We start from the raw sequence: 234,561 nt of genomic DNA, 5'->3' as shown, positions 1-234,561 counted from the left end.
ATGTAATGACCAAAGCCATATTTCTGGCATAACCATCAGATGGTATTAGGCCTCTAGAAATAAAATAGATCCTTCTGTTTCTGTCTAGCTAGCATCTACTGCTGACATGTAACACCAGCTTGTAATGTTCCCAGACGGTCAAAATGAAGGGTGGGGGAAATGGGGAGTTAAGTAACTTTTCCATTTATCAACAAAAACACAGTCAGATAAATGTAGCTGTTGGACTCTTAATGTGTGTAACTGGGTGCTTTGTGGTTGTGTCTGCATAGTAGAGTATTTATGATTTATAAAACACACACACAACATATGGAGGACATAAAGGTCTTTGCAAATAGTTAAAAAGAAATATTTAATTGGAAAAGCATCAAGGAGACTTAATAGATCAAGTAATCTTACAGCAAATACATGAAATTAAAAATTGATTCACAAATAAATTAAAATAATAAAAAGTCTTACCATTTGAGCTTCAGAAATGTCTGAGAGAAATATTATGTAATATTATGTTTTTCCTATTGAGTGAGTAGAATTTATGATTTCCAGCATCTTTAGGATGCATGGTAATGTTTCTTGAATACACTTTAAATAAACTACCAAGGTATATAGAAATGAAGTCCTCCAAGCTACATGACAAAATGGGTCAGTTGTCATTGATTTCCAATATAACCCAAGTGTTAGCAGTGCCTGGTGCAAAAGTGTTGTTTTGTTCAGTAAATTAATATTTAAGAACATTTTTTTCATGTTTGAGCTGAGCCCTCTTATGTTTCCAAAGGGGAAAGATACATCCAGCACTTCTTCTTCCTACAGGTGGATGATGTATGTGCAGAGTTTATAACTACAATTTTATAGTTTATAACTGAAAATCCGATTTAAGGGGCGGCCCATGAGCATGATTTGTGACATCACAAATAGTTTGGAAGCCAATATGCAGCTTATACAAGTGTGATGTGGAAACTTGAAGCCTCCAGTGCTCATACACTGAGAATGGACTTTACAGTGAGGTAGGAGACGTCTTGTGTCCAACAGTTCAACTTCTGAAATGAAGTATATCTGCATATTCATAGATTCTGGAATTTTAAATGAGGGAGCAGTAAATGTAAATGTCATTTTAAGGATTTTAACATAATAAAGCAGAGTATTTTCATATGTGTTAGTACATGTCAAAAGGGCATCTTTAAGTACAATTTTAAGTAAGAGTATTAGTTCTTTACTTTAGTATTTTAATTAGATTATTACTTTGACTATACTCTTTCAAAAGGGAAATATAGCTTCTTTTTTTTTACTACCATACATTTGTCCAATGTTACATATTTTCAAATGAAGAGGTTATTAGTACGGATTCTTCCGTGTCAATAGTGTGTTTATTGTTGATACAGAACTGGAATATGATCCAACTAAAACATGTTTCCTTCTTTTGTTAACTAGAATGAAATGTGTCAGTTTCTTGAGGATAGTTTTCAGTTACAGTAACCACGTCACATAAACCTGTTTAACCATCTGCTGTATTTTGAATTAAATGAACAATTTACTAGCAAATGGAAAAAAAAGATATTTATTCAACTAATAAGAACACAAAAAAACGTTTCTACTTTCCACTTAGATGAAAGATGCATATTGTGGAACCGATGCTAAAGATGGACATGGAGCAGCTGCATGTTTGTTATGGCTGCAGCTGTAGGTGTGATGGTGTTATTGACATGTGTGTGTGTGTGTGTGTTTGCAAAGGAGAGAGAGAGAGACACACACACAGAGGGACTGAGCAGCATCACCAGATGAGGATGCAGGTCACATTCTGCCACACGGTTTTGTTGTAAATCTGGTTACACAACACTTGTGAGCTTCGACCTCTGGATGATAACCTGCTGTATCCTCCCTTCACCTCGCCGTGCCGTCAGTGCTCTCCACCACGATCAGGACATCTTTTGACACATTCTACTTCCATCTTCTTCCTTCCTGTCTGTCCCTCTCTCCTTTCCTCACTGCATCTGTCTTTCAACTTGCAATGTTTTGCAAAAATGTTTGATTTCTCTGTCGCTCTTTCTAACGTATTTATAGAATTGTGCGCACCAATTCAACACAGAAATGAGATCTCCAGTAAGCATGTAAATACAGTCAGTGAGCTGTGACCTTCAATCTCCCTCTCATTTCCCAGGAGTCCGCTGTGTTGTTAGTATTTATCCTGTTTGCAGTAGCAGATAGGAGGGTTTTGATGCATGATTGATTAAATAATTTAAAAATGACATTCATCAGCCACATAGTGATGCTAAAGCAAACCATAACAAAGGATGCAGAGAGTCTTCAACCCATATGTGTCTCACTGTATGCAAACCACACACACACACACACACACACACACACCTGAATTTTATTTATTTATTTATTTTAATTTATTCTTTCCAAAGGAACACACACACAGATAAATTATAACAAATTACAGCAAACAAACAATGAAGGAAACATCATTGACTGAAAAGGTGGCTGAAAAAAAACAATACAAAACAATAATCCCAAAACAAACATTTCATTCATCATTATGTTCATGCCTCAGTTTTATATTTGTTAACTATGTTATTTTTCAATATTTTTTAAATTCACAAAGTGTACTACACATTTTTAATTCCTGTCACAGTTATTCTATAAATTAACCCCTTTAACAGTTATACATCTATTCTTTATATTTGTCGTATCCCTTGTTATTCTTTTAAACATACATATTCCCCTGAATCCATTCTGACTCTCTCTGATGTTAAACACGTCTTGTAGACAGTTAGGAAGTTATTTTATACTTTGTACATTATTTGTGCAGTTTTAAAGTCAACCACATCACTGAATTTTAAAGCATGAGAGTTGATAAACAGTGCTTTAGTTGGTTCATAATAATCCATAATTCTCTTAACTCTCTTCTGTATGATGAAAATTGTATTTGTGTTGGTTTTATATGTTTCCATACCTCCACACAGTGAGTAATGTATGGAACTATAAGAGAACAATACGGTGTATATAGTGAGTCCTGGTTCAAGAGATCTTCAGTTTTATATAATAATGTAAAGGATTTAGACAGTTTTGATCTATTATTACTCCCAAGAATTTGTTCTCATACACTCTTTCAATTTCAACATCATTGATCATGATTTTAACAGTAGAATTGTTTCATGTTTTTTCCAGAGCAAAATATATTAATAATCATAATGATAATAACTTTATTTAAATAGCACTTTTCAAAACACTTACAAAGTGCTTTACAATAAAAAAAGAACACATTTAAAATGCAAAGAGAGTAAATCAAACTAAAAGCAATAAAAACAAATCACATTATATAAACACAAATAGAGTCAAATGAACTAAAATGCCATGAAATATGATGAAATCACTGTCAAGATTTTAACAAATAATTTTCTAATATTTCAGAGAACTGAGGAAGCAGAGAAACCGGTTTATCCCCATTTTTATTAATAGGAATTAACTTGGCTGTTTTCATTTTGTGGGAAAAATGCCTGTCTGGAAAAACAGATTAACAATTCATTCAATTATATCCTTCATAAGTATCATAAAGAATCACTTTTGTATTTATTTACTATCTTAATGACGTCATTTTCATGAACTCCTGTAAGGAACATTGAATTTTTATTTTCAAAGCTCATATCTCCCCAACCAGCCTTATAGCTTGTGACATTTGTTAGTATTGGAACAACATCACAAAGTAATCATTTAATTCATCAACAAGATCTTTTATATTGTCTATGATATCATTATTGTTCTTAATGGAATAATAATTATTACAATAATATTCTGCTATGCTGTTGAGCGCTCTCCATGTTCTTTGGCCTCTAGTCATTTCCTAGAATAATCTTTCTTTTGAGATCTAATTAAGCATATCAATTTATATTTTATGTCTTATACTTAATTCCTTTTTCTTGCCTGCATTTTGTTGCCCTTAGTGATCCATGGCTTGTCCAGATATTTTTGTTTCCCACTGCACTTTATTAATGGAGTGTTTATCATATAGATGTGTTAATGTTGTCAGAAATGCATCGTAAGCTCTATCAGGATCATCACTATAATCCTCTTTCCAATTTTCTTTCATCAGGTCGATCTTAAAAGCAGCAATTTTCTTTGATGTTCTGTGTCGAATCATCTGACAAACAGTTTTGCTCTTAAGATACTTTGGGAAAATTGCCAAAACAGGTAGACGGTCACTTATATTATTTATGAGCAATCCACCATCCACTGAGTTTTTTTCAATTTGTAAATATGTCGTCAATTAATGTTGTACTCTCTTTTGTAATTCTACTTGGTGTTGTAATCATGCAATAGAGACTGTACATGGTGTCCTTGTATGTTCATGTAAATTTAACAAATCAATATTAAAATCACCACATACAAAAACTACTTTATTACTTAATTTACCATATAATCCAGCTATCATATCCTTGAACTGGTCAATACATGTTCCTGCTGTTCTCTATACACAGCTTTTAAGTATATTTCTAGATTTTCCATCTCAATTTCAATAGTTAAGCATTCCATCACATTGTTTATAGTAGTCGTCATATTATCTACAGTCTTACATTTGAGAGCTGTATCCACATACAAGGCCACTCCTCCTCCCTCATTTCCCTCCAGTTAAACATCCACATCTTTATCATCACTTAACCAAGTCTCTGATATCACAATAACACTGAAACTCTGGTGGAACTGACTCAAGTGATCTTTGATTTAAAGAAAAAAAAGTGACTGTAGAGGCTTCTACTATTAAAGTATATTAATGACAGTCCTTCTATTATTGTTGAACTGGTCTTCTGTATGGTACTTACAGTTTATATTGATGTTGTTGTAGAATTTGTTTACTTGGTTAGTGCAGTTCTCAGTTCTGTATATTCAAAAGTCTTAAATTTCCAGTTTTAACTTCTCTGGAAATTGTCGTCTCCACTTCAGTTAATTTAATGTCTACTTCCTCATCCTCAACATCACAATACACATCATGATAATCTCACCTCTCATTTGTGCGTCTGAATGTCCCCTTAATCATAACATCTGCACTGCTATAAAGACATTAAGATGCAGACAGACATCTTAATTTAAGTGTAAAATAAATAATTAAGCAATCCATCGTCACTTTCCTGTGAAAATTAGACGAAATGATGTGTATTTTGTTGAATGAAGACGTGTTGTTCTTTTTTACGACCCACCTTCACTCCTGCACTCACTCTTCTTCTTCCATTTCAATTTTTCATGATTCTCCAGTTCTCTGTCACTTTCTTCTCCGCCGGACTCCTCTTCTCCCTCCTCTCCTCTTTCTCTCCCCACTAGATTCCCTCTTTCCTCCCTCCTCTCCCCTCTTTGCAGTTCTGCAGCACCCTCCCCTCCCCTCCTCTCCCCAAACCCCATCCCCCATCTCTCCCCCCCTTCCCCCCGCCACCCCCCCACCCTATCATCTTTTTATGAGGATTAACTGTACTGTTCTGTACAGTGGGGTAAATTCCAGGAATACGGTCACCGTTAATAACCTACTATCTGTGTGGGAAAAAGCCTCAGGAGCACCAATCTGCAGAGATTTGAAGTCAAACTAACCAGACGTGGGTCAGATAGTTTTGGATTAGTCTGCTTTTCCTTACCAAACAGGTGGGACCCTACAGTAAAAAAACAAGCTGCTTGGCAAGTTGGCAATTATAGGAAAGCAACTGAAAGCCTGTAATCAAAAGTTCAAACTATGATGTTTTTGTAATAGTTATTATATTTGAATTGTTATGATTGCAGTTGAACTCCATCATCTGATAGGCTGAACCACACTAAGACTGAATTATTTACATACCAGGTCAGAGAGGCGGAGCAGCAGTTAAAGCTGCAAGTATTTTTATAGGCCCGTCGTATTCCTCGGTGAGGCCGTAAGACTCTTGTGATTTGTGAACCTTAAACTTACATGAAATTATTTTTTGGCCAGTTACAGGCAGGAAAAACAAGCTTTAAACACAACAATGACAGATCAACATCTTAGTTGATCTGGCTAACGTGTTAGCAAACAGTTGCCTGATTACACATCCGGCCGACACAGAGCAACATTAGCATTCATTCAGAGTCGTGTTTCTGACCACCTCATGAATATAAGTCTAACATTCAAATGTTCTTTGTTTGACCCCTTTCACATTACACATTGCCATTTTTTCCATTGCTCGTATAAAAATATTGATCATAGCAGCTTTAAAAAAAAAAAAGCTCCAGTCTAATGGTCAGACCGGCTGCTCCATCCTTCATTGATTAGTTTTCGGCTAGTAGCCCAGATCCTGGACAGCAGACTATAAGTAGCGTAGCCACAGTAGCTCTTTCTCGTATCCTCCTTCACTTGGTGAATCCCAAGCCTGGGCTCTGAAGCCAGCTGGTATATATGTCATAGCGTACCCTCATATGCCCTTATCACAGTCGGATGTACCAGGAATTACCTCCACAAGGAAGCTCCTTGGAGGTATCCTGATCTGATGCCCGAATGACTCCAAGCGGCTTCTTAGATGCTTCCAGATATCTGAGCTCCTCACCCTTTCCCACAGGGTGAGACCAGGTGCTATTTTCAACCACTTGCATCTGCGATATACTCTTTTCGGACACTAACCCAAGCACACGCTACAGGCGAGGGCCGCAAGACAGATTACCTTGTAGGCAGAATCAAGAGGCTCAGCTCCCTGTTCATTCAGATGGTAGCATGTCTGAATTATTTCACCTTCCCTCGGGGCAGCAAGTCACTTACAGAGGATGAACCACCTTTGTTTGACAAAGGATCGTCAATGTGTCAGACATGGAGGTGGTGATCTTCATCCCAAAGCTGCAAATTACAGTCACGCTGATTCATCACGTACATGTAATAAAATGTAATAGAGTAGATACGTTCCACAAATTCTGTTCACAAAAATCACAAACAGTAAAGGTGACAAAGGACGTCCTTGTTGGATTCCAGCACTCAGTGTGAATAACCTGAGGTGTAAGACTCTGGTTATTAACAGGCTGTTGTGTAACACAGATTCAATTTCTATAACAGCTGAGGGGCGTCAAAAAAAAACTGCTCTGTTCTCTCTGAATGACAACGTCAGCTAAATGGACATAAATGTCACCACCGCTGAACGACTCTGCTAAATAACATGGAATGAATTAGATTTACAGTCTAGAGGAAATGACTGAGAGTGTGAATGTATGTGTGTGTGTGTGTGTGTGTGTGTGTGTGTGTGTGTGTGTGTGTGTGTGTGTGTGTGTGTGTGAAGGACTGGTGTGTCTTTGAGATGTCAAGGTTACATAAGCTCAGGCTGCTGGTTGGAGGCCGATGTCTCCTCTGTGAGCAGCATCCTGCATCCATTAATACAGTAAAAGGGGTCACATGTGGCAGACTTCACACACACACACACACATACACATGTACTGAGGCACGCCTAAACACAGCCACACACACACACACACACACACATTCAGTCAATATAGGCGTGTAAAACATACACTGTTGTTACAGCAAACACAGGTTAGGCACAGGGTGTGTTTGATGTTTTGATCATGTGATTACCAGGATCCTATCAGCTCTCAGCTCACACATGTACACCCACCCACCACACACACACACACACACACACAGCAGCAGCAGCAGCAGGAGCAGTGTAATGTCACACAGCAGTCCTCGTCCTTCTCAGAGGAAGGAGAATGTAAACAATGAAAAAAATGACAGTGATCCGTCACTGCATATATATACATATATATATATATATATATGTATGTATGTATGTATGTATCCGCCATTTCAATGAGTTCAGTTCATTCGTTTCAGGGTGTTGGAGTATTATTCTTATTATTTCTTCTCATTATCGATCAGATGATTTATTACCAATTTAAAGCAAAATGTAGATTTTGAATGCTGATGATGAGGATCAAATTATGCAATGACCAAAAGACAGTGACTGAGGTGTTATTACTTTTTTTTTTACTGACTGGAATGACAGTTCTGCTTCTGTTAGAAAGTGCCTTCAGTATGAGATGGGATTCAGACCTCCAGTGAGAGTCACCTCCTCTCAGGTACATGGCAGCTCCTCAGGCTCTCTGAGTGTCAGAGATCAGAGCGGGCTGTTTGATTTGGTGTGTCTAACTGGAAGGTGCTGCGTGACACACAGGCGGTGGCAAAGATGGCGACACTATGAGAGAAACAGCATTTTGGTGTGAGAGGGCAACCATGCCAGCCAAGGACACATACCCAAACAGGTCTTGTATACACACACACACACACACACACACACACACAATAAAGAGGATGGTCTTGATTCTGACCTCTCAGGAGGCTTTGAGGCAACTCAGCAGATGATATAACAGTGTAACACTGCGGCAGGTCATGGATGTGTAAGCGTAAAAAAAAGGTAACACTTCTAATTTATTTGAAACTCTAAACAGAAATAGATAAGTCCTCTAGATTGCACTGCATTAAATTCCCCCAGTCTCTAGAAATACTGCTGGCATGGGAACATATCCAACCACAGACCTTCTCTGCTGCACTTTATCAGCTCTGTTCTTCTCCTACTGTGATGGAAAGTAAATCTATTTTATTAGCAGAGAGGACTGTCTTTAAAACAGGGGGGGAAAACACCAGAAATTAAAATGTAGTACCTGAAAAAGAAGGTTTTGTCCTGTACTTTTCTAGTGATGGGTGTTTTACCAATATTAAATTGAACAATCGAAGAATCCATTTATTTCTCAGCAGCAGTAGGCATTAAAACCTTTGCTTCTCACCTCAGTGATCCAGTTGTTTTGTTTCCCCCTCTGAGCACATCACATCCTTTCCAAGAAAATACTGCATCTGCTATGTTTGCAAACACTGACCTCCGTCCCTGCAGTGTCATGTGTCCATGTGAAACATACCTGAATTTATAAAGCACCAGTCAAAATTTTGGACCCACTTTCCCATTCCCTTGAATGAGAGAGTGTGTCCAAACTTTTGACTGGTGTTGTATGTTCTTGAGCCATATGTTGGGACCATTGGTGAGCACATCTGCTAAATGCTCCACTGTGTTCACCTGCTTCTTGCTTTCTTTGTTTGCCTGTGGTTTGGTGCTGGGCAGGTAGTCTATCAGTGAGTCTATCAAAGAGCGATGACAGTCAACCAGAACTGTCAAACCAAAACAATGAGCTGAAAGAGGCTGAGACTGCAGCCACACTAATACCTTTTCATTTTTAAAAGGCATACCTTACGCCTGGCGTCCACACTACTTCAGCGTTTTCAAACCCCTAAAACAGAGATGGCTGCTGGACCTGCTTTAGTTTGACGTAACAAGCCCGCTTCTACGAGGGTGCACAAGCATGCATTGCACCCTCAGTTTCATATTTTGCACCCTCAGTTGAAATTTGAATAATAAATGTGCAGCGTGGTAGATCTTAGGCTCACGGACTGTACTGCACCTGCTATTTTGGTTCATGTGTGTGCAGCAGCGCAATGTGCAAAAGGGCTGAGTGAAGGTAACACTCTGTAGAGCTGAGGAAAATGACAAAGTTCATACATTTTTAATTACTTCTGGATATTATAGATTTTGAAGTTATAAAGTGAATGTTTCTTTGGGAGGTAAACCTTTTACTTACAATGATCATTTAAAATCCACACTTCATGTAAATTGATTGCTGTCTTAGTCTTGTCTTAATTTGGAAAATGTGTTATTAGTTGGTGGTGAACCAACAACAAAACACCCCTGACCTCTACATATATCTACATTGGTTTATTCTGATCACTTCAGCTTCAGCTTTTGTGGCACCACCTGTTTTCTTAACTGTGGAACTAAAAGATGTGTGACTCATCTGTCTATCCGACAGAAGGTTCACATTCCATAGTTACTCACCAAAAAATAATCTTTTCATCTTTTGCTGTTAAGTGTCCCTGTTGGAACAGAACATTCAGAGGTGTCTCCTGAAGTACTTCTTGTATCTCAATTCCCAGCACAAATGTGCATAATTTACAAAGACAGATACTAACGCCACAATAATATAGTAAAGAATTATAAATAATCTATTGTAAGTCCTGTATTTTATTATTTCTTTAAAGCAGATGCTCTCTGTCTCTTGTTATGTCTCTTTACATGTTGGTTAACACAACTGACGGAAATGCATATACTTTTTAAAATAAGATGTATCGTCAATTATAGTTTACTATTTAATTTTGGCAAACGCTGCAGATCAGATAAAGAACTTCCTGTAAGTGGGTAGTTCCGCGGTAAAACCGAAACTTTTAGCAATCTTCCTGGCTGTGGTCCATCAGCATGTTGACACACATAGTGCTGCTTGAGGAGGAAACAAACCAGGTCAAAACAGATAAGTATGATCTGCCTACACTGTTTTGGCGAATTCTTCCTTATTGTGTGCACCGTTTAGACATGTGTGACCAATTCTGAAACGCTGAAACTCTGTTAAAACATACAGTAACAGAAAATAGTTTGGACACACTTTGACATTTAAGTGAATGAGAATAAAGCATGTAAAGACAAAAATGTCAAAGTCCATTGCAATATTTCACAAAACAAAAGACATTCTCAGTCTAAATTCATTACATATATTGTACCATTCTTCTATACTTCCATACATTACCTACTGTGTGGAGGTTTGTGGAAACACATACAAAACAATCACAAATCCAATTTTGTCAAAGAGAGCTGTAAGAATTATAAACAGAGCTGATTATCATGAACCAACCAACATGTTACTTATAAACTCACATGTTCTCAAATATAGAGATTTGGTGGACTTAAAAACTGCACAATTAATGTATAAAGTAAAAACTACCATGCTTCCAGACTACATGCAAAAGTTGTTTCAAATGAAAGCGAGCCAGTATGAACTTGAATTTGCAAGTTTGCAAAAACAAAGACAAAACAAAAGATAAAAAACAAAACAAAGATTTTTAACAGTCAAAGGAGTTCATTCATGGAATAGTTTTGAAAAGGAAGTGAAAATGTGTAATTTACTCAAAAATATTTAAAATTAAAATGATTAACAAATATAAAATTGAGGTATGATGAACACTAGTGTGTATATGAATTTTGCTTGGGACATTTGAGTATACATAACACACATATATAAAAAAATATATATAAAATATATATACAGATATAAAATAGTCTTTCTGGCTGTGCTCAGAGGTGCAACAGACCTGAACCATTTCAGAGAGCAGTGAAACAGCACTTTTCAGTCTGGCATTAAATTGCTCTTTAAATAATAACCAAATGTGCACAAGTACAGTGTAGGTTTAGAACATTTGACAAGACAATGTCACTGCAAGGTCCATTTAGCAGCTGTTCAGGAGCTTTTATTCACAGGCTTCATCAGCAGATTGAATTTATCCAGTTGTCATGGAATTTTCTTTTCCATTAACTTTCTTTTCTTTTCTTTTCTTTTAAATCCCTTTAAAGACTTCTTGTCCATGTTGGCTTCTCAACCTTGGAAACAGAAGTTAACATCTCAGGGTCCATTAAGTAGCTCTTCTGGAGCTTTCTGCCCCACCACATAATCGTCCTCAGCAGATTGAAGAGACAAAATTTAAATTGATAAGATGTAAGATGATTTAAATTGAGGGTTTAGGTTTTGTGTTTTTTTTTTAAACTATACTTGCTTTTTTAATCTTATCAAGTAATCTAGATTACATGTGTGCTATGTCAATTCCACTGCCACAAGTCCAAAATACTAAGTAAATGTTTTAACTAAGGGTTTATCTTATGTTATATGATGAAAAGCTGGTGTTATAACGACAACTGACAGTGCGCTACTTCTACACCTCTCTTTGAAATGTGCAGTGTTAACATCCTTGTGGAGCTGTAGATGCTCCGTCTTCAAGAATTATATGAGTTTACATGGTCGTTTGAAGCTCTTGCAGACATTGCATGATAACTTAAACAATGTGAGGCGGCAAGAGAACAGAGACAACATTAAACCCCTTTTGATGCAAAAACAATAACTTTGAAGATTCCATAATGGAGGGAGAATATGTTAGAATGTACAGTTGTCATTTAAAAAGGCTTAGTTGTGTTATTTTCATGGAAGAGACGGTCACAGCCAGGAGGAAGTATGTAAGTTATTGTACAAGCGGGGTCAAGAGACTTAGACGGGACCAGTATGGAATTCATAATGTAAATCCGTGGAGCGACCGACCCTCTGATGGCACTTTATTAAAACAAAAAAGGACCCCTCGCAGCACAAAAGGTACGACTTAATTCTACAGTCTTCTGAAGTTGTGTTTGTTCAGCTGAAGTTGCTGTTTGCTCTGCTCTCGTTCTCCACGTGTTTTTTTGTATGTTTCTGTTCAGGTGCTGTATTTCCTTCAGGTGCATGACTTGGCACAATGTGAAAAAGATTAATGAGGATGGAGACCAGAGAACAACGTATACCACAGTATTCATGTTTTGTTGTTATGTTGACAGTGCATTTCCCAGAGATCACACATCGATCAAAACTGTGCAGGCATGACTGTCTGTCTGTTCTTTGTCTATTTCAGTCATGGTGGCCAGCTCTTCTTTTGTTTATTCCAAAACATAGCACATGAAACACATCACTTCCTCTTTGGTGGAGGATTTAACCCGAACACCGAGCGTACAGATAACAGAGGAGCTTTCATGAACTGGATACAAAGTAAACAAACAACAGAGAACGTACTCAGAAATGTAGAAACCCATGATCAAATTAAGGCTCCAAGAGAGTGAGGAGGCTTTTCAGCATCCTCTCCTGTTGGTGCAGTATTGCTTCGTCACCATGCCTCATTATCCACAGTGGTGTGTACAGTAAACACTGGTGTAAGTGATAGTGGTTTATGCAAACGTGAATGAGCGTGAGCTGAAACCGACCGCCGGCGCATGTTCAGTTTATTCTCATTTGCTTTAAAAGTGTTGGTGCAGAAGAAGTTAGTGGTGTGCAGCAACAATTTTATTTAATTTAAACCTTTATTTAAAGAAGTAGTCTCATTGAGATCTTTTTCAAGAGAGACTTGTGTACAAGAATTACAAGTATGACTGCAAGTTCATAAGTAGCCTTTTCAAATCTTCAAGTGACATGAGAGAGTGTAGAGTGTTTTGCATTCCATTTGTACGCAGCAGAGTATCTGAAATCACTTTTTCCAGGTTAGTGTGAACAGGAAGTAAAGCTAATGTCACGATATCCTGTGACCTTACATTATCAGTACCGTGTTTATATGTAACCAGATAGCAGAGGGAATGAGGCGGTTTTTGCATTAGAGCCTTACAAATAAACAACATACAGTGCTGCTCCCCTCTGTTTGTTAAGAGAGACCATCCCACCCTTTCGTATGAGATGAAATAGTGAGTGAGGAATTTATCACTTGTGATGAAGCGCAGCGCACTGTGAACACAGAGTTAAGTAGCTTTAAGGTGGAGAAACAAGCACAATATCAACATAATCAAGCGCAGACAGAACTGTAGATTGTACAAAGATCTTCCAACTAGCACAAGAGAAACACCATTTGTTTCTATACAAAAATCCAGTTTTGACCTTCAGGTTGCTTAACATGTGCTCCACCTGAGTCTGGTATCCAGCCAGATTCCAAAGCGTTTATAACATTCAACAATTTCAATTTCAGAACCCTGAAGCGTGTGGATTATGACAGTAGGCTAGATAATCTTAGGTGACCTAGACAATAGCGTACATTTAGCTTTGCCAGAATTTAAAACAAGCTTATGTTTGATGAGACTGATCTGAAATGTATTAAAAGTGGACTGTAGATTTTTTTTATTTTTTATTTGGTAGATAATGAATTAAAGGACCAGTCAGTGTATTTTTGTATCCTTTCGCAGACTGTACCTTTGCACAATACAAACTTTAAACAGGAAGCCAGGTTTATTACTACAATCCTTCATCATAAAAGCCTGCCCCAAAGTATCCTAGCAACATTAAGTTAATTGGCGATCAATTACAGAAACACAATATATGTCAATTTCACATTTTTAGGCATGTTAAATGCATAAAGCCAGGAAATGTTACATGATCACGTTGTAGTCCCCAGGTATTTTCACGTGGCAGGTAAATATTTGACCTGAACCAGACCAGTGAGTTTAACCACTGCAGGATGTAAACAATAGACGGAAATAAACGCTATTAGCCAGATGCTGCTTAGAAACTGAAACACAGAAGAGCTCTGCCCTTGAATAAACTGGCACCACAAAAGTGAACAATACTGTTGGTGATAATGACATGAAAAAATATCCAGACAAACCAGACATTGGAACTTCATCTAGCTGAGCTGGTCTGTCTACTGCCAGTAAGATAGAAATGTGAGATAAGTGTCTGAAGAAGATGACACAAAATCAAAGCAGACAAAAAGGTTTCTGATTGTGAACTTTGATGAACCCCATGAGAAGACAGAACTAGCCACAACCGACCAAGTGTGGAATGCACTTTTCCTCCCCATGTCGGGTGTAACTGTACACTAACTGCTGTCTCATCTGCATTTTTAAATGTTATGTGATGTCTCCATTATGTCATTTCTTTATGTATAAAATGACTGGAGCCATTTCTGATCAACATCGGAGGTATTTCCTTGAGTAAGTGTCAAAAACAATAATTCCAAGTTCCTGTTGAGCATTCTTTGTGTCTTGTTGTAACCACACAAACAATCCATTGAGGGGGTGTATTAGATTTTCAAATGTGTATTCATATCAATGTCATGATGAAATGTGCTTTTGGCACAGCTTAGCTTGGAGCTAAATGGGAACAGTCTTTTTTGAATGCTGCACAGGATGATTTTGAACTGAATGAAAAGACAGTTTGTTAATGGTATAAAGCGCATTCAGTAATGATAATAAGTGGTCGGAAGGGTTAAAACGCTGGGCAAAAAGTTAATCTTTCATTAAAATACCATTCTCTTCAATCTGACTTATTCTGCAAATACGGTTATGTATACAAAGGAATGCTTAAACCCGTGAGCTTCTGAGTATTTGCAGCATTTTATCTGGAGGCCTGTTTGGGTGCAAACTGTGGAGTTTCACACACTTTGCTCATCGTACAGAGTGGGAGTTATTATTTTCATTAAATGAGATCATCTCCATTGATAAAAATTATAACGTGCAGTGATACACGTTGAAATGTGACACAAATAATGGAAAGTGAGACACCATCACATGGCTCATTGCATCACAACTGAACACTTTTTAGTCATGGCTACAGCAGAGGGTTAATCCCACTGATATGAATGAGTGCAGAGCTTTATTGTAACCTGAAGGAGAGAATTAAAACACCTCACACTATCAAATGTGTCTTCCAGGCTTCTTTTTATTGACTTTGTAAGACAATTCACTCATCAAGGTTTCAGGCAGCAGGGTCAGTCCCCAGATCAGTGTTATGCAACATTAAGACACAGAAACGCAGCACAGATGAACCTAATAGAAGAAATGTTTGCAATCGAATCACATCTTCTGAGGCACCAGCAGCTCTGAGGAAACACTTATTATAAGTTGAGACAAGAAAAGTAAATAATCTTTTGGCTGTATCAATAAAGAGAGCTGTCAATCAATGGGGGTTTAATTAGTGTCATATTCCATCTCACTGTACAAGTGAAGATTACATAAAAACATATGGACCAGACGGCTTTACTGTTGTTGCAGCCATGTGACTGTTGGTGTTTTAAGACCTCTACACAAAAAGCCACAAAGCTCAGAGACAAAGTAAATCAAGTTCTCAGAGGACGAGAGTACTTTGAACAAAATGTCCCTGAAGGCAAAGCCTACACACTGCTCATTCATAAAATGTATCATAGTATGAGTTCATTGTTCAAATAAAGAAATATTGCCATTTGCAGCAGATTGTCAAATTCAACATCCACATGAAGAACTGCTGTTTACCACAACTTTGAAAACTGCTGGCGTTACCTAAAAGCGAGCTGACAGTCTTCATTCCTTATTGGAAATAAGTAGAAGTAATACAGTGCAACTAAACCGGATACAGAATTTTTGCATTTTCTTGCATGAATTTCTCTTTCTATTACATTTACAGTCTACAAATTATATCAAACTTCACCTGCTTTTGGTTAGTAACCAGGAAAAGTGTACACTAGGGTTTGGGATAACTGACACAGGTGAACACACATCAGTCTCTGGCCCAAAATAAAGTAGTTTTCATCCACTGGTTTAGAGGTCTGGGTGGAGACGGGTGAATCATGTAGTTTCCCATCTTGATGACTCTCTGTTAGATCCTCAAACTTGGCTCTCCTGTACTGTCTGTTACATAACTGTGCCACAGAGCTCCTCACAGCCTGGTAACCCAGCTCTGTGTTCTCACCCCCCCAGAGACTCAAAACTGTCTCAGCACTTTGGCCCACTGCCTTGCTTAAAATCCATTAAAAGTCAATTTTGAATACAGCCACAGCAATACTGAGCTATGAGGAAGTCTGGAACACATCTTTGTATCTTTTTGTACAACGGGGACGCAAAGGTAATTGTTTATAATGTCATGGTTACAGATCTATGTGAGCTAGCCTGGTCTGCACTTCCTGTGAGAACGTCAGCAGGTGTTGGTGTTGGAACTGATCATTTTTATGTTTTTTTTTCCCTCATTGCAACATAACTGCATGGGCAGACATGCTGGAACACACACTCAAAGTTGGATATTCAAGTTCTGTCCTGTGCCACACAGAACAGAACGCTACCCATCATTTGGCAACTGTTGGCAACAGTTTGGTATTTAGCTGCAAACTGTTGTTTCACTTTTTCACTCAGATCTCAGACATGGTTTGGTTAAATGTGATGGTAACTAAGGCAACACAGGTAAAGCTCCCAAACACAAGGTATGTGATGTCACTGTTACGTAACAAAACCAAAAGAGTAACAAAGCCTGAACATTTTGGATATTTTGCACAACTTTCTTAAACATTATTCAGTGTATCAGCATGTTTCAGCAACTTTCATTAATATTTTATTACCAATTAGCCAAGATAGGCAATTAAAACCAATGAACAATAAAAAAAAAAAAAAGATTTGACATTAAGCTATTAGACCTGACTCCATTAGGACCTTGTATATGCTTAAAATACTGCTTATGCATTACATTACATACAAGCTAATGAAGAGTGTGACTTATACAGTATATGGCAATTATTGTGTGTGTTGTCAAATGATCATAACTGAGAAATAAATTAGTTTTACTTGTGTGTTCATGATTGTAAACAAACCTTTTACATGAAAAACACTGATAACTTGGACTTTGTTGCTGTCTAGTATTAGACAGTGTATTTAAAGACTCGGTACCCGGTTGGAGAAATGATAGCAGCTTACAATCCTGTGCTATGACTTCTTGTGTGGTGACGCTTTTGTTTATATTTGGACCACAAACACAATCTGGTTTCAGTCTGTACACTGCACGAGTAGTTTTCCACACAGCAGTGGAGCACAATAAAGTTGGTTACCTTAGTGAGAAAGGTTGTGCCTCATTTAACAGGTCATATTTAAATGTTTTGTACTTTATTCCTGTGATTGGTTCACAGTATAGAGTGGCATTGGGAGAAGGAACAGTGAGGCTGATATCGATGAGATAAAATTACAAACAGTAAAGCTCAATTACATGCATGCCTCGTTTCCTGTGAATTTCTTTTATGTGGGAAGGTAATTTGAATCCAGCCTGGGAGTGGCGGACTGTGCCACCAACATTGACAATGACTATTGAAAGAGATGATTACAGAATGTAAATACATCGAATGGCTATTGCTGAAAAATGGTGACTGTAAATAAGATAAAAAGTGAGATTTGATTTAACAAAATTAATTTGTAACTGTGAAGCACATTTTACTGCAAATACCTGTTATTTTAATTGATGTAATTAATGTAGGTAGTAGTTGTTTGTTTCTTCTTCCAGTTCTGTGCACAATTCAGACGTTTTCTAAAAGCAACTCATAAGGACATTTCTATAACTCTCTTAAAAAAAGTCCCATAAATGAATATTTCTGCTCTTTTATTCTGTTATTATTATCTATATAGAGGAAAAGTATTTGCATAAATTAGCCCACAGGCAAAGTCACAGACTCATCGGCTGGGAACAACACCAACAAAGGAGGTATTGTTTGATATTGCATACAATACATCTACAGTTGTTGGGTTCACTTAAAGAAAAGTGGGCTATCATCTTGACTTCTAGTGTGTAGGAGGGTATAAGCATGTGTAGTATGTTCACACCTTACTGAAATCAGGTCAGATCAGGCCAGAAATGATGAATGAACACTGAGGATATACATTCATCAAGTATATACATTCTGAGGTCTTTTTAATTGAACTGGTTTGCCCTACTTGAATAAAAAATCTGCTTTTTATTTTTCAAAAATGTGAATGGTTATCCTAAAGATCATCTTTTATTTTTGACTATAGTTTCTCAGTGATCACCTGTGGTACTGTTACATAATATCCTTAAAATTTCCTGTTTTTTTTGTTGTTGCTGTTGTTTAACCAAAGAAGCTCTCGCTAACAGTAATGCTACGAGTTTTCCCTCTGTTTAGGTTTAGTTTTTCCTGTGGTTGTGTTCATTGTGGGAAGTCAAATTTCTTACCTCTGTGCATTAGAGCTACCGCCTTTGTCTTTTGTCTCTGTTTAGCTGCATATGAGCACCAGAGCCTGTAATTGCAGGTTTAAACAGCTAGCATTACTTTAGCAGATGGATTTAAAAAGATGCCTCGCTAAAAATATATATATTTATAAGTGTCTTAAGAAGCATGTGATCTGATAAAAGTAGTGTTAGATAGCTGTTGTGGGCGGCTATGTTCATTTGATGTCACTTAATGAACTGGATTTGGAAAAACACACCCGACCTCCCAAGTTGAACTAAAAGGATTGTCAAAAATGGGGAGTTCCAACCTTGGAAATGTAGCGCATCACTGCAGAGTGCACTTGCTCTGTACTTGACCCTCGAATTCAAGCCTGATCCTTTCTAGTTTTGTGTGGAAAACATTGCATAACACAACATAATTCCAGTGCCCAGTTAAACTACTGTGTCTCTGGTCAGTCAACATAACCGACCTGCAGATGGAAGAGCGCAGGTTAGCATACACACTAGAAATCAATCAGTCATATGTAGCCTACTGTGTCTCACCGCTCCGCCAAATGCCTGCACTCACAGTAACACACATGCACAACAAACCCTGTTGACTTGCCACAGTTGTAAAGTCATTTCCAAGAATAGCTCTGGCAGACTAAAAAGATCTATATGTGGTCCTTCAAAACTGCTTTGTGTTTGTGGCAGAAGGTCAGTCACGGTTGAAGGTTATTTACCTTTTTAAACTGAAACACTTGTTTGCTTTCAATGTTTTGCTGGTGCTGAAACTTCTGTGTATACAGAATATAACTTTTTCTTGAAAGGACATATATGAATAAATGCTATATATGAAGCTAGAGCCAGGAGACGGTTATCTAAGCTTAATTTAAAAACTGAAAGCAAGGGGGAACAGCTAGCTTGGCTCTGTCCAAAGATTGGAAAAACAAAGAAAGAAAGAGTACAGATACAGTAGTTACAGCACATAGCACGTAACATAACATTACACTTTGATTTTTGTGCATATTAAAAACAGTAAGATAATAATTCATGAGATTTAGAGTGCTAGTAAACAACCTGCTTCTAGTCGTAATGCTAAGTTAAGCTAACCGCCTCCTTACTCTAGCTTCGTATTTTGCATAAAAATATGAAAACATGGCAAAAAAAATGGGCGTGCCTCCCAAAATGTCGAACTATTTCTTTAACAAGCAAATTATTGATGCAATGCATGTTGTCAAGGTATTAGTCTGGATTTACTCATTTATTGTATCACCTCATTGTCTTGAACTCGTTCACCTCTGACTCGGACTTGACTGTTTCGATGTGAAACTGTTAAGTCACTGATTTCTTGTGACCTTTCAATAACCCTCTACTCACCTTTGCAGCAGTTGCCTTTGCAAGGTATTACTCTTAGTGGGCTGAGGGAGTAGGACTTGCTGTCAAATCCTATTTATGTTCATGTTGAATTAGCCACTTTTGTAATATGCTCCTTGTCTCACTTAGTAGGTGGGAAAAAAAGTGATAACAGGTTGCTCATACAGAGAAAAAAAACAATTCCTGACATTCTCCAGTAGAAAGAGCAACACATCTTAGCGAAATATGGGCTGCACATATTTTTTTTACATTATGATTAGTGAATTTTTCGAGAGCATTGTCTTACTGTGGGTGGCACGTGGCTGCATAGCACCGCCTCTTCCCGGCATTAGGACCCTTTTTGCGTCCTCTTCACCTCCAGTTGCAGAGAGGAAACTGTAACACCAAAGGCATTTCATTACACTTCCTGTGTTGAAGAGACATTACCATACTAAGGCTGCAGAGACAAACAGACTAGACAGGAACTCAGAGGTTATCATGAGCTAACCACGCTTTGTTTCTCACTCACCAGTCATTTGAAAAATGTATCTCCAAACTGTAATTCCAAGCCATGAAAATTAAGACAGCAATATCTTATATTCATCACATGACTTACAGTTATACTATGCAGGATTTTCCTAAAAAACAACACATACATACAAAAATAATCCCTCTCAATCATCACTTATGACCCACTAGAGGTGTGTCGCAGTGTAATTATCTACAGACTCTGCCCTGTGCCTGTATTTTCTTATTTTCTTATTATTTTGCTGTGTTCGGGATGTTTCTGGGCGTAAACGTTTGGGCAGTGGCTGTGTAGCCCCCAGCCAATAACAACACGCAGGGTGTGAGGTTGGGACTCATAGTGTAATGACCAGGTTATATCGCTGTCTCTGTTTCTCTCCTCTGCTCCACTCTGCTCTCCATCTCTGTGTTATGGATGTATAAGGAGCTGCAGGTCTGTGTCTCTTTGCCTGAGCTGAGCTACCAACCCGGTATCATTCCAAAGCGTGTAATACACCAGCTGGTCCACCTTGTCAGTGTCACGTTTTCCTCTTCGTCTTCATGGCAACAGTAAACACCATGACAACGGGAGTTATGTTTTTTTAAAACGTGACACTCACAGTTCGAAGTGGGAAACAAACAGCAATCTCCTGCAGCTAAGTCCACTTTTTGTCATCTAGCTATCTAGCCATCCACCCAACCCGCCTCCTCCTAATGTGGACATTTGTTAACTTGTATAGACGTCATCTGAACTGCGTCACTTCGCCAGGTCATAATTACTATGGCCGCTAGATGACTTTTCACGCTTTGGTGAGGCAAAACGTGACACTCACATGGTGGACTGGCGAGTGTATTACACGCTTTGGCGTGATACTGGGCTGGAGTTACACACACACACAGAGCAGAGAGGCCACAGCGGACAGGATGAAGCTCTGCATTCACACAAAATCTGGCAATGCGGCACCTACCTGCAGGGTTGTGTGCAGGTGTGCAGAGGTGTGGGCGTTGTTATTTTTAAGCTTTGGAACGTAACCGCCATGACACAATCAGAAAATAACATTTTATCTATCTGATTCACAGCGCTGCTCGCTCTCTTCATTCACTCTCTAACTCGCTTGACCATCACTGCTCTCTCTCTCTTTCTCTCTCTCTCTATCCACCTATCTATCTCTCTATCTCTCTCGCTCTGGTGCCGAGCCGGGGAGGAGGGGTCAACTTTGAATGCTGTGTGTTTACAAACACCAACCACCAAATCCTGCATAGTATACCTTTAACACTGGTTTAAGTAGATCTGGTTAGTAGGTTTGAGGTGGGCTAAGCCCTGTGTTTCACTTTCTTTAAAAAAAAAAAAAAAAGCAAGAATGCCAATACAATTAATGTTTTCTTCTGACCCATCTATTGACTGAAAATTTCTCAAAACAATTTAACAGTTGTTAAATTAAAGCTGTATAGGACACATCAATGCAAAAGAGCCAAACAGTGACTTGATATTTGTCCAATAGCTCAAGATTCAGAGTTGCGTACTGTGACTGAAAAAAAAAACAGTAGCAAGGGGCTTCGTCAGTTACTGACAGTGGGTCAGTCATGTTACATTCTGGCATAAATACGAGCACACAGCTAAAAAAAATCAGATATGAGAAGGCCTGTAGGCTAAATGAAGGCAAATGACAGTCACGAGGTTGTATGTCATTAGTGTGACACATGGGGTGTGTGTGTGTGTGTGTGTTTCTTTGTGTCTGCTGCCTAACAGACTAATGTCAGTGTTTTTCTCAGGAACGACCCTCACTCAGGAGTGAAGTTGTATACTGTGTGTCTAGTTGTGTTGATCTGTGTGTGTGTGTGCGCGCGCACGCGTTGATATCCTCCTAATCCTCTCAGTCACTGCAGCTCCACTAATTCCTGTGCCGCAGCAGTGCCCTAACTTTACCCTGCACTATGAACCAAATTACCTCCATCTGCCCTTTTTGCAGTTTTTTTCCCCCCGCTGGTTGTGTGAGACGTTCAGACTCGATTCATGTTTAAAGAGCTACACCATCATGCACAAATACACAAACACACATACACTGCCCCACAAAGCCAAACAGCTGGAGCTGTGTGAGTAGTGAAACTGAGATAACTGACTTCACAGTTTTACCTCATGTCAAGCCAAAAGTACTCATGATGCTGCAGTGAATAACCAGGAATCAGTTATAATATAAACACAAAAAACATGTCAGTGTATTGGGTCACATTACCTAAAAAACAACATGTTCTGGCTAAAGTGAAGCTCGACTTTTGGAAATGTATTTAATGGAAAAGGAGAATAGTGTCTTATTTTTCTTAATTACTAAGCTGAACTAAATTGTCAGGTTTTCATTGTTGGTGTCTTTAATTCAGTTAATTTAGACCTCAACCACGTTCTTTGGAAATATAAAAACACACAGCTCCTACTGTGATACTGTTGTGCTAGCTACTACAACCCACAAGCTAACGGTAAAGTGCAGTTTTATATGATATGCAGGGTCAGCTATTGTTGCCCAAAATCCTATTGCAATGTATAAATTTAAGTATGTGCTCCGAGTTCAAGATGAGTCGTGGAAAAATGTGAATTTTTTACAGAGAGAGAAAAGAGGGGGATTTTGATTTTTTTTTTAAACCCTCTCTTTTTTTACATTTGCCATTTAAGTAGAAATAAATTAACAATTAGGGATCAGGGAGAATGGATTATAACTAGAAAAGGATATTTTTATTTCACTGTGTCTCAAAGTAAAGCATTAACAAAAAATAGCACATTAGCTAAAGCTAATCAGGATACCTACTGAGTATTTTTGAATAACATCGCTAAATTCTAATTGCAATACGTTCACTAATGAAATAGTTGGCATGGAAAGTAACCTAAAATGTGGACACCATTGTATACTTCTCCTGAAATGAAATTTAAACCAATTTTCAACCCTTGACCTCTAAAAACATGTTAACTGTACTGAACCAGTGATTAACTGCTAGTGAAATGCTACAAGCCAAGTAAAGAAATAAGTTTGATGGTTAGCATAGTTGTGATGTGACCTCTGACACATTTCTCTACCCTCTATCTGTCTGTGTTTCATTCTCCACCTCTCATTGTAAAAATGCACACATCCCACAGCAGCCTGGCGGAGGCGAACAGGGAGTCAGCGGGTTCACAGGCCTGACTGAGGGCCATCCTGGGTGGAAAGTTTTTGGAGAGCGAGACGAGCGGCCTCCCCTCCCCTCTGGGGCCCCTAAGGCTAACGTGATCCCCCCATTTGTGCTCCTGTCATAAAGAATGCGCCCGCTAAACCACTTTCCCACCACTAAGAGGATTACTAAGGTAATGCTCATGAATCAAGGGATGCTCCGGCACATCTAGACATAGGGAAGCTGAATTTAATAACTCATGTAGAAAGCTGGAGTGAGATTTTACCCTGTGGGTCAGCCGGGCGCCTTACCTGGACGTTTGGTTTGAAGATGCTAGCTTGGCATCTAAGCAGGTTTTGAATCAAAGCAGGGGAGAGAAACATCTTACCTGAAATTTGCAGTGATTCCAGCCTTGAAATCAGCCTTTACATTCTCTAACCATGTTGATATGGCTGTGGTCATTGTTACTGCTAACTTGTTGTCCTGGGGAGAGTGTAGAAAGACGTGTATCTCTTCCGATATGCATGGAGACATCAGCCATTTCTTTTCATCTGGTAGCAAGATTTGGCTTCCCACCTGCAAACACCACTAGTTGTGTTTGTTGGAATGCACAGAAGCAGAAAGAGGTAGCTACCTAAGGAGGTAGGCCAACAAGTCCACCAAATTAAATGACAAAATTTGTCTTTTGTCCATGATCTCTAATATGACACATAAATGTTTTCTGATCTGACACCTCTATTGACAGGACATTGTTTATCAGTACTTTCCAAAATGTTACAAATCACTGTTCAAAAAATAAATCTTTTATGATTTTAGGTTTGTTAGGTTTAGGCACAAAGCAACTTGGTGGGGTTTAGGGAAACACTATGGTTTGGGTTAAAATCTATATTTTTCTAATGCTACATGACTTTCAACATGTTGGGGAATGTTAAAAGAAACCAACAAACAGTAGTCTCCCTTGTTAAAGTCCTGCGTTTTATTGACTCAACCAACTGACCCCAACCTTAGACTTTGTGGCTCTATAAGGCTGCGTTCACACCAACATTAATTCTGTGTGAAAACAAGTAGCCCTCTCATTCATTTAAATAGAGCAGTGCGTTGACGCATCCGGGTTGCCAATGAAAAGGTCTCAGCGAAACAATGTATGGTGGTCCCGCAAAAAAGTCGAACCAGGCTCAACTTTTGCCGCAGTGCAACATAATATCCTCCAGTAAGGCACAGTGTGGGCCAATCACAAACATGTAAGCGCACATTCCTGGTGGATTACTTTGTAATGTGAATGCTGTATTCAATTGTTAACCTTGCAATCGTCGCGAGAAAAGAGCCGGGTTTCAACTTTTTTACAGCCGTGATAACTTTCGACAATTATAAAATCCTGTCTGCAAGTGTTGCAAACCACTGTGTGGTGTTTTGGCATCTGATAAATTGCATTTCAGTGTCTCACCAGTACATAAAACAACACCCCCCACCAACTTTTTAACAAAGGGCTGATTTCTGTCTGATTGCAGCCTAACAATGTCACACTACTACCAATGGAAAAGAGTCATAATTACAAGAAGGCTTTGTCACTTGAATGTAAACGTATTATTTGGGGGATTTGCTAAAACGACTGATCACATTGTTTTCTTTGGGAGGGCAGTCTCAGTAGGCGATAGTTTTGTAAAAGCAGTTTGTCAGATACCTTTGTCACCAACTTTCAATTCCTCTTGTTACATGGTGGATAGTTTAAAAGTAAAAACAATGAATCAGAAAGAAAAATGAGGAATGAGGAAGTGTATTTTCAGCCCACTTTTGCTGTGTGAGCCTTTCTCTCTAGGAACCTTTTCAGGAACTCAGGTACTTTATTTGAGTTTTGACAGAGCATTGATCTAATTTTAGGTTATAGGCTGTAATTCCTACTCCCAGGGTAGTGCTTTCAGATTGCCCAGAAACTATGAGGATGGAATTTGTGGTACCAAATGTTGGTGACACAGGATTCACTCAACATTGAAGGCAAGTACTTCATGGTTCTTCAGAAACACAAACAGGATTGCATAAGCAAAAGTTTTTGTTGCAGATTTAGTTTCTGTTGAAGTCAGTCAAAAGTTTGGCAGGACATTAAAACTACTAATGGCAGGCCAGTTTTATTGAGCTAATGAGCTTTGTATGTATGACCCAAGACGATAATCAACTTGGGTAGAAAATGTTGGCGTATTGCTTAATGGAGTGTAAAACACCCTAGTGCATTAATTTTATTTCAATTAAGTAAATGTGCTTTACGTGCACTTATATTCAAGCTAACATTGGATGCATGTCAAATCTACAAGAGCTAAGTCGAAACTGTGCAAAGAATCCCGTGATGGTTGTCAAACTCTATGGGTTTTCCCACTATGTTAGTCTTGTTTAGCTAAGGAGTGTTTACGTAGTGACCCTGATTCTATCACAGGCCTCACGTCCGATCAGGATCAACTATGGCTCTGTATGTGTGTGTGTGTGTGTGAGAGAGAGAGAGAGAGAGAGCGACATGACAAGGTTTCCAAAAGATAACTCACTTCCTCTTTGGCGACATGTTTGCTTTTCAGTCTGATGGCCACTAGCCCCCTTTGTGTCACCAGCGTCAAATGGCGGATGGCGGTTGCATTCATACACCCAATGCCCATCAAAAAAAGAAATGCACACAAACATATATATATATATATATATATATACATATATGTAAAACACTTCTAAGATGAAGATAACTATATAAATGAAAGTACATTTTCATAATTATCTGTATAAGAAAAAAAATCAATAGTACCGGGGTGGAAAATGTACTAGTTTGCCAAAATTGAATGCAAATGTTTTTGGTTTTTTTCATATCAGTAAAATCACTCCTGGAAAAAGACCAAAGCGTCCCTAATTGTTGACGCCACAAGAACAAACATAATTTCTTCCCTGGTTGCTCATGAACCAGGAGATGTCTCCATCTCAGCTCATCCCGTTCTCTTCTAACCCAGTTACTGTACCCTTCACAGTGTTTGACCCCTGCAGATCTCTGCATGACCTTTTAGTTCACACCTAGAGCCAAGGGAGAAAAACCCAACGACCTTTATTTTCCTAATAAAGCAGGCAGATCATGAGATCTCCGCCTTGGAAAAAAAAGTTGTCCGTCTATATTGTAATAAAGATCCTCCTTAGAGGTTAACTGTTCCAAGAACACTCACAGTGGGGACGGGGTGAGTAAGGTTGAAGAGCAAGAAAATCCCCAGTCTAAAGTCAGGGAAAATGAAAAGTTAATAAGTCTAGGCTGGGGGGAGGGGGGCAGGTGGGGAGCGGTGGTGTTAGTGATCTGGCTTGGACGCAGGAGGGGGGCTTGGTGGGAGACTGGCACAGTTAAATGTGATGTCCTGAGAGGTATTTATCTGGTCAGTGGGCAATGCACTTACATAAGAAAATGGACAGCTGCATAAGAGGTGATTAGCTTTGGGGTTGGCAATCAATGGAGGTGAAGGTCAAATACAATGAGACAAGTGACAGAGGTGCAGGATTAATATATGCAATTTTTTACTGTATCCAAAAGATTTCAGAAATTTATAAATTCTACTGGCACTCCTATTTTTGTGCCTGAAAATAATGTACGAAAAATAAAAAGGTTACTGCTCATAAGTGTGGTCTCATCTGAAAGGCAGCTCTCTTAATTTTACAACCAAAAAACTCAGAATGAGTATAAGTGATCCCAAACCAGAGTTACAGAGGCTAAAGGCATGCTGTTGTCTCTTAACACATCCAGCAGCATTCATTTGGAGTCATGTTTCTGGCCACATGATAAATGTATGGGAAGTCCCATATTCATAATCATTTTAGCTCTGGTTTGGTCTCCACCAACCCCTGAGGGAAATATCTGTTTATCTGCTAAATGCTCCACTATGTTCACCAGCTAGTTGCTAACTTTATCTGTCCGCTGATTGATGCAGGGCAGGTAGTGAACAGTGAGTTTAGCTGAGCTTTTTCACTGAAAAACAACTGCCTGCCACTGCTGGAAACAAAGTTGATAGGAGCAGTGAGAGTTAACCAAAACATTAACATTGTGGGCCATAAAAACAAAACAATGAGCTGAAAGACACCAAAACGCTCCATATAGAGCGGACAGAAAACTGCAAAGTGCTGATTCACTTTGACATATTTGAAAATAGGGAAATATGGAAAATGTAACATTAGAGTACAGTAAGGATATATTATATGTGATGAAACGTGTGATATTTTCACTTATGGCTGAGGTTGAAGGTGGGCATGGTTATGCTGGGAATTACATGTCACCAAACTCAACATGCCAATAAAAACAACATAGATGTTAGTTTTCCTGCCTTAACTGGTGCAACAAAACAGGAGAGTCACAGAGATGTCCATCAGTTAGTTTGTACACACCCACACAGTCCTAAAGGCAGCAGGGGCCTGTTTTAGAAAGCAAGTTTAGTGAGTTTAGTTTGTTCACCCTGAGATGAGGGAAACTCTCCCATCTCGGGGTTCATCAACTCAGAGTTCAGGGTTTGACTCAGAGTTTGTTGAACCTGCTTTCTGAAACAGGCCCCTGATCAGGAAACAAGTGAGAACACCTGTGTGACTGGACCATCACTATGTGGGAGCTTTACATAAGCAAAATAAAAAATGGAAATAACCAAATAGTGCAGCACCCAATACTGGGAACAGTTGCTACGGGCAAATTTGTGCATTGTGGATGATCTGAAAATATGCTTCTAAGAAAAGAAATTATACTCCCTACATAAACATGCAGAGAAAAATGTGTGTTGTAGCGGTTGTAAGATAGAGAAAATAAACTCCAACCACAACCAGAAACCACAGCAAACTAGGTTCTCCAAACAAACAAAGTCATTCATCCTATTAGTGCAAACAGCCAGTGATATGGTTGATCCTGTTATGGGACACCTGCTTTCCTCTTGAGCATTCTAGATGTGAATGTTTGCACAATGTGTACAGTTAGCTTTTTTTGCTATAAATATTATGAAACAGTTTACTTGTACATTTACTTGTACAGTTTACTTACTTACTTACTTGTACATGTTTAAAATGTTATTTTAAACCTGCAGTGCATAACTTTTCCATATAAATGAATGTCTAAGCCCTTGTCAAACGAGTTCACACAATGCTGATTAAACCTATCACCACCAGATAAATCTCTGTATTTCACAGTTTACAGTGTTTTTAAATCTGGTGTCTGTGACAACTTTCCTGTGCTGGCCAGATGAATGAATACTGCATATGCACAACTGGCAGAGCATGAGCACTGGCTGAACTACGGGTTATCTGTCTACTAACATGAATGGGGATAAAATAATTTAATCGTGCAGCTCTTCTCCATTTTCCAAATGTCATCGTACTGAGTGGATCAAATTCTGATAGTGAAACAAGTTGTTCTGCAGGGGTTGTATGATGTTCAAAACAATTTATCCACCGTTTCACAGCCGCAACAGTAGAGACAGAGTAGGCTACAACAGAGCTTATGACATAAGCACGTGTAGACAGTGTTTTTGTAATTACTCTCACTGCCAGAGGGGGCAGACAAAAGTCCCGCACTCCAGCTTTAATATCACACTTCCTGAATACAAGCAAGTGAAGACTTAGTAATATTTCCACATTTTAGGAAACTTTTTTGACAAGTGTTAGATGAGAAGATTGATACCACTCTTATATCTATACTTTAATTATGAAGCTACCATGAGGAAACAATTAGCTTAGCAAAAAGACTGGTAGAAACAGCTAGCCTGGTTAAATAATATCCACCGACCATCACCTCTAAAGCTCACTAATTAACACGTTATATCTCAGTAGTTTCATCCATACAAAAACCAAAACATAAAAACATCACATGGAGTTAGCTAGCTGTTTACTCCTGGTTCCAGTCTTTATTTTTTTCCTAGGCTATGCTTATCACCTCCTGGTGCTAGCTCTGTATTTAAGGTAAAAAAAAAAAATGCAGATACATGTATTTCCCCAAATCCCCTTTTAAAACGAATCCTTTAAAACAAAAGTCACAAGAATTCACAAATGAGTCATTGTTTGAGTAGAGTTGTCGAGCATCATTTCCTTTTGGGCTCAGCACCCCAAGCATGAGGACCTACTCACTGTTATCTGTCTCTTCACTGTGACCAACCTGTTTTGCTTTGTGTTTTTTCCTGAATTTTGTACACGTGACCTTTCTCTCTTCTTCTGAAAGTGCACAACACTTCTGGTGTTGTGCACTTTCAGAATGCAAAAATGTTTCTATCTTCCTGTTTCTTATGAAAGTCATGTGGTTTCCTTTTTTGATAGTGGCACAGGAAGTCTATGCTTTAATGCCTTTTCCTTCTAAATACAAAGTGCTACCCACAGCTACAACACAAAAGTGTGCCTGAGAAAGGTCAGAAATCTACACTTACTGTATTATCCTCTGCAAACAAATTCTGCCAAATTACACACACACACGCACATGCACAAACCCATACAAGTATGCTGAGCAGCATTGTTGTGGGTTTGTAGACAGATGCTACAGAGCTTCAGTGCAGTCCTTCAGATCCAGACGGTGTTACAGTGAAAGCCTTGTTTCTTAAACTTCTCAGAATCGGCTCTCGATGTACTGGTGAGCGGCCACATGACAAAGTCAGCATTATTAGAAGCTGCAGCAGCTCTGGTAGCAGAATTAGTAGCAGGGGGTCAGTCAAATAGAGACTGCAGAGTTGTAATAATGAAAGTACTAAACAGGACTAGCATGTTAGCACTTGTGGGAGGAGTACTTTCCGTAGTAGCCAGCCTGTTTCATCTTCCATTCGCTTTTCTCCACCTCTCATTCCACCTTTGTTGACCTGTCTGACCCTGGACCCACCTTCTCTCACCTGTGGACTCAGGAGCAGTTTTCTATCTGCCAGGTTAACCCACATCACATCAGAGTGTGTGTGTGTGTGTTTCTGTCTATGTGTGGATGGGGGTAACAGGGCACTGGTATTCAGACCACGTCCCCTCCTGCACCCCTTGCCCCCGCTCCAGTTTCCTGATCCGTCTTAGATCTGCTGGGTCGAGCTAAAGCCCCAAACAAAGGCTCGTACACAGAGAGCCACACACAAACGTACTCATGTGTGACTGAGGGCAGAGGAATGCACAATGTGTGTGTGTGTGTGTGTGTGTGTGTGTCGGAGAGATTATGAGGAATAGTGAGTGAGAGAATCAACAGAAGTGTCCTTTCACTCGCAAATGTGTCGCCTTTTGAATGATTCATTTTGTTACCCAGAGTGCGTGGATATGTGTGTGTGTGTGTGTTTGTGAACGTGTGTTTGCGAATGCAGTGAGACACAATGTAACTTTAAATAGATCATTTTTTAAGTGTTGAACAAATTAAAGTATCTTCTGTGAAGTCCATCATATTCCTCCACATGGGCGCTACACAAACTGAGTGCCATGACTTTTTTTTTTGCAGAACACTGTTAATTCTCCTTTATTACCGGTTCAAACTCACCAAGAGAAACAATCATTTCCTATTAGATTTTGTGTCTTCCTCAGTCTTTGTGATTTGAACGCGTGTCACAAGATCACAAAGCCAAAATGAATGTGAGGCAATGAACGTTTTGTAGAGCTTTTCAGGGCGTAAAGACATAATGACGTTGCATAATGTGTCAGAGAAGAAAGATTTCTTTATTTCCAGCATGTCACCTCTGACTGAGGCTGATTCAAAACAATGACTTCATGAACTGCGCTGCTGGTCCTTTGTTATCCTTTAATAATCATTATGAGCAGCTTTTTATTTTTAGTCTTTCTTTGGCTGAATCACTCGTGAGTCAGTAGCTGATCTCTGACCTCTGACCCCCTTCTGATTTCATTCAAAATATGGAATGAGTGAACAATGAAGTCAATTGCAGGGATCACTGCACTACATTATTACATAATTACCACAGATGATTAGTGATGACAGCAGCAGTAGTAGTAGTAGTAATATTGAGAAGATTTGCAGTAGTAGTAGTAGGTGGTAGTAGTAGTAAAACTGGTACCAGTAGTGGTTTACATGTTTTAGCAGTTGTATATACTATAAACTGTGGTGGTAAAGATAGTTGCAGTAATGTATCATTATCAATAGTGCTGGAAATAAAGGTAAACCAGGATTAAACAAAAATAGCACATTCCAAGCAACAGTCAGTTGCAAGAAGTGCAGTTACTTTTAACAGTGCTGTCATATGTCAACCAGTATAAGTATTAAGGTTTTATTTTGGATGAGCATCTCACTTTTAAGGAGGGTATTAGAGTTTTAGTGAATTCAGCGGGTAGGACACTGCGATCAGTGCTGAGCAAAGTCAAAATATGTAAAGATCTGCGATTTTGTACTTATACTCATTTGTATAAGTCCTGTTTCAGATTATGCGTCTGGCATTTGGGGTTTCTGTGAACATGTGAACTGTAACACCAAACTTTACACAGCTATATTATCGTTTTTGGGAGTTCATAAACTTACATCAGTGCGGGCCATTAGTGGTGATATGGGATGAGAACCATCAAATGTCAGACACAAATGTGAGATGATTTGACTCACTAGAAAGGTTTTAAATGGGGACGTTTTACATGGACATCTCTGGATTAGTGAGGTGAAGTTGTTATTTTGTATGATAAAACAGATTACAGTGTTCTATTCACAATGCCCAGCACAAACTGTTCCTGATGTACAAAGAAAGATGGTCTGTTGATGTTTGGTACAAACCTAAATTAAGAACACATTGTCTGATGAAAAACAACTACAATGTGGAGCCTTATGTGAGGCAGAATTTATCCAAAAGATCTCTGTGTACAGAGTTACATTCAGGTACATTATTATTAGAAACAGGCAGGTTTACTGCTCTACCTTAAGAGAAAAGACTGTTTTCTATGTAAAATGTCCTTAATTTCTGATGATTTTTTCTGTATGAAAGATTATTTAAAAAAAAGTGAGCTGTTTTCCAAGAAGGGAACCTTTTGTGTGGCTGATTTTATTTCATGCAGAAGACAAAGTTCTTTGTCTGCAGTGTAATATAAGATGTTTCATTCTTGTCTGTGTTTCACGAATGTTTCACCACTGCAACTGTATTTGGTGTCTTATGAGTCAAGGTGGGCCGGACCTTTTATCTGCATGACAATAGATGACTAATTTCCTCTAAAGTTTGTATAGTAGCAGTAATAAGTTGCAGCATACGAATGTAGGGAGTGTTCTATCACCCAGAGTCAAAGGTCAATCATAGACCAACCTGATAGTTCACAGACTGTACAGTTCTCAGTCTCCTCAGCAATTAATAATAAACTGGAAATCAAAGCTGTGGAAGGTTTACACACACACACACCTGACCTGGCGAGGAGAGGTAACTGTGTGAATGAGGATCAGGATGGACGCTGTCACATGGCAGCATTTGTGTGTAATCTCCTTCAGACAGGGAGGTCTGCTTTGAAGCTCCATTCACTCACTGATCTGGACTGACACACATCAAGGCCGCTTTGGGTCCATTTCACCTTCAAAAAGTGTCTGATCTATCTGTGGAATTCAACCAGGGAACGTTAACCTCATTCTGGGTTTTATTTAAAAAAAAAAAAAAATAGATGAATAAATACACATAACACAAATCTGTAACTTCCAGTAGGATTATTACAGTCATGTCATAACTAGTAGAAGCCCCGTAAACAGTCTCTATAGTGAGTTCATAGCAGCCGTACTGTATTGTAATACCTCTGTATAAAATACAATTATCATAAGGTGACTTCTGATATTGATCACAGAATCTTGTGACTGTGGTAACCATATCTCTATTAATTTTCTTAGTAATCTTCTGTGTGTTATTCCCGGATATTGTAAGGTGTACTACAGGCTTCCTGTGGTTTTCCAGGAGAGAGTCTCTGGGTCATTGTGTGCTCTGTTTGTATACAAACCCCACGTCACTGCTGAGAGTAAAAAGCCTCCTCCTCCACCACGACTCAAGCCTCTGCTCCACCCCTCGCTGCTCTCTCTCTCTCTCTCTTTCTCTCCTCCCCCCCTCCTCTCTCCCTCTCAGCTTCGGGCTGATGCAATGCTCATCTTTATAAAGGGTGAGTCCCCACCCCTCCTCCAGCAGAACAGGCTCTTCTTCTGTCCGAGCGCATCGCATCTCTGGGAATTTCGGTTGAATTAGAAATAAATCTAAATTCCTTACTTTTACGCATCGGTCGGTTTAATTCTAAGAGTATCTTCTTTTAATACTTGAACTGTCTAAGATAGTGTTTTGAATCAGATCCTGTCTGATAACAGGCCTATCCATTGATTGTTTTTTAAAAATATATTGTTCATATATATTTCCTGAAGGATCAGTCAGCTTTTGGAGTCGTTTTTGTCACTCAAATCGTCCGGACATCTGACTAGAAAGGATTTTACAGGCATCCTGCCACATCTTCAAAAGGTAAGAATGCCGGCAGCTTATCATTTACTCGAAAATTACCGGATGTAGGCGACACAGGCTTTGAAAGATAAGTCTGCGCTTTTAGGTGGCAAGATTTCACCTTTTCTGGTTTCATCTTTACATAAATACCTCATTATCTGTCTTAAATTTGTATTTTGAGTCTCATTCAATTAGAATTAGCTGGGTTACCTGTTCTTATGGTCTAATCAGCCATTTAAATTTAAATATTTAAATATGTGAAGCTCTTGCAATGGAGCCAGAAATGTCCTTTCTTTCTGTTCTGAAAGGCCCGAGGCGTCATTTTCTTACCAGGTCAGCCTTAGTCCAAATAAATAAATAATAAGACAGTGTGACAGTGATGCTGCAGTGCTGGGCTGATGTCTGGAGGTGGCACGGGACTGTCACTGCCACACAGACAACTAAACACAGCCTAAATGTAAAAGGAAGTCATTTTAAAAAGCGGCTCTGTGTCTGTGTAATTTCAAAAAGCCTCTAATCATAACCCGTCTATGAATGAGAGCGCGAGCCTCTGCGCAAAATGGAGAGCCATGCCCATAAACGGGCAACACGTGCCATTGTTTCCATTGGAGCCGGCTGTGGAAATAATGCCATTAAAATGATCTGGGGTCCGTTTTTCTTGGCTGTTTGGATCTACATGTGCGCACTGTTCAGCCAAAAAGATGAATATTATATTTAGGATGTCATATTTGGAATATGCACGTGAATTGAAGCTTTTCCTCAGTGTCATCTCATTCTCTTTTAGTAAAGTCTTTAAAAATGTTGTGTGTGAGGAAAAAGACGCTGTCACACCCTGTTTTGATTTGGCTTTTCGAGTGATTTCGGAGGGAAATCTGCGCAAAGTCAGCAGCGCGTACTGCGGTTTTTTGTCATTCAGCGTCTATAGCGAGGCTGAGGTGATGTCGGGTGGACGCGGATGCCGGTCTGGTATTTTTCCACTGCCGGTGCGTCACCCAGCAACCCCCCCCCCCCCCTCCCCCCTCCCTTCCTCCCCCCTCCCTTCACTGAAAAGTCACATGATGCAAGAAGGGCTGCGGCGGGCACTGCTCACTATAATATTGATTATTCTAAAGGGCGTGAACGCGCGCTGCTACAAATAATAATAATAATAAAAAAAAAACAGCTTAGGCGGGATGGATGTGACGCAGGGAGCAGAAATACGACAAAATAAATAAATCACACCTCAGAAAAATTACATCTGCTCTTTTTTTCTTCTTCTTCTGCTCTGAAATATACAGCATGAAACAGGCCACTGCCAAAACTGAGATGAACCGTTTGAACGTCTCTCATGAGGACGACAGCAGCAGCACCAACAGCAATGAATACCCTTACCCCAAGAAGCTCCCACTGAACGGGTGAGGCTGGTTTCAAAATATGTCTGAACACACAAAAATGTTTTAAAAAATTTTTTTCTGAAAGACTAACTGCACACCCTACACGCTTAAATACATTTCTCTAAATTCTTCTTCTCTCTTTTTCATTTTCTTTTAAAGCCAATACTCTGATATAGATGCCGAGAGTCAAAACTTCCTCCCTGAACACAACCTGGGCAAGAAGAAGTATGAGACTGAATATGTAAGAGCTTATCTTGTCCTCCAACACATTTGTATTCAAACAGCTGTATCAGTTTTTCCTCATTCCTTAACTGTGCATACCTTATTTTCTCTTCAGCACCAGGGCAATGCTTCCTTTGGCATGTCCGTCTTCAACCTGGGCAACGCCATCATGGGCAGTGGCATCCTGGGTCTGTCCTACGCCATGGCAAACACTGGCATCGCCCTGTTTGTGTAAGTATTTATCTATTCTACCCTACATAAAGCGTTGATTGGGTTCCGTTCCCATTTTACGTGCCGCATATAGAAGCAAAAACAACTGCAAAGCGCCTTTAAACAGAAGAGAAATGCTCAGAAGTAACAATGCAGATACATTTCAAACCACCATCAGACACAAGCATGCTTTTGTTTTTCTAATGCGGGTGCAGCTGAGGCAGGTGTGGTTGTGTCTGTTGCAGCAAGGTTGCAGGCCATGATGTGCTGTAGCTCTGCAGGAGTTTTCCCGCCAGTAGTGTGTGTGTGTGTGTGTGTTCGCTCTGCAGCCGCTCGACCCTGGGCTGCAGATTACGCCGGGGTCAAAAGTTTACAAATGCTCGACGTAGTTTTAAGTACTCGCTATCATGTTTGCTGTAGATAAAAACAGTGGAAAGAGTGTCCATTCTTAGTGGGAAAAGTGGAAAAAAACGAAAAGTCTTTAATTGTGTTGATTATTAGATTCCATGAGAGCTCCCCCTATTGGTTATTTAGTACAATTTGAGATCACAATATGATAAGTTGTCGTTGGTGTCCTGTATAACACCACTTTTCCTTAGATCACACACAAATACCATCTAAAGAGGCCAAAGGTTTTACTACCACACTAGCAGCACCTTGCAGCACTGAGCCCCAATCAGCTTACTGTCTCTGAGATCCACTCATGAGCCTGACGCCAGCTGAAGAAACACCAGGAGAATGCTTTTTTTAAACAACGATAAGGTGTTTTTTTTCTCCGTAACACCGTCAGAATATGAATATATTTGCTTGTAGTTTGCTACAAGTCACTTTGGGTACCTCACTCCACCTGATTGGCAATTTTATGTCAATTTACAAACACAGGGAGAGTCAGGAGAAGCAGCTTAGCCGAGCTAATCCTGCCGCATTTGGGCCAGAGTTATGTAAACGGAGAGTTAAAGTACACTCACAGGAGATCATGAATGGAGCAGAGAGCTGTTCACTGTCAGCCAGCGGCAGACCAATTTGAGCGCTCTTTTATCTGCCGGAAGTGGGGAATTGCAAAATAAAGCCTAACTGAAATGTATTTCTAGCAGTTTTCTGTCACTGATTGATGGAATGTGGCTGTGATTCAACCTACAGTATGTTAAGTTTTTGCATTTCGAAACACCACCTGGTGCTCATCTCGTCGGCATTTCCAACGCACATCTCTTGCAGTACAATCAGATTTTTCATAAAAGGTTATCCAAAGCATATATTTGTTGAATGGCAGCGTATGACGTGATAAGATATGAAAGATTAGGCGGGGAGGCGAGCGGATAGAGGCTTAGAGCGGCTGGACGGTCGCACGACAGGAGGAAGCACAGGCCTCGAATGACCTGCAGATTAATTTTCACCTGTACTATTAATACCCCCGGCATACGGTGCTGGCTCTGCAGCGTACCCGGGGCGTTAAGAGGATCCCATGCTGGGGAACTTTTCGTCCTTTGCAACCCTGCTGATGTTGCTTTTAACTCACAGAACCTGCAGACCGTCACTGCCTTCAAGGTCTTTGCTGATCCAGGCTGCAAAATGTTAGAAAATGCAGGTTTTTCCGCTACAGCAGATGCTTTTCCTACTTAGAGGAAATCTGCAGACTCGTGAGTCTTAAAGGCAACACAGGAAAGCACCTCTGATTGTTGACACTTTTTAGTTTGGTCAAGTTAGCTACTCTTTGGGGGGGTTTATTAAAATGAGTATTGAAACTGAAATTTCTCTACAGATGCATCTGTCTGACCTTAACCTTAGCTAAATGTCAATGTGTTTGTTTACTACAGTCATGAAATTTGTCATCGAATCGCCCTTTATAGACCTATGTTCAGTAGGAGTGTTCATTCTGTAGATTAGCACGTGTAACATCAAGGACCAGTTTCCCCTCTTCATTTCTGTGTTGTTTGCAAGTCAACGCACAGCTAAAGATCGCTCTCGTCTGTTTACAGGATTCTCCTCGTGGCCGTCGCCATCTTCTCCTTGTATTCTGTCCACTTGCTGCTGAAGACAGCCAATGAAGGAGGTGAGTCTGTTAGACAGTAGTCATGCATCCAAACTTCAAAATTGCTTCTGGAATTCATTGTTGAATCCTAACTCTTCCTTTCTTTGTGTATTTCCTCTTCAAAGGCGCGCTTGTGTACGAGCAGCTCGGTTACAAAGCCTTCGGCATGCCAGGGAAACTCGCCGCTTCCTGCTCCATCACCATGCAGAACATCGGAGGTGAGAGGCTTTTGCATTTTAACAGCCAATAAAAGGCGTAATTTCTTTTTTTAAGTATTACGTAACTACAATTGAACTACCTTCCCCTGTTTTCTATATTTATCCACCATGTGTTTATTCCGAAAGTTAAAACTCCGTCCCTGTGTCTGAACTGAGTGTATGGAAAAAAAAAAGGAAGGAAAACAGAAATCTTGGCTGATGGAAACCAGCATGTGTTTTCGGAATGTAGCCTAGCTTCCAGTAAAAACTTGACTCATTCTACAAGCACGCAACTTTTTTTCTTTCTATGGAACAACTCAACCCCTCACCAAATATTAGACATCACTATTTCTGTAATAGAATTCCCTCATGGACATGACATGCCTTTTTTTGTTCAGATGAAAATATACTAACTGTAGTTGTTTTTGTCTTTTCAGCCATGTCAAGCTACCTCTACATTGTCAAGTACGAGCTGCCCATCGTCATTCAAGCCTTTACGGGATCCAGCAATGGGTGAGTGTTCAGACATTTTTTTTTGCTTCTGAACAGCAAATACGTTTTGGATCTCCTCCAGATCTGTAGAAGTAGATGTTTGTACACATTTCCAACAGTCAGAGTGCCTTTAAGGTGATATGGCTGTTTGATTTGACTGTTTTTAAAGGTACCCTGTGGAGCTTTTCTTGTAAACAAACAGTTATGTTTGCATTTAGTGTAAGGGACCAAAAGGCACTGTGTGTTTTCTCGTGGCTTAATAAAGGCGTCCTCATACTCGTGCACCGTACAAACAAAATGTGGAGCCACTTGTAAAAACATTGCTCTGTAGAGATACTAGTGGTCAAAAACTCCGAAGGGGGTCTCTTTAATTATCAGCATCCTAATAGGAAGTGTCATTTAAAGCTTCACAGTGATCAATGCAGGGTGTTTCTTTGGTTTACAAAAACTTATCATGACTAATTTATAGTATCACATTAGCCTTGAACTCTCCCAACAGTGACTACATTTCTAAGGAATTGGGTGGGCAGCTCATCAGTACTGGCTTCGGACAAAGTGACAAAGACAATTGATTCAGATCTGCCCTGTAAAGTAGTTTTGAAATCAACCAAATGTCAATAGAGACTAGTTTACACACCTAAAGGGAGTGTTTGCATGAGAGCTGAAGAGCTGTATATCCATTGAAAGAATCAAAATCTTTAATTAGGTGTTGTAAAAGAAAGCCGGAACGCCTGGCAGAGACACTTCTAGGTGAAGTGGCGTGTCAAGCAAAATGGCTGCTGGTTGTTTTTCAAGTGTGTCTGAGAAGGTGAAGCAGCGTCTTTGTCCTTGTGTCGGAGGAGAGCAGGGATGGAGGGGAGCGGGTGTTGCGTGGGGATGAAGGGAGGGGGGAGGATTCTGGACGTTTTCAAGGGACGGACAGTGCTCAGTCTCTCTGAGCGGCTCTTCAAAGAGCCCTTTTAGAAGACGGCAGCCGGTGCCGCATCGAGACGGAGCACAGGATGAGCTCACTGCGGCCGTGCTTCATGTTTAAAAAATTGATGTGGTTGGGCTCTTCTCAGTGCCGCTTTGTTAAATCTATTTCTGTGAGCGATGCAGTCATTCTGCACAGGCCACTTTGTGTCAGCTGACACGCAGATGTTGACAAGATCTGCCAGAACAGCAGCTGAGAAGTTTGATCAGGCCTGAAGCTGCAGATAATCATAGGATGTAGAAGAAAAGTGGATTTAATGGGATGTTTACTGCACAGAATTGTCAGTTTTAGAGCCAGTTAGTTTACTGTTGATGCTGGTTACTCAAGCAGTCTTTGGCTCGGAGAAAGATGAAGGTATATGTGATCAAAGCTACTGTAAGCTGAACTACAACTGAAACAAATGCAAAATCTTAAGTTGTAAACAGGAAGCTCTTATCTCATCAAATCTTTTTATCAGAAGGCCACAGAATAACTGTTTTTATGGGCTGAATAATTCTCTCTGTGACAAGTAAGCTGAACTTGATGTGTAAAATTGATGGAGTGCCCCTTTAATATGAAGTTGCATAGAGTGATGATGAATGGTGAATCGATGATCGTCAATTAAAGGAAATTACACAGAGACCAGTAATCAATAGTTCATTGATGACTCAGTTTGACTGACGTTTTGTCCTGTCTTCCTGTGTTTCAGAGAATGGTACACTAACGGAGACTACCTGGTGTTATTGGTGTCATTCACCATTATCCTGCCCCTCTCACTGCTCAGGAACTTGGGTAAGCAGTGTGTGTGTGTGTGTGTGTGTGTGTGTGTGTGTGTGTGTGTGTCGTAAAATCAGATGCATTGGCCCATGCTTCCGCAGGGTTGCGTTTAAAGTCAGTGACGCACTTGCACATGTTCAGACCTCAAACGTTAAGTCTTTAAATGTTCACAGCTCGCTGATAAAAACAGTAGCTCATGTTTGTGTTTTGCTCCTCTTCCCCTCAGGTTACCTTGGTTACACCAGTGGTCTGTCCCTGCTCTGCATGGTGTTCTTTCTGATTGTGGTGAGTAAAATCTACCTCATTTCCTCACACACACATTAATGTGTTTCCTACACACCTCCTTTGGCACAAGTTTGCGTGTTGTTGCCAGATGAGTCTTAGTCAGAGAACACATTTCAGTGTTTCCATGAAATCTGTGGTTTCCTGCACATAAAACACTAGAACACAAACAATTGTAATTGTGAAACTCAAAATTTGGCTGCAGCTGTGGTGTTTTATATCACTGGATTTGGGAAAGTGTTTTTAAAGCAACCTTTCACAGTAGTCTGGTTACAGTGAGGTTTTTGTTTTCAATGACGATCTAAATGGTGAAAAAGGCTTTTCCACCAAGAACAAATTAAAATATCTACTGGATGTCAGCCCAAAATATCAGCTTTAAAATACCTTTAAAATGTCAGTGCAGCCCCTCAAAGACTCCGCAGTCCAACCATTTTTGAATATGACATCACAAAATCAGATCATAATCAAAAAAAATGTCCTCTGGTCCTCCAGGTGATCATCAAGAAGTTCCAGATCCCATGCCCTCTGCCTATGGACGTCAACGCTCTGAACGAGACAATGAGCAAAGTGCTGAACATGACCTTGGCCCCCCCCAACACCACCGCCGTAGACTACAGCGAGGACGCCTGCACGCCCAAATACTTTGTCTTTAACTCTCAGGTAAACCTCATCCACATGCTAAATTAAATTTTGCACTAAAACTAATAACTCTTCTGTGATGTTTGGGTGTAAAACTTACAGTTTGATCTGTTTTTTTTCTGCAGACTGTCTATGCTGTTCCCATCCTGACCTTTGCCTTCGTGTGCCACCCGGCCATCCTGCCCATGTACGAGGAGCTCAAAGAGTAAGTGCTTTCATTTCATCGTGTTCATCCGCACTACAAACCGCAGCTGTTTTCTTATCAGCATTTTCACATTTTTAAACTCAAGAGTTTAATCTCAGGGTTACAAAAAACAACAAAGATTACTGCGTCCTGGTGTCTAAATGAAACATTCCCTCCCTTTTCGCCCAAACAGCCGTTCCCGCAGAAAGATGCAGGGTGTTGCCAACGTGTCTTTCCTGGCCATGTTCATCATGTACCTGCTGGCCGCCCTCTTTGGATATCTGACCTTTAACGGTGAGTCTCTTTAACAGGGAAATATTTTCACTGAAAGTATGGTGGCAGACATCGGTTTCATTTTAAAGCTGATACCAAAATCCAGCTGGAATTCACTTTGAATGAGAGAATTTATCTAATTTCCTCAAAATAATTCTAAAATGGTTACTCAAGGGAGTTAGCTTCTTCTTTGTACATTTTTAAAGAGTTTTGGCACATTTTTGATGCCGTATAAACATCCAAGACAGATACCTAGCAAGGCAACAAAGAATCAATCTTGCCAGTGTGGGTTTACAAGCGGTCATTATCCTTGAATACTGAATGTCAGAATGGATCAAACAACCAAAGTTTGGGGGAAATAACTTCAAAGTCCAAGTTAAATAGTGAGTATCCCATGTGGAACAAAATGCTCAGGACACAACTGCAGGCCTGTTATGTAAGACTGTGAAACACCCCACCTGATACAGCTGACCAACATGCCAGCATGTTTGTGTTCCTGTTTGTCATGGCATTGACACCAGCGCAAATGTACAGAAAATTTCCAGGAACTTCAAACCAGTTTATACAAGAGCATGATAGTAAGCAAAGCCTCCTCAACTGTCATGACAAAGCAGAACCTGGTGCGTAGTTAGTGCGTAGAGTCAGGGCATGTAGGGATTACAAAACAACTGTGACGTTTGTTCTAACCTGCTTGGTGGAGATTGCCACCTTTAGAACACACGGTATGTGCCAGAAGGTATAAGCAATCTCAGGAAGGTCAGTTTTAAATCTATATGCATGAGGTAGAGTAGGTATTGCTCGCTTTGAGTGGTTGGAAGACTAGAAAGGTGCTAAATAGAGGCAGCAAATCTAATAAAAATGCTCCAAAAATAGTGACATGTTTGGGCAACACATTTTGTTTCCATAGTAGACACAATAAAACTGTTTAAAGTGTCATGGATCCATTTTCAGTCATCTAACCCCACTATCTCCAAATCTGGCAGATAAGAAGCCTACTACCCATCTACTGTTTTTACATATCACCTGTTCTGTTCAAAACCTTATGAGGGTCTATTTAGGTCTAAATGGTTTCTTCTGTCTTTCCACACAGTGCATGTGGAGGATGAGCTGCTGCACACCTACTCCAAGTTCTACAAGTTTGACGTGCTGCTGCTGATCGTCCGTCTGGCCGTGCTGACCGCCGTCACCCTCACCGTCCCCGTGGTGCTCTTCCCTGTAAGTGTCAAAGACGTCGAGCTTGGATCTATCTTTTTGTCAGTAGAATTTACTGAGTCATGAAGGATAACCTGTCTTTGTGTCTCTCTGTGTAGATTCGTACCTCTGTCAACCAGCTCCTGTGCGCCACTAAGGAATTCAGCTGGGTGCGCCACACCATCATCACAGTGGTCCTGCTGGCCAGCACCAACGCCCTGGTCATCTTTGTCCCAGCCATCAAGGACATCTTCGGCTTCATTGGTGAGTGTCTGTGTTTAATATGTGTGATAATGTCATTAAAAAGCATCTCAAATAGAAATTCTTGTGACTAAAATGGCTAATTTCGTCCCTCACCAGGTTCATCTGCTGCTGCCATGCTCATCTTCATCCTACCCTCCGCTTTCTACATCAAACTGGTCAAGAAGGAGTCCATGAAGTCTGTGCAAAAGATTGGGGTAAGGGCTTTGTTGTTATACCTATAGCCATATTGTGGAGAATTAGCGAATGTACTTGCTTTAAAATCACTAGAAAGCCGTCTGTAGAAGCCTTTAAGATTTTATTTTTAAAGTCAGTTTTAAGCAATACTTCGATAATTGTTTTTTGGGATATACAGTGTTTTGCTTTCTTGCTCAGAGTTAGGTAAGAAGATCAATACTCATGTCTGTGCAGAGAATGGTATTGATTTTCTCATCTAACTCTCAGCAAGAAGGTGAATATCACAAGTCACTCAGGGTGAACACATTGGCTAAATATGAAATTGTTTCCCTCTCTAGGCTACTATTTTCCTGCTGTGCGGCTTCATGGTCATGATCGGCTGCATGAGCCTCATCGTCCTGAACTGGATCCACACCGCCTCTGCCAGCCCAGCGGGACATGACAACGGACACTAAACGCCACCTCTTCTGTCGCAGCCTGCCTGAAGTGGGGACTTCTCAGTGCTGGACTGCTACGAACGCGCAACCAACGAAGATCGAAACCTATTGTAAAAGAAGAAAAACACAAGAACTCACTTGATGCTCGGCTTTTACTTCCTGAGCAATAGACCATGCCATTCCAAGAGAATGTATCCGAACTTTGTACAGTATGCTGTTATAGGCCACAAAGATGGTGTTTTACTTGTTTTTTCTCTTTTTATTATAACTTTTTTCATTGTCATTTTTTGCTCGTTTTTACCCTTAATGTCTTTTTTTTTTTTTTTTGTAGTTATGGTACAGCTGAAAACAAATATTCGAAGGTGCCTCAAATCAAAGATGACATAGTCGTAGAGTTCAAAATGCAGCTTACACTCAGGTTACGGTTTTATGTGTGTGCAAGTGTGGCTGTGACCTCAGAGCTCAGCAACAATAAATCCTGCTGAGAAAAGTACGTGAACCTCCCGAAGATTGACAAGAGGCAACAGACTTGAAAGTTTTATCCTCAAGGACAATTAAGTTCCTTCCATTAGTTTTTTTTTTCCTTTTTTACTTTGCCAAAAATGTATTTGTAAAGCATCTTTGTATATTGAAAAGCACTTACTGTTCAGCACACTTGTGAAAAACCCCCCCCAGACATTTCAGTTTTCACAGGCTACTACACCGCCTATTCAGTATTTGTACCAAGGCTTTGTGACCTTGCTTATAGCGTCAGCTTTCCTTGTAAAACATAGTGTAAGTCAACAGAACCTGCCTTTTCAAACCCAACACTGGGAGCTGCAGAGTATCTCACAAGAGGACTCTTTCGAAACTGTATTTACTCTTTATAACCTGCTGAAGATCTTGTTGGAATAGTGTGTGCAGCAACGACACTACTGCTTCGAGACCTGGAGGCCGCCAAGCCCCCAGTTCCACCACCCCACGCAGGGGCGGGGGAAACTTAAATTTTTTTCTTTATGGGAGAATACTTTGAATTTGACCACATGCAGTGGTTGTAATATACCTGTTAAACTTGCAAAAAAACCCTAAAATGTCAGGTGTGTTCTTAACCACCTACAACCAAACATGTCAAGAGAGCCTCTGTTACAATATCTTGAGTGTTTTTGCGTATGGTTGCGCAGTTTTCTGCTTTCGAAATGTTTCACAATGAAGAACTTGAGAGCTTGATGCGGACTTCTTTCCCGTCAGGTTGTGAGCCTGTCATCTGACGGTGCACTGTGCTTCCAACACTAACTTAACACATCACCAAACTGTTATTGTCCAACATCTATTTATGGAAGACCGTGAAATCAATGTAATTTAATCTATTTTACTATATTTATATAATATTGTATGTATATATATATGTATATATATCTATTGAGTTCAACTGTATATATGCTTTGTTTTGTTTGGACTTTTTTTTTTTTTACAATAATGCATTGGAGCTGTAAAACAAAAATGAAAAAACCCCAAGCTGGTGAATTTGTAATATTGAATTTCCTCAGACAATTAGGAGCTTCAACTGTTCATCGGCGTTAAGACTGACTGTATTATCCTACTGTGTTGATTCTGTGAAAACAATTTTACTTGTGGAAGCCACTGATACAGCAGCAGCAGTCTTGTGTCCTTTTTGACCCCTGAACACACACCCAGATCAGCAAAATGTTCTTACGCACATCTTGGTTGGAGAGTACGTCAGCCATCTCTTGACCTCAGGAGCAAAGAGGGCTTTGCCCGCCAGTGTTACACTCTTGTTTCAATGAAACACTATGTATATCCTGTAATTAGTGTCCAATTAAAATCAAAAGAGAATCTATGACATGGCCTTGTTGGTGTTTTTGTGTCCTGTGTCAGCTTCTTTTCATGTGAGCAGAGTTGATGATTGTGGTTTATGAGGACCCAGAGTTCAAACTGGTCTGCTGGATTTGTGTGAGTTTCTGGAGACAGTGTAGTGCAAGGGAACATTTGACATGTGGGGAAAATCTAATTTGGGTAAAGACCTAAGACAGCAGAAGCCCTGCATTATGAAGCTAACAGGGACGTTCACACATCTGGTCATATGTCTGTCTGAATGATAATCAACCTCAGCAGAGGCCACTAGGGGGCCCTATGGTTTGGGGGGTGGATGATTTTAAATTTCTCCTTTGGAGAACATAAGAAAGAGAAAAATAACAAATCCTTCCTATTTTTCATTGCCGCCTCAATCTAGTTTACAGTTTCTGCCAGAAGACATACAACTTAAGGCCTTTAATATAGCTTTGAGCTCCTAGTATTAAACTGATACATTAGTGGGTTGTTTTTTTAAATAAAATATAGGATCCTTTTCTGAACTATCTTGGACCAAAGAAATCAGACACAATAGTTGAAGGACTGTCTGGACCCATGGTCTGGACTTGCCTGGAGAGCCATGAAGGACGAAATTGACATATCTACATGAATTTGAATAAGTACAGTTGCATAAAGACATGTGAAATGTATCACTTATATATCATGTAGCTGACTGTTGATTTATTTAGTTGTTGTATTTATTTTCAAAGTCATTATATGATGCAATTGAGTTTAATTTTTTTTTTAATTTATGTTTAGTTTTTAATTTTTCTTTCTTGTGTTTGATGCTGGACTTAAGTGCTCTCTGGTTTTCCTGGACAGTATTGATATATTGATGTAAAAGTTATTAGAACAAATAAATTAAAAATATATAAATACATTACTGTTGTAACACATATATAGTTAAAGATACTAATGACAAGCTGAATAAACTGTATAAGTAGTGACTATAGAGGTAAATAAATGACTTGTGTTAAAGCGAAACAGCATTTTTTATCCTCTTTACTTTTCCTCTTTCAGAGGAAAATATTCACATTCTGAATATTTCTGAGTATATAAAACTAACATTTTTTGTAGTTACTCTGAGCCTTGCACATAGAAAAAAGTCATAATTTGGGTTAATAATTATTCTCCAAGAGCAGATTAACAGAGAATCTCAACAAGCATGACTGGTGTGTTGGACTAAAATGAAACAGTTTCCTCTGGGTTGAACATCACTTTTCTTTTGACAAGGCTGCTCCCTGGTGGTCAATAGAGGACATGCCACAGCACAAGACGTTTTTATCATGATGTCTTCATCTCATCAGTCTTCATTGCCAGGCTCATTAGTCTACTGAAGTTTAATATGTTTGCAGAAGATGATGCCAGGAAGATACACCGGTTAGCTTCTTCATTGGTGGAAAGTAACAAAATATTGTTAATCAAACACTGTACTTAAGTACAAGTTTGAGGCACTTGTATTTGTACTTATTCGATGCTTCTTTATACTTCAGCTCCACATTTCAGAGAGAACTATTGTTTGTTCACTACACTACATATACCTGACAGCTAAAGTTACTTTGATGATCAAGACTCTACGTAAACACATCTCATAAACTTTTAAAATACAATACATTGTTAAAGATTTAAGCAGAGGTTCCCAACCTTTTTGGCTTGTCTCTCTTTATGAAAAAGCAGCACAGTTGGCACGCCTTGACACATTTCAGATGTCTAGAGCTGCTAGCAGCTCCATCAAAGAGACATTTTCCCCTTAAACTCGTGACATGGTTTCATTTAATTAACTGTACACGGCCCAAAAGAGTTAAAGAGTGTTTAACTTTTCTTTCAAAAGAGAAGATCAGCGGAAAGCCCAAGAAATTAATACAACTTTGTGTGGCACAACTTTTTTCTTTTAACATTATACATTAAAAGTTATGCAACCTACTGTACATCCAGCAAATGGAAACTTTTACATTTGCTATTGTAAACAGTTGGTTTTCTTGGAAAAAGAAAAGGGGAGCCATCGTGGTGCAACTGGCAACCAAAGACGGATAGACACTGTAACTGCATCAGCTCAGCAGAAACCCCAACGGACAAACTCATTACAGTACCACCCATTGTTTGAAAAGTGATGAAGATGAAAGGCCTCCAGGAAGTGCAGAGCAGAAACATCACAACAAAGATGGAGACTACATTAAAATGTACCCCCAGAGGAAGTAAATTCCTCCATGTTTAAAGTCTAACATGGAGGAGTTTCCTTCCTCCATGAGAAACCTTAGACAAACACACAGCAGATCAGGAAGCAGCTAATTTATTTCACTACTCTCTGGATACTTTGCACAGTTCATGTTCACGCATTGACATTTATTACACATTCAGGCAGGGTATGGGGTTCATTTCACCTGATCTGTCCCCCTGGGACCTGCGCCTTACATTACACACTCACTGCTGATTGGCTGTCCCACTTTGCATCTTCTCAACCAATCAGGGCCCTGATTACAATCACAAGCATCATTGGGCCACTGAGATTAATAAAGGCAATGCACTGTTTTTTTAAACTAGGCTTTCATCTGAAATATTATATAATATTTAAAAAAAGAACATTGACAATATTCAATTAATAAGCAATGCGATCAGGATGCCATATAGGAGAAATTCCTCGTACCAGCAGGCAACCTGGGAGAGTCTCTCCTCTACATGAGCAAACGCTGTTTACTGAGCGCCGCGTTTAGTATCAACCGTCCACCCCCCCCCCACGCTACCCTGCACTCCTTACAGTAGTTCCCCAAGTCACATGATCTATGCAAAATAAAGGGCTCTTGCATTACAATTTCTGATTGGGTCATTCTTTTTCTAACAAAATATGAAAATCTATAAAAAAAAATCTTCATCATTCAAGAAAAGGTAGAGATATCAAAAAAGAAAGTATTGGCTCCCTGTCGTCTTTCAGTTTGGAGGCCAAATTCCAGCTAGAAGAAATTGCACTTGAGCAGCTGAATGGGTCTGTGAGGGCATCGCCACGCCAGCAACAGAGCAGGATTTTATTTCTTGCGGGCATGTTTGTATTTGTCCACGTAGGCCTTCACCAGGTTGGCCACCTTACTGGAGTTCACCTCACCGCTCTTGCTGTGACACACCTGGAAAAACAAAAAAAAAAAAAAAAAAAAAAAAAAAAAAAACCACAGTAAGGATCAAACAAACACTTTCAGATTTACTGCAAATATGAGCTGCCAGCTGGGGAAAATCCTCATGACTTCCTCCTGGTGGTTATTACAGGATACACATGGGATTTTTGTGATGAGAAGCCTGCTTTTGTTAAAAAATTTAGTAGACAAGAATTTCAAGAGGAGAATCTGACACTTATTATTGTAAACCATTACTGAAACGAAAAGCTTCACAGGTGTAGCAACAGTAACTGAGGATGGCGGGGCTTAGCGAACAGTCATTGTGTCAGAAATTGTGTACCTTCTCTACAGCTTTGCGGACAATCTCCTTGTACTCCTCCTTTGTGATTTCCTTCTTTTGGTAAAAGGGTTTGATGGCTGTTTTCACTTCATTTATAGCTTTTTCTTGGATCTGTTGTTTCTAGAGCAAGAGGAAGAGATCAGATTGTGTCAAAGACATTGATAGAGAAACAATAAAACGCTTTTCTTGAGAGATGGTTTGTGATGGAGTGACAGGTATAGTGGCAGCAGGTTACCTTTTCTTTTTTGGAGCTGTCAGCTTGAGCCCTGTTATGCTGAGCGGGCTGAGTTGTAGAGGATGGTAGCACCTGGCTGGCTGCCTGCTGGCCCTGGGTCGCCACAGCAACCCCAGCTTTGGTTGGGGTGGGAAGCAGGGCGGGTTTTCCGTAACCCACCATGGTGCTCGCCATCTGGGGCAAACCAGAGAATGTTCATGAGGATTGTGAGAAAGCTATACGTTCTACAGCAGGTTTGACTGAACTGCTGCAAGTTTGTATGTCGTTGTTTTCAACTTCTTTATTCTAGTGACAGTACAGAATTTAGTATCTTCACATCCTAATGCACCATACCTGTGTTGTATGGCCATCAGGCTGAGCTGCCGCTGTCTGGCTGCCCTGCTGCATGGGTGGAGGTGGTGGGGGAGGGGGTGGGAGGCCCTGAGCGCCGACAGCGGGCACCTGAAGCAGTGGCACAGCAGGGTGGAGGTGCACGGGGACCTGAGGAGGCATGGCGTATGGTGCTGCAGGCTGCAAGCTGACTGGCAGGGCTCCTCGAGGGCCCTGCATGGGGTAGTGATGATGAAGAACATTCAGCTGAGGAGGATGAGGAGGCATCATGTTCATCACAGGCACCGGAGCGTTACCCGGGACGGCCTGAGGAGGAGGCTCGCTTTTAGGGGGATCTGGAGAATAAGGAAAACACAATAGTAGAATCAAACATGTAGCCTTTTATTAAAAAAAAAACTGAAGCTGTGTAAGTTCAACATTTGTGAGACTTTCAAGAGGAATTAATTAACGTCAAAGAAAACAGTTTCATCTTAAAATCTAATGCAGCACAGTTGCCTGGGGTACTACATACTTCTAGCCTCAAAGAGACCAATAAACTGAAAACATGACTATTCTGTGTATCTTAGAGGGAAATCTGGTTGATTTATTGCTTGCTTTTTTAACATCTCTATATTGTCAAGCAGTAGCAGTGGTGTTTTTGCAGTGCTGATAAATAACTACACAGAAAAGCCTCATTTTCACAGCTGTTGTGTGAGAGTTGGTAGGATTTTGACCTGCTGCTGCTTGCTCCTCCTCTGGTCGGTTCCAGCCTCCTGGTCCTCCTCTCTCCCTCTTGGAGTAATAATCCTGAACGTCTGCAGGTAGTGTCTTCCTGACGGCCCAGCTGGATGCCGATGACCAGCCTGACCGGTCGAGCATAGAGTCACCTGCCTCCGACTCTTTCCTCCGGCCACCACCGCGGTTCTCGTTGAAGCGGCTGTACGCATCGTTCCCTGAATTGTTGCCTGTACCTGAGAAGTTGTTTCTGGGCTGCCAGCGGTTATCGGCCGTTTCCTCCTGCTGGTTGTAGAAGCTACGGTTGCCACCTCCCCGTCCTGCGCCCCGGCCGCGTTCAAACCCTCCACGGCCCCCGCGGCCCCTTGACTCTCCCCTGTTCCCGCGGTCTTCCCAGCGCGAGCTGCCACTAAAGCCAAAGTCCCGGTTCCTGCTCTCACCTTCACTACGAGTCTTTTCTGTAACCCAGTCGGGGTTATCCGACCAGCCCTGGCGATCCGGTGATGTTTCTGCAGGGACACCATTTTCAAAGCGGCCAGCGCCTCCATGATACCTCCGTCCCTCACCGCCAGACCCACTGCCCTGCCCCGACTTCCACCCGCTCCTACGCTCCTTTCTCTGAGGAGACTGCTCTCTGGAGGCTGGCCGTTCAGGGCTGGGCCCTCGTCTGTAGGATCTTGTTCTGGATCGAGACCTAGACCGAGACCGGGACCTGGATCTAGATCTAGATCTGGAGCGGCTCCTGGATCGCCGCCTCCTCCTCTCACGGCTACGGTCTCTCCTAGAATAGTCTCTCTCACCATCCCGGTCCCTGTCTCTTTCTCTGCTCCGAGCGCGGGAAGAACGGCTGGAGGGCGGGCTGCCATCACGCTCTCTAGACCGCGAGCGCGAACGTCTCGATGGATCTCGTCTGGAGTCCCTCTTAGGTGACCAGGTGGAGGTTGGGGAGTGGAAGCGAGATCGCCGCTGCCGGCCATTCTTCCGCTCTTGACTCCTCTCTCTCTCCCGTTGGTCCTTGGTGCTCTCGTCCTTGGTGACTTGGCTTGCAGAAGACGGAGGTTCTGCAGCAGCTGGGTCAGCGCTCTCTTTCGATAGTTCCAAAATAGGATCGTTGTCATGCTCACTCATGGGTGAACTGCAGTCCATAGGGACAACATTATTGTCATCCTTGGACGAACTGTCATCCTTGATACCTTCCCCAGAACTGTCAACTACTGAAGGCTCTTCTGATCCAAGCATTTTTGTATCACTGTCCTCAGAAGCTTCTGGTTCTTCTTGTCCAGCAGGGGGAGAACCAGGCTGTGGAGAGTTCTCACATGATTCAGTCTTCACATCCTTTGGAGATTCTTCATTGTTGCCTTCTTCTGACCCTGCACATATCTCCATTTCATCATCCTGCTCAGTCTGCTCATCACAGTGTGGTGACATGAGGTTCTCCAACAATGCGTTGTGAGAGTCGGAGGGTGACGGTGACCTCTTCTCAGACTCCTTATCTTCGGAGGAAATGGGGCTGGCTTGCTGCTCCTCCTCCCTTGTGCTCTGGTCACCCTCAGATGAAGCGGGGCTGTTAGGAGCAGAGTCTGGGGGACAAGACAGGTAGTCATCTCCCTCATCTGGTTTCTGTTCCTGTTCATGTTCATTAGATTGTTCCTCATCACTGCCCTGTCCCACGTCATTGCTTAAAGGTCCGGCATCTCTTTGCTCATCAGCTGAGTTGAAACCATCTTGGTCTGCATTGAGGCTTCCTTCAGCATCAGACTGCTGCTGCTCTGAGTTATTCATCTCCTGCTCCACTTCAGTTTTGTCTTCTTCCTCCTCCTTCTCAGTATTGTCACCTCCATCACCCTCTTCTTCTTCACTTACTGCTGGGCTGCTAACCACTTCAGGGGAGCGCTTTTTTCTTGTTGTGGCTTTCCGTTTCCCACTGGCCTTTCGGTTTGTTACCTGTCTACCCTTCCTCTTGGCTGGCACCTGAGAAGCCCTGCCTGGCTTGGTGGGCTGGCTGTTGGACGAGTCAGAGTCTGACGAACTGGACTGTGGTGGTGATGATGGGTCAGACGCGGGAGTCTCTTCCTGGGTTTTACTGTTGCGTCCAGATCGTCTGGATGGTCGTGACTCAGCTTCTTTGGTGGGAGCTTTGGAGGTTGAGGCTCGGCCACCTCTCTTCTCTCCTCCTTTTGGACAAGTGATGGCGCACACTACACCCTGAAACACTGTAGAAGACAAACTATATGAGATATACAAGACCTCAATTGTTTTTTAAGACACAATCAACAATTTTCTGAAAGTCATGATGAAATATACACTTTGTGTCACAGTAGTATCACTGCAGTGTGTGTGGGAGCTGTGATGACTAAAGAGCTGTTGAAATAACATGAATGAAAAGTAACGTCTAGTGGGAATCACTGCCATCGTAAGCAAGCTGAGCTAACTAGCTTTCACTTTCCGAGTGGAACACAAACTTAACGGCACGATGGGTCCTTCCAAATGTAGAGGGTAGGTTATACAGGGTTATGCTCGTTTCCAAAAATGTCTTTATCGTCTTTTGAAAAATGGAAAAATACGTCAAAGCAGCAGTAATATTAAGAGTTTATATTCCCTTATACAAAAAGAGAGAAGAGTTCAAAGATCAGTTTCGACTTAAAAATCTTATTAAACATTTGCCCTTGAAGAGACCTACTTGCAGATGGGATATAGATTTTTGGAAATGACTTGCGGGTATTTTACTCGTGTTTTGTAAGACACATAAATGTGAACAAAATGTCAAACTGTTTAAATACTTCTTTTTACCATTTGTTTGTTTACACACGAAACCACAAAGTGTTTTTTTTTAATCTGCCACTATCATATTAACAAAATTAAAACAATTAATTCAAAAGGATGTTGACATAAAAATCTGTCAGACATGACTCACCAAAATGACCAGGGCCAAACAGTGAACTGGAGGTAAAGGGAGATGAGCACAGTCCAAATGGATACGGGCTGTGGTTCCAATTAGTGGGATGGAAACTCTGCCTGTAATATCAACAAAAAGGTAAAGGCTTTGTCAGATTTTAGCTCGGTGACTGAATTAGTAATACTTCTTATTCATTCTTTTGTAATTTCATTACAACTTTACATTGTGTTTGATCACTGTGACAATTAAACATATCTGGGCAAGTACGGTGTATCCAGTGTCCAGTTTGGATGGATGCTGATTACCGTACGTGACAACTGGACACCATGATCGACACAAAAATAAGCATGTATAAGACTTAAATTGCAGGTGTCACTAACAAAACTACAGACTGCTTTAGTCTGAACCAAAGTACTACAGTCTCTGTGGCGCAGTGTTTCCCTACAATTAGTGCAACTCATGTTCAAATGTTCTATGAACTGGACTGTAGAAAAGAGGACAGAGACAGAAAAAACTGCTTCCAACTTGTTTGGTATGAACATTGGCCTTGGAAGGGTTATTCACATAGAACAGGAGCAACAGGAGTGAACAAAGCCATATTAGTGGTCAGTTGGTATTTCATTACCTTGAGGTGCCATTAGCAGTGATGGGAGCAGCAGGAGAAAGCCACGGATTATCTTGTGCCTGGGGTTTGCACTGTTTGAACCCAGTGTCGTAGGGTATGTCCTCTGTCACCCACACAGGCTCTGAACTGCATGAGGATGAAAACAACATAGGAGTTATTTATGAAGGACTCCCCAAGTGTTAAAACTTACATTTAAGCTGTAAAAATATAATCCAGTTAGTTTAATCATCAAATGTTACATCCCTCCTAAACAAGATGCTGCAGATTTAGTCTGTTGATTACATTTAATTATGTCAATCTTGGACACTAATAGGAAATATACATGCAGCTGGTAGAGTGCACCATTTGAAGTAATGTGCCTTGCACTCCAGCAGGGGGCTTTCTTAGAACGCACTGTCCCCGCACTGTAAACAAAACTGTTGTGTTCTCTTTGATAAGATAAAAAGCTGGAAACTAGCAAGACTAGCAACTAGTGCGGAACAGATAACCATCATACCAAACCATCTTATTTCAGATACACCAACAGTGTGTTTCTGTATTTATCATAATTAATCATAATACAATTATTAATCAAGAGAGGTGTGACTTACATGTCCTGTGTCGATGTGGTCGTTAATGAGACACAGGGAGACGGTGACCAAGCACAGCACTCTGTTCCTCTCACCTGGACAAAATATGTCAAACAGTGATGAGATTTAACACTGAAAACATGGCATGAAACTAAAACATGTGGCACTAGAACTGATGTACATGGGAAAATGGAAAAGGAAATCAAAAACACACCTTTTTTCTGCTCAGTGAAGAAGGGTCGTCATTGTTACCTGGAAGGACATTTAGAGACTATTAGACACTGCAGAAAAATGCTTGTTGGTCACACATACTTAAAAAGTTTTTAACTTACATTTCCTCACAAGTCCTTTTGTTTTGGAATCGGCTGCCGTCTCCACCTTTTGCCGCCTCAGTCTTCTCCCAGGCTTTCTTCTGGAGAAGAAAATAACATCTAAATTGTTCTCAAATTGGAATCCAAAGAAGTTGCTTTCATAGTCAAACAGTTTATTAGGTTATCATCTTCTGTCTCTGTAAAGTCTTCTGAGACTGGCTTAAGTAAAAAACTGACACTCACTTGAGACAGACTTTTTGTTCAGGGTTTCTACAGCAGCAACTCTCAGCTTCAGGTTCAGTCGCTAGCTTCCTGACAGGAACCTTGAAACAACATGGATAGAAGCACATTTAGTTTGGGTGTCAAAACATGTTTTTAATTCATTTATAGTGATATTTAACCAATAAGCATCCGGCATGCCCTATAGGTATAAAAGGTGGCTGCTAAAAGTTTGTAGTTTGCTTCTTCATGGCGAACAAATGCTGTCCTCAGGTTGAATGACCAAAGCCTTGGATAACCTTTGGGTCAGACAAGGGTTTGTGTGCTTTACTGACAGCTGATGTGTGTCTGACATCTTTGACAGACAGATGACAAACTTTCATGTCAAGGTTACAAGTTATACGAGGTTGTATTGCGGTTGCAGGGCTGAAATGAGTCGATTAATCAACTGATGGAAGATCAATCTGCAACTATTTTGATAATTGAATAATCAAAAAAAAGTAATTTGTCAAGAAATAAATGCCAAATATTCCTTAGATACTAGGGCTCTCACTTTTTCAAAAAGTCAAGTTCCAATGAATTCGAATTTTTTGATGCCTCCGCTGCCTCGTTGGTGAGTCCTCACTTTTGTTATCGCTGTAGAGAAAGGCAACTGCTCTTTACAAAGTTGGCAAACAGCCTTATCTTTGCTGGTAATTTTGCCACCTATGGTGTCACCCCTAAAATACTTCCACACACTGCTTCTCAGATGCTTCGGTGTCGTGATTATCCAATCAGCACGGCTTTGCTTGCTTGTGTCCTGTCCATTTTATTTATTAGCTTAGTGTACTAATAGGTTTACGAGCATTCAATAGGTCAAGCTCATAGTGAATTTTAAGGACAACCCCGACTGGATAAAGACAAACTACTTCAAACAGTCTGTTGCATTTATAGTCTTCTTGAATTCAAAGAGGTCATTACAGTTTGAATATTTAATTTTTTCCCCTATGTTTAATGAGAGTTAGAATTTCGAATAAAAAGTGACAGCCCTATTAGATACAGCTTCTCAATTATGGAGCATTTGCTGCTTTTTTTCTCCTCTGTTTAAAATGAAATGCAAAGTTTTCTGTCTACAGAGACAGCTGACAAACCACATGCTGACTGGTATATGCACACAGGAGAGCGCCTTAATCTTTTTTTTTTTTTTGCATTTTGCCTTTATTTGATGACAGTGAAAGTCAAGAGGTGGACCAGAAACACGGGGAGAGAGATGGGACTAAGGACGGCCTCAGTGATAATAACTTTTTCATTGCAAGAGGAGAACATATAATTAACAGTTGAACTTTAAAATTAAGCTTTTGGTTTAGTGTGATGGATTGCCTCTCTGTACTCTTTATTATACTGGACATGAATGAACAGCAGCGATGGCAAATGGCTTCTTCTGGAGACTGACCTGCACACAGCTGAGATTCCCATCCCATCTGTAAACATTACTGAAAGGTCTTCTATCCACCGGGCACGAAGGAACCATCTGCAACTTTGGTAAAGAAAACAAGCAAAACATCATTAACATACCACAGTAACAGGCACACATCAATTCATGCTGGTCTAACCGCTTTAGTCTTTTCCACATTGACATTAATTACATTCTGGGGGAAGATACTAAATGATATTTTGGCATGGAAATGATCAAATTTAATTAAGTTTATTGGCAAAAGGCCGAAATCAGTAATGGCCCTTAAACCACACTAGTTGAATTTTAAACAAAAGCTTTCAAATATATGTATGTGAGATGTAAGAAAAACATACAATTTATGTTTTTTTGTGTCAGTGTAGAAATTCCATGTTTCAACCATTTTTATAAGCCACCAACACACAATAGAGATCTATAAAACTGTTGTAAACATAATTACACCCCGAGATAATGCTCTTAAATCCAAATTGGCTAAAAACCAACTCCCTACTTCTGTATCACTACCTCACACAGACGTAATCACATCGTTAATGGAATTATAAATTTAATACAACGGCATTGACTGTCACCTCTGCCCATGTGAGGAGGCATCTGAGGCAGAAGACATGGCAGCAGCTGTCAGGCATGGCAAGCTCGCCACCAGCCAGAACGCCCAGGCAGATGGGACACCTCTCCGCCTCCTCAGCATCCGTCCCATCAGGAGGGCCCTGGCCGCCTTAAGACCCAAGACAATAAACACGCACAAAGTTTTTATTCATGACTGATCTGGTAAGTAAGAAGTAGGAATGTGTGAGTATATTACAGAAGTGCACGCTGATGGGGGGGACATTGTTCATGCGATATGTGTCTGAACATGTAGCAGATGACCAGTTTACTGTAGAAAACATGACACCTAAAACATAACTGTAATGAGTTAAGTCTCACCACTTCCAGCTCCAGTCATGTCCAGGCCCGGGCTGTCCTGATCACCACTACAACACAGAAGAGATGGTTGGAAAAATTAAATGTTGGTGTTGTTAATACAAAAGAAAAGAGGACAGCTTATTAGGGGAACTATGTTAGGTATTTCCTTCTAAAGTTGCATAATCAGCAGCAGAAAAAAATATGATAAAATTGTTTTTTTCTCATAAAATGCTATTTGTCCAAACATCAAGTCACCAAATAATCTATGCAATACAGCAGGATAAAAAAAAGTAGGTGAAACAAAGCGTAAAACTTTTAAGATTGTCGTGTTTACTTTTCCAAGACGCAGGGCCTTAAAAAGGTATACCGGTATTGATTCAGGTGAAGGCACATATTTTTGCAATACCATCTTCAAACAGTATTTCGTAATTACACAATTCAACTTGCTAAATTTTTTAAAAGTAACTATATGACAGAATTAGCGATCTAAACTTAACATATTTCCAAAGAAAGTAACACAATTTCATTATTGTCTTATTTAAATCCTTGGATAACACGATGATGGAGAACCCTCATTTACAATGGTGCCGAGGTACAGATATACAATAAGAGCAGACACAACTTAAATCACCAAAGAAAGCTAGGAGGTAGCAATTGGGGAAGAATACATGGTGCATCAATCAAAATCAAGGTAAAATTTACAATGCTAAAAAGGTAAGAGGGCAGGCATTGACAATGAGACAAATAAATAAATAAAACAATGAGAACAATTAAAAGATTAAAAGCACTAACAATTACAATCAATAAAATTAGCAATTAAACATTGGAATTGACTCAGCAGTATTAATGAGGTCAACTGTTTTTTAAGCATATTCCAAGTATGTGGGGCACAGTAACAGAAAGCAGATCTTCATGACTGTATGAATTGTTGGCATCTGCAGGGTGAGCCATGTGTGTGAGCGGGTACATCAATCCCAGAAAGCAGGGCTGAGAGATAAGGGGGGTGGGAGGGCTTCTGTAAAATAGCTTTGTAAATAAATAGGAGCAGATGCTGATCCCTCCTCGCTGACAGAGCAGGCAAGCCAGTTTTTTGATATAGTAGGTGATGGTGTGTCCCATAACTATCTCCTGTAATGAATCTTAATGTGGAGTGATATAGTGCATCTAAAGGTTTGAGAGTGGAACTGCCCACTCGCCCATAAATAACATCCCCGTAGTCCAATACAGAGAGGAAAACTGCTTCAACAATTCTTTTTTTTGTAAATAAAGGAAAACAAGATTTATTTCTAAAAAGAAAGCCCGATTTCAATCTCAGCTTTGATTACAAAATGTCAATATGGACTTTAAAGTTTTTCATCAACTCAAATACCTGGATATTTATAGTATTGCACTCTCTCTACTATGGTGTTATTAACAGAACAAATTTCAAAACTACCATAGTAGAGTGGTGGCATGAATAGAATCTGCACAGAAATAAAGGACTGTGTCATCTGCGTATAGATGAAATTTGCAATCGTACAATGAAGAGGTAATATTGTATATATAAACACTGAATAAGACTGGTCCGAGAACAGAACCTTAAGGAACTCCCTTTGTAATGGGGAGAAAAGAGGACTGGATATTACCTATCACACTGGGACCTGTCAGAGAGATCATTCTGAAACCACAGGCAGCTAGCTTGTCAAAACCCAAAGAAGAAAGCCGGAGTAAAAGCAGAGAGTGGTCAACTGTGTCAAAATTTTCAATTAAATCAATAAAAATAGCAGTACAGTGTTTTTGGTTATCGAATGCTGAGACTATGTTGTTGCTAACTAAAGAAGCAGCAGAATTAGTGCTATGCTTAGGCCTTAAGCCAGACTGAAATGGAGTTAGTATGGAATGTGTGGATAAAAATGATTTCAACTGTTCATTAACAAGTGACAAGTATTTTTGCATGACAAGATAGTTTCGAGATTGGGCAATAATTATTAAATTCAGATTTGCTACCGCCTTTGTGGAGAGGAAGAACATAGGCAGTCTTCAAATGTGTAGGAATGATGCCAGAGGTAATGCTAAGATTGAAAATATGAGTTATATATTTAGAAATTAGCTGTGCTGAGAATTTCAAAGCAAATGGTTCCAGTTTGTCGTCACCCGTTGATTTTCATGAATATTGCATAAGACGTCAGCTACCATCCCACTGGAGACAGGAGACAAAATAAAGGAGTGGTTTACCTCAGCAGTAGTATTATGGAAGCATGACCTATGTTCTTCCACACAACTGTTGGGACCAGCACTAACTCGAATAACTGACAAGATGCAGCAAAATGATTGTTAAAAGCAGTGAAAATTGCATGGCTATCAATTATCTGACATTAACAACATAGGCAGGTAGAGGAGTGCTAGAATTGTTTGCAGTAGATTTGACCATTTTTGAGAATTTACTGGGGTTATAAGAGGAATTAGTAAAGGAGTGCAGATCATGGTCAGTTTGGGCTTTTCTGACAGCAACTGTGCACTTATTCCTCAACTGTCTAAAGGCAAGCCAATGACAAGGGTCTGGTGTGCCTAGCCAGAGCCCATGCTTTGTTTCTGGAATAAAATAAGGTAGAAAGCTCAGCAGTGAACCAGGGAGAGGAGCTACATTTTGTTCTTGTCTTTTTTTTTTTTTTTTTTAAAAAGTGCATGCTTAACTAAGACTGAATTTAAAACATTGGTTAAATAACTTAAAGTTATTTCAGGATCAGGGATTTTGAGAGTGTCAGTGATTGGACTAAAGTAAAGGTCATGTAGAAAGGCCTGGTAATTAAAATTTTTATGAGTTTCTTCTGACCACTATGTGTGAATGAGTCTTCCTCTGTCTCACATCTCTAAGGCAACAGTCAGGCAGTGATCACTAACAACAAGGTCAAAAACACCACAGGCAGGATATTTCGCTTGTCTGTTTGTTAATATTATAAGCCAGTCCACATTGAGATCACCAAGGATCATCACCTCATGATCAATCAGTAGTGCAATTCAGCCAATTTTTCCTGGGCTTTTGAAGGAGCAGAAGGAGCTCTGTAGACACCGATTACTATTACTGAATGATTATGCCCCAGATCAGTTTTCAAGGAAAAAAATTCAAAATATTTAGAAATCGAGACTGAAGTCAGCTAAAGTACAGAGAGAGATGATTTTATATATACGGCCACGCCACCTTCTCTACCAGCTCTATCTGCTCTGACAATATTAAAGCCTCTAAAAGAAACAGTTTGATTATCAATCAATCAATCAGCCAAGTCTCCGTTAAAATCATAACATCCAGATGAGTTTAAGATAAGAGGATACTTAAATGATCATATTTGTTATGACTTAGCAAAATATTATATTTACATGTAAGAAACCAAAACCACTTCTAGTCTTAAAAACCCGTGGATCAAAGTTTAAAGTAGCGTCTTAAGTGACGAGTGCAACAGAAGACGCCGATTTTAGAGCTGAAAGAGCTGGCTTCAGGTAATTTTGAGGTTGAACATTTACAATGATTAGTTTCCTGGGACGTGCACCAGATTGTTTGACTACAAATCTCATAGGGCATCTATAAGTGATTATCACAGGGATGTGAAAATGTCTTTGTCTGGTCCAAGCCCGATAGAAAAGTTGCCGGTGTTAGATGTGGAATCAAACAAATAGGGACTGGTACCAGAGGGACATCAGTCTCTAACAGACCGGTCATTTCCAGTCACGAAAGTTGCGGGGTGGCATGGTTGGTTTCTGTGAGGAGCACATAAGCCGAGGACACCATATGATAAATTGGCAAATAGCATCTGACCTCCAACTTTGTTCGGGTACTTTTTAATCCGATTAAAAAGTAAAAATAAAAAGGCAACATGATGTAGCAAAGCACGTCATTCATGTACGGCAGCTGTTTGAGTTCATGTTGTTATGTGATAAGGTTAGCTACCTTAAACATGACGCAGTTTGAGGCAGGTACCTGCACGGGAACCCCTGAGGATTTCATTCCAAAAATGGTGCCTCATCAGTGTTATGGAGATGATTCGGCTTAAAAGAAAATAACGGACACTGCACAGAAGAATATACTTTGCAAGATTTGCAAATGATGCGTAAAAGCATAGGGTGGCAACACAAGTAACCTGTTTGCACATTTGAAAGCTAGCCATGTGAATGACTATGGCAACTGCATGAAAGTACAGGTCTCAGCAACTCTAGCTCCAGGTGCATTACCAAAATCTACATCCAGAGTAACACAACAATATACTAAGTACCTCATAGCCTTAGAGAGTTCACAATGTTCACGTTGGTGTCACACAGATAATTATTTAGTCATTAAATCAAAACATGCTTGCAACCACTGCCTGTTTTGAAGAATTACAAGATAACTCTAGCGTGTGCCCGCTAGAGACTGTCCAGGCACTGCACTGCCCACGCAGTTGAGTTCTGCCTTTTTCGTTCTGTCAACGTCACATGCCAGAATTTTCAACAAAGGTGGCAGGGCGGCCAGTAATACAAGGTTGAGTTAGATAGGCAGGGAAAACCCTGGGTTTAGTGCCAGTTGTGACGTTGATCATTCCTATTGGTTGGTTAGTAGACATAGGTCGTAGCAGCAGTCACACTGTGAGATGGTTATCCTAAATTTGTAGGGCTGTAATCAACCAAAAAAAAATCTTTGTCAACTGAAATCGAACATAATCTTCAACTAACCGATTAGTCGCTGACAGGGGGGCTGGATGTAACAGGACAGAGTGCACAGTGAACTCAGCAGTCACACATTTCTCCGTTCTCTATTTCTGTTTTGCGTCTTCTGGTTAGGCTAACCCATTGTTGCTAACGTTGGAGCTAACCCCCTTCACCTTTTGCAGCACTTGGGGAAACAACAAATGTTACACTGTAGTCTGTACTGTACATTTACTGCCAGACTGACAATTTACTGCTATCCTTTTCCTCTGCTCCGCTCACATCCACTGTCACTTTCCTGCGGCTCACTCTTTCCCACTCGCTACACAAACATACTACGCAATGCCCTATTCCTTACCGGTGTTACGCTACCAATAGTTTCCCAGGCAACGACACAGAGGATGACTCACGTAACGGAACATCGCTGCAAAAGACTAAGCTATTGATTTCCAAATGAATGGATATTTGGCGTTATTTGTGACATTAAAAAAAATGGTTTCAGGCCTGGCGGGAGTTCTTGTTGTTATAATTATAGGAGAAACACTGGTTCAGTAAACGCTCAGTAAATGTTGAGTACAGTCTCCATTAGGCTGGGCGAGTTCAAAGTTGTGAAAACAACAGGGGTGTTTTGAATGAAAAATGCCACTGCAACATGTGGAACTTTGCACCGTGCATTATGAACACTGCATAGTATCCTACAAAACATGCAACAACTCACTAAATAAAAGTTAAACAACATTTCTTGAAAACAATATTCAACATAACAAAAGTCGAAATGTGCCTGTTTAGTACAACGACACTTTCATTGGGGTGAACGCAATCACATAGCAAATACAGTAAAAAATAATAATCAGTCATCAGAAAACTAACAATAATAGGCCTACAAAAAATAACAATTAGGCCTACTGATCCATGTGACATTAGATTAACAGTTTTATTAGGTATTCAACAACGTGGTAGTCTTAGATCCCACAGTTAACCAGCATTAACATTAGTAACGGATGCTCGTTTTTTTTTTTTTTTATAAAGCAACATTTGACTAGGAAGACATTTCAGTGCAAATTGTGTCAATATGTAATTTAAACGTGGACATTAATAAAACAATAAGTTTAACCAACTAGTGTTTTCTGGTGCCGACTAGCGGGGGTAATACATATCCCTAGTACTACTGACTACTGACCAAACAGGTAGAGCAATTTGTGGCTCAATCAAAACAACTAGAACAGTCACACAAATTCAGAAATGTTTCTCACTTAAACATAAGAACTGGAAAACAAAAATGAGCTACATCACAACACTGTGATAACGAAAATGTCAGATGATCTAGTCTTATGTCACATTATTGACTCTATTGCCCAGCTCTAGTGTCCACGTTCTCTACAAACAACAGCTCTTAATGCCACATTCCCACATATCAGAAATAACATCTGATTCAATCACAGAAGCCGATAGAAATATTACAAGATCAGTTTTCAAAAAAATCAATAGAGCATGGAAGCTGAAAGGTGCAGTAATCACAGGAGAGAGAGAGATCTGCTCATGTTATAAGGCTAAACCACATTTATGGACTGGAGCTGTCAGCAGACAGTATTTCAGACATTTTCTGTGCACTAATGTTCGTCAATTTGACCATTTTTATTAACACAAATTGTCAGAATTCAGCCTTACTCCTCGGATTGTATTCTTGTCAGGGCGGATAAGGATAAGAAAACTGTTCTGTTGCGGCACACACCACCATATAAAAGCTTACATCCACGTTTCACTCTAGACCAACATCAGCCCGTAGCTGACTCATGACAATCCCACTCTCTCTCGATGGCTGCTGTAAGTGTTATTAATGCTGTCTGTAGTTTACACATAAATAAATCCCTGCACTTACTTCACAATAAATTGTGAAAAGACTAAATTGAGAATCAAAGACAACATTTTTTGTGGCGAAACAACTGGATGATTAATCGGTTGGTCAACAGAAAAAAGCAACCTACAAGGATGTTAATTCATGATTAATCTTTTCAGCCATATATCAAAGACAAATGGCAAACATTCACTGATTCCAGCTTCTTAACTGTAAGGATGTGCTGCTCTTCTCTTGATGAAAACATTGCAAATAAAATCTCTGTGGATATGAGACTCAAGAACAAGAACACAAAACAAGCAGAGTGAACTGTTGATGATGCTGAATTTTAATTATTATTCATTTATATTAATATTAATATTTGAAATCACAGCTGATTTTTAAATAATCTAATATAAAAAAGCCATTATTAACTTTTTACAGGAAAATTTTAAAGAACTGTGACAGAGGTACTGAGTAGGATAGTTAAGGTTGAAACTTGTCTGTGCTCTCTGCTGGACAAACGATACGGCCATACTGTTTATGAATCATCTCTAATGTATCTATGGTGTTTCTGCACTGCAATTTCTTCTTACATTTCAGCTGACATATATGGTGATATGGTATGTCTACAACTTCTGGTATCTATTGTTGACCAGAAGTGAAAGTGAAATATTTTCCAATTGAAACTTTGAATCACTTTATCTAGCAAAAGTAACAAACGGTGGTGTAAAACCAATTCAAAGATGCTGTTGATAAGATCAGTAATCAGGTGAACTTTGACAACTTTTTTTTTTTTTTTATAATCCCTACTTCTTGAGTGTTATCTTAACAGTCATGGTGGACAACTATAACTACAGCATGCCATCAAGACTTCTATGACAGTGAACAGGAAGCCGCCTGCCTCCGATACCTGATCCAGAGCGAGCTTTGATCACTTTAATAATGACGATCATAAACATTTAGCAAAGTGAAACTCGGCCCAGAGCTTTGGTGTTGGGGGGAAACCGCTAGATATCTAAATACTTAAAATAAACCAAAACAACACCGACAATTAATCTCAATCCTTATGCTCCAACTGTCACGTCAACTGTGTTTTCCGTTTACTCACAGACACCCATTTAACCAACACTACCGGCTAACTTATATGCCTGGAAGCCTCAAATGAGATAACAACACCATGTTACATTAAATGGCGTGATTGTAGGGTTAACTTAATCGCATTTGCGTTGGCAGATAGATAACGCTACTTGTGAAAGCACGGCCTGGCTCCTGAAGACAGAAATTAGCACCAACTTGATCAACCAGTGCCAACACGACGGTGACAACACGGTTGTTGTTGGTTAGCCAGGCAGCTACTGCTAGCTAAAAACACAGCTACCTAAGAGCTAGCTGGCTGTTGTTAGCACGGCAGCAAACATGGCTAAATAGTGTCTAATATTAGCCTCGAAGATTGCACTGAAGGTCATAAGTTAGCCAGCTAGCTAGCTCGAATTTAGCTCAAAGCTAACTAGCCGCTTTGAACAACAGCACCTGCTTACGTCGCTTTAGCCCGCTAGTACTTAGCTCTAACGTTAGTTAGCGAGCGGCAACTGTCGTTACTCACCTTGTAAAGTGCTGCTGTGGCTGGTTTACACCTCCGAAACTGTTTTTAGTGCCCAAACTCTTGCTGTGAAATGCTGACGAATCGCACTCTCCGGTACTTGTTTATGGCTAAAAGCGGAGCGGAGCTTTCAGAAAGTCCCAGCCACATGTCTCGCGGTCTGGCTGAGAGTTGGTACAACTGGCGCCCCCTGCTGGAACCGCCGAGCATTACAGAGAGGACATAACCATTTACATTAAAAGACATAACAGCCATATGTGGTGCAGCAGTAAAATTGTACTTACATATATGTACTGTCACTTTAGAAACAAATACTATAATAGAGGTAAATGTCGTCATCAAAATAACAACCTAAAAGTATAAAAGTGGTGGAGAAAACTTTGAGTAGTCGAGATTTTTGTCACATATGCGTACAAGTACTTATAGTGAAATGTTGTTGTGTCAAACTCCCAGGCAGTGCATAATACAAGAAATTATAAAAGCTAAGCTAATATTTACAAAATCTCTGTCTATATCTATCAATGGAAGAGCCAACAATCAACAACAAAAGTCAAGTCAACAAAAGTGTGAACATGGTTGTAAAGTGAACAGTAGATAAACTGACAACAGTATTTAAATAGCAGTTGTGCAAAATATACAAAATATAGAACTACTGATAAGAGCATAAGAGCATAAGAATGGTAGAGGAGTAAACATGGTTATAAAGTGAACAGTACAGATAAGGTGGCCACAATATTTTATTAGTATTTAATTAGTGAGCAACTTCATGAAGTAATAAACTGCAGCACACTGCTGTCTAGTTACCACTTCTTCTTGATGCTTGATACTGTTGATTTGGCAAATGAATGAACAAATCAAATGTGTATGGACTATTAACTATTATGTCAAAAAGGTGAATATAAATATTGCTAGCATGTTACAATGTCCTTATGCTTTAATAATTCTAGCAACAAGTTAGCACACCTTAAATGTTAAATATCAATGAGCTGAACTGAACATTATGGGGTGTATTAAGAGATGATGCTAAGACCCCATCAAAGATACACATGGGTCAAGAGTTCCACATCCAGGTACATCTGTCTACAGTGTGATCTGACAAATGATCATGCACAATATAGACCAACATTTGAATAACCTAATAATAACACACAAGACATCTACATAGGTTCAAGGGTACATCAATAGACTCATGTAGGCTAATTGGGTAATGACGTGACATGTCATGACAAAAATAACAAACAAAATATGTTCACTTCTTCGCTTTTACTTACAGTCCCCCTCCACTCAAAAACATCTTTTTCTTCTTGTTCCTACAGTTGGATGTTTCACTGTGCAGAATGATGTATGTGCAGTGTTTGTTTTCATATTCATCTGCTGAAAGTGCAGGGTTTCTCTGTCCTCATTTTCTCTGAGCACAGAGAAATAAATAGTTTGGAAACCAATCCTTGTCCAATAATTAACTTACACAAGTGTGATGTGGAAATCTGAAGCCTCCAGTGCAGAAACACTGAGAATGAACTTCACAGTGAAATAGGAGACATCTTGTGTGCAGCAGTTTAACTTTTGGAATGAAATATATTTTCATGTTAATAGATTCTGAAATTTTTAATGGGGGAGAAGGAGTAGATGTCATTTTAAGGATTTTAACAAGATAATTTAACTTTTTTGTTGAAAAAGTATATAAGACACAAATTATTATCCAAAGTAGAGTATTTTACATACATCTTAAAACATGTCTGGAGAGGATCTTTAAATTTTTAATATCTATGAGCTAACAGGACATTATTGGGTGTAATAGAGATGGTTTTAAGTCCCCATCAAAGACACCCTTGGTTCAGGGTCAACAGTACCACAACCAGGCACATCTGTCTGTCAGGCCAAGATGTGAATAACCTAATAATAACACACAAGACATCCTCATAGATTCAGGGGTACATCAATTGACTCATTAGGGATGTGCAGAGAGCCCAGTATTTGTATCTGTATTTGTTGAGGCAGCAAAATTATTTGTATTTGTATTCATATTTGTATTCAAATAAAAGTGGAACAAGGCTTAAAAATCCTGTTTTTGTTTTTATTACGCTTTTAATTTTAGAAAATTTAAGTGTTACAATAAGTGTTCATGAATAAATTACCTTACAAAGGTGGTCCCCACACTGGGCCTCAAACTGGAGTCTCCCAGATCATAGACGACTGCTATAGTCGACTGATAGACAGAGCTAAAACTTTACTCATCGCCTCATTGCAGACAGACCTCTACCTATTTATACACCCGTAACACAGAGACAGCAAAGCATGTAACATGTAGGGAAGAACTTCAAAGGCGATTAATGCTTTGCACTTTTCATTTATTGCCTATTTTTTACAACCCAACTTTGTGGAAAGGAGAAAGGGAACAACAGGTTATGGAGAGTCCCCTGAGAGCACATCGCTTGTGTCAGTAGCTCAGCTTTATCTCTGGGGAACACCCCCAACTCAAGGAGTGATGTCCAAAATAGGAAATGTGCATCATGTAGCAGGTGGATGTGACTTCCCTCGTTGAGACCTGCTAATAGACGTAACAGCGGAGCAGAGGAGAGAGACTGAGATAGCGATGTGACCAACCTGCACACTGGCATTTGACTTTTTTTCTTCCCAAAAACAAATCATTTAAAAAAAAAAATTGTATGAAACAAATATTCCTAAAAAACACATTATTTGTGCTTTGCCAAATAACGTATTTGTATGCAGGCACACTCCTATGACCCATGTAGGCTAATTAGGTAGTGACGTGACGTTTCATGACGAACTGAATATTTAATAGATATGTTCACGTCTTGGCTTTTACTTAAGTAAGATCATCTTTGATGAAATGTTGTCAGTTGTGTCCACATAAAATCAGCTAGGACAGCTAGTGTCAGCATGGTGCTGCCAGACGAGCACAAACATAAAGCCAGGGAGGTTTTACGTCATCTAAATGTGAGTGTTCACTGCCCTCCAGTGGCTACAGCAAGGAACTGCAACACTAACGCAACAAAAATGCGTGGCTAACATATATTGTTTTGTTTGTACCATTTTTATGGATATAAATATGTACATGTAATTATTTGTGTGATTATAAAAAATAACGAGTAACACCAATATTAGTACAAAAATATTACTCACTTGTAATAGTGGTCACATTTAGGAACTACAAGGCAGGACACGATAACTGAGTAACACTTCTGGTCAATACTTTCAAAATATCATTGTGTGGGACTGAAACACTTGCTGGGAGACAAATATAGTTGCTATAATTGTTTACTTTATTGCGTTACTTACCTTAAAAAACAAGATGGTCACACTGCAAAGTTGATGTTATTCATTAAAATGCTTTCTGGCTCCCCATATCAAAACGAAAACCTGACAGTAAAAATTAAGAAGGTGCTTCCTTTTGTCTAGTTTCACCATGCAAATGAAAGCATACAAAAGGGCATTAAACTACTGTTTACATACTACTGAAAAACATTCAGCATTAGCCTTTTTAGTGCCAAAGTTCCTCTTTTTGTTACTATCCTTCCACCACAGCTCAACAGGGAAACACTGTCCGAGGAAACACAAAGAGGGAATCTGATGCTTAAAACGACTGTAAATGTGGCAGATATTCACTTGATTGACACTTGATATACTCTGGCATACACAAATGACATCTTATATTTGTTTCAGTTATAATGAGCAGTGATGGCTATGACTGAAAAGACAGCAAAGGTTATTAAACCCAAACCTCAATGGCTAACAGTTGCTTTTGCTTGCAATAATTGGTTGACTGCAGAACCACCACAGATCCTCAGATTATTGCTTTAAGTATCCATCAAAAGTGACACAGAGCAGTTGTGGTGAATGCAGCAAGATCTCTGTAATGCATAAGACTGGGTACAAAATATATTTTTGGGGCTGTGGGAAGTGGAGCGCTCAGCAAAGTCATTAACAATTCAATTATGTTGAAAGGAAAGAGCCAGTGACCAGTTGTTAAACAGAACAAAGGGATGAGTATGCCAGCAAATGGAGCTTGTTAGGTTCTATCAGACAAGACGGCTGTTTGAAGTCCAACTACCAACCATGAAAACATATTAAAACACTGGCATCTGTACAGACGTCTTTTACTCAGCACAGAAAAACCAGGAGCCATGATGCATCTGGCAGAAGGCTCATTCACAAATAACTGGATGTTATTTATTACTATTAATCATATAAAAGATACATTGTTACAATTATGTTTTCATACAATTGAATTGTCAATGTTTAGGACTGTTTGGTCAAGTTTGCATTAGTATTATGACATTAGTACAGCGGAAGCTGGATGTTTCAAATAATTATCCATTACGTCAGTTGTTTATCCATTACTTTTAGCTGCCTATTTCAAGCATTTATACACCATCTTTGACTATTTCAACTATTTATTCATTACCTTCAGCAAACTATTTTAACCATCTATGTTAGACTACTTTTAGACAGTCATTTCAACAATTCTTCCATTACTTTAATCCAACTATTTCAACTGTTTATTCGTGAACTTGAACTATTTAAACAGCATATCCATTATGCTACTTTGTGCTATTTCAACCATTACTTTTAGCAAACTATTTCAACTATTTATCCATTAACTTTTTAGCTTTCTACAATCTATCCATTAGGCTACTTAAACATAGCATTATAGATTTCAACCATTTATATATGATTTTTAGCTATTTCAACTGTTTATCCATTAGCTTTCCATTAGCTCTTTTTTCAAATTAGTTGAGCTACTCCACAATCTTTCCATGTAACCCCTGGCAGCGTCAGAAATAAAAGATAGGAAATTGGAAGAACTTGTTGAAGGGGGGAAAAAAAAACAAAAAAAAAAACAGAAGAAACAAGCGTAAAACCAAAGCAAAATGTTCAGTGTTTTATTTAAAAACTATAAACAGTCACCAAAGTAAATAAAGCCAATCTCTAACAGACTGTTAGGTCTATGTATAGTCACACATCCTACTGACACTGCAGAAATGAGGATGGTTGGGTCGCCCCGGTCAGATGCTAATACGACAGGCAGTCATAAATGTTACACAACACACGGTAGAGAGGACAGTCTGAGGACGTGAGCCGGAATGTGGCATGGTATTAAGAATGAAAAAATAGTACAATAAAACTCCACACTATATTAAGATAGAAAAAAGTAGTGAAGAAAATATCATACCTGCACGTAAAGCAAAGAACACAGGAGAAAACCTGTATAAAAACTCCATGTATTTAAACCAATTTACAAATACAAAAAAATTTTGGTACGCGCACTGTGCCCGTACAATGACAAAACGCTTACAGTGGATATATGTTACTTGTGTGTGTGCGTGTTGAGGGGGGAAGGTGTGTGAGGGAAGAGGAAGGGAGAGAATACCTTCAATATTTTTTTTTCTTCTACAAAATGACATGAGATATATTATTCCATACTCTTTCAGCCAGCAAAATGAGTTCTACAAGGTATTATAATACAAAAAATGTCACAGTTCCACAAAAAACTGTTTTTTCCCCCTCCCTAAGCTTTACAGCATCAGTACCTTTGCAGAATTATTTACAGGTTTTTAAGTACATTCATCCACTGCTGAGTATAGAATCACATTAGATACAAGTGACCAGGGATCATAAAAAAAGCAAAAAAAAACAAAACAAAAACAAAAAAACAAACAAAAAAAAACATACTACTTTATTCAATCCTACCAAAGTAATGCTTCTATTACTCCACAGAGCAAGTTCTCCAGTGGCTGCATCGGCATGAAAGAGGATCTTCTTTATATATATTCACAACATATTTACAAGATTCTTTTTCATTAATTGTAATGGTATTCATTTCAATAATAAATAAGTGAAAATATATTGACTCAAGTAAGAAAACCAAGCTACCAAGTTTCTAAAGAAAAAAAAAAAAAAAAAAAAAATTCTCTGTGCCAGTTGCCAGCTGAGTCCTCCTCCACCCAACCCTGTGGGACACCTATACCCTGCCACCTCCCCGCCTCCCCACCCACCCGTACTCTTCAGTCGATCGCCACTCACTCCACACACACGCGCGCGCACACACACACACACACACACACACGCACACACACGCGCACACACACACACATCAGTTCACGGGACGAAGAGAAAAATAAAAAATAACAAAAAAACTTAAACAAAATGTGCTCGTGTTTGGGGTTTCGTCGGTGGAGTCCCTCGGGGAAGCAGTCTGAAAGAGCTCCCCCTGGTGGGCAGCTGGTGGAAGACCCCGTGGCAGTTTTTTTTGTGTGTGTGTGTGTAGGTGTGTGTGTGTGTGTGTGTGTGGAAGGGGGAGGAGGGTGGGGATTTGAACACAGGTTGGCGAGGAAGGAGCTGAGGATGAGAGGGGTGGGGAGGGAGGGGTGGTGGGGAGGGTTAAGGGGGCACGGCAGGCACGGCAGAAGGAGGGTCTTCGTTCCGGTTCCTGCCCTCTGCTCCCCTGCAGACCCGCTACAGCTCACCGGTGGCTTTCTCCTCTCGTCTCAGAAGAGGGATGAGGGGTGGTAGAGGTTGTCCTTTTGGCGTTAAGCCTGGAGCGAGCGCGTCAGTTCGTAAAGGCATTTGGCGAGCGTGGTGGAAACCTCCATGTTACTTAGCGCGAGCACGGAGAGGTGCGTTTCATGCCTCTTTACCAACCTGGGAGACAAAGACGGAAAGGAATCAACACAAAGATAGTGTGCTCTCCCACAGTCCATCAGAAAACATTGACATCTAATCCAAACTGCTAGGGGTGAGCAAAAATAACTGAAACACAGGCATAAAAAAAAATGATGAAGACCCTGTCAATACTCCCTGCTCTGTAGGTGGTTCTCTCCAACCGCCAATAACTATCCAGGTGGAGTTTGCAGAACTCCGCTTTTTAAAAGTCATCCAACAACCCTGACTTGGCTTGCTACAACTTATATATTTCATGTCATGTTCATTGATGTCAAAGTAATATAGTTGGAGGCTCCCAGCTATTATTTGGTCAAAAAAAAGGCTACAAGCAACAAAATCACCTACAACTGAACAAAAAGTGAACTCAACACTGAACAGGACACTTACATGCGACCACAGTCAGAGTGCTTGGCGATGTTCTTTAACGTTAAGGCAGCAGTTAGTCGTATGTGTTTGGTCACTGGTCCCTCTTTCTCATCCTAGAAGAGGGAACAAAGAAGAAATATGTTTAGTTTAATAGATGATAGAGGTTCGGTAGGTGTTGCGGTTGAAGACAGGCACTTGTTTGGACATATGGACAGATAAGACAAATGGTGCCTTTTATTGGTAGTGAGACAAGGACACTAGATTCATCTGACTGTCTTTACATCCATGCCCATTCTTAAAATGGTATATCACTCCGACAGTTTGTCTTTACAGTAGCAAATGCCACAATATGAGGAACCGTGAGTTTCTGAAACCTGCAGAATTTCTTTGATTCTGAAAGTTTGCCAACACTTTGTGCAAATTCCAACCTAATGAAGACTTGGAAATAACCAAATTCATTCCCTCCAGCATCTTCACTCAATCCTGTCCTGTGTATGAACCAAAAAGTGTAGGAAACACACAGGGATTTAAATCCACCATGACCAACACAGAGATTTATAAATCATACAAATGTATGTGTGTCAGAGAGAATTAGAAAAGAAACTCTAGGAGAAATGTGGTCTTGGTCAGAACCGCTCTACTCACAGTGAAGTCCCTGAAGACCAGGTTTCGAGAGCCTCTGCGTAGGGCCATGAGAGCTGCACTCGGATGATTGACGATTGCTTTCGGTGCTCGCGGTGCCGGAGTACTGCCTGCCACTGGCGGAGTCCTTCACAACAAATCATGCATAAACATCACACATTAATATCAGTTGTTAAAAATTCATTATTTTTATCTGCCATTAGACTACATTTTGGTTTAATATCCATCTAAATATTGCACCTAAATGAAATCGACCAGTCTAGAGTACAGAAAATGAGTTGAAGTCAGGTACAGCCAGACTTTCAGAGCAGCAAAATGTATTCTTAATGCCTCAGGCAATGAACACTTTAATAAAAATTCAGTGACTGACATTTTATACATTCTCATTCAACTACCAAGAACTGTATAAGGCACAGTCTCACACATCACTCACATAACAACAGAAAAAGGTATACGTACTGGGAAGAAGTCTGATTGGGACTCTGCGCCTGCTGCTCTTCTAGTTTGAGTCCAGCCAGCAAAGCCTCTCGAGAACAGTGCTTATCCTAGAAAAGACAAAACGCAAAGATTTTAGATCAATCTTGCACAGTGTTTTGTGGTTAGTTATTTCATACGGTTGGTACGGTATCTTTTAATACTTCCACTGGACGACACCAAAGTCAGAAACAGTGAACGGCTACCTTGACAATTTGGGGAGTTGTAAACATAAAGTAAATCAGCTGTAGTTGTAGCTGCAGATATGGTTCCAAAGCCCAACCTATCAGTCATCCACTATCAGTCAAAGGAGTCTTACCTGTAGATGCGTGATGAAGGACAGTCTCTGCCGAGGAAAAGGTTCACATCCCTCCCATTGACACTGACCTCCGTACACATCTTTTCCGCCATGTTGCGTTGCCGCGTGGTAAAACACCTGAGACGGCGTTTCAAACCACCTAGAGGAGAAAACACGGGACGAATCAGCAGAAGCTCAACAGTGTCTCAACTGAGGTTGATTATAAAGCAATGAACAAGAAAGAGAGAGAGACGGTTGGGTCCGCTATTAATCACTGGAGTAAAGGCAGCCTATCTACGCCGTACTGACACGTACCGTTTACAGGATTGCCACAGACACTTGAAGTTTTGCCCCTCTTTCCTGCTTTGCTCGGGTGGTGCTGCGGGGGTTTGCTGTGTTGGGAGGCGAGGGCTGTGGTTACCTGCTGGTGCAGGCTGGGATACAGGGGGCGGGGACGGGGTAACGGTAGGCTGTGGAAGAGAAAAGATTGGAAAAGCCAAATAAATATTCAGCATGAGAAAAAAAATGGAGACATCTTGAAGTGAATACAATAAACACATCTGGAAGATTAAACACTTAAAGATTACAACACCTTTCAACTATAATGTGACACAAAACACGATTCACTGAGGTCTTACTTACGCATGTTAAGTTAGAAGAATTATATTTCCCTTACATGGTGGCTATTTTTTAAGAATGAGATGATATCAAATCGTTGTTGGCTGAGATGTAACCTTGGCCTGTCTATTGGCAGAGGTTGTTCTCTCAGCTGCTTTGCTATAGGAGGTGGGTATCAGTGAGAGCCACATGGTCTTAACTGGCCTCACCTTCTTAACCTCCGAAATAACTCATCACATCTGGACCCCGCAAGCCCACATGACGTGTGAAGTGTGTGGATATTTTATTTTTGTTGTTGTGAGTTCAGCGCGACTTGAAAATTGTTTGCACTGCACCCTTTTCGCTCCTAAACACATGCCTTTTCAAGACGTATGATCGACTTGTTGAAAGTTTATGAACCGCAAACACTGAGAACGACAGATTTTCAGTGTCTGCAACCCATTTCCAGCGTAACATCATTGAGCTGACACTTTTCCTGTTACAGATGTTCTGTTATATAACAGAAAAGATGCATCCAGACGCATATTTCTATCACCTGCTCTTTGACACGTGGTTCATCAGTTTCGTGATTCGCACAGCTTTTGTCATAACTGTGCAGTGCAACACGGTCACAGCATTTAATACATTAAAGCCATGCCAAAGAATTGTAATGAGAAACATGATTCCACTCCACTTGTACGACCTACAATAAACACATGTGGCAGTGTTTAGTGTCAGAATTACTGTTTTAAATCAGCCCTAAACTAAATCACATTTTTTCACTTCCATCTTTAACACACATGCAATCTTTTCAAGCTGCAAATTTGTGGTTCCACAATATTGTCACACTTAAGTTTGTGGCCTGACACTACAATATTACACATCAGAATCAAATACTGAAACCATATTAAAAAGGTACTCTGGAGTTTCTGACCACTAGTGGTAGTGTAGGGCAATGTTTTCCTGAGCTGTCTATGATTATCACAATGTCAAACATAATTTAAAAATCCTGTAGTCTTTGCTCAGTAGTAAAATGTCAATGGTGCTGTGTTCCTGAAAGCCTCATAGCATGTTGTAGCAAGAACAATGTCCCCCACGTTAACACTGAGTAGTGATACGGCTCATTATTTGACACTATGACCACAGAACAAGACCACAAACTAGAGCTTCTCGATGAATCAATTATAAATGATATCTTTCTCTATTGTAAAATGTCTTTTCTGTAGAAATTGAGCTGTTCTAACATGCATGAACTGATTATTTTCATTCAAATATTAACATAGATTATACCTGGCCTGTCCTAACGACAGCAAAGTGCATGTGTTACTATTTATGCATACATATCTCAGTTTACAGGAGTGTCCTAATGATGGCTGGCTAGCTATCTGTCAACATTCACATCCACGACAGGCATAGATTGAAAAAAAAAATATAAAACTTCTCATCAATGAGCGCTCTCAGTTTTAAATTTGTTTTCATTTATACTGTCGCTGTATCTCGGAAGAGATCAGTTTGATGTCTTGTCCAATAAAAAACAAACACTAGGGGAAAACTGAGCTGCCTCTCAGTTTGTTCTCAAACGGATTACAGTTGATAAACAACTTCATAGTCATAGCAGTACATATACAAATTAACAAAAAAAAAAGGATATGCATATGTTTTGAAGTGGGAAATGCCACCAACATCTGACGGTAAGGACACACAATGTGTCTGATGAGTAATGCTGAATGTAAACAAACACGTTTCTTTGCAATGAAAAAGCCAAAGCGTACCTACTACTACAAACACACTCACCACAGACAAGATACATGACTTAGTAAGTACTCTAGTGTAGACACAGTTTGTGGCAGACCTGACACCAAGTCACACTACTAGAACACATTGTGGATAAATGTGGCTTACTGTGAAACTAACCCTACAATGACTCACCGTTGAGCCAGCTGCCTGTGTGGGCGAGCAGTTCCTCTGCTGAGTGGCGTTCTCTATTGCTACTTTGGCTACTGTGCTTGGGTCTGTTCCTGCTGGCACCGCCACCATGGTGGCACTGCTGCCGGCGTTGTTGGGGTCACTGATGGTGATGATCCGCACTCCCACTTTATTGGGGATCCCCGAGGATGCTGCCGCTGCACTGCGGTCCTCATTCTCAGCTGGCCTCTTGAGGCCTCGAGCCTCGGAGGCCACTCCATTTGCAGGAGAGGCAGCAAGACTCTGGGAGGTAACATTAACAGTGGAGGGGAGGGAGGAATTGGGTAGCAGTTGCTGTCTTAGCACAGGCACAGCGTGGCCTGGCCCCAAAGGTCCATTGGTTAATTCCGAGGGAGGCTTGGTGCCTACTGCCTGGGGTCCATTGGCCAGGCGCTCAGCCTGCTGGGCTTTGGCAGTGTCCTGCTGGGGAGGGGGAGGGCTAGGGAGAGGGGGGTTTGAGCTGTGACTCTTCTCAGAGGGGCCCACCTCCCCATTCCCCAAGTACTGTTTGGAAGCAATGTGATTTGGAATGTTTTTGTTAAAGTTGCCACCACTGTCACCCCGATCAAAGTCACACACCCCGTTGACTAAAGTCTTTTTGGGGTCGGGGTTGCCCTCCAGAGGGGTGTTCGGGCCAGGGGAGAGGGCCTGCTTCCCATTAGCAGGGGGACTCTCCGTAGCCGGGCCATTGAGTGCCCCCTGGCTGTTCCCTGAGTGGTATGGAGGTAGATTAGACTCCATGCACTTCCGACCATTTAGCAGCTTGGCACCTGCCGCAACATCGCCATTACTGGTTTTGCCATTGGAGGAGTCTCCTTCTGCCAAAGAGGAGTTCTCCATCACCTCTATCTTCCTCTCATGGATGTGCAGCCCTGTGGCATCCTTGGCCTCCTCCTCCTTTTGACAAATGATCTTGTCTCCTCTGAGGGGAGCTGGCAGTGGTGGTGGGGGTGGGGGTGGAGGTGGAGCTGCAGGGGCGTGGTGGGGCACCGTTCCAGTAGAGAATGGAGGAGGGGGAACACCCGGGGTCACCGCCCCCTGGCTGACAGCAGCAACAGCAGCAGTAGAGGTGCTGAAGCCAGTGTTGGGGACCACGGTGAATGTCACTTGTGCAGCTGCCGTGGGGCCCTGGATGATGGTAGCTGCCCCTGAGCTACTAGTGGAAATGAGCTGGCCTGGCAAGAGCTGGACTGTCTGGAGGGCCGGGGCTCCTGTAGCAGGAAGCTGGCCAGGAACCAGCTGAACGTTGAGCTGCTGAGGCTGAGGAGAGGGTCCCTGGGTGCTGTAGCCTGCCTGGTAGATGACCTGTGGACTGGGGGCTATCGTGCTGTTGGGAGGGGGCACCTGTGGAGCGGGTAGGATTAGTTTTCCTCCCGGCGTAGAAGGCCCTCGCTTTGGAAGCAGTAGCTGTTTGATCAAGCTGGACTCAGTGGAGGTAGGCTGAGAGGGAGGAGTTTGGGAAATAATTTGGAGCTGTGACTGCTGTTGATGCTGCTGTTGATGCCGTTTCATGGACAGTGCGTGGCTGACAGTTTGATTAGGCTGGACCTGGGTACTGGAGTGAGAGGCAGGAGGCGGGCAGGGGCTGGAAGCAGGTCCAGGCTGCCCGGCTATCTGGATAGTCTGGGCACCAGGAATGGCGGAGGGGTTGGCAAGAACGATCTGGTGTATGGCAGGGGTGTAGGCGGGGTTCTGCTGGGGGTTGGGACTGACTATTACTACACTCTGCGCCTGCTGTTGAGGCTGCTGGTTAGGAGTGGCTATCGTCGTTGCTGGTCCACCTGACTGGTTTGGCGCTGGTTTGGGGGCGATATTCTGAAATGTGACACGTGACCCCTGGGAATTGGGCACACCTGCGATACTTAACGCCTGACCAGCTCCCACCTGGATGGAAGGGGAGGGTGCTGATACTGCAGCAACACACTGAGACTCTACCTGGGGAGCTCCACCCTGCGGCCCAGACAGGGGAGGGGTTTGAGGCAGGGGTGGGTGCTGGGTGATTGGGGGGCACACACCTTGCACCCTGGCGGTAAGGATGTGGCCCTGTGGTACCTGCTGAAATAGCGTGACAGGTGTCCCTGTGGGCAGCATGGGGGAGTGTTGCTGTTGTTGCTGAGCCGGAGGTGGGGCGGCAGGGTTCTGGGGGCTGTGGTTCTGGGTGGCCGGTGCCGACGTTGGAATCTGGACCACTGGACCAGGTCGGACCTGCTGCTGCTGCTGTACTGCTGCCAGAGGATTTGGTGGTAATTGCGGTGGTAACTGTGGAGGCACCTGCGGGGGCACAGGGTGCCGGGAAACAGTCGGGTGGCTTGCATGGGGAGGTTCCTGTGTAGTGAAGGCCATTGATGGGGCAGCACCTCCGGTGCTGAGGCTGGGGCCCGGGGCCCGGACAAACAGAGGTCCAAGGATGGGATGCCCGGGAGGTAAGCCTGGTCACACATTAAAACATAAACACACAGAAATGTTTAGGTCCAAGAACAAACATCATAAGCCCTCATTATCCTAGTTTAAAAAGAGCGTTTTCAATCTTTTGATTGACTTGTACAAAACCAGAACACTGTAATGTAAGTAGGGCTTCAGTGCGAGCTGGACGCAGACCGACAAAACACTGGCAGCACGAGCAACATCGTGGTGGCCAGCAGGGGGGAAAGGAGAAGGAGGCACCTGCACCGAGACTCCTCTCTCCCCCGCTGCTTCCGTCATCTCTCTCTTCGCTCTCCTCACCCCATGGCTCCTATCGGACCACCACCGAGATTTCCTTAAGCTAACAACACCCACCCCCCCAACCCCAAAGAAAGGTAATGTAAGGTGCTTTGATTTCTAACAGCATGCTTAAACAATCCTGGTGACGGGTGCATGATCACATACATTAATATATCACTTGAGGTGTTGTTTGAGTGAATAACAAAAGTCGCTGCCTGTATCAGGCAGTTTATTCTGCTAATGTGAAGTAATGTACAGAATGTACCAGTGGGCCTTTAACAATTGACAGAACAGGTCAATAACTAGGACAACACAAGTGTGTAGTACAGCATGCGATGCACATGTTAACTAGATAGAAGTGTACAATATATATGGTGCAACACATTTGCCAACATGAATAATACAGGAGCCAAAAACTTCAGACTCAGACATATTTTAAAACCAGGAATTGGCTGGAGATTTACTACTGTACTCTGACTCTTAATTAATAGCAAGGAGGCATTTTCTGTTTAATTCACATCATCCCCTTAATCAACCCAAAGTGGGTCACATTTTTTGAGCTAGGTTGACTTTGTTGCTCAATACAAGCTATAATTGCTGTTCACATGATCCTTAATCCTGTGTACTTTAGCAACAATGTGTTGTGATCATTTCCCAAAAACATTAAACATGTAGTATAGCTGAATGGCCTGGTTCCTGCAGTTTTTGTAATCTTGTTTAATATGCTTTGATATATTTGAGATGCTAGCAAAGAGAAAATACCATTCAAACAACCAAGTGCACAGTATACTCAAATATTCAAAGAATTACCTTGTATGTTGTTTCAACCACAGATCTTCAAAATCATTTCAATTTTATAGATGCAAAACAAACAATGCACCACTGCTAAATGTCTTCTGTGTTCATGACATGTGATACAACTTAGCTGCTTCCTTTCAATTTCCCATGTAAGCTCCTCCAAGTGACTTCTTCTCCTTTGATCATTTTCTCAATATGTTTGCCTTTGTAATTAGTTCAGCCATCTTGGTCCCACTGGTACCAGCTCTGCTCTCTCTGCAAATCTGCCAGCATCCTTCTCCACAATATCACTTTTTTGAAGAGCCTTTTCTTTTCCTCCATAGTTCTTCAGCTTCTGACATTGTTTGTGCGATTAACTAAAAACCTCTTCTGTCAAGCACATCAAAACTGACCCGGAGGGAACATATTATAAAAGTCAGCATCTTAGGTGGTCAAAAAAAGATCTGATGCATACCATTTTGTTAACTAGACAGATGGACTTTGATAATTTCATAACTTACTCATTTACACCCCAGGAAAAAGTTAACAGACTGGTAAATTATTAAGTAATGTAAACAAAACTAGTGCAGTTCAACAAAAAAAATGCCCATCTGTCTATCCAGTCTGATCAACGACAGTTCAGATATTCACAGGAGTGATGACAAGATTTGAATTCTTTGTTGTACCTGGAGGCGGGGCCTGAGGGTCTCCAGGAGCTTCCTGTTTAGCTGCTGGAGAAGGTGCTGCACCCGGATTCTGCTGCTGCTGCTGAGGCTGCTGGTAGTACAGCTGGATGGGCAGGGGGATTGACCTCCGCCTTAGCCCTACCAGGAGGATCTGAACTTGGCCGTTGGCCCTGGGCTCCTCTTGCCGCCGCATTGTGTGGTTTGGAAACACAGTCCTGTGGTGGCAGGGGCAAATTGGATCGTCACATGGGTAAACTGCATAGCTAAAATGCTAAAGGAAAGGTATTGCAATTCTCTTGCAGATTTACTGATCCTGTTTTACATTTTTTAGACTTTTTTTTTTTAATTAATTCCCTTAAAGCCTTTCTGATGATATAGCACAGCTGCTATTTAATTCATAAAAAGATTTTACATTTCCTGTTCTACACACCCAGTAGAGAGTGCATACCCTCATGGAAAATAAATCTCATACAGGAAGCAATGTGCTTTATTTTCAAAGGTGCATTTGCTCTAAGTACTTCTGTGTCAAGTAGCCTGTGAATATATCATGTGGTACAGTCTTATCAAGCTGCTTATATTCAGGTTATTTATTTTTTCATGTTGCATAATATGCGTACTTCATATGTACGTTTTATTCAGACCTTTCTAGATAAAACTCTACAAGCCACAAATGTCTCCCATGCACTCTTAGACTAAGAAGCATCAATAAAACTAAAGATGCCTTCCAACAAAACATGCTACTATGTTGCTAGAGGAGTTATTGTCATTGTTAAAACCCACAACAGCTATGCTTTGTTAAAGCTGCTCTACAAGAGGCACGGATTTCTGTTATTATTTCTGTTTTTTATCTTAACTCTGGTCAGGGAGCAGACATTACTCATAGCTCTGTACTGGTGGAACATAAAAGCATCACACAGGGGAGGAGTCGGGACTGACCGCAGACATTTGAGGAAGCCATTGGAGTTCAAGATGTTACTTCGCCCCATTTTGCTGCACATGCCCAGGTACTCGGAGTACATTTCTGATCGAGACACGGAGCCCTCAGGGTTCGTCTCAAAGTGTGCGTTTAGCCTGTTGGAGAAACACAGACCGTGGGTAGAGTGGTTATTATGCAAACAAAGAAGCAATGTCTTATTTAAAAACAAGAAGAATGAAAAAAAAAAAAAAAAAAAAAAAAAAATCATAACGCATTCCAAGCGGGTCGACCACTAATGGGCTCCTCCAGTCTGCTTGTTGAAGTGTCCTTGGGCAAGATACTGAACCCCAAATTGCTCCCAAAGGCTGTGCCATCGGTGTGTGAGTGTGTGCTGAATGAGCATTAGAACTCCTGATGAGCAGGTTGGCACCTTGCATGGCAGCCTCTGCCATCAGTGTATGACTGTGTGTGTGTGTGTGTGTGTGTGTGTGTGTGTGTGTGTGTGTGTGTGTGTGTGTGTGTGTGTGTGTGTGTGTGTGTGTGTGTGTGTGTGTGAGTGTGAATGGGTGAATGCTGGCATGTAGTGTAAAGTGCTTTGAGCGGCCGGAAGACTAGAAAGGTGCTGTATAAATGCAGCCCGTTTACCCATTGACAGCATTAGAATAGAAAATGAAAATCAATACTTTATCTGTATCTATACTCGTTCTTCATTTCAATCATCATATGTCCAGATAAATCAATCTTACCATTGCAGTGTAAATTTCTCCCCATCTAGTTCAACAATACCAGGTGGTGGTTGAGTGGACTGAGCTGGGACCCTTGTTACTGCGGAGACAAAAAGAAAAACCCATGTAGGTAAATTCCTCTGTGTGATTTACTGAATGCTGAAAGAGGGCACTACAAAGCAAAAGAAAAAAAACACTGCCTATTGATTCAATAAACTTCAAGTTTGTTGCCTTCCCCAGGCCGTCCACTAGATGTCAGCAAACTAATAACTTTGCATTAGTGGCCTGTGGAGCACACTGACTGCAAAGGAACAACACTTCCAAGGTTAGCAGGGTTTGAGTCCCACCAGGGGTCACTTGTTATTTCACACACTCATGGCGCTGCCAGCAATTTGGGAAGCTGCTTTCACATCTGCACTTGATTCCTTTGCCACCTGCTTGTATCATGTTGGGCGGAGACAAAAGGACGATCGATTTTAAACAGAAACACATCTCAGCTTTTTGAATTGTTAAACAGGTAATGGAACTGGTGCAAGAGAAACCTGTCCATTTGATTAGATTCCCCCCCATAAAAATTCAAAGCAATGTATACCAGGTTAGAAAGAAAAAGGATGTCATAATGCAGGAGGCATTTCAGCCAGGACTTTGGTACAAAACAAACAAGTTTTAGGGAAGGATACAGCACACGGCTCTAATGTTAGAATCTTGAGTAGCTGAGCAACAGGTGAGTTAATCAGTATAAGTGACTAAATGTTACAGCTTTGGGCAGTTGTGTACTATTAAACAAGTTTTTCTCTCTCTGCCCTAAAGACACAAACACAGAGTGAAATAAAGAGCTGGTTTGAGTTTAATAGATTTTAATAGACTGACCAAGTATCAGCACAACCGAAATTTAATTTGGTTTCTTCTCGGGTTAATTGTGGTGAATCTACTCTGTAGTAGTTTTAGTCAAGGTTGTTCAAGGTTGACTGAAGCTCGTCTGGCTAAAACATAACGTTTATGGGATTCCTCTGTTACTCTCTCTCTTTATACCATGGTTCACATACTGCGGCCACATTGTCATTATTATTCATATGTGATTAATTTGCAGAGAAATGTCCTTACGATCCTGGCATCTGAACTTCTATGAGCAAAGCCAGACTTTTAAAAAACGGCTAATATGTGTAATTTCACATATTTTGCACAGCATGTGAATAAGCTATACGCCAGATTTCCAGTGAACCGTAACAGTTTAAAAAGATTCAAAGTTGCATTGATTTCCCACACCTAGGTGTTAAAATTCACACATGAAAATCCTTTATTATTGCTAAAATCGCTGGTTAAGATCAGCCAGCAACAATCAGCTCTGCTCTTAATCTGACCATTACACACTCTACTCAAAGCAAAACAAGGACTGTATTATCCAATCATTTTACCCTCCTTGTAATTTTCCTGTTTGCCTTGCAGGGGGCAGAACGTACAACCCTTGTTGAGACAGAAACTTTGTCACAATTTATTAGCCTAGAGGGACGGGTTTCACCTAAATCCCCTCTGCGGTGTCACAGATTGTGTATGAGGGACAGACGGAGGCGCTGCACAAAACACTCACCAGGCGCCGGTGTTCCCTGCGCGGCTGCAGGTACCTGCTCTACCAGCTGTGGTCGGACCTCGGCTGCCTGTTCGGCGTTGGCCTGATGCTCGATCAACCGCACCGCTGTTAGGGCGTCTGGTCCAAACGTATGAAGGTCAACCGATACTAACCGCACTAACAGGTCTAACAAGAAAGAAAGAGAAAGCACAGAGGAGCTTAGTTGAAACATGCAAGGACATTACAGCTATTACAAAGATATCCAGTGAGAACACAATTCAAATCCAACCGGAGAAAAGAACACCTGAATACTTCATGGGTAAAAGGAGAGCTAGATTGAAATTTGAGCCAGTTACTCATGAGTGGAGAGACTAGAGTGACAAAACTTGGCAGGCAGACAAAATACCAAATCTATTAAGCCCATGTGACTTAAGATTTCAAGCCCTGGGTTCACTTATTAAGTAGAATTAATCTGAATGACTCAAAATTAGGCAGTAAGTAAACTTTTCCACCATGGTTCATTTGGCTCACATGTTGAATGATGGTTAAAAACAGATATGATAACAGAGGATTCTTACCTATGCTGTGGTCGACAGACGCGATCTTGCTGCAGGGAATCTCTCCGAGCTGGGCCAGCAGGTACAGCACCTCCAAGGAGGCCATGAGGAGCATGAGGTCAGGCAAGGTGAGGAGCATCATTACCTCCCTGTACGAGTCCTGGTCCACATACTCGCAGATTAGCACGCCATTGTCCTCTGCTTTGCTGAGGTTGCCCAGGATCTCCATGGCTAAAGGAAACGTGACAACAATCATCGCATTGAGGCCAGAGTTTGATGTCTGATCTACATCTGATTTATGCAAACAAATCCCGCAGAGAAAAAAAACTCACCTCTCATTTTGAGGAACCTGTCTCTGGACATCAAGCATTTGGTGATGGTGTGAAAGATCAGATGGGTCGTCCGAAAGTCAACGGGATCCAGCTGAAGCTACGAGAAGTCAGGAGAAGATTTATTCGAGGATCCCACCGACCAATGAGTCAGCTTCAAAACATTTAGCAGAGTGGACAGACTGTCCTCCGCAGTATTATTCATTGAGATAACAAGCAAGCTGAGTAAGAGACACACTTAAAACACCTATAGTATAGCTTTTACTATAGTTAAAAGCTGTAAGTTGGGAGGCAAAAATACAGCAATTTCATCATGACTCATTACTAATTTCAGGTCTTCACAACAAATAGTGAACCAAAAAGGTGCTCTAGTAGTATTTATATTGTTAACATTCACAGATAAACCAAGGCTTTGCAGTACCACATCTACAGAATGTTTTAAGTGCCCAAGACCCAACCATCCAACTAATGACATCAAAGGCTTAACTGATTGTATCAGGGACTATATGCATGCAGTTTCTAAAAATAGAGGGCTGATTTGGGCTCATCTCTATATCTCATATTAATAAATCTGATACTGAAGCACTATGGCTTCGGAGCCAGCCAATATTTCACAAACATTTTCCATTTCTATGGTTTAAAAACAACCTTTTTTTTTATGTTGGACTTGATGGTTTGGCCTGTATGTTTGTTACTACTAGGAGATGTGATGATTCACCTTGGGTCAAATTAATGTGTTAAAATTATTCTAAATAACAGACTGCCTCATGTGTCACAACACACCATCTGGCAGTCGTAGTCCTCATTTCTTCAGGTAGCTGCAGGTAGAGCTACATTTGATTTCGTTTCTAAACATACAACCGCTCTGTCCCAGATGAACTGAACAGACATGTCTGTTTTTAACAGGAGCTCATTATTTATTCATTAATCCGTTTGATTTTGGAAGATAATATAAGCTTAGTTGCTTAGTGGCTGTTCAGTAAATCATGACACTTTGTTGTCAATGCCGCACGTTTTCATATTAACACGAGCTGTTTGCTTCATTATTCTGCTGGAAAACAACAAGCAAGTGATTCAAGTTATAACATACCAATGTATCATTCATGTAGAAAGCTCTAAACACCCCCACACACACACACACAATCTCTTATTAGTTCACTCAAACCTGTTCAGACCACCGCACCACAGACTGTTATGAAGTAGAGACAAGACGGTTTACTGTGTCACACTAACCTACATTTGGAAACATATCTTTCTCATCAGACACCTCATTTTTACTATATTACGGAAGTGACCCAAATCCATAACATCACGTTTCAAAAAGGTACTTATTCAAAGTTGGGTTGGTTATATTTGGCGAAGTGCTTTGCCACTGATTAGTAGTTGTGACTCTACATAGTTTTTCAGCTCTTCTGTCATACTGTAAAATGTCTCTATATTAATTTCCCTTTTTGCTCAACAACGTCCGAACCCCGAAACAGTAACACCAGACCCACCTCGGCAGCCACGTTGCCCAACGTGTCGAGTCCGAGCTGTCGGAGTGAGATGAGGTTACAGTGGGCACAGAGCAAAAGGAAGCGCAGGCACGTTCGGTTGGCCGCCAGCAGCTTGACGTTGGCCTCCTCGAAGGATAGGTTTCGCAGGATAACGGCAATCTGCAGCACCCGCTGGGCCTCCATATCACTGATACCAGAGTTCCGCGGCGGGTGGAAGAGGCTCTGCCAGCGCTCCTCAGACGACGTACCATCTGAAGACAGAACAGAAGAGGAACCATTTAGAGCTCCATGCTAGGTAAAAGGGAATGTGAAATGTTTCATGTGTATGAGGTGGGGGAAAGAGAGGGGTTATAATCTTTTTAAAAACCAAATGAGATCCATCCCCGTTCTCAATTACAGGTATTACAAAAGAAAAATTAAAAAGGGAGTCATAGTACAGAAAGTCTGTGCACTTGAGCATGTCACAGCATTTTAGGTGTCAATAAATACACTGTGGGAGCACACAGGAATGAACGCTTTTATTGCTTTGTGTGGCTTTTAGCTGTAAGGGCGTTTACCTTGTGCTGGGCTGCTCTTGTCCCAGATCAGCTCCCTGACTTCAGCGTCCTCTACCACCTCTTTCCAGAACTGCAGAGAAAAAAGCAGCTGTTAGTAACACATCTTGATGGATTGTAGCTACTCAATTATAGCCAAATTAGACTATGTTAAATTAACTACATAAAATGACTCTCATGTCAGCACCAAATCAATTGTAACAACCCAAATCTCAAGTTAGCATAGCATGACTATCACACAAAACCCACAAACTCAGGTTACTGGGATATCAGTTTACAGCCTGGTAGGCGCTGCCAACATATACGCTTAATCTGGCAGTGGTGCCAGTGAATGCAATTATACCCATAATCATGAAACCATGCACCATGTTGTTAAAGTTGAACTGAAATTTGAATCCTCTACACTTTCTACTACAGAATCTATAATGATGCTGCAGCAACTGCGCATATTTTTCCATTTTTTTTCAAAAGAGGATTAAGTTGTTTTTTGGGCATATTTGTGGAAACAGCGATTAAGCTTCAAGCCTCTGGGTGGGCATTTCCCATGGCTGTAGTTGACTGACACCTAAGGGCCGGCGTTGCTAGGAGACCGCCACGGTGCACTACTGACTGGAGTCTGTTACTGTCACTGTGTAGACTACAAATGTTGATATTTCCCCCCTATTTCAATGAGCCTAGATAGCACTGGTTATCACTTGTTAGCTGTTAAAGACACTTGGGAGGACCCATCATGCTCTTAAGTTTGTATTCCACTCAGAAAGGGGAAGCTAGTTAGCCTAGCTTGCTAACGTTAGCAGGGATCCTCACTAGACAGCACCTTTTGTTCATTGTACACTCAGTGTTGTGTTTGTCACACGTTATTCAAAGGATGGAGTCCTAGAGAAATGTAGGAAGTGCTCCGGTCACAGATGGAACTAAGGCTAACAATGTCAGCTGATGGGTTAGTTCAACTTCACAGTCTGAGTAGGAAGACCAGCCTTCCCTTGGATAAACCTCTCATGTTAGATACAATGTGACCATGAGCAAGATACTAGCTTCCTGTTGGCACTAGCTCTAGCTAACTGTGACCTCTGCGCTGTCTTAAAGTCCCAGTGTAACAAAAGTTGTAATCCTGTGTTTGCAATTGTTCATTTGTCTCGTTATATGCCAAATATCTGTCAAAAAAAAAAAAAAATCACTATCAGACTATTTTTAAATCCCTGTATTTCCTCTTCCTGTAAAACCGTTTCAAATGTTTGACTCATCCTGCACTCAGGGACATTTACTAAAGTTCATCCAATGAAATGTGACTTTGGGCGAGTAAATAGCCACACTGGTCATATTAAACCTGTTTCACCGTTTGTGGGTCATAGCAGCTAACAGAGCGATATGAAGACAGACAGGAGTAGCTCGGTATTGTACTTAACTCTGTAAGCCCTGCCCACTTTTTAGCAGTCCAATCAAATTTGATTTAAATCCCTCTTGTGACTGTTCGTCTCTCAAATATTTCGTTTCACTGGGGAAATACGTCACAGTACAGAAGCTACAGACGCTCCAACTTCTGTTTCACTGGGACTTTAAGGACTTAAAAGCCAAGAGAACTCACTCCTGCATCTAAAATTGATTGATTTCAAAGTGAATTGACCTCCATCCTGTTTTAAAGATGCCTCAGAGAACACTGCTCTCTGAGGTTCCACTGTGAGGAGCAACCACTATATTTCTGGCAGTTTTTGGTTCCAAGCAGCGTTAATTATATATACAGAACGGTCAAATAAAAAGACATATCTACTAGAACACATAACGGGTCACACAATAAAGATTTCTTCTTCTTTTTTTTTTTTTTTTTTACTTTACCCTGACAAAGTCCCGGCAGGTTTTCTCCTTCCAGTCCGTCCCAAATACCCCGGAGAAGCTGCCTAGCGCTACAAAGGCACAGAGGGATGGTTAGAGGAAGCATCAAGAGTTTCAGCTTAGTATTCTTTGTCTCCATTCTCTTGTTCTTCAATTCCCCCTTAATAAATTATATCTAGGAAATGATAAGAAGCTAGCACCTTTGATCCTAGAACAAAGAGATGAGAGAAGGAGGCAGCAAATGGGGAAATATTTGCAGAGTCTTACCTGCAGAATAATTGTTCTACTCTAGAGCTGCACAATTAAGATTAAAATTAAGGTTTTTCTAAATAAAAGTACTTCTCTCAATAATTTGCATGCAACGTAAATGCACTTTTGACATCCACCATTTTCAATTACAGCAGACAACTAATTAAGTGAAGAGAGAGAGAAAAAAAAAAAAAGAAGCTCAGGAACGTACAGTCATCAAAGACGCCAGCGTGGGCCAGCAGCAACGTGACCAGTTTGGGGTCCTTGTCCAGCTGCATGGCATGCTTGCTCTCATTGGAAAGCAGAGTGCAAACGTTAACAGCAAAGTCCACTTCGTTGGGTAGGCCCGAAAGAAGAGACAGCACCAGTTTGTTGTAGTCACACGGCGGAGCAAAATCCGTAGACAGTCCATAGCTTTGGCGGAGATAGTCTGATGGGAAAATAATAAACCGGATAGGTTAGGGTAATGCTCCCGAAACTTCCAACTGGCAACTCATAAACTTAAATGTGGTGATGTAATACTAAGAGTTAAATACAGTTGTAGAAACGGGGAAAACAGAAATGGTTCTGTTGTATTTAAAGACTCACAATGAGGAAACTGCATATCCAGCCATCAAAGCAAAAGTGGCACATAAATTGCTTCAACATGTTACGCTGATGTGAAATATAAACCGTAGTCATGGTTACTACTACTGGAGTAGCTAGAGTGAAGAAATGAAGCATGCTAAGACAGACCATAGTTGAAGAAAATGTAGATTTAGCTTTTAAAAAGTGAATATTAGTTATAGAATGAGAGATAAAGAGGAAAGCCCTCAGTTGTACTACTGTTGCCTCTGTACACCTTTAACCAGTTTAGCCCAGATTTATTTTCCTTTAACTGAGTTTAAGCAAACCAAATGGGGCATTAAACTGTTGGGTAAAAGCTGTCTTTACTTCAAATTAGTTCGATGAGCCGTGTCTTGTCTGACCACGGAACATGAATGTTCTCTTAACTTTTAATTGTGTTTGTCTCTGACTCAAACTCCATGATGGGCTTTTTATAATTAAAAGACTTCTAATTCTAAATACAGTGTGTGGGAATAGAATCATTACATGAATCTTATTATTCAGCAGTTCTCAATGATAGATGATTCAGTCTGTGAGAGTGCAATCTACTGGATTAGAAAAAAAGAAAGAAAAAAAAAAAGGTTTCCTCCCATCCTGCGGTTTGATTTTCTATTATCAATCATTCTGTGTGCATAGGTGTCATTTTCAATACACTGGATGTTTCAATTTGCTGCAGAATCTTTGTAGACGGCTGCCTCTGGAAACCAATCATAACAGAGAGAGGAGTCCTGCTGAGTGAATTTGATTTTCATGCTGAAAAAGGTTTGCGCAGGCAAATTTCATTCAGCAGAGTTGCTATTATAGCTGCAACTGCTCCGTTCAAAACCCGCCTGTCTCTACTCGTCCTCCCCCAACACCTGCACTGTACAGCATCCCATCCGACACACGAGTAGGCCTGGGCACCATCTATTTTGTCATACCTTCCTGACATTTCACTGGGGTATATGACGGTTTTTGTGTTAAAAAAAACAAAAGTAAACAAAAAAAAAAAGCTGAGCTGCTGGTGATAGAAGTAATTGTAGCATGTATGACATTGTCTAGCCTACAATACTCTGTGTCTAATATGCAATTAGCCTACTTAGACAAGTCTTTCTGGGTTTAAATACTTGTACTTGTGAATAGATAGGAAATAAGTGCCTTTCTTCCATAGATCCTTGCTGGAGGACCCCATGACACTTGTTGCCGCAGTGGATACGACGCATCAGTGGGCTGAACGGAGATGATGATGATGTGCTGGGTGGTGGTGGCAGTTGAATAAAATCATCTGGCTAATAAACTGCTTTTGTAGATGGAAGAAGAAGTCATCAAGATAAAGTTATAAGTGGAATTCGGGACTAAACCCAAAATGCTCCCACACTGCTGCAGAGGCATTTGTCTTTTTTTAATAGTCCTGTAACATTATCTCCACCACTCACAGTCGCCAGTTCCACCAGTAAAGACTGACCTCTGGTGGCCCGTGCTGTGCACAGTGATACATCACCTCAATACAGCATTTAATAGAAAGAGGAGCATCTGTGTTTTTGACGGTACTGAAAATCATACCTTCAGGATTTCTACATATCCAGGTAGACCGTAATAACTTGATACCACCCAAGCCAACACACAAGACATTATAAGTGAAGGGAACTAACAGTTGTTGTAGGCCTACAATCAAAACATGATGAGGCAAAGCAGACCACAGCTCAGCCAGACATTTCCAGAGCAACTGTCCAATAATTAATCACCACTGAGTCTCACCGTTTCAGCCCGGTTCTCCGACCTGACATTTCAAATGTGATTATTCCGGTGATTTATCGAGCACTAGAATAAGAATATTTTAAAAATGCAATGACACAACAACATATTTACTCTATGAGTTGATACGGCAAACTTGTTAGCAAACAGCTGCCGATTGACACATAACACTATGATTCATTTGGAGTTGTGTTTCTGGCCACCTGTCTAATGCTCACTCTCTTTTGGCTCTGCTTTTGGTCTCCACCAACTCCTGAGGGAAATATCTGGCTCTTCAGCTGCTAAATGCTCCGCTACGTTCACCAGCTAAGTCGCTAACTGTATGTTGGTGCTGGGCAGGTGGTGTACAGTGGGGGGTGGGGGGGTGTTTTAGAGTTTTACAGCTGCCTGATGCAACGAGTGTGGTGTGAGTGAAACAACGGTAAATTTGTGGGCTGGAAACCCAAAACAATGAGCTAGTTACTATAATTCCCAAAGTACCAAGTCCCAAGGCATGTCTGCAAAATTTTAATTCTGAATCCTACAAGCAAAGCATTAGAGAAGCATCATTACTTCAAACTTAGGATAACAAACTTTCAAAGAGAGTAGCATTGTCAAATGTTGGGGAGGGGGGGAAGCCGATGTGTTCTTTAATGTCTGACGCCACAAACAAAAGTTCACCACTGTTTGTCGTGTGTCTCTTCCCACCCCGGTCGTGTTTTGGAGTCAACGGGCTCAGCGGGCAGCGGGGCTGACAGAGAAAAGAGCCTTCGATTAAAAGGTTAGAGGCTCTAATCTAAACTGAGGTAAAGGGAAAAAACCAACAAGTGCTTCCCTCTTCCCTTCATCAATAACTGCTGTCAGGACAGTCAATCGCTTCAGAGCACAGCGAGACTAATGGACAGCTCGCATTCACTGTTGTGTGAGCGCCGTTTGACAGTGCAGACAAGAGGTTGGCCTTGGCAAGTTGCACAAAAAACATTTTGTTTGAAATGTGATGTGGTTACTCAGAGGCTGCCCTTTCATCATGAAAGGCGGCAGCACGCTTAGGCTTAAAACATGATTAATCAATGCTTTTTTTTTTGTGTGCAGGCAACTTCCAAGAAAGGTGGAAACGAGCTGGAAGACTAACAATTACTGTAAACGCATGCTTCATAGCCTTGGTTCAAACACGGCAGCACTTAGCAAGGTGACTACTGAATTAAGTGAGTCACTATGCAATAAAAGTGATAAATGTGACGTACAAATAAAGTAGGCTCATGAACTGGACAAGTAACAAAAAAACGGAGAAGAAACAGATAGAGAAATTTCTTCTTTTTTCCTCTCTAAACTTTGCAATAAATGTTTTTTCTCCTCTGAAAAGCCAGTATTACTGAGGCAGACTTAACTGAATGGCCTGACGAGGCGGTTGGGATGTTAATAGTTGGTGTTCAAGACTACTTGCGTCATGAGATTATGAATAAAAAATCTCCATGTAGATTATGTTCCAAAAACTACAAGCTTTTTTAGAAAACTTTAAATTGGCAGAACAACACTAACCAAGAGGCAAAAATGAAAGATGAGAAACCAACAGATGAAATTTAAAGAAAAAAAAAAAAAAATCAAAAGAGATGACTGCTTAATTGGAAGATGTTTGTACCGGTTTGAAATGTAGGAATATAATCAATTTGATGGTAGTTTTAGCTTCAACCCCCCCAGCATTCACATTAGATAAACAAATGAACAGCTGATATGTTTTCATCACACACTACAGTGGATATTCTAGCAGTTGAAATTAAGTGTTTGACGAGTGGAGCAATTTGTCAGCAACCGTGCAGCATGTAGCCTATTAGAGAAATTAAAGCTATCTGGACCTTAAAATTACAGTGTGCAATCATCAGGGTTGGCACTTTTTTTTTTGTGATGATAGATTTCAAGGACTTTTTAAGCACTTTTCAAAGACAAATTATTTCAAAATTAAAGACCAATAATTCACACGGATGTTCACAAATAGCAGTCTAACCCAGCGCGGTGCTATACAAAGACTTGAAGGCTTTACTTTAATTAGATGGTGGTAGAAGTTTAAGGCCAGGCACCGCTCGGGAATAAGGAAAAGAAAATCCTTTTATTCCATCAGGATGAAACTTTGCCAGATTAATATAGACCCAAATACAAGACTTTTTTTATATAAAAAAAAAGAAATATAACAGGAAGAACATGTCGTCTTTATTGTCAACAAACTTCTGCAGCATCTCGACACATTGCATAATTATTTCAACAGCGAGCGCACGCTTTCATTCATCATTTTCTCCTGATAGCTGGTTGTGGTTGGCGTACATGACGATAGCTTGTGCCACTGCAGGCTGTGTGTGTGTGTGTCACCCATCCCTAACCAGAGAGGGGGACTAAACAATGCGGGTTACCTAGGTGACCAGCCGCATATTTGAACTGGAAACACCTATGAGAGAGCGCGACAGCCGATGACACAGCGCAGCCGTCAGCGAATCACTGCAGATGTATGAAAACGGCATCATTAGGCGAATTCTGAGATGACGGAGCACACGAGGCTCAAACTCTAGTAGGCTTTGAAGGGCCTCTTTATTGCTCCAAGCACTTACAATATCTTGATTCTTTCTTTTTTTTTTTTTTTTAATTTAAATCCAAACACTTTCAAGTACTTTCCAGACCCGTGGCAACCCTGAATCATTTCCTTCCTCATGGTGTTTTTTTTTCCCCCCTCTCTTGTGAAATAAACACAGCCGACATCGAAACAAACAGCTATTATTGGTTGAGAGACATCTCTATGCATATGCTTGACCTGTGGGCTGACCGGTTTCCCATGCATCTCACATACAGCTGTGATGAAGTGACGCTTTGCTGTAATCACATCTGTGAGGATTAAGTGTTTGAGTTGGCCAAGGGGCAGAGAGAGAGAGAGAGAGAGAGAGAAGACGGAGAGACTGACGGAGTGAACTTCAGAGAGAAAATGAGAATCTGAGTGAGACAGAAAAAACAAGAAAGTATGCAAATAGAAATTAAATCCATCTACCAGATACAGAAGTGAAAAAGTGAAAAGAAAAAGACAAAACAAAAAGAAAGTGAAAAAACAACAGCTGAACTCATGAATCAGAATGAAAAAAAAAAAAAAAAAAAAAGCTTGTGAATAACAAGTACAGCCTGCCTACCTGATACAATGTGTTGCTGGTAGTTATAAGAGCTGGGAATTGCACCAATTGGAAGAGAGGCTTTGGGATTCCCCGGCTGCGCTTCCTCATCATCCTCGCCGAAGTGGTGGACTTTCTCATACTTCTCCAAGTATCTGTGAAGGGGGGGGGAAAGAAAAGAAAAAAAGAAACAAAACATTCGATGAGCCAAGACTTGCTTGCTGTGAATTTGTTCTCTACTTTCTCTCCAACACTTGAGTCACTTTAAGATTTGTTTTCTTCATGTATGCGGGGCAGGCAACATTTTCCTACGAGCGCAGACGCCTTGAAGCCCAAGCGTCGTTCCTTCCTCTGTGATACTAAGAGTACACACTGAGCTTCTATCGACTAAACACCAAGAATCCCCCATTAGAGGGGAAACGGTTTACTCTGCCACAGACTCTCACAGGCTGTCTGCTTCTCTGGTTCACTGCAACAACGTGAAATGTAAATGTATGAAGCTACTGCAGGTTTAAGTGGATGGCTTTGTCTCTTTAAGATTGATAAGCCTGTTTAGTTTTAAGCTCTATTGTTGTATTAAGTTTGGGTGGCTCCATCATGTTTTCTGTGATTTAATTGAAGAGTATTCACACTACAAAAGAGAAGCTGCAGTGTTAAAAGATACAGAGAGAACATATACCTCTATTTGTTTAGGATTTCAGTAACTGGACTGTAAAAATGTAAATAATACACAATAACGAGGACATCATGTGGAATGTTAAAGGTGCCCTCTGGAGCATTCTTCTACACAAACAAAACTTATGTTTATATTCAGTATTATTCACCAAGATGTGTTTTCTCCAAGTCTAACACACGTGTTGAATGCATTTCCTTCCTCATAAAACATGTGCAAAACACCTTTTTTTTTTTTTTTTTTTTTAAAATCCAGTATGTTTATTAGCTAGTAGTCTTCTTCAATGACTTAGTTGGCACATGGCTACGTTTGGTGGTGGATCACTGCAACCGACTGTCAATCGGCCAAACAGCATGAAACCGATGGCAGCACATGAGTCGCATCCGTCGGCCCATGCGTGATACAAACAAAAAGGGAGACCCCATCTGTAATGTAGTGCTCAATGACCCTACTGGTGGTTCAAAACTCCACAGGGTGCCTTTATGGTAGTAGCACACAAACTACCCTTAGAGAAATTAATTATGTTAAACACCAACCTGCTTCTTTCAATTTAAAAGCTACTGTATGGAGACATTTTTGATTTTTTTTTTTTTTTTTTTACAGTACACCAGCTGTTATACCACCCACATGTAAATCATATTACATATTTATAGGAGGAGAAACAAGCCGTCGTTGATGCGAGACAGAATCCTTAAACAAGAGTCACAGCTTTTAGATTATTTCAAATAGGGTGAGATGAATCACTATTTCTATATCAGGTTGTATCACAAAGGCTCTACAGCTGTACGTATCGCCAAGGAGACGACTCGCTGATGCAGCAAACCCCCACACTCTTTGCAATTAAAACATGACAAGGGGAAATTAATTCATGTGACTTTATAGGGCAGCCTACTGTACCAGGACAGTCAGTGAGACTGTCCCTCAATATGACGACTTAACCTTTCCTCTAATGCTTCTGACATACAGAAAACACTCATATTAATCAGTGGAACAACAGGATACCGTTTCTATCAGCTGAGAGCAGGACATTGAAATGATTCAACGTAAACTCAACTAAACTACAAAGAGATAAACAAGTGGATAGCGAGCAGTGCAAGCAACCAGACAAAGAGCACCACCTACAGACAGCCAATCACCAACAGAAAATTGGAGGGAAAAGACCTCACAGTCTCTCCCATACTGTCAGAAAAACCACAGTAACAAGCACTGAGACAGTTGGAGAATTTCAAAAGCTAAAATCTTTTAGATTCTCACTTAAATTCCAGATAAACATGAATCTACTAAAGGCATGATATGTACATGAGTGTGAAACACTAAAGCGGGGCCATCCACGTATTAGTCTGCACATTCAGTGTAAATCACACAGGTCGATGGTCATTCTAAGATGCAGTTTGATGGCCACTTACACTCAGCACTGCTAGTTTAGAAGTTGTTTTCTGGCTTGACAGAGCTGGTGACCACCGTTTTTTTTTACTAAGACTGTGGTGCTTTCAGCCACATGAAGCATGATCCACTTAGGAACTGAGGCTAAAAATGAGCACCACATGAGATAAGCATGTCTTTGCATGACACAGAGCTGACGAGTGTCACTGCAGCAGAGAGCAACATTAGTCGGTTACATGACTGTGGGATCTTACAGTCATAGGGCAGTGGTGGCCTAAAGGTTAGAGGAGTGAGCTTGTGACCAGAAGGTTGTGGGTTCTATCCCCGGCAGGATAATTCAGGGGGGGGGGGCAAAGTGAAAAAGCAGCACTTGCCCCTCCCTCATTACCACCACTGAGGTGCCCTTGAGCAAGGCCCTTAACCCCATCTGCTCCAGTGGAGCTGCTCAGTTGCCGGCACATCAGACTGTGGTTGTAGTGTAATAATCATGGTTGGGGGGGGGTCTTTAGGGGGAGCTAGCAGGTCAACAGTATATGCAACACAGAAGTGGTTTACATCATCTGAAAGCTGGGAACCTGAAGATTAATTTGAGATGCAGCACTGTGTGTCAACTTCGTCTAGTCATAAATCTGTAATAAACATAGTGTTTTGGTTAGGCACCTATTCAAATTTTGAAAGTTTATAGTGTATAAGGGCTGAGGACATTATGATGGAAGTATATGATGGCCATTCACGTGCTCAATTATGCCGAAATTGCTGCAACAATTTTTGACCACTCAAAAATGGATAAAAATTGTCAAAAAAATCCCTCTAAACTACCACATTAAGACACCGAGAGGAACACTATGATTTGGCATCAAAAACTTTTGACATTTAGAGATTTCTGTAAGAATGTTTGGTGATTAGATGGTGAGCATTTCTGTTTGGGGAAATTGCTCAGAAACCCCCTTATTGTCAATATACCTAAAAAAAAAAAAAAAAAAAAAAAAAAAAGTCATCCATCCTCTGATGCCCAAGGTCTCTAGTTTGTGGTTGTACAGTTTCATGAGACTGTGATTATCAAAGACATCACAATAGCTCAATTTATACAGTGAAAAAAAAATGGTCTCACTACAATGAAACGGCTACTATGAGGACTAACGTCATCACACATGAATACAATCGGGCTCATTGAATCCACAACAGTCTCGGCTTTGCAGTCACACCAAATTCATGCAATTCCAAGACTGTTTAGGGACCCCGGTATGCTGAAATATATTTACACCATTTTCAGAATAGGCAAAAATAATACATTTATACTGCATGCAAAAAATCTGCATGGTTTTTACCCCAAACTGCATGGGATTAGCATAAAGTGGGCATGTCTGTAAAAGGAAAGACCCATTTTCATTCATGCCAGTTCTTAGCTTAACTTTGGATTGTTATTTCGCCTCCTACCATTGGATGCCTCAGGTCATCTAGTTTCATATGATACCAGAATCTTTACTCTAGCTTTCAAACTCAGTCCCCCACAGCTTCTGAAAGACAGTAGTGTTGGCAGAGGACACCAGCATCCTTGTTGAGATTAAGAGGTTAATACAAGTGATGTAAACGGGGTTATTTGAGTAATATCACTTCCCATCTGAACGGTGCAACAGTCTGTAGTAGAAACAAGTGACACAAGCAGCTGTGAGCCAACATCAAGCGAGCAATTCATCTGTGACTGTAATCCTTCTCCGTTCTCGCGTTCTCGTGAAGTTTGCACTCGACTTGATAAAAATATTCTCCACGAGCATGCAAGCATCCACTCAGGCTTTCTTGGATTTGAGAAACATCTCATAATAAAACGGGGGAAATCTGCCAGACAAACAAAACACACACACACACTCACGCACACACACACACACACACACGCACGCAGCGAAATACCTCAGCGGTGATAGTGTGGTGAACCCTGCCTGTGCGGGCGTGAGTCACCGAGCGAGCGAGTGCCTGTTTCTGAATGAGGCCCCGCTTGTTCATCATGGCCAAGGTAATCCCCCGTCCGCTGGCTGCTGGGTGACACGCTGGACTATAAATACACTCAGGCTTCATTTGTAGAGAGAGAGAGAGAGAGAGAGAGAGAGCGAGAGAGAGAGAGAGAGAGAGAGAGAGAGAGCGAGCACAGAGAGCGGGAGAGATAGGCCCCGCTCCTGAATGCAGCGTCATCAACCGCTGTCTGGGCACAAGCAGAAAGAGGCTAAAGATGGGTGGGTGCACAGGGGAGGGGTGGGGGGGAGCTGGGGAGGGGGTCGACTGCAGCTGCTTGTGTCTGCACTTCCCCTTTTTTCATACACGCGTGATGAAAGGAACATCATTCCCCTCCCACTTGAGTAGCAGGCAACAACCAACCAGCAGAAACCACCGGGCTTTCATCATTTCTACTCCAACCGTTTAGGGAAATGTGTGTTTACTCTCGCTGCTAATGCCGAGGCGTGTTTCACCTGTACGTTTTTCCCTCCAAAAAAAAAAACAAAAAAACAAGTGCAAAGGGTGGGGGGGGGGGGGGGGGGGGGGGGGAAACCGACAAGGCTTAAGAAGCGATGAAGAGAGATGTGTGGTTGCAAACAGCCACTGTCATTAGGGGTTGTGTGTTATTTACGGTCATCTGGATCACACGAGTGCAGATACTCCTGGCTTCAATTACTCTCAGCTGCCTCGCTGCCCAAATGCCCTCAGTGTGGTGGCGGTGGTGGTGGTGGTGGTGGTGGTGTGTGGGAGTCGAATGCCCCCTGCTGGATGTGGACTCAGACATGCAAACACACACCCACTACCGATTTCTGGAGAGAAATGTTTGCTGGGAGTTAATGGAGCCCGCCGTCCGACACGGGCTGATGTGGTGGAAGGGTGGGTGGGGGGGGGGATTTGCTTTGTCAATAATGACGAGATGGTTTATTGAGCCAATTGAGAAAATACTGTAAAACTTCAAGTACAGACCACAGAGTGTAGTGTGAGGCAAGTAAGTTGACAGCACTCATAAGACTCATGTCCCTGACAGGCTTCAAATAATGAAAACCTCAGATACAGTATTAACATTGTGCTCTGATGGTATTCCTGCACAAGTGCATCTCTTGGAAAGGTCAGCACAGAAGATTAAGCAATACTAATATGACTCCAATCTTTCAGGATTTCAAACATCTCCAGTCATGTCCAGTCTGGTCAATCTGGTTGTTTGTGACATTTACTGGGGTTCAAACTGGAGCCTTTTGTGGTAGAAGAATTTTCACACCAGTGCAAGTTCCTCCAGGTGATAGTTGTCAGGGAGAAAAAGTGCTCGTTTAGAGACCAAAGTTTGTACTTTTTTTTTTTTTCCAGACATAACCGCAAAAGTGTTGGCAATGATATTTTCTAAAAAAAAAAAAAAAAAGGTTCCTTTTCCTTAGAGTAGTGTTGCTTTTCTATAGTGGGAGCTACGGCTGGTGACCACTCTGGTTCATTGCCTTAGACTGTACATTTTTTATTTTGTAATTCTGTAAAAAGCTCCACTTTTTTTTGTCTGAAATGACTTTAGACGTTGTGTCTTCTTTCTCTGAGCATATCATTAATCATAAATGGGGTTTTTTTTTTCTTGTCAGTGGTGAGGCTCAATGAATGCATGAGTTTTTTAAATTATTATTAAGTGGCATTAGAGGCAGTGTGCAGAAAATGACACTGGTGGAGACTTATAAGTAGTGTATCATGGAAATAGTGCTCATCACAACAAACCCCACTGGGGATTTTCTCGCCATATACATAAAGGTCTCCTTCTCACGCAAACATGTTAGGGACATTCTCTTGAATATTCTCTCTGACCGAGATACTGATTTCTTACACTTGGGCTGGACTAAATGAAACAGAACAGAAAACTTTGCAAGTAAAATGACTACTTCCACTCCAGACCTACAGCCAATAGCTATATCTAACATCCATTAAAAGCTACCAGCAAAGAATCCATGCAAGTGCTAATGTTTTAACCGTACCCGCCTTTTAAAAAAAAGTGGTGTAACAGATTCTAGCCAGATTGAAGCGCCACTGTCAAGTACAACGCAGAGCTGTCCATCTGCTGGTTAGCAAAGAGACTGAGAGAAAGAGATTAGGCTATCAGTGGAGGCCAACACTGCTGGAGGGCAGGTCAAATTACAGACAGGCTAAAAACACAAAGTCTTAAGAGCTTTCAGATGTTAAACGTGATAGCAAGTTTGCGCTACAGTTCTTATTTTGTTAAGAAGTCTCTCATTATGCTGTATAAAAAAAAAAAAAAAGAGGCAGAAACAGACATACTAGTCCACACAGTCTCGTCTTTATCCAGAACCGGTTGTCATCAGAGCATCTCTAAAGTCTGAGCAGCAGCAGCTCAGATGAGGCAGGGGGGAATAAAACCACAGCTAATGCAAGCCAGATCAAAGGCCACTTCATCCAGATGTTTCAGATGAGCAGGGGAGTCTATCCACATACGCAGTGAGGAGTGGAAGAGCAACACCGATGATGGTAACCAGAATAATCCCGTGACAGGTGTGAAAGTGAACAACCGCCAAGCAGAACGAGATAGTGATGTGTGTCTGTGGTGTAAGGCTGGGAGATAGTTCGACGTTTTTTTCTTTGGTTTTCTGTTTTCAATAAAAACAGTGATGTCATAATAATGCGATATGTGAATATGTCTTTAACTTAACAGTTCAGGTGTGCTTCACTTTTTGACATTACATTAAACATTAACCATACAGCAGCCTCCAAATTATTTTAAATGTCTGATACATTTTTGGTGATTGCCTGTTCCAAACTCTGTCCATGTCTCCATTACAGGTGTAACAGTACAAAAAATTCACTGTTGGGTATGTACTTTGGTTTTGGGGTCAGAGTTCGGTACAATTTCGGTACAGCAGGAAAAAAAACGGTAGAAAACATTTTGGTCCTTTAGTTTGAAAAATGTAAACATCCAACAATGGCTCATTGGTTGTAACTTTTAATGAAAGTTGAGTTGTGCTGCAGTGGAAAAAGGAAAACAACCTTTCTATTTCCTGCAAGGAGTCAGGACACCTGCTGACAGCTGACAGTTGTATGATGATTTATGATTAATCAGAACTGCTTCTTAAGACGTCTTATCCAACTACATCAGAAATCAAATATGTTTATAGTTGTTCAAATCGGCTTCACTCGAAGGCGACCGTCAGAGAGGGGAGGGGGATGGGGAGACGCCATATCAGTGTTTCCCCTACTATTGCCATGGAGGGGCCGCCCTTCAGACAAGACCCCCCACCCCTCCTGATAGAAACAAAATGTGTATGTTATTTAGCTAATGTATGTGCACACTTTACTGTAAGTGCAATAAAAGCTTTGAGAGTAAAAAGCCAATATGAGTAATTTATTAATGTAATCCACGCGAAAGATGGACAGACGACGACCCCGAATGTCTTGAAATTCAGGACAAAATAGAGAGTATTAGTCTTCCATGAAGGCGGAGAGTAGCTAGTGTGCGGTCGAGAGAGAGAGAGAGAGAGAGAGAGAGAGAGAGAGACTGTGTGTGACGGTGAGGCTGGCGGCTGGTGACTGGAGCAGAGTATGAAGTTAGCAGTAGATCTGTGAACATAACAGTGCAGTGTGTGTACAGTTGACGTTATTTGTCGGTGAATAAATGCTACAACTCCTCAAGACCCAAGCCAGGTTCCTGTGTCCTGCTTGCCACCTGCTGATTAAAGTGAAGGGAGTTAGCCTCAAAGTTAGCCACCATGGGTTAGCCTAACCTAACCAGACTTTACTAATAATGACGGCAGTGACACTACATGAACGTGGGTAACCAGGGTAACTATGCTCAGCCAGCGAGCATACGTCCATGAGCATGCTATCTGCATTCTATAGCTAAGTGGTGCACTGCAAAAATGTTCCAGGTGGAACTCCAGCGCTAGATTTTATTGTTCCGCATGTCAGATTAAGTGGATTATTTAACTATTTTGACAGTAATTGTTTGGGTCAGGGAGCGTACCCAACTGAGGATAGTCACGTACCAAACTGATCATCCTGTACCCAAAGGTTTGGGGCGACTACACAAACCGTTACACCGCTAGTCCCTGTACAGTGTCATTAAATGATAGAAAAGCTGCCTCAAGAGTTTCTCCATCTTTGGTTCAGAAACTTTCATGGCATTGTTTGATATGCAGTCAGGGCCACAGGAGATTTCTATGACTGATACGTTTGACATTTTTTCCATGAGAAAATTAATTTAATATGTTTGAAATGGCATTAATTAAAATGCAGTTGCAGATCCTTTCATGGCTAAAAAAAAAAAAAAAATGAGGAAAAGAGTATGTCATGCTCAAATTCACATGACAACTAAAAAACACATCTAATTGCTGGGGTCATGGGAGTTTTAGGCCCTGAATGTGGGCTCACAAGCTAGAAACGGTTTAGGAGGATTAATATTAAAATGTGAAACATTCAAATCTTGACTGAATTGAGTAAACCTGTATATTTGAGAGCACCTGTTACACATAAAGCACTGAAAACGGTTATAGTGAAATAATATGAAAGTGTGAAATGATGATTTTGCTGTATAGATTTTGCTGTATAGGAAGCAGCATGTTCAACTCTGAAAAAGAAAGATTACTGTGTGGTAGTTGATTCAGCAGAAAGAGGTGTCATAAAGTGCTGGTTTCTTTTTCTCTAATCACTGAGGACACTGAAAACTGGCCTTGGCAGCAGAGCTGAAAGAATAATATGCTCATATTCTTTTTTCAGTTTTAGTAAAAAATGAAAGAAAGAAATTGAGAACGTCTCCTCTGCAGGTGTTATTAATCACTGAAATGCTATTAATTAGCCCCGATGGTATAGCGCCGGAAGTCTGCAAAATTCTAATGTTAAGTCGGTCTTTTGCATTGAACATATGTACCTACCATACGTAGTGTTTACTCAACACAGATGGAAGTGGAGCAACAGGATGTAAATGGCTGCACTGAAGCCCTTGAGGGAAAGATGTATTTTTGGTGAGCATTCATTCATAAATGGTGCAATGCTCCTTTTGCACTTTGTAGTCGTTGGTTTACGTTGCACTGAAAGGCCGACTCTCTCCAAGTTGCCACTGAAGTAATGATTTTTTTTTTTTAAACTTAGCTATGACTTGGTGTATTACCTTCACTTGAGCATGCATGGCTGGATGGTGATCTCCAAGTTGCATAAAGTTTGAGGTGTCGGATCCTTCAGCAGTGACTTTTCTTCTGCAAGTTTTACAAATTGGACATCCGTCTTCTGTCCGTTCTTTATGTATCCAAAATACTTTTTTTTTTTTTTTTGGTGGATACATCGCTTCAATGTCAGGTCCCTCGGTCTTTACCAGAACACTTCTTATCTCCTTAGACTACTGTAGCCCCCTTCCTCAAACACAAGTAAGGTGACAGGATGTGTAACTTTGCGTACCTGAACTTGTTGCAGCACGGCCTTTTAAGCTGGTAGACCAGGCTTGTTTTGGTTCCGCCTGCAGTTTGACGGTTATGCCTATGAATATATTTTTTCAACTGTCTAGTTTTGTTTAATTTTCCTCGCAGTACAACTGTTGTTCATAGAAAAAAATACTACACCATAATATGTCCCTTTGAAAGTGAGAACAGAAACCCATATTTGCAAGATTGTGGTGTTTTAAAGTGTGGTTAATAGTGAAATCAGTTAATCATCCCTAATGACATGAGAGTATCTCAGAGCAACGTTCTCTTGTGTTTAAATTTCTAAACATGCAAAAAAAAAAAAGTCATAAAAACCATTTCTGTTGAGATAAAAGGCACAAAAACGATAGAGAAGTTGAACATTTGCGCTAACGCAGAAGATAAAGAGAGTGGTTCCCCGATGTTAGTGCCTCCTGGGCCTGATCTCCTCCCGATGGGGATGCAACGAAGAGGGCAAACAAAGGTTGAACCAGGGTATCCGTCACCTGACTTGGCTTCTGTATACAATGCACTGCAGTTTGGAGAATAAGTCAAAGACTGTGGCGACATAAGAGGCCTTATTTCAAAACACCTCTCATTGACTCTCAAATTACAGTGTGTGTCTGGATGAACTGAATGGTGTTTTACTGAAAAAAAAAAAAAAAAATCAGGACTCAGTTGCCCCACGAGGGTTAAGAGCTTAGTACGAACCACTTCCAAAAATCATATGAAACTAATAACGGAGGAGAAAACCATGGAGACGTGAAAAAGCCAAATCAGTGTAGCCACATGAAAAGTGGAAGCAGCCTTTTTGTAACTCTAACCAGACCCATTGAAACACAGCGCGGAGTACAAACGTGTAGAATGAATGTCAACTTATGGAAGTGTAAAAAGATTCTCTAGCTGGAACGGGACTCACAGAAATAGATGTGGGGAAACAGGCAGATCCAGATCAACATTACACTGACTGCTATATTTTAAAACTTCAAAATAAAAGGCTGTTAAGTCATTTTCAAAACCCTTTTAAAAAATGTTCCTCTACTTTTCAGACTTTCAAGCATTTTCCTAGCCGTGGCATTTCATGTTCCAGATTTTATCGAAACACTTGCCCTTTATATCAGCAGTTCTGATTGGCAGCATCTCATTGCATGTCTTATTGATCAATAACTCACTCGCTCTCACACCTGAACACTTCTTCATTTTTAAAAGAAACGTATGTCTTCTGCTTGTGGTAATGAAGCTGGACTTAAACAGTGCTGCGTTTCTTCAACTGTGCCCTTAGTGTGTCAGTGTGATTTGATGCCAACGCTTTGATCCAGAGTGCGGATCCTTCCACCCCCCCCCCCCCCCCCCCCCCACCCACCCCCCCGAAGTTGGAAATGAAATCAGCACCGTTGGTAGGACTGATGTCGGAGCAGCGCTTCAACAAGTTGAAAACGAGCTGGAAAAATGTTTCTGGCAAGCATCTCTCACTTATTACCGAGTGACATTCAGATATCAAATAGACAGCAGCAGGAGCTGGCACTGAACTTCAGCGCTGCTTATTACTCCGCTCTGAGTGGGAAGTGCTGACCAGCGCCGAGCCACATCACGATCGTCCTGTTCGTTTCACACAGGAGAAGAGGAAAGAATGGTCGACACGCACACCGTCCTGTAGCAGAATCAGGTCACAAGTTTGATCCCTGCTCCTACCTGCCAGCTCTTTCAAGAGAAGTCACTTTATTTAAAAAAAAAAAAAAAAAAAAAAAAAAAAGCATCAAGTACTAGAGTTGACAGCTTGAAACCACAAATGCCTAAAACTGAGCCAAAGTACAATATCATTCAATATTACTTGATATCTAATCATCATCTATTGTTCTTTGTTGTTTCATTCACATGAAAAAAAAAAATGCCAACACAGCTTAAAAATGCCCGGGCAGCCAGTGGTTACAGATGGTCATTGGATTGGATAATCAAGATTAACACCTGATATTAGCAAACATCCACCCAGCTTAAGTGTCCTTGAGTGAGACACTGAATCTGAACCAGTTCCAGTGAGAACATATCTGCCGTGTAACTTGCTATGACCTCTGACCAACTCAGATGAGGGCAAAATGAAAATTTCCTCCGCAGTGATTAAATTATGAGTGAGGAAAAAAAAAAAAAAAAAAAGACTAATTTCTATCCGCTAGTAGTCCTGGAGTGATCGCACTCTGTCAGCAAAAAGGCAGCGTGAGGGAGGAGAGGATAGTCTCTCTATTATCAGCCTTAGTTGAAGCAAGACCAGTCTAGCTGCCTGCTGCCTCTGACATCCACTACACCCGCGCTGCCTTAGATAAACTTTACAAAGTAGCTCCGGCGGTTGTTGCGACACGAGTGGGACATCCAGCGTGTCGGTTGACTCAGCTGTCAGGCTTTTCTTTGCTATACGGCTGGTCCACCTTCCAAAAATATTTTTTTTTTTTGTGGGAATAATTGCATTGACTTAGAGGGTGAACACGAGCTGTTCTAGCTGTTCTTAGAAACACAGGTAAAGATTTCAGGAAAAATCATTAATTCTTAAAAAACAGCTGTGAGCTTAACAAATAGCTCCCTATGATTCTCTGCTTCATCTTCTCATCTGCAGAAGAGGGATCGGATCAGACTGCTGGTATTTATAAACCGCTGTCTGACATAAGATAATAGACATTAGTTGGCCTGTGTCCTCCTACATTTTTTAGAAGCTCAACAAATCAGATCACTGACTTTCTGTGAAAGCCACTTCAGGCGCACTCAAAAAAAAAAAAAAAACTGAACCTGTTGGACAAAGACAAAAACAGATTCCTGTAGGATAGTGTTTTACTGAGCCTAGAAGGATAAGTTCTACTTTGAAATCAAATCCCAGAAACCCAACATCCTTCTACTATCACTGCTTCTACCGGACACACACAGCTAAACCACTGTCTTGCCAGCTGTCTGAGCTTCCAAGCCGACCATTACACTCAATTACATGATCTTGCTTTATAAAAAAAAAAAAGCTTTAGAGAGTATTGTCATGCACACAAAATATGTAGCAGGTTAACGGTGGTTTGTGGTCATTATGGTTCTCAGGAGGACCAACATTACCTACAGTGGCGCTGCATGCCTACTGTACATGTGCCTGAGGTGTTTCTCCCTGCAACCAACACTGATGGAACTTATAAAAAAGGAACTACAAGTCTCATCAGCTGTGCACAGTTAAGAGATCAAATTAGCCGCTACACATTCAACATGCATCAAAAGCCAACTTAGATGAAGTGCACAGATAATTAGTCTCTGCTTATGATATCAACCAGTGATCTGCAGTTGCCCGTAAAAAATATCCGCGAGTGGCTACACGAGTTTCTCTGCTACAGAGGTGTAATCCCCTGCAGGCAGGTGCTAGTGATGGGAACAATCGTTGTATGGGAGGTGGGAGGGGAAGAAAAGGAGTACAGAGAAAGCAAGTAACACCAAAACCACAAATGCCAGCTGTTGGAGAGAGCTGCATTTACACCAGACTCCCATCACTGGCAGCTGACTGTGTTGAGACTTGGAGGCAGCATGCGATACACATTACAACACCAAGATCAGCGCGATCATTAGTGCTGTACCAAAACCAAGAAGCCCTCTGGCTACACCATTTACAGAAAGGGATAACTGTCACTAATTTATGATTTATAGCCGTTACAGACAAAATGCTCCTCGATGATGTTCTTCAAAAGTATGTTCCAGACTTTAAAAAATACAGAAGACACATGTGATCATAGATTTTTTTTTTTTTTTGGTAAAAGATATAGAGTTATTTTTAAAGTTCCTACATGGAAAAGGAAAGTGAGTAAACATCCACTTTGTCATGACAGATATACACAATAAAGAGCTTGCTTTGACTGTCAAAATATTGCACTAGTGCTGCTTCCTAGCAGAGGAGAGCGAAGAGGCTAGATCCTGCTGACTGCATCTTAACATTTGTAAACACTTCCCACATGCTACCTGAGAGGAACAGAGCTGCATGGCCATGCGAGGTTACTTACCGAAGGTAGTACTGTTTTAAAGCAAATGCAGCGTTGGAACAACTCCTTGGAAAGTTAAACTCGTCTCCAAGTTCAATCCATTGGTTTTTGTCAGAAACCTGAGAGGGAGAAATGAGTGCGTTAGGAGATAAAATACCGGCAACAGCAATAAAAAAAGAGCGGTTACACTGCAACCATCTGGTCTGCTACAGGTTCCCACAATGAGGCAATATCAGAATCCCTAATCAATAACTTTCTCAAACTGCTGAAAACATGTAAAAATGCTGAACAACATGAAGTTATCCGGCAGAGCACTTGGTACAATAGCGTTTAATTAGCTAACAATGTGTTTATTATCCGAAACATATTTACATTTGACACATCAGTGAGTACAACTGCCTGACTCCCTTTAGGATACTATCGTTACTGTTGAGGCTAGTTAGCAGTATAGCTAACAAGCTAACTTGACTTTTTTCCATTTTTGGCGTTAAAACCAAACAAGGCCAAACTCCCAACAACCATCCAAAAACAAATGCTTTTAGCTTGCGGCGAGCCGTGTGATTTTTAGAGTAGGTTTTGTACCGTTTACTGTATTCACTACATGGGCCTGTGAGGCCTACATTTTGTGATCAGCCATGAAGCCGAAGAAAGATGGCTATGGCGAGAAAGAGAAAAAAATCAAGCTTTCCCCGGGTGGAAACTGCCGGTAAAAGCCCGGGCGAGACGCTATGTCCTCCGCGGTGTTTTGCGAGGCCGGGCTCCGTGCCGATAATCGATGTTAAACGTGCCCGCTAATTTTGAGTCGCTCCAACTGCACTCTGACTCCGAGCGGTTGGACTCTCAATTCAAAACCACACAACAACACAAGCCACCACATTGCATAGAGATACACGGCAAACTAGCACAAGGCCAACACCGACACACTAACGTTGTGTTTTTTTTTTCTGGAGGGTTACACTTGTCCCGGGGTGCCCACACGGAGTTGTAGAGTGGTCCACCGACAGACAGCAGAGTGTGGAGAAAAATCCACTTTTAGTTCCCACTCACCTTAGCAAATCCACCCAAAGAGACGACTCTGATATAGAGAGCATTCAGATCCAGCTCTTTCCCACCCACGATAGGAATCTTCTTAAACGGCGATCTGAGGGAATAACACGGGAAATAAATGGACATATGTTTAAATAACAGTTGTGGGAAACTCACAGTCACATGCAATGCAGATTTAAAGTTGTATTTCTCGGGGATAAAGACGCCCCAATCTCACCCTCTGCTTTGGTGAAATTGCCGCAGCTCGTCCAGGAAAGCCTGTCCTTTCCTTCGCTGATCTGGTAGATTTTTCCCCGTCGAATTTGCCATTGTTTTTGCATGCAAAAACGGTTAAACCCCACTTCAGTCGCTTCTTAAGACACCAAGGATCCCATACTCCGCCGGCGCTCAGTCATTCGCGAAGCTGAGTGTTTAAAAAGTTAAAGAAATAGCTGGTAGCAAGAAGAGCGGCAGCTCGCTAATAAAGACTGATGCACACAGAAAGCAAGCCCGATTCAACCCCGGACTAAGTTCCAGCGAACAGTCAGAAATACGACCGATTTACCGGCAGATTAAAAACGCCATGGCAGAACGTGTTGAATTAATGCTTTTGGTCGCGGTTGTATTCGTTTGGAGTGGTTTGACAGTGTGTTACGGACGCAGCTCCGAGGCTATCGCACACACTGTAGAGCGGCAGAGGGATCCAGTTCTCAGACAAAAAGATGAGAAGGCCGCGGCGCCCGGCCTGCCATGCGTGCAGCGCCCTCTGCGGCCAAATGCGGCACTGCGCCGGCCAGAGCTGAGCGGCCGCTGGAACAATAGAGACTGTTTTCTTTTTTAGGGACCGTCTGACAACTCGTCTCACTGTTTGGAAAACGGGTCAGGAGGTACTTGGAAATGTCCCGTGGGGGGAGGGGATAACACTAATTAACATAGGTCCCTTGTTATCCCAACTTGGCGCGTAATGGAGGGCAACTCTACATTTTATTGGTAAAATACTATTTTATTATTCTGAAATAAAGCCTAAGTATGTGTATAACTGGCTTCAAAATTAGTATCTTACTTCACTGTTATTAGTTAAGTGAAGACAGGGTTTCCCACTTAGAAAACAAAAACTACTGTCACCTTTAACAAGGCCATGATTAAATACTTTTTGAAGTATTATAATAAATAATAATTAAAAATAAAATAAATTCATTCAAATATGGAGTTACTTAAGACTGCGGAAAGTCATATAGCTTGTTGACATTTAATATTTATCTCAACACTTCTAACTTCTTTGCACTATTCGTATCCTGTTTACAATTCACAGAAACTGTTTCACCTGTATAAAGTCATTCCTTATGTATATTTATGAAGATTTGTTGTGTTGTTATTCTGTGTAAGTACAATGAGAGCCACTAAAACAAATTCCTTGTATGTGTAAACACATTTGGCCAATAAAGATGATTATTCTATAATAAGATATGGTATAGGGGCAAACTTCTGATGTCCAACAGAAATAATTCCTCTCAATATTTAAGAATAAAAACAGATCACTACTTCTATGAATACAAGAGTGATTGTTGTTTACTGGTTGCCATGTGCTTTTTCATGATTGACATCTGAAGGCTAAATTATTCATTTATTCACAAATATTCTTCCGAAATGCATCAATCTTTGTGTCTCATTTCATATTGAACAGTGTCGCAGTGCATCTGTGGCGGAGACTCTTAATTAAAAGCATGACACATATTGATTGATTTTCATGTTCAGCTCTATGCCGAACTTGATTTGGCTTAGTCTGACATATAGTGTCACTTGTTTTGCAATGTTGTTAATTTTGGAAGATTTTCTAAAAATACATAGACGTATTATGCTTTAAATTCAAATGCATTATCATTATTACGCACTTCTTCACTACCTGTTAAAGTATCAGTTTATTGTCTTAGATGTTAAAGTTTTGATTACTCACATATGGTCACTTCAGTATTTTGTGAATATTTTCTTGGAGCAATTTGCTGCTAAAAATGTGCAAGCGTTGTGTTAAGCTGCTCCTATCCCTTGCTGACCACTCCACAAACGACTTTTTTATCTCATGGGATGGTTGAAAATTACTCCTGATCCCTTTTCCCTGCGACTAGCAAGGCGGATATCTTGTTGATGGGGTTACATTCAACCATTACACGTACCCCCTTTGCTCAATGAAAAACCTGTCACAAAATGGCGGAGACGTACGTTTACAGACCCCATTTTGAGGAATTGACACTAGACAGCGGAAAAGTGTTTGTCGTTGCGTGTGGTTTTCTATTTAGAGCTCTTTTTTGTGCAAACAAACTGCGGCACACCGGAGTTTAACCTCACGGCCGTTTGGACTCCCCGCCCGTCGACCGAATTCTGGGCTAACTGGGCCGGTCGTTATATAGCATCGATAGCTTAGCAAACGGTAGCTAACTTAGCAACATTACCACCAAGCTGTTCTGAGCAGTTTGTGTTAATCCTATTAGCTGCTGACATCTCACGTTAACAGAGAGTTTATCTACTGTTCGTGCTGTGACCATATCAATATCAACCACTTTCCATCAAATAAATTCTTGTTTAAAGCGTTAGCATCGGCGCGTCAGATTCCAGTCCCCTCCTAAAAACTGCCAATATTGCTAACAATGTTACCTTCAAATGCTAGCAGCTTACCAGAAACCCCAACCATGCAAACTGGGATAATAAGATAATACGGTTTATCAACTTCATTATGTTACAGCTAACCCTGAGCTGTTTTCGCCGCAAGAAAACTGCGTCCATTTAGATTCGTTGTTGCTAACAGGCTAGTTAGCCGCCGTATTCGCCTTGCATACAAGCTGAATAGCTACTTTATTTGGTTTCCTTTTAACACTAAATGGTTCATGATAGTAATAATGATGCGACTTGTAGCTAATCAATAAACTGAATTGATGAATTAGCGTCGTTGGTCTCTACACTGCGTCTATTTGCCGACTTTGCGGGTGTAGCTACCACCACTGTATATGCAGTGTATTGTTGGCTAACGCTAGATAATGATCAGCTCTGTATTTGTGAATCAGAGAGCTCAACGTTTAGACTGACAAGTAATAAATGTTATAAGTGTATAATTGTATTGTCAACGCTTGAAAGCATGAAATGTTTTTGTTTCACTTGCTTGTCTGCTTAGTCATAATTTAGTTAAAGTCACTAATAGCTTCTTATTTACAACTGTAATATTGTGGCCAGTTCCCTATTGACAAACTTGCTCTTTATTCCACTCTAAATGACAACAAGATGCACTTTGGTTGCATTTTAGTTGCAAGAAATGAATTGATGGACTTACTGTTTAGTAATAGTTCACATAATCAAGCAAAAATACTGTTGTATTATGAATGCTTTGATAGAAAATGGCCCGATTATTCTGATGCATAAATGCATTCTTTATGGTAGGTATAAGGTGCATTGGGGGAAGTAAATCAGTGCTGTTCTGCAGTTTTTCGTCTTACGTGTATTTGTGTATCTCTTTAGGACAGTGGTTCTCAACCTGGGGTCCTGGAATCCCCAGGGGTCCTTGAAGGGGCTCCAGGGGGTCCCCAGAAAAATGGGGAATATTTTAATTTCACTATTATTTGATTGACTATAAGTTAGCCCAATGAGAGAATGTGTAAGAATGACTACTGGTTGATTTGTTTCACAATCTTCACTGTTAATCTGCCAATCTACAGTATAGACAGTTATGGAATAATTAAATCTTATCAGATGGGGATCCCTGAGACTATATCTTATCAAATACAGGTCCACGGCCTGATGTGTATCAATTTGGTAGTCCCAGGTAATTAGCTTATCTTTTTTTTTTTTTTAACAGAATCTAGGGATTTTTTCTTGGATAGATTATCAGATTCCTATGTGATAGATGGACCATTTTGCCTGCAGAAAAACAACAGTTTCCACCAAAATATAGGTACAGTAAAATTAAGATATTATATGTCAGACCTGATATTGCAGTGGAAACGTAGGGTAAAATTTTGCATCTGCCATTAGCAATTAAACAACAACAACACATATTTCATACATGAACTTTCATGTTTCAGCTTAATTCAAAGTACCCTAACCATTCACCCCCAACAAATCATCATAATAGGCAGTCACCAGATGAATATCAGGTATATTTCCAGAAGTATTAATTTATGCTTTTATTCTTAAAAGATGATATACAGTATGTAAATTAATTTGTCAGTTCTTGAATTACATTATGAATGAATTTCATAAAGGTATACATCAGAAATGTAGGTTTAAAATCTATAAACATAAAACACACTGAACTTCAGTCCTCACCTCAACATCTTTGCAGCCAACCATTTATACTGCATTTTAAAAGTGATGAGTGGTGTGCAGTGACTGTGAATGTGCACTTAAAAGCAACACGGTCAGTTATGCCATCACACAGAGGTCCTCATCTGATGTGACAGCCAGTCCTCTCCTGGCATATGGCGCAAATGGGGCCAGTATGCCCAAGCTGCCTCCAAGCACCCAGACAAAAGATCCCAGTGGGAGGCTAACCGCGTGTAACGTCCTTACACTTCCCTGCTCGCTGTGGCTTCCTCGCCTGAGGTTTATGTCTCTAAAGTCAGGGGGGGTTGGGAGGGGAGTTTGTGCTTAAGTTATTGGGTGGAAAGTGGCTCCATCTTCTGGCGGTTAGGCATCATGTCTAAATGACTAGACGGATTCGCATCGTTGCTTTAGGAACATACTTGAAAGAGATCAGTTGAGAGGTTTTACACTGGATACAGTCACAGTTGGAGCATGATGCATCCTGGGAGATTAGGGGAGGAAGCAGTGAGTGGTGACCTGGTGGCGACAGTGATCCTGATCAAGCCGGAAGTTATGCTGTGTTTATTGTGTATTTGTCTTTTGTTTTTTTTTTTAAGTTAGTCTTATCTTTGCACAAGATTGTTGTGGATAAAATATTCATATATACATACATACATAATATGCATTTTGCTACACATCAAACAAGAAATAAGTAGCAGGCCAGAGAACTAAATGTTGTCGCATCTTTATAAAGACTGCACCAGAAGCTGAAGGATGAGAATTACAACTGCATTAAAACTTGTTAAACAGTCAACAATAATTCATCCATCCAAATGTAATTTATCTATCATAAACTACAGTTATATAGTTTATTTTCTGAGTTATGCTGGTTTTCTTTCTTTTTTTTTCTTTTTTTATTGGTGCAGAGTGACAGTACATACTTAGAGCTGTCCACTTGTGATCAGATCACCCAAGACACATGTTAATGCTAGGTGTGAACAGGGCCATAGAGACCAACAGAGGTAAAGACATAACATACACAGAGCAAGCACACAAGCAACAACACATACCATAATGTGTACATTCAAATAGAGGAAACATCACAAAAACAGACAAAACAAATACAAAATAACGATGATTATAATAGAATAAAAGATGAAAAGATGTGATGATAACACACAAACCACTTATGAACGTGTTTATGCTGGTTTTTTATTGTTTGCTCATAGCAAAGGGGATATATAAATGCAGCCTATTAATGTGACTGAATAATGACAGTGGGCATTGTATTCTTGATCCCAAATTGAATAATTACTTGAATTAAATAGATGCTTAAAACTTTGAGTATGCGCCATAAAATATGTACAATATTGTATTTTGAGCTCCTGAACTCATAGATAGCCTTAGAGTAAAATGTATCCTGTATTGGTTTAGGTCAAACCCAAAAGCTAATATTGTAAGTTTTGACCTAAAGGCTTTGGGTTCACTGTATGTCAATTGGTTTTGGTGATTTGATTACTTACAAATTTGTAAGAGAATATGCACCACACAAGTACAATATCAAGTAAGGTGTGTGATGGATTATTAGCGGTCTTGTAGAGAGGTCCTGTGATAAAATATAGTTGTACAGCTTTATTATTTTAGTTTAGCTTACAGTGTGCATTTTCCCAATAAAGTTATTTTGTAGACAAATTTCCACAATCAAACACTTGTTGTAGCCTAAGAATCCTGGTTACACTGTACTTAAAAGGAACTTAAGGGCGATAAAGTGCAGACATTATGCACAGAGAGCAGTGGGTGGGGGGTTAGAAGGCCCCAGGGCCTCCTAACCGGTCGGTCACTAAAGGTCACTGACGCACATCAGGGAATGATGTGAAATTATTTGAAAGATTAGTGGTTGAAAGACCAGTCTTCCACTTTCTCCACTCTGTTGTCTGGCAGCTGCCTTTAACAGCTAATATTAGCATATGCATGCAAGTCAGTCTGACACAGTGGCTTTGATCTCTGTTAAGTTAAGTTATTTATGTCCACTGTAAATCTAAACTGGTTGGTCTTTAGTTATTACATTTTATTTTAATGTCATGAATTCAAGTGGCAGCAAGTCATGTAGGTCCAGGAAGCAGTATAATCTCACTGGACGCTGTGTTGTGATAATGGTGACCTTTTCGTGACCATCTCCACATTTTCACATCCCCTCGTCTCTTGTGGACATTTTCTGTGTTGCCCTTTGATTAAATGTTGCAGGAGGTTACACAACAAACCTTCCCCCGATTCCTCTTCAGAGGACAATTCACAATCTGGATCATCAGCAGCATTGTCTCTTGGCTCTGAAATACCCTTTATCTTTAAAGCTCTTATCCTATATCACTGTTGCAGTGCTGAATAAAAGGTAATGCTTCTTGGTCAGTAAATTTTCTGGAACTCATTAAGTGTGTGTCTCAAAAAGCAGTTAAAGACGTTTTGTTTAGGTTTTGTCTGTATTAACATAATGTAAATTACACTTTTGTTTCCAGAAGTAAACCAAACCCACAGGAAGGGTGAGAGTGTGTCAGTAAGGGGCACCGTTCACATACAAATATACTTGAAATTGAATTGTCCACCAAGACATGTTGGTTTCTAACCAAACTGACGATTTAAGAATAAGGATGATGCTTAAGAGATGTGGAACCTAACATGATGTCAGTCTTCAAAACAGGCCTTATATGACTAATCGCGAGAAAGCTGCTGTCTTTGGGGGTGAATTTCCCTGCTCAGTGGTAGATCATCACTGCTATTGAAGAGGGGGAAGGTGTTTCAGACTCTCTACACTCTCTTCCTCCACGTCTGAGATTTAAACCACCACCTTTTAAATCACAAGCACACACAAGAGCTTTTCACTGCATGTAATCAGATCATTCTTTTCTGTGCCTGATGATGATAAACTTCCATACATTCATAAACGGACTGACCTGACAGTCTTACAATAAATGAATGAACCAGATTCAAAGAAATAAAACTCTAGTTGTGAAAAATAAGTAAAAGAGCAAAATGTTTTAAATGGACAAATCAACAAAACAAAAGATGCGTCAAGATTTTTTTTCTGCTGCTATTTGCAATCTTTTTCTTCCTTTTTTTTCAAAAATAGTGGCCAAACTATTTAATTAATTGAAAACTGATGCGTGTGTTTGTCCATTTTCATCACTAGGTGGCGCTTGTGTTTAAAGGTTGGGAGCTAGTTCAGGGCAGAGGCATGTTGAGGATTATCATGAAATATATCAGTCTGTCAAAATATTCAGTATCATCTTGATTGATTGTATGTTTAATGCAATGATTTACTTGTTTTTGTAGTTTTTGGTTTCTGTTGTTGCTGCTGTTCATACAGTAATCCAGCCACTGGCAGACTGGTTGGGCTAAAAAATACCAATGCCCTCACAGTAGAGCAAACATGATAAAATGCCCTCTAAGATGCCCACACAAAGGAGAATACAGACCAAAGTTCTGTAATGGCTGTCTTAGTTATGGTAAATCAGGATGAAGGGCCCTCATGGGTGCCCTTTCAGTGGAAGAAAATGCTACAGTGTCCTGTAAAGTGCCCACACAAGATGTAATGCAGTGCCTTATAAGCTGCCATTGTAATGGGGTGAGCTGGAGGTTCTATATGAGCCCTTCCACTGAAAAAGAAAGTGGAAATAGTTTCCTCTTAGGTGCCCTCAGCTGTGAGAAAACATGATGCCATGATGAGTGCCCTTTCAGTGAACAAAAGAACATGGTGAAGTGCCCTGTAGGGCACACTGTATGGGAAAAAACATTGTGAAGTGCCCTTCCAGTCAAGAACATGAGATACTGTTCCCTATAAGATGCTCTTACGATGGAGTAAACTGGCTATTATGGTAGAAATTAATGTATACTTTATGTAGGCTGACCATTAGGGAAGTAAAGCACCCTTACATGTTGTGGCTGATATTATTCCATCCAGTTGATTTTGATACAGTATTAGTTTGCTCAGTCACGCCTCTTTAGATTGTTCTATTGTCTTTGGGTCAGTGCAGTCTAAGCTGCCAGTGATAACTGCATCTGTTGAGCAGTCATTCTCCAAACTGAAGCTGATCAAGATCCAGCTTCAGATGCTCTCAGATCTTCTGCTGTTGTCCATTGAGAGGAGCATCCCAATGGACCATAACGAGGTCATTAAGATTTACAAACTCATGGCCAAAAGAATTCTCTTTTGATTTCACCAATCTTGCTTCTCACTTCCCTGATAAGACTGCTCAAAACAGCTAACTCTCAAAATTATTAATAGTCCAATGTGTTTACTACAGATGTGTTTGAGAAATAAACATTTTAAACATTACCAATTCCCTGCATTTTATTACAGAGATGTCTACAAAAAATGTTTAAAAGTAAATTCTTTTTACTACAGAGGTGTTGTTTTCCTTATACTCTTAGTCTTAACTAGGGATGTAGCCTTTTTACCAAACATGCATCGTTGTTCTGTCTTGATGGGGGCCCATTGAATGTATCAGGTACCCTTTGTATTTTTTTGCCTCTGCCCCTCAGACAGCCTGAGTCTGCCAATGGATTCAGCCTATATACAGGTAATGCATGAGAGCTTTCCCATTTCCTGTTCAAGATACTCATGGTATGGTAACAAGACTGCTCCCAGCTGGCCCTTAGTTCAGAAGGTGTTTAGTAGGTGATTAAGGAATTTGTTTCATTTGAGTTTTCCACAAAACCTTCTACTGCTGGAGCTTCAGCTCTAAATTCCCAGAATACACCCTAAAAACATTAAGCATCTTTTTTTTTACTGTGATCACTAAATGGAAGTAATGTTGCAACACTCCAACAGATCCTTCTCACAATCTAGTGCCCAGCTGTCGTGTAAAGTATGTAATTACTTTCATACTATGCTGTATGGCAGTTAGTATACAGTACAAACATAAGAGAAAGCCAAATACTTTACAATTATGATTTTAATACTTTATTGCATATATATTTTTTATATGTCTGGATTCGTCTCAACAACATGCACAATTTAAATTAATTTCCTACAGCATTGCATTACATTCTGGGACGAGAGTATCTACCAATACCGCATTCAAAAATCAAGCTAATTTATTATGTGTACTGGCATTTTTTTTCTAATTCTATTAAGAATACACTTTGTAACATTATTGGCAATTGGCATGTTTGAAAACGTAAAAGACAGCCTGCAAAAATATTTTTTTTAATTTATATTAATACTGGAGCCATCTGACATCTATAGTTTAATTTCTTTCACTTCATAATTATGTTCAGTTATAAATAGCTCCATGCACATTGCATTGTGGGACACAGTGTCCAATAATAACATGGACATTGTTTAACCTTTAAGTTTAATTCACTTTAATTTTATAAGTATATGTGTACTGCATGTGCTTTGCAAAGCACAGAATTAGTATATATGATATGAATGTGGGACAGACGAGTCTCAGCAGGGTGAACACAGCTGTATCTAATGACATTAATAACTTGTTATCAGCTGCAGCTGTGTCGACCCCTCTGTGAAAAAGGCTTTTTCTGTTTGTATTGTTTGTTATTTACTTTTCAGAACTTTTTTTTGAGGATATATTTGACCCCAGAGAGATATGTTGTTGAGCTGATGCGATTATGGACTCTTTTGGCATCTTTTTTACTCTAAGTTGTGTCGTAATGTTCATTGTGTGCCTGAAATACAACACGTTTTCCACAGAAGTTTGACTTGTTACGACAGGAAACACACAGGTGTATCTAATAACACTAACGATGACTTCACTCCATTCATGTCTCAGGAAGCCACGCCAGTGAGGAAGCTTGTCCTATAGATGCGGGGCCCCGGAACAAGCTAACATTAATGCCTTTAATTGCTTGTGAGCTTTTCATCCAATGAAACATCTGCCATGAAAAGACTGACCATAAAATAGTTAAATACCCCTCAAACAAAGGAATTACATGAAACACATCCCCAGTGTTATGTGGCTTTTTCACCTGCTTTAAAGGAAGTATTGCATTATATGTGTTTCCACATTTGTTTGTATAAAACAGACGAACTGGATATTTCACAATCAGCATTGGCTACAGAAAAGAATGCCCCATTAAGAAATGGTTCAAGGACGTCACAGCACCACCCGCATTGATCGATAGCTGGGTTGATTTCTTTGGAAGTGCAGTGTCGAAACAATAACACCTGTGGTTTTCCTGCTGTGCCAACCAATATCAGATTTTGGGAGAACTCAAACAAAGAATACCCAGAAAAACTAAATAAACAAATGCCCAAATAATGCTAAATGTCTTCTGAAGTCTAAACCTGTGTGAGAAACACACAGTTGATCAATAAAAACCATGTGCATGGACTGACATCATTTGGACTGAGTGTGCATTGCATCCAGGTTTTAGCACCTAATCTCTCTACAGAACAAACATGAGACTCAACATGAGAGTGAGTTTAATTTTATTTGAACGTTGACTGGATTTGTCTCAATAGTGTAGGATTGATTCAGAATTCACTGAGGGAATTCTCAAATTTTTGTTATACATTGTCATGTTTTATCTTAACTACATTTATCTTTGGTTTTTGAGTAAGGATCAGTTGAGCTGAGTTTGTTTAAAACGTGCTATTTACTTAACATGATGTTACTGATTAGCAGGTTATCAGGTCAGGAAGGCTGTGGTAGGTTGAACACTGTGTTTTCAGAGTGAAACGTGCCCTTGACTGAACCCTGGCACACAAGGCAAATGTTTAATCTTCAAAACAACACATGAATCCATTAAAGGGAGAGGCATCCTGCAGTAAAAGGACAATTAAACTCACTACAGTCATCACGAAAAACAAGTTTCTAAAAACTAGTCATCTACTGTAGTTGTGTGTGTTGTTGTACATTTCGACGACAGAACAATATCCAGTGTCAGGGAGCGTAAAAGGGTCGGCTGGCCCGACAGCTGGAAGACTGGCTGTTTCCTGAAGTATTTATAACAAAAAAAGGTTCAACTGTAGGCTGCCATGGTTTCAGTCCACAATGGCAAGGGTGCGGCTGAAACACAACACAAACCAGTCCTCCTTCCCACTCATGAGACGAGACAGTCCTGAATAGCCCCTGAAGAGACACCTGGATGAAGGGGGGCTTGTCCGCCTCATTGTTTGCCACAAAGTAGGCCAGTGTCACTTTATATATGGCTCAATGATGTTTGTATGGAGACACAATGGTAGTCAACATCATTACCGTTCATTCACTATTTTCAGGGATGCCATGAAACAAGGGGCCCCTAATGACAGCTGAGGTAATACTGTTTACATGAAGTATTTTTTGCATTGCACAATGTGAACCAGATGTCATAGTATCTACCAATTAGACCTGAAAACATAACCAATGTTCCACACCTTTCTCACCTTTGTCCTGCACTTTCTTTTCAGTTCACAATCTGATTAGCATTTATTTTTCTTGTTGTCTTGTTCTGTCCACATTTTTTCTCATTCTCAACTTTTTCTGCCAGTCTTTCTTCGCAGTTTGTCCATAGTAGTTGAAACCATTGACTCTGTTTTGTACATGCATCACTATCAACAACAATCCTGCACAGAGGTTGAGATCTATATTAAACCCTTTTTGTTTTTGTGACATTTTGTGGCTTTGTTTACTCAGTGTTTGTGGTCCAACAAACCTCACGACTGTATGTATAAAATTACTAACAATAATTGCACAATTTTTTCTATTTTATCCATCAAATATATTTGTTTCTTTTCTTCCAAGCTTATAAAAACCTAATATGTAGTATTAAAGTATTGAAGTGGTAACCTGTCCCTTTGCCACAAACTGTACTTCTTCATTTGATGAAAGTGACAAAATACAAATATGACCATAAAGCATTGCTATCAGACCAGATAGGGAAATGTGTCATGTTTTATGTTATATGGACTTTGCATGAACAAATATACAGTCATTTTGTTTGCCAAAAAGTCACTCACAGACAATGCCAATGTACAGTTTGATGTCCTCCACAGTGACATTACTTATCTATATATTTGGGGTCAGTTATAGATCCCAGAGAGGTCCAAACTCCCTGTTGGACCTTTTATGAACAAACAACACAAATCAGATATAGAGCATCAAATCCACTTTTTACAGCCGGCGTCTCAGAGCCCTCAGACGGAAGTAATGTGTCATATTCAGAAGCAGACTTCCAAAACATCATTTCAGTTTATGGGTTTTAGAGAATTCTCATAAAAGGCCATAAAGCTGATAAAAACAATAATAAGGAGTCCTCTGGACCCCAAACAAAACATTATGGTTAAAATGTATTGTACGAGTGCACTATTATGGAATTATAAACATATAATAGTTGTAATAGTAACAGTAATAGTTATAATATAAAAGTGCAACTAAAAAAGCATGTAGAAAGTGGTTGGATTCCTAGTAGCATCTCTACAACTGTTAAATGAAGAGCTGAAAAGTAAGACTGCAAACAAAGAAAGTGAAAATAGAAGGAAATTTTTTTTAAAAGAATCACTTTACTTAGCTTATCCCAATAACCAACCACTTAAACAATGTTATCTAAAGACGTGGGACGCTTTTATAGCTCCAGCCACTTCTGTTTCATTGCTATGAATGGGTTTTCATCATTCAGTAAAATGACACTCAGGTGAGCGTGTGACCCCGCCCCCAGCGTACGGAGCGCTCTGATTGGCTGATTCGAACAGCGCTGCCCACAAACACACAACATTGGAGAACAAGAGTAACTCCCGATGACTGGAGTACCAACTCAAGATTTCCACAAGGAAAAAAAACGCTTTATATCGATACAAACGGCCCCGGCGTTTCTTCAGGAAGACTTCAGTCCCTTCACTGTTGCTGGTAAGTTTAAAAAGCCTTACTTTATCTCATTGCGGAATTACCGGGGAAAGTTATCCGAAAGTTTTCTCCGGTTTCTCCCCAAAATCCATGATGGAGCCTCGTGGAAGCTGTTAACGTGGTTCCGAGCAAAATGTAAAAAAAGCCGCTATTTTAATATGAACTGAAGTCCAGCGTGTTTTTATGAAAGTGTAACTCTCGTACAATATAATTACTTGTTTGTAAGCTGCTTGGAGCTACAAAAGAACACTATATGAATTATAGTGGAAGTTAAATGTTAGGTTTTTTGCCTAAAATGTTTGCGACAGAGATGACTGTTAGCTTAAAGTCTATGGTAGCCCAAGTGACATTCACTTTCACCTAAACGCTGTGGTTATTGTTGGTTAAACGCTTCATTTTCCGTTTCACAAGAGCTATAATCAAGTTTAAATGAAGAGGGTGTAATTTTAAACCAATTTGCAGCTCTGCATTTGACTTTACTTTTACGTAATGGCAGGTAATTGACTCTGACAGGTCTGTGCGTGCTTGTGTTGAGCATGAAACAACAGTGTGCAGCATGTACACATTTATCCCTGATTTGCAGGTGGGAATGCATAGGTAAGAGGATCAGTGTTTACTGGTGCATAATATATAATCTGGGAGCTAGTGGCTGCTGATGTGTTGGGTGATAAATAATGTGAGGTGCGGTGGATGATGGGATTAAGTGAGTGTTGTGTTTGTGGAGAGTTCGTTGTTGGTTAAATCTGCTTTCCTGTGGGAGAATAGCAGGCACTCATGATGCTGTTTTTGGATCAAAGCACACACACACTGATGGACATGCTTTATCCTGCTGGTGTGCCAGGACAATAAAGTTAGTTGTATGAAATATGAAGTCTTGAACATTTGACAATCCTGGTTTCCTGTTGGAGGAAAAAGGATGAAGTAAAGGCTCAGCAGGTGCTTCCTGCAAAGGGTGTGACAGCAGGGAAAGACCATTCATACACACACACTGCACTTCAGACGCTGGTGATGAATTTATGGTGATGTTTATTTGTGTCCTTATGACAGCAAGATCTCTTCTCTTGACTTTGTGAATGGCTGTTTAATTTTAATTTGTGTTTCCACTATGATGTCTAGTCATTAGATTGGATTTTCTCCAGAAAAAGGAAGTAGATGAATGAGAACAGGCGTGTCATTATTATTCATCCTCACATGTTGTTCGTGAAAAATAAATATTGCTCCGCTATAAAATTTTATTGTTCCACACTTGTATATCTTATCAACTTCACATCCAACGATCGCCAACCTCCCTATTGATCCAAACACCAATCAGCTGATGGGTAGTGTGACCCTGCTGGCTTAACCTGCTCAGCTGTTCACAAATTAACTGGTATCATTGAGACTTAACTCAGTGATCAGATTAGTGTGCTTCTTCTACCATGTTGAAATGTTAAGTTGTTTGAAGCTGCATTAACCACGATCTTGTCAAAATCTACCTCCATATAAATCATATTAGCCTGAATCACAAAATGAAGCTGCAACAGTGAACAGTTCTTTTCCCACTGTTACTATTCTTATTTGCCCAAAAGAAATCCTGTTGTCAGTCTGGAGTTTCTCCAACCACAGAAGAGTCACGAGTTTAGACTTGCAAATTAACTCAGTGTGTTTTCTGAAAAGGCACTAAGTGAACACTGCTCTAGAGAAAATTGGACTCGCCAGTGTTAGATTTATTGTTTCTTTTCTATTTGCTTTCCTCTGGTGCGTCTCAGAACTAACAGATTGCTAAATATGACTATTTAAAGCTGCGCTGATTGATTTTTTTCTAAGTTAGCGATGGAAAAAAAAAATACTGATGTCTAATGTGAAAGGTGTTGCTCAAAGTGACAAACACAGAGAATTATCACTAAACTCTGCAGTTCTCCTCAGCTCTATGGCTTGTTTTAGCATCTTTCAGCTCATTGTTTGACTCCAAATCATTCCTTATGTTGCTCTGTGTCTGCTGGATGTGTAAATAGGCAACTGTTTGCAAAAATGTGTGCTGTATCAACATTAATATGTCAATATTGTGTGTACAGCTTGTTGCACCACCGCCAAGTGGCCAAAAATATACATTTACTGCATCAAACTTCTCAAACTATTGCTTCTTGCAGCCATTTAGAGCTACAATATACAGAATAATATACAATATAAGTGCAGCTTTAGATAATTTAGAAGATTGTATTACAAGAGCAGTATACGGCTATGTATGTAACTCTTTATGTTAGGTAAGGACAGTGCTATTTGAACTGCACCAAAATCTTCAACTGGGCAGGATGACCGTGTACTAAAAGTGTATCTATTAAATGAACTTCTTATGAGTCCAATGTGACTTTTGTTTACAAGCCTGGATTCATTGTAAGTTGGCTGGCGAGCAAACCGATAAACAAATAAAAATGCAACAAGATTTTCTACAATGGCTCAGACCAAAAAAGTGAAAGCTGAAAGTGTCACTGTAATGCCGTCGCGGTTTGAACTGCGCAACGATCTGTCACCACATCACTGACAATACAGTACGACAGTGTGTTTTAGACTAAGCTGTCACTGCCCAGCTTTCAATGAATGAGCACACAGAAGTAGCAACCCCAATTCTGCCTATCTTCATTATCACCATCTGCTTGATCTTTGGCATCAGGCCTGGCATTTTGGGCCTGTCCAGGCCCCCGAAAGAAGTTAAGACAGAGGCGTGCGCACACACACACACACACACACACACACACAAAACGAACCACAGATGAGACAAAGAAGGGCACATATGGGCTGCGATGCTGCGTGTGTGGACACAATAGAGATGATAATGAAATCTCAGATTACCCCTCATTTATTTAGGGTACAGTTTATTGGAAGGGAGTGGGGGGGGGGGGGGGGGTTAGGGATAAGTGTGTGTGTGTATGTTAGGGATGTTTCTGATGGTGGATATGTTTGGTTCCTGTAAATCTAAAAAGCTGCACAGAAGAGCTGACATCATGCATTATTCATACATGATGGTTTGGATTAGTGACATTCGTATGAGTTCATTTCCAAAATGTTTCTTATGTTTAGGAAAACAAATAAGCTTTAAATACAGAATAGACTGACGGAAGGAAAAAAAAAGTTGGCATTTTTGTCAACCACTACTGTTTCTTTTAAAATGTTAAAAATATCAACATGTCCTTTATGTTTGAGCTACCAGTCATTTAAAAAAAAAAAGTAACATCCTTTAAAAGTTTTAGAACTCATCTCAGTAAACCTGATTTATTTGTTGGTTGTCTCTGGTCATGCTGCAAAGAAGCACTCGCTGAACCAGTTGAACTGAGTTGAACTCAACTTATGTCACAGTCATGTGGTCGATTAGTTTCTGCAGACCAGTTCATGTCATAGCTCAAATGAATGAAGGTCAACTGTTGTCTGAGGATTCAGCTCCTCCTAAATTACATAAAGTCTTCAAGTCATTGTTGACCTGTCAGTGTTGTAGCTGGAGTCTCTTTAAGTATCAAGTCTTGCACCCTTAACTGCAGCTTCTTTTTTGAAATGATCAGAAATTATTTTTTTCCCAAACAAACCTTAAGACTGTCATCCAAGATGTGAGATAACTCAACTATCTGTATTCTTTCAATACTATAATACAGCCTCATATGGAGGGTGGTGAAAAATGTCTGTTTGTGTAGATTAAGATCACAAGTCAGTTTGTGGTCATAGATATTGTCATTTCCTGTCAGCACAGCCAGTTTGAGGACTTTGTTTTATTTGAGCACTTCTCTGTTCTCATTTGTTTCCATATTTGTCACTTAAAAACATCCTTTAATCACTGAGTTTCTCTCTACTCACCGAGGACCTAACAAGGAGGGAACACAGGTTTCTCCCAGCATGGTCTTAACTCTTGTGAGGCTGATTAAGATGAAAGGTGCTCCAGTTTTTAAATCCTACCCTTCTTCCCACCACACACACACACACACACACACTAACCAGGATTATTATGTGACAAACAAACGTGGCTAATCAGGCTGAACACGATGACCCCTCAACCTTTCACGTCTCCTTGGCCTGACCTTCTGTGAAGAGTTGGGAAAGGGGGGACGTGGCTGTTTGGGCTACAGAGGCTTATCTCAACTGACCCTGATAAGGCTTGTTACATGGAAATACTGGGGCTGTGAGTTTGGAGGTTGTACATTTCAATTTGTGAGGGGGAAAAAAGTTAATTATTGGCAGAACTTTGTGATGCAGCATAACATATTCAGTATGATTTAAAATATCAGTTACCAGTAAAGGAAATGGAATTCAATGATTAATATGTTGACAATAAAGGAGGAGCCCAGCCATAATTCATAAACTGTATTTACACTGGCAAGTTTATGGTAGTAGACGTCCATTACAACGCCCTGTCGGTTTTGGCAGCTGGACAGATGTCACGTTTTGAAATCAGTTTCTGCAAGCCTTCGTTCTTTCCTGGTTCACCTTTCTGTCAACAGTTTTATATCCCAGTTCCCATTAACTGCTGGTGATGCACTTCTGTTCATTATGAGACGACCATCAGTTACAAACTTTAACAGCTGAGGAAACATCAACGGTCAAGTCTGCAGTGATCTCAGGTATTTCAAACTGCCAGCTCGCTGGGCGACTGAAGCAATGATGTAATTGCAGTTAGCTGGCCTCGTGTGTGTGTGTGTGGGTGTGGGTGTGGGTGTGTATGAGGTCAGCAGAAACGGCTCAGAGTGGGCATCCTGCCAGGCCTGCTGCAGCTTAAAGGATGCCGTGCCTGTGTTGGCCACTGCTGATTGACTCAGCTTCACTGATTGCAGACAACGTGTAGGAGGAGAGTTTAAAGAGGAGGAAGACAACACTGGAAATGGAAAATGGTTAAACTGGTGACATCATGGAACTCCATTGGAGACCTGGCTTGTTGGGGTTTGGCTGTTGCTCAGTTTAGTATTTTTGTCAAAGTCAGTAGTCTGAGGAAGACATGTTTCCAAATGTAGGTTACTGGGATATAATAAAGTCTTGTCTTTGAGCTGAGGCCTCTGCATGTTTCAAACAAAGCAGATCATGTGATCTGTCACCTGACTACACATCACCCAACCCATTCATTCATATATTTCCCTAAAGTCTAACTAAAGTTAGAGGTGTGGAAAGAAACCATAGAGAACGGCAGGCTATCATCTCTCCTTTTGAACACTTGAGTCACTGTATATTTTCTCTGCCAAAATATACAACTATTGCTTATATAGTTAGTTGCTGTTTCAAGCTTTGAAATGTGGCAAAATCCTTTCATCAAGTCTGCTAAGATTTATTGTTCTTTTGGCTTCCTGTAACTTGTAGACTCTGCAGGAAACCCTGAAGTTTAAAGTCCCATATACTTGAATAGTTTAGTCCCCTCTGCTGAGAGACTTTGTTTACTTTAATTACTGGATTGAACATATTATCATTATAAGTACTTCATGAGACTGTAACGCTTACAGCAGAGTTACAGTTGCACAAAGGTGTCCTCTGAAAAACAAGACGGTTGACCCAATATGCTTTGCGTAAATTCACAGCTGATTGTATCTTCTGTTTACGGAGGGGTTTGACTCCAAGGTGCAAGAGGTGTTGTGCTGCCAACTGATTGTCCCTTTTTAACCGACCTAGAGTCAGTTGCGTCGGCTCCTTTGCTGGTCAAGATTATGGAAAGCAGAGCAGGAAGCCTGATTCTTAGTCAGCACCAAGGGGCTTTGAAATCCCGAAGCTGACCCGGTGGCGTGTAGTGAGCTGTGGATTACCATCAACAAATCAAAATGGGATTGGCAGGTGGCTCCCACTCATTCAAGCCTTTAAGATGGGCTTTACTTACAGTGTCTCACCTCTAAAGGAAGACCGTTCCAACAAGGGCAGGAGGAAGCAGGCCAAGAAATGTTTAAATCCTTCTTGAAAGGGGGGATAGTCTTTTACCATTGGAAAACCATGGTAAGCAAGCGTGTACAGGCCCAGGAGGAACTGAATTGCTTTTGAAAGTAAAGTTCCATTAAAGATGTGGGGCTCACTTCTTCAACAGACCGTTGACGTATATTTACTTTTTTCATTCTCCTCCACTGAATGAATTTCCCACTCGACACAGTGCAGCCGGGCCCCATCTGTAATGAAAGGGGGGAGGCCGGGCTCTAAATGAAACGCTCCTCCGACAGGGTAATTAAGTCCAGACACAAAGGCTCAGCAGGAAGGAGTTTAATAGAGGAGGAGTTGGTATTCTCTGGGGGGAAGTTGGATCCAGGAGAACCCTTTTGGACTGCAGGGAAGGGGAAAGGATCTGGATGTTCACTGGCTCCGTGTACTGGCCTGAAGCCACTTCACACCATGAGTACCGGGGACACACACAAAGATATTACTCATGCATTTCTGTTTGTTCAAGTAATCAAATTAAATTCCTAAAAATAGGTCTTTCTCTCATCAAAAACACCTTTTTTAATAAGACTTTATCAAACAGAATCCTACTTGAGATATTTAGATGTAAAAGATATAAAACAGCGTCTAAAGGCCGGCGTGTGCTAGAAACACCATGGTTCATACAACCTGCTGTTGGACCATGTCTAAAGGCAAAACTGTTTATACCTGTTAGAAATGGCCACAACTGCAGGCCCAGCAATACACACACACTTTGTTTCTTATTCATGGTGTTGTACTTGGTTGTAAGTGTTCAGTTGTGTGAAGAATGGACAAAATAGAGCTTAAGAGAGAAGTTTAAGTTCCACCTACCTTTTCACCTCTGCACACCTGGCCTTTCACTGTGGGACGCAGGTGTGATCATCGGATTGTCGGTTTCAGAAAGTTACAAAAATTGTTCCAATGTGGGAAAGATGTGAGGGGAGGGGGTTTCAGACAACGTTCAAAGATCCAACATCACTTCGAAACACTCAGAGGCTCCGTCACTTGCATAATGGTGAAGAGTTCAGCCAAATACGGTTTTAAGTTGTTTTGATTTGAGGGGGGAAAAAAGCAGAAATTAGATGAAGACATCATGAGAAATCTGCAAAGTAGGAATGTTTTTCCATCTAAAATCTCTCTGGGTGTCCAGAGCCAACTAGTGAGGTATACAAAGAAGTGTGTACAGAACACATATCATCTTTTAACACATGCTCTAATTAAATGATAAAATAATTTTAACCCATATTTACTGTTTTTATTCCCCTGACACAAATACAATGCCACGTGGTGGAAAAAAAATCAAAAAGGACATCACTGCCTGAACGGTATTTTTAACTCATTACATAATGCGTTCTCATCTCTTTTTTGCACTTATGCACGGGTGCTCGCATGCATTACCGGAGTGCCGCGGGCCGCATGCGTGCGCCACGTGCTGCGTGTGTGTGTGTGTTATGATGACGGAGCGTCGTAGAGGTAGATGCACTCTGCTGTCTGGAATAGCGCTGATCCTCTTAACTGATTACTGGCTACAACTAGAAAGAGGCGACCTGCGTGGGGAACATGCGGACAGATGTCTCACCCCCTCCCTCAGCAAAACACACACATATACACACAGTATCTATGTTTAGTTCAAGCTATAGGGAAGCTCGGACTAGATCCCCTTTCCTTTTAATAGACTCCAAGTCTATTATACTGGTCATTTGTTTCCGGACAAAGGCAATTCCACTAATTTATTCAGCACCTTTTCCAGGCAGGAATTAGGAAGTGTCAGGCACCCTAAGGAGAAAATAGACCCTTTAATAAGGAAAGGTAGGTGAACTAGCTGTGTCAGTTTAAATCAATACATCCCTTTACATCAGACGATTTGTAAATGTTCAGTTGAAGATGTGTTGGGGGGGGGGGAAAAGTTCAAATGCAGTTACAACAGTATAGAATCAGAATTTTACCCCATTACCTGGAATCAGTGTTGTCTGTAACTAAAGGTGCATTGCTTTTACAAATGTAACATCTGGAAAGGTCATCTGACTTCTTAAAGTGGTCGATTCCATTAAATCCGGACTCAAATAGTAGTTTTCCTGAGGGGGATAAGACCTGAAACAAAGCTTTTATTCCACTCATAACAAGAAATACAGGTTAGTCAACCCAAACCTGAATAGGGTCTTTTGTGTACCAGGTTTCTGTGCCTCATTTACTCAGTTAATCCCTGCTTTTAGAAATATAGAAATATATATATGCTCATATTCTCCAAAACAAAACCTAATGTTTTTAAAATCTTTATGGAGAAATGGGGTCTTTAGAAAATGTTAAAATCCCAGTCAATTCTGTGAACAGGGTTTTTGCAGAAGTGTCCAATATAACATTGTTCATGTGAAACGCAGCTCTTTTGCATTCATGAGCCAAACAAACGACAATGTAAGTTGATCCACAAAGAGGCTCAACTGCATACTTGACATCTAAGAACATAATCTCAAAAACCGCTAGAACCTCTGGATGCGAAATCTTGTTTGCTGACAGACGGAGGAAAGTGACAGAGGAAACGGGATGTAACGGAGGGATGCGAGAAGAGAGACGGCATTGTCGGACTTTTTTTTTTTTTCTCTCTCCCAGCGACCGTGGGGGAATGTGCGTGGTAGTGCTCAGCGCACTGCCCTTTCCACTGGACCACTCCCAAGTTCACCACCACTATAAAATGTGTTTTGTCTTCGCCTCCCCTTTTTGGCATCGATTCTCTCGCCCTCCTCTGTGCTTGACATTTGACAGTGCGTGGGTGCCTTTGGTCCCTGTAGGTAGTCGTGCTCTCAGGCTCCGCCAGGGCCCCAGATGCACACAACTGGAGTCGAAAGCCAAAGATTTACCCTTTGTCCTCTGTTGTTGAGTGTGACCCTTCACAAACGCCCCCATGCTGAAAAGAAGCAGAGCCATTCTGGATTGTTCCCCTCTTCTGAAATCCGAAATGTCGTCGTTCCGTCACTGTTTCTGGTTATTCCGCTTCATAGCCATGAGGACATTTTCCAAACAATGCTTTAAAAGACTTCACTACCCCTTCTGAGATCCTCTCAGGCTTGGACAAGCTTTTCAGTGTTGGTCAATGACCTTTCTTAATCAGTCAGTGATATTTCCATCATTCTTTTTACAAATCAAGTTATTTTCAGTTATTTCAGGCAATCACTCGGAGCACGTTGTGGTTTCGTTTCCAAATTTCGGTCATTTGATCCACTGTTCATTGTAGTGTGTGCCACAAATAGAAGAGTTTCCATAGTTGTTTCTTACCAAAAGTAAATGGTACAGTGAAGACTTCAGGCTAATTTAAGGTGTTCACTCCTTTTTTTTTTGGTTTCAGTGTTCACTCTTGTGCATGATTTAGTGCCTCAGGACATTTGATGCAATACTGTATCTAATTCAGTATGTTCAGAATGAGAGAATGACAGGGTGGATCCACTGCAACCCCCGGAAGTCTTAATTGCCTTGTTAATACGGTACATCTGAGTCAAACAACTCAAAACAGAGCCGGTTGCAACAGCTGTGGAAAACAAACGTCTGTGCAACGTCATGTGCTCTCTTGGAGTCTGCTCTCTCTCCAAGGGGCTTTTGTTCCAACACTTTTCCACAAAGACGGCAAGTGTCACCTTTTTCTTGATGCCTACAGCTCAACGGCAAACCATCAAAATACACCAAAGCCAGAGGCTCTGCAATTATTGTTTTCCTGCCTCCCACCTTAAACTTTCTGCTGAGTGCTGGTCTGGGAGGTTGGAGGAGTGCTCTGGTGGGCCTGGGGGAGGGAGAGGGGGGGGGGATGAAAAGGAAGTAGAGGTAACCCCCCACCTCACCTCCTCTGTCCAATTTCATTCCATCCCGTTGCAGCCTGGCTGGGGAGTTCCTGGTTTGGCTGCTGGCTTGGAGATGAGAAGGAGGTGTGTGTGTATGTGTGTGTGTGTGTGTGTGTGTGTGTGGTGAGGAGGGTGGCAGGCTAACAAAACAATGGAGGCTTTGTGAGAGGGTCCCGCCGTGACAGGATTGTTAGGGGGGGAGAGCAGGGGGGCAGTCAGGGCTTAGCGAAGCGTAGCCACTTCATTAGTCAGGGCTCTCCTTTTGCACCTCCTCCTCCTCCCTCCCTCCCTCCCTCCCTCCCTGTCATCCTCTCGCTGCCTCTCCCTCACCGCTCACTCGCGGAAACCACAGAGGCAGAAGCCACTCCGGCCGGATAGCGCTGAGAGCAGCGCGGGGTTTCGTGGCTCAGTGTTGGTAGCGGTGCCTAGGATGTGCTTCTGATGCTGAGCGGAGTTGTGTGGCGCAGTTTCCTCGCTCAGTACCGTACAGTTTTTGTTCCGAGGTAAGTCGTCTCGTGTTGTCATCCTTCCCGTCCCATCCCGTCCTTGGCTGCTGACTCGCATCCTCTCCCCTCGGAGCTGCAGTTTTGGTGTCGGATGACTGGACGCAGCACTCTCGGGCAGGCCTTTTGATGAATAATTGAGGATGTGATTTTAGTGTCTGTGGTTATGGAGGCTTTTCTGCATGAGAACACAGAAGTTTTTCTGTTTGTCTATTAATTTCATCACTGCGCATGATGACATCAGTGGAAAACACTATCACATATAAATACTGCAGTGTAGAAGTTTCACAAACCCATTTTAGTGTTGAATTCTAGGATCATATGAGATGATATTTGTGTGTATGTATGTCAGTTTGAAGAGGATGGGGGGGATGGTGATGGGGGACTATTGCCTCAGCTGTGTTGACCAAATTATCAGTGTTATTAGGATCTACGTGCTGGTGATTGCTTTCTCCCCCCACCCACTGCCTCTCTTTGTCAAACACACACACATACACACACACACACACACACACACACACACCCTCGGGGACAGTTCAGCATTGGGGTAATCCTTCACATCCTGTGTGGGAAAGGGCAGAGAGGAGCACTGAGACTAACCCCGTCACTTCCTCGTGAGAAAGTCTGATCTACTAAAACTCACTGTGTCTCCAGTAAAAACAACGTCCTGGCTGACTTTTACCCACAGGGCCGTTCGCAACATCCTGTGTTTATTCTGTTTAACCGTCGCTATAATGTCCCCTCGTTACTACTATATATCAGGGCTTGTGGCATCACAGCTACATGGTATTCAACATCAGCAGCTGACTCACCAGAATACCTGCAAAAAAGCAGACTTTATATCTTGTAAACTTGATTATACACTCATTACACAGTGAAAAATACTGTAAAGACTGATTTTTCTACGCTTCAACTAAATCACTATGGCAGTGAGGGAGAATAGTTAGAATAACAACATGTCTGAAATTAGTTTAAAAGAGTGAATGAACTTGATGAGATAATCAGGGTATGTCCTGAATGAAGCTTAAAAGTTGCTGTATGGAACTAGTAAAACTCACAGTTCTTCTTACATCTCGTCCCATTAGTCAGAAGATCTGGTGTAGGGCTGGACGATTAACCAAATTTATTGAATTACTGATAACATGAATGTCTTACTGATAAAAAAAATTTACTCTTGCAGCTATTTTAAAACAACAAAGTGTCTGAATTAAATATACTGAAACTGAGAAAGAACCAATAAATGTCTCCACTTCAGATATATATTTATACTGTAATCAACAAGGGCAATGATATTATAAAAAAGCCAACATGAGAAAGACATTATCTACTAATGTATGGGGAAAAATAATTATTGTTGCCTTCATCATTATTGAGGTAGACGTGACAGTTAACTGTGATATAGACTTACGATCATGTCTCCCACCCCTGGGTTGGTGGGTGAATTATGATATAAAGCACATTGAGTTTACTTGTACTTAAATGTACTATATAGATTTTGTTCCTTGCCTTTGCCTTACTCCAGTGGATGTTGATGCAGTTTACTTTTAAAGAAATAGTTTAGGTGAGAAGATTGATGCCACTGTCGTTTGTCTGTTAAGTATGGAGCTAGAGCCGGGGGCAATTAGCTTAGCTTAGTTTAGCTTAACTTAGGATAAAGATGTAAAATGGGGAATGTGCTAGCCTGGCTCTGTTTAAAAAATCTTTAGACAACCTCTAAAGCTCACTGGTCAACATGTATGTTGTTTATTTACTCCATACATGAATCATTCAGCACTCCTGTGCTGTGTCTCCACTGGTTGTCTGGTGACAACAAGACTTCGGGAAGTCACTGCTTCAGGCTGTTGAAATATTTCCAGCTCATAACTCTTCTGTTTCCTTTCTTCCAGTGTTTACAATAATAATCTTTATAATAAACTTCATTCAGTCATTATGCTAAACTAACTTGTCGTGTCCTGGCTCCATTTAATGCATAGCCATGAGAGTGCTATTACTTTTCTCAAATACCTCTGGGGAAAGAAAGCAAATAACCATATTTGTTGCTTGCTGCATAATCAGATACCATGTGCATCATGATAAGCACTTTTCAGGAAGACAGATGAAACTTTGAAGTCCTTGTTCACACTCTCTCTGAACTGCAACGTGATAGAAGCACAACTGACATTTTGATATAATCTTTTTTTCACCCATATCTCTGTCTTATCTTTCCACAGAATGAAGAAGTGAATAATCTGTGTTCGCAGTCATGGCTGTCCAGGCTGGCATCCAGGTAGGTTCATCACCATTTTGACCAATCCTGTGGACATTTTGGACTTTAGGCACTACTTAGCGTGTGCAGCTACATATGCGTACCAAGTTTAAAATCTCTGCATTGTAGTTGGACTGAGTCCTTGTTACAGAGGCCTCTTAAGGCCAGTCAGCACCATCGTTGGTGTCCAAGCAGTGAGTCATCACTATCTGTGGGCCAAAATGGGGTAGAAGTTCCCAGCCAGAGTCGTTCCAATTAATAAAGAACTGCAGACATCTGTCTCCTACTCCAACAACTGCGGCAAGCCCACCTGTGTTACAGCATGCCGTCTCGTTGTTGTTATGCATGTCTGACGTTCCACTGCTTGGACCCTGAGGAGTTTCTCCGCACATTTTTTAGGGGGAGTGGGTGGACTGTGCAACACTTTTCCTTCCCCTCCCAGCAACGGAGTGCCAACCATCCGAAAATCCAAAACAAACGTATCATGTTACAGATTTGTCACATGGCAGCACCTCTTTAAAAATGCCATTTGTTTAGACTTGCTTTTGTGTAATTTTTCTATTTTCTATTTATGTCTGTTTTTTTTATTGCGTTTCGTCTGTATGTATGGTTATGCTTCATTTCCTCTGTGAAGCACATTGTGACGTCTCTGCTCTCGAAAAGTGCTATATACTTACTCACTCTTTAAGAAAGCCTTTTCTCTGTCATCTGGCTTGGAAAGTCCTGGCCCTTCCCACCCGTCTTGGACCATGGATATGCAAAATATGTATCCCAGCGCTATGTGGATAACGTGGCAAGAACCCTCTCAGACTAATCTCGACATGTTGACGAGGCAATGAAAAGCCTCCCCGAGTTGTTGATTAACTGTGGTTGGATGCTGTAGCTTCTGACGCACCAAATTTACCCCAAGATCCTGTTTATTGGAAGGTTTGTTCCAGGCGATCTTTATGTTGGTGTTTGTAGTTCAGTGTTGCCGCAGGCTGCCTTTTGTTTCCCCAAAATGATTGTTTCTTTGTGCAAACTATGATTGATTAGTTATGAAGAAATAAGCCTTCAACTGACAATTTCAGGGTAACTTTTTGCTTTTTTTAAGCTTAAATTTGTTTTTACATAAGTGCATTCCATTAGTTATGACATACCTTTCAACACCAAAAAGCTGATAAAACCACTGTGTTGATTTAGGCAAAAACATAACTGTGAACAAGAAGTGTCGGAATGCTGGTATCAGTCACAATCACTCATCACAAAGATGCTTTTTTCAGCCACATTCTGAAAAATTAACTGAAAGTTGACAGTGTAAAAGGGTAAGGGGATGCAGAAAACAAACTAAAAAAAACTGTAACAGCAAATCTATTTTGTAAATCTCAATTTTGATACTTGAAAGGGAAACTGCATCTGTATAAAAAGCGTCTTAGTTTGTAGAAAACAGTGGTTCACAGTAGTCCAAAGTGGATGATGATTTTGCTATTGCGTGTTATCAAAGACACTCTGTGAATATTGATCCATATCAGACTGTAGTGATTCTGCAGAGACTGTAACACTGCAGTTACTTCCAGAGCTCAGCTCAGGGCTTCACTGCCCATGTAGAGTAGTCACATTGGATAACTGGTCTCCCTCTGACTGCTCTGCTCATCCATGCTGAAAATGTATTCACTCATGGAAGTATAAGTTGCATATGTGCACATCTATTAATGCAACAGTATAGGATAGTATACTACCAATGGAAAAACATAATATCCGCATGTTTAAGTCTCGTGCCTTAGATGGCTGAACAAATCTCAAATGTTTTGTAATGGCCACGTGCCTTGTTAGTATTTTCAAGAAAACCTAATGTGACGAATTTTTCTCAAATCTTTTACCTTAAGTTTAAATAGAAAGTGAAGGCATTCTCTTTGTTTGTGTATTTACTGACTTACTAGGTAAATATCTGGCCCTTTAGCTGCTAAATGTTCCACTTTGTTCTCCAGCTGGTCGCTAACTTTGTCTAGCTGCAGTTTGTTGCTGTGTAGGTAGATTACGGTGGGTTTATCAGAGCTTTCTCAATGTAACTAGCTGCTGGAAATGAGTCTGATGAGACCAGGTGGACTCAACCAAAACTCTAAAGTTACATCCATAAAACCAAAACAATAAGCTGAAAGACGTTAAAATGCTCTGTAGATCTGAGGGGAACTGCAGAGTTCCGTGATAATTCTCAGCGGGTACATCACTAATAGTCAGCCCTCTCTCATTACACATAGTGATTTGACCCATTGTTTATCTAAACCTATTGAAAAGTGCGGCTTAAACTAAACTAACAATTTGTGACATGTGTAGTTCAGTGTTGGTGAGTCCTGTCACTCACACAAGTAGTGCAACTTTTGTATGCGCTTTTTCTACCAAAAAGAATGCTTGAAATGCTTAAGTAGCTGTTTTAATATATGAAAAAAAAAATTTCTATGATCCTAAAAGATTAAAGGTCAACAACCACGTCATTCGAAGTTTTTAAAAACTGGGATGGCTAAGTAATTGCAAAGGAAACAATATTTCACTTGTTTTAAAGGAAGAGAGAAGCTTAACATTTGACAAAGCTATAGTGTAAAAACAGTCCATTTTTCTTTTTTCTACAGGCTCTTGCATCACACATACATAAATTATTGACATACGGCATGAAGAAAAGGTTTTGTAATACAATGAACAGATGATGGTCATGAGAAAAGCTTACATAATAAACAAGAAAAATACTAGTGAACATTATAGTTAAGAGAAAAGATCTTGATAATACAAGAAACTCTGAAGTATAACATTTAAAACCCTCTACCCAACTGTACATTTTCTGATGTGTTCTTGTTTCAAATCTACCTATCTAAAACATGCTAATTTTATTTTATTTTTTTAAATTCTGTTTCATACTTAAATATTTTAAAAAAACATGTTCAATCCATGATGACATTTGGAATCTATGGCTTCATCAATCATTAGGATACCATCCCACTTGACTGTTTTTTCCAGGAAGTTGGGAGGCCTTCAGTATAAGTGGGTCTGGTTAAGAGCATCAGCTGAACTCATAGAGCGTAAATATGACGTACAGGCACAAACTGATTCAAATCTCAACAGTAGATTGCATTTCTTTGCAGGATTACCAACTCACATTCCTGCGCCTAATGAGGACAGAGGTGGTGTAAGAAAAAAAGATTAACTGAGAATGCCCTGAGAGCCATGCAGATTTTAGTTTACAACATTAGTCTGCTTTAAAACCTGAATGCTCACTGGGGACCTCTATCCAGTCAGGTGACAGAGTACAAGGTTGGATTATCCCCACTGTTCAGTTGTCTTTTCTAATCAGCGCAACATCTTTTACATAACTTCTAAACGTTACACTGCGCTGCCTTATTTTCTAATTAGCTGGATGTCGGGAAACACATATGTTGTTGTGAACCTGCAGAGCACTGCAGGCAGCAGCCTGCCCTTCTGAACTGTTATGTAATGTGTGTGTGTGAGTGTGGGTTGGTCGGTTCATCTCTTTTGAAGTGAGGTAACCTTTTCAGTTTAGAACATCAGGTGTTTTTGCCACTTTCTCCCATGTGTGTGTTTGTGTGAATCAATCTCACATATTTTTTCCCGTCCTCCACTTCTAGGTTCAAAGGTCACCCTAGCAGGGTTGAGTGTGAGACAAAAAAAAAAACAGCAATGACGTCCTTTTTGACATCTATTCCAAACATTGTTTGCATGTCCCTAATCCTAACACTCAACTAACTGAAGGCCTCAAGGGCTGTTGGATCCACCTGACAATCAAATTACACAGTGAATGTATCAGATTAGCCAGTGATTCAAAGTTCAACATTAAAAGGCTTCACTGATTTCACACATGAATCTGTTTACTTGAACAGTTGTATAACGTCTTCTGTGGTTCTGGCAGAGGTGATCTAGATTCTGTAGAGTTGCATTATGGGAATTGAAGGAGCCAGCATTTTTGGAGCTTGACCCTTACTAGGGATTAAAAGTCTAGATATCTTTTGACCATTCTTTTTTTTTTTTTTTTAATTCATCTCTTGTGAGTCTTCAAATTTTCTGGAAGTACAATACTCAATCACTGCAGTAGCCCTTTAAAGTCACTTCTTTTACAGTTTAAATGTAATGTAATGTAAACCACTTTTTTTGTGAGCCAATCAAATCTGATGGATTTGACTTCAGTCCCTCTTGTAATTATATCCTGCCCACATATTCCGTTTCACTCAGAAATTAGAGCATAACCACGTTCTTTGGAAAAGTTACGTTTTTGCCAACTGATTTCTAAATATATCACCACCTACTACAGTATTGTTCTGCTAGCTACTACGACCTACAAGCTACTGGTCAAGTGTGGTTTTATATGATGGGTGGGGTTAGATAGTCCCCCACAAATCACATTTGATTCGATAAGTGAATGTACACGCCCCCAAGTACAAGATGAGTTATCAAAAATATTAACAGAAAAAAAAATGTTTTGGTTGAATTATATAACAAAATATTGAAAACAGTGAACAGTGTTTCCTCAAAGCAGAGTTTAATCAGTGTGCAGTTAAGACAAGTTTCCATTTACTGAAGGAAATCAATGTTTCACTTTGTTTGGAATAAGAAGTTCCCTCAGTAGACTGACAGGTTTTGGTTTAAGAGTTAAATGCCAAATTTTAAATGGTTCTACTTAAATGAGACTAATTGACACACGCCTCATAAATTAGCATTATGAGATTGAAATTCCATGTTGCTCCCTGTGTTCCCATTTGAATTTCCCCTAATGTCCAGTAAGTTAAAGTTTGGCCACACAGTCCGACAATGCTGCTTTGAAGTTACATCACACTATTTAAATTGACTTACACAAAGTATCCTAACCAGTGTTGTTCTGGCAGCTCTGAGCATCAGCAGATGTACATTACTGTATAACGACCTCTCTGTTCCACTGCCCACAAGGTTTCCTGTTTGTGGGCAGAACGAACATGATGGATTAAAGGCCTCAACAAGACTCAGCCTTGTTTCAAGCACAATAACGCCTTGGATGCAATGTCCCAGTATTGCTCGATGACATGTGATGGACGCAAAGATTAAAGGCTGTATCTTAAACAGATGTCAACAAACTGGACGGGGGGAGGAGGGGGGGGTCATCTAGAAGTGAGTTATGTAATGTCTGGACAAGTTGTCATAGTGCACATCTGCTGCTGATTTCTAGATTACCCCTCTCTGTGCCTGTAAACAATTAAAGAGTTGTTACTATTTTGTAAATATGAATTATATCCTTTTGTGTTGAAAGTACATCTAGCTATCTAAGTAAACAGACTACACCGATACTTTTCTGTGTCTCTTTTTATATAAAAAACTTTATGGATAGTCTGTGTAAAAGCAGAGACAGCAGAGAGCTGAAGTATGAGAGTAATGGTAGGAACGAGTGTGACAGCAGGGATGGATATGAAGGGACATCAGCGTCAAGAGCTGCGATCAGTGTCTCGCTCCAGGCACTGAGCCCCGCACTGTGAACCAGAGCTAAACACCCATTTAAGCACTCAAGTGCAGCAGTGTCCGATTGTCTCTTTTTTTCACCCCTTTGAATTTGAAGCAAAGGAAAAAGGTTGTCTTTGAGTTGGCAATGAAACATGATAAAAGAGTGATAAGTGAGCATGTTGGGGTCAGGTGATTCGAGATGGGGATGAGGTTGTGTGATCTTGAAACACAGTAAAGCACAGTGGTTACCAGGTCAAGTTGGAGCACGGTGGCGGTGTCGGAGTGTGCTGTGCGTGCTGTGAGCTCCACTAGAGCATAGAAGTGATTGTGGTGTGACGGCATCCCTGACCCATCCGCTCTGCATGGATGGGTTATAAAAATTCCTCTAATATTCTCACAGTACAAGGCTGAATGGTAACTAGAACAGCTCGAATCATAATGGTGTAATGTTGGCTCTTAGAGACAGTGTGCTGTGGAATAACTGCTCACCTACATTCAGGACTAAAAGAAACCCATAATACGGTGTTCCAAAAAACAGCTCACAGCATGCTAACAGTTGCTAATGAGCATTAAACACAAAGCACAGTTAAGGCTGATTGGAATGTCATTGACCTGATGATGAAAAGTTAATGGATTGCTAAAGTTATTACAAGTCATCCTGAGGAGGACTCGTGAGTGTTTGTACCAAATTTCAAGGCAATCCATCTAATAGTTGTCGAGACATTTCACTTTCAAATTTCAACCTCATGGTGGCGCTAGAGGAAAAGTCAGAGTACCACTAAAGTCATTAGGTGTCATTGTCTGGGAACCATGAATGTCTCCAAATTATTGTGACTATTCATCAAGTAGATTTTCAGATATTTCACTGGATGAGTAAAACGCTTGACCTGCTAGTGATGCTACAGGAAAAGTCAGGAGATAGCCAAAGTCGTTAAGATTCTTCCTCTGGGCACCATGAATATATGTATGGCAGTTCATTGAATAGTAAGGATGTTTTCACACCTATAGTTCATTTGCTCTGGTCCGAAACAGTTGATGAGTTGGTGAATTTGGTGTGTTTTCCCTTTTGGTTCAGTTTCTTTTCACACAGAGAAAAATCAAAGTCAGCTAAAATGCAGCACCACAAATGACGTGAGAACGTTCACGTTACTCATTAGTCAGATGTGTCTGGGGAGGGAGCAAGACTGTAAATACAGGAAGAAGAAGGAGGTCCACTGGCCAAATACGACGTACTACGATGTGCTAGTCCAGGGCCGACCTCGATTCATTCTCCAGCTAGTTGTTAGCAACTGTTAAATTCGCTCGGTTGTTTTGGTCTGCACTCAAGTATGACTGCTATGTTCACAACTGACCAAACAAATTGCGCCAAAGTGGAAAACCAATCACAGTTCGATTTAACTGGACTAAAAAGTGCAGGTGTGAAAACACCCTTAGTGGTGCTAAGGGAAAAGTTAGAGGATCGCCAAAGTCTTTAGGGTTCATCCTGCAGGGGCCATGAATGAAATATCATGGCAATCTGTCCAATAGTTTTTGAGGTATCTGACAAACATTGTCTATCAACGTGGCTAAAAAGATTTTTGACAAAAGTTTAAATGTTTAAGCTGAAAACCTTTTTTTAACACTCCAAATGAAGACACCCCATAATCAAATAATACTGCTTTAAAAAGGACTAGTGATTTCACTGTCCAGTGTCTGTAGTTAGACGTAAAGGAAGGTGTCAGTCTTATGAATGTTAAAGTTGAATGTGTGAGACCATGACTGATGAATGATGACGCAGCACTCGGATCAGATTAGGTAGATGTGTCAATAAGGGGGCAGCCGCACTAATCTGTTAGAATATTCTGCCAGACTTTCTGTTTGCTTCTAATCCGTTGAGTCATACAAGGAAATGATGTAAACTGTATTAATTGGATCATCTTCTGAGATCTTGCTGCTTGTTGCTGTTTTGCCCAGAATGCCTCTTAAATTATGATTCAGTAAATGGATGTTTATGAATATGTATGTCCAGAAAGCTTTAGCTCTATTACATTGTTTCTCTCAAGATAGATCAAAATCTGTCAGTCGACTTCCAGCTAATCTTCCTCCCTTTCCTCCCTCCTCTCATCATCTCCAGGTATGGTTTGGCGAGAAGTTCGACGCCCCCTTGCTGAGCCCCAGGAGCCCTCGCAGCCCGTTGGCACAGCGGCACGGCCCCGGCCTCGCAGATGTCTTCCAGTACGACCAGTGGCTGGCAGTGCGACACGAAGCCACCCTGGTGCCTATGCAGGAGGATCTGGCCATCTGGCTCACCGGCATGCTGGGTAAATGTTGCACGCCTCATTTACTCTTTTTGCCCCCTCTAATAATCAGTGTTTCTTTGACAATAATCAGTGTTTCTCTCTTTGAGGTGTAATATGTTTACTATTGCGTGGTTGTAAAGCACTAGAACGAGACAGTAGGACTGGATGTACTGCAGAGTAAATGTGTTCAGACCTGTGCACATTCAAATCAACACACAGCAGTTGCACGCTAACAGTTTCCCCCTCGAGGCTAGGAAAATACCAAAGCACAATTGACACGGGTCTCCCATGTAATTGGATTTGAATGCTGCCATTTCCAACCCGGCCTTAGCAAGCCACAGAAACAGCAGTGGAACAAAATCCCTCATTTCGTCGTCTCTGCTATTATACTGACATCTATTGTCCCTTAGCATACAATAGAGCAGTGAGGAAATTGAAACTGACTCTATTGTTGACTGGCGAAACCGCTGTTTTTAGAAGCGCTCAGACAGTTTTCTCACAAGGAATGTGGGCAGGTACCTCACTCTCAGCATGAGTTATTGGTACCGTGACCGAGATGACCTGTATCCTACATTTTTAGACTTTTTAAAACCGTTTGACCATTCTGATCGTCAATCCTGAGGGGCCTGGTGCTGCAGAACAGGTGGCGTGCAGTGGATAAAGTTTCAAGCCTCTGGGCTCTTCTGTCGTTGTGTGGAAAATAAACTTTTGTGGAGCAATCTTTGTCACTTAGTGTTATGGGCATTGTGGATTTAGTTCCCAATGTGAACTCTGTTAGATTCAATGGCCTTTTGTTAAGTTTCCCAGGGCAGTGATTTACAATTACGGGTCGTGGGAGTGCCACAAGTCGTTGAGGGGTCTGTTGGGGACTCATCTGTTTAAAAAGCAAGTTTTACAACGTGCAGACTTTTGTAAAGTCCCACAACAAAAGAAACTATAGAAAGAAGAAAACCCTGCTTATAGAATGAAATAATTTTATGTTAATTGTTGTTCTGCACATGTTTTTGACCCACAAAAAGTTGAATTAAGGTAGACAAGTTTCATCTCTATGAAGGGCTCTTGCAGATGAAAAAAGTAGAATAATTAGCATTGTGCTTGGTTCCAGCGTGTACGTTTAAAACTCCCTTCTTACTTTCATTTTCATGCAGGAGAGGAGGTCAGAGCAGAGTTTTTCATGGAGGAGCTGAACAACGGTGTGAAGCTCTGCCAGCTTATTGGCGTGCTGCAGACTAAGATCGCCCAGAGCTGCCCCTCAGCGCTCTGCAAGGTGAGTCAGACAGCAGAGATGAAAATAGCTCGGACGCTCGTCCAAAGGGCAGCTTTCATGCTCACACACGGGGATGTTGGGTGAGAGCTCTGCAGGTCACAGTATGGACAAATCTCTCACTAAATTAATATGCTGGGTATGAAGTATTCCTCTCCTATATATGTGGTGTCCTTTGTTACAAAATGTTACATGTCATGATAAATTATACATGGATATTTCCAGATGTCTGCTGTGTAGACAGGCAGAACTTTACTAATGACAAACTGTGTCAATACAGGTTTTGATAAGTATTATTGATCAGCCACACAGGCTGATTAAGAAACATGATACATTTTTCATCCAAAGCCATCATTCTGCACCCCTCTTAGCTTTCATCAAATCACACACTGACACTCTCACATCAAACTGACTAAAGCATTGATCGTAACCATTTGCACTATTCATTACACTACTAAAAACACACTTGAATATCTTACCTTAAAACTTCTTCTTCACCCATGTCTGTGCAAACTGTCCACCACCTTTTTAAAATCCAGGGCTCTGACTAAAACACTAGATGCTAGAGCTAACAGAGAGGTTTCCTTCATGGGGAGGTAAATTATTTCCCATGCATTACATTAGCGAGTTATACACTTAAAAAGCACAAAAACAACATTCTCATTTTATCCTGTTCTAATTGCGTTCTAGAGTAAATGCTTTTAAATCTTCTTTCTTGACTACATGTCCACACTCAGGTTCATGATGATGACCATGATTCATAAAGACTTTATTCTTCCTGACAGCTGTTCCCCACAAGGAAGGTTGCATGTAAGCGAGACGCCTCTCCAGGTTCCTTCTTTGCCCGCGACAACACCGCCAACTTCCTGGCCTGGTGTCGACACATCGGCGTGGAGGAGACCTACCTGTTTGAGTCAGAGGGCCTCGGTAAGAGCTGCAGCAGATATTACCAAAAGTATTCTAAAGTAAACGCATCATTTCTTTCTTTGATTGTCATTCCTCTAGATGCACAAAACCACTCTTCCTCTGTAAACTGTTATTTGTAAGGTCTTTTTTTAAAGGGACTTTTTTCTTTTTTGCATTGGATTCTGAACATCTGAACTTTGGGTTTTTGGAAACAAGAACAGTTTGTTTTTGGTCGATTTGTCCTGACAACCCTCTCCTGGTTATATAGTTATGAATCTGTGCTGTTACTGCAGGAACACACAGTAACTCATTAAATTGTCACTGGTGATACTCTGACAAAGTTTGATAGTTTATCACGATCCTACCTCTCAAATAACCTGAAAAAAAATTCCAACTGATTGTGATAGTAGCTCCTGCAGAGTCGATGGAAGGTAAAATTCTACTTATCCAAGCAAGCAGAACCGAGCATGATCTTTTGAAAAAGAACATCATCTTCGTCATGTGGTAAATGTTTTATTCCAGGGAATCTAAGTGCAAGAAAACGTCCCAAGTAACTGCAGTAGTAGTCTTACACTAGTCAGGTCATGATTTTGAAGTAGAATTTTTTTTTTAAATGGTATCATGATGAGTTCTCCTGCAAGTACTTGGCTACTGTCACCATATTGAATCTCTGGAACTTATACATATTGGAAAAATATCCTCCTTTTTTCCTTTCTTTAGCTGTCATTTCTTTACAGAGCATGGCCAGAAATCAGGCTAAAAGGAGGTTTAGACCAAGTAAAAATAGGAGAAGTGTGTGCTATCCTGTGCAACATCAAACTGATACTGAAGGACTTTTTTTACATTTTTACCTGGACAACACACACACTTAGACATCTAATCTATGCATATAATTAAACTAAACTCTAAAGTGTAGTGATGGGGTGAGAACAAGGAACGATGCAGTTAACTTCAGCCCTGCCTGTATCATTGATGACTCAGGAATCTGACACTTTGAGCTGATATGGAGGATGTTGAGAGTGTAAAACAGACTGGACCTCGGCCATAAGCGCATAATAACTTTGCAGAGCTGAAGAGCTGAATCTGTTGTTTAAGCCTTACTTCTTAATGGTTTAATAGGATCTGTCGTGGAGAGCAATCACCCTGAGTACTCTGTATGGGGGATCACTTCATTACAAGTAATGGCTCTCCAAAGAAACGGATTGGGGTGATTAAGAAAGAAAGCTGACCAAAGGAGTGCAGCACACCTGCTGTTTCAACAATGACAGAGATTCTCTTATTCTTTCATATCTTTTTTGTTTTGTTAATGACCTCCAGTGCCTTTTAAAGTTTTGCTCTTCAGTCCAAACCTTTGTTCTCCTCTGCTTGACTCACCCAACATCCCCTCAGGGAATAATTAACTTTACATTATGTGCTCATAATGTCACATTTTCAAATGTGGATTTAGTCATAGATCATCCTTGCCATCCTGTTCTGCCCTCTATACACTGTCTAAAGACTCAGAGAGCAGAAATGGCAGCTGTTTCTTCACATTATTTTACGTAAAAGTCAGGCTGTTAATTTGCGACTGCTGTTGTGTTTTGTGTCTCAGTGCTGCACAAGGAGCCTCGGCAGGTTTGTCTCTGTCTGCTGGAGATCGGCCGCATCGTCTCCAAGTAAGTCTCCCAAGAAGCAGCTTCTGCTTTCAACAACTAAGCAACGGTTGATGATGCACCTGTTAACAATGCATCTTTGTCAGGTACGGTGTGGATCCTCCTGTGCTAGTGAAGCTGGAGAAGGAGATCGAGCTGGAGGAGACTCTGCTGATGACGGAGGAGCCGCCTCCGGCCGTCAAAACCTTCAGCGTGTGCTGCCAGCACGGCGGCCTCTACCAGCCGGGGGTGAGTTCTGACTGACAGCTTGAACGTATGAACAGGAAACAAGCGCCACACGGGTTTTAAACAGGTAGAACATGAAACTTTCCACCTGGAGGCAAGAAGCGTGGCACAAGAATGGCTCTCCTCTTCTTTTGCCGGTCAAATTACTGCCCTCAAACACTTGTCACTCATACTGGTGAGCTGTCATGTAGCCTCAGTCCAGATGATGGTGTTCACTGCTGGCCACACACGGACAGGCGATAAATTCATACGCGGTCTCGTGTTCCTCCCCATCATGCCCCCACTTCAAAGAAGTAAAGCAGCTGATCACGTTAGCGTTGAACATGTGCGACCCAGTTGAAGCCGAGCCAAGATGGCGGCAGGCGGCGGCTCTTGCCGCTTCACTGGCGCCCCACAGGGTACATGACGCATCACAGCCGACCACGTGACGCTCCCATGGCGTCCTGTGACTCGCTGTCACACGTGACCCTTAGGCTACAGATATGTGGCATCATACAGCCAAAAGAGCACACAGAGACAAACTTTCTGTTCATGCACCAGTGTGAATACTCCATCTTTTCCTCCATCAGCTCAACACTTCGTGAATCATCTGTGATTGACAGTGTCAGTGTTGGGTGGGTTCATAACCAGGTCTAGCTTAGTGGGTAAAACAAAGCACTAACACTGTCAGTTGGGGGTTTTCTTCCAAAAGGACTCAGATATGCTAAAAATAACTGCACTCACTGAAGTGGAAGGCCTTTTAGATAAAAGCATCTACCAACTAGTATATTTATTCCCACATGTGTCGGCCCTTATATGTTCAAGTAGCAGCAAATAAGCAGCTTGGAGCAAATGCTGTCAATATGAGTTATTTCACTCTCACGTGTCATCTTCATCACCTTGTCAGTTGTATCTCATATTGTACATTTAAACAACAAACCATGTGACTGATTCAGCGGGTGTAATTACATTATTGCTCACATATGCAGCCACCTGAGGGTGACACTAAATTATCTTGTAAATATAAAATGTTAGTCTAGATACGCTAACACGATCATATTACTGCTTTCAAAGAGTCCTTATGCTCCTCTATTGTCCCTTTCCTGCGTCTAGGAGCACGGCATGGACGACCCGCCCTGCAACTGTTCTAACAGAGTCTCCATTGAGTACCTGTCTGAGGGCCGCTACAGACTGGGAGACAAGACCATCTTTATTCGGGTGAGAGCTCTGAACACACACTCTGCAGTGGTAGTAGACTGAAGTGTTGGCTCACTTCACACAAGTGATCTAGATTAAATTGTCCCGTTCAGAAGTAGCAGAATGAGTGAAAGGTCAGTATTAGTATATTGTAGTCTCGACTCTTTGTTGACTGGTGAAAACAAAAAGAGAACTTTTCTCAGACCAAGTAGAAGTACAAGTTATTTGCATACTGTGTAACTAAACTGCAACAGCCAATATGTCTAATGTTAAAACTTTAAGTACTTCATTACATCTGTTTAAATTGGTATTAGTTCAACCTTGCATGCAACTAAATCCTGTGTTCATATCCTATTAAAGTACATAGTACACATTCTGGCAACACAGGCTGCTTCCAGTGTGTGACCTGGAAAAGATGTGCAGCAGTCCTCACTGCATCACCGGATGCTGTGATTGGCCACATATAAGCTCGTTACCCAATAGCAGCGGATTGTTTTAGACGATTACATCATAATTACACTGCTGTCCGTGGTGCCAGGACTCAGGACAGACGATTATAGCTCTGCAGCAGCTATTTTAAGGGACTTCGAGGAATTTGTCCAGATGTCCAGAAAGATTTGTTTCATTTAAAGAAATGTTACATTAAACTTTAATGACCAGAGGAGGAAATTGACTTACCAAATGTTTTTTTTTTTTTTTTTTTAATCTGTCAGATGCTTCATGGTAAACATGTGATGGTGCGTGTGGGTGGCGGCTGGGACACGCTGCGTGGCTTCCTGATGAAATACGACCCTCTGCGAGTGCTGCAGTTCACCACTCTGGAGCAGAAGATCCTGGCTTTTCAGAAAGGCCCCCCCGGCCTGGGAGGTCACCATGGCGCTGGAGCTCCACCTCCTCCTCCCGACATGGACCCCCTCGCCGCTGTCAACAACCTCATCTCCTCCTCCGCCTCTTCTTCCTCCTCCACTTCATCCTCTTCCTCTTCCTCCGGCTCAGCCTGTAAGCCGTTGCCTGTGGCAGCTGCCAGCCAGTCGTGTCGGTCCTACGCCGCCTCTCCAGCCTGCACGCCTACGTTGCCCAGGAAGGGGGCCGCCGCAGCGCCCAAGAAGAACCTCCAGATGACGTCGTCCTCCCCCAGGAAGCCCACCCAGCTGCCCCTGTCCGTCACCACCAAAGGCTCCTCCTCTCTGCCTGCTACGCCTGTGGGAAGCTCCTCAAGACAGTCTCCCAGCCCGGGGAGTCAGGGTGTGCATGTCCAACGCCGAGCTGTGACCCCATCAGCAGCTCCATCACCTGCCCCTGCAGATCCGAGCCCTGCCCCCAAGCCGAAGCTCAGACTGTCACCCCGCGGCGCCGCCCCTCAGCCCAGGAGCCCCGTCTGCCCCGAGCCGTCTTCCAAATGTCCCAAACCCTCCAGCCCCTGCAGCTCCCCCACCGCTGCCTCCGTGCCTCGCCCCGTCACTGCACCAGTACGGGCACCCACCTCTAAAGATTCCCGACCCCCGACGGGCGCCAACCAGCGCTCTCGCCTTGCACAGCGCCGTCCCGGTTCCCCAGCCTCGCGCCTCCGTCTAGAGGCGGCTAGGCGGGTGCGTACGGCAACACGGCCCGCAGCCATGCCAACTCCAAGAGCAGCGACGCCAACTCCACAAGCCCGGACACCCAACCCCAGCTCACGGACAGCCTCCCCAGCACTGCCAAAACCCGCCTGCTCCCTGCCCAAGAGCAAAGAAGCCACAGCCAAAGCTAAGGGGCCCGCCCCGACCAAGGCAGCTCCCGCCCCTCCACGAGGTACCACTGTCCCCGGGCGGGTCCCAGGGGGCAACACAGGCCCTCCTGCCGCCAGCAAAGCCAATCAGAAAACACCAGCCACAGCACAGAGGGCGGGGCGGAAGCAAGCAACCACAGCTAACCCCATCAACGGGAAGTCCACTCTAAAACCTGAAGCGACTGCAGCGCAAGCCCTGGCCCCGCAGAAAACCAGCCCCAACGTCAAAGCTGTTAAGACCGAGAGCAGCGTCAGTAAGAAGATCCCACAATGCAAGAGCAAAAGTGAGGACCCCTACTTCGAAATGAACAGCAGAAGAAGGCAGAGGACGTAACGGAGGCCGAGGCCAAAATCCAGCAGGCTGGTAGCACACAGCTTCTTATCACAAACCAGCACTTGTTGGAGCTCAGACTCTTCAGATATATAAATATTGTCACTAATCCTCATCAGAATGCTTCTCATTTTGACCTTTTTGTGTCTGAAAATGTATTTTTGTTTGTTGAATTTTGTATATTATTTAATAGTCTTTTATTTTTAAATCCAAAAGGGTCAAAGATGTCATGTTTTGTATGTTTTCGTCTTTGTGATGAATTAATGGTCTTTTTTTTTTTTTTGAGAGGTCAGCTCCACGTACCTACCTTATTAACACTAAAACTTGCACAATGTTTACATTTTCACCTTGGTTACATGTACAGCCGTTACAGTGTAAAATAATTAGTCAGAACAAAGGATAGAATTTTTGTAGAAATCATGTCGAAACACTAACCTCAAAGCTTTTTTTTTTTTTTTAGCTTTTAACAGCCATGATTTAGTAAAAACGCACTTAGGTGAACATTTGCAGGAAAAAGATGAGTTTGTTTTTTTTTGTTGACGTGAGAAAGCAGCTTGTGTGCCCTGTTTTCTCCAACAGGTTACCAAAGTTGGATCATTTTTGACGGTCAGTGAGACAACTGGAACACAAATCATGGTTTCTGGTTTATTTTTTTTGTCTCCAGTGAGAACATATTTTCCACTGGCGGATGGTCAGATAGATATTTTTTGTGTCTGAATTTGTATAAATGATATCTAGTCGGAGGGTTTTTCTCGATGGCGCCGTACAAAACGCCAACAGGAAGGATTCTTTCAGTCGTGTGCCTTCATCAGAAATCTGTCTGAGCGGCATTAGAATGTATTAGTTGATTTTTTTTTTTTTGGGGGGGGGGGGGGTGAATGGTTTTTATTGATGAAAATTGCACAGTGTGTACGAGAACTCATGACTTTGGTTTGACGGTGAAAAGCCTGAGTCGTAGATGAACTACTGATCAAACGCCTCTTATCTTTTACCAGAAAACACTCAAAGGTCCTCCAGCGGCCGAAATCATTATAGAGCAGAATCTACTTGTTTTTATATGGTTTCTAATTTTTTTTTTGTGTATTAAAATTCTAGTTTTCTATGTGGTGTTTGTGTATGTGTGTGTGTGTGTGTGTGTGTGTGTATATACAGTGTGTATATATTATATTATATATATTATCAGTGAGGCTTTTTTCTTGTTTGGCACTTTACAGAAACCTCTGTGTTTGTCACAATTTGAATGTTGATCCTGTTGATTGTGTCTCTCGTTACAGCTACCTTTTTGTCATTTTGATTAATAAATGGACAATTGTTTTAAAAATGAGCTTTATTATGTTTCCTGTGTCTTATTTAACATGTTTTCCTGTTTGCATGTTGTTGTTTTTCTCTCTAAAGCTTCTGAAGTTCTTATAATATTCTGACTGGAAAAAACAAAACAGTTAAAGCAACACAGGTGATTAATATTATTAATAACTACAGGTGTAATACTGTTGCTACTGTTTAATTGGCTGCAGCAGGAGGACAAAAAAGTGAATGAAGGAAACAATATATTTTAAGGCCTTGAGAAACACATTTTAAAGCGGCTATAATAAAGCTCTGTTAAAGCCTCTGTATGCTACCTGCCTGAAACCAAACAGTTCCCGGCTAGCTGGTGAAGCATTTAACAGCTAAAGAGTCAAATATGTCTTTCAGGAGATGATAGAGACCAAGACAAAGCTAAAAGAAGTCATATTGGATTTATTTTCATTATAATAAAATGACTTTATAAATCAATGTTTTGTTTACAGCTTGTTTCTGCTGCTGAGTGACAAAAAGGACACAAAATTAATAATTAAAGGTTTAACATTAACTTATTAGTAACACTTGAGCTTCCCTACGATGACAGCAAAATGTCTGCTGTGAAAAAGGCGTATTGACCTGATACATGCATGGTATTAACGTCTCCCTCACTCTCATGTCGGCTTAGTTACACCTGTTGGACTGAGATAAATTACACCTTTATCACACTTATTAGTGCATTTGAGTCTGGTGACTTTACATAAATTCCAGCAACCTGAGCAGAGGTCTAATTAGCCAAAGTAAACAAAAACACCCGTGTAAAATGAAAATAAACTACAGTTTATTTGATTGTGTTTATCTCTCGTCATCCATCTGTCTTCTCACTGCTGTGTTTTTGCTTCTTTTGTCTTCTTGTTTTAACTTTATCTTATCTTCACATTCATTTTGTCTTGCTTTTATTTGGCCTTCTGAGTATCCTGCTTTTGCTTTGTCCATCAAAGCACTTTGTAAACTGTTTTTAAAGGTGCTATATGAATAAAGTTATTATTATTATTATTATTATTATTATTATTATTATTACAGGCTGACCTGGAGTATGTAGAAGTGAACATCATGACCATTTTTTAAAAAGTTGTCCAAAAGTCATCTGCTGTGCTGTGCTGCCCTCTAGTGGCTCTAATGAAACACTGCATCAGGGTTCAGTTGTGATTTACAGTGTATTGGATTATAAATAGAGATATAACATAAATAGAGATGTGTTGCTATTTAAAGTTTAAAATGTTATCTACACTTCCCAAATTCTCTTAACTTTCTTCTAACAAATAACACCTTTTTTTCAAATGGATACAACTGTTGCTAAAAGTTTTATTTTCCCCCCTGAATTACAGTTTTTTCTTCCTCTGTTGATATAGTCATTGTATATTCTGACTTTGCGTCTGCAAATTAACACTTTTCCATACTTTATGTTTATGTTTGGTTCATGCAGCACAGCAGAGATCCAGAGCAGGAATGTCAGTTTAACTGGATTCAGCTGTTAACTGTGTAACTAATTAGTTTACTGAGGACCAGAGCCAATTAGTTTATAGTCATACAAGACATAACTGGACACTGACCTTCACAGCAAACTGCAGTGACCATGTGCATCACAGGTTACAGGTGTAAGACTAAATTTCTCAGGGGAAAAAAACACATACTTTCCACTTCTATAGCTTGTCACGACCCGGCTCAAAGGAAGTACAAAATGTGAAAACCACACATGACTCTATAAGGTGAAATATGTTAAGATTTGGCCATCTGCACCAAACAAATAGGGGACAGCATTTCAGTCCCTTTTTGAATGTTTTAAACTAAAATCCTGCCCAAATCTTATATATTACACTTTGAAATTAAATGAAGTATGCAGTCAGTTCATCAGTAATGTGTGAGACTGTATATACATGTGAGCATCACTCCCACATCCCAGCAGCCATCACAAGCTGTAGTTTTATGTTTTTGCTCTTTGGTTTTAAAGTGATACAACTTCATTCATTGAATGTTAACATCAATTGAAATGTTTGCTTTTTATCAACATTATTTTGCTGTGGAGCATCTTTGAGTAAACCTCTTTTTTACTATTGTAAATACAGCAAACCTGAGGAAAGAACAGCAGGAAGCTTTCACCTGTAGGCTTTTATTAAATAACAAAACATGTTAAATTACAAATTACAGTTGATCTCATATGTCAAACATGTGTCTGAATATTGTTTTGGATAAAAAAAAATTAGAAAAAAACAAAACAGTCATGAGACCAGAAAGTTCAGCTGAGTAGCTTAATAAAATACTGACAGACATTTACAGGCTTAAAGACCAAGTCGAAGGTTTCATCAGTCGTCTCGGTGCATCGTAGTCTAAAACCCTGAGAGAAGTCATGGCACATGGGCGACAAAGGTTAACAATCAATCAGCACCATGACAGCCAGAAGAATTCAATATATTAAAATCCAGTGTGAGAATGACTGAACTAAGTGGTTTAGTCACTTTAAGAACACACAAGTAAGCAGGAGTTTAAAACGTCGGTTTTTAAAGAACAAACAGAAAGATGCAGAAACACTGTTTGTTCTTATTTTGTGTGAAGGATAAATTGTTAAAATTGTGCGATGTTGTGTTCATTGACTGTCAGTTTTTTGGTTTGTGAACTGCATCTTCAGTTTACTGACCTCATGACCCCGATATCACTGCTGGCTGAACCTTGAACGTAAAAAAGGGAAAAATGGCACATTTGGACTTAAACATAAAATCATTTGTCTTGTAAATTTTAAACCCAGTTTAAGATACACTGTATTTCATCTGTTAAACATCTGGCCTGTCTGTTTGTGACTTAGTGCAAACAGAGAAATGTGCAGAAGAGAAAAACATCATGAAGCATTCACAGCTACATTTTAGTTATTATAAAACAATTGAAGACAATCTGATGTCACTATTTCAGACGTTTTTAGTTCTTCTTAACCTGTTTCATTGATTGTTAAATATAATTGAAGTGTTTAATACAAGTGGCATTAGTTGTCAGGAGGAAATAAATGGTTCCAGTCTCTGTACAAAACCTTTAAAAAAATTGAAATCCACCTGAAGAGTGTCAGTGATATAATCCTCCTTGCTGTCGTTTCTGATGCTTTTATTCTGAGTTCTTGCACCAGACACGAGGAGCAACATTCCTCCTGATCACCACAAATCACTCTGGTTTCCTCGATACGTGGCAGTCTGAGGCTACACAGGTCAAAAATGCATCACAGTGATCCTTCCCGCTCTGGTTCAGACTGAAGAACCTTTAGAGGGAGACGGCGAGGGCGTCAAGGGTTTACAGGAGCAGAGGTGTGTGTTCTCCTGCCGACTCCGCCCGCATGGTGAGCTGCCGCGCTCTGGCCAGGAGGCGGTTGGGCAGCGAGGGGAAGTGGTGGCTCGGGTCTAGGACGTTGGTCTTGCGGCGCTCCCGTTCCTGCAGCCACATGAGGTACGGGCTGGGCGGGAAGAACGGCCGCGTTCGCTCGCGGTAGAGCTGCAGGACGATGCCGCAGACGCCGAGCACCACCCACACTGTGATCATGACGTAGTCTGGGCGAGAAGAGGAACACATGAAGACATTTTCAGGAGAATTTAATACTTCAACTGATATTTTGGTCTGTTTGCTTTCAGTTCTGCATTTTACAACAGAACATTCGTTAACTCACCAAAGGTTTGGAACGGCACGTCGGTGAACGCTGCGCTGAAGTTGTTGTTGAGGAAGCGTTTGAGGATGTTGAGGGAGATGTAGGACAAGCTGGTATAAACGTAGGCGTTAATAGCCAGAATCACAGCGTAAGCACCAACAACACCGCATGTGGTGATGTTTCCCTGATATGACAGAAACACAGGAAACATCACTGTTACTCTGATTAAATGAAAAACACATTTATTTATTATTTCTTTAAAAACACGACTAAAAGCTGGAATATTGGCATGATGCGGGGAAATATTTCTGGATAAAATGATTTTTTTGTGTGTGTGTTTTTGTCAGTTATGTCATGTTGTTTATACTTAAGAAGATTGTTTCTAGTTTATTTTGCTTTCTCGTGCTTTTCTCTGGGTTCGATGTGCTTTCTTTCTTTCTTTAATTTTGTCTGTTTGCCTTGTTTTGTCCAAATTGGTCAAAAGTTATCGTGTGTGTGTCACAGCGTCGTTCTTGATACGACCACTAGATGTCGCCAAAGTAATCAACTTTCAAATCTTTAACATGTGGGTGCAAGTGTTAAATCTGTTACCTCTCTGGGCCAACGCACGAAAAAGAGCGGTACGATGATCATGATGGAGCAGAACGTCACCCAGAAAACCACGTCTGAACGCCTAAACACTTCCAGGTCACCTGAAGAAGAACCACAACACACACACACACAAACATTTACATATTATATATACCAGCATTTTACCACGAGGGAAACTTTTTCTTCTTCGCCTTGTTTCCTAAAAGTGTGTTTTCATACCGAGAGGAGTGAACAGGACAGTGGAGGCGATGAGGAAGCCGAGCATCAGGCCGACCACCACGACGCAGGCCATGACCGATCCGAAACGCCACCAGCTCATCACCAGGAGGACCCCGCCCACCACGCCGATCAACGCTGACACAGCCAGGCGGACTGCAGACAAGACACACACATACAGATATTTATTGTCAGTCCATCCACACACACACACACACAAACACACGTGAGATGGATTGTAGTGTCTTTTTTGATACTTTTAGGGACGCAAAGTCATGTGAAAGTGGAAAAAAACAACTTACTGTCATAGTTCAGATCTGTGGTCCTTGTGATCAGCACAAAGAAGAAAAATGCTGCAAAGCTAAATCCCATGCAGAACAACTCTGCATGGTGAGAGAGAGTGACAGAAGAGAAGAAAAAGAATGAAAAGAAAAAAAAGAAACACACAGGATTACAATACAACTCAGCTACAGAAGCAGCACGCACACACACACACATATCCTGGCCCGATCACTGTGCACAAACATCACTAATGCTCCTGTAAATTCAGCAGCTGGAACTGGATGAGAACCACATGCTCCAGCATAAAGACTTTTCTTGAGAGGCAGACATACTGTATCGTATCTTCTGACTCTGCCACACCGACAGACTGATCACAAACTGCAGAGCCAGATCACAGTCATGGGTTCAGTTTGGAACAAATACATTTGTGCATCACATGTGAGGGAGACCACATGAGAGGCAGGACGCCGCCAGAGCAGGAGAGCTTTGTGAAATTTATTTGACATCTTATATACAATACACAGTAATTACAAATGGAAACCAAATGGTATTACGGTAAATAAAAGTGTTCACCACAACAGAGCTTGAAGTTTCTAGGACGCCTGTACTGTTAATGGTGATGTTTACTTGTCTTCTGTTACTTTAAATTCACAAACATGTCTTATGTCTGATGTTATTCCAGATCACCAGATGTCTTCAACCACACAAAGACGTCAAACTACTCACCGCATTTGAAGAATCGGTGCCCAAAGAAGCAGACAAACAGGCCTGCCAGCCCAGCAATGGTGAAAAAAACCTTTGTTGAAGTCTTTCCTGAAAATTAAGAAAAGATCACTATAAATAATTAACTACATTCAAAACAAAAAAGGTCAAACCTTCTCTCATAGTGCACCTTTAATAAGCTCCCTGCGATTTTTGAGGTAATAAGACACACACAGAAACAACATGAAACACATTCTTTACAACAAGAAAAGATATAATAAAGCAGTAGGATGATGGAGCTCACCAAGTGTTTGACAGCCGTCCAGAGTGGAGGTAAAGCTGCAGGCGTATGTGTGGACGGGGATGTAGGAGGCCGAGGTGTTTAACAGCGGGTCTCTGACGATGACTGAGAAGATGACGCCCTGGCCGGGGATGGAGTTGAACACCGCCATGGTCATATCTGCTGATGACAGCGTCATGACCTGCAGGGAGAGAGACCAAGATGTTTCGATGTTTAACTTTATTAATATTTTGCAACTAAACATCAATCAGCACTTTCTCCATCACTCCACCGCCCCCTGCCAACAGATACAGTTTTATCAATCCTATCCTATGTTCATTCATTTTTATGCTGCCCACCCGTTTGCCGTTCTCCATCAGGCCCTGGATATCCGCCATGGCCTGAATGCCACTGAACAGGCTGCGCTCTGATAGGTCGTTCTCAGGCAGGAAGTACTGGTAGACGTCGTACTGCAGCCGCCAGCGTGTGTTGCTTTCTGTGGAGGTGTCGCAGGCTGGAGGAGATTCACCCCTGACAAGAGAGCACAGTTTTTCCAACTTTAAGTAAAAAAAAAAATTAAAAAAAAAGATCCAATGATCCATCTCTAAACAGGCAAAATTAATCATATTCATGTCTGAATGTCATTTCACTGGTACACCAAAGAGAGAGTGAGTGGGTGAGCATGAGGAAACAACTAAAACTGAAACTTGATATGGTATTTATGTAATGTCCTACTTAGTAAGTCTGTGGTTTATCAGAATGTGAACTACAATTGTGGTTTAAACGCTGACAACTAGAGAAACCTGTGGAAACAGTCTTATATAAATGAGATGCATTCAGTAGACCTGCATCCACTGACCTCCCGTCTGCTGAATCACTGGGCCTGACACTCTATCATGACGTTTTGCTGTTAGGATCACCTTCTTGTTTGTCACATGTGCCTTTACGCTGCACTAATGTGCACGGTGGACTATTTTAAGCAGTTAGAATACATGATGGATAATACTCGACAAGGTGTAAGTTCAAGGACTGAAGTTGGATGTTATGGAGGCTTAGAACCACCTGACCCTTTAAAAGTTGCGTGTTTACCATGAAGATTGAACGAGATGTTAAGATTCCTCCGTTCTGGTGTTTATTTCTTTATTCCAGAGATGTTTGTGGTAAACAGCCACAAACTGCCTGGTTCCTAAAATTTAGTCAACCAATTCATCTACTTTACTGTTTTGCTCTAAATTAAATTATGCAAGATAAGTGCCAACATCATTCAGAATGCAATGATGTGTAAAATAAAGAGAGGAGGACTTCATGCTTTATATGTGGTTTCCTGTGACACCATCTTCTACAGTCTGTTTTCATTTTTCCAGCTGAAAGTAGTTCTTTCATTTCCTTTCTACATTGCATTCAGGGACTGCAGTAGTGAAGCACAGTAATACTAAACAGGTCTTTTAGTGTGTTTTGTGTTCATGAAAAGTGACAAAACCACCGTGTAACGAGGCAGCACGTACAACAGCAGCTCAGTCTGGTAGGTGTGGTCATCGAGTGGACTCAACTGATAATAAACGACAGCAGTCAGACACGTCGAACCAGTCGAGTTTTAAACATGTCGACTGAAGCGTTACTAACGGCAGCTGGAGACGGTTAACAAAGCCTCTAGTATTTGTCCGGACCGACGTTGGTAAAGAGCTGAAAACAACATTAATGCTGCATTATACGCATTGCTGTTTAGGATTCCCAAAAAGTGCACACAAAAAAAAGCGCGACAGTGTCTGACAACCAGTAATTCAGCCGGTGGAGAATAAGCGGCATTCATGGGGCAGTGGGCTCTTCTGTCTCCACGTGGCTACGAAGGAACAATATCTCTGTATATTTCTTGTAAGCTAAACCACAACAGCGACTGGGATACAGAACTGAAACCTACCAGTAAACATGCTGAAAGCTGCTCTTCCTTAAAAGCGGTAACCACTCAAATAAACAACACTTCACTGGAATTTCAATCAGTGTAGCCTGTGCTTATACAAGGGTCAGGTAATGAGACCACAGGGAGTGATTTAACAAGTGAATGAGTCCACTATCTATATCCAGGATGGCTTCGTGACACAATAAGACATTCTTGAGAAAATGAAGTGAATACTATCAGTTAAAGCGGAGGAAGAGAAGGAGGAGGAGCTGTGAGAAAGAGATAGAGAGAGAGAGAGCATGAGATCATATCAAAGTAAATAAACAGTGAGGCGGATGGACGACGGGTCCTGGCAGATGTGACTTGTGAACAGAATTATTGCTGCCAAGAGTTGAGCAGGCTGAACAGGAAGTAGAGCAGACGATACCCGTCTGTGAGGCGTTACCTTTCATATCCTAAGTTTGCTGGTGCGAAGCGGATGGTGGTGTCATAAAGGTTGTAGTGGAGATAAACGTTCGGGTCGATGTCCAGGTTAAACTCTATGTTACAAGCTCCGGGCACCGGGTCTAAAACAGAGAAGATGAAGATGCATTTTTATTAGACTTTATATCAGGCGTGTGGGGCTGACAGAAGACGAAAAAAAAAAAACAAAACCACTTGAGGCTTGGTGGCATCCTGCCGTGTCAGGATGACTTGTTGCAAGAGTGTTTCAACACAAAAGGGCAGGCGTACGAGCGACCACGCAAAATCAGGATCAGTGTTCACTCGTGGCTCACATGAGCTTCCTCAAGTCACAAAATATATTGAGACATTTCAGCTTGTTGCCCATTCTTTGATTTTTTTTTTTTGTTGTTGTTGCATGAAACAGTAATGTGTAGCTTCCTTGTTCTTGTGCAAAATCTGAGTTGAGTGAAACGAATCAGGTCAGAGCAGGAACATGAGTGTGCAAAAGGAGAGTTTACCCGTGCTGGAGTATGGGAGGATAACACCGGTGCCTGCCACTGTCTCGTCATCAGGAGAGAACAGGAACAAGGAGAGGGACGTCTGGCTCGGCTGGAGAGTCGACAGGAGGCCCGAGTCCACCGCCGTCAGAGAGCGACCCGTGCCGGGTATCTGAAGCGAGCAGGAAAAACATTTTATAAGCAGATGCGCACAAAGCAAATATACAGTGTGATCAAAAACACCTCAAATAATCTTTTAAATATCTAATGACTCTTTGCAATCCGGTATGTTTAGGAGTAAAAGCGACTGTGGATGAGAATCCTTTCACAGCACTGACTGACAAGAATATTTCCTCCTCTGAAAACATCACAACAGTTGTTTCTTTGTCTCACAGATGACCGTGTTATTAACTTCCACGGCCCTCACTGACGATTAGGATTCACTGCGGTTTACATCTACTATGACAGTGACATTTTTTTAAACGGCTGAACTTGTGATGAGGTTAACGCGACCCTGCTCTGGTGACCAAAAGGTCGACAGAAATGTTTGTGTGTGTGTTTGGAGGGTGTCCTGGAGTCAGCCCCCCCCCCACATGCTTGGAATTTCTTTTCAAGCAAATTCTATTAGTTACTGACCGACTCATGCGATGAAATTGAAATGTATTCTTTTCATTGGCAGAGCAGCTCAGACAGGTTCAAATAAGTTCAGATAGATCGACTTCAAAGGAGAAGTCTGCTGATCTTCTGTATCTGTCTTATTGCCCACAAATCCCAAAACTAACAATGAATTGATCCTACTGACAAGTTTTGTCTGTGTATCCAAAGTCTAAAAATACTCACTTTAAATAATCATTTGTGTCTCACGTGGTTTTTCCACAAGAAAAGTTCAGTTAACTGGTTAAAAAAACCTTAAAATGACATCTACTCCTTCCTCCTCTAAGTCAAGCACTAATTCAACCAAGTGTGTGTTGTTGACAGCTGAACTGGTAAAGTCCTGCTTCACATGAACTCGTTGGCTGACAACAACAGGATGTGTTTTACTGAGTGACAGAGATGATCAAGACGCGAGTCTCAGTTGACAACATGTAAAAAGTGCCACAAGTTTTTACCTCAGTGCAGCACATGTGTAGATATTATAGAGGCGGATTTAGCCGAGAGGTTGTTGTTGTTTTAGCTCCACCATAGTGCATCTGTAAGAGTATCACAACCATGCAAATATCTTATTAACATGAACACCCGATCTGACCTACACACACTGATTGATGGGTCGTCTTGCTTTGCGTAACATCATCACATGATGCTTTTTTTCCACCAGATGATGGAAAGATTTGGGAGATGGGAGGGTGAAATACTTTACTGAAATGAGAAGATATCACATTTAGAATTTAGAGAACAAACACGACATGGTGACACAAACAGTAAAGGGTGAACGTCGTCTCCTGCATATTTTCAGCGAGAAAATGCTGAATTACTGTTGTGTGACGAGCCTGGCAGCATCTGAGCTCTGTGCCCACATAGTATGACTCTCAGTCCCGCTGCTTATACAATAACTCCTTTGTATGAATCTAGTCTTGTTTAGACGGTGATACAGCATTCGATCCGGTTTGAATTTATCTAATGCGCCACACAGGCAGTGCGACATCACATATAGCAGTTACATCATTACAACCACAACTGTGTAAAGGATCTGCAGCTTTACATATATGTACGTATATAGAAACACACACAACAATGAGTCAAACTAGTGTACTGTACGTTCATGAATAATTTTCACATGCTTTATAAATACAGACAGTGGTGAGTTTTGTACTAGTGGTGAAATGACCAGAAGAAGAAATAATCACTACGGCTGATACAATAAATAACAACATAAAAAAAGGATCTTGCGGTGTGAGTGAAAGTGAGAGTAATAAAAATACAAACAGGAAATTAGCGACAGAAAGATAACAATATATACTGAAGTGTGTGTGTTGGCTCTTTATTAACCTCTGCCTCTTTCATTTTGTGAACACACTTCCTTTTTTTCTCTGTGAATTTCCTTTTTAAATTTGCTAGTTTTGGGGCTTATCTCCTCCACGTCGAGCTTTGACATTCATTTGCGTCACACGGACTTGTCTTTTTTCCCAGGGAAGCATATTTTCTGTCACTGAAGGAAACTGAATTTGTTTTATTTTTTCCATGTAAAAAAGCTCGACTAAAATTAGTCCGTCGGGTGCAGCCTGGACCCTAACCGAGCTTCTTTCTCCCCCCGTGAGACTTGTGGGACTGACGCCAGAAGGTTTTTCCCCTCAGGGCTGCCCTGTCTGCCGCTCATGACCGCTGGACTGTACATCAGCTGACTGCCGCTTCTCACAGCGGGTCAGACGGCCTTGCTTACAAAGCCTCATTCATTAACCGGAGGTAGATCTGACTGCCTGTTCGCAGCTATGAAGCATACCTACCATTTCACAGTTTAGTTTGCACTTTTACTGCTTCACACGAACACGCCGCTAATAGAATCACTCAATTAAGGACGGTGGTAAAAACTGAAGTAAATGATTAGACATTTGATTTGCTGATTTAGCTAAAAATAATACATCTTAAACATTGAGCATCAACGAGCTTTCATCTTATATTATAGATTTAACTGCCTTCACTACATTTTTAGTGTAACATCAGTGCATTTTACGTAGCGTAAAGATCACAACAGCGCGCGTGATGGAAGTAGTCAAACGAGCCTCGTGTGTTTAATTTCCCCGCGTTAATTAGCTTGATGTAGATTTGTGTGAGCCAAAAAAAAAGTATGTAAATTCTGTCTGTGTGGGTTTTCCCTTTACTGCGCTGGACCCCTCATCTTAGCTGTGTGACATCTCAGACTTGAATTTCAGGGCGGTGTGTGTTGATGGAAGCTAGTAGCCAACTTGGCTAATGACATCACGGATGTCATCTCACTTTCAGATAAATTAATCCTTATCTACAGATCCTTACTGTGCCGTAGTATCTCATTTCATTAAGCGTCTCATTTAATCAGATGCATTATTCAGCAGGAATACATAAAATAAAAGCAGTATCAATAAGTACTGATACAACAACTTACTTTTCCATTTCAAATCCTATAATAACGCATGTTGGGACTTAATATATCTAGTTTATATTTTACAGTGAGCTTAATCTTCTATTCTTATATGTTGTTTTTAATGTCAATCTAATATTTTATAAAATATTCCTCAAGGAGCTTCTGATGTTTCTGTTATCTGTATCACATTTTATGACTTCATACAACTTTTTCATTCATCATATCAAACATTAACACATTCTGTTGTAGCTACTCAGTGATTTTATGGTACTTTTCTCATGATATTAATGAGGGCTGCAGCTAATAATTATTTCCATTATTGATTAATCTGACAATTATTTTCTCTATTGGTTGTTTGGTCTATAAAATGTCAGAGAAGAGTAAAAAAAATCATAATTTCCATCTTTACATCACTAGTTTTGTTTCAGCAATAGTCTGAATATGCTGTTTATAGTCACATAAAACAAAGAAAAGAATCAAATCCTCACATTTGAGAGGCTTAAAATAAGGAATGTTTGGTATTTTTGCTAGAAAAAAAACAAAACTTAAATCTTCTGTTAATTCTGTCTGTGCGTCTTGTTCAGTTGCTCCCCAGATAACAAGGTGAAATGTGTCCGCCAGTTGTTTTTCACAGGCGCTGCTGTGCTAGTCAAAGCTGAAAAGCGTAGGTGGAATATTCATAACCCACCAACATCAGCATTGACACACATACCACCACCACGTCCGTACCGGCTGTTGCTGCCACTTTACCGCCACGAAACTCCGTCTCAAACTGTGAGGCAGACCAACACCTTCTTACCGTGGTGTAGGAGAGCGTAGCGTTGCGGTGCTGCGTGTGGAACTGCAGAGTGACAAAAGCGACGTCTGAGGGGATCCTGGAAACCACCACCTGCACCGTCTCGTTCTGGGAGACGCTCACGTTCTGGAAGGTTCCCGGCAGGAAGATCACCCGGTCTGCCACAGAGAGGGAAAAGTCAGATTTATTCCCGTAAATCCATACATTTTTAAGCCAACAATCAATATCTTTAATATAATTTAATTGCTGCTGTGCATATACTGTATTCATGTTACCATTTCCCATTAATGGACAAGCATGTGTGAGTGTTTAGACCATGATGGGACACTATAAGGTGAAGTAGCAACTATTCAATCCTAGAAAATCATCTGGATAGTCAAGTAGTTGGTTAATATTGACTTATATGTAGCAATGCAAACATATAAAATAAAACTTTACACGATCAAATATGAACTACTGCTCGAAATCATCTCAGAAAATGTCACAAAAACATACAAATGGATAAATGAGACAAAGATAATTCACTTTGAAGTCGGGTTTTCTGCATCTTTGCTCTGCACGGAGCCTCCACCACATCAGAGACTGATGACTGATATCTGATAATGTAATAATTAAAAACCCATATCCACCCGATACACCAGCAAACATCAAAACATCTGACTAGAGATTATCTTGCATGAGAAAAGCACATGGAAAGATTAAACAGTGAAAGCAGAGCAGACAAGTAAAGTCAAATGTAAAAGTGATTTTTGAATGAATGATGAATTTAATCAGAGGAAAACAAAGACCTCACTGCTCACCGCCTGTTATGACTTTACTATACTACCTTCCTCCTAACCTTTCATTTTGCCTCTTGATGTCTCTCTCTCTCTCTCTCTCTCTCTCTCACATGATTTTGCATGACCACTGTCACACCGTTACTCAGCCTGTGGACGTACACGATATTAAATTAAAAAGGAATTAAGTTTGTTTTCCCGTCTCGGTTCATCTCAGTCACTTTGGGGATGAACAACGGTTTATTGTGGCCGGACACAAGGCGACATACAGTATTCTGTAAATACTCTGACATCACAGATAGCGGCTTTGCCAGCTGGTATTAAGCCAAAGAGGCGACCAAAAACCAGGTCAGTAGACCAAAAAAAAAAAAAAGTTGAATGAAGAAGTGCTCTCTGTGTTTGGTGCTGACATACTGAAACATACCGTCACCATTAGCGACTGTTCATTCGAGATGTTTCTTGTTTGTAATATATTTGTCAGTTCTATCTTCAACTTCAATCTGCACGACCTTTGGACTTGTCAGTATCCAGCCAATCGTATCCGTCTCTGATCATCTGCTTACGTCAAGGCTGTTTTTCTTCTTCCTTATGATCTTTTCTATTTTGATGAGACGGTAATAATTCATTAACCTCGGATGTATTAAGCGTCGACTGTCTACAGCGTCTGAGCTGGATTGTGCAGAGAAAACACTGACTCTTGATTTGCTTCGCGATACCGTCCGTGACGCCGTCCGTGACCGCTTCAACTGATGGTAATAATCTCTCGACGGGATCTGACGAATAAACAAAGAAAGATCTACGCAAAGTAGTTTTAAAAATAACTTCATTCATTTCATGGGAGAAAATGTTTCACAAAGACTGAAACTTTAAGAGAAATCTGGATACTTTCCCACACTGTCATTCAACAAGCATTTAATCCTCACGCTATCAACCCGCGAGCTATTCTTTAACTCGACTTATCGCCGTCTGATCGAACCTTCGTCACTGTTTATCTCTTTTATTGATCGCTGATTGACTTAAGAGCCTCTAAAGTTTGACCAACAGTTTCCTGATAGATTTTAAAGTTCATCTTTATCAGCAACAAGAGCGACATGACAAACCTATCTGTTCATTTACCATTGCTTGTAACCTAGCAACCTTTAGTTTTAGTGTTTTACATTGTGTCCAAACAGACAAATCTTACAAATATCTGCTATTCTGCATGTATGTATGGTTTTGCTGTATGTTTGCTGATAAGTGAGTCATATCTTTGTCTCTCTTATGAAGAGAGAGAATGTGAAGAATGAGAGCTAATGTGCTGTAGATTTGTTGTTGGTTACACGTGCTGCCTGATCCATACTGACTGTTTACAGGTCAAACTCCAGCTCAGGACTGACCTGCTGCCTTCATTTTACAGACACGTGAATCAGTGGAGGAAATGTGAAGCACAGGAGGCTTGTGTAATGTAGAAACCATAATGCAGTTTATTTTATTGTAAAAAAATATACGGAACTCGTCTTAAAAATGTCAGCCAGTCAGTGTCCTATACCTAAGCACAATCTACTTATTCATTTAACTGTTCAGAGGTTTTTTTCTTATTGTTATTGATTTATTATTGTTTATAATTAGTTGAGCACTGTTTTGGATGCCTTTAAGTGACACTAAATTCATTTGCTTCAGTGGAAAGTTTGGTCTTCCATGATAATTTAAATGCTATTTCAGAGGATTTTCCACTAAGACAAAAAGAACATTATGAGTAGAGACGCTGAACACTCAAATTCAAAATAATTTAACACTGACAAACAAACAAACAAACAAAAACAGTGGTTACTTGAGCCTTGATGCTGCAATCTGAATTTCCACATGTTGTCAAACTACAGCAGATAGACGGCGGAGCATCAGTCTGCTTGTTTTGTCATATCAGCTCGATGTCTGTCTACTAACGTTTGTTTACCAATCAGAACAAACTCCACTTGCTTTCACTGTCACTCTTTCTCACAACAACCACCATCTTGTTTTGGTTTTAATGTGGACGCTGTTAGCTGAACTTTTCTATACAGCTTTTACCAGCTAAATCACTTTTTATTACCCCTTCACATAGAAATGTACACAATAGCTCATGTAATGTTGTAATACTGTAATACATATTAGCAGGACATTGACTAAATATTAACTCAAAATTATGATATAGGAATATTGTGAATACGTTTCTGTGTTAACCCCCATAAAATATCAGTTTAATACAGTGGTTCTCATACTTTTTCACGTCAAGGAGCCTTAAACTGACACAAATTACACCACAGATCCCCATTTGATGAGATTTTTTCCCCAGAGTTCCCCATCTGATAAGATTTCTGCTTTTAGATGTTTTATTACAGCAAGTGCATGAAACCATTGAAACCAAAATATTCATAAATTCTGTCACTGTGTTACTTATGGATCGGATTAGAGTGAAAATAAGTGATTCCCCTTTTTGCTGAGGACTCCCTGCAACCCCCTCAAGGACTCCTGAGGGTCCCGGGACCCCACTTTGACAACCACTCGTCTAACATGCATTGTAATTGAATTCACTGCACTTGAAGTATGGGGGTTTGAGATATATAAACTGGGCTAAATAAACATTTTAAACTCTGTGAGAGAATGACATATATTAAGCCAGCTAAAGCTACTCAACACTGACTTACATACAGTATCCAGTACCTTATGAGGCGACCTTTTAAGCATATTCACCTGTTTTAAAGGCTGAGACAGTTAATAGTGTTAGTATGGCTCGGAAGTGAAAGCACGTCAAATCACTTGTAACTCACTTTCCACTTGAGCTTGAACTTCACCCAATTCCAGCAGCAGCAGCAGCAGCGGGCACCAAACCCAGCGAGACATTTTCCTCTTTATTGGACAACAAAACGCTTCAAACTGTCGGTCAGTGAAGTCATTTTTAGCCTCGCATTCTCCGGTGTTTAGGTAGTAGAGGTCCCTGCAACCGCAAAAGCGACATGCTTGACTCAAACCGAGAGGTTTACTAAAGCAAATCTCTCCCTCTACCGCTCTAACTACTTAACGAAGCTTCAGCGATAATCACGTAATATCCCGCGATAGTTCCCGCCCACTCTACAGTGAAGGGACGGGTTCACAATTTTTCAAGTCAGGGACTCAATTGAACATTTTTCTTGCCATAATCACTCCTCCTGTTCATACTGACCATTAGAAGATCCCTTCATAATGTACTTACAATGTAAGTGAGAAAATCCACATTCTTCCTTCTGTGAAAAATGTATTTAATGCAACAAATTTGATGCTAAAAAGACTGTAAATGTGGCAGATATCAACTTGATATGACTAATTCAGACTGCTGAAGCCTCATGTAAGCTTCAGATAAACCTTAAAGTGCATTTTGGCCTTGTTCACCTACACTGAAAGCACATTTGAAGCGGATATTTTAATAGCCAGTGGGCACCTGACTGTTGTTTTAAGACAAACTTGAAAAATTGTGAACCTGTCCTTTAATATTAATGAAGAAAAATCACTTCACTGCAAGAAGTAAATACCAATGAGCAACATTTCTAACAGTGTCTTTTTAGTTTGTCTGGTTTTATGTCCATTTACAGCCAGTGGGCAAACTGCTGTGTTTGTTGTATTTTGTAATTTGTTAATAATTAGACTATCAAACTATAATACAATAATAAATTCCAGAAGTTATTGGCTCACCTTCAAGTCTGCAATAATGTGCTTCACCCTTAGCCACGCACTTGTGACTATGGCACGATGGAATAAGCACATCTAGAGTTAAGCTGCTTTCTCAAGAACAAGAATCTCTAATCACAATAAGATATTTGTGTGGAATTTGGTCTTAATAAACTTTAAGTATTACTATTTAAAATCTTACCATTCTCCATCGATGGCATTCCATTATTCAAACTCTCCAAACGCCCCTAAAATGTTGTTTGTGGACCTTGGAAATAGCGGCAGAGTGGGAGATCTATGCTGACATATGATCTCAGACCATAACCAATCACAACATAAAAGACATTCATAATAACATGCTGTTTTATGTGCACAAAAATATTCTAAAGCGGTAAAAGCTGCAGTTCTTGATTTGTTACAGACACAGAAATGTACACCGGACATAATGCATTCTCACGCTGCTCTTTTCACTATTCTGGCTGGTTGTCGTTGGCTGTTACAACAGATCCTGTGTGACTGGTTGTGGTTTCCATTCCTGTTTTTCAGCTGCTGATGATTATGTTACAATAACATACTAACTAGTGAAGGTGAGAGGCTGTGTAGACATATGTTCAACCCAAACCCAACCCGAAACAAGGAAATCTGTGCCGTGAAACAGAGCGTGAAATAAAATCAATATGAACCCAACAGAGACTATTTCATGTTTACAGATTTATTTTAACTCAAGCCCTTCTTTTACTCATTCACACTTTAAAACCTTGCAGGCACCACAGGCTCATGCATGCTGGCAAAAATTAGCAAACATAACAGAAGTACCAACAAAAAAAAAAAAAAAAAAGAGAGAAAAATGTGTGTGCACACTGCTTGTGTCTGAATCACCAGACGGGGATGCAGCTCTGGACCATCATGCTGAAAATGCACCAGGAGTAGGGGGCAGATGGTTAGAAGAGTCTGTGGGGTGAGAGGTGAGGTGGTGTGTGGCAACAGACTGTACACAGTAGTGGCAGTAGTTGAGGGGAGGGGGTGGGGAGGGCAGTCAGTCTGGGCTCTAACTCTTTCGTAAGCTGACGTCGGTGCTGGTGAGCAGCGGCGACAGCGACGTGCTCTCTGACGCTTCTTCTCTCTTCAGAACCAGGAACGCTTCACGACTGATTCCCAGCAGCTCTCTGAGTCCACTGTTCTCCAGCTAGAACACACACACAGAAATATACAGCTATACATTTGGAAATATCATTTAAAATCAGCATTTTATTGATGCGGCTGCGATTAATGAATATTTTCAGTGTTGATTAATCATTGATCAATCGTTTTCATCTACTAAATATCAGAAAGTAGTGAAAAATGACCAGCGTAATTTCACAAAATCAAAGTTGACAAATTCAAATTCCTTATTTGGTCTGACTGACAGTTGAAAATTCAAAGATCTTCAGTTTATTATCATAGAAAACAAGGAATTTAGCAAGTATTCACCTTTCAGAAGCTGTTGATGTTTATATATTTTGGAAAATAACCACTAAATGATCACTTGATTATCAAAATTGTTGCCAATTATTTTTCTGACAGTCAACTAATTGATTGACTAAATGTTTCAGCTCTAAATATTGTCCTGTTTTTATTGTGTTTAGGCATTATAGGTTAAAACAAACCTTTAACATCTCCAAACATAGGTCATAATAATAATAATAATGATATCAGAGGAGAAAGCTACATTACAACACACTGGGCCATGATGCAACTAAATAGCATCCCTGGTTACACTCTCAATGCCTGATAATCTTTAAAGCTCAGACCTCCAGCTTGTGACAGAGGCTTTCTGTTATAAATTTAAACTGAGATGACCCTGATGATATCATCACAAAAGACACGATCCTACTGTTTTAACAGGCTGATCCGTCACTTCCGTGCACAGACAAGAGTCCGTACCCCCCCACCAGCATTTTACTTACACAACTAGGGTCTCGTGTATTTGGGATTGTTGGAAGTAAATGTGTAAGACGGTAGGATTTTTGTGTTTACCTCTAGTTGTTTAATCCTCTCTTCATCTTCACATACACGCCCTTCGTCCACCTCTATTGCCTTCCTCATCACAGAAGCCATCTCATTGATCTTGTCTATGTGTGCTTGCATTTCCTACAAAAAAGAAAGTGAAAGCAAATTTATTTATAAAGCCAGTGATGCTTGCAATTTGAATTCAGTCCAAAATCAATGTAAAACGTTGGAAGATCAAGGTCCAATAAGATATCTGGAAGGCCTCACTGACCGTGGTGTGCTGCTCCTTCAGCTGGGTTACGATGGCGGGGTCGTCCCTCTTGCTGGCCATGAGAAGCCTGAACACCTGCTCCCTGTATTTGGTCATGATGAGCTCTAACGCAGACTGGTGTTCCTCCAACGACGTCCGTAGCTCTGCAGAAACAGTGAACACAGGCTAAGTGCATAAAACTATTACAAGGACATCTGTCAGCTTAATGTTGCCTTGCTGTGAAGAGTAAAACACACAAAATTGTGGTGGTAGAGACCACTATGTGTCAGCTCAAAAAAAAAACAAAACTGCTTGATGGATTAAAGAAATCCCTATTTTCTTTGACATGTGTCTTTCAAAAACGGACCACAGAGCAGCACAATCATTCAACAATAGGAGACACAATCACGGATTAACTGCCTACCTTTGTTTTCCTGCTGGAGCTCTCTGATCTGACGGTTTTCCTGTTGGATTCCCAGGACTAGACTGGAACGAGGCCGATGTCGTGCAACCTGGTTCAATGAGTCAATCTCCTCCTGGTACTGCCAAAAAGAGACAACCAGACCTTCCAATGAACAACTGAAAGGGTTCAATCTACAATGTCAGATTGAACCAAAATCCTGCTGCTTCTCAAATGTAAATCATCTTTTTTTAAAAAAAACAAAAAACTATGTCACTGCTTCATACTGGATTTCACTCTATCCACTAGCTCCTTTCAAACAGCTGTCTCTCCTTCATCAATTTGGTCTCAATGCAGGATTCCTCGACATGAAACCAGCATTTATATTTATATAAATCACCACCAACACCATGTAACACCCTACCTGCTTCATGGCATCCACTCGCTTGTTGAGGGATGTTGTCTGTTCAATTAAAATCTCTGCAGCGTTGTCATGGTTTCGAAGCCTTTCCACCAATGATTTGGCGTCTGCCAGGACCTTCTCCAAGGTACAGTTCATGCCTGAGAAAATACAGGTAATCATTAGGAACTACTACCGTGATACGAGACTAGATATCGTCTTAGATTTTGGATATTGTAACATCATGATATGGTATAAGTGTTGTCTTTTGCTGGTTTTAAAAGCTGCACTACAGTAAAGTGATGTCATTTTCTGAACTTATCCGACTGTTCTAGCTGGTCTATTATTTGTCTTTACCCACTTAGTCATGATATCCACATGACTAATGATTATTTATCAAAAACCTTATTGTGTAAATATTTTGTGGAAGCACCAATAATCATCCCTACAATATTGTCGCAATCACGATATCGAGGTTCTTGGTCAAAAACATCATGATATTTGATTTTGTCCATATCACCCAACCCTTTTTATAGCACAATGATGTTTCCATTTACAGATGGTTATATATTATAGGTTGGCAATAAATCAATTTATCTGATGCCTTATGAGTGATCAATTAAATGTTAGATTTTACTAAATAGCGTCTTTGGTTACCAATGTCTGGTAATCTTTCAAGCTCACATCTCCAGTTTGTAAACAAATACACTTTATCTGTTGTGTAAATGTAAAATATCTTGTTAATGAAACAATATGCGTGATATGGTCAAACACTGTGTTACTCAGATGCATATTGCCATCTGTACTTTGCCTTTTAATCAAGCTTTTATCTATAGGCAATAAATTGGGCTAAATAACACACATTATGCCTCATCAGCAAGAAGTTTCACCACTTTCTGACAGGTTAAGAGTGTTGCTATGAAGAATGCCCCTTCAATAATCTTTTTAGTGAATTGAACAGTTCTTTCACTGCATGGCTGCTCATGCCTCGATGCTCAACAGAGAGGGTCCTTTGTGCCTGCCTGTGGCCTTCATGATTATTTATTACTGCTGGCTGTTAGGACTTTACTCTTTATTTACTCTGAGGAGTTTTTATTGCCTTGTGTGTTTGTCATACATGGCAATAAAAAAAATCTATCTACTGACACACAGTACCAGTCAAAAGTTTGGACTCAACTGAAGCTCCTTACATGTTCATCTCTAGATGGTGTCCACTTAGAGTCACTAAAGTAAATAAAATACTCAGGACAAAAATAAAGCAACCAGAAACTGACTAACCCTCCCCTCATCCTCCTCCTCGTCACTCCTTGGATGACAGCTGCTGTGTCAGCTAATTCAACATTACCTTGTTGTATGATAGATATATTTAGTTACCGGCACACCACATGTGTGTGTAGTTGTAGTAAAGTTATAGCCAACAACACCTTCACTGTATCTGATTCAGTTAATTAACTAGGAGTAACAATGATTAACATGGGAGTGTATGCTAACCGGTTAGCTGATTAACTAATTACACTAAAGCTGTCATGCAAATCCATTTAAGCCTCATGTGTTTATTTAACGGCTCGAGTTACCGTTATAAAGTGAAATAAAGAAAAAAAGACTGTACCTGGAGAGCTCAAAGTGCAAGACATTAGAAAAATGAAAAATATCTAGTCCGTTACTTCCTGTTGATGTTTAGTAGCTAACATTAGCTACAGGCTAAGTCCCCATCAATGAGCAACAAGCAGCGGCTCTGATGTAGCTCTATTCCTTTTTAAAAACACAAGGAGATGCCTGTAGACATGGAGGCGTAGATGTGAAGACTTTCCCCTTTGATGTAAAGTCAGTCTAAAGTTCATTAACAAGCTACAGCTAACCTAAACGCTAATATGACAGCCAAAGCTTCTCAAATACCGCGATATTTTAGGCTGTCTAAAACATTCACGCGAGAATGAGTGGGATTTTGTCAAATTACAGAAGACATGGCGGACAGGCTAACACAGCTTCAAGACGCTGTCAATTCGGTAACATTTGGAGTTTGTAGACGAAAATTTGATAGCTAAGAGTGTAAAAAGTTTGAATTTTACCTCTTATATTGTTTTAAGGTGGTTTCTATGGCGAGGTAGTCGCCCTATTATTACAGTAACTGCTGTTTCACTATCGCGTTAACGGCCTGTATCGTGAAACACGTTCAGTTTCAGGTTAATTAATGAAACATTTTCTGCGGTGTTTCAGTGTTAAAACGTCGGAAACATCACAGTTTCAGAGTTGACTGTGACAATATAGCAAGCGGTGGCTGACTGGCGCGTCCTCCTAACTACCTCCCTGCTCACATGAAAGTGTAAATTAACTATATATTGTTTTGTTGTATCCAGCTTGCAGATCAGTTTTGTAACGCCATCGGGGTCCTGCAGCAGTGTGCTCCTCCTGCCTCCTTCAGTAACATCCAGACGGCTATCAACAAAGATCAGCCCGCAAACCCAACCGAAGGTAGTTTATTTGTTCTTATTCAAAAGCCACTCCTTCATTCACTATCTTCTATTTACTCTTGTCAAGTAATCTGAGTCATTAAAGTACATGAACATGTTTGGTTTATTCACACCCACCACAGTAGTTTGTTCAGTTTCATTAATAGCAGTTTACTGTGTCATGTAGTCAAGTCTATTTTATTTGTCTCTTCTACTCTAATATGCCCTATTATCTGTTTTTATGCAATATACTGTATATTTTCTCTAATTAATAGTCAACATTAGTAATGTACCAGTGTACTGAGCTTATCTACAGGGTACTGTATCTCAAGATGTGACTAATAACAGTGAGTTTTATGTCACAGCACCATTGTTAATGTCAGAACACAATTTCATAAACTTTTTTGTAACAATTCACTTAAAATGTGTTCCAGTCTAAAAAGAATGTTTGTTTACCACTGATAAAGTTACAGCTCACACATGAAAATTATGTGAATCTATACAGATATGTACCTTTCCTTATATAACATTTCCCCACCTACCACCTACCCTCACTGTTATTATTACCCTACTTTTCCCTTAATATTGTCAATCTTATCTGTTTGCTAATGAGTTACAGGATAGAAAAACATGTTGTTGGTGCATTTCCACTAGAATTTACATACATCAAGCCGATCCTCATTTGATATTGAAAAATCTCTGTCTTTCCCCCATTTTTCTTTAGAGTGGGATTTGTTTTGTCATCAGGCCTTCATAAAATCTAGAGATATCACCCTTATTTGAATCTTTTTGTTAGGCACCAATAAATGTCCTCAGTATGGGATCATTAAAGTCTCTTTAATCTTTAATGTTATGTTTAAAATGATTACGTATCTTGAAGTATCTATAAAAATCAAATTTTTCAAGAAAATATTCTTTCCTCAAGTTTAACTCTTACTTTTTTTTTTTTTTATCTCTATCTAGAATATGCTCAGCTATTTGCAGCCCTCATTGCCAGAACAGCCAAAGATGTGGACGTACTAATCGATTCTTTGCCGAGTGAGGAGTCCACAGCAGCTCTGCAGGTCAGCACACACACACACACACACACACACACACATTTGAGACATGCATTTCAATCCATTGTCTGCCAAAGTCATGACGGCAATCTGGCCCGATAGGGTGTATCAGCATTTCCTACACAACTCAAAGTGTGTCATGTCATTGTCAAAGCCATTATTTTGATCAGATAGATGAAGCACGCAACGATTCCTTGTCTGAAAAATGCTCAACACAGACACACGGAAGCTTTGATTGTATTACTAGCTTTCAGTCAGCAGAGGGAGCCAGGTGACCTGCTTTCTACACTGCCAGCCCCTGTACTGTCTCATGAGTATAGAACGAATGATTCTAATCTGTTTTCAGACCGCTCTCCTGGCTAGATGTTGGACACCTAAAGGCTGTAAATAGACTGTGATATGAGTGAGTGAGTGGCCGATGTATATTTGAGATGACTGTCAGGATATCGGCTGATAGGACGACTTCTTTCTTTAGCTCTGTTTGTTGTCACTAAATCTGTAAAATTCCAAAACATGTGAACATAACAATAATAAGGATGTCACTGATGATCATGTTTCCTCTCAAGTTAAGAAAGTTCTAGCTTACGTCATGCAGAAGTTAAGAATGGGAAGTCTCCCTAGAGAGCTGCGTGCGACATACAGCCCTGTGAATGACCATAGTTTTCCACATCGCACTCGTATGACTGAACTCAAAAACTTTCCTTAATTTTTAAAAATGTTTTCCTTTCACCGGCTCTGCCTCTGTCAGTGGAGACAAAAACAACTTCTCAGAGGTTCATTCCACTATTTGGTTAACTTGAACCAGAGAAGGAGTACAGATCAACACTATTTCAGCTTTCTTTGGAAGTGCATGTGAGGAAACATATCCTCAAATAACTATTGTACTAAAGAATCACAAGATGTCTGAAGTTCTGTCCAACACACAAGAGTATTTTATTCATCCCAGTGGGAATTTGCAGCGCTACAGCAGCCAAGTCACGACATGAATCACAAAATAAACTCAAAGAGGAAGGAAATAAAATAATAAAACCACAAAAGGCTAAAATCTTATCTAGAAACTGAACGAAAACAAAAAACAAGGACCATATTACAACCTGCATAAACAGTTCTAGTGCCTGGTAATATTACAGCATGTACATGGTTAGTGCAAGTCACAGATTGTATATATTGTTCAACCACCTTGAAACTTGAAGGATGTCTTTAGCAAAGAAGAGCTTCTCACCCTTACTAACAGAGGTGCTGTAAATTCACTATTTATGTCCACACTAATAAAGAGTTGTGTGTATGTAAACCCCATGTAGATCTTGTTTTTTTGCAACATAAGTATTTATAGGTGAGGTGATTTAAAAAATGTACCCGACTACCCCGATTGCAGAGCCATATCTCCACATTGCTCTAGCTCATATACACTACAGACAAACTTCCTGTCAACAAAAAAAGAAGCTGCATGTGTGTACAGACAGGGAAGAACATGGGTACAATTTTAGAAGACACTCTTATGACAGACAGCTGTGACTATGAGGACACCTGTGAATCATTTCCCTTTCTTGTTCTCTCTGAAAAAAAAATCATAAACAAAAAGAGTCATTTCCACCCGTCCTGAATTACAGCTAGTCGGCAGCTTTCACCAAGTGGCACACTAGATCTGTTGACAGCCTGATATATAACAACTATTGATCAGTAAAACAGAGCACGACAATCTGCAGCCGTGAACATACAGCAGCAGACATTTCCTCTTTTACTTCTTGTGGTATTTGGTCATGCAGCTCTGGTTTCATGTTGCTGAGGTTTGTGAGATATTACTTCTGAAACTTGTGAAACATTTTCTCACTTGGGGTGAGTGAGAAAATGATTTTTTCTTGTTGTTTTTGTCGTTTAGGTGAACCATCCTTTAAACCAGGTATTTTTTTTCCTCTCTAGTTTCTCCATTTTTGTGGCTTAAAATATTTACCTAGAGTTTTGCTATTCATAATGTTTGGCGTCAGCGCTGAGGGATGCAGTTATTATAAAGAGTGCATCAGGTATTTTAGGGAGAGTGTCAGTCACAGAATCTCCTGTCTGTAATAACGAGGCTTTAGGATGAAGTGTGCAGCCTTGGTGAATCAGTTTGTATTGTTTGCTTGTGAATTGCTTGTTTGAAAGGCTTGTTTGCACCACAACTTTATTTGCATATAATTCTATGGGAATAAAGAGAAAAAACCCTCTTAAATCAGTTGTTTGATGCACTAAAAAAAAAACCCTTGTCTTCTAAATGACCCTCTGTGACCTCTCACCAGGCGGCCAGTCTACGGCAGCTGGAAGAGGAGAACCATGACGCTGCAGGGCGCCTGGAGGAGGTGGTTTACCGCGGGGATATGCTGCTGGAGAAGATCCAGAGCGCCCTGGCTGACATAGCCCAGTCTCAGCTCCGCACCCGCAACGGAGCACCAAGCCAGCCTTCACCAGCCGAATCCTGACCTGCAACAACACAGTACATAATGCAATTTTTGGACAATTTTTCATTAATTTCATTTTTTTTTTTTTTGACCCTTGATTTCTACTCTCAGACACCAGCTGCGAGCCTCACAACACATGCTGAATGTGTCTGTGTCAAACAAGCTGTAAGACATCATTTGGTTGCTTATTTACTGTTTTATCTTCACACACCAGCCAGTGGTCTCAAGGCAAAACACACACATCTACACTCAGAAAAAATGTCCAAGTGGAAAAGACTAGATGTTGATCAGATTCATGTGGATGAGACTAGCAGGATTCCCTCACAGGTATGGATATGTACAGAAAAACAATGAAGGTGATATGTTGTTGTGCTCTTTGTACTCAGTTACAGAGACACAGACGTCTTAGCCTAAAAAGATTGTTGGAGAAGAGTAGAAGAAGATGTCTTAACATACACCCTGTTTTGTTTATGGACATTTCTCTCAATACAAAGAGTTAAGAAAAATATGTTTTGACTGGCATAAGGACTGGTCTGAATGTGTGAACAGTCACCCTTGTCAGGTTTTGTATGTTTTATGTATATGTTGTATATTAAGTCATTGTAACTCGGTCTGCTTTTGTAAATATTTATGACTGAAATTATTCAAATTCTCGTTTTGGTGAATCTTCACTCCCAAACCTCACAACACTCTGGAGACTGCTTTAAAAAGTTCAATGGCTGGGCTCAGTGTAACTCCATGTCTGATGATTCTTTTTCTGTTTTTTTTTTTTTTTTTTTTAAATAAAGTTTGAATAAACACTGAAGGGGTTTCATTTGTTCAAGCAAATCAAGTTTATTCTGCTGTCGTCTATCATTCAACACAGGAGCATCAATAAAACACCTTAAATATAATGTATGTAGAGCAGATGTGTGGTGGTCTGTAATGGTAGTGCTGCCATTTTTAGGAACTAAGCGCTGGTTTTAGCATATTTCATTATGTTTCAGAGGATTTCATAAGCAAGACAAGAATAGCACGGGGAAAAAAATTCAAGCTGTGTAACAGGAAAGAGAACCACTGATGACTTCACCATATACATATTTCAGGAACCATGAACAATTTAAGCTTGAGTGTGAAAAATCAGAAAAGTCGCAAGAATGACCAACACATTTAAGACACATTTTTGTGCTTCTTTAAAATAACAAAAAACAGACACTTAAATTACATAAACTATCCAGATTGATGTATTTTAATGACATCAAAAGCTCATAAACTTTTTTCTCTAAACATGAGAAAGACCTTTTTGTGTGTATAGGTTTTGTAAAGCTCGAGCAGCCTGAGAGGACCCAGGCAATCACAAGATGATTTATAGACCTGTGATTATATAAAAAATCTGGTAATAGCCTCTAGTTAAGAATTGAAAATCTCCACACAGCAGTCATGTTGTGTACAGCCTCGATTTCACTGACAGTGAGTCTCAGTGATTTTGTGCAGCGGTCTGAGCCCGTTTCAGACTGAACTTTGCAAAGCGTAGGCTGCAGGCCAGAGAGTTTATAGCCCAAATCTAAATATAGGTGCTGTGTCACAGCTCAGTGGGCCCCATTGATGTGAGAAATATAAAAACAGCCTTGTCTGCTGGACACCACACCCAGAGGTGTTAGCAGGGTACACCCACCTCTGTGCACGTTGACATCATGGCTCTAACAGTAAAGTCTCCAAATAAGGAGATTTATGAAAGAGAAACTTCACCTACCAGCCTGAGCTGCTTTTTGCTGTGTTTTTGGCATGCAAAACCTTGTTGCTGCTGTTAGAGTTTTTCTTATTTTGACTTTTCAGGAGTCATCTCTTGCCACATACACCTGTTTGGTGTTTGTAGAGGAACACCTTTATCATATTAACACAAGTCTACAAGGAAATGAAGGATTCAGAAAGGGCAAAGACATTCCTAAGCACCCTTGCTGGGATGATAGGAGGAAATTAGTCAATTTCCTGTGGAATTTCTAGATTTTAATGGTGTGAAAGTGTGAAAATGGTCTGTGATGCCTAGTTTAAACAATGAACACATTTGATCTAGTTCTAGCCAAACAAGCTGCAGTCATCTTGAACGTTTACACCAAAAATCTCAGATCTTGCTTTAGCAGAAACATCTCCTTGAATATTGTTTGAAAATGCTTGCGGTCTGCTTCAACTGTAATTTCATTGTTATCTTATCATATTTTATACTGCTTTTATCAGCTGTATTGTCACTAGGCGAAAGCCCTATAAAATGTCTTGGAAGTATACAATTTGAGGTTGCAGTTTTGCTTTCACGTTTGTATATTTTAATATAAATTCTTCATATACTCCCCGCCCCTGGAAATGTCTCTTAGTCCTTTCTGTCAATTAAAAACCTGCAATCTGTATTTTGATCTCAAAGTGACCTTTTATTGACCTTTCTTGTAGTTCATATGGCATTTGCTATTTTTGTAGGAAGAAACTATTTTCATGGCAATGTTTGTGTAATATAATTCTAAGGTGTATCATAAGAATATATGAATATTTAGCAAGGGTGTGCTTTAAGCATAATTTATAAAATTATGTAACAAAGCTCACAACTACAGTAGCTACAGTTTATTCTTTCATTGCTGCAAACGCTTGTCCTGGAACAAAACCCTTTAGGGGCGTTTAAGATCTTCTTATTGGCTGATACGTTTGTCATTCAACCGTATATTGCGCATATTATTGGTCGGTAGAAACCACCAGGTCAGTTTTTTCATCGGTGATTGGTTCGTGCTAACGCCATTCAAACGCTACGTCGTTTCGTGGCTGGGGCGGTCTGATGAGCCCGACGGTTCCCAGGAAGCAGCGCTGCTTATTTGATACTTTATAGCGATAAAAACGGGCGAAACACTACATTTCGAGGTCAAGAGGTACCAATGTAGACAGTTAAATATGTTTAAATAATTTCAGGTTAGCTTGTTGCCAGCGTCAGAGGACTTTTGTTATGATTTGGCGTTGATATTGGTGATGTTTACTTCAGAGGTTCCTCTAAAGGGTAGCTAATAACTGGAGCTTCTAGCCTCCACTGCCTGAATATCAGGCAGAAAGACACGTAAAAACACCGTATATTTGTTTCACCTGGGTCGTGGGCTGGCGGCAAGCCAATAAGTGACTCTGGAGCAGGACACGGAGGTAGGTGGAAAATATTCCGTACAAAATGCTGTTCATACTGTCGTATTTGTATGTATTGCTGTCACGAAACCTGCCAGACAGAGCGCTAGCATTAGCCAACACACAGCTGCAAACCCAGTATTTGTTTAAAATGACCTCATATTATTTAAAATCTGTAAGTATCTCAACAGTGAAATGTAGCTGGTAACGGCTGTCATGTCTGCTGTGACAGAGAGTAGTTACAGGTTTTGACAGAGTGGCACGAAAAGTGCTAGTTTCCTGTAAAACACCATAAACATAAACGTGTGTAAATGACACGCTTAATGCGGCTCCACGTTTACCTCTCAGGTGAAGGTGAAAGTGAAATACAGCACACTGGATTCACAGCCTGACAGAAGTTACACATTAAATATAAAAATACATTAAGAGTTAAAGAGTTACATATTTTACTTTAATTTTGTCCTCTTACACTTTGAATTGCAATTACTTGCTGTGGCAAATATATTTAAAATAGATTTTAAATGAATGTTTCTTTTTTGTAGTTTTTTTTTCCATTTTGAAGAATATCCTTAGGCTCCAGTAAGAAAAACACTGTACAGCTATGAGTAACAATATGTAACAAATACAGGAAATAATACTGCATAGTGTTTGTTTGGATTATTACTGAATAGAAAATACCCAGTATTATTATTAAGTTCCTGTTACTGGAATGTTATGGGGCTTTTTCAAAATGAAAGTGATTGTTTAGTTTGGAATACACAAAGAGGTCATAGCCTATATTACAGCTGCAATGATTACTGGATTAATTGCCAACCATTAAGATATTTGATTAATCATTTACGTTATTTTTAAAGAAGTTTCTTTAGTTTTCTATGATGATTAACTAAATATCTTTGGGTTGTTGGTTGGACAAACAAGACATTTGAGGACATCACCTTGGGTTGTGGCAGTCAAGTCAAGTCACTTTTATTTATATAGCACATTTAAAAACAGGAGTCAACCCAAAGTGATCTCTAGTCGAGGCAGATGGATTAACACCTGCCTCAATACAGGTATACATGATTAAGGCAATAATACACAATGTAATACATAGAAGGCAAGACTAAAATGAAAAACACTTAAAACAACTAAAATGATAAAATCAAAGTAACAAAATACAAAGTTAAGAGAAACTGGATAAATCCAACAACAGATTAAAATGCAGTAAGAGTATGTTAAACCAATGGGGCAACCTCAGACTGAACTAAACGCAAGAGAAAAGAGGTGGGTCTAAATTTGATTTGAAATTGTCGGTGTTGCAACAGGACTTAATGTGGGATGGGAGACTATTCCAGAGCCTGGGAGTAAAAGCCTGGTCACCTGTGGTTTGAGGTGTGAGTGGTGACTAAGAGGAGTTGTTGTGAGGATGACTTAAGTGACCTGGGGGCAGAATATGGAATTAGCAGATCAGTAATATATTGTCAAGCTAATCCACTTAGGGCTTTAAAGACAATTCTGCATTTCATTGGTAACCAATGCAGGTGAGCCAGAACAGGAGTGATGTGTTGTCTTTTCTTTGTTCCAGTTAAAAGTCTAGCAGCTGCATTTTTAACCATTTGGAGTTGAGAAAGGGTGAAATGGGTCAATCCCATATACATATATACATGGAATTACAGAAGTCAAGCTGAGAGGTGATAAAAGCATGGATAACTGTTTCCAGGTCTTCATGAGATAAAAACAGCTTTAATTTGGCTATGGTTCTAAGCTGATAAAAGTTGCTCTTCACAACACAACTGACTTGTTTGTTAAAATGCAATGAAATGGCCAAGAAGACACCAAGATTTTTAACTACATTGTGCAAATTGGCAGACAGGGGACCAAATGCATTGTGGCAAGTGACAGAGCTAAGAGGGCCAAATATAACTACTCCAGTTTTGTTTTCATTTAGTTGAAGGAAGTTCTTCTCCATCCAGCATTTTGATGTTGTTTAGAGAGTTAAGGAGATTCTTCAGTGACCAGGTGCTGTCAGGTGTAACTGGTAGGTAAAACTGTGTGTCATCTGCATAACAGTGATAAAGAATATTGTATAACTCAAAGCCAAGGGGAAGCGTGTATAATGAGAATCAAAGAGGCCCTAAAATTGAACCTTGGGGGATGCTACATTTAATGGGAGCAGGGGATGAAGAACAGTTTCCTATTCTGACTGAAAAGGTTTTTTTCATTCGGGCAGGAGGTGAACCTTTGTAACACTGGGCCCTGAAGACCGACCTCGCCCTCCAGGCATTTTAAAAGAAAGTCATGGTCGATTGTATCAAATGCTGTGCTGAGATCAAGCAGGACTAAAATGACACAAGAACCAGGATCGACAGAGAGAAGGATACCGTTATGTACCTTCAGCAGAGTGGATTCTGTACTATGCAGAGCTTTAAAAATATACTGGAATTTGTCAAAGTTGTTGAATGTGTTCAAGTAGGAGACATGGGAGAAGACAACTTTTTCCAGAATCTTAGAAATAAATGGTAGCTTGGAGATGGGCCTGTAGTTGTTATGGTCATTGTGGTCTAGCCTAGGTTTCTTTAGTAGGGGTTGCACAATTGCATGTTTAAAACTTGAAGGGAGTAGTCCATTTGTTAAACAGCTATTAATTATTGCCAAAATAATAGGGCAGTTTGTGACAAAAACTTCCTTGAAAAGGCGTGGCAGTATAATGTCTAAGGGACAATAGGTGGGATTCATTTGTAAGACCACCTCAGACTGCTGGCAGGACGGCACCGGTTGAAACTGCTGGAGGCGACTAACTGGATAATGTGGCTCTGAGGGATCACTGTTGGTGAGATGTGAGATCTTGTGTTGTCAATTTTGTCAGTGAGGAAATTCAGAAACTTCTCACAGGTTTCAGTAGTGGAAGCAGGGGTAGCGACAGCAGCAGCAGGATTTAAGATGGAGTTAATTGTGTTGAACAGAATTTTAGATCTGTGGGCATTTTTATTAATTAGTTCAGCATAATATGATGCCTTAGCTGTCTTAACAGAGCTTTAAACAATCTCTTAAAATTTCATGTGAGACTTGGAGTTTGTCTTTTTTTTTTCCATTTATTGACATTTTTCATAATTTTCTGACATTTTATAGACCAAAAAACTAATCGATTAAGAGAGAAAATAATCAACAGATTCATTAATAAAGAAATTAGTTGAATGAATAGTTGCAGCCCTAGCTGATATATGTTGTTTTTCCTTATAAGCCTATGGTCGGGTGTGTGTGTGTGTGTGTGTGTGTGTGTGTGTGTGTGTGTGTGTGTGAGTGTGTGAGTGTGAGTGTGAGTGTGAGCGAGCGAGCATGTGTGCCCCATTCCTCTCTTTGGCGTCATGACTGAGCCCTTTCACTCAGGACGGAAAGGGTTTCCTGTCCAGTCACTTACAGTCCTTAAGGGTGGAGTGTGTGTGTGTGTGTTTGTGTGTCTGTCTGTGTGTGTGTATATATTTCCATATACACGTATTAACTGAAGAATTTTACACCAAAACTGAGAAACCCACCATCAGGGGAAAACATTATACTCTAAATCTTCTGTTGGGATTTTATTTTATTTCAAATGAACATAACAGATAACATATTTCCACACACACACACACACACACACACACACATAGTGCTTTACTCTGATATTTATTATCTTTCCCTGTCAGATAATGGAGGATTATTGCTTTGTTGTTATTTTGTTGTTGGTGGTTGGCTGTGTAGTGTCCGCCCATGGATTATCTACAGACCTCGCTGTCAGCAGTTGTTGTTGGAAATACTTAAGATCTATGGTTAAAAAGAAATAATCTATGAGGACTGATGATTATGCTGAAAAACTGGGACCTTGTTTTGTTGAAGTACATAGTGATGTTGACTTGTTGAAATATCATTTTTTAACACTCTGAGCACCAATAACAAAATTCCTTTCACTTCGTTCATATCAGGGTGGACAAAGACCAGATGAGGGTACAAAGTTCACAAGAAGTATACAGACATATAACCATGAAGATCATTTTAAATTGAAATAAAACATAATTAATTGTAACCCTATCATTTATTGGTGCAATTTGTAGATTGTGGTTGATTGCCAGATTAAGCTGCTGGTCCCTATTTTCGGCTGTATGCTTTAGTCTGTAAATATTTAGCCTGCTTTAATAATGTCTTCCTTATAAGAGCTTGAGTGGTGTAGGTTGTTTGTTCAGCTATGGGGTGGATCTGCTTAACTTCAAACCAGACTGGATCCCTTCAGCCTGAGCTACAGGTCTGGCTGGCCGCAATGTGATGCAACACTTTTTAACAGTTCGAATGATGCTTCATTTTCCACCTTGGTGGGAAAACAAGTGCAAAACCCATTCAGGCCCACAGAGTGTTCACTAGTGGGTGTTTTGACATTTCACAGGTGTAAATAATGAAATGAATGACTAGATGCTAGATTCTGTTAAGCTGCTTCAGTTTCAGGGTCCTGGTGTCGTGCGTGCTGGCTCACTGTTGCACTGTCACGTCTCACTGTCACACTTGAATAAAGCAGAGCCGTCGTTAATGTCGTTAGTAGGACCTGTGGTTTCCCTACTATGGCACAGCATGTCTGCTGTGCAAAATTTCTATCAGCTCAATACAGAAAATGTTGAGCATGACAAAATAATGTCAAAAAGAATGTCTTGATATTTGAAACCCTGCTTGAGAGTCTGTGTTTATATTATGTAGTCAATCAAAATAAAAGGAATGTAGATGATCTTAGTCAGTGGCAACAGACAAAGACGTTTCAGTGGCAGAAAAAACTCTCCTGTCCTCCTACAGCTACTCCAGCACAGCGCTGCACTTCACAGCATTCTCACACCAAGAGTCTCTGACTGAGCAACCTAAATTAGTTGTTTTCTGACCAAAAGAACTCTGGTCCAATGATGAATGATGCTTCTCTGTTATGGTGTTGTTGTACATACAGCATGTGACTCGGCACCGTAGCTGAAGAACACCTCAAAAATGTAACGTCACATAGGGCCTACATCGGATAAGTGATATGTGTTTGCTGTATGTGATGGCCACGGATGCATGGTGATTAAGATTCATCATTTTACTGGTGATCATCAGTGCTGTTTCCCCTTCAAGTTGACCTTCATGTGTTCAGGTAAAAGTGTACAGAACTCAGTAACTCTACACCTTTGTTTGTGAAAGTCTCTAGCCGTCAGAAATCTAACAAAAACCACGCAGTTTGCAGAAGTGAGTCAGTGATTTTTTTTTCTCAGAAGTCAGGAAGTGTTGTGTTGTTCTGGGATTGTTGGGGCTGAGACGGGAAAAGGACCGGTAACCAGACGAAACATGGGTCCTATCTCTGGGCTGCAGGGCTGTTTTATCTCCGTGTGAGCTAATCAAGCCCATTCATGGTTTTCTAATGGCGTACTGCTGACGTGATTTGATGATGTACACATCCTCCGTCTTCCTCCTTGAACTTTTTCACAGCATCATTCAGTTTTGGTTTTTAATTCCAACAACACAATACAACTTGTAGGCTGCACCTCAGTATGTGTGTGTGTGTGTATGTTCTCTCTGCTTTCTGTGGTTTTCTTTCCACTCACATCAAATCCAAGATGTCAATATGTTGCCTTGTGGAGAAACTCCTTCCCAATTTGTTTGTTTCGTAGAAGTGAGCACAGACGTATAGCCGGACTTGTGTGCTGCTCCGATCCGATGCATTGTTCTTGCCTTTGTTTTACTATCACCAGTAAAATCAACATCCGATCTCTCCTCAGCTGACCAGTACATTTCTGTAAATTCTTTGGCGATTCGATATTATCAGAGACTGTGTGAAAATGCACAGGAATGTACACTGATTAAGATCTGTGGAGATGTCACCGATAAGTTCCTGGAATGAAACCCTGCAGACCATGAGCCATCCATGTGACCCTGGAAAAGACTTACTAGAATGTTTTTGTACCATGGGTACGACTTGGGCACCTCCTGTGAGTCTGTGGTCAAAGATTTGATTTCAGTTTCAGTGATGCTGCATTTAGTGAGAAGAGATTAAATAGCTCCAGATCATTGACCTCTGTCCTCCTTTTAAATTAAAAGGCAATGTTTCATATCATTGAATTCCACTTGGTAATTTTGCACAAAATGACTGCTTCATTACACGGAAAACGTGCTGCAACATGTCATCAATAAGCTGCAAACATCTCAGCCTGGCATGCCTTCATCTCAGTGTTTATGCAAGAGGTTCAGGGAGTTCAACCAGTGTCGGTGGCTCCTGCTTTCTTTGGAATTCGTAAATCTACAGTATCTTGAGAACCGCTACCGTTCGTACATTAAAATCTCCCTGAGTGTTTCTCTAAAAAGAAAACATGCCATGATTAATAGTTTTGACATTTTTTTTAAAAAGCTGTACTCCTTTAATATGAGCAGTTTGTTATATTTGATTGTGGCATTTAATTTGTTAATGAGTTTTACTGCTAAATTGTTAATGTCTGTGTCAATAAACACTGTAGATGTTGTAAATATTGACAGTGTGTATGTAGGGGGAGGCAGTGAGGGGTCATTGTTGCTTCACCAATGACTCCTACTGGTGTGTTGGGGTGCCTGCACAGAGGGGAACCCTCCCACACATTTATGTCCTCCTCACTGCTTTAGGTTTCTTCAGGTTTGAGGTTTTGGTAAATCTAAATGATCCTTCTTCCCTAATCTTCCAACTAGTAGACCTTTGGCAATTTGTCTTTACCAGCAAACTCCACACAGAAGGCACCAGCTGGCTGGCCGGCAGGTTGAGATCCAGAACCTTCTAACCGCTGCACCACAGTGCCTCATTAGATAGTAGTTTTTGGTTGTAACAGAAGAGCAATTGGAAGAGACAATGGAGGGAGTATACAGCTTTAATTTACACTAGTCACATCCTGATGCAGTTCAAGGTGCTTTATCAATTACATTTCTCTTAAGTTAAACTTAAGTCCCTCTAGTCACTCAGCAGTTGAGGGGAAGTGACGGAGCACCTTTCAAACTAAGAGAAGCTCAGGTTTGTGGCTCCCTGGAAAATTGGAGGAAACTTGTCAGACCTTTCTGAACTACACTAATACTTGGCTGTAAACTGTCCTTTGACATAGACACAGTTGCTGTTAGGACAGTGTCTGTCCAAACTTTGCCACTCAAGTGGAAGCAGTAACTGTACCGATGAACACAACCTGATGTTTTTTTTTTTTCTTTTCTGTGTGCCGTCTAACAGGATAGTATGGCCATGACGGGAGGGACTGCAGCTGCCCTTCCCATGAGCAACCACACCCGAGAGAGGGTGACCGTGGCCAAGCTGACACTGGAAAACTTTTACAGCACTCTGCTCACCCAGCACGAGGAGCGGGAGATGAGGTAATGGGATCCTTCCTTTTAATACAAGACCACTGTGGTTATCCTGCATGCAAATGTAGCTGTTGTTTAAAGCATCAGGTGTCACTCCATCCGCCACTGGAAAAGTTAACAATGCTGCAGTGTTTCATCACAGGTGTGAGCACAACAAAGGCCATCTCATAATCTACCTCTCATGTTCTCATATTACCTGAGAGCTGATCTCTAGTCCACTGTGAGGGGGTTACTTTTCACAATCTGAAAGGTTATAGGTCGTCTAATCCCTCCTTGTATCTTTCCACTCACAAATCTCTCATATTGTAAAGTAACTAGGAGTACAAGGAGGGTTTTTTGCCATATTTTTGCAGCCTTTAATGTGATTTTTATATTTTTAAAAGCAGTTTGTGCTTTTTTTTAAATTTCTAGGCAGAAGAAGCTGGAGAAGGCCATGGAAGATGAGGGTTTACCAGACGAGGAGGTAAAGGAAGCTCTCATTGTTCAAGAGAAACTTTTTGCTTTCAACTTTTTCTTCCTCTTCTTCAGCTGAATCAGTGTCTCTCTCTGTGTTTTGCAGAAAGTAATGCGTCGCTCGCAGCACGCTCGTAAGGAGACCGAGTTTTTGCGACTGAAGAGGACGCGGCTGGGCTTGGATGACTTTGAGTCCCTTAAAGTCATTGGACGAGGTGCTTTTGGAGAGGTACGTGAAAAGAAAAGAGCGGGAAAGCTCTTTTCAGGAGTGTATGTGGTTTCCGCTGTGCTCGTGTGCGTTTATCACAGTGTTACCACAGTGTTAGTTTCATTTCCTGTCTTCAAGCAAATTCAGGTGAACAAATATTTCCTGTGATTTTTAACTGTGAGGTCGTCTCCTTCAGGTTCGTTTGGTGCAGAAAAAAGACACAGGGCACATTTACGCCATGAAGATTTTGAGAAAAGCAGATATGCTGGAGAAGGAACAGGTAAAGTATGTAGTGTCAGCACTACAGGGTTGTTAAAGCTGCTACAGCATTATGATTACACTGCTGTAATTCTTTCCCATATGTCTTATTGCATCACATGTTGGGAGCAGGCTGGAGAAACAGCCATAAAACCTCCTTATACAAACAAACTCTGAAAACTCTTGACAGTGCATTTCCATCACTGTAGGGTACTGGAGAAATACAATTTACTGAACTTTGAGAATTTTAGATTATCTACTAAAGTCCAATCAGCTGTGTGACCACTGAGTCTAAACTCCATCTATGGTCTTCTCATTAGTGCAGGTAGTCTTGCTTTTAATTTGACAAGTTTACATCATTAATTTCTAGTTGACTTTGTTGGTGTATGTGATGTGCTATTGTGTGTAGCTTTGTATTTTGTATAATGTATTCTGTGTGTTTTTTGCTTTGTACTGTTTGTTGTTGTGCTGTTGTATGTTTTGATTGTGGGTGACTGCAGATGTAAATTAGCTTTGAGCTAACTCCGGTGCAGTGCATCATTCATGTTAAAAACTGTACACTGTCCCGATAAATAAATACAATAATAATACAATAATTAGTTGTGTTGTATGCTGTAAGTGTCCACCTTCTCTTTGCAGGTTGCTCATATCCGAGCAGAGAGGGATATTTTAGTGGAGGCAGACGGTGCCTGGGTGGTGAAGATGTTCTACAGCTTCCAGGACAAGAGGAACCTCTACCTCATCATGGAGTTCCTGCCCGGAGGTGCGAAATGATAATTAAAGGTTGATAAAAGGTCTCTCATTAGGGACCGCAGTTAAATTCAGTTGTCTGACTTGCAAGTCAGACAAAAATGATTGTATGGGGTCGCTGTTGAAGAGCAGAACAATCACAGAAATGAGGAAAAGTCCTGATCTTAACAAATCTTAATCATTATTTTGAGGGTGTTCCCAAAGACATCATGTCTTGTGAACATGTGAGCTGTGGATTTTCACTTCCTGAAGTTTGAGATTCTGTCTCTATCTTAGTGAAATCAATCAGTTTACAGAAACAAGAGCAACAGGAAAGAGCTAGCAGATATTGAATGATTAGAAAAAAACGATTTATCAAAATGTTGACAGGATGAATTTACTATTCTGTATTATAAATCAGTGTAAGAAACATGTATTGGTGCAAAAATGTTGTGGATGGCCATTTTTAAAAGTTCTGGTGTCTGATCTCGTTGTCAGGTGACATGATGACCCTGCTGATGAAGAAGGACACTCTGTCTGAGGAGGCCACTCAGTTCTACATCGCAGAGACCGTGCTGGCCATCGACTCCATCCACCAGCTGGGCTTCATCCACAGAGACATCAAACCAGATAACCTGCTGCTGGACTCCAGGGTGAGATCCCCCACACACACACACACGTTTGTGCTGTTAAACTGAAATCTGATGTCATTCATGTATAAGATTTTTCTCATAAACACAAAAGTAATGGTGACAGATGACTTATCAAATGTTTCTTTGCTCACAGGGACACGTGAAGCTGTCAGATTTTGGCTTGTGTACAGGACTGAAGAAGGCTCATCGCACAGAATTTTACAGAAACCTGACACACAACCCACCCAGCGACTTCTGTTAGTTAAAAACTAATAATCATAAGAAAAGTTCAGCATTATTGTAGCCAGATCCAGATGCATTTTTGCTGTAAATATTCAAGTAATGACTTGTTTTTCCTCTCCTTTTCTTCTCTGCATTTTGCAGCTTTTCAAAACATGAACTCCAAGAGGAAAGCAGAAACCTGGAAGAAGAACCGGAGGCAGCTGGTACGAGTTTGGCACTTTACTGAGACTCTGTTCCAGAGCAGCTTATTGTGACTGAGCAGGTGGAGGAAACTTTAGTGTCTTGCTCAAGGACAGCCATTGTGTCTGTTGTGAGCTGTGAGCCTAAGAATGAACAGATTCATATACATTAATAGCAGGTGCTGGATGAAATGAAAATTAGTCCAACATTGAACAACAGTGAAATTGGCCGATGTTAAAGGCGTCAGTATACTTCATCAGAACTGCTTGTCTGATGTCTAAATCAGTACTGTTCTAGCATAACCCGACCCCAAGTCTCTAAATGTACTACGCACTTCTCATTCTACAAAAATCCAAATTTTCAGCAACTTAATTAACCACATTAAAAATGTATCTTAAATTGTTACATTGTCTGATTTTTTTGGAATCGGTGAAACAAGAGTAAGAAGGAAAGAGAAGTGCACAATGTTGGATGCTGCAAAGCCCCCTGGTGGTCATTTATATGGTAGAGAAATGGCATGGAAATTCAAAGTAAAGTTTTGGGAACATGCATCAGACATTCAGAATAAAAGCGGGGAACTCTAATTATTTAAAAAACCCATCAGTGTCTGAGTAATGTAATGCAGCATTTATTGAAAGCATAGATTTATGGACTGAAAACACACATGTTAACCTCTTATACTGTTTTGTCTTCACATATAAATTGTGCATTTACAATCAAGTAGGACTTGCACAGTGTTTAATTTATACACAGCTGTAAGTGGCTGATGGTCAGTATTATGTGCAGTATACAGGAGAGGACATATGTTATAATATTTCATTTTTCTTACATATATTAATGTTTGATTTAATGGGTATAAATAACAAATTACACTAAATTACATTAGTCATGGGGCCGTATCATTAGTCTCATCATTCCCCAAAATATATTTTCCCTCACAGTGTATTAATCTGTGTACTCAGATTAAATTGAATTCCTTCCTAAACTTTCTGTATGACTTTCAGGCTTATTCCACTGTGGGAACGCCAGACTACATCGCCCCTGAAGTCTTCATGCAGACGGGATACAACAAGCTGTGTGACTGGTGGTCTCTGGGTGTCATCATGTATGAAATGCTCATCGGTAAGCATGCATTTGTTTGTGAGACAAACATAGAGTTAGGTGAGGATGTACACAATGAATTAATGAAATTAATGTGGAGACTAAAAATAAGAGTAATACACAGTAATACATTGACAAATATTTAAAAATGACATATTGCACAAGATCATCAAATTACTGAAGATAATTATCAATGTTGTTTTTTTACAATGTTACTTCTGCAGGTAATATTGTAGAATATGTGGGGTCTTAAAAAACGTCTTTTGGCTCTGTTCAGGTTATCCACCCTTTTGCTCGGAGACGCCGCAGGAGACGTACAGGAAAGTGATGAATTGGAAGGAAACCCTCGTCTTTCCACCTGAAGTCCCCATCTCAGAGAGGGCCAAAGACTTGATATTACGGTATGTAAAGATGAGTTCAGATGAACTCTCACTCACATGAATAGGACATGCCCAACATGTTTGTGTTTCCAATGAAAATTTGAATATTTTCCTCTGTTAGAATAATGTGTATATAAAGTTTTATTGGATAATAATCATAATACCAGTCTGCTGTGTGTGTGTGTATGTGTGTATTTCAGGTATTGCACTGATGCTGAAAACAGGATTGGAGCAGTAAGTGTGGAGGAGATCAAAAGTCATCAGTTCTTTGAGTCGGTGGACTGGGAACACATCAGGTACATGAAGTTTAGGGTATATGACTCAGCTTATGCATAATGCAATTTCAGGAAAATACCACTCTTCAGCTTATTATTTCTGCACTCGTCCATGATTCCTTCTGTTTTGCTTCCACAGGGAGCGGCCAGCAGCCATCTCCATTGAAATCAAGAGTATCGACGACACCTCAAACTTTGACGACTTCCCTGAATCAGACATCCTTCAGCCAGGTTCGTCTTATGAAGTACTCTGCCAGCAGCACTGCAGGAAATTCTTATTAGGAACACTAGCCTTGGGTCATGTTAGATCATTAAATATATTTACAGATTCAAAATAGATTCTCAAGAAAAAGGTCATTTATGTAACTTCTGAGCAACAACAACAACTCTGCTGTTGTATTCCGTGCTTATAACTCTCCTCTAATTTACACTGCATGGACGCCCTCAAGTGGCAATTAGAGTAATAATACCCCTTTTTGTTTGTTTTTGTGTTTGTGAACAGCCAATGCGACGGAGCCAGACTTTAAATCAAAGGACTGGGTGTTCCTCAACTACACGTACAAACGCTTCGAGGGCCTGACTCAGCGAGGCACCATCCCCACATACATGAAGGCAGGGAAGGCCTGACACGTTCAAACTGGGAGACGGTGTTGTGGAGAGAAAAATAGACGTTTACGGACACAGGGTCGGGCCATGGAGCCCTGCTGGTGCTGAAGGCTGCGCCATCAGCCTCTCAGTCTAAATTTAACCCTCATCACAAGTTATTTAGGTCTGCTCAGCCGCCGCAAGAACGCCAAGAGCTCGGATATTAAGGAGCGTTACCGCATTACCTCGGTTGTTTATATCGTATACTGTACATGTGCCGTCTTTAGCCATAGCTCTCAGGCCAGCTCACAAACTAGGACACTAAATCAGCATATCTGCATGTACAGCGGCATATTGCTTCTGGAGAGGATTTACAGTGGGAATGAGGCTTGAATACAAATCACTGCTTTGACATATTCACATCGATAGTTTCAACACTGGTGGCTAAATTAGCTCTGATACTGAAGACACGCTCTATACACTGTAGTCAAACTCTGGATTATTAGTAAGTATGAACAGGAACCTCTCACTTGTTCTCAGCCGCACTCTGTTCATGGATTTAAAGGAAAGTTCCAGTATGATTTCCAGTTTTGCTCACTTTATGCTTAAGCATTACTCAGTAATTTAAAGCTTTGCGTGAAAAATGTATCTTTAGTTTCAATTTATTTTTAGCCTACAGCTGGCAGAAGCATTTTGTTTGGGTTTATCTGTTGGTTTGACTGGGTTGTGTTCAACAGTAGACGGAGCCTTCAGCTATTTATGTAAGAAGAGACAGCTTCTGGAGATGCTGCTGGTGCAAGTTGTTGTTAGCAAAGTGCCAGTGGATCCAATGGAAGTTCAATTAGCCTCAAGATTGTCTGAGACAATGTTAGAAATGTTTGTAATGTGCGGGGTGACAGCATTGTGTGTAAATGTTGTAGGGTTATAGAGTAGATGAATGCTAGCTGCAGGGCTCTAGGGATGGCAGTAACAGTTAGTCGGTCTATCACTTTGGTTCCAGACTGAAATACCTTGCTATGAAATTTGGTACAGATATCCATGGTGCCCAGACAAAATATCCTAACTTTAGGACACGTGACTTTTCATCTAGCCTCATCATTACATCAAAATTCCAATTTGACCAAATTAATGACATTCCCTTCAGCCTCTGCTGTACTTGGCTAATGTATTGATTAGCCAATGTCAGCATGCTAACTCTCTGAACTAAGATGGTAAACATTATACCTGCCACACATTATCATATTAGCATTGTCATTGTGAGCATGTTAGCATGCTGATGCTAACATTTAGCTCAAATACCACCTCATAGAGCTGCTAGCAAGGCTATACACTCTTAGTCTTGTTAGGTTCTGTAAGAAGTGTGTTAATATAAAAGGTTAGAGGATGTTTTTTTTTTTTTAAAGTGTAAGGATTTCTCATGATATTAGTATAATTTTCGCCTCTTCATTGAATTCAAAGTGTCTAGTTGTTTTCTGTGCTGTTTTGAACTGAAAAATAATTAGAAAATGTGAAAAACAGTAAGAATTAGCATTGAAGTGATCAAAAATAAGCAAATGAGCAAAAATTCAAATCATGCTGGAATCTTCCTTTAACCCTCATGGTGGTAATACACAGTGCGACTCTGTGGCGGCTCTGTGGGGCAACACTTCCTGAATAGTTGCCTCAGCGCTGTTTACAGAGGAACAACGTGTTGCCAGGAAACATGTGAATGCAAGTCTACCCTGTGCTTGACATCCGGTACCTTGGAGTGCCGCCCATTCACATTGCCAAACAAACTGCCCGAGTGTGTCACTTCCCTTTACAGCCCTGTTGTTTTGTTCAGATCAATGCCCCAGTAATTGATATTTCCCCTGATTTTAAGTCTAATCAGTCCAAGGGCCAATCACTTCCTTCTTAGATGGACAAAACATGCAAAGTGCCTTTTTAAATAGCTGATAAATATTTAACCTGATATTTTATCAATGTTATTAGTAATTAATCAGAAGGCTATTAATTACCATTAAGGTGGATACAATAGAGCTGTTTGAGGGAGAAAAGCAGCAGCAGGAAAAAGCTGAGAGAAAAAAGGATATAAAGTTATTCTGACCTCACTAGTTAAGCTTTACAGGTCAATTTGTGAGCAATCAACAGTACAGCAAATACAAAACCCTGATGAGGAAACAGTGATCAAAGACAAAAGACAGGTTTATTACAGGTTGGGTAATAAAGAAGGGACTCATAAAAACATATTGCATCAAAGCAAACGCAATGAGCAAAGTAACTTTGTCAAGTAAAGATTCAATAATATGAGAAATGAAGTAAGAATAGATCAACATGGTGGATATCTTAGACACATGTATGTTTTTTGTCTTTGAGGTTTGTAAATTTCTGTTTATTTTGAATCAAGTTTTCATCGAAAGTTCTTCATGTTCTAAAAACCTTAAAAATCAAACTCAAGGCTTGTCTTTCTCAACAAAACAAACCATTTAACCATCCTGTCTGCTCAGAGTTGTGACTAGACACAGCGCTGAAAATAGTTACCAAAGAACTCTGATCATCACACGTCGTGATCTGAACACACATTCAGATGTAGCTGTTGCTCACTGCACTTAACCTGAAACTACCTGTCATATAATATTTTACAAACACCTTTCAGAGAGAGCTAAACGTGGGTATGGAATAGTTTACTATTTCTGTTTCTACACTTGTCAGAAAATGAGTGTGCAGAGACAAATGTTTTTCAGTTAGCGCGTCTGTTAAGTGTCAAAATGCAAGAAATGCTATAAATGTACATATGGGAAAAGGAAACAGACTGAGGATGACTAAGTTCAGCTGTGGCCATTGCAGGAATCTAATATTTAACTGTTCTGGTGCTATTTTTGAGGAATTGAAAGGAATTAGGTGGTCTAGCAGGTTGATAGATTAGTTGTAATACACCTATACCAGTCTTTTATCTGTTTAACCTTAATTGATCCAGGCAGTCCTGCTGAAAATCTGTTGGCCGTGAACGCCCCATCAAGACGGACAAGAAAAGTTGTTTGCAAGCAACACGAGCAATGTACAAATTAGGGTTGACTGATGTGTATATTTCTGCATTATTTATTATTTTTCATGTTTTTCTTGAAGGAATTCATAAATGAGAATTTGTGCTAATCTTCTGTGTATTTAAATTGGAAGATTTTCATGTCTTTTGGTTTCCCAGAATTCAAAGGGGTACTCCAGTGATTGCATCTCTGTAAAGCTGAGAGACTAAAATGATTAAATAATGCAACAGAGGCCCAGATATCTTAACTTTCAGTCCCTAGTATGATTAAAGTCTCCAAATAGTGAATCCTACACTTCCCATAATGCAATGTGATAACAGCCTTCTGTCTAGTAAATATCCATGTCTTTAAAAGTCCATGAACCCAGTCTGTTATTCAGGCTTTCTGTTAGGAATCTGAAGTCTCTGTGCTTTATATGATGAAGCTGAGATAACCCTGATGACATCATCAGTTTAGTCTTAGATGACATCATCAGGGTCATTTTTTCAGACCACAGAAAACATGATACAACTGTTTTCAGAGGTGGAGTGCCCCTTTTAATTACTAAAAACAAAATGTCTGGAAACATACAGTCAATCAATCTGCATCACATCAGATGGGCAGCCCTGATTGGCTAGTATTTTTCCTCATAGTAAAATACGTATATATTGTATGTTGTAACCCAAATACAAATAACATAAAAGCTAAGACTGGGCTGTTGGAAGCCGCTGGTCGACAGCGGCAAGACAGATGCATGATGGGGGATTTTGTTGATGGCTACCGCTGCAGATCCTTGTTGTGTCTAATCACTGGAACACACTGACACAACCTGGAAAGCCAAACTGCTTCTTATATCACAGCCAAACAGTTATTCATGCAACCCAGATGGGAAAAGCTGTGTGTGTGCACGAGTGCATGTGTGTGTGTGTGTGTGTGTGTGTGTGACAGAGAGAGAGAGAGAGGGAGAGAGAGAGAGAGAGAGAGAGGGTGAATGTAAGTGCAAGTGACAAAAATATCTACATTTTGATGAAGTAGACACTCAGTGCTTTTTGTTGTGATGTGACGTGCCACCTTTGTTCAATGTCAAACTCATGTTGTGTGTTGTAATAGAAAAGTTCTGACTATTATTTTTATTTCTTCAAAAGTAGACACTGAGGAGATGAAAGTAAATGTTTTTAAAAAAGTAAACGAAGGATAAATACTATATTTTGGATCTATACAATTCTACATGTACACCAGATGACTTGAAATCCATTACTATGTCACTTTATCTAAAGGGAGCTAAATTATTGTGACTTCATTTCTCCATGAGGTTTAGAAGAAAGAGTTCAGGATCTAGAAGAGAATAATAATAAAACATGCCACCTGTTTTATTAATAAAACATGCCACCGCTACGCAAGACAATTCATCTCCGAAGGACCAAACCAGCTTACTGACTCGCCTTGTGTGGTGTCAGTTGGATCGATGTCATATAATGTCATGAAAAGATAACTCCCTAACTTAGAGCAAAATATATGAATCCTTATAAACAAACAATTTGCTTCTCTGCCTCAGAAACCTCTGACTTGGATAATAATGTCGTTCCCCCCCTCCTCCCTCCTCTCATTAAAGCAAGAATTCAGTCTCAACACAACCTTGTAAAATGTTTTAAACCACCCTCCACAGGCCAGGACTATGTTGTGAGGTATTAAGTGTGATGATGTGTACATATTGTTGTAGACAACTGAAGGAACCTGTCTGAAGGAAATGCTCATTAATATATTCATTCACATTGATGAGTTTTTATGTTGGTAAAATGCTTAAAATAATAAAATTAAACACTTAAAGTCTCATGGTTTCTTTATTGGATCAAACACATGTTGTGACTGTGGCATTTATTTATTTCTACTGCATGAATTGTGCTATTATTTCTGGAAGAATGGGAACTTTTGATTATATGTCAGTAAAAAATTGATTCTTTCTTTTTTGCCTTAGGCCAGCAATATGCCATATTGGTGCCATACTGTCCCTTAAGACCATCAAATGTGCCTGTGTCCATTATTGCCGGTGAGCATCAAAACAAACAAACTGACCAGTCAATATTTTACATCTGCATGCCTGAACTTGGTATTGTCCTAACAAGTAACCTAACTGCAGTGCTTCCTTGAGGCAACAAATGGAAACACACCAGTTTAGGAATAAAATATGCCTTTAAACCATTAAGTTGTTAAATAGTCAGATTTATCCTACCTTTTCTTTTTCTGACCGTGTGGCTGTTTTCCATCCCAAAATGCAACAATGTGTCCACTTCAGCTCCTCCTTTGATAAATCTGAAATATGTCATCAGAAATGAGAATGTGTGAAAATTAGAAAATGTACAAATAAGTTGGTGTGAAGGTCTCAGGGCAGTGATATACAGTAGAGGGTTAAGCTAAGGAGTATGTGGCAGTAAAGTGAAACAGACCACATTGATAATAATACTTTTTGTTAATACAATCTACATGTCAAAACAAAACAAAACAAAACAAACAAATTCCACGTATTTCTCAGACTCATTAGGAAATTTGTTTTTCATTTTCACAGCAGCCTAGTTTGCTGCTGTGGTTCACTGAGGCCAGTAGAGGGAGCTCTTGATACATCAGTGCATTTTCAGCTGCTCAGTGTGTTTATTATGAATGGGCACCAATAACTATACAGCTGTTGTCATGTGGAAACCTTCTATCTCCACGTTTGGTTGATCATTTCTATCAAAGGATTAAATGCTTCTGGCTGGTTAACAAACATATTTATAATGAACTTTAAAAAGCATGATGACCAAATGAGAGCAATGTTGTTTTTTTTCTTATTCCCTAAAATGTAGCGTAGGAAAATGTAAGAAGTGCAAAAATGTTCTGTTTCTAGATGGTTTGTGTCAAACATGATACTGAGAGATATGTCGTCATGATGCAGGAGAAACAAGATTCAACAGGTGTTAATGTATATGCTGTTTAAATGCTTGAGGTGTATCATGCCGCTCATCCGTAAACACATTCTTCACTCTGTAGAATCTACAGGACACGTTTTCATGTCTGTCATGGTTGTAAAGAAAGAAACACCTTTTCGCCTCACTGGCAGCTCTATATAGAAAAACAACAGCAACATGCACACAGTGAGGACAGACTCACCTTTGAAGGCAACAGGAGAGGGCGACGAGGTCAAACCTGTGTTGTTTAGTGGAAAATTATGTCTGTAGCCTAAAGCATAAAAAAAAAAAAAATCTCTGTTATCTGTTATATACATGTCGTGACCCGCAGCATAAGCATACAGTAAACGGTGCGGGTGCAAAAACTGCAGAGATAACGTGTGCAGACTGCAAGGCTCACTGTTTTACATTAAATTGCAAATTTAGCATCTAATTATAAAACAAACAAACTCGTGTTTCTGAAGATGCTGGTTGATCTAATTAGTTGTTAAAATGCTTTTAGAGGCAGTGCAGGGAGAGAACATGTTGAGATGTTATTGTAAACACGCATACAGTTGGTCATTAATTATATTTCCCCCTAAACCATATTTTGAACCATATCATATTTCAATTGCCTATGAATGTTTTTTTATTTCAGGAAGGAGCATATGAAGGCAGGACACAATGACACATATGTGAATAGCAACATAAGAGTTCATTTCAATTTTATTCAGATTATAGATCATAATCATTGCAGATAAACTACGTGTAAGAACATTTTCTCTCATCCAGGTGCAAAGCTGTCGTCCGATGTCACGCTTTCACGTGCAAAATCTCCGTTACATACACGGTTATAAAAGCACAACAAATCAAGTTTTTTTTCCATTCAGCAAAAGTCTAGTTGTGTTAACCGGGTTTTTCTTAATCCATTTTCCCAATTAAGGGAAGCGGGTTTGTGGTTTACGTTAAGAAACGAGGTTACCACAGAGTGCAGACAACAAGGCTTTGCAGGTTACTCACGTGCTTTAAACGCACCTGGTGCAGAGGTGACGGTGCACGCGCTCCACTGTCATGACCCCGATATTATCCAAACCTGCAGAATGATTTAACCCTCATCCACCAACACATTTAACAGACAAGGACTACTGACTGAGGCCTCAAGAGGAAACTACTGTAAAAAAAACAACAATCATAGCAAAATGTTAACTTATCTCTTCTCAAAACATTAATGTCATCTGAAAAAACTGATCATTATTATTTTAAGAAAGTTACAGTTTATTTGCATATCGTGTAAAACAAGAACAGATACTTTTATCCCAAGTACAATCTTTACACAAAGCCTTCAAAATGACTGACATAGTGTCCCCAGACTCCCTGATAGTGTGTTATACTTTAAATTAGGACCCCTGGCAAACATGAACTCAATAAATAGTTCCATCTATTGGTGGAATTGGGTGCTTTTGACTGGGGTCCCCCAGGACACTAATACATTGGTATTTTTAAAAAGCACTAATTAAAAACAGAAACAGAAAACAATGATATGAAGTCATTAGGAACAAACTGACTGACAAAGTCATGAAAAACTGGAACGATAGAATAAAACACCTGTGAGATATGATGAAAAGTATACAGTACCTCTGGGGTTATGTTTGTCATTTTGTATAGTGGATTGACAAAGAGATTACATTTAATCTACTGGTTAATGAATAATACAATTATCTTTATGTGTTATTTGACAGTTTACACAGAGGATAAAGATGGCACAGACAGAGGTTTACTTCCTATAGATTTTTCTATTGACACCCAGAATCAATTTAATGTAGAATAAACACAGTATCATTCACTTGAAGTTTTTATTTACTTTACTTTTAATAATAGTTACCTAATGTACAATTGTTATATAGGCTAACCTTTGGTATCGCTATAGTTATCGCTATAGTTAAGAGGTGGTGTCAAAATGACCTAAATTAAAAGACCATGGGTGTATAAGGAAAATATATCAGTTCTTTCTACAAAAAAGTTGCCTGACTCAGATTAAAAGTTACTACTACATCTGCTACATCAGATCTACTATATTTCAAGTCTGTCTCTATGTAATATTTATAGTCAGGTTTTCATATGAACAGTGAAACAGGTTCTGCTTGCTGTAATCATTCCTCCGCTTCATACTGGTCATTAGGAAATTCTTCCTAACGAGCTATGAGTGGAAGTGAGGGGAGACAAAATCCATAGTTTGTGTTCTGAAAAATATATTCCAGAGTTTATCTGAAGCTAACATGAAGATTCAGCAGTCTGAATCAGACAAATCAAGCGGGTATCTTCCAAACTTAAAGTGTTTTTAATATGATATTCCCTCTTGGTGTTTTTCCAGACAGTGTTTCCTTTCTGGGCTGCAGTGGTGGGACGGTAACAAAGGAATTAGGACAGGAGCTCGTTAAAACTGGTATGAACAGCAGGAAAACCCATTTCATTGTTCACAGGACCACCTGACTAGTGTTTTAAGACTTTTAATTAGATGTCCTGAGTTTTAAATCAGAACATCTGAACTATTTGCTGGCTGTATAACTGCAGGCTCAGCCTCGCTGAGATAGTGACATTCTTCTGTCGTGAGTAAGAAAAACACAGAGTGTCCGTCACAGGACAACAAGGGGTGGAGCTCACTGACGCAGAAAGGTCAAACAGGACGACCAGGCGAGATCCAAAGCTTCAAATAAAACTCTGTAGCACAGCATCACATTTATATATTCAAATTCACTTGAAATGTTTAAAAACTTTGGTGTAAACTGTGTCAACTTTTGTCAGTGAGATTTAGTTGTCTTTTTAATATCATAAATGTTTTAAACTCATCGAACCCTAAACTCTGAACAGACCAACAGGCAGAAACAAGCCTGGTGAGAATCTACCTCATACTGCTTTAAATGTGAAAAGGCTGTGAAGGTAAAGTACAGAAGCTAGCCTATTTGCATGAAATCAATCTGAAAACCATGGGGGAAGCTAAAGACCACTTAACTGGGGACAGCTTGTCCAAAAACTGATTTCTGGGTCAGTGGTTATGGTTATGGTTAGGGTAAGTCTCCAGGAAATGAATGTAAGTCTATGTAAATTCCCCAAAAGTGACCTAGGACAACGTGCGTGTGTGTTTGTGTGTGTGTATGTGTGAGTGTGTGTGTGTGTGGATATCAATAGGTCCATTTGTAGTGGAGATGATAGGTTTTGATTTGTGTTTTATTGTTTCTGTTCATCTGCCAGGGACCACAGATGGAAATTAGCTGCTCTAAATCTGGTACAAATCATCTTTTCTCTTTGTTTGAGACTGATGTATTTTGTACATGGTCCCTGACACAAATAAATTTTATGAACTAAACTAAACTAAAATGTTCTCCACACAAGTTAGCACAATGACTGTAAAGTAAAAAGCCAAAATATACTCTTAAAAATAACAAATACTCTTACAGTGAGGTCGTTGGTAGAAATTCCTGATATGAACTCATCTGTCTGGGCGTAGATTCCTTGTGGTTTTATTACTCTATCACTATTACAATGATTTGAAATTCCCATAATATCCCCCTAAAAATGTATTACTGTACAGTTATACATACTACAGTATCGACATTTTTCGTGTTTCCTGTTCACTTACAACGCTTCCGGCTTGCTAAAGTGCACGGGGACACGGTACTTTCTCCGCAGACAGCCTTTAAATGGGTTAACGAGCCAACCGTCGCCACGTGACCGTCGAGTTATATAATATATAGGTCAACACGTTTCTCTCAGGCACGTGCAGCCTTTTCTCTTACGTAAAGTCTCGTGCAAAGGTCTCAAATTACACTATGTAGGTGAGGGCCAAAGATCGTCGACGTGAGGTGATGTACCACTTTGAGTTTTTTGTGTCGCCGGGGGAAATGAGGACATCATTAAAATGACGAACAGCTACATTGAGCAGAGTTTTGTTTTGTTGCTTTTCACATAATTTGTTGTTTCGATGAAATTCACGAGGATTCAACTGAACTGCCTAGAAATGTATATATAGTCTCACAAAACAGGGGCACGTCTAGAACAGTTTGGATCTTGGCTACATTTTTGATCATTTAGTTTCTAACAGTGTTGTATGTCAGTGTTGTACAATGTCAAAAAAATTAATATATATTTATACAAAACACTGTCACATTTCCCTACTTACTGGCCACCCCTGCTAGAGCTGGATCTGGTACGGTAGACACCTTTTCATTATCTCTGAAGAAAGACCAAGTAGGCTATAGAGGAAAAAAACTCAAATGAAGTAGAAACAATATTGGATCTCCTATAACAACAAAATATGTATATGTGTATATAAACTGTATGTAAAAAGGACTGACTCTGATCATGACGGACTGACTCTGAATACAGTCTCCTACTCTCAAAAAAATGTTTTTTTTATTGTTACCTCACTTGGATGCTTGACCTTTACTGTGTAAAATAATGTATGTGCAGAGTTTGACACCTGAAAAGCTGTTTCCACATGAATCTGCTGAAGAAGGAAAGTTTCTCTTTGCTCACCTAATCTGAGTTGAAGATCACCAGTAGCTATGATTTTGTGACATCACAACTAATTTGGAAGCCAATCGTGGTCCGAATGTGGAAACTTGAAACCATGCACATACACATAGAGAATTTACTTACAGTGAAGTAGGAAACATATCTTAAAACATGCCAGGAGGGGATATTTAAAATGTAGCTAGTCAAACAAAATCCCATTTTAATCGTATAAATGTTTTAAAATATGGTTCCCTCAGCGTGATTGTGCTGATCATGTAAATAAAGGCAGAGTAAGACGTCTTTCCTCTCACAGCGCTATCCGGAGGAAAGCAGAGTAGCACAGTCAGATCGGACGGTGACGCGCACGGCACTTTTTTCAGGTCATAAAAATGCGGGTATTACCGGAAGAATCCATATTTCACTGGTGCTGTCAAGGCTCTTCCGCCCCTGTTTGATATGGATCAAAAATATAATGTATTTAACGGTTTAAAATTTAATTTCCCATCAGACAATACGCTTTTAGACAAAACATCACAGGCCATGATCAACAAACTGTCTGCTTGAAATAGAAGATTCCACTGCAGCCAAAATGCGCTCATGTTTAATGGCATCAAAAGAACACGCATAATCATATACAGAGAATAAATACATTTTAATAGATGTTAATTTTGAAACACTAGCCTATTTTCAATGCTGCGTTAATGGCACCGAATACATTTAAAGCAGAGTCTACCATTCTGGAAATATCATCCAGTTAAATCCAGAGAAATGTGTAATATGTGTTTATTTGATTTGTTTTCATATTTTAAAGGACGCCGATTCATGACCGAGAAGAACTTAAATGAATGGACCGCAACTGGACTAGTAAATCAGCGTTTGCTCTGTCGAGTAAACTCGGGCATGAATGAACGAGAAAGGCGATGAAGGAGGAGTAAGTGTGAACTCTTTCCTCGCTTCCTTGTTTCCTAAAGGACATGGGTGTTCCCGTTCTCAGCCAGCCCTCACGTTCCCCCATCCCCACCCCCCCTCCCCCTACACCACCACCACCACCACCACCACCCCGCCTTCTTTGTAAAAAAAAAAAAAAAAAAAAAAAAAAATGAAGTCAATTATACAACACCCTGGCTCTCCGCAGGTCCCTCCTCTCCTCATCTCCTCCTCTCCTCTGCATTACTACTACAGCTGGTGGCTCCACATGCGCCGCGGCGCTCCGTAGCCTCCAGCGGGCATACCGGCTCCAGTCTGTAGGCATGTCGGCCGGGGGCTCAGACGGGACGGCGGACCGGCCAGCAGGTAAGTGCTCCGGGACGGGTCACTTGGGGATAACAGTAGCCTACAATATGACTGCGTGTAATTCAGTTTGATACTGTTATTACCAGCGAGACCAAACATTTTCTTTCCTTTTCTTTGGCCGGATAAAATCAAAGCAGAGGTGACACTTCTAGAAAGTAGTTCTGAACTTCTTCAGTTCCTTATTGCAGCAGACAGTGAGCCCAGAGGGAGATGGTACGTTCACTGTTAACTTTTTGGTTAATTCAACTTCATTGTGTTCAGAGGAGGTGACAACACAAGCGACCACTTGTGACAACAAGCCGAGCGGGAAAAGTAACAGACTACTGTGTAAAGTAACGCGTTACTGAGCTGTAGCAGCTGCACTCTTAATTACTGCACCTGATGCCGGGTGGCACAACCGGTAAACGGCTCTGCTGTCCATTCATTTTTTTCCCGTACTACGTGCTCGTCACGCAGGGAGGGGGGCATAAACCTCATGGGACCACATGACCGTAACCATGACGACGGTTTCTTCCTAACCTTGTTAAAATTTTTGAAAAATCTCTAACCCTAAATTACATGTTTTCCCTAACCTGCCGGAGTGTTTGTATTTGTCTGACCTTCACCAAACTGGCCAGGAGCTTAGTTTGTCACGGGTTTGGCCGTGTATTCTCTCCCGTTCAGCTGCCTCCCAACTGGGTCAGTAGATCAGTAGAGCAGCGCTGCCTGCGCCGTACAGCAGAGGGAGGTAGTCGCTCCCAACAACAGTACAGTAATGTCAACCAGCAAAAACTTCTGAAGCCAGCTACCACTAGATCTGACAAAAAACAAACAAAAACTCTAACAAATGAACCTAACAAATACCAGAAAGTCACTTACTTAGTGCCACAGTGCCATTAGTGTTTAATCATACACAAAGGAGCTTAAAAACGTCACCCAATGTGATAATGTAGCTAATTTAAATAATTACTCAGTTACAGAGACATGCTACAAAAAATCTTGATTTTTTAAAATTAATACTTTTATATAGTAATTAAGTAAAAGGAGAAACTGTAACAGACAAATGCTACATATAAGTACAAGTATAAATTTAAGTACCATAAAGGTATCAAAGCCTTATCAGAAAAATGTCCATAACTATCAAAGGTAAAACAATAATCCACATTTCAGAGAGTTAAATGTTTGCTGTGATAATGTGTAATCTATTGTATAGGTGGTCTAACTAATTCATGTGCCATTGGTTGTTTAAACTTAATTGCATCATATTTTGTGAAAGTATGTCTGTGTGAAAAATTATGCTAATTAACTATTAACACACAGCATCCACAGTTTATTTATTTCAAAGCATAGCACAAATGTGTGTTTATTCAGTTGATTTCCCTTTTCTGTCTTTCTCTCTCTCTCTAATACACAAAAACACAATTATGCATTCAATTATGCATCTGGCTGATTGCCTTTCTATTATGGAAGACAATATTTAGGCTTCCTAATGTTGGACATAAATATAACCTCACTACTCTGACTGTGTCAAGGGCCATTGGTCTTATATTAGCGGTGTTACTGATACCACAATGTACTGCATAGGTAACATAATTTCACAGTGGAAAAAATAATCAAAATGTCAATTTATGTTCCTCAAACTGCTCCTGCAGCATAACTCTTATTTCCATAACTCTTATAAACTCTTATGTTTAAAATGCTCTAAACAGTCAATAGTTGAGCCAAAATGTGATGTAGGTAAATGCACAACTTCTACTGGTCGTCTGATAATCAGCTAACACATGCGTGTGATGAAAAGAAGCATTTTGAGTCAGTGGAGTTACTAATTATTGGTATTAAAATTAAAGTTTAAATTTCAAGTTTAAGTCAAGGTTTTTTCCCAGTCAGATTTTCCGGTCGAGTCTACACCTCTTGTAACCTTAGTGACCAGATAATGGAAAAGAATGAAATATTTCCACTGACACTGAAAAAATGTCTCACTGAATGGAAATATTTAAGTGCCATTAGCCTATTTAATTTTTTTTTTCTTAAGTAGGGACCTAGCACTTATACGTCACCTCCATTAGACTGGATAACTGGCTTTTAAATATAACATTTCAACTAAAACACACTTTTAAAGGTGTTGACCGTTTGACAAATTCTACATTTTAAGTGACATATTTGAATAGCACACAATAAATACAGTTTTTAAAAGAAATATATACTTACAAAAGGACTTTATTCCTGTGTAATCTTGTTCCAGAAACACCTGGCTAACTGCATGTGTCTGGGTAAAAGAGGTAAAGCCTCTGCTATAACTTTCATGTTCCATAGTCGTATTCCTGTATTCTTCGGTGTAATGTATATGCAGCTCCCTGCATAAAAAATAATTGTACTGTATGTGCTTTGTAACAAAGTCTCTAAAAAAGTCTCTAATTGCAAAACATCCTGAACACATGCATGTACTAGTTTGAGCAATTGCAGGAATTGTAGGTCAGTAAACCAGAAATAACCTAGAACATACTGTACTCTAACTGTAGGATTTAAGGCTTGCCTTCTCTGTATCCATCCAAAACCACAACACAGTGGTTATATTCCTAGGGGCAAGTCAAGGCAGTGAGCTCTGGCATAACGCGACTGTATAAATGTTTAAGGTGGATCAAAGCATACTGACCTTGAACTGAGGTGAAAAGACATTAGAAATACTTAACTCAATTGTGTTCTGCATGTCGCCCACTTACACAAAGACAGTCTGTGATGCCAAACAACTTTGCCTCTGTGAAGTATTTTCTTTGTTCCTGTATGCACAAATATCATGTCATAAAACTGTACAATATCATTGAGTGTTAATGTTTTTTCATAACTTGCAAACACAAAAAGTACACATTCTATACAATGAATACACAGCTATACTTCCACTACAGTATTTCTATTATTACCATTATTGCTACTACTGCTGATTTACTAAACTTACTATTACTGTTGTTATTATTACTACTGATATTACTACTACTACTATTGTAAAACTATTACTACTACAACTGCTACCATTTGCAGTAGTACGATTACCACTACTATAGTACCTTACTCACAATGGATTAGGGTTAGGGTTAGGGTTAAGATTAGGGTTAGGGGATAAGGATTAGGAGCATGTGTGATAAATAGTTATCCCAACATTTTTGACATTATCATAATTATTTAAGGATCATAAAATAAAAACAACCAACCAACAATTAAAAACCAACAGTTATCTCAAGAACACAAAATCTATATTTTATCACAAGAAAAAATCATGATACTACTGTCAGTAGATGCTGCTAGTGCTTATACTGCTACAAGTATGTCTGTTAAATTGCTGTAATATGTCCGCTATCACTACCAATATTACAAATGAACTGAAAACTACAATGAAGGAAAAGGGAAAGGATACAAGAGCTGTTTCATTTTCAGCTAACATAGTAAGTGCTGAGCCAAGTTGATAATATAGGGAAAAAGTTCAGAGAGAGGTTCTGTGATATTGCATTTTGAATGAGTAAGAAATGGAGGTGCACAGCAGGTAAGTCACTGTTTAGGCACACATTAGAGGTCTGAACCGGGGCCACTAATGGATTAATATCACTTCAAAGGGAAGTGGTCCCGGCTCTGTTGATGGATCTCGAAATTGTGTCCTTGAAACAGCCATCCGTGTTTCATATCATCAAAAGGAAGTGCTCTTGTATGCTAGAATGTGAATACTGTACAACCATTTACACACATAGTATTCAGGCTGGCTGTTTGGGAGAGTGGTGAAAAATGATAAAAAATTGTTGCCTTGGGGATGAGGATGTTTTTACACTTGTAACCAAGACTGTATATGATTGTTGTGATTCCTTTGTCTGGAAATGCATATGCTGTCTCTCTTAGCCAAAGTATTGATCGAATGAGTCGCATCCTACTGCAGACAACACAAATAGTCTCTGGTTCTGCATCTAGTGTTTAAAGTGAACTGTTAACAATTTGGTCAATTCAATTTGAGAAAGTAGCTTAATTTAAATGTGCTCTGGTGAATATTAATTGATTAATTATGATAATTATTTCCTAAGTAATGCAAAAAGTGTTAATATTATGTGAAGTTCCATATACTTTATGGAGTGTTGAGCATAAATGTAATAATTATATTACAATAATATTATTACAATATGTATTTGTATGTAGAAGCTATTCAAATAGTTAGCCATGCTAGCAAACTGGCAGGTTAAAACACAAACTATAACTCTGCCATAAATAAATGTCATATACAGTTCATTCAGACAGTTGTGTAAATTTATGACTAACAGCTTTGGAATATAAGCTGCTAAATATAAGCTGCTAAATTTCCATGCTATGGGAATTTACAATGTAATGAAATATGATACATAAGTTAAAATAAATGAAGCACCTACCAAAATGCTACAGGGTAGTTTGCAATAATACAGTGTGAATAACCTCACGATTGAAGTCATTCATTCATTTTTGGACTAGCACATACACTAATTGCAGGACCAGTTTTGGGCTTTTTTATTGTATTGGCTTCGTAGTGGTTTGTATTGTATTAAGGATGTGGCATTGTGATATCATGTGTGTAATTAAAACAGGTCATCTATACTCCATTTTCCACCACCAAATACCTTGAAGTTATTCAAGTGGGACTAAAACGCTTGTTAGAAAAAGTGCTGCATTAAAGAAGTGCATGTAGGTCATATCATGCCCTCTCTTGCTTATACTGAGTTAGTTACACTTCTGTACATCTCCACCATTGCATTTCTGGATTTTAATACTAAGGTATGTCATCTGCTGCCCTGCAGGCTTGGCATCTTGTCAGCAGTCTTGTCACGACTGGAGCTTTTGGCTCGGGCGTGACTCAGAATGTGACCGTCTATACGTGTTCTCAAAACCGCACAAAGCAGGCACTGTCACTTTCTACATGGCACGTTTTATCCAGTCAGCTGGCAGCGCTCACACTAGTGCCTGCAGGGAATATTTCCCAACATATGAGGAAACAGGAAAAACAGTGTGACGATCGAGGCGGCATGTTGTGCAGCATCAGCGGTGGAGAGATGTGGTGGGTGGAAGGGAGAGCCGGCAAGCGTTCGCTCCCACATTCCACTTTTGCGTCAGAGATGACCCACTAAACTCCTCTGAAGGGATTAAAGACATGATGTCAGTATAATTAAAGTCCACTCCAGTTCTGATCGAACTGTTTAAGATATGCAGGTTTGAAAAGCTTCCTGTGTTTGTTTATGAGGTGAGGTGGAAAGAGGCAGTATGACCTCTCAGCCATGCTCCCCTTACTTCTAGTTCTTCTTTCAGGAACCTCTAAACAAAGTGTTGTTCATACATCACTGCAAAAGTTGAGGACGACATTAAAATGAACTTTAAAGCTTGAAAAATAAGTGTCCCTGCCAGTATTGTGAAAGTAGCAGGAAGTATGGGTTAACTATTAAATGATTACCATTAATATAAATTACTTTTCCTTCTCAAGTAAGAGTACAGTTGAACAGCAGGATAATATGGGTCAGTCATGGTCAACAGTCACGTTGAAAAGCTTTCTTCACTTTTATCAGCACTTTTTTCCCCAAATGGATGTCACAATTTGATGTATGGGAGTCCTGAGTGAGAAGTAGGTCAGTGTTACAGCATTATATAAATGTTAGGTAACACGATAGCCCAAACCCATTTACTCTCACGTGCCTTCTAAACCGACAAACTCACAGCATAGCTGGAGGTTTGGCGCCGTTCGATGGCAACCTTCAGCCAGTGCACTGAGAGTTCGCCTAGAAACAGATGACTACGGAGCAGGGCTGAGCAAATGCTTTCTGCTAGCGTGTGTGTGTTTGTGTGTTTGTGTGTGTGTGTGTGTGTGTGTGTGTGTGTGTGTGTGTGTGAGAGAGAGAGAGAGAGAGAGAGGAAGGAGGGGGTGTTGCATTGGCGGGAGACTAAAGAGAAACGAGAAGACAAAAGAGAAGAATTCTGGCAGCCCTATCCCCCGAAATGTTTTTGGCATACATGGGTCAGAGTCGGCTTTAAAAGTAGTAAATGCCTTTTTCTGCAGTTGGATGAACATTCCTGAGTGAAATAGCCTTTTAAAGACAATATCTGCCGCCCACTACTGCAGACACATTTATGAGTCATCTTGAGTGTTCTCAAAAAAAGTTGAGCTTTTGAGAAACCAAAAGATTTCAAATATTAATTGGTATTCACGTAGTTAGAAAGCTGTTCTTAAATATCTTTCAAAATTAACAAAAAACCTAAATAAACAAAGTTTTATAGGCATGACCTAAAAAACTAACAGTGACCTCAATGATACACAAACACACTGTATGGGCTACTTTATGGTTGGCAAATATTTCTCTTTGCTGCTTTGTAGAGCTTAATTATTTATTTATGGAAACAAAGAAAGGCCATAATAATTTGAATCTTATGAGCAAGTGAAGAGCTAATTGTAAAATTTAACCATGACTGAATACTTAATTTTGAAATTTAAATACCACCGAATTCATAGCATTTAATCATACTTTACTTTGATAACCATCTGTTTTTAATTTGTGTAGTTTGAATTCCCCTCTTTGAAATTCTCAGGTCATTTCAAGTTGGGCAATTTCACAAACTTTTTTAAGTATCATTTAGGGGTTCACAAATTTAGAAAAATCAATTGTTTGAATGTTCAAGGACGACACTGAGGAGGATTCTTGTCGTAGAGCGACCAGGATGACAACCCCTCTTCCCTCTTTGGGCACAACGGTGATGGACTGGTCCTGCCAGTGACCCATTGCTGCTTGACAAGTAGGCCTGTTTGAGTTGGCTGCTCAGAGGATGGAGACCCCTCTACCTCTTCAGCTGCCCTGACCTTGTGCCTTGGTCCCCAAGATGGCGCCCATCTTTGCTTATGCGCAGCATGAGTGAACTGTTCTACTGAACTCGAGGCCCCCGGCCTTGACCAGCTGTATCACCCGTAAGGCATCAGAGCAGCTGGGATCTCACCTCTGCCCCTAGCAGCCTCCCCCTTGCCCGCAGGGACTGGGAGGGGGAGCACCACCGCAGCAGCGCCATCAGTTTAGCCATCTCACGGGGAGGGCAGGTGACCAAGCTCCTGCCAGCACCAGCAACCCCGGTCTTACCCGGCCATTCCTACCTCCTCACTGTGAACAAGGCTGGAGACTATACTACCGCCAGCAGCCTTATCCAATAGAGGGTGTAAATATTACATGATCTCCATAAGTGTTTTTTCCAGCACACACTCTGACACACAGGTTGATTAGAGTATTAGTGCTGTTAGCCCTGAGAGGCACTTCCGTGTCTGCTTGTGATGTCCAGGTGAGGGCCAGGTGCTGCAGCCCCAAAGAAAGATAGTGACCAGGACACCTCAGTGGACCGATTTTACCAGATAAAACAGGCCACAGGTGAGTGGTTTTTCTTCACTAAGTGTGCACAGCGAGCCTAAGCAAGAGCTGGGAGCCTCACTTAGCCTCGGGAGGTGTGACTCTCCACCGCCCTCCATGACTGGCTCATTGGGGGACGGAGTGAGGGACACAGCGATGTCACTGTTAGCCTTAGCCACTTCATGGCCCTTTTTACTGGAGCCCCCTGTGTGCTTCCTCTCGTGACAGGAGGGGCAGTACGGGTGGGTCCATTCCAGCTCCCCCCGTTGATCTCATTGCCCTGCTGCTTACAGACACTCAAATGGAATGGGTGAGGATTTTCAGCCCTCTCTCAGTCTGGCTGTACAGGACTCTGTGGAGGGGTTACTGACTGCAATTCGTAACGTATGTATCCAGCCAGGTGACTGGATGACATCCATAGACCTCAATGATGCGTACTTCAATGTCCGCATCTTACCTCACCTAAGGAAGTGCCTGCGATTTGCAGTGGGGGGTCAGAGTTCAGTATCATCAGTACTTCTGCCTCCCGTTTGGATACTCTCTGGCCCTGTGCATGTTCTCCAAGTGTGTGGAGACGGCGCTTGCGCCACTCAAAGAGAGGGGTGTGAGAATCTTGACCTGCATAGATGACTGGCTGATTCTTGCCACATCCAGGCAGGAAGTGGAAACCCACACAGTGCTGGTCATTCATCACATCACACAGCTGGACTTCGTCTTGGGCTGCTTTTGGACTTTTGGACACCATGACTGCACAACTGTTGGAGGAGCGTGTGGAGGCGATATTGCAACTGACCCAACGCATAAGACCCACAGCCTTAGTGCCAGTGAGAAGTGTTATATTGCTTCTAGGAATGATGTCAGCGGCCCACCCGGTGGTGCGCCTGGGGCTACTGCACAAGAGAAATCTCCAGTGTTGGTTCGCACAACTCCGGCTGCACCCAATCAAAGACAAACAGTACATGCTCTACGTCCCCGCACTGGCACGGAGGGATGTGGCATTCTTGGACTCACCTGGACACCTCCGCAAGCAGGTGCAACTGGGGTGCATCTCTCATTATGTCCAGGTCTTCATGGACGCCACCCTGGCTGGTTGGGGCAGGACCCTTGACCAGGCAAGCATAGGGGGCATGTGGTCAAGCTCCCCCCGCCACATCAACCTGCTGGAGCTCACAGCGGTACAGAAGGTGCTGCCCCACTTTGCCCCACAGCTGAGCAGGAAGCATGTCATGGTGAGGTCAGACAACACTGCTGTGGTGGCCTACTTCAACAGACAGGGGGGCTCAGATGATCAGCTCTGCACAAGATAGCGGTGTCTATTCTGACCTTGATTGATCAGAGATGGCAAGATGCCCAAGCATCACCTGAAAGTCCGTGACGGGAGGGGCAGGCAGCGTGGGTCCGTTCCAGCTCTCCCCATTGATCTCATTGCCCTGCTGCTTACGGACAGTCATTCAGCGTGGGTGAGGAACATTGCCTCATCCACAGGATGTGGATTGCCACCGGATGTCCAGAGGGGGTCCAATAGTGGAGGAGTGGAGCCTCTCCCCGGACGTCTATTAATCATGCACAGCCTATTTTTAAAATACAGGAAATAACAGAACCAGAAGTGGCCAATATTATCGATGCACTGAAAAGCTGAAAGAATGCTCACAGGCTTGACACCAACTTTCTGAAATTACACAAAGACTCTCTGATACGTCCGATTACACATTTGATTAATCTGTCATTCAGGCAAACAGTTGTTCCATCAGTTTGGAAGGTGGCCACGGTTACCCCGATCTTTAAATCTGGGGAAAAAACAGACATGGCTTACTATTGGCCAATCAGCATCAGCAATTTTTTCTCAGGGTGCCAAGGCAGAGCCTTGTACAGATAAACCAATAGCGAAGCCTTCCTAGAGGGCTATGCACGTACACATGGAACTGGAGTCACATCCATGTAACCACTATTTATGTCAATCAAATCAATCGAAAAAAACAGTTTCAGATAAGCAACTGGAAATTTGTGAACCCCTCCCCCCGAACTTAAAATGACCTTCTGGAAATTTGGAAGAGGGAAATTTAAACCACATACATTCAGATAAATGGTTTACAAAGTCAAATATTTTTATTGCTATCAATTCAGTGGTATTTAGATTTCAACATTAAAGATACAGTGTTAAGGATTTAGTGGCACCTAACACTGAGGTTGCAATTTATTCATCCAAGGTTGCAGATTGCAACAAACTGAATATCACCCCTCATAAAAGAAATGTAATGTGAATGAATGAATGAAATGTAATCAATGGATATGTAAAACAAACAGGATGCAACCATTTACTGAACTGTAATAACAGATAGGAACAGACAGCCATTTTTACCAGATGCCACAGTAATGCATAATTCAATCATTTTTAAATGACCACCACTGTGATTCATTTACAGGGCTTCAATTATGATAATATAATTTTTGTCAGTTTTTTGGGAGAGGCTGTGGGGCGTTGCCAGTAATTAACCCAAGATATCTTATATAGCCTGAAGGTGCACCTTTGTTCTTGTTTGCTTTATGTTATCCAATCCAAGTGAGACCTTGCTGATTTGTGTGCATGTTATTTTTCTGTTTCTTCATCCACTTAAATTTTAAGGTCAATCAATTGAAATTAAAATAAAGCTTTCTAAAGCTTTGTTTTTCTACATTTGTTTCAAGGTCCAATCAGCTTGATTCTTCTGGATCATTTCTTTGTATTCAGTGCTCTGAATGAACAAAAAAGCCTAGTGGCAGAGCAAGTCTTATTCATTCATTCATTCATTCATGGTAAATTATTAACTAGTGCTACGGAGATCTCAAGGTTGAAGTGTTTATTTGCAATCTCACATCACTGGATGGTGGACTGTGGATGTTTTCCTGTATCAGATCCTGCTGCAGAGCAAGAAGGCCCAAGCCAAGCAGGCTCCTCGCTGCCAGCTGTCGAGCTGCCAAGGAAACGAAAGGGAGATGTGGAGGAGCGGTCAGACACCCATGTACAGTAAGAGGAGCTCTTTTTACTTTTTGTTCTCTGGAGTAAAATATGTTTACTGCACTATTCTTATTTTATATTACATCGCATACAATATTTTCCAAATATGTCCATTTGATTTTGCAGGCAAAGCCTCGACTTCCAAATGGATGAAGACCTCAGCAGGTACGCTGAGTTCTTGGCTTTTTTTAAAATGCCATGTAAATAAAAGCAAAGACAAATTTGATTTTGATTCCTTTTTATTTGCAGATCTGAAGGAGAAGATCAGCAAGTCAAAATGAAATGCTTCAGGTGATTCTATTTTTACATCAAATTACCGTGCCATCTATCTCTTAAAAAGCTAGTGTCTGATGTGACCAGCTAGTTCAAACAATAATGACATCAACAGTTTTAGAATAACTGCATTATGAATTTCAGGTTAATATTTTCTCCTCAAAATAGATACAGGAGGTAGAATATTGTTCAAGAACTCTTCCTCTCAAGTTGAGTAGAACAGACTGTCTGATAGCTAAATGCGCCTACAGGGAACCTCACCGCCAGATTGAGAAGCGGAGGAGGGATAAAATGAACAACCTCATTGATGAGCTGTCTGCCATGATCCCCGCCTGTCAGCCCATGGCTCGTAAACTTGACAAACTCACTGTGCTGCGGAAGGCCGTGCAACATCTGAAAGCCCTCAAAGGTAACCATTAACCCATCTGGTATTTAAAAATGTCAGGGAGTGTCTATTCTGCTCCATCTAAGTTTGTGTCTCCTGTCTTTTCAGCTGGGACGAGCAGCGCCTTCACTGATGCCACCCACAAGCCTTCCATCCTGCCTCATGATGACCTCAGGCACCTTCTGCTCAGGGTATGTATGACCACAACTGGTCCCATTTGATGATACATCTATTTATCCATCTATATATCTGTCTATTTATGTATTTATTTATCTACCTACCAGGCTGCGGACGGTTTCCTGTTAGTTGTGACTTGTGACCGGGCCAAAATCCTGTTCATCTCCGAGTCCGTCTCCAAGATCCTCAACTTTAGCCGGGTGTGTTAAAGTCCTACAACACACACTCATTTTGCTGTCATCATCAATAATGAATGTGAAAAAGCAGAGTTGCAGTGCATCCTGTTGGTTTAGCTGGCTGAGCATTTATTTCTCTCTTTTGAACATTAAGTTATCAAAATCAAGTAATGTTAGTAATATTAATGGTATTGAATCTATGAAGTATGAAGCCCCGAAACTGACAAAATGTACTGAGAAGTATAACTCAAAGGAGAGTTAAAAAGAGAGTGAATATTACATTCCTGTTAGGGCTGGACGATATGGACAAAATCAAAAATCATAATATTTTTAACCAAATACCTTGATATCGATATTGGGACAATGTTGTAGGGATGACTACTGCTTCCACAAAATATTTACACAACAAGATTTTTGATAAATAATCATCAGTTATGTAGATATAATGACTAAGTGGGTAAAGACAAATAATAGAACAGCTGCAACAGTCTGGTAAGTTGAGAAAATGACATCACTTTACTGTAATGCAGCCTTTAAAACCAGGAAAAGACAACACTTATGCCATATCAGGATATTATTATATCTAAAATCTAAGACGATATCTAGTCTCATATCAATCTATATATATATATATATATATATATATATATATATATATATATATATATATATAATTTCCATACATTAGGTGGATATAAAACGGACTCCAAATGAATACTAACCTTGTTCCATATCTGCTAGATGTGAAGATAAGCAACTGTTTGCTAACAAGTTTGCCATATCAACTGATGTCCTCACTTTGCCAAAAAATCATGATCAATCATGAAAATCAGATAATTGCAGGTGTAAGTTTTATTTATTTTATATTTTTTTATGATTAATGGTAAACAAAAAAAGTAAAGCTTTTTGCTTGTTTTACTAGCTGATTGGAGATTAAAGGAAAAGTATAAAACTACATTTCTTTTTACACTCAATTTTAATTATTTATCTAACAATATTATTTATTGATGTATTTAGTCATATTTTTGACTCGTCTGATAAACTTTTACTTCGTTTTGTCAGTGTCAGGGTGCCATATGTAAACCTCCACTACATCTTTGTGCTGTTGCCACATGATCCTTTTGTGGTTGAGGAACCAAATCTTTACAACACAAATTTGCGTCAGTCTGCAGATTTTGTGAGAAACAGAAACACATAAAACATTTTACTTTAACTCCGATGAAGGTCTGATAATACTGTACATAAAACTTAAAAATCCAGGTCAAATTCTTTCAAAATCTGCAGGGCTTGCGATCCCTTAGGTTTTATACATTTTCAAGTCTGTTTGTAGTGCTTGGCAGCTAGAATGACAACCACACCTGCTCTACATTCTTAACCACATTTTCCAGCTTTGAGACGGACTTTAGGCAAGTACAGTGGAGAGGGATGGAGATTAGAAGACACACAAGTGAAAAGCTTCCAGAGAAATTTGACTCTACATCTGCAGGGCAGCATGTGTTATTTAGGGGCTTACCGCTAAACCATGACTGGATTCATGCTGTAACAATTCTCTTATTGGTTCTATTCAAAGCCCTCATTTACAGTCCAGATACTTTTCCATTATGCAGAGCTGATAAATATTTTTAAATTAAGCAGTTTTGCAGTGCAGATGTAATAGTGCAACGTTGACAAGGACAGAAAAGTAAAACAGAGATAGGAAAAGTGTGTCTAAATGGATGTGTGTCATTTGTGTTCACAGGTGGACCTGACAGGGCAAAGCTTATTCGATTTCATTCATCCCAAAGACATCAACAAGTTGAAGGAACAGCTGTCGTCTTCTGAGTTATACCCCCGCCAACGCCTCATCGATGCTGCAAGTAAGTCCGTTGCCATGTCAGCGTTGACATTTAACTGAAGTTGACACTGTAACCATATGTGGAAGAGTTAAAGGCAACTGATCAACATGGGAGCCAGCTGAAATAAAATTCTAGCAAACTGACAACAAGTGCTATACAGTATGTAATTCCCATGAATGTTGTCTGTCTGTGTGCAGCTGGGGTTCAGGTCCAGGCAGATACCCCTGTCAGGGCATCCCACTTGTCTACTGGAGCCCGACGATCCTTCTTCTGCCGCATGAAGCACAGTCGGGTGGCGGGGAAGCACGAGGACAAACGCTCGCTGCCCAGTACTTCCAAAAAGAAAGGTGGATCAGATTGTAATCCAGGCTACGAGGTTTACAGAGCACCCTCTCTGGCCAGCTTTACCTACCCATGTATTGATATCATGACTATAGCATCATTTGAGAAGTCAACATCCAACTCAGCTCAGTTAGAGATATTTTTGTCAAGGACTTGAGCATTTATAGGCAGCTGCGGCAGTATCAGCAGAGTAATATCTGTGTTAGGATATCTTATAAAGAAAAAAATTCAGTGTGAGTACAGAATGGGGAAAAACACTTACAGAACTTAATTAAACACTTACACTCCTCCCACTTTGAAACTCTATGACCTGCATGAATATGATTGGACGTGACAAGTTAGTTGATAGCCGCACAGCTGGTGATTGAGCCAGTGATTGTAAAGCATGAATGAAACAGCTAGTGTTATTCAGCTAATCCAATCTGACTTCAGTGCTCTTTATGCTTCAATATTCTTGTATATCCATTCAATTATAGAGGAAAGCTCTATTTCAGAAAAATATGTAAAGACAGAGACTGTGAATCCCCTTCCATGACCACTAGTTCTCCAATCTGGGTCTATTGCTCCATGCTGTGTCCTATTTTCCAGCTCTGGATCAAGTAAGTATGTCCAAATGATTCTCAGATTTGCTCCACTTGGAACACCAGATGAATGGGATGTGCTGCTGAGGGCAACGCAGCAAGTGGCAGAAAGTTTAGACTAAATTCTGTTGGTTTTTGAAATAGACTCTATTGCAGTTGTCAGATTCTTCTTTATCATTGAAAGACAACAGTTCAACAGAAATTCAGATTCATTGTCAGAATCTACAGCATGTTTATAGACAGAGTAGAAATAAACACAGAAACACACTGAACCTCTCTGCTCCCCAGCTCCCCTAGATAAAAGCTCTTTTGGATCATCTGTATACCTCGTTCTTGAGAGCACTGAGGTTATTCAGTTTAGAGGAACTGCCTGATTGATTTTTTCTTGAAAAGGTGGAACTATTTAGTGTTGTGTGTACAGTCATGTTCGGTCCCGGACCTGCAGGGCTCAAACAGATGAGAGGGGGGGGGGGGGGGGGGGGGTTGTGTGTGTACGAAAACATTAATAAGATATTTAAATGTGTTTCTAGGCAATGAGGTCAGTGTTCAGGCAGTCAGTGGAAAACAAACTAAAAAAATAAAGAAAAAAAAATGGAACATTTATGGTCTGCTCAGGCTGCCAAGGAGGAAATAAAGAAATTATCTGATCTGGATCCTTTCTCCACCTGTTCGCAAAGGTTTGCTGGTGTTGAGTGTAAGTAGTTGAGCCTTATCTTTCATTCCTAAGCCAAGGCATGACCTAATGTCCATGGTAAAGATCAAGAAAGACATCTGTTTTATTTTGAGCACCTATAAACCAATTGAATGAATTTACACATTGATAGTTACTTAAATGTTGAGAGGAAACAAACAATGTTTTTAGTAATGACCAAAATGTGATGACATATATACATCAGTATTGTCCATTGTCAAAATACACATTTCCTAACTTTGCACAATGTGGGTCACTTTTCCTGTTTGATTTATTGGTGGAAGGAATTCAAACAGATGCAGCAATTTAAAACAAGTAGTCCTGCACAGGAAGTAGGTCAGCGTTACGGCATTGTATAACCACAAAGTAAGAAGGTGGTCAAAACCCCACTTACTGTAAAGCTGATTGCGGTGACAGAACCAGGAGATGTGGTGCCACTCAGTGGCAAAGCTCAGCAACTGCACTGTGGAATATAAGCAAGGGAAGTAGTGAAAATCATAGATCATATTGTGTTTAGCTGTCATTACATTTTCTCTCATCTGTTATATAAGAATAATATAATTTTAATGACTAAGGAATTCAAAATACACGAAGTCATCGATTTATTACTTTTCAGGTACCATTATAGCAGTCTAGTTAAATCTGGTTAAATGACCCTTCATTTAATAGGTTAAAGGAAAATGTGATCCTATGAAAAAACAGAACCAAGCATAAATCGATCCTACTAACAAGTACTGTATTCTTTGTGTATGCTAAACCTGATAACTGGGTGACATGTTCCTTCATTATGATGATCATGGGCAGTGTAGCCTTTATTGACCACATACATTGTTCTGGTGGCTTAAAGCTGCATTCATTGATTCAGCGCCACAAGCTGTAAATACAACACTAACATTACATACATTATCAATGTATGAACACTGTATTTACACATCCAGCAGATACGGGTTTGTGTTTCTGATTAGCTGGTGAATGTAAGTCTAATATTCACTCCATTTTTTAGCTCTGAGGGAAACATCTGTCTGTTAATCTGTTAAATGCTCCCTGTTCACCAACTAGTTGCAAACTTCGTGTGTCTGCTGTTTGATGTTGGACAGGTAGTGTACAGTGGGTTTATCAGAGCTGAAAACAGATGCCAGTTGAGTCATTTGATACATTATTACTATAAAAATATTGATTATATGAGCTTTACAAACTCACTAGAGCACCAGACATGTATTATCTTCCACAGCTGAAAATAGTCCCCAACAAATGCAGTATTTCCTCCTGTTTGAGTAATATTTGCTAAACACTGCAGTGCCCACCTGTTATAGGAAATTACTGAGCCTTTTAAAAAAAATGAAAATACACTATATACCTGTGAGCTGTTTTTAAAGATTTATGTCGTCAGTAGGGACAAGTGGGCGCCAGGGCTGATTGCCACAGGCAGCGCAGGGAAGACAAAGTATTTAGAGACTAGACTAGACATGACAGGATTTCATGACAGTAACAAAAATATATGATATACTGTATGTATAATGCCAGTCTTATCCTTTGGATCAAATAGACACTATACTGGACCCTAAATGTCTACAGGAAACCATCTAATTTAAATAAATGGTGGCTTCCTAGTTCCTGTTTAGCTGGATACTAATACAAACAAGATGTTATGAATAAAATTGAAGCATGACACAAGTCAACATAACTTAATTCCATGGTGGTCCGGATATATTTACTTGAAGAGGTCAGATTTGAACTGTGTTTAACTTGATTTTGCATCATCTATTGCTTGCTTTTCTGCCCACAGACACTTACAGATACTGCACCCTCCACTGCACTGGATACATGCGGAGTTGGCCGAGCAGTCAGCTGGAGTCAGAGGGTGACGTGGATAAGGAAACCTCTAACCTGACCTGCCTGGTGACCGTATGCCGCTTCCAACCCCACGTGTCCCACCCGCCTTCCAAAGAAATCAACGTAAAGCCCACCGAGTTCGTCACCCGCTGTGCGATCGACGGCAAGTTCACTTTTGTAGACCAACAGTGAGTTTCCCTGATTTTATCTTCCTCCAGCCGCACCATTTACCTTTCCCGTCGTGAATCGTGGATTTGTTATGAACACAGGGTTCCACTGAGCAAAGAAGGTCAGAGCAAAGAAGGTGTTGTGGTGAGGAGGCATACAGCACGTTTTGTCCGTTCACTGTCAGTGGAGATAATCCTTTCTGTCTTTGCCGTTGTTTCTCAGAAGGAGCTGTGCATCTTGATGGCATCACATGAAAATATCTTCTCATTTGTTGGGGAGTAATTTCACACCTCAAGTATAGTGAATCATTTTATCGCATTTCCCATGTGTGTGATGATGATGCAGATGTTCAAGGCTGACTTTCATCCTATTTTCATCGGTCACTGTTTTTGATGGGCACAATCCTGAGAGACAGTGAGAGAGAGACACAGGGAGAATGCCAGAATAACCAAACCCCCTTATTAACCTCTCTCTCCCAGAGCCACGACAATCATCGGTTATTTGCCTCAAGAAGTTATCGGCACGTCGTGTTATGAGTACTTCCACCAGGATGACCTGCAGCACCTCGCAGAGAAACACAGGCAAGGTGATGGAGCAAAGCCACCACAGCTGGCAGATTTAATACAATATCTATTTATAATTGTAGCCCAAAACAAAATATCCACGTTTAGAAAAATGTAGCAATCCTACTTGTGTTTTTTGTGAAGTTCAAGAAATTGACCTTTTCTAATAAATGGCAACCCCTAGTACTAACCAACTGGCTACCAACTGTAGGATTTTTTTTGGGGGGGGGGGTAAATGTTTCATTGTGCTTTGTCATGACACTTGTGTCCAATGTCTTGGCAGTTCTTCGAAGCAAGGAGAAGATCGAGACACAGTGCTACAAGTTCAAAGCAAAATATGGCTCCTATGTTTTACTCCAAAGTCAGTGGTTTAGTTTCACAAATCCATGGACCAAAGAAGTTGAGTTTATCGTGTCCTTAAACAGGGTTATCTCGTAAGTATTGATTAATTTATAAAGAAGTGGTTAAACAGCACCTCAGATACAGTGTCATTATCAGAGGTGTGAGTGTGAGTTCCTTACAACAAATCCTGACACAATCTACTTTACACTGATTTGACAAAACGTTCTCATGTAACATCCCCATGTTGTGCTTCATGATGCCATCTTAACACGTCTTTAAAATACAGTTTATATATAGTATGAATATAGCTGCTGAAATACTCCTTTGTTCCAACAGGGGGCCTGGTCACACAAAGGATGATGAGGAGGCAGGCAGCTCAAAGGCACTTCAGGGTAAGAAATACATACTGTGTATTTATAAAGACATTTGTCTGTTGTTTGATTTTTTTAATTTTTTTTTTTTTACAAAGGCTGATTTAACTACTTCCTTTCTTCTTCCACAGAGGACACAAAGCAAATACCCATAATTCCCGGTCTCTCAAGTGGTGTGGGCACAATGATCTATGCAGGCAGCATAGGGACCCAAATCGCAAACGAGCTCATCGACTCCTACAGGTGCATAATGTGTATATATGTATAAAATGGTAAAACTAAATAGAAATGTTTATTTTCCCTCTGTATTTGTATAAGATTGGATGGGATGAGTTTTTGCTAAAGTGTTAGGGTATATCAAATATAAGCACAGGATATAAATAAGGTATATCCAGCCTTTAATAATAGATAAAATAAACGTAAAATCTGGATTTATAGTTATTTAATTATAATTACATATATTATATATTATTATGTGTTCCTACCTGTAGGATGAATTCTTCTCCATCAAGCGGTGCTTCCAGTCCGTTTGGGCCAGCTCAGGAGAAGTGTCCACTGGTTTCTCCACAAACCAGCAGGAGTGTGAGTGACCTCTTTATGTTTACAGCTCATTCACATGGAGGCACACAACACTCATTTTGTTAGCACTTACTATAAAGCTTCAGTCATAATTTGGCTTAGTAAACGTTGCGACAAAGGCAGGTTTAATGCAAATGCATGGCAACTGAAAATTTATACTATTGTGGCATAATGACATATATAATTTTATGCTAATTTTAATGTATTTTAGCTTTTATGCTAATTGTGGCGATGTGTGGTATTTTCTATGCAAATTACAGCTCTCTCATACCTATTATGAAATATATATTCAAACAAATTATTGGAGACATGAAGAGTTCTGATAATGTAGGCACATAATTAGGAGGCAACAATAATATGTGTTGTCACATGATGGAATTATTCCATCATGTTACTAATACTTTTACTTACAGCACATAAAACATTGGAGCTTTGTTTCCACCACTGCATGCTCACATGTCACATGTTACAGTGTCTCTGTAAGCCTGAAAGTCAAATGTAAGAGGTATCACACTTCTAAGAGAAAACAAAATAGAAAATTTTGTCTTTGGCTATTTCAACATTTTTCTCCTGAGTCTTTTGACATGGGGCCCTGTGCAGTGTTTTAACATTACATGACTTGTTCCAGCCGTCCAGCAGAGAGGAGGCAGCAGGCAGCTCATCACAGTCCCAGTCTGACTCAAGGACAGCAGCGGGTGCTAGCAGTTCAACTTCTGAAAGTACAGGTACTGTGAGTAGGATCATAAATCCATGGTATCACAGTTTTTCTCTAAATCTCTTCAAAGAAGAGGAAGAAATCCAAACCAAGGTCTTCAGCATTTCTTTTGACATTTTATACTAGCAAAGAGGAATAAAAGCAACCCAAACCTTTAGCCTCAAACCTTCCTCAGTATGCTATCAAATCTGAGCTCAGCAGTCTAGATCTATACGGTTAACTCCACTATCCCACAGCTGCCTCAATCATTAGGTGGTCCAATTAGGTGATATAAGAGATGACAGAAGTAAAATCCAACATTTCTACAAATGCAGGTCCATGTTCTAAAAATGTACACAATACTACCAAAACCTTTATTTCTGTGGGGCAGAATATAAAAGTAGATGTACTGTTCTACAAACACCACAGACAAAACTCTCCAATATCCACAGATGTTCTGAAAGCACTTCTATCTATAAATCATCTGCTCTTGTACAAGGAAAAGAGTTAACTGATGGGGTATCAGGCCTTGAGTACAACAGATGTTCTTATAATGTTCTTTAAAACTTTTGCCCTCTTACTGCATTGCATACAGTCAAACGTGTACATCACTGAACATGATATTAAAAAACTCACAAAATTGCATGCAAAACAGTAAAATAATGCATTGCATCCTGTCAATGGATAATCTATGTAGTTACGGGATGTCATTTTAGTTTTATAGTTTTCCAAAACAAGAATTTGTTAAGATTAAGAGAAGTGGGACAAATGTACTATGTCACTAGCAACTGAAAGCATGTGGCTTGGCAAAAGGCACTCTGGGAAACAGTGCGAAAATCCAAGAGGATCCAACTGCAGACCTTATGTCTGGGGTACCTCAGGCCTACAAGTCAATGGGAAGGGACAAGGGTCCCCATGCATGAGACATGCCACTACCTTAAGGGTATCTAGAAGTAGGGAACTTCACTTCTGTTAGCCGTCTTTTCTATTTTACCAAAGAACTTAGTGTTAATGTTATTTTCTTTCTTGTAGTGTCAGGTGTGAAGAAATATTCACCTAAATTAGCTAAGACGCATCCTTGCAAGTTGAAAATCATTCAACTTAAGTGAAAAATTCTCACTTATCTGAGGACTTAATGAATCTTGTTCATAAACATACAGAGACGAGAAGAAAAAGGAACAAGATTGGAGGGAAATACCAGAAAGAATTTGAGTTCCTGATGAGTTTGGAGTTCAGTCAGAAGCTGAACTGAACACAAACATGGTCCATTGTTAGCTAGCTTTCAGTTAACATCTGTACAGTTAATACATTGGCTGTTTGGGGCAAATAAAAGCTGTTTTGTGGTCAAATCTGTGCGAATTACACAAGGCATAAATTCACTTCGTGGTCTGTAAGAGTTTCCAAAGGGGGTCCTGAAGTTTTGTTTTATGTCGCTCTGTCTCACCCAGGCGAGCCGTCCCAGCTGGACTTGGACAGCATGGTGGTGCCAGGCCTGAGCAGCTTCAGTAGTGATGAGGCAGCCATGGCCGTCATCATGAGCTTGCTGGAGACAGATGTGAACATGGGTCAAACAGGAGACTTTGAGGACTTACACTGGCCTTTCTAGGGGGCACACAGACCGTCAGTCCCTCTCAAATGTTCTTGTGCCGTTTTCTTGCTGTTTGCCAAGAACTTGGGCGTTCAGTCGATGTTTCCCTGACTGACTGATCCAGCCTCGCACGATTGAACCCACTGGACTTGTACCAAAGGCTGCAACAAATTGTACTTGAGGAAGCCTAAAGGACAGAAGTTCAAGTTAATAGGAAATGTTATGACTGTGATTACCCCTGGGCCCACGCCTAAAGGAAAGTGAGGTTAAAGTGTCCCTAGAGCCTGTAATGGCTCAGTGTCTTCCTCAGTGACACATCCTTAAGGGGCTTAAACCAAGACTTTCCACAGCAGAAGAGCTCTCTGTTCACTCTGTGCCACCCTGTTGCCGTCTATGAGTGACCAAGGTCTGGAGGTGAGTCAGACTCCTGCCATGTGCAGTGCTGCTAGAGAAACTCCTCAAACCTTTGACATTTACAAAAGCTGTGGTACCCAGTGATAACTTATGTGTCTGTTCCATTTTTTAAATTCTGTTTTTAAAAGGTCCCCTCCACACACATTTGAGTCATGTTAAAAGAATACTCTGCTGAGTAATGTTCTGTCTGATATTGTGTCCAGTAATTACTGACAAGGCTATAAAGAACGTCTGTTCCTTCTCCTTCATTGAGAATTCGAGACTCTATGGATGTGCAAATATGGAGATGCCTTAGGCTTCACATTAGGTCCAGTCCAGGTGCACTCCAATTTTGAATATTATAGCTTATTCTAATCATGCCTTTATGTTCAGAAACGTCAGAAAGAATGTCAGCACACTGCAGCCATCATGTAGAAGTTTAATTGACTTTTACTGAGCTGGCCAAGCAACTTTCATACACTTTAACTGGCACAGAATCATCATATGATCAGAACACATACGCTCCGCTAAGTCTATCAATAGGTGCTGGGTGTATGCATAGTCAGAACGGATTATTTAAGAATTATTATAGTTTGAACACAAGTTGTGTCTGAAGTTCAAAGGATTAATACAGCCCTTTATCCACTACACATTTCAAAGGAGTCAGCAGCCATCAGAGAATTAGTGTAACCAAGTTTTTACATCTAAATTGGAATGCAACATTTATCACCACCAGATGGCTGACTAACTAACAACAGCTATCAGCAATGAGACATGTGTCATGGAGAAAGCTTTACCTTGGGACCATTTTCAATAAAATAAATGCTTGAATATTGACTCTCGTTTACAGTTTTGGTCCCAGGACAGATAGTTGAAATGACATCTGGCTTTACAATCAACCCAACCCTTCTGATCTCATTGGTGTCTCTGGTTTCTGGTTATAAAACTGCACAACCCATTCAATTTCAAAACTTAAATCCTTCGACGCAGGTTATCCCCAAGTTGAAAAGTAACTTTTTACTTAAGATTCAAAGTTTTCGTTATGTACTTGTGTCATTTGCATATTTGACTATGCCTTCTACAATAGTTGTGATGGCCATATGCAGACATCTTAAATTTGAAATCTTCCCCTTCAACAGAGAAATCGGATAACAGCCAAACCACATCTGTTAAATGAAAGTCCAAAATACACGGGAAGTGACCATTTCTCCACAAGCTTGTAAAGTGTCTGCTTTCATATTGAATGTGCACTAAAGGACTGAGCCCTAGTATGCCTATACTGTGTTCATATATCTTACTGTACTCCAGACAGTTCTGTGAAGGTAATCCACACTGAGCTCCTGGGAAAATATGGAAGGTCTACCATAGATGTTATGGTGAATGTTTTCCAATGTAAACAAGGGACAAGCCAACATGTTTTTAGGAGGAAAGATTTTATTACTGTTGCGTCATGTCTTATATCTCCCTCCCCTTACCCCTCCTGTTGTCACATAACAGTATTTGAACAGCCTACCACTGCACAGAAATTAGCCATTGTATGTGTGTTGCTAGGGAGACAATAATGTTGCAGGTTGTGTTTCTGAATGTTCCATTACCACAACAGCCTCTTGTAAAAGAAAACTCCACCCTGAAGCATCTCATCATTGTTTAAAAAACAGCTATTGGGAATAAACAATGCATTTATATAGGGAACAGGCCAAACTGGCCAAAGTGAGGTAATCCCAGCAACTCCAATACATATTCAACAGCTAAAAATGATTAGACAATTTAAAACATCTTAAGCTATCATCAGGTTTTGGCGTCATTCCCAAATTGCAAAAAAAGAGCAAAATTAAAAGAGGTGGGGCAGACCAACTTCCATATAAACAGTAGCTGGAAAAAGACCAGAATGCAATGCAGCCACAAGACAGGTTGAAGTTTGAGCAAAGAATGTAGCACAATCATACCCACAGTGGAATAATCACACTTTCAAGCTATTTATTTTCACATAGATCCTACTTCAAGATCAGCAGGTTAATGACAGTTATCTGGCATTGGTAGGCAGATGGAAAGAAAGTTCACCAAAAAAGTAAATTACATTTTATTACAAAATGTCCCTTGGAATGTACTGTGGATTGATATTAACAGTGTATGAGTATGTGTGGGTGGATTTTACTTTTAAAATCAGTGACTGGCCTTCATACAGCACATGTAAACTCTGGTTATATCACTGGTTCCTCTAATCTTGAAAGCATAATGTGATTGTGTAGCCTTGAACACATGTTGTTTCTAACATTGTTCAATTGTAAATCAACCATTATGCGCTCTTTGTGGCTTTAAAAGCAAAAACAGTTGGTACTGGACAATATTTGCTGTTGCGATCAGTGCCATTTGAAATGGACACTAAAGAATATTGAACATGCCCTGCTATCAAAAGTGTCTGATATTTGTATGTGCAAATTGTTGTTGATGTATCTGCTGTAATGAGGAATGGAAGTTGAAGTCTTTTAAAGTAAAACAGTTTTTTCAGTAATTGTCTGAATTCCCTTTCGTCTTTGGCATCTGAATTTGTCATTCAGTTTATAGGTTTGATGCAGAGCATTTGAACATCACTTGACCCGAATATCCTCTGTAAAGGACTGTCATTTATTTCAATTTTGTCATGTTATTGGTCAGAGTAGATGTTAGTGAGATGTTAGAGCAATTACCATAATGCATATTATCATACCTGCTTATTAAAGTAATGTCAACTATTTACCTAAATCTCATATTTTCAAAATGGATGGATTTGTGAGAAGCTGTACAGTCACCTTTTCATGAAGTCTTTCCTCATTAAATCAATGCTAATGGATATAAAGAAAGGCAGAGGGGATGAGGATTGTTAAAAAGAGGCTCAATACCATGAAGTTTTGCACAGTCATTACTTCTCTGTTTAATGGAGATTTTGAAGATAAATTCAATTTAGTCTTAGTGTAATATATGAAAGGTTCAAAGTAAGCAGTTAGTTAGTGTAATTATTTTTAAGGCACATGGCTGTCTGTCCATATGTGGGTTACATCCTGGAATAAATACATATCTTATTTATATATCTTTTCTGTAAAAACTGTTAACAACATGTACACAACAAAAGAACAAAAAAAACCCAACAAAAAACAAGTACGCAATTCCATAAAATAAAAAGCAAAAAAACCCAGATCATACCATTTATGTAAAAAAAGACAGATTTTGCAACCATAACATCATGTTGCAGGCTGTTCTCCATGCTGTTGCCTCTGACATCATAAGTGGTGGATTCATTATGGCAAATATAGTATTTAAATCTATCTAATATTTGGACTGTTAAGGAAGGAACAGTCAAAAGGAACAATCAAAATGTAGTAGGTATCAAGATATGTGATTTTGAGAGTACAATTTGACTTTATGCTGATGACACTGTACTACTTTTATCAGATTTAGAATGCTCCATACCTAATATATTAGTTATTATAAAAGCACATGGCATGTATCAATGAATCCAAATCTATCATTATTTTCCTAAATGTTATCCCCACTAATACAAACAAAATGTAAATTATTTTAAAATGTTTTACAAAGCTTTACATATGTAGTCCTAGATGTAAGTTTACAGCACAAGACACAACACTTGCTTTCCAGCTACACATGTATCTGAAGATAAGATAGCCTTCAACAATTGATTTACCTTTCATATCTTAACATCATTTTATTAACATTAATCCTTTAGTATCTTCCAAATAAGGCTAACTTCTTACCCATTTTTCACTTGGAAGGCAGATAGACTGAGTTTCTACACAGTGAAAATGAAAAGACAAATGCACAGTGATACTAATTTAAAATTTTCCTTGACTTGTTTAATGATTGGTTACAATATTATAGCTTACAAAATGAGAAAACAATACGTCACACATTGACTGATATTGGTGCTAATATCATAATTCTAATGACTATGACTATGTGTCTATGCATTACTTGTCTTTCCTGTCCCTCTAAGGCAGCACATTTGTCTTGCCTTAGACAGGTAGAATAGAGGACCTATGAACACACCTAAGTTGGGGAATAACAGAGATAATTCAAAAATTTCACACAGGACCCGATCAATCATGACATTACAATACTTTATATAGAAGACCAGGGGAACCATCATCAGGACTGGGAGGTAGGACATCACTGCAGGCACCACAACAAACAAGACATTTTTCACTGCCCTTCTCTTTAGGGGTGACTCAGAGCGGGCTTGGTTACCAAATGTGGTGTGGGCAGGGCTTTGCTGCAGCAGTGACCAGAGCACACCCCCAAGGCAAGTGAGCATTAGGAGGAAGAGGCAGGAGATGATGATGGAAACAGGTAACACCATGTGAATTGAGCTGCCCACTAAACCTGTAAAAACAAGAAAATAGAAATGGTAATTTCAAAACATCACTTTCCACTTTTTGGGAACGAAGTTGCTTTCTGAAGTCGGTTTTACGAACTGATTATATTCTCAAAATGAAAACTACTGTTAAGGAAACATTAAACAGCTGGTGGCCAGACATTTCTAAAGGCCAAATATTCAATGATACTGTAAACGTCTCTGTTATTGGTAGAGACTTATTTCCCAGAAGGAGGAACATGGTAAGTTTTTATAGTGATTTAATGAAATTAAGTTTTTGTTGAGGTTGTTTAAAATGTTGTTTAAAATGTTTTAATACTTTCCTCATATTTTGTCACTGTTTGCTTGTATTTATTGATCGTGTGGCATTCTGTTGATTGGTTTTTCTTTGAAATTTGGGGTTTAAAGGATAAGGCTGTTACTGTGATTTGTTGACAGTAAGAAAAATACTGCCAGCCAAATCCTTTAAGAATTAAAGCATCCTTTTTGTCCTCAAAAAGAGTGGGCCATTTTGTGGTGTAGCTGTGCCATGACTCATATTCTAGACTTAACTTTCTTATGAGTATTTTTGTTGCCTGGCCAGTAAATTCAAATTCATCATATGTGCCCAGCAAATTCAGCAATAGGCCTTGTGGTTGGACCATCTGCTGTTGCTGGAAGATTTCTACCAAGTTTCTATATTGAACTTTCAGCCAACACTTACCTGTAGCCAAACAGAAGAATAAGGTGACCACCCACACCACAGCAGAAACAGCCATTCTGTACTCCCACTTCCTCATTCTCCTGTACAGCACGGGTCTAATCACTGCCATGTAGCACTCAATACACATACAGGTCAGCAGAAGGGGACACCCGATCAGGTTGAATATACTGAAGATTTCTCTTGCTTGCTGCACTGAATGTGCAGTGTTGGGACTTTGCAAGTCAGTGGCTGAGCGATCTGGTGAATGGTTGGTTACAAGGTTAGCACTTGGCTTTTGCAATGGAATTTGAAGGCTTTCTAATAAGCCAGCTGGCTTGCTAACTGGCAGCTAACCCAACAAAAGTTTATTCAAGAGACAGATTTTACCACACTCTCCTGTCTCCCAACTGACTCCAAGCCATGCCTCTTTTGTGGTGCAGAGCAATTAAAATGGATGGTGAAACACAGCTAATATGATATCTTCTTCACTTTTGGACTTTCTGGCTCTCCATTTACTCAAAGGCTGTATTTTTATGATGTTTTGCAGTAAGTGAAAGGAACATCTTCTCAAGACAGAATTAACTATAGTTAAACTTTATGTGAAAACTCTGCACAGATCCAAAATTGTGGCAACACTGAAATAATTACGCTCCAAGATTTCACTGTGATTGGTTGGTCTGACCAAGTCCTTTAAAGATCAGATTTTGCTAAAAAAAAGGAAAGGAATAGTTTGCATGATGTAGCAAAATCATTGGAAATCAAATATGTTTATGGTTGCTCCAAACAGCCACACTCAAAGGTGGAGTGAAAAGCCTCATAGAGCGTCAAAGTGTCATAAAGCAAAGACATGGTATCATTTAAAAACTGAGATAACAGCTCACATTCTCAGACTGTCTGTCCTAGAAGGCATTTATTGTGTTGCACTTGGTTGTTCACATGAAAACTGGAAAAAATGGCTGTAACAGCGTTGCCAGATGGGAAATGTTAAAGTATCGTACCAGAGGCTTAAAATTATCGTATTTTGAGGAAAATTATTGTACATGAGTCATAACCAAGAGAAAAAGAAAACATGTATTTATTGAGATGAACGACTTTTTGACACCACCTAAAATCTAACCACATTGTTTAAAAAAAACCCCATGCTGACATAGTTATATGATGCGTGGCAGGGGGTAGTCTGATTGGCTGGAAAGACGTCACCTGAGAAGAGATGTGTCAACACAGATGTAGTGATCCATATTTTACTATCCTGATCGTGTCAGGAAATTAATTAAAATGAGATAGTCTAGACTGATCACAACTACTAATACTAAGTGTCACAAAATGATCAAATTATTGCAAATTATAGGACTTTTGGCATTCTTGATTGTACATCGTACAGAAGGCAAAATTATCGTACAAATACGATAATTATCGTACATCTGGCAACGCTGGGCTATAAACACTTGGTCCATCCCTGTCAAGTCCACAAAAAAGACATGGTTGGACAACATGTCGTACAAACTAATTTTTTTCAAGCATACCCTAACAAGTGTCTATTCTGCCATTGGAATGATTAGCTTTGTGACCAATCTCCATTCGTGCTCACCTGAATTATTTTTGTTGACCTGTTTAGTCACATCATAAATTATGCTGACAGGCATTATAGATAGGTAGATTAGATCCATCACAGCAAGATTCACACCTAGGACCTGGAAGACAAAGATTTAGACATAATTTTAAGTTAAGTAAGATAAGGTTTAAGAAGAAAATTTAGTCTTTCAAGAGTTTCAAGAGTTGTGATGGAAACTAGGCCAAGGAGGTGCTGAAGTGTTCATTTCAAGTTTGGACACTCAGGCCCCACAAAATGCTCTGAGTGTCCTTTAGGATTGACTATGTACATTACACATCCAAAAGTATGCACCACAGAGTTTAATAAATACCCTGAAATCATCAGTAAATATTACATTTGAACTTCAATGATTTTATGGATTTGTTGTAGAAACATTCTATATTTGAAATTTGAAGTTTGAGTCAGTCACTCTTATAATTTCTTAATTTATGATGAGAACCTGACAAGATCAAATGTTTCTTCAAACTATTAATATGCATCTATCCCTATCTCATGGTCAGATAGCCCAGCTGAAACAAACCTGCAAAATACTACCTTAATTACCTAATAATACCTTAAGGTGGGTTGGGAGCACTAAACCTACCTTTGAGGCTGACAGTGATTTCCTTTCCTTCAGAAATAGCCAAAGCAGGGCAGTGTTAGCCACCAATCCTGTGATCAAGATGAAAATATCAGCGGATTGCCAGATGTCACCCCACCCCTGTTCAGGACAGTTCGTTAAATTGGGTTTAAACTGGATCACATGGTTGTAAATGTCATAACGAGGCATGCTGGTAATCTCTGATCCCGTGTCACTCCTGAACGAATCCTGCCAAGTCAAGAGTGATCATCAGCATTTGACTTCATGTGTCAGACACGTAAAAGTTCTGTGTCATATACATATACATTACTTGTGAGTTGTGACCCCTGTAACTGTAACTATTGTTACAAATGATACTGTTGAAAAGAGTACATCCTTAAAAATGATTGTTTCTGTTTCTCTCTGTTTTGAATTGGGCTCTTGATATATATATATTTTTGGTAGTAGCTTTGTGCAAATTGAGAAAAGATTATTATAGTATTTATGTACATAAAAAAAATGTATTGGCCTTTAAAATTCTACAGTAGCTGAACTCATTGCAAGATAAGAATAATTTCAGTTATGATTTATGCTGAAACAGCTGGTTCACAAACATCTTCACGTTCTGAATTGACTGTAAAGTTTTTATTTGACATAAAGATATCAATTTTGAAACTCAAATTCCAATTTAAGTCACAATTCAAGACATTTTAACACTATAAAAGTTTATAAACTATTAAGTATGTAGCAGCCCTCTCTTTAAATGCAGCTGTTCATCTTTTCTCAAATGTGTTCTTGTGTCTTTTGTGTTTGTTTTCTCGTCAAGGATTTTTTTCCCCCTCTTATTCTTTATGATTTTTAAAATTATTTACTTCATGTGCACAATCTGTCATACACTCACTTTAATGATCCTTTATTCAAGGTATTTGTAGTGATAATGTGTGGAAAGATAAATGTAAAAGTCCCCCATACCTCTTTGAATGTCTTCTGTCTCCTCCAATCTCTCTTGTAGTCTTTGGTGCTTACTTTCAACTGAGAGTCCCTTCAGCCCCCAACATGCAACTATATAAAGGGCAGACACTAAAACTAATGAGCAGGTGTTAAGTGTTGATTTTCCACCCTTATATGCAAAGAGGTATGTATGTTGTTTATATATCTTTATGGCACAGGTGATTTCCATTGCATTCAGTCTTCCAAATGCCTGATTTTACTATTTTTCCTTTGCATGGCAGAGCGTGCTTGTGGTCACAGAACCCAAAACCAACATGGTATCAGAAATAATCATATACAACCCACTCTTTCTTTCTTTCTTTCTTTCTTTCTAGGGACAACTGTTAAAAAAAAGAAAATCAATAGTTTGATCATTCCTGACGGTCAGTTGTACAAAAAGTACAAAAAGTACAAAATACTTTTTTTTTTTTAAACAAAGTAAATTAATTTTTTCTGACACTACTAGTTACAATTGATATTTTTTCAGATGAATTCCTCCAGCCCTGTTTTTTATAAAACCTTTTATCTAATCATTTGTCTCTTTAGATTTGAGAAGTCGCCCTAAAGTCCATGATAACCTGAATTCTCTTTGTTACTCATGTGCTCATTGCAATAACGCAACCTGCACTAAGGACAGACAGACCATAAACATAAACGGACGCATTACTTGTGGGGTTGTTTACATGCTGAAATGGCCATGTGGCTTGATGCATGTGGGGAAGTAAAAACAACAATTGAAAATTTGGATTTCAGAACACAAAAGCACTATTAGGAGACAGGATCCAACTTCGCCTGCAGCAAAATATTTTTTTTTAGAACACAGCCACACAATTACTAGTCTACGCTTTCAAGGCAGTGAGAAAGTGAATTGCAATAAGCGAGGTGGCAACCTGGATCTATTGCATTTGAAATGTGAAGCATTGTGGATACATAAATTAAAACACACTATCGCCACATGGACTGAAGGAAGAACTAAATCTGAGGTGTTTCTTTACAAGCTAGGTTTAACTGTTATTATTTAGCTCTGATAAAGGTTGTTGGAAATGATACTGGAATTTGATTTTTTGTTTGTTCTTTTGGCTAGATTAATTTGTTTTGATTTAACCACAAGGTGGTGCCATTGGCCACAATACAGGTGACACAGATGATGGCTTGATTACTGAATGATGTAATTAACCTATAGGATGCCTTGTGTGATGTTTGAAAATGTCTAAAAAGTGGTTTACACCCACTGTTCCTGTTTAGGCCCTGATGAAGATGTAAGCTGAAACCTTCAGTTTTTGATTCAGCACAATGTTTGAATATAGAAGTTGCGTGCTGTGTGCAGTCCTCCTCCTTCAAGCAGTTAAGAGTTCTGAGGCCACCAGCACCAGTATCAATGTAATGGGGTTGAGGTGCTTCTTCATTTACTGTAAATATGGCCACCATTACCATCTGTTCTGTCACTCAGGTC

General features: G+C 40.3%; 9 protein-coding genes and 1 long non-coding RNA gene across 20 annotated transcripts; 5 read left to right on the top strand and 5 right to left on the bottom strand.

The window, feature by feature from the left end:
* The first annotated feature begins 33,553 nt into the window (after nt 1-33,553).
* slc38a2 (solute carrier family 38 member 2) lies at nt 33,554-45,399 on the top strand. Of its 2 annotated transcripts, XM_044343413.1 has the most exons (17): nt 33,562-33,656; nt 33,794-33,887; nt 35,144-35,260; nt 35,399-35,480; nt 35,577-35,692; nt 37,648-37,721; nt 37,826-37,918; nt 38,335-38,410; nt 40,051-40,133; nt 40,345-40,403; nt 40,893-41,060; nt 41,165-41,244; nt 41,417-41,517; nt 42,587-42,711; nt 42,807-42,951; nt 43,048-43,145; nt 43,464-45,399. In XM_044343413.1, the coding sequence occupies exons 3-17, from the start codon at nt 35,145-35,147 to the stop codon at nt 43,578-43,580; spliced, it is 1,533 nt and encodes a 510-aa protein (XP_044199348.1). In that variant the 5' UTR covers nt 33,562-33,656; nt 33,794-33,887; nt 35,144; the 3' UTR covers nt 43,581-45,399. The 2 variants fall into 2 exon arrangements, with proteins under 2 accessions (XP_044199347.1, XP_044199348.1); XM_044343412.1 differs by having other exon boundaries at nt 33,554-33,887.
* Nucleotides 45,400-47,684: 2,285 nt separating this feature from the next.
* scaf11 (SR-related CTD-associated factor 11) lies at nt 47,685-65,390 on the bottom strand. 3 transcript variants are annotated; one of them, XM_044343036.1, is made up of 15 exons: nt 65,203-65,390; nt 57,131-57,177; nt 56,776-56,921; nt 56,186-56,269; nt 54,778-54,857; nt 54,556-54,635; nt 54,438-54,475; nt 54,245-54,318; nt 53,655-53,780; nt 53,048-53,148; nt 50,133-52,346; nt 49,423-49,754; nt 49,090-49,263; nt 48,855-48,974; nt 47,685-48,526 (listed from the first exon to the last, which is right to left on the bottom strand). In XM_044343036.1, the coding sequence occupies exons 2-15, from the start codon at nt 57,147-57,149 to the stop codon at nt 48,431-48,433; spliced, it is 3,684 nt and encodes a 1,227-aa protein (XP_044198971.1). In that variant the 5' UTR covers nt 57,150-57,177; nt 65,203-65,390; the 3' UTR covers nt 47,685-48,430. The 3 variants fall into 3 exon arrangements, with proteins under 3 accessions (XP_044198971.1, XP_044198972.1, XP_044198973.1); XM_044343037.1 differs by having other exon boundaries at nt 54,556-54,632; XM_044343038.1 differs by having other exon boundaries at nt 56,186-56,263.
* A 4,699-nt stretch (nt 65,391-70,089) lies between these two features.
* On the bottom strand, nt 70,090-111,876 carry arid2 (AT rich interactive domain 2 (ARID, RFX-like)). Of its 2 annotated transcripts, XM_044343213.1 has the most exons (22): nt 111,221-111,876; nt 108,789-108,974; nt 108,572-108,665; nt 107,546-107,643; nt 94,098-94,231; nt 88,826-89,044; nt 88,369-88,436; nt 86,539-86,608; nt 85,982-86,232; nt 84,489-84,585; nt 84,178-84,387; nt 83,621-83,785; nt 82,054-82,132; nt 81,328-81,462; nt 80,392-80,606; nt 76,190-78,654; nt 73,979-74,133; nt 73,685-73,823; nt 73,351-73,436; nt 72,895-73,018; nt 72,271-72,362; nt 70,090-71,862 (listed from the first exon to the last, which is right to left on the bottom strand). In XM_044343213.1, exons 2-22 carry the CDS (start codon nt 108,878-108,880, stop codon nt 71,751-71,753), a joined length of 5,100 nt encoding a protein of 1,699 aa, XP_044199148.1. In that variant the 5' UTR covers nt 108,881-108,974; nt 111,221-111,876; the 3' UTR covers nt 70,090-71,750. The 2 variants fall into 2 exon arrangements, with proteins under 2 accessions (XP_044199148.1, XP_044199147.1); XM_044343212.1 differs by lacking the exon at nt 111,221-111,876 and having other exon boundaries at nt 108,789-111,198.
* A 9,677-nt stretch (nt 111,877-121,553) lies between these two features.
* Nucleotides 121,554-150,511, top strand: gas2l3 (growth arrest-specific 2 like 3). Of its 2 annotated transcripts, none has more exons than XM_044343889.1 (9): nt 121,554-121,677; nt 134,101-134,156; nt 141,700-141,886; nt 143,014-143,132; nt 143,915-144,056; nt 145,627-145,690; nt 145,774-145,915; nt 147,005-147,109; nt 147,802-150,511. In XM_044343889.1, the coding sequence occupies exons 2-9, from the start codon at nt 134,133-134,135 to the stop codon at nt 149,188-149,190; spliced, it is 2,172 nt and encodes a 723-aa protein (XP_044199824.1). In that variant the 5' UTR covers nt 121,554-121,677; nt 134,101-134,132; the 3' UTR covers nt 149,191-150,511. The 2 variants fall into 2 exon arrangements, with proteins under 2 accessions (XP_044199824.1, XP_044199825.1); XM_044343890.1 differs by lacking the exon at nt 121,554-121,677 and adding an exon at nt 131,746-131,890.
* A 2,104-nt stretch (nt 150,512-152,615) lies between these two features.
* On the bottom strand, nt 152,616-166,738 carry tm7sf3 (transmembrane 7 superfamily member 3). Its single transcript, XM_044342865.1, has 12 exons — nt 166,470-166,738; nt 162,911-163,065; nt 159,078-159,228; nt 158,561-158,681; nt 156,578-156,749; nt 156,243-156,420; nt 155,963-156,049; nt 155,257-155,337; nt 154,958-155,110; nt 154,739-154,839; nt 154,169-154,331; nt 152,616-154,052 (listed from the first exon to the last, which is right to left on the bottom strand). Exons 1-12 carry the CDS (start codon nt 166,540-166,542, stop codon nt 153,799-153,801), a joined length of 1,689 nt encoding a protein of 562 aa, XP_044198800.1. The 5' UTR covers nt 166,543-166,738; the 3' UTR covers nt 152,616-153,798.
* Nucleotides 166,739-168,034: 1,296 nt separating this feature from the next.
* On the bottom strand, nt 168,035-172,268 carry fgfr1op2 (FGFR1 oncogene partner 2). The gene is made up of 6 exons (XM_044342866.1): nt 171,992-172,268; nt 170,407-170,543; nt 170,007-170,124; nt 169,604-169,746; nt 169,360-169,473; nt 168,035-168,529 (listed from the first exon to the last, which is right to left on the bottom strand). Exons 1-6 carry the CDS (start codon nt 172,014-172,016, stop codon nt 168,392-168,394), a joined length of 675 nt encoding a protein of 224 aa, XP_044198801.1. The 5' UTR covers nt 172,017-172,268; the 3' UTR covers nt 168,035-168,391.
* On the top strand, nt 172,243-177,130 carry med21 (mediator complex subunit 21). The gene is made up of 4 exons (XM_044342867.1): nt 172,243-172,388; nt 172,740-172,854; nt 173,796-173,896; nt 176,167-177,130. The coding sequence occupies exons 1-4, from the start codon at nt 172,347-172,349 to the stop codon at nt 176,344-176,346; spliced, it is 438 nt and encodes a 145-aa protein (XP_044198802.1). The 5' UTR covers nt 172,243-172,346; the 3' UTR covers nt 176,347-177,130.
* A 1,978-nt stretch (nt 177,131-179,108) lies between these two features.
* On the top strand, nt 179,109-193,225 carry LOC122974847 (serine/threonine-protein kinase 38-like). Of its 2 annotated transcripts, none has more exons than XM_044342853.1 (14): nt 179,109-179,475; nt 186,656-186,795; nt 187,198-187,249; nt 187,346-187,468; nt 187,644-187,727; nt 188,345-188,468; nt 188,933-189,087; nt 189,221-189,323; nt 189,451-189,512; nt 190,494-190,611; nt 190,868-190,991; nt 191,171-191,266; nt 191,385-191,476; nt 191,748-193,225. In XM_044342853.1, exons 2-14 carry the CDS (start codon nt 186,662-186,664, stop codon nt 191,870-191,872), a joined length of 1,392 nt encoding a protein of 463 aa, XP_044198788.1. In that variant the 5' UTR covers nt 179,109-179,475; nt 186,656-186,661; the 3' UTR covers nt 191,873-193,225. The 2 variants fall into 2 exon arrangements, with proteins under 2 accessions (XP_044198788.1, XP_044198789.1); XM_044342854.1 differs by lacking the exon at nt 179,109-179,475 and adding an exon at nt 182,192-182,263.
* LOC122974848 lies at nt 193,198-201,879 on the bottom strand. Of its 3 annotated transcripts, none has more exons than XR_006400453.1 (4): nt 201,391-201,879; nt 198,774-198,924; nt 197,977-198,045; nt 193,198-197,142 (listed from the first exon to the last, which is right to left on the bottom strand). It is a non-coding gene; the product is annotated as an uncharacterized LOC122974848 (long non-coding RNA). The 3 variants fall into 3 exon arrangements; XR_006400454.1 differs by having other exon boundaries at nt 198,789-198,924; XR_006400452.1 differs by lacking the exon at nt 198,774-198,924 and having other exon boundaries at nt 201,391-201,858.
* A 1,017-nt stretch (nt 201,880-202,896) lies between these two features.
* Nucleotides 202,897-227,411, top strand: LOC122975126 (aryl hydrocarbon receptor nuclear translocator-like protein 2). 3 transcript variants are annotated; one of them, XM_044343358.1, is made up of 18 exons: nt 202,897-203,196; nt 203,401-203,558; nt 213,806-213,917; nt 214,035-214,073; nt 214,158-214,199; nt 214,433-214,590; nt 214,675-214,757; nt 214,851-214,943; nt 216,658-216,775; nt 216,952-217,101; nt 220,155-220,364; nt 220,849-220,950; nt 221,216-221,366; nt 221,611-221,666; nt 221,777-221,888; nt 222,137-222,227; nt 222,853-222,949; nt 224,367-227,411. In XM_044343358.1, the coding sequence occupies exons 1-18, from the start codon at nt 203,186-203,188 to the stop codon at nt 224,522-224,524; spliced, it is 1,941 nt and encodes a 646-aa protein (XP_044199293.1). In that variant the 5' UTR covers nt 202,897-203,185; the 3' UTR covers nt 224,525-227,411. The 3 variants fall into 3 exon arrangements, with proteins under 3 accessions (XP_044199293.1, XP_044199292.1, XP_044199294.1); XM_044343357.1 differs by having other exon boundaries at nt 202,904-203,196; nt 220,155-220,389; nt 220,849-220,955; XM_044343359.1 differs by having other exon boundaries at nt 202,912-203,196; nt 203,448-203,558; nt 220,155-220,389; nt 220,849-220,955.
* Nucleotides 227,412-234,561: the final 7,150 nt, after the last annotated feature.

This window comes from Thunnus albacares, chromosome 23 (assembly GCF_914725855.1).
Source record: "Thunnus albacares chromosome 23, fThuAlb1.1, whole genome shotgun sequence".
In the NCBI taxonomy this organism is placed as follows: Eukaryota; Metazoa; Chordata; class Actinopteri; order Scombriformes; family Scombridae; genus Thunnus; species Thunnus albacares.
This window is presented reverse-complemented; position numbering and strand designations above follow the sequence as displayed.

Coding starts and splice junctions, on each gene's coding strand:
- slc38a2 (XM_044343412.1), top strand. CDS start 35,145: ATGAAACAGGCCACTGCCAAAACTGAGATGAACCGTTTGAACGTCTCT. Junction 35,261..35,398: donor AAGAAGCTCCCACTGAACGG/GTGAGGCTGGTT, acceptor TTTCTTTTAAAG/CCAATACTCTGATATAGATG. Junction 42,952..43,047: donor GGACATCTTCGGCTTCATTG/GTGAGTGTCTGT, acceptor GTCCCTCACCAG/GTTCATCTGCTGCTGCCATG.
- scaf11 (XM_044343036.1), bottom strand. Junction 53,781..54,244: donor ACCACATCGACACAGGACAT/GTAAGTCACACC, acceptor ATCCTCATGCAG/TTCAGAGCCTGTGTGGGTGA. Junction 53,149..53,654: donor ACTGCTAATGGCACCTCAAG/GTAATGAAATAC, acceptor TTGATATTACAG/GCAGAGTTTCCATCCCACTA.
- arid2 (XM_044343213.1), bottom strand. CDS start 108,880: ATGGCAAATTCGACGGGGAAAAATCTACCAGATCAGCGAAGGAAAGGA. Junction 94,232..107,545: donor TTAAAACAGTACTACCTTCG/GTAAGTAACCTC, acceptor CCCCCTTCACAG/ATACTTGGAGAAGTATGAGA. Junction 73,019..73,350: donor CCCAATCAGACTTCTTCCCA/GTACGTATACCT, acceptor TTTGTTGTGAAG/GACTCCGCCAGTGGCAGGCA.
- gas2l3 (XM_044343889.1), top strand. CDS start 134,133: ATGGCTGTCCAGGCTGGCATCCAG. Junction 134,157..141,699: donor CTGTCCAGGCTGGCATCCAG/GTAGGTTCATCA, acceptor CATCATCTCCAG/GTATGGTTTGGCGAGAAGTT. Junction 144,057..145,626: donor GTTTGAGTCAGAGGGCCTCG/GTAAGAGCTGCA, acceptor TTTGTGTCTCAG/TGCTGCACAAGGAGCCTCGG.
- tm7sf3 (XM_044342865.1), bottom strand. CDS start 166,542: ATGTCTCGCTGGGTTTGGTGCCCGCTGCTGCTGCTGCTGCTGGAATTG. Junction 155,111..155,256: donor CACAGATCTGAACTATGACA/GTAAGTTGTTTT, acceptor TCTTGTCTGCAG/TCCGCCTGGCTGTGTCAGCG. Junction 154,332..154,738: donor TCGTGCGTTGGCCCAGAGAG/GTAACAGATTTA, acceptor CTGTCATATCAG/GGAAACATCACCACATGCGG.
- fgfr1op2 (XM_044342866.1), bottom strand. CDS start 172,016: ATGTCTTGCACTTTGAGCTCTCCAG. Junction 170,544..171,991: donor TTGCACTTTGAGCTCTCCAG/GTACAGTCTTTT, acceptor GTATTTTCTCAG/GCATGAACTGTACCTTGGAG. Junction 169,474..169,603: donor TGAAGGAGCAGCACACCACG/GTCAGTGAGGCC, acceptor TCTTTTTTGTAG/GAAATGCAAGCACACATAGA.
- med21 (XM_044342867.1), top strand. CDS start 172,347: ATGGCGGACAGGCTAACACAGCTTCAAGACGCTGTCAATTCG. Junction 172,389..172,739: donor TTCAAGACGCTGTCAATTCG/GTAACATTTGGA, acceptor TGTTGTATCCAG/CTTGCAGATCAGTTTTGTAA. Junction 172,855..173,795: donor GCCCGCAAACCCAACCGAAG/GTAGTTTATTTG, acceptor ATCTCTATCTAG/AATATGCTCAGCTATTTGCA.
- LOC122974847 (XM_044342853.1), top strand. CDS start 186,662: ATGGCCATGACGGGAGGGACTGCAGCTGCCCTTCCCATGAGCAACCAC. Junction 187,250..187,345: donor AGGGTTTACCAGACGAGGAG/GTAAAGGAAGCT, acceptor TGTGTTTTGCAG/AAAGTAATGCGTCGCTCGCA. Junction 188,469..188,932: donor CATGGAGTTCCTGCCCGGAG/GTGCGAAATGAT, acceptor TCTCGTTGTCAG/GTGACATGATGACCCTGCTG.
- LOC122975126 (XM_044343357.1), top strand. Junction 221,667..221,776: donor CAGCTCAAAGGCACTTCAGG/GTAAGAAATACA, acceptor CTTCTTCCACAG/AGGACACAAAGCAAATACCC. Junction 222,228..222,852: donor CTCCACAAACCAGCAGGAGT/GTGAGTGACCTC, acceptor GACTTGTTCCAG/CCGTCCAGCAGAGAGGAGGC.